General features: G+C 40.1%; 3 protein-coding genes across 3 annotated transcripts; 1 reads left to right on the top strand and 2 right to left on the bottom strand.

Annotated features, from left to right (window-relative positions):
• Window positions 1-5,909: 5,909 nt before the first annotated feature.
• On the bottom strand, window positions 5,910-27,674 carry cutc (cutC copper transporter homolog (E. coli)). The gene is made up of 9 exons (XM_036583303.1): window positions 27,570-27,674; window positions 24,790-24,860; window positions 22,689-22,748; window positions 20,346-20,555; window positions 17,195-17,230; window positions 16,914-17,047; window positions 8,257-8,284; window positions 8,061-8,166; window positions 5,910-6,704 (listed from the first exon to the last, which is right to left on the bottom strand). Exons 2-9 carry the CDS (start codon window positions 24,857-24,859, stop codon window positions 6,593-6,595), a joined length of 756 nt encoding a protein of 251 aa, XP_036439196.1. The 5' UTR covers window position 24,860; window positions 27,570-27,674; the 3' UTR covers window positions 5,910-6,592.
• A 1,172-nt stretch (window positions 27,675-28,846) lies between these two features.
• On the top strand, window positions 28,847-48,176 carry LOC118816739 (cytochrome c oxidase assembly protein COX15 homolog). Its single transcript, XM_036583302.1, has 9 exons — window positions 28,847-29,009; window positions 34,180-34,361; window positions 36,279-36,401; window positions 38,070-38,256; window positions 39,715-39,882; window positions 40,840-40,921; window positions 42,758-42,912; window positions 43,725-43,838; window positions 45,735-48,176. Exons 1-9 carry the CDS (start codon window positions 28,944-28,946, stop codon window positions 45,864-45,866), a joined length of 1,209 nt encoding a protein of 402 aa, XP_036439195.1. The 5' UTR covers window positions 28,847-28,943; the 3' UTR covers window positions 45,867-48,176.
• A 5,427-nt stretch (window positions 48,177-53,603) lies between these two features.
• LOC118816737 (Kv channel-interacting protein 2-like) lies at window positions 53,604-194,015 on the bottom strand. The gene is made up of 8 exons (XM_036583301.1): window positions 193,570-194,015; window positions 59,747-59,871; window positions 58,874-58,943; window positions 58,588-58,658; window positions 57,427-57,534; window positions 57,207-57,311; window positions 55,465-55,527; window positions 53,604-54,102 (listed from the first exon to the last, which is right to left on the bottom strand). Exons 1-8 carry the CDS (start codon window positions 193,655-193,657, stop codon window positions 54,055-54,057), a joined length of 678 nt encoding a protein of 225 aa, XP_036439194.1. The 5' UTR covers window positions 193,658-194,015; the 3' UTR covers window positions 53,604-54,054.
• Window positions 194,016-241,080: the final 47,065 nt, after the last annotated feature.

Raw genomic sequence — 241,080 nt, 5'->3', positions numbered from 1 at the left:
AAAATTACTATATTGAAGCCACAAATTGTTATATTGAAGCCATAAATTATGATATTGAGGCCACAAAAATTGTTATATTAAGGCCAAAAAAATACTATATCGAGGCCATAAATTACTATATTAAGGGCACAGCTTACTATATTGAGGCCAAAAATTAAGACAGAGGTCAATATTTATGTCGAGGCCATAAATTGCTATACTAAGGCCAAAAATTACTATATTGAGGCCACAAATTGCTATATTGAGGCCACAAATTGCTATATTGAAGCCATAAATTATGATATTAAGGCCATAAAAATTGTTATATTGAGGCCAGAAAATACTATATTGAGGCTATAAATGACTATATTAAAGCCACAAATTAATATACTGGGGCCACAAATTGCCATATTGAGGACAAAAAAATGAAGATATCGAGGCCACAAATTGCTATGTTAAGGCCAAAGATTACTATACTGAGGCCAGAAATGTATTTATTGATGTCACAAATTACTGTATTACAGCCACAAATTGCCATATTGAGGCAAAAACATGAACTATATTGAGGCCACGAATTGCTATATTGGGGCCAAAAATCAATATATTGAGGCCACGAGTTACTCCATTAAGGCCACAAATTAATATATTCAGACCATGAATTACTATATTGAAGCCACAAATATACTGAGGCCACAAGTTATGAGAAACATAACTCAAGGTCTCATTAATATTAATATTATTATTATTATTATCAGTGGTCTTATCAAAAATTAATCACCATGTTACCCTAGAGGTTCCCTGCTTTTTCAGGTGTAGAAAGGAGCAGAATTACCCACCACCTTCTTCAGAAAGACATAAAATTAGGTACGAGAGACCAGCCTGAGCAGGAGTGAAGTGGGGTCGAAGATCTTCTCAGGTCCTGAGCTCCACACAGAACTGCACTGGAACTTTTTAGTGCACCCAGCATTTATAGAAGAGCAGGAAAGAAGGCTTATCTCTGTGTCTTGCAGCACTGTGTCTAAATTGTGACTTTCTGTTACATAACAATGTCTTCTCTTAAAACTGATTTGTCAATTATTTTCTTAAATTACTAAATTAATTTCAAAAATAATCTTTTCTCAACTTTTTAAATATTTACTTCAAATTTGATAACTCGCTTTAAAGTAGCAAATTGAAATTTCATCTGATCAACTCAAAATGTAAAGAAAGTTATTTTGAAATACTAAATCAATATTTCAAAAATGTTATTTTGAGAAAATAAGTCATTATTTTTAAAATAAATTGTCAATTTAAAAAAAAATTATTGATTATTTTGATATATTAAAAAGAAAAATTAACCTGATGAGAATGGGCCTCCATATGAAATGATCGCGTACTTTCTTGATTACCTCATTATTTAGATAGCTAATAAATATTTTGTCTTAATATCTCAGAATCTTTAGAAAATGAGGAATTGTTTCAATATAAGTGAATATTTTGATAAATTAGTCATTATTTTAAAATACTAAGCCAAAATTTTGATAAGCTGCCAAAAACAGAGATTTTTTCGCTTCCAGATTTATCAGCATGGGAACTCAAATTTGTTGAGCACTGTTCTCTTCTTTTGGGATCATTTTTGGGCTGAAAAAAAAATGGGATGAGCAACAGCAAAGCAGACCAGAATGAGTAAACACAGGAAAATGAATGAGAAAAATGTGAATGAATAAAACGGAACTGAATAAAACAAGATAATAAAAGATAATATAACATTTCCTCTCACATTGACTTGAGAATGCGCCACATTAAAGCTTTATCATTTGAAAATCAACCCAGTGTTTTTACCACATGCCATGGATTTAGCAGCCAGCTACACAGATCTGAAGCCTGCTAATGTGTTACTAATCATCAGAGATTATTTACCAATACAATCCCCATTTTCAGAAGAGCTCTGAAATTTTGTAAAATGCAATGAAAATGTGTGATTTGTCAATTCTCTTAAACCTTCATTTAACTGACAAAAGTACAAAGAAATGGCTTATAAATGTCCTGATTGTATTTTTTAATATAAACAATTATGAAATAAGTAGGTGATCTGGTAATAAGTGAAGGTATCATGATTGGGAATAAAAGGAGCATCTACCAAAGGCTCAGTCTTTGCAAGCAAAGATGGGTCATGGTTCACCACTTTGTGCCAAACTTTGTGAAAGGATTGTCCAACAATTCCAAAAGAACATTTCTCAACGCAAAATTGCAAAGAATTTAGATCTTTCACCATCGACCAGACATAATATTGTGAAAAGATTCACCGGAGAATTCTCAGTCTGTGTAGGACAAGGCTGGAAAACCATGAATGCGCGTGACCTTCTAAGCCCTCAGATAGCGTTGCATTAGACACTGTCATGCTACTGTGTTAAATATAGCCACATGGGCTCGAATTTACTTCGGAAAACTGTTGTCAAGTAACAAAGTCTGCCGCTGCATCAAGAAATGCAACTTGAAACTGTTCAGTAAGAAGAAAGCCATACATCAATTCTAAGCAGAAACGCCGCCGAGTTCTCTGGGCCTCAGCTCATCTCAGATGGTCCAGTGAACAGTGAAAATGGTCAGTCCATGTTTTTTTTGGAAAAACAGACTTCGAGTTCCTAGTTCTTCATCCAGACTTCAATCAGCAAAAGGTGCAAACGTCAACATCCGGCATGGTATGGGGGTGCATCAGCAAAATGGGCGATTTGCACGTGTGAAGATACCATTGACGCTGAGGCATATATTGGGATTTTAGAGAGACATATGCTGCCATCAAGATGACGTCTTGTTCCAGAAAGTCCATGGTTATTTCAGCGAGACAATGCTAGGTCTCATTCTGCATGTGCTACAACAGCATGGCTTTGCAGAAACAGCTTGGCCGGCCTGCCTGCAGTCCAGATCTGACTCCTTTTGAAAATGTTTGGCACATCATGAAGAGGAGAATCAGACAATGATGACCAGCTGAAGTCTTGTATTAAGCAAAAATGGTCACAAATGTCACCTGCAAAACTGCAACAGTTAGTATCCTCACTTTCCAAACTATTGATAATGTAACACAGTAGTAAACACGCCTCTGTCCCACATTGTTTTGAGTGTGTTGCAGGCATCAAATTCCAAATTTGTTTATCTATACAAAATACAATTAATATGGTCCGTGAAAACATTGGAAATGTTTTCTGTGTAGTTTAGACAGTTAAATGAAGGTTCAAAAGAATTAACAAATCACAGATTCTTGCTTTTATTGCATTTTACAAAATGTCAGCCTTTCCAGAAACGGGGTTTGTACTTTTGATTGAAGAGGATGTGAAGTATGGGCTAACCGTTGGGTTAATTAAAACTGTGTTAATAATTTCCTTCCCAAAGACCATTTTTCTCAAAGAATGAAGCGCTGAAAAGCCAGGCAGCAAGTAGCTGCTAATAGCCTAGCAACTGAGGAGAATGCTTTGACAGGAGCTTCCTTTAGAAGAATAATGATCAAGGTTATTTGAACGCGGCTGACACTAAGTCAGTCATAGCTCCAAATACTTGTTTCCACAAAGAAATGTTTCCGAAGCAGGCGTGAAATGAAAGAATATAATGGCTTGAGCTTTCGTTTTTAAATGGAAAAGGATTGCTCTTGGCTGTTTGTGATCTTTCAGGTTGCTTAACTTACCCTTTCCCCACAGAGTAGCGTAAAATCCATTATGGGTTTTCACCTCCGGCTTTTTTCCCCCTCAACCCAAGGCCTTTTTCTCCCGCTAGCATATTCCATTTTTCTGTCCACATCTATTTACGCACTGTGAAGCATCTCAAATTGATTTTTTTCTGGTGAAATATATGAAGTGATCGATAGGCCAGGCTGTGTAAAATTCAAGACGAGTTATCAGGCCACAATTCCATTTTCCTAAGGGTCATACTAAAGTCATATGTAATGGTCATCTGAAAGAGTTCATGTTCCCCTTTTTCCACATAACAGTGCACATGGGCCCAGGGCTTGCCTTGTAACATCTGAGGACAGATCACTTTTTCTGCTGAACTCTAAATTGGTCAAAATGGTGGATTTCAGCACATTAAACTTGCATTAGATCAGAGGTGTCATTAAACCTAAGGCTCAAGGCTAAATCCAAGCATGGGCAATTTTTTTGCAGCCCACTCACTCTTAAGAATTCTCCTTTCCAAGGTTCTTTTCAAACTTTGGCTTTGAGTTGTAATTTTTACCTCCTGCCTGTCAATAAAGTCCAATTCCGAGACATTTTCTGAATGTACACTGTTAGAAATAAAGGTTCTGTGCAGGACATTTTACGTTCATTAAGCTACAAACAGTGTAAATGTTCCCTCAAAGGTACAACAGTGGTTTTAAGGTCTGATTGTGAACCTTAAATAAGTCTTTCCAGGTGAAAAGTTTATATTTGTACCTTTTCATAACCGAATGTTTTAAAACAGAACAGTAAAATAAAAGCCTGGAGGCGAGACGGGGTGTGTGGAGTCAGTACATCTTAGAAAACATCATTTCAGTGGATTATGGTACAGTTATGTTCCCTGACTAAAGGTGCTGAGATGTACCGTTGAAGGTAGCACCCCAGTGACAGGAGGGCTCCTGCCCCAGTGACAGTTTAGTACCTTTATTTCTGAGAGTGTACATTATCATAGTATCAGATGATACTTAAGCTTGCATTAATAAAGTTAATGAACGCTTCCATGGCTTTAATGCTCATTATCTATCAAATATCTCGCTAAAACAAAAAAGCTAAATCGGTCAATACTGATACGATGTATCATCCAGCACTAGATGTTTTAAACAAAATTTAAATTCAAATGAAATTTAAACTTAGTTAAGATGAAAATGTTTAACTTCTAAACTTAGTGATAACAATTTAGCGATAATAATTTAGCCTGATTTAACCTGAGACTGACTGATTTAACCTGAGATTGACTGATTTAACCTTAATCTGAGATGGACTGACTTAATCTGAGATTGACTGACTTAATCTGAGATTGACTGAATTAACCTGAGACTGACTGATTTAACCTGAGGTTGACTGATTTAACTTTAACCTGAGATTGACTGATTTAACTTTAATCTGAGACTGACTGATTTAACCTGAGATTGACTGATTTAACTTTAATCTGAGACTGACTGATTTAACCTGAGATTGACTGATTTAACTTTAATCTGAGACTGACTGATTTAACCTGAGATTGACTGATTTAACTTTAATCTGAGACTGACTGATTTAACCTGAGATTGACTGATTTAACTTTAATCTGAGACTGACTGATTTAACCTGAGATTGACTGATTTTACTTTAACTTGAGATTGACTGACTTAACCTTAACCTGAGATTGACTGACTTGAGGATTTAGAGACCTCACTGGTTGAAATGTTTAATTGCATGCACCCTGCCAAGCAACTTTTTGTGACATGGGTTGTGCTTCGAACTCCTCCCCCGAGCGGATCAATCACAATCTGATTGTGAGCGTGTTGAAGGAGAATTCAAAGATAACTCAGTCAAAACTTGGTGTGGGATGTGTCTTCTGAGGATCAGAGTGAATTATCCACTATTGTCATCATATCTGTATAATGTGGATTTTGCATTTGAGGCCTAAACATTGAGCCGGACCTTCTTTTTAAGGCTGTGCGTGTGACGTTAACACATTAAGACGTATTATGAGGTCTGAAAATACCACAAAATTCAACCTGACACTTTTAAATGATTGTTTCAGGCTTTGCAGGGTGACTCACAGCAGCGTGTACACATCAAATATTAGCATGTTTTTTTTTCTCCTGACACAGTAACCCTACTTCTTTCAGTTTTAATAAAAAAAACTAACGAAGTGCTGCTTTAATCTGAGAATGACTCAGCTGATCCCCAGACACATATCTAAAAGAAAATAAAACAAGCCATTTCACTCATCTCAGGCTTCAACAGTGACTCAACTCAAGTGACTCAACAGCAAAGTTGTTTACTCACTGCTGTCTGCTCTCTGTCACAGTTTGTGGTTAATTATTATCACACACAAATATAGGATGGCCTACAATATGTCACTAGATGATGTGAACAACAGCGATAATAAACATGCTCGAAACCAGTTGAACTGTTTAATTCCAGGAACAAAAAGCACAGGTGTGGTGGCGACTGACTGAATAAAACTAGAAGTCAAGACTGAATAAAGCTGCAATTAGAGAATCCAGATTCTTCTCCACAGTGTAGTAATTTCCTTGAAGACTCACCCAGGCTTTTTTTTTTTCAATTTGGAGCATAATCAGGCAAGAACACTATTTCAGCAAATGGCCACACACTGACAGCTGGTCTAAGCAAGCCAATCTAATCAGATAAAGAAGAACAACAAATCGCACTTAAGCGCTGAAGCCTGCAGTCGGATGGAATTCAAACAGAAATGCACATACAGGGACGTTCTGCCCCAGGTCTTTACTGTCCGAGGGAAATTAAAGCAAATGAAGCATAGGAAGCATAAAAAAATTGTTGAGGTTTGTAAACATCAAAAATAGAACTATCTTTAACTCCAAGCCAGCATCGTTCTTTATCAGTGAGTGTGGTGTGGTGGACACAGGGACCTGCTCCAACTCAAGGAGGACCTGCTCCCTTCCAAAGCTCGGCCCACGGTGCCCCTAGAGAGTGTTCTTGGCGATGGCATTCAGAGTGCGCACTTTAGCCACGTCGGCCACCTTCAGCGAGTACTCGGGTGCCGAGAGGGACGCTCCCATGTTCACGCTGGAGTTCCTGCAGGAGGGAAGTTGCAGATGTGAGATTCAGGTTAAAATAGTCTTTTAAAGGTTTGATACTAATCATATAAATGATTCTAATATGATGAGAGTACTTTACAATAGGGCTGAGCAATGTGACCATATTTTTCATTACTGTGATGTATTTCCCTGAGTGAATCATGGACTATCAAAACCATCACCAGCTGCATGTTTAATTAAAAAGAGAGCATAATTAGTGCTGTTTAATTGGAGTTATTACAGCACAGGATGTGAAATGTTGAATACGAATCATTGCATTCGTTGTTTTTCACAGTATTTTTTTTTTTTTAATGTGGCACGTCTGGGGTTGGATTCATGAAAGTGTCTTAAGAAAGAAAATCTAAAATGTGTTTTTTCTTAACCTTATTCTTAAGAAAATTTATACATCCCTTATTTTATTATATGCTTTATGAAATTTATATATATATATCCATGATGAAATTTACATACAATGTAAAGGGCAACAGGCATTATATATATATATATATATAAAAACACACCGATCAGGCATAACATTATGACCACCTCCTTGTTTCTACACTCATTGTCCATTTTATCAGCTCCACTTACTATATAGGTGCACTTTGTAGTTCTACAGTTACAGACTGTAGTCCATCTGTTTCTCTGATACTTTGTTAGCCCCCTTTTACCCTGTTCTTCAGTGGTCAGGACCCCCATGGACCCTCACAGATATTTGGGTGGTGGATCATTCCCAGCACTGCAGTAACACTGATGTGGTGGTGGTGTGTTAGTGTGTGTGTTGTGCTGGTATGAGTGGATCAGACACAGCTGTAATTTGTTGTGAAATAATTCATTTGTAGAGACAACGACCAACTCGGATTTCTTTACAGTGGTGGTGATAGGAACCAGGGGTTGCCATGACTACAATACAAATACAGACATTTTATTTACTATCCAAAATTCAAAATCTTTAGGGACTATTTTGCCTCACAACGCCCTGCATGTACCTCTCCATCGTGAATGAATTAAAACACATTTTAAGCCAAAACTTTAATCACAAAACTGTCATAGAACAGTGTCTCAGACATCAGGCAGTGAATTCATATCCATTTAATGTAGTAACTTTCTGTGAGGGAGCTTTTAGAGGTGGACGTCTGGTTCCTATCACCACCACTGTGAACATCATATCAAGCCACTTTGTGGACATTTTGAAAAACTGGTGGAGTTCCCCTTTAAGTAATAATTAGCATCCAGTGCTGGTCAAACAGAGGTAATGTACCATAAAAGTATTTATTCAACACATGGAGACCCCTACTCTACCAGCAGGTGAAGCGTCAAACACTGGCTGAAGACGTCTTCTTTTGCAGCTTACCTGAATTTCATGGCGGAGTCTTTGCCCGAGCGTGCGGAGCAGTGGAACTCCTGGGCACCGGAGCCTTCCAGAATCCTCTGGAGGTTGCGCTCAGTGATGCCCCCTCCTGGATGAGGAGATTAAATAACAACCAATGCGCTGGTTTTATGGGGATTTTTCTTGGATCACAATATCAAGTCAAATGTCACAGACTTACCTGGCATTATAATAATTCTGCCTTTTGCCTGTCAGGAAAAAAAAAGGCAGTGGAGTATTATTACAGCACCCTGACATTTACACAGCATTATAGCTAGAATTCCATCACATTAAACATGAATTAAGGGACACTGTACGATACCTCACGCCAGAGCTCAATCTCTAACCACTCTGCTTTGTGGATTCTCAGAATTTCCTTTTCTCTGGAGCCTCAGCATTCGTCACGTCCATTCATTGATATGTTGTTTTTCAATAAATGAAGCACTGACAGTAAAACAGCTGCAGTGGACAATTCAAGAACATAGACTGCTCAGCTAAAGTTCAGGGACACCTCGCTTTTCAAAGTAATTACAACACAAGTCAGTAGTCTTTCATAGTCCGTAGTCTTTGTATGCTCGCTATACCTTAACACAGGGGTCGGCAACATGCCGCTCTTTACTGCCCCGTTGTGGCTCCGCAGCAGAATTAGATTTAGGTAAAACAGAACAGGACAAAATTTAGATTTAGGTAAAAATAAAATAATCCTCCTTTACAGTAAAATAAAGCTCTGCTGATCGTTTTAACACAGTTTAACGATAAATGGTCTTAAACTCTGGAGTTAATGTAGAACTGCTAATTCACCCTTTAACCCTGAAGATCAGCGCAGACTGGTGGTCACCATAGCAACACAGACAACAATCTCACCTAGCTAGTAGCTAACAAAACAAATGGACTTATTAGCATTATAATCACTCCAGCTGGTTTCCTGACGGCTTAATCTGCAATGAGAACCTGACAAACACTAAAAAGTTGAGAAGCTGAAGTCGCTTCTCGTTTGCCAGCTTCTCATTCAAATTCTCCTGTTCCACCTTAAAAGGTGCAGCAGTCACATTCTGGCGCCTCAGGCACAATTTAAGGTGGAACGGGAAAATCTGAATAAGAAGCTGACTTGAGCCTCGTAAAAAAAAGTTGAACGCTGAGAGACATTTTACAAGAAACTAGTCTATTTCTGAGGAAAAGTTTCCTGCGAGAAAAGCGGCTATAGCTGAGCTAAAGATTAAAGCAGAGCAAAGTAAGTCTGCATTTTCATTTATATTTATTAGACTATTCTAGTACATCAGCACATACTGAGACATATTTACAGCCAAGATGGTAAAATGGACAAAAAAATGTTGCGGCTCGCAAGGTGGTTTGATTTCTCACTAGGTTTATTTTGTGGAAAACATCACATTTGTGACATTACTACCTTGGAAATATGCTGCACATTTAGTGCAGCGTTTCCATTAGTTAAAATAAAACATTCATGAAATGATGGTACCCACTGAGTATCGTCTCCACATCAGTGTAATTGAGTCATCAGTGACCCAGTGTTCCTGGGACCTAGCCAGTGCCTGAAATCATAATCACTACGTGCTGATTCACTACATACACTGTCAGAAAAAAAGGTTCTGTGCAGGTACATTTTTCATTCATCAAGGTACAAACAATGTAAATGTTCCCTCAAAGGTACAACCGTGGTTTTAAGGCTAATTGTATCCTTTAAATTTGTTTTTTCCTAGGTGAAAAGTATGTATTTGCACATTTTCATAACCTAATATTTTAAACAAAACATTAATATAAAAATGCTGGAGACTAAACAGGGTGTGTGGAGTCAATACAACTTAAAAATGATAATTGCAATGGAATATAGAATCGAGACACAGCCCATGTTTACATTTATCAATCATAATTTTCCCTGTAGCCCAAATGTGCACTGCTGGCTGCTTACAAAATTCTGAGTCTTAACTCCCTTAGTTAACGTTGTTGCTTCCTTAAAACCTCAGGCTACCTGGTAGCATCCGGAAACACTTGTGCTTACTTCAGTTAACTCTGATCAGCTCTCAGCTGTTCATTATTGGCAGGAGACAACAGCAAAAAGGTAAGATGTGCTGCTTTTTCACAGTTTAGTTGCTAAACAGTTTTGAGCTGAGTCTAGCTAATAAAATCAGGTCAGACACATTGGTAAAAATATTACAACTTGACAGATAATATCGGACAATGCAACCTGCGGTTTTATCAATATCTGATAAAATATCTGCTAAAAGCAGGAAAGAATGGGGCAGAAACTAACAGAGGGTAAAATTTAATATGAATTATATGTAGTTAAACAAGTTCAAGTGGAACGTGTCATTTTCTTGTATTCTTATAGCACTGCCTCTGCAAATTCTAGCGACAGTCGGCCAGATATTCCTCCAGATTCACCCTGAAATAGGGGTGAGGGAACAAAACAGATCTCGGACGCATCACGATGCCGACATGGACGATTCTGAATCAAAATGTCAAAAATTGATTTTCTAAATTTTAAGTGATTATCAATTAAATTGCCATCTTATTTCACCGTAACTGCACATTTTATCACAGATGAGTGGCAGCCTGTGTCTCATGTGCTCCAAACAAGAGCAGTGAATCAGAGTCTTCCAGTTCACTTGCTTTATCGCTTCCATTAGATTTCTTAATAAAAGATATTGGAAGTAAATTTATTGTACATTACAAATACTTTGCTTTAAAAGCACCAAGTCGTCACACAGTAAGAAGTCCTGTATTAAAAAAAAGTACATCAAGATGTATCAATCATCGTTTTATAATATAAAATAACTCGCAGGGAGAACTAGCCAGGCTAAATTATGGTCTCCACACGGTGGAGTTAGTTTTAACACAGTGTAACACTAAAGTAACAAATAAGAGACGTCTCCATTCCTCATATAAACTCAAAATATTTTATGCACAAAAAAGTACCTTGCTATTTTTACAATTTCTTTTTGTTTGATATTTGCTTTTCTATTTTGTGGTCAAACATAAATTTGCCACAGCCTCTTTCACTAATCATATTTATTTTAATGCACATATTTCAACATCTTAATGATGGAAAGCTTGTTTGGGTCAAACAATACAGACCTGTATTAAATTACAGTGTTTTGCATCAATTTACCAGATTTTTTAGCAACTGCCACAACTAGCATCTCTCCATCTATTTGTACTCACTGTTCTCGGCTGAACTGTTCATAAACTTAAGGTGCTGGAAACAAGGTTTATGTTTTTGTTTGTAGCAGAGATGTGTAGGTCTATAAAAATAACACTAATGTTCCTCATTTACCTTTAAAGTTATTTAGGAAAAAAAATAAATGTGTTACATTGTCTTACGCCCCATGTGTCAAACACAAGGCCCACGGTCCAGATCAGGCCCTCAACACAATCCTCTCCGGCTCGCAAAAATGTTTTAATTTTCTATTAATATTAGCCTGTTTCACAATGTGCTGCACTACAGTCCCCAACATGCACTGCAACGTGATGTGCTCTGACTCTCCTACCCCAACAATAGTCTATGTGACAGCGGCTACACCTCAATTCTACACAGCTCTACTCAGCTCCACACCAGTCATATCACCATATTGCCTTTTTTTGTACACTAAATCAGGCTCTGAATGGAAGCCTTACACACATTTAACAGCATGGCGGCAGTTATAAAGACAGAGAAAACAAAACTTTATTAACAGCCATGTCAATATGTTTGTGTGAGCAAAGATTTTTTTTATTTATATTATATTAAGCTGTTTGAGAGGAAACGGTAAGCATATAAGCTAACATTTGGACCAGTCAGAGAGTGCGGCAAGGCTTAAACTGACCAAGGACCGCCTGCCTTTTGATTGTGTAGGCCTACTGACAAATTTTAATTTCTGTTTATTTATTCTAGCTGTATGTAAACAGTGAAGTATGAAAAAATAAAGCCTATTGATTTTGGGTTCAAACTGACTTTATGAACCCCCTTCCATCTTTTCAAGGCCATTCAGTTTATAACCAGAGTGCATTAACCCTTTAATGATAAGGCAAAAAAAGCACATATTTCTTACTTTTCATCTATTTTCCTTTTTTAATAACAAGATTTCTCAATGTTTGTTTTAATATGTATATAAGGTCTAACTTCGACAGAAGCCTCAACAAATAAATATAATTATTTTCAGTATTTCATGTGTCCACAAATTGCCTTTATTCCAGCTTCCATTCTTTTCAGGAGACTCGCTTTCAGTTCCTCGAAGAATCTGCAGACACACCTCCAAAGTTCAGTCTTAGAAGTTGGTTGATCATTTTCTGAAGTAATCAAACACATTCAGTGGTGTTGAGGTCTGGACTCTGGGGTGGTCAGTCCATTGTCCAGCTTCTTTGTTTGATGTGTCCGTTTCCTTTTCTCAGTAAGGTTCTTCTTGACAGCTACACATCCTTTCAGACCCACAGCGCTGAGTCGTCTTCTCACAGTGGAAGGATGGACAGAAACCCCTGTGGATGTTTTCAGATCTGAAGCAGCTTGATTTTCTCCTCTCTCTCAAAGATGAAAGCTTTGTGAAGAAGTGTTGTTTATCTGATGGAGGCAGTTTTGGTGTTTACCAGGTCTTCCAGGTGGTTGTTAGGAGCCCATTTTTTGAACTTCAGGAACAGCTTTGTGGACAAATATAATACTGAAAGATGTTCTATTACACGGAGCGTCAGATGCTTTTCTGCAAATTTCTTTTAAATACGCGTTGCCTGTTTTTTTTCTGACACCAAATGTCTGTTTTAACTGAAATTTAAATAAATCACTTTTGCACAGCACTGTTGGTCACACTTCAGTCGCCTTTTACTGTTCTCACCAAGTCCTTGGTGAGTTAAATTCCTTTCTAAATGTGTGCACACTCAATCAGAAACTACTGCAATTTGTTCAACAATAAAGGCAGCATTTCTTTTACGCAGTGACAGAACGCATGGTAGCACGCACTATTCCTCACGCTGATACATTTTAGTATGGCGAACATGGACATCCATGTATTCCAACTACTCTGGAGGCAGATATTAATGAGCTAAAGGGGATAAAGTCTCTAATGTAACACAGACGATACTTTATGTAAGATGGGGTTAAACGTTATGATTGTGCGATGTCACTGTTTGATCTGAGGTAGTTGGCAATCAGTGATCCTTTGTGCCAGGTTCCCAGCTGTGCTCTTCTGTCTCAGGCAGAGCTGTTTCTGTCTCAAACGAGCGCTTGTGCAACACTCTCAGCAGCAAACATTCACTAATATCTCCTCAGATTTCCTCCATTGTTCAAAACTGCTTACAAGGCAGGGGTGTTGTTTTGCCTTCTTAAGTATCTTGTTGGGCCCAATCATATTTCTTATTTCTACCCCTGCCCCTTGTTTTCTATGGTCTCTTTGCCTTTTGGAACTGAGTTACAAGAGGTAGTGGTTGAAATCTTCCTCTATGAAATGGGACCCTCAAGTAAAAAGAGCATCACTTCATTAACAGCTACCAGCGCTGCTCTGTAGGCGACCCTGCCAGTCTGCAGTGACAGCAGAGGAGGGTAAAGTTCAGCTCCTCACTGCTGGGCTTTAGTTACATTTAGGGAATCATATGCCTTCAAAGAGGGGGGCAATTATTTATTATCACCCACCCCTAATTCTTCAGTGATATGAAGCTGAAGTCAGATATTCACCAGCTTCTTGTTCGAATTCCTGTTCTACCTTAAATGGAGCAGCAGTTACATTCAGGCATCAGAACTGCTGGACTATTTAAGGTGAAACTGTAAATTTAGCTGGTTAGCTACCGAGACATTAGCATACTATTAGCGACTTATTATGCTTGTTACAAAGAAAAGGATCATAAAACATTGAAACGACACTAAACTAGGGTGATACAATCATTATTGTAATTTTTAACAGAGAAAATTCTCACATTTGTGGGTCTCTTTAGTCTCTTGCTCAGCCGTCTTGCCGGTTTTTCTTTTTTTCTCAAAATGCTGTTTGGAGTGAGTCTCTGAAAAACCTCTGTTTGGAGGGTCATGTAGTCCTAACACTTCACCCTAACCCTTTATCTCATCAAGAATTGGCACACCCTACCCCTAGACGTGAACGCGCAAAATGGAGGGGAAGGGCTGAGTGGTAGGGGCCGGGGTGAAATGGGACTGGGCCTAAGACTGAGGTGTTTAAATTCTCATTCTACTCAACAATCTGATAGAAAATCTCCGTTTACATGCTCACTACAAGTAATCCGATCCAAAATTTTGTGCATGCACAGAGAACCACTTAGTATAGACGTTACCATGACGACCAGCATCACGTGAGTCTAGTCAGAGTGAGATGAGCAGCAGTGAGCAGTGCTTGTGTTTTTAATGACATTAAAATGATGTCAGACTCAGGAAAACGTCCTTCACGTGTCCTTATTAAAGAAGGCCGAGAGGAAGACGTCGTGTTCTGAGACACATAAGCTGGACGTCCGTCCCACCGCCGTCTTTTAAAGATCAGAGCATAAACTTCGTCTCCTCTGCAGACCAGTTTCTGCTCCGCCATGTTAAACTTTCACTATGACGTGACAAACATGATCAGAACGGACTTAAACTTTCCAATAGGGAATGTAATCAGACACAGGTTTACATGGATATTATTCTATTTAACGGATTATTTACAGGATTACCCACCTCGTTCAGTCGGATAGGAACTGTATTCTGAATGGCCTCAATCGGACTAGTCTATTCTGACTGAGGTGTTTACATGGACATATTCTATTCCGATTGAGCTATTAGTCTGATTATTAACTGATTATCAGGCTGCAGGTTAATGTGGCTCATGTAAACAAAATAAAACATTCATGAAATGATGGTACCCATAGAGCACCGTCACCGCATCAGTGTAATCGAGTCATCAGTGTCCCAGTGTTCCTGGGACCTAGCCAGTGCCTGAAATCATAATCACTATGTGCTGATTCACTATATACACTATCAGAAAAAAAAGGCAAACAGGTAAGACAACAGCAAAAAGGTAAGATGTGCTGCTTTTTCACCGTTTACAGGCTTTAGTTTTTGTTTGGCGCTGCTGCCAGAGTAACTCTGCGCAGTGGAAAAACAATATACGGAATCCAATCGGAGTGTTCTCAGTTAAGAGTGCATGGCCACGAATCGGATACATATCCAGTCTACAGCCACATATCAAAGTGGCTCAGGTCGGATTTGAAAAGATCAGATTTGCGTGTCCACACAGCCCTGAAAACATCAGAGCTGAGTGACATTAGGGCAAAAAATCAGATTTGTGCCACTTCAATCTGGTAATGTGAACGCAGCGTATGTGAAATAACCTGAGTCAAGTAATTTCAGTATGAAATATGCAAAATACTAAATCGTGACACATAAGCAGTTGGGAACCCTAAGCGCCTTCTAGGCCCTACTAATGTCCCAGAACCAAAAATACATGTCTATATTGGTAACAATGGAATTATTGTGGTAAAACTCTTATTTCATTAAGTTTTGGTTGGAAACCGTAAGGGTTAAAATCTTGTCTGAATTTTCATCGCCGATATATCTAGGCAGATACATCCAAGTGAGCTCGACCTCTGCCTAGGCCAGGGGTGTCAAACTGGGTTCGTTCCAGAGTCTCCCTTCCTCTAAAACTCTTACCCTGCATTCATATCAGCAGCAACTTTTCGCCTCATCACCCAAAGCACTGATCACTTATCGCATATGGGTGTTTTCCATGTGGGACCATTGGTTGCTATAGTTTCATTGATACCAAACACAAATCAGGTGCATTCTCTCTAAAAATAAAAAACTGGTGAGAAATCGCTTGTGTGCTTATTTTTATTTAATCCCCGCAGTCAGTGTGTGTGGAAAACAAAATAACAGTAAAAATAAATATCAATAAAAATATTTGGTATTTGCGATTACTGTCTATTTGCGCCGCCGCCATTAATCCATCTCGGAGGAATAGTTTCACAGTGGCGGAGAAAAAGCGAGTACTACCCCGCTCAATGCTCAATTCCTATTGGTAATCGCCACGTCGCTTCGCTCCTCATTTGCATAAAGTTAAACTTCACTCAACTTGCTGATTCACTGCCTCCCGTCGCCGGAAATCGCCAGCTCTCATTAAAAATGAAGGACCTCCAGCCGTCTTGCCGTGTTGCTGCTGGTGTGAACGCAGGGTAAGACTAATTATCTGAAGAGTTTCAAATAAAGAACACAGAATATATTTTAAAAGGTCTGTGTTAAATGAACAACGGCCAAAAAAAGGTTTATGCACACCAGCATTAGAACAGTGCTAACACACTATTAGAAATCCTATGAGGGAGCTGGCAGAAATTAGCATTATCATAGAGGTGAGGACCGAACTGAAGGTCTAAATCTAATAGTCGTGGTTCTTCGCTGGAAATAAGCATCCATCACCCTTGTAGCTCAGGTGCAAAACTCAAGAAGACTACATTTAAGGTTAAGCGGGATAAAAACTATTCTAAGCTGTTCTAAACTACCGTTTCCATCCTGCATGTGACCTTTTTTCCATACAAGATCTTCATATTTCCTCGTTATTTCTGCTTTTTTATTGTTAATAATCTGGTATATTATCATAACATTGTTAATTAACCTGAAAACGTGTTATTACAACAGTTAACCAGCTATATTTGCATCCAGAATGAAAAACTCTGGCTTTGAAATTCAGATACAATCCTGGACTGCAGTCACTCCTGCCAGCACAAAGGCTCTGAGACCCAGCCACACATTCCCAGTAGAGGTACAGAAGCTACAGAGAACTGGCTTAAAACATGATAACATGTTTCATTCGATTACTGCTAAAACTGACACTTGGTCACTGAAAGAAGAAGCCTTTGAGGCACAAGTGTGGAGATGCAGCTGACCTGTTCCACAAGGCGTTTGATGAGAGGTAAGCCCTCCAACGCAGAGCTGTCGCAGCCGCTGGTCAAAATCCTCTCAAAGCCCAGGGAGACCAGCGTTTCTAAGGCAACCGAGGGGTCGTGGACCATATCAAAAGCTGAAATGTACACAGGACCACATCAGCAGTCACATATCATTAATAGATTACTTTCAAATGGCAAATATTTGAATCATTGAGAGGCTCTTTCCTGTGCGTCTACTAACACAAACGTTAGAACAAAAAAAAAAAAAACACTTCATTTACCTCTGTGAAAAGTAACAGGGAGAGGTCGACAAACAGCTGTAATGAAAAGAAACAAGCACAAAAGCGCAGTGAATTTCATAATATCAGATACTGCTAAACCAGTATTTAACTACGGGTCACATAGCAGTCAGTTTGGTATCCAAAAAACAAAACAAAACAAACAAAAAGCCAAACCTAATTTGTTTTCTCATTTAGAAAACAAACTAAGCCTAAGCCTGGAGTTAAAAGTCTCAGTTAAGGCTACACAAAATTACATACTACAATTGCTACATAACAATTATTCTACATCCTACAGTACAATATACTTATACTATAATTATATACTATAATAATTTTAGATACTACATAATATACAATGTGTAGTATACAATAACACGTTTTATTAATATATTAGATATTAGTGTAATGCAGAGATTCCCAATACTGGTCAAAGTGATCCACCATCCTGGAGAGTTTAGTTTCAACTAGAGCTGATGATTCAATTCATGATTTATTGGTTATCGACTTGATTTAGTTTATTCAAAAGTGATTATAGTGAATTATGAATGAGGCGGCTCGATTCACTAAACATCAACTCAATTTGGTGATTCACTGCAGCAATTCAAGCGCCTTTAGAATCAGTATAACTAATTAAAAGCACTTCATCTAATGTTTCTCAAGCTAAAACCTGATTCGAATTGCTTTAGTAAGGTTTACTGTAATGAAGGGGATTCCAAAGAAATATGCTCTAAACAGGCTAAATACATACATATATAAACAAGGCATGAGTGCCAGGGGAACAGCCAGGGGTAGGCCAGCTTGGTCACTGGCCTACTTTATCAAATGAGGGAAGAATATTTATTAATTTAACAATATTTATTTTTTTATGTGAGTGTGAACTCTGTGAGAAACCATTACACTCTTTGCCAAGCTCTTCTTCTTCCCTCAGCCCTCAAATCACTGCTTGACGACTACTGGTCGTTTAAAAGTGAGACTCCAAAACCAAAAACTAATTTTAAAAAATGCCATCTTTGTTAGTTTTCTGCAAACCTGGTACTGACAATGCTCTTTTATTAACCTTTTGAACTCCTTGGGACCACCGGTGGTTCCAAAACACACTGTCATATTCTTCATAACTTTCACATTTCATAAGCTACATTCTAAAGTCTTCTTTCCAGTCAAATAGATGGGTGATGTAATTTTAAACCCTTATAATAAAAGAAGTTGAACTTCTGAATTTTTTTTCCTACTGAAAGTCGACCCATTTTTCCACAAATCTGAGCTATAAACTATAAACAGATGGCGTCTCTTCAGTGATCTGCTCTGTAAAAATTATTTTTATGGAAAAGCGTTTAAGATTTTTGGCTTTCTGCAGTAAATTGTAAGCATACAGCAATATGTGTGATCATAAAACACATGTTCTGTTAATTTGAGGGGAGCTTTTAAAATAAATAAATAAACAAATAAAATAAAATTTAAATTTACATTTATTTCATGCAGTTACTGAATAATTTGCCCTACGATTTGGTCATGTAAATTCAGACGGACAAACCAAAATATAACTTGGGGAATAAGAGTTAAAAAGGCTGAATATGGGTTTTGTGTAGAAAACGTTACTTTAGTGCAACAAGTCATCAAAGCTAAGACATAAATGGGCCATAACCATTTTTTTACTCCGTAGCAAAATGCTTTTGCCTACAATAATTCAAGGTTTATGTCGCTGTGCTGTTTTTACTTGACTTTAAATCTCAGCTGTCTCATTTTAACTTAGTTACGTTGTCTTCATTGGGCTGCGATGAACGGATGCATGCTTTATACTGAAGGGTGCTGCAGTGTTGGTTTGGTTTATGTGAATCCTGCATTCTGGATAACTACTATAGTTTTGTATCACTACATAAAAAGAGTAATGACTGCACTTCTGTCAGGAATAGCCTATAAATGATTTACATTTGTGGGATCAACTCATCTGTAGCATCTAAGATTGGGGTGGATACTCATGGCACACAATAAAACATACACTGACTGGTCAGAGATCTCATTTACATATTTCAGCCTTCAGGTCAAAATTGTATTAACAATTAACAAGCGACATATTAAGCAGCCCAATTCTCCATTGAAAGGATGCATATTGTGCAAAATTGAATTTGGAATAAAAGAAAATTATATACAAGCATTATTAATGTTAATATTCTATTACTATTTCAGTCCATTGAGTTTATATTTCATATACAGTTCATATATTTTGACTGAACTGTTTTTTGTAATGACATAAAAATCAGCATATTAACATATTTCCAACTAGGGCCCAGTAACATGGCAATATTTATTGTTATCGTGAGAAACTAAGTCACGATATATTAGAATATGCTCTTCTGAGTGACCTGTGAATATTATCAGTACTTAAAAAACACTTCCTCACTGCATGTTTGATTACAAGCACGATTTGTTCCCTTTAACTGGATTTAATGCAGTACAGTGTGCAAACTGCTGAATACAAATCACTACATTCACAGTTTTTGATAGTATTTCTTTTAAATGTGGCAAATCAGATGTCAGAAAAAAAGAGATTGTCAAATATTGTGTGCCATGAAAACTTTATATCGTGACTTTACAACTTTGCCATATTGTCCAGCTCTATTTCCACCTATTCAGCCTATGGCAGCCTACAGTTTGTTCCCTCCCTTTCACACTGAAATGTTGCAAAAAGGCAATAAAAGCAATAAAGGGAGGTTATAAAATGGTTATGTGAAAAAAGAACTACGACCGTTTGGTACATTAACCCGCACAAACGTTTTAAGCGGTCCTCAGGAGGAAAAAAAATAATAAAATACATGAAAATGCAGGATTTGGCTCTTTTAAAGAAGTGTTCCTTAATCCTGCTCCTGGGGACTCACCGCCTTGCACAGTTTCACTGCTTTAACACACCTGATCCAACAAATAAAGGGCTCAATAATCAGTCGATGAACTGGATAAGGTACGCCAGGCCTGGAAAGACTTGACACTGTGCAGTGCTATAGATACACATAGTACTATATCAATTAATACTATGCAAATTAGATAAAGCTACCAGACCCCCAATTGTGTTCATTCACTGTTGGAGACACTGGCATTTGAAGCATCTCCTTAATCTTCAACTATGGCCATTACTGGGTAACTGGTCATTAGAATTTACCCAGCAGCTCCATGCAGAGCTCAGCATCCACCCGTCCGTCTTCCGTCAGCGCCCCCAGCACCAGGCCATCAGCCCTGTGGATCTTCATCAGCTCAATGTCCCTCCTCATCACCTCCACCTCCCGGTCTGTGTAGAGGAAGTCTCCCCCACGGGGCCGGATCATCACGTAAACAGGGATCTGTACATTCTCTTTAACCACCTGCAGCAGACCTGACGACAGCAGTTCAGAGAGGTTAAAATTAGGGATGCACCCATATGGGAATTCTTGGCCACCACACTCCGGACGCACTGTCCAAAAATTCTAAACCACAATTTTTAATGAAGTTACACACAACTTCAAACTGAGTTTAAAGTGTTCAAAGTGTTTTTTGTTTTTTTTTTAATTTTTCCCCGATTTTCTCCCCAATTTAGTCGTCTCCAATTCCACCCGCTAGTTAGGACTCCCCCAGTCACACGATGCTATCAACGCTAGGAGGGTGAAGGCTAACACAGGCTTCCTCCGAGACCTGTGAAGCCAACCACCGCTTCTTTTCGAACTGCCACTCACGCAACGTCACTGGACAGCCGAACGCGCTCGGAGGAAAGCGCCAACCGCCAGATCTGTTACGTCAGCTAACAGACGCCTGCGCTGACTAGCATCGCGCTGAGTGATGGGGGGAGAAGGAGGGGCCATCCCACCCACCCAGAGAGAGTGAGGCCAATTGTGCTCTCTCGGACTCCCAGCTATGGACAGCTGTAGCATCACCAGGGATCGAACTCGCGATCTCCTGATGATAGGGCCAACGCTTAGACGGTTGCGCCACTCGGGAGCCCCACAAAAGACTTATTTTAATACTGACTGAAAGGCATTCAGTTCCAACCAACGTCTTTACTTTGTTACATGAAATTAAACTCTCACTGTGAGACTCTTTGTTTGGTTTTAGTTCCTGTTCTGGTGCTTACTGTGAACATAAACCGAAGATTAACCATTATTTACACAAAGAAACAACATCACAACTGTAATCTGTAGCATCCATATGCCTGCGTGATGCACGTGCACATGAAGGGGAGCACAACACCGGCACACAGTGGGCCACTCGGCATTTTGCCATTACTACATTAAATCAAAGCCATTTCGAGATCACAGAAAGCCACAGCAGATCAGATGTGGCTTGAAATTTACACAGAGAAAAGCAGCCAGTCTTTTAAGCAAACAGACAAATGCTAATGTAAGTTAACTCAGCTGACGTTAACACCCTAGGCTAGGAGTACTCTCTAATCTACAAGGCGCAAAATATCCATTCTTTTAAAGTGCCCCCATCATGGAAAATGAGGGAAAAACGGCTGATGTATAAAAACAAGTCTGAAAAGATAACCTTCACTACCCGTTCCATAAAGTCTAAATAGAACTGCTAAAATATAAACCAAAATATTTACATATATGCAGCCTACAGCCTCTTAGGCCCACCCATTCTTACTGAAGTTACAAGAAGTGTTGTTCTTTTTAGAATAAGTAACTAAACACGGCAATTAGAAAAGAATTATATATATATATCTGTACTGAATATATATATATATATATATATATATATATATATATAGATAGATAGATAGAAAGAAAAATGGTTGTGTTAACTAATAAATAAAAAAGGTTATGTAAACATAAATTATGACATGTTTTGGTACATAAAACCAAACAGTATAAGCCTCAGAGGAAAATTGTAAATTGTGTCTAACACTGAAAAGCATAAAGAAGAAAATCAAACAGGTCTAAATTGGATTGATTAATGTTTGAATAATGAGGATGTGAATGTCAATCCAAGTGAATGTAACTGTGAAGGAAATGCAATTAAGGAATTTAGGAAGTGTCGATACTTTCAACGACATCAATCCACACCCAATATTTTAATTAGCTTAATTTCAATTTGTATATTTTACTATTAAAATAATCACATTTGCAAAATGCTGAATGGCCTCTGACAGCTTCCACTGGTTGAAGAAATGTTAGCACCTTTGATTGAAATCTCTCTTTTATGCATCATTACTATTACTATTTCGCTGTTGTTGGAAGAAAACCTTGTATCTCCAAATGGTAACTTTAGAGGAGAAGAAAAAACTCACCTTACTTTTAATGTAAGTCAATGGAACCAGACATTTTTCCAAGTAGCATTGGGTCATTTCTTTTAGTCACTTCATCACGAAATTTACACACAATATAAAGGACAACAGTCATTTTCAAATTATGTCAAAAACTGAAAAACGACAAAAATAAAGATGCAAGGTTTTCTTCGGACAGCAGTGATCTATTTAAACCAAAGACATGAGTCTGTGTGTGTGTGTGGGTGTGTGTGTGGGTGTACTCACCAACACTGGGTGTGATGCCACCTTCCAGCAGGCTGGAGCACAGCTCAATACGGCCAGCACCTGCATTTGAATCAACAGTATCAGCCGCCCCTTCTTTAACAGCAAACTAATAACAAGGTGGTAAGGCTGGCTTTACACAGTGAAACTTTGACCCAACTAGCTGCTTTAAACCTGCATGAAACTAAACTGCACTTGAGATGTATGATGTAAAGTGTACTGCAACTTACTTAAAAATCAACTGCAACAGTTGCAAGCAACGCATCTTCGTAAAAGACGTTTCATGAAACAGCCGATTAAAATGGCAAAAACACACTGTGTGACATTTCAAACGACTGATTTCTCTCAATCAGTGGACAAGAAACGAAAACAGAACAGTGTACTGGGTGATTAAAAGAGACCCCGCAACTTACTTGAAACTTAACTGCAACAGTTGCAAGCATCTTATCTTCATGAAAGAAGTCTCATGAAACAGCCAATTAAAATGGCAAAAACACATCTTATGGCCTCACTTCAAACAACTGATCTCACTCAATCAGTGGAAAATAAAAACAAGGTGGTAGTTTCTCAAAGCTAACATTTCCGTAACTACCTAATTAATTAGCTAGTAAACTAGCCAGCTGACACTAACAGCTGCTTGTGCCAACATGCACCCTTTTGTTGGCCAGCTGTTATCATGACTTACAAGATTCAGCCAGAAACGCAAATACATAGCAAAGAAGCACAGTTAGATAAAAGAGATATATAGATGTAGAAAAAAGACGGCAATGGCATCTGGAAAAAAATAAAAAGGTTATAAAAAGGCCACACTTGAGTGAATTTAAAGCAAGAATGATGCGATATATTGAAAATACGGGAGACTAGTTGAGTCACTGAATGTGTTGCGTGACTGTTTTTGAATTGCTTCTTGTAACTGATCAACTGCATGGAAATTATTTAGCAGGGAAACTCAACATGTGACTAGTTGCATGTAAAGCATGAAGGTTTCAGTGTGTAAAGTCAGCCTAATATCACAGTGAGCATATTCTTGACCACTATGTGTGTGTGTGTGTGTATATATATATATATATATATATATATATATACACACACACACACACACACACATATATCACTGTTGTCGGATTGTCAGAAGAAAACCTCATATCTCATATTTTTCAGTTTTTGACATAATTTGAAAATATCTGTTGCCCTTTACATTGTATTTAAATTTCATGATGAATGGACCAAACAAAACGGCACAAAATGGTAAAAATTTCTGGTTCTACTTACTTATATTAAAAGTAAAGTAGGTTTTTTCCTTCTTCTGTAAAGTTACCATTTTGGAGATAAGAGGTTTTCTTCACATACACACACACACACACACACACACACACAAAATCTATAAATTAGATGTGATTTACATATAGGGCTGGGTATCGTTCAATTTTTTTCAATATCAATCCCTGTAGGGATGGGTGAGTCTTTGAGTTAACAGTGAATGGATTCTATTGACTGAATTTCTTACAGTAGCGATATTGCGGCGGTGCCTCTGCTGCGTATATGGCGAGAACGCTGTTTAACTGATGAGGCTCTGCAGCTCTCAGATCAGCAGTTGTGTTTTCCAAGCTCATGTTCAGTGCAGCCTGAGCGCAGTGTATTTTTTCAAAAAGGCACAAGCTCACTGAATCACACCAAAAGCGTCTTTAACTGGCTTAGCTGAACAACTAGTGAGCTTTTCACGAGCTTCTGTGTGTCGGTACTGTGTAGTTATTAGCTAATTACTGTACAGAGTATTCACAAAACTGAATGATCAAATTAAATTAAAACAAAAATCTGTTTGAATCTTATATGCATTTGCTGAAACAGGTTTGTTGATGAGGTGCTGGAAGTGGGTATATGTACTGACTGCAACAGACTACATACTAACCCTGAATCACCAGCGCTAACAGCATGCACACGGGATGTAGCTCAGACAGCCAATCAGCAGCGTAGATTACTTTCCTACCTATTGAAATTTTGACTGAGTTTTTGTTACTCGTACTGAAGCCGTTATCGCAAAAGTACTGCGTTTCGATACCCAGCCCTGTTTATATGTGGGTGAGAATCCGCATTTCTATTGTACCTCCCCTTTCTGCGTTTATCGCTGACTCAACGGAATCCACACATACCTCCATCAGGAAGCCCTCAGACATCCTGTGAGAGAATATCAGAGAATAAAACAACATCATTTAGTTCAGTATGCTCAGATTGCAGCAGTGCCAAGAGGAGTTCAGATCATTCATAACAAACTGCAGTATTTTCTGAATGTATCACAAGATAACAACATCAGATAATTAGTTTTATTCAGTTTAACTTGTACACATCGGCCTCTTCTACACTGGATAGTTTTTCCAAAGAAAAAGCCAGAGCAGCTGCCGTCACGTTTCCATGGCAGCAGGTTTACTGATTGGTTCTGAACATGTTATCGTCATGTTAAAGTGACAGATGCATTAGTTAGTTGTTACTGGGTAAAACAAGACATACGGATTTGTGGTGCAACCAAATTCAGTAAAAGGATAGTTTAAAACTTACCAGTGTAACTAAAGACTCAGTAAAGACTTTACACACAAACTTAAGTACAAACCTACGCAACCCTGGTGCAACACAGTTCTGTTTATTATTAAATATATTAATAAAATCTGAAAGCTAAAACTGAATCTGAACACAGTATTTCACTATACTGGTATAGAACATCCCTGAGCAGTGACCTAAAGCAGTCCTTACTATAGGAACTAGAGATCAACCCAACATAGCAAAATGAAGAACAATCCATTTTCAAGAACAGGACTAGGCCAAAGCTAAGGATCCAGGACTATAACCTTCAGCAGGCCAGGGGTCCCGTTTTTTGTTTAACGAAATCAGGGAGGGTCTCTGAAGTAACCGAGCATTTTCAGTTGATAACAGGTGAGGGTCGTGTTGGGGGAGATAAAGGTGCACAGTGACATCATTAAAACTCACAACTTCTAGAGGCACAAAAGTCAATATGTTTACATCAAAAAATAAAGAAAAACAAGAAATTTGTCTTTTAAATGGCATAAAAAATAAACACTATTTTAAAAAAGAGCATTCAGGCCTAAAACTAACATATGTTATTTATTGTGTTATGCATTTATTCAGAAGCGCAGCACGGCATCAATCAGCCCCACTGGTTTGACAGAATTCACTATTTTGTACCCTTTTTGTGTTGTCATCCATCAGCGCTCTGCAACTACAGTACCCAGAATGCATTGTGCAAATGTGTTCCTTGTGCATTAGCCATCTATCAGGGGGGAAAATCAAACATTTTAAACTGTCTGCTTTTACATGTCCACCTTGTAGTTCCTCCCACCTTCAAGATGCATCATCAGGAGTGAAGTTTCTGGTCTTTAAATCAGAAAATATCACTCTTGCTTTGCTTACAAGGCAAACAGTTCATTCTGACCGCAGGTGGACTTTAATGGATCACCTGTTGCATCGAACTGTAACATATCACGGTATTTTTAGGCAACACAATCCACAAAACACGAACTGTGGTGTGTCAGAAAAGGTCAAATACGGGTGCTTAAAAAAAGGTGATCTAATCATATTAATGAATTCAGATGTGATCCTTGCACCTAATATGGGGTGTCACATGTGTAACATGTGAACCGTTTAAACTTCAAATCAGAATAAACAGGACTTAATTATCAGTGGAGCGGTTTTATGATTCTTTGAAAGCTGTCTGGACTCATTTTTGGAGTTTACATACTAGATTCAACAAGAAAATCCATGTTTAAGTTTACATTAGTTACTCTAAGAATGCAGTCTATTTGGAGGAGGCCTGGGGTCAGTATGTCCACCCACTGATCTCCAAGCTCTAATGAGCAACGTCGTCATATATCGGACTATTACTGACATTTCTAGGAACGTCAGGTTCAAACAGTTTAAGGAGAACTGCACCAATTTTTCAAAATTTACAAATAATTCAGTCCTTGATATAAACAGTCATTCAGAGTGGTTTGGTGTGAAATGGTTGGTTGTAGAGACACTGATTTCTTTCCAGTGGTGGTGATAGGAACCAGTGGTCATCGAAATCCCAGAGGTATCCGAAACCTGCAGTGAACCCTTCTGAGTTTTTCTATGTAATGTTGATGATGGCAAAACAGTCATAAGTCTGAAAAAATAAGGGACTATTTTGCCTTGCAATGCCCTGCATGCACCCCTCCGCCATGAGTGGATCAAAATAAATGGATTACAATACATTTTAGGCCAAAAAACAAAACTAGAACAATGTGTCAGGCAGCAGGCAGCATATATCTAACCACCAGATGTATTAACCTTCTGTGAGGGAGCTTTTAGAGGTGGACGTCTGGTTCCTATCACCACCACTGGGATCGATTCTGAGTCAGTAAGTTGCTCTAGAACGGATCGTTTCACACCAAACCAGTCTGAATGACTCTGTTTACATTTTAACCATTTAACTATGTCGAATTTTGGAAAAGATGGTGGAGTTCCCCTTTCACTATACAGCTCTGTTAAAGTCCATAAACATGCTGTTTATGCTGCTCCACTATAAACTCAACTGAAGGTTTTATTCGATAACCAAACAAGGTGAAGTAGCAGACAGGCCAGCCTGTTTACTGCTTGTCATAACCTTCAAATTCCGATAATATTAAACGTCCAGAGCACAAAAGGCAGAAGTTTGGCGAGTGGCTGGTTGTGTTTAGCTAAGTTAGCGAACAGGACACGGCGGCTGCTGCAGCCCGTGTTCAGTTAGCCTCCCAGTCTCAGCGCGACAGACTGTTTTATCGTGCTTTAAACGTTCCTGAAGCGACCCAAAGCAGCCCCGTCCGGCTGAATCGAGAGGAAAGTGCTTCAATTTCGGTCTCATTCGCGTTGAGTTACCTTAAAACTGTTCGGTTTCACATCAGCGTCCAGCAGTGTCACGAAGCTGCAGTCAGCTTCTCATCCGCCTGCTGCTAACCGTCAGTTCGGAATTGCCCGTTCCACCTTAAATCGTGAAGAGGAAAACAACCGTGTAATTTCGATAAATGTATTTTTTTTAAATATTTTTTAATTAATATGTTGAAACATGTCGGGTTAACAAAAAAAATCCAATTCATTTATAAAAATAAATAAAAGTGTCAAAAAAAGTCAGCACAAACGCACTTTGTCGTTAAAAGGTTCTGACAGGATAAACTTTCCAGATATAAGATGCATGGCGATGTTATGTTCTGTTAATTTTTAAATTATTTGCGTCTGTGCTTGATAAAAAAAATATATATATACATTAAAAAAATACTTCTTACGCTTTTTACTCTGGTGTGACGTCACAGGTCAGAGTTGGACCGACTAGCGACGGGTAGAGTTTGATTCAGTTTACGGAACCGATTCTTCATTGAAACCGTTGTCCGTTTTAATGAACGGGAGCGTCCGAATCAACGATTCATCGATTCACACATTAAGTTCACTTCATTGTCATTTTCATCAATGAGTGTATAAATGAGCTTCAGTCAGGCACAGGGCGCGCAAAGCACGAGCGAATATTATAAAAGGGAAGGAAAAAATCAGTATAATTATTGATTAAGATGTAAACCGAGTCGTTCAGAGTGGTTTGGTGTGAAATGCTGTTCACTGTTCACAGTGGTGGTGATAGGAACGTCCGCCTCTAAAAGCTCCCTCGCAGAACGTTATTACACTGTTTTACAATAGTTTTAAGAAGATTTCGAGCCAACAACATTTTTACAATCCATTCATTTTGGAGGGGTACGTGCAGGGTATTGTGAAGCAAAATAGTCCCCCCCCAAAAAAACTTATTATTTCAGATGTTCCACTATTTTACCATCTTCAGCATTGTATATAAAGACACGTGTAGGTTCTCTGGTGGTTTAATAAAGTGGCTATATCTGTGTTGTAGTCACGGTGACCCCTGGTTCCTATCAGCACCACTGTAAAGACATCTTAAATGCATAATTACAAATTTGGTGGAATTTCCCTTTAATTATGCTGAAAATTTTGAAAAATCGGTGTGATTGCCTTGTTCTGAAATAGGATAATAAGATAATAAGGGTGTTATTTAAGATTTTAACAAGACTGACATAAACGCTGCTTGAATAGGTTCAGCAGGACATGTGAATCGGTTCCACCGAGTCATGTAAAAGAACCGATTCGAAGCAACGATTCGTTCAGGAGCCGGACAACATGGTGGCGGTGTGAGGGAAGCTCACCGAGAAACAGAGCGTGTTAGGGCCGGTTTACAGCGACAGCGCAGACGCAGCGATGATTCTCCCGGCGCTCAGGTGTGCGGTGTGGTGCGGGTACCGGAGAGGACTCCAGCAGAGCCAGGTCAGGCGGCGTTACCGAGTGTTTTCGAGGCGCTAGCTAACGTTAACCTCGCTAACGAGGAGACGGGAGTCGTGCAGCTCGTGACGTAACCAACGGTCCACGAACTAAACTAATGTCGTTAATGCAGAACTGAGGTCTGTTTTTATTAATAAACCGGTTATAACCAAATTATAAGAGCGGGTGAGGTGTTTATCTACCAGGCCAGTCTGTTCGTTTGTCACAGGTGTAAGAGGCCACATGTCTGCTGAGAGCATCCTCCGCTCGTTTGTCCTTCAAGACCGTCCTGTAGTTCATGGAGGTGGGCGATATGGCAGAAACCTAATATCGCGATACTTTAAGAACGTTTCACGATTCGCGATATAACTTTTTTTACTTTAAGAAATTTTCACAAAACATGATGTATAATTTTTTCTGACACCTAATAAATTGAAAAGAATAAGTAGAGCCATGTTTAGAAGGTAAGATGGCTGGACGACATGACAATACGTCATTACTGCGATAAATCATGTCACAGTACAATATTATACACTTTTCTGAATATATCATATATATATATTTTATAAATAAAAATCATTACGTTCACAGTTTGTCATATTTTTTTTAAATGTGGCACTGCTGGATCTTTTTTCTCTGTTTCAACTGATCAGATGTCTGAGAAAGTAAATATTGTGATGTTATGCATTGTGAAAATTTCTTGAAGTATCACAACACTATTTTATCGCCCACCTCTGGAAAATATTATCCAAGACTGTGTATACACTGTGTCGCACTGAATCCAGTTAAACGGGACCCAAATGTGCTCTTTTTTAATCAGACATGCAGTTGGGATGTGTTTTTAAGCACTGATGATGTCCACGATGTGCTCAGACAAGCATATTGTGGTGTAATTTGTCACAATAATGGTGAATATTATCATATTGCCCAGCCCTACTTGCGCAGACTGTATAGAGATATTCAGCATGACTATTATGTTCGTTTATGACCAGCTACGATATCTAGTGTGTTGGCTGTTCTGATTGGTGGAAGTGGTGTAAAAATACACTGGATGAACATCTAAATGTGCTCGTTTGAATGGTGTTGATTACATATAAACATTAAAATCTGGAATTTCTATTTTTTTTATAGCAACAGTGACCCAAAGGCAAGATTCAATATGATCAGCTAAGTGATAAAAACCTCACTTTTTAGCCATAGAGTTAAAAGTGTCTTCAGATTTGTGCTCTTGCAAGTGAACAGAGAACACATGGACATGGTTTTGGACATTAATGGGCAAAAGTAGAAGTCAGACATAGTAATAAATGCCAAGGTCAAAGAGGTGAGAAACATGTTTCGGTTTCAGTTTCAGCTTCAGTATCACCCATTAGTACCAAGACTAAAAAAATAGCAATAGGTTTTGAAATCAACGTTGACGCTGCTGAGGATTCAGATATCAGACCCCATGTGTCCGTCATCGACCCGTCATAAGACGAAAGCCTGAGCTCTCCAATATTAGCTGCGAAATCAAATTAGATCTGAGCACCAGACAGCTCGTTCTCCGTTCTGCACTTCGTACTCACCATTCAGAGGCCAGCCCATAAGAGCAACGTGGTCCGCCACTGGAGCCGGGGGTTAACGTTGCTTGGGAGGCACCCCTGTCGATCATTTTTCATCCTGACACGCCCACACAGTTAAGATTAGGCAGCTGCTCAGAATTTCTGGAACATTTATTGAAATTGAAATTGAAATGAACCTTTTAGCCAACTGTGTCTGAACACATCGGAATTAGACCTCCGCATTTGACCCATCCGTGGGGTGAAACACCACATACACACTAGTGAACACACACACTAGGGGGCAGTGAGCACACTTGCCCGGAGCGGTGGGCAGCCCTAACCACGGTGCCCGGGGAGCAGTGGGGGGTTAGGTGGCTCCCTTAAGGGCACTTCAGTCACATACTGTCAGCTGAGGGGATTGAACCGGCGACCTTCTGGTCACAAGGCTGGTTCCCTAACCTCCAGCCCACGACTGACCTCCAGCCCACTTATTTGTCATTTAATTGTACAGGACCTTGAAGTGACCATCCGTCCACTTCACACTGCCTCCGACTCACTTCCGTTCTGTAAGCGCTTCAGGTGGTTTGAAACGGAGTGGAATAAATAGCGGTTTTGTTTGCTGCGATGAAATCATCAGGTTTAAGGCCGTCATGATGACAGTGCAGAACTGGAAGTGCAGGACAGCAGTTGGACTAACCCAGCAAGATCATAACACTGTAGTAGATTATGATTTTAAACATAGCTCTTAATGCTGAAGTGGTAGTGTTCGATTTAAGTGGATCTCTATGGTGTTTATGCTTTACTCTGATTAACATGACACATAGAAAACTCAGTCTGAGGGAGGAGCTGGCATTTTGGTGGAGGAAGGCGTATATTCAGTGGAGTCGGTGTGGCTGGAAACGTGGACACTTCAGTAATACTTTTGCTGTTAGTTGGCCTTAATTGTGTCCAGTCTAAACACATTTTAAGTTAATTGGAATGTCCAAACAGTAGCCCTCTGTATGGGGTTTCACTGATATGGGAATTGTGGGCCAGTGCTGATGTTGTCTGTCGATAACAATACATAAACATTTATGATATGTAGAAATCAGGACTAGATCCACCGGGACTAGCATTACAGACAATTATAGTTATTTCTGTAGGAATAGAAATGTAGTAAAGTGAATTATAAGGAGGTATTTTGATGATGATAATAATAATAATAATAATAATAATAATTAAAGGAATGTTATTTATATAGCACACTTTTCATGACATCGTCAACTCAAACAGGTCTCCAGAGAAGAGTCTTAAGATTCCACCTTAAAAGATCCAGAATTTCTTAAAACAAAATCCATAAAACACGTCTAAAAAGAAAAGTCTTAAGCTTCTTCTTAAGAAGAGAGGACCGGAATTACTGGAAATCAAACAAAAATTAATTTATTAAAACACGTCTGAAGAGAAAAGTCAGTCACATTATATATATTAGCGCTGCAGGCCGGCGTCCCCTAAACATTCTACAGTAAATACACTGTCAAATGTCAGTTTGAAATACCAGTCAAATCTAAACTGCGTCCAATGCTGAGATTTATATATTTATTTATTTTTTTCTAATTGTCTGCTGGTACAAATATGATTCCAATAGCATTCCTACTTCACACCCAGCTTTGTATATTTTAAACTGGATGCTCTTAAACTTCTTTTGATTTGCAGTGATGATGTAGTTTGGGGTGGGCAATATAGCGAAAATGTCTTATCATGATACTTAAAGACATTTTTTACTATTCACGATATTTAGACAGTGCCACGTTTAAAAACTCTGCATTAGAGATGAAACGGTTACCGGTTTCTTGGTAAACCGCGGTAAAATTAATGACAGTTAGTAGTACCGTTTGAACTTTAAAGTATCGTTAAAACCGCGGTCGATTACCGTGGTGTGAAAAACTCGGAGATTCGGAGATATTTCAGCCTTCTAAGAAGACCAAGTCTGACATTTGGTCATGTTTTATAAGAATGCAGAAGGAAAGTTAACTGAAGATGACCACCCTGTCTGCAGAACAGGCCGAAAGAAAATAGCGGCGAAAGGGGGCAACACAGCCAACCTTACGAGTCATCTTCGCGACCACCACCCGCTACTTTATAGAGAATGCAAATTTAACTTTAACGCAGAAGTCTGTGGAGACTTCGAAATAGAAGAAATGTCATGGTCTGTGTGGTTTAACTTACGCTTATGGTTCGTTAATAATATAAAATGAAGATTTTAGCGTCAAAAAAAAAAAAAAACAATCTGTGAATCAACTGTGAATCGAAACTAAAGCTTTTAACACATTTCTGTGGAGCAGAGTCTCCAAAATGAGCTCTGAGTTAACGAGACGCTGCGGTGAAGTGAAGTTCACTCTGCACAGCTCCCCTTTCTCGTCTCGCTTGCAGTGTTTACTGTCTGAGAGGAGAATAACACCGTCTCAAATCACTACATAGTGCGCCCTACATAGTGCGCTACTGTTCAAACAAACATGATCATCATTAACCAGCAGCTGAGTTTTAAATAGGGGATTTGTAACCTGTTGTTAATGTTGATTATAGATGACTTAGTTGAACGTTTCTTGCACTCTTTGGCTGAAGGATTTGCTATTTCATGATCCACGAAGTGCACTACATAGGGAAGATAGTGTGCTTTGAGACGGGACCTCGCGAGTAAACGCTGTGCTGCTTTTAGGAAAAGCAGAGTTTCAGAGATTAAACTGTAGGAGTGTTTCTGCCGCAGCTCAGATGGATGTTAATTTTAAGTTATGTTTTAGTTTTTAATGCTTTTAGAGAAGCAGCTCCACAGGTGAAGACACACTATGTGAGTTCTACACTGTCTGCAGCTCACAGCGCGGTCACGCAATTCCTCTGTGATTTTGGCTGTTTTTCCTGGTGCGCTGTGTTGATTAGGGGTTCAGCGCCACAACGGCACAATAATGCTGCAGTTGCAGTTCGGACAGAAATCCCCCCGAGTGCAACACTTCTTAGAAGTAGTACTTTTCCATTAAGACCCACCTCAGAGTTGGTCCAGATTTAATTCTCTATGCAGGGAAATCCCTAGTTATTGTAATTAAGAATAATAATAATAATAATAATAATAATAATAACAGTAATAATACATTTGCTATTCTTTTGTTTACAGAGTATTACAAGTATTAAGTTATACAAAAGTAATACTAAAATTGTATTGACCTTATTTTTTAATGTTTATGCAAACAAAAAGTGCATATTGCTGCCAATTCTATTTGTGTTAGTATAAAAGTTGGTGAAACGAGTTTCAGTTTGTGTATCAGTATTTATTTACTTTTTTATTTATTTTTTTATTTATTTTACTTTAACACATTTGAACAATATCGCGATAATACCGATAGTCGTGATAATTTTGGTCCTGATAATCGTGATATGAAATTTTAGTATCGTTTCATCTCTACTCTGCATACGGTGATATTTATTCCATATTTCACATACTGTACTGCGCTAAATCCAATTGAACAGGACTAATTGTGGGGTGTGTAGTTGTTGGTCAGTCGGTATGCTGATAAAACCATTTTGTGTATCACACATCGTTCCATTTTTAAAGTGAAGTTTGTTTGTTCCTCATTATAGTGAAGCTAATTCTGATTGTCTCTCCTCAGCGAACGCCTTTAAGACAATGGATGCTGCGGAGAGGACAAAATACAGTCGTCGCTGAAAGTGGGCCTTCACAGACCTCCGCAGTGACCGTTCCCAACGCAGCGACGAATCGTATCGTAGGCCGATGGCTGGTGGGATGCAGCGGGCTTGTATTGGGGGCCATAGTCTTGGGAGGTGTTACCAGGTCAGCAGTGTAGAAGCCTATATGTCTGTAAATGCTGATAACTTATTGTACCTTTCATCCTCTTTTCAGACATGAAAACCTGTTTATTTGTTATTCCTTTTGTCTAACTGCCCATCTGAGTGAGTGCGTTTCAACTTCAGGGGGTTTCTTTTCCACACAGTGGATTAATACTAAACAGATTTTCAATAATAGAGATGGACTGATTAGCTATCGACTGATAGCAGATACAGAACGAGGGCGGGGCTGGATTATTAAGGTCTATTTACACCAATTATGATTTTTTTAAAACAAAAAATATAAAAACAGTGCAATCTTAACATAGTGGGACCTTCACACCAACTCTGAGTGTCTAAACACTCTGAAAATGGAAAAAAGTTTAAGCACTGCAACTAAATGGTGCATAAACTGGCTACATGCTATTCTACAAAAAAAACAACAGGGGGAGTCCTAACGCCTCTTACAAGAGCTAGCTGAAGCTGCATGACAAGCAGTTCTGCACGTGTTTCTGTAGGTCATTGGGGGAATTCGAGGCTCAGCCTCTGCTTGTTGCTCCCCTCACGGTAAAATAACTGTAATGTACACCCCGTCATTCATAGCCCTTCAGCTCTTGTCCTCGTCTTTAACCTCCACATTATTTTAGTCAGCGCTTGCTTGTCGTATAAGCTTTGGTGCTCCGATACGAGAGTTCTGTCGCCATCCTGACACACGTTTGTTTGGGCTGCAACCATGACAACGAAGCTTTGATTGGTGGGCTCGATTTTAACGCCGCCGTATAACGTAGAAAATCAAGCAGGTTCTGATTTAAAAATTACGCAGCACCAGTTTCGGACTTGGTGTGAAAGACGGCATTAATGCACGTGTTCACTTTCAAAACTCCACTCTGAGTGAATCGGCCTTTAGTACATACTCAGAAGCCAAAAGGTCAGTATTTCCAACTAGTGTCTGAACGAGGAACTGCAGGGTTCTGTGGCCAAAAGGGCCTCACGCAATGCAGCAATCCCTAACTCGTGAAATAGGGGTCATATGTTTTACGTCACTGATCAGTGTAATATCGTCTGATTGCGGAATGCATTGTTGGCTGAAAATCGGTACCAATACTTAACCACTCGCACCTTCCATCAGTTATTCAACACCAGATGTCCATTTACACCTCAGGATGCTCTCATACTAATAGCAGTGTTCTGGTTAGTAATGGGACTAAATTACTGATCAGCATTGTTAGCACTGATATTGACAGACAATAGTGCAGAGTTTTACAGTAGAAAAATAGCACTGTGTGGCTTTTTGGAGTGAGATATTTCATCAGTAGTTTAGTATAGCTCATCTTTAGTATAGCTCATCTTTAGTATAGCTCATCTTTAGTATAGCTCATCTTTAGTATAGCTCATCTTTAGCATAGCGTTTTTGATGGAAGAGAATTGCACTAAGCCTAAGGCCCGAAACATACTTCATGCAAGAACTTGAATGCAGATGCTTCGAGCTACACAGACGGGGTTTCGCGCATAGTTGCGTTCAAAAATGTGTCAGGATGCATTTCATAACGCAGGGCAAGCGAGAGCGGCATTCTGAGCATTACAGCAGGGGGCGCTAGACCAAGCTATGTGGTACTTTTAGCGTACAGAAGAGGTAAAGTGGCTCACTGTCCTCTACTCACCACGTTTAGCTGTTGAGGCTGTTGGAATGACAGTAGATCCTCTCTGATTTGTCCTCTAGCGCCCCCTTCAGGACTGAGTGTTTTAACAGCCACAGCGGTTAAAGTAGGCAGTAGAGCTAAGGGAAAGCTGTATGCATTTCCTTAAAACTAATTGAGGTTATTAATTATTAAGTTGTGACCCTTTAAGGAAAAACCTTGATAATTTATGAATTTCATGCTGAAACAAGAAAGGCAGACATGACTCAGGCTGGTGTGCTTTTCAGGCTGACTGAATCCGGCCTGTCCATGGTGGATTGGCACTTAGTGAAGGAGATGAAGCCGCCGCGGACGCAGGCTGAGTGGGAGGCTGAGTTCTCCAAATATCAGCAGTTTCCAGAGTTCAAAATGTGAGTCACACAGAACACACTACGCTTTTTCTATTTAATATTGAGTCATTTAATACTGAGTATCAGCTGGTAACATGTCACACAGTTCACTTTTAGAGTACATTTATAGTTCGTACAGCAATCTGATTCAGGAAAGATGTACTGCAGATTAATGGTCTCATCATTTTGGCTTGTATTGCTGCTGCAACAGCCTTAATATCAGTACCTCAGCTTCAAATATCAAACATCTACATATCTAAAATAAAATACTGGCTAACAGGAGAAATTTAAGTCACTACTCTCCACTTTCAGGATCTGATTAGTGGACATATTTGATTTTCTAAAGCCTAATTAAGATCAAGCAGAAGGAACAAAGGAAATTCTTCTAATCTCACCATCAATCCATCATTATCTTCCAGAAGTCAGAAGGCAGAGTTGAACAAACACAGGCTAAGTTTGTTTATTTATTAAATTATCACATTACCTGCTTTACATAATGAATGTGAAATCAGTTACGGATGAATTTTCAAACTTTTCATTTTTATTATTTTTTTGTCCTGGCCCAATCCCATTTCTTATTTTACACCTACCCCTTGTTTTGAGTGTCTCCTTGCCTCTTGGAACTGAGTTACAATGGTTAGTGGTTGAAATCTTCCCTACGTTACGGGACCCTCAAATAAAAAGAGCATCACTTCATTAACAGCTACTAGCGCTGCTCTGTAGGCGACCCTGCCAGTCTGCAGTGACAGCAGAGGAGGGTAAAGTTCAGCTCCTCATATTTTATAGGGCGGGGGGGTCAATTATTTATTATCACCCACCCCTAATTTTTCAGTGATATGAAGCTGAAGTCAGATATTCTCCAGCTTCTTGTTCAGATTTTCCCGTTCCACCTTAAATGGAGCAGCAGTTACATTCTGGCACTTCAGGCGTCAGAACTGCTGGACTATTTAAGGTGGAACGGGAAATTTAGCTACTTAGCTACCGAGACATCAGCACTACTAGTGATTTTTTTATGCTTGTTATGGAGAAAAGGACCAAAAAACACTGAAATGACATTAAACTAAGATAATACAATAGTTATCGTAATTTTTAACAGAGAAAATCCTCACATTTGTGTGTTTCTTTGGTCTCTTGTTCAGCCGTCTTGCCGGTTTTTCTTTTTTTATCATATCACTCTGTTTGGAGTCTCTGAAAAACCTCCATTTGGAGGGCCATGTAGCCCTAACACTTCACCCTACCCCTCTATCTAGACAAGAATCGGGACACCCTACCCCTAGATGTGAACGTGCACCAATGGGGTAGGGGCGAGGGGTGAAATGGCACTGGGCCTTTGTGTACCTTTTTTTGAAATGACCATTTTATAGAGCCTTGAATAACTTACACCACTTTTAATTCTGAGTCACTCCAACATGAACAAAGTATTCCTTCAGTTGGCTTTAAACATGCCGTTAGTCTTACTGTGTGTCTGATTGTTGCACATTTTCATTTTACTTTTAGCTTAAGGCTGGTAAACCTTAACTGCTTAACCACAGTCGAAACACCGGCACTGCAGATATTACAGGTGTTCATTTTCCATTTTAAGCAGACATTTAGACTAAAAACGTGCCTCACTGATGTAAGTTGTGGATAACGTCAATGTTTATGGTCCCTTTACGTACCTTTACATCATACCTTTCTGCTTTCCAACAGAATGAACCATGACATGACCCTGACTGAGTTCAAGTTCATCTTCTACATGGAGTGGGGACACCGCATGTGGGGCAGGCTGGTGGGATTGGCCTACATCCTCCCCACCGTGTATTTCTGGAAGAAAGGCTACTTCAACCGCTCTATGAAAGCTCGTGTGCTGGGCCTGTGTGGCTTCGTCTTCTTCCAGGTAAGCCGGACTCATCGATTAGAACAGGAATGTCCAGTCTAATCAGCAAAGCGCCGATGTGGGTGCAGAGCATTCATTTCATCAGTCGGTCACAGTCTTTGAACAACTGACCACGTGTGCTCTGCTTTGTTGTGGCGAAAACCTGCAGCCACGCCGGCCCTTGGCAGATAAGATTGGACCCCTGGATTAAAAGAAAACTGACCAAACATAATAACCTGGCTAACAGTAGCCACCAGGCACAGTTCCATTTGCATGATAGGATTTGGTGACTATTCAGCTGCGTTGTTAGCGATTAGAGCCCGACTGATATATATATATATGAAATATTTTAGGTTCTCAGATTTATATTTTAATAGTTTGTGTTTTACTGACACCCATCAATAAGAGTTCTTAATCGTCACACTGCTTAAACTATTATAATGTACATGTTGTAGCACTATGGGCGGTCAGAATATTTTGATCTACGCTGCTCTGATCATGGCAAACTCTGCTCCAATGAACATACATTGATCAGACATAACATTATGACCACCTCCTTGTTTCTACACTCAGTGTCCATTTTATCAGCTCCACTTACTATATAGGTGCACTTTGTAGTTCTACAGTTACAGACTGTAGTCCATCTGTTTCTCTGCATACTTTGTTAGCCCCCTTTTACCCTGTTCTTCAGTGGTCAGGACCCAGGCAAAAACAAGGAGGTGGTCATAATGTCATGCCTCATCGGTGTAATTGGTCAAAGTTTTTGGGTGGTGGATCATTCTCAGCAGTAACACTGACGTGGTGGTGGTGTGTTAGTGTGTGTTGCGCTGGTCTGAGTGGATCAGACACAGCAGTGCTGCTGGAGTTTTTAAACCCCTCAGTGTCGCTGCTGGACTGAGAATAGTCCACCAACCAATAATATCCAGCCAACAGCGTCCTGTAGGCAGCGTCCTGTGACCACTGATGAAGGACTAGAGGATGACCAACACAAACTGTGCAGCAGCAGATGAGCTATCGTCTCTGACTTTACATCTACAAGGTGGACAGACAAGGTAGGAGTGTCTAATAGAGTGGACAGTGAGTGGACACAGTGTTTAAATCTCCAGCAGCACTGCTGTGTCTGATCCACTCAGACCAGCACAACATACTCTAACACACCACCACCACATCAGTGTTACTGCAGTGCTGAGAATGATCCACCACCCAAATAGTACCTGCTCTGTGAGGGTCCATGGGGGTCCTGACCACTGAAGAACAGGGTAAAAGGGGGCTAACAAAGTACACAGAGAAACAGATGGACCACAGTCTGTAACTGTAGAACTACAAAGTGCACCTATATAGTAAGTGGAGCTGATAAAATGGACAATGAGCGTAGAAACAAAGAGGTGGTCATAATATTATGCCTGATCGGTGTAATTGGTCAAAATTTTAGGAATTATGAAAGTGGACTGAGTGAGTGGCGCATTTGTACTTCTGTAGGGTCTCCTGGGCTGGTACATGGTGAAGAGCGGCCTGGAGGAGAAGCCGGAGTCTTATGATATTCCTCGTGTCAGCCAGTACAGACTGGCCTCTCACCTGGGATCGGCCCTTCTGCTCTACTGCGCCAGCCTGTGGACGGGTCTCACGCTTATGCTTCCTGCAAACAAGGTTCGTAGCCCACCCAGACCACCTCGGTCAGCTGAGGCAGGCTTACTGCTAGGGATCACTTATAGCTCAGCTGGAGGAAGATCATTTTCTTACTTGGGAATAGCATTCCAGAGGATAATAGGAATGGAAGCTGAATAGGTGATACTGTCACTGTGCCAGAATAAATCCCATAAAAACAAGTATCTCGTATTTTTAAAATAAATTCATGGCGGAGGGATACATGCAGGGTGTCGTTAGGTAAAATAGTCCCCAAAGAAAACTTTTTTTTCTGATTTACTACAATTTTACCATCATTAAAACATAAAGTGTCTCCATTTTTTATTTTATTGTTCTACATCATTTGAGTACAACACAGCTGCCCTTTACACTGTGTGAAAACTTCATGATAGATGGACGGATGGATATGCTCCAAAGTTACTAAGGATGAAACATTATTACATTAAATTATATTAAAAGTAAAGAATGCCTTTACCCTCTACTGTAAAGTTACCATTTTGGAGGTACTTGTTTTTCGTTGAACAGCGATGATATGCATGTATTGATTTATATTAAGGCTCATTTTCATGTTTAGATTGTTTTACTTATAGCGCTGTAAAAAGCATTTTGAGATATTGTAAGTAAAATGAAAAACACTAGATAAATACAGATTTGTTATATTCTTTTTATTGTTATTATTACACTCTAAATGAGACAGTAATTGAAATCATGAAAGTGATCATTAAATGAATTATCACTAGCACTAGAATATTTCAAAGACAGTGAACAGTGTAAACAGCGTAATTACTGCAGTCAAATCTGACACAGCGTGATTTTCATTGGGCTTCATGTTATTAGACCTTATATTGCAGTATATAATTACCATAACAACCGTAATCCACATCCTCTTCCAGCTCAGTGGTTTCCAGCTTACCTGAAGTGCTGAACGATTATATAACTGTAAAAGTTCTGTCTCCACAGCTTCCTGACACCAAGCGTGTGCTGCAGCTCCGGAGGTTCGCTAAGGGAACGGGTGCCCTGGTCCTCCTCACAGCTCTCTCAGGTGAGGCCACTTACCAGCAAGTACTTTCACTCACTTTCTCCGGTGGTGTTTGACATGTTGCGTCCGAGCTGAGTGTCCTGCTGTGTTCAGACGTGGACTGAAGACCCGTCTGCACAGACAGCGTTTAAAGAAAAGTGCTCTTATATATTCCTCTTATGTCTGTGGGTCTGTTGCTTTGCTCAGGCAGCCCAAATTTTCTGAATTTCTGGCAAATCTCATTTCAGCAAAAGAGATTTTCTGCAGTCTAAACAGCAAAAAGACACATAAAATGCAGCATTTTTCAGTCAAATTCAAGGCACATTTGTTCGTGGCTTTATATACAGTTCAGATTGGATCTCTGGACGTGTGATCAGATCAGATGTCTTATTTTTTTTCCAACAAGTGTCGCTTCTTAATGTCAGAATGTGTGGCAAGAAAATCATACTTCTGTCCATTCTGCCCATGTCAACATACGCCGGCTTGCTTTGTTACTATGACAACCAACGAGGCCATGCGAACAAATACACCTACAGCCAGAACATACACATCTGATTTGGTTACAGGTCATTTGAGAGTTTCTGCATCATTAAATCATTCAGATGCAAAGCCGTCCAAAGTGATTTGATGTGAAATGCTCTGTCATCTGTTAGCAAAACTTTGTACAGAGCGGCGGTGATGGGAGCCAGACATCCGAACACTAACGCCTCTAAAAGCTCCCTCACAGAAAGTTATGACATGGAATAGTTATTAATACCTGCCTGATGCCTGAGACACTGTTTAATGATTTGAAAAGGTTTTGAAACCTTTTTGAAGGAAAGTTTGAAAAGGTTTTGATCTAAAATGTACTTCTAAAATTAATTTATGCCGGAGGAACACATGCAGGGTGTGATGCATATGCATGAGAATGCATATTTTCTGATTTGCTACAATTTTATTATAAGTAAAGTTATTTTTCTACATCATTCAAATACAGCAGCTGCTCTTTACATTGTATGAAAACTTCATGATAGATGGATGGATAGAAATTTACATTTAAAGTTACTATTTTTGGAGATACTTGTTTTCTTTGAACAGTGACGATATGCATGTATTTGTAAGTATTGAGGCTCATTTTCGTGTTTTTTGCGCTGTTATTTTCATTTAGATTGATTTACTTGTAGCCCCTCATTTTGAGATTTGTAAGTAAAATTAAAGAAATACTACAGATTTGCTTATTTTTCATTATTATTACACTCTGAATTAGACCAAATGATAGTTTGGGAAGGTTTTAAAACATATTTGTAAAATTAATTCATGGTGGAGGGGTACATGCAGGGTGTTGTAAGGCAAAATAGTCCCCTAAGAAAACATTTTTTTTGATTTACTATAATTTTACTATTATTAAAACATAAAAACTCGGAAGACGCATGTAGGTTTATTGGTTGTTTTGGATGGTAAGTAAAATGGCTGTATTTGCATTGTGGACATTGCAACTCCTGGTTACTATGACCACCACTGTAAAGAAATTCAGGAAATTAGGTTGGTTATAGTTATAATAATATACAGGTTATAATGCTCTATAATGAACTACTTCACATCTAACCACTCTGAATGACTTTGTTTACATCTCAGCTCTCGGATTATGCAGTAATTTTTAGACATTGATGGAATTCCTCATTAAAAACAAACCCGACTGCCCTTCTCTGGGAACAAATCCGAGTATTCATGTATCAGCACTGGCTCCTGCTAATGAGCAGCTCCTTCACCTGAGGATCTTCAGACTGTGGGCTGTTTGCATTAACATATGGATGTGTACCAGATGGAAAAGACCGGCTGCCAAATGCCATAAATTTAAATTTAAATGAAAATCTCTTGCAGGGGCTTTTGTCGCTGGACTCGACGCTGGCTTGGTGTACAACTCCTTCCCAAAGATGGGCGAGTACTGGGTTCCTGACGACCTGCTGGCCTTCTCTCCAGCCATCAAGAACTTTTTTGAGAACCCCACCACCGTCCAGTTTGACCACCGCGTACTGGTGAGCGCGAGCTTAAACCAAACAGTGCTTACATGGCTAAGATTGAATGGAAGCTAATGTTAACTGTTAGCATGATGACATGATGACTGGCAAAGTGTGTTTGCATGCACTTATTAATCTGATAATTGTAGAACATCTGATTTTGTCAGTAATCCAATCAATGTGTTTATATGTATCTGAATAGTCAGATAATGGGGAAACTCCAGGTTTACATGAGTCAGACAGTAATCAGATTTCTGCTTTACAGCCAGCCAATAAACTCACAGATGTGATGTAAACGTAACGTAAAACTCAAACTTCATGCTGCAGCTTTTTTTTTTTTAAAACATCGCACCACTTTACCTGAAAATATGAAAACATCAACTAGAAGATGAAGAAAATTTAAATCCTTTGTTTTGTCAAGCATGTATTTGGTTTCAGCGTCGCTCCAACAGTGTTTTGCTGCGTCTCGCAGCGACGCTGCTCGCTTATTTCTGGTACCGCAGTCTGTTTTCACACATGCTCAGACTGAGAAATCCGAAAGAAATCAGAGTAAGAGTTCACTGAGGAATCTGATTACGGAGCTAAAATCCAGCCTCTTTGTCGGATTTCTTAATCGGATTTCTAGATCGGAGTAAGGTGTTTACATGACCATTTGAATAATCGGATAACTGCAGAAATCTGATTATGATCTGATTATTGAGTGCATGTGAACACACTTTCTATTAGACTTCTAGCGGTTCCCATGCTGGAACCCGAGGCTGCCTTTCTAATTGCGTTGCGGTACCCTCGCCTCCCTGCTGTTTACTAAACGCTTGTTTATTTTCCTGTAGGCTATTGGCTCATTAGCAGCCATCACTGGCCTCCACCTCTTCTCCAGACGCATGCTTCTGCCCAGGAGGGCAAAGATTGCAATCAGCTGCCTGACAGCCATGGCTTACACACAGGTCAGTGACAGAACTTCATTTTGCATCTCCTAAAACAAACCCAGTGTGGTATTTACTAGGTAATTACTAACTTTGCTTAAAGGAGCCGTGGACTGTTACATTTCCATTCTTTTTAATTACTACTTTGAAACAAAGCCTAATTTTGGATGTGCCTAATTGTGTTTTTCCTCAATAAGTATATTGGCAGACTTTGGGAATCTGCCTGTTATGCTGTTCCTGTTGAAACCAGAGCCCAAAATGCTTCTCTAACTTTGTCAAACTGAGAGAAATGCATGAATGCAGTAATTAGAACTTGAGTAAATGCTTTTTGTAGCAACAGTAAATGAAATGGAGTGAAAGCCAGTCCCAGGAGAAATTCAAGTTGCAAATATCATGGATTTACGGCCGAATGCAAAACAGCCCTGGTCCAATAACGATCTGTGAAAATAAGTGAACACATCCTCTTTAAGGCTACGTTCACTTTACAAGCCTCATTGCTCAAATCCGAATTTTTGCTCAAATCCGATCTCTCTGACAGGATGGTTCGCACTCGTTTAGGTAAGTGACTCAAATCTGTCATTAATGTGACGAACCGGCGTCCTGAAATGACCCTCATGAGCTCATCCTACTCAGTAACGTCACGTGAATGAATCACGAGCATCATCAGCACAAACTAACGAGCAGAACGAGCTTCGCTGAGAAGATCATTAACTCTGATCAGCTCTCAGCTGGAGCCGGATTAAACCACTCAGGTCGGATTTGAAAAGATCAGATTTGCGTGTCCACACAGCTCTGAAAACATCAGACCTGAGTCACACTGGGGCAAAAAATTGGATTTGTGCTCCCTCAACCTGGTAATGTGAACGCAGCCCGAGGAACAAACTTTAATACATTTCTGATAATTTTAGTGCACAATTTCCATATATTTGCTGAGTTTAACATACTGAAGAAAAGAAAACATAAAATGTACCAGAACTTTTGTACAGGTCAATTTTTATGTTTAAATTTAACAAATACCAGCACACTGTACAATAATATGTATAGACATGTGTGAGACTTATTTTCACTTATAAAGTTAAAAAAAAAACGTCATTTGTCCAGGGGCGCTCAAACTTTTGACCATACACGAGAGACCTAGATAGCTGATGATGTCATTCATTCTATGGCTCAATGGCTGCTGTATTGATTCTCCCTCTTGAGGCTGTAAAATAAATGCTTTTGTATGGATGTAACGTTGATGCGTTACAGAAAATGTTCTAAATGATAATCACATATCTTAAAGGGCAATTCCACCAAAGTTTTTAGATTTCTTAGATTAGATTTTAGATTTCAGAGTAGTTTGATGTGAAATGTGCTAGATAGTCAACATTGTATTTTATGTTTTTACTTCAGGCCCACTAATAATGTTTGTGTATTTATACACTAAAACGTATGTACAAATTTAACTGAATGATAAACAGTGGGTAATTGGTTGCCGCATAACGATCTAACCCGGATTTGCGTATTCCATCCCACTTAACAAACAGATTCCAGTCTGACTAACCAGAGACAGATTTGCCTACCAAGTGTAAATGTATGTGGCTAAAATCTTATCAGGATACTATTAGGACTGGTATTAGGACACTATCCTAATACTAGTCATATGAAGTGACCAGGTGTAAACGGGACCATAAACACTCAGACACATTTAGGCCCCCCTGTTCATTTTGAATTGTAAATAAAATTGTTATATATTGTGACGTCACCTCGTTACAGTTCACCATTTCACATCAAACCACTTTGAATGACCACTCTGGAAAAATCAGTGTAAGTCTATGGGGACCACTTACGTCTAGGTGGGGGTGGATGGTGCGTCCTCTTCTATCTAGGTCTCTCATAAAGTTAAGTGCTTCACAAGTGCATGTTTTCTTTTCCCAGGTGGTTCTTGGCATCTGCACCTTGCTCCTGTACGTGCCCACCCCCCTGGCGGCTACTCACCAGTCTGGATCAGTCGCGCTGCTTACCTTTGCCATCTGGGTCCTCGCCGAACTCCGCAAGGTGGCCAAGTAGATCCCCCCTGTTCACTTTCTGCCCCGTAGGCACCTCTAATCAGGTCCGGAGAGACTCTCTACTCAGTTAAGTAAAACAGACTCGCCCTTCTGCACCGCAGGCGGTTTAATCCGTCTCCAATTTGGGTCAAATACATGGAAGAAGTTATATTTCTGCTGAGATCGTTCATTAAGGGTAATGAAAAGCGCGGCTGCCCGCTGCGGCGGCGTCTCGGGGTGCTGCGAGGAGATCTCTCCCGCGGCGCCGCGTCTGAATACTGTATGCAATTTGAAATTGTCGTGATAATGAAATGTTTCAGAGTTCACAGCTTGTGGTTTATTGATTTCCCTGCAAAATGATGGTGATTGACTTCTGGCACACCACACTCGATAGTTAATCTGATACCTGATAAAACGGTCTGATATCGTCGTCATGGCACTGTTCTGAAGCCCCACTGCATGGTAATAAAATTAGAGTCGGGTGACTCAAGGCCTTCATATGTTCTATCATTAAATTATGTTTGTCAGTAAATCAGGCTTGGGTGAGCAGGTGGTATCATAAACCTGGATTTATGGGTTTGGCAAGCTGCTGATTGAGACAGACTGCTTTAAACTAATACTCCAGCATATTCTGATCCACCACATCTGTATTAGACCACTAACACATCTGTATTATACCACTGATTACCATGGACAAGATATCAACAAGGTCTCCTAGTGCTTAGAAAAGAACAGAAAGCCAATGCACTCGAAACAAACATAATTGGGTGATTCTTCATTTGGAGTGGGAATTTGGGTAGATACGTTTTTAAAAAATCAATTTTTTTATTCCAAAACTGAATAATAAAAAAATGTTAGAACATACGAATCTAGAACTTTCAGGGGCTCATTATTATATATCCCAGTCTTTGTTAACTTTTATCCTTGTTTATATAATAATGAACATATAGTTTCAGCCCCTTGGTTTAAAACAAACTGGGTTCTTGTGAAGGGAACACTTCATGGCATTTGCTTCATATACACGCTCATGCCTAGCTCAGTAATCAGATTTCTCAGTTTGTGACCTCTTACTCTGATTTCTTTCGTGTTTCTCAGTCTGAGCATGTGAAATAACCAGAAATAAGCGAGCAGCAACAAAACACTTTTGGAGCAGTGCTGAAACCAAACACGAAATAAAGGACTTAAATATTCTTCATCTTCTAGATGATGTATGTTCATATTTTGAGGTAAAGTGGTGATGAAAAAAAAAAGGAAAAATGGCATAAAGTTTGAGTTTACGTTACGTTTACGTCTCGTCTTCTTCTGTGAGTTTATTGGCTGGTTGCAAAGCAGAAATCTGATTACTGTCTGACTCATGTAGACCTGGAGTACTGGATTGATGGTCGGTTACCGGTCAAAACAGTTTGCTAAGAGATTTGCATCCCGAATTGAAGCCAGTGTGCAGTTGCTGAATTCTATAAATACGCTTGAAATTCCATAAAAATGATATATTTGAAATATTTGACTGTATAATACAAATGAGAGTCCATATCATACACAGATGTGACGGATAGAGACAAGGCTTAAAAACACTGGAGTATTTCTTAAGAGCTGGAATAACTCAGTTAGCTGCCAAACAACTGAATCTACACACTGAAAAAAGATGGTTCTTCAAGGGTTCTTTAGGAAAGAAAATGGTTCTATATAGAACTTTTTTGAAAAGGGTTCTATATAGCACCCAAAACATTTTCTTCTATTTTTACAGGCTTGACATCGTAACAATAGAAGACCCCTATTTGGTGCTATATAGAACAGTTTTCAAAAAGGATCTATATAGAACCATCTACAGCACATTCTCCATCAGTCTGAAGAACACAGTCACAATGCTAAGAACCCTTTAGTCATGCTGAAGGTTCAAGGATTCTTTAGTAAAGAAAATTGTTCTATATAGAACCTTGAACACTCAAAGAACCCTTTGCAAGCTTAAAGCTTTGCATCATGAAATGGTTCTTCAGATTGATGGACAATGTGCTGTAGATGGTTCTATATAAATCCTTTTGAAAAGGGTTCTATATAGCACCAAAGAGAGCTCTTCTGTTGTTACGATGTCAAGGCTGTAACAGTAGAAGAACCCTTTTTGGTGCTATATAGAACCCTTTTCAAAAAGGTTCTATACAAAACTATTTTCTTTACTAAAGAACCCTTGAAGAACCATCGTTTTTAAGAGTAGTTTTATAGCTGAAAGACCCTTTGTTGTTCTTTGATACTCAAATGTAAATAAAATTATTTATATCATAAACAGCTGTTTACATTTATTATGTCTGTTTGCCAAAAATAAAATGATTTAAATATTTGTTTTTTGAACTTTTCTGTCTCATAAAAAACATTCATATTCCAACATCCTTAACAGAACCCTGTAATTTGTGACGTGTTCTCTGGGGCCTGCGTCACACGGCGTGTTCAGCCTGGAGTTCCTGAGTTTCAGCTTCACAGAATCTAAGAAATGCACTAATTTAATGATGGAGGTCAACAGCTTTACCTGCTTACCCAGATTTAGATCCTCAAACTGATCCCAGTCATGGGAAACCTGGAGCTGTTGGGTGACTTATGACAGAAATCTATCACTGTTATCGGAAGAAAACCTTGTATGTCCATTTTTTACATTTTTAGTTTTTGACATAATTTGAAAATGCCTGTCGTCCTTTACATTGTGTGCGAATTCCATGAAGAATGGACCAAAAGAAACGGCCCAAAATGACTTGGAAAGACGTCTGGTTCTACTGACTTACATTAGAAGTAAAGTATGTTTTTTCCTCCTGTAAAGTTACCATGTTAGAGATAAAAGCTTTTCTTCCAACAACAGTGATATATAAACATGGAGAAAGTAAAGCATTTATAACAGTGTTGGTGCTTATTGGTCTAATAAGTGCTTTATATTCTTAAAATCTACGTATTATGATCCGTTTCCACATTGCAAACATCCTGAAGGAGAAAAAAAAAAAAATCACCTCCATCAGAAAGCTGTCCTCGGCTGGTCAGAAACTCGCTCTGATTGGTCACAGAGCTGGGCACTCTCTGCTCTGGAGCTGGGTAAGTGTGTGTTGCCGTGGTTGCCAGGTAGCCCAGTAAACAGGTGACCCACCATCATCAGACAGAAAATCCAAGAATACACTAAACAAAGACTGAAGTTAGCTGCACTCTTAAAAAAGGTGGTTCTTTAGTAAAGGAAATGATTTTATCTAGAACCATGGGTTCTAGATGGAACCATTTTAAACTTAAATTGATCTTTGCATGGTGAAATGGTTCTTCAGATTGATGTACAGAGTTCTGTACAGAACCTTCTTAAAAATGACTCTATATAGGACCAAAATTTCAATCTTATAACCAATGAAGAACCTTTTTGGTCCTACATGGAACAACTTTCAAAAAGGTTCTATATAGAATCATGTAGAACATTCTCCATTAATGTGAAGAATGATTTCACCATGCAAAGATCCATTTAAGCGTGAAATGGTTCTATCTAGAACTCATGGTTCCAGATAGAACTAGTGTCTTTACTGAAAACCCTTGACATCTTGTTTAGTTACAAACTCTTAACTGTGAACACGATCAGTTCCGTCTACTGATGCTGTACAAACACGGTTTCGTTTAATTAGACACCTTTCACTCGTCAGTGCATAGCAATTGTGATTTTTATTGTCTCTGTACAAAATATACACGTTTTTCATTTTGAATGCAGTGCAACCAGTCGAGGCTAGCTAAGGAGACGGTTAATACGACAGGTTATTAGGTTCTCATTGCTCTAAACACGGTACATGCGAGTATAGACAGGTACCACTGGTGCACAGGAACTGTTACCTGCTAACCAGCTCTCTGAGCACGACTGCCACCACGCGACGCTGATGGGGAGGGAAAACTTTGATGGTCCAGAAAATGCACAAAGGGGCACTGGGAGAGAGAACATTAGGCAACCAGGAGTCGTCAGATGGTCGAGCAAGTTGCTATAATAGCTTTGGGACTCTATAAAATGCCAACATTGCTAACAACCAATGAAAGTGAACAGCTACCACTAACCATTAATATGACATCATGCTAACTGGTGGCTATTGCTTTCCATTCATTGTTAGCTACATTAGCATGCTTGGGCGAGCCATTCCTTTTAAAAGGTGCCCTGTTGTCCAGAACACAAGATGGTGTACATACATATTAACACATTTTAAAGAACTGCTGAAACAAGAGGTCACTTTCTAGCCCAGTGTGGTGGCCCAGAAGGTCCATTTGACCAAGCGCTCAATGGTGGTGGTCAATCTTTTGTCCAGTGGAAACTTTTAAGCCTAATAAACTGTCTCGGGTGTCTTTTAGATGATTACTGTCGTGGAGTATTACTTTATCCATGTGCTTTATCTTCAGATGTTTTGCGGTTATATTTTTAGGGTTTATGTCAGAGTCAGGCTTAATAAACTATGTTGAGAAGAATATTCTGATTTTACTCTCATGGATAAGAGGCATCCGTCTCCTACACAAAAACATCTAGCAATTTTCTTCTGTCACGTTGATTAAATGGCCAACCAGTAAGATGCTCGAGGGAGGACACACTATACACTTGACCCCAAAGGTCCGGCCAAGATGGCTGTGCTCATAAGAATTTCTTGGTATCCCCCAAAAACACACCTCTTACCGTTGAGCTCAGTGAGAAAACTACTTCTACAAGCACACAAAGAACTAAGAGCTTCATTCACCAACTGTTCTTAAGAAGAAATCATAGTCTAACTACTGTGAAATGGCCTCTTTGTGAAGCGCCCAGGTTTACCCATGTATTGGTTCCTTGCCATTTTCCTCCTTTCATGACATCTAATGATGTCTATTTCTGACTAAACCTTTAGATCTACGCTACGTTTAAAGGATTTGGAGCCCTCTCTGGTGGAAACGGGCGGAAGAACATTTTGTGGCGCTGGATATGATTCGGCCCCTTCGCCGTACGGATGAATCTGATGATTGACAGAGAATTCAAAGAGAACTCAGTTAAAACTCGGTGAAGGACACATCTTCCGAGGATGTGAGTGAATTATCTACTACTGTCATCACATCTTTATCTGCTGATTTTGCATTTGAGACCTAAACATAGAGCACGGGCGTCTTTGAGTCTGTGCGTGTGACGTTAATACATTAAGACGTAGGTTTTTTTTTTAATTTTAAATAGTGATCATCTGACAGTGACCACTCTGGGATTGATTGCTTTTGACTAGTCAATGGTTTGCACAATTTCTACCCTGATATGTTCTAGCTTGGTACCCCAACGAGAAGGGTGACCAAATTCATCACGGGTGTTCAGGTATGGTACGGCTCACTTGGCGGTAGAAATGACGACAAAATGCGTGATGAATTTTTAACTGTACTGCCCAGCGGCAAACCGCCGGTACACGCCACTGGTGTGTATGGAAATTTAGTTAGTGTGGCGACACCAGAGCTGAACGAACAACAATCTAGATGGACAGCTTTGCCCTTTCAGTTGAACACCTTACCCGCTCACTATTCCTGGTCTGCCCACAAACAACCCTACAGCAAACCAGCAGCACATATCAATGCATGTTTTTGACGGATACCAAGCATCTTTGTAAACGCTGCCCTCGGACTCCTTCATACGCTGAACATGATGAATGTAACTGGCCGTGTTTTGCAACCGTTTAACCTTTGAGAAGGGAAAATGTCCACTGAATGAGGTCGGAAAGTCCTTGAAATGAATTCACTGGCATTTGCATAAATCGTGCTGATTGAAGCTTTGAACACTCGAGCAACACTGCAAGACAGACACCACCACTGTTTTGCCACCATAAACACTTATTACTGAGAGTTGCCCAGAAATGGGGGCCTATACTGATAATGTTACTCTGCCAATACTGGTAGGCTTTGATCAAAATGATTATTGCTTAGGTCATTTAAGCCCATTTCAAGACACTGTGTTCTCTACCTCTCAATACTGGATACAGCTGTCAGTCAATCGCTACGAAAAGAAAAGCCCAATGTTAAATTCCATCACATATCTTAGGATATCAGACCCCATTACTTAGAGATGGGACCACAATGCACCTGGTGTAACTGCAATACTCAACAAGATAATCATGACTGAGCCACCCGAGCGCCACATTGTTAAATGCTAGCATGCATATTTGAGCCCAACACCTCACGTACGACAGACTACTTCTGTTTCAATTGCTTGATAACAGTGTTTATGATTTTACTTCATTTCCGTATCACTAAGAACAAACAGTGCTTCACAATTCTGCTTATAGTAGCCGCTAATCACTCAGCTCCCTTCTTTGTGCTAGTCTACAGTCTCTCATTCTACGTAACCAGGCTGATTTGCTATCAATTGTCGCTTTCTCAAGCTCTTTCTTACCATGTTTTACCTGCAACTGTGCCCAATTAATGTACTGTGCAAAAGTCAGAGAACATCCTTGCATGTATTTAGTTTCCAAGATGGCCGTTAAGCACAAGTTATTCATATTTCATTGTCAAAACAAGTAGAAAACATATTTAAGCCTCAACAGCTGGATATAATATGAAATTGTCCACTAAATGATCTTTATTACAGCTTCTGTTCTTTTTGCAAGACTTGCTGTCAGGAAACCTGTTGAGATATTTTCATAAGATAAGTTCAGTCTTTGAAGTTTCTGCTTTTCACAATCCAAGTGATCCTAATTACAAGGCTGTAAAGCTTTCTTCCACATCTGAGATGTCCAGTTTTCGGAGTTCTAGTGCAAATGTTAGTAATAGCCTCTTGACAGCTGTTAACCCCTTAAATGGCCATGACCCCCAAGTTATATTACACACTTTTATACTCCAAGAATAGCTCAGCCAGTTTGTATTGAAGTCCCCGTAAGTACCAACTTATAAGCTTTAGTGTGTAATAAGCCTGGGATTTTCAGGGGTTAAACGTTTCTGCCACTGAAAAATGAAATAACTGGTGCTTAATGGCCGTTTTTGTCTGGGAACTGAATAAAAGAAAGGCTGTTTTCTGACTTCGGCATAGTATCATATTGATTCATTAGTTTTTCCACTGAAAATCCATCGTTTTTTTACTCAGGGTCTTTGTGTGGGTTTTGTAAGCAACTGAAAACAGCAGACATGGCTGAACTTATCTCTTTGGTGTCGGCGGGACGGTCGATGCATGAAGAAGCTTGCTGGTCTATGTGCTATGGAGCGCTGGCCTATCTTAGAGTCATGCCTACGTTGATAAACTGGAATATTCATTTGATGAATAAGATACAGCGAGAAGAGATGTATCACACTGCCTTTGCCGCTTGCAGATATTACCAGCAGTAATGATAGAAGATTTCATAATTCGCATGTGATCACAGTGAGAACATTGGGTAACACTAATGCAGCATAATAGAACTCCTTCCTCTTTTTTTTTCCTCCTACCATAAAATTCTTCTACTTTGCGAGACACTTGATGGGTTTGTAAAGGAAGAATGTCGCTCGACAGCAAAGGAACAGTCAGAATAGGTAACAGCTAAGGACTTCAAGGCCAAGGAGTCACCTCGTCTGCAGACCCCTCTGGAATGTACAGGCATAGAACGTCATTTCTCTATCGGCTGCTGCGGAAGGGGTGGGGCCTAAGGGGGCGGAGCTTTGGCCCCAGGGTTCTTAGTGACAGCACACGATGACAGCACACAGGTCCGAGCGAGGCACGTGTGGACGGACGAGCAGGACGACAGACAGGCTTTGGACTAGCTTAACTTAATAGGTACATTAAGTAAGTGTTGGTTAGTTGTGACATCATGCGTTAAGAAAACCAGTCAGCGATTGGATAAAAATTAAAAATAAAAGTTACAATGGCGCCGTCGTCCGCGCGCAAGAACTTCCAGCTTGTTGTTGGCCAGGTTTCACAGTTCCTTTCGCTCGTAGCCAAGGTCCATGCTACCCTCCGAGTCTAAGTTTGCTGTCCGACACGTTGGTCTGGCTACGTCTCGAGTCCAGCCGACCCGTTTGAACCCTTTCAGGAATGTAACAAAAAGAAGGTGAACTTATTGGAGTGGGTCTAGAAGCCAGCCCTGATGCATCTTCCACTATGTCTCTGGGAGAAAGAAAGAAACGGAATGACGGCGGTCCTCTGGCTGCATGGAGGAGGGGGCAGGAGGGCAGGAGGCTGGTCAGCAGCTGGCTGACCGGTTCCAGGTCTGGGTCGTTCGTCTCGGCCCCCGTCCCCTCTTCTCCGACAGGGCACGGCCCTAAATGACGTTGTCGAACAGCTGCATGGACTGCATGATGTTCTCGTCCTGGCGAGAGTGAGAACAGATGGAGAAACAGAAGAGAAACGAGTGAAGGACCAGAACTTTGTCCATGTTTCGTTGAGTCTTTCGTAGTTCGTTTTTACATTGAGTTGCCAGAAACACAAATCTTATATCTTCACTCGTTGGCCATTTTATCAGAAACACCTTTCATGAAGTTGCACCTTTGCATCTGTTGCTGTACAGTTTTATCAGCTCCACTGTACCTCATCCATCAATGGAAAAGGACCTCCATAGGACCACCACTGACCACATGTTGTTTGGGTGGTGAACCGTTCTCAGCACAGCAGTGACATCCATATGCTAGTGGTATGTTAGTGTAAAAGATCTGTCATCTACTGTGGTGGTCTTTTTTCCATTGATGGACAGGATACAGTCAGTAATTGTAAACCTATAAAGTGCACCTATATGGGAGGTGTTTCTGATAAAATGGCCAAGGAGTGTAGGTAAGGCCAGATGTACATAAACCATCACTGTCCACTTTATCAGCTCCACTGACCATACAGTTTCACTTTGTAGTTCTACAATTACAGACTGTAGTCCATCTCTTTCTCTGCATACTTTGTTAGCCCCCTTTTACCCTGTTTTTCAATGGTCAGGACCCTCACAGAGCAGGTATTATCGGGGTGGTACGTCATTCTCAGCACAGCAGTAACACTGATGTGGTGCTGGTGTGAGTGGATCAGACACAGCAGTGCTGCTGGAGTTTTTAAACACCTCAGTGTCACTGCTGGACTGAGAATAGTCCACCAACCAAAAATATCCAGCCAACAGCGTCCTGTGGGCAGCGTCCTGTGACCACTGATGAAGGACTAGAGGATGACCAACACACACTGTGCAGCAGCAGATGAGCTATCGTCTCTGACTTTACATCTACAAGGTGGACTGACAAGGTAGGAGTCCACTCTGAATGACTCTTTCTACATCTTAACCCTTTAATTATGCAGAAATGTTGAAAAATTGGTGGACTTTCTCTTTAATGGAAGTCTATAATAATGCAACTTTGAAACACTACTGTTAGTACATGCCTGATTTTAAGACATGGAAAAAATGTACACAAAATTAGCTGCTGCTATTCGCTATTTATTTAATAAATAAAACAGAATATGTGAACAGTTGTAATTCTAAGGTCCTCATCTGTTGTTTTGCATTATACTGCACATGCATGAGGGAGATACATAGGCTTCGCATGTTTCCCCAAATATGGCGCATACACTGCGTGTGCACGCTTGTACTGCAGTTTTATCACAGGCAGAATGAATCATATATGCGGCTGAAAACTGGCCCAAAAGGCTAAATCCGTCCCTCAGTGTGTTATGAATGATGATGACATAGTAACATGCTGTGTACCTTTTGGCATGACTCAATGAACTCGTCAATGGTGACAACACCATCATTGTTACGGTCCATTTTCTGGAAACAAAAGAGCAGATTGAAAGCAGATCCATCAGACTGCTCTGAAAAACACTGTCAGCATTTGGGTCTGAAATGGAGCCTTTTAGCTACAGCCATAGTGTTTACCTGTGTTAAAAATAGTTCTACAGTATTAAAGGAATAGTTTGGAGAAAAATGTCAATTACAGTGTAGCACAAATGCAGCTCATCAGCCAAGACATGTTTGGCGTCTGAAGATTGCTTCTTTTTTGCACTGGAGCTACAAGTCTGCAAAATTCCACCTCTTTTAGTTGTTGCTACATCCATCAAACTCTCAGTTCAGGCTACCTGGTAACATCTGCAGCATATTAAAAAGCTTGGGAGCATAAAGGAACTAAACTGGCTTCACAACATGTTCAGTGCAGACATACAGTGGGGTGCAAAGGCCTATAATGACTGCTGTAATGACAGTGTGCACTTGAGCTGCATGGAAATGTTTGTGCAAAAGTCTCTCATGAGCAGATCAAAACCACCTGAGAGGCATCTGAACATGAACTTCACTGAGAGAATAAGACTCAAAATATAATCTGACATTTTCTTGTACAAAAGGCCTCAACATGGTCAATATCACATACTTGCTTCATTTTGAACAGTGACCTAGAATAGAGTTCTAAATCTTTCTGCTTCATAGTAATTGTCATAACTTTTCTTGTTTTAAATCATGATTGTAAAATCTGTTTATTTCCAAGTTTTAATGGAAAAAATACCAGATTTTTAGTGTGGTCTCAGAATTTTGTACTGTACATGACTGAAAATACCTCAATATGCAGGCCAATTTAAAGTAAATTTAAATTTAAAAACTAGATTCTGGAAACCATGTTTACATTAATCAAAGCAAGGCAATCTTTTAGTTAAGGCATTGCATTTTCATGTCTAATAAGGAGGAGCTGCCCTTTTAGATGAGCTAGCACTTAAGCTAAGACTGGCAGGGTTGCCAGCTCACACAGTCTTGCGTCTTTTTGCAAACTCTAATACTGCAGAAAGAAAGTCAATCAACCTCCTCGCAACAAACTTGCATGGCAGGTTTTTATATTCTTTCTGGATGATAAAATCCATCTAGTTATAAGCAAATAAATATGTATAATTTATTTTCAATGTAGGCCTTCAAAAATGAACATATATACATTCAATTCCTTAAAACACTTCTTATGATGATGCAGATTTGTTGTAACAGTAGTCATTACTGCTTCATACAGGCTAAGCATTTTACACATAACACTGAGAGAACAGCCGTCGCGGTTTAAGCATTTTTCCAGCCTACTAGTTCAGGATAGAGTAGTTTTTTGAGCTGTGCATGTTGGTATTTTGTAATTAGACTTGTTCAGCTTCCAACGCTAGGTTCCCACCAGCCTGATTTTACCGATGAACGTGTGAGGTAATTTGATCTGTCACTGCAGCTCATAATGATGTGTGTATTCTGGAAGGTCATATCGCAATAACAACAAAAATACGATTCATCATGCAGCCCTGTTAGCTACATTAGCCTTGTGGCTCCAGCGCAAAACTAAAGAAGCAAAGGAAACGTGTCTTTACTCATCAACTGCATTTGTGATAAAGGTAAAGCTGTGTGAGTTTGTGCCGAACTGCTCCTTTAACAACAAAACAAATGAGCAAATTTATAATATATGTGATGGATATTTAGGGTCCTATGCAGGTCACCTGAAAGAAGGTCTCGACATGCTCTCTGGGAGCATCCTCCTGCATGCAGGGATACGTGTACTTCCCCATCATGTCGTAGATGGACTTCATGATGTCCAACATCTCCTGAAAGCCAAAAACACAGGCCGTTGAAACTAGATGCATGGTGTTTTACTCAGCATTACAATGAAATTGAATCACTTTGTTCAACCCAAAGCCTTCAAAGACGGACTCGACGCACCTCTTTGGTGATGCACCCGTCTTTATTGAGATCGTAGAGATTGAAGGCCCAGTTTAGCCGATCGTTTATCGTCCCCCTGAGGATGATGGACAGGCCGATGACGAAGTCCTGCAAGAAGTAAGAGGGCAATGGCAGCACTGGTGAGCTTTGCTGAGGTCACTTGTTAAACATAAAACATAGACAGATGTTTAGCTATATATATATATATATATATATATATATAGCTAAACATCATAAAATGCACAATTACTGGTTATGTGCTGAATTTTGGAATTAAATATTCCACATACTGGAATTAAAAAATAAAATATAAATGGTGGTCTGTGCAAAAAACAACAAAGTTAAAATCTTTATTTTTAGATTTAAATTTTCTTTTAGCAATTTTTAACCTTAATTCATGTACATGTCTCTTTACATACATCACACACACACACACACACACACACACACAAAAGAAACATTTTGTAATGATTACCTAAACTAAGATTCTGAGTAGAAAATAGGAGGAAAATACATTATTTTCACATTCATAAGAGTCTGGTCACTTAAAGTTGGAAAATTGGAAAATTTATATCTAAAATCAATTTAAGATATTTAAATATTGAATTTAAAATATCAATTAAACATTCATTTTTACTTTTAATTATCTAACTAGGCATTTTATGTATGCCCAAAATTGAAACCTTCTTATATACAGTTGTATGCAAAATTTTGAACACGCTCAGTCAAATGAAAATAACACATCCTCTACAGAGAACACACTTAAATATGGAATTTCTTTGCAGATTTTAGTGCACAAAAATTGCAAAGAAAAAAATAAAACATAAAATGTGTCAAAACATTTGCACAGACCACATTTTATTATTTATTTTTTATATTACATTTAATAAATAAACAGTAACTATCCACTAAAATGTGCAGAACTGGGTTCTCTACAGAGGACGTGTTATTTTCACAAAACAACAAAACGTAATTTGACCAGGGGTGCCCAAACTTTTGCACATGACTGCAAGCCACAGCCATACATCACCTTCATTTGTGTAACTAATTAATTCTCTTTTAAGACATATTTTTAATGTTTTTATCCATGCCCACATGAAGCGCACAAATTAAATACACAAATAAGCTCAAAATCCTAAACAATAACTGAACAGTACTCACCTCAAAACTAACTGAGCCATTCTTGTTAGTGTCGAATGCCTCAAAGAGGAAATGTGCATACGTACTGGAATCTGGAGGAACGAAGAGGACGTGATTATTTGCATCTTGTACATTTGAAATATTTTTCAGTGTACAATAAACATCCAAACAGCTAAAATACATCAGCATTCTCAGGATCACGCTCTTCAGTTTAGCCCTTTTACAGCAGGCTTCAATGCTCCTGAATGAATAAATAACTCGGGAGTGAAAGAGAGGAAGGAGCACAGATGGCACATGAGAGACTCACCCCCTTGTGGGAAGAACTGGGAGTAGATGACTTTAAAGGTGTCCTCGTTCACAACACCGCTGGGACATTCCTGAAAAACAAAACGCCGCTTTGAGTAACTCGCCTGACCAAATGTTACAATATATGATCCAACTTTACAGGGAAATATTTTCAGATTTTATAAAGTCTTATAAACTAATGCTGGACATGCATGTCTTGCAGTTAAAGCAGTGTTCAATAAAATGTTACCACTGCTTTTCCCTTGTTGAAGGTGGTTAGCATCAGGGGGAGTGTTCCTATACTATATGGCTAAAAGTTTGTGCACCTGCTAACAGAAAAAAATAACACATAGCCTTGCAGCCTCCTTAGACAAAGACTGGCAGTAGAATGAGTTGTACTGATAAACTTAGTGACGTGGCAAAGGAGGCATCCCATGGCAGTACCACAAGTCAGTTAGTGAAGTTTCTACACTGCTAGAGCTGCCCCAGACAACTGTAAGTGCTATTATTGTTAAATATAAGCATCTAGGAGAAAACAACGGCTCAGCCATGGAGCGGTAGGCCATGCAAACTCACGTAGCTGGGAAGCCAAGTGCTGAAGCACATAGTGTACAGAAACTGCTTATTTTCTGTTGCATCACTTGCTGCAGAGCTCCAAACTGCCTCTGGAAGCAACATTAGCGCACAAACTGTGTGTCGGGAGCTTCATGAAATGGGTTTTCATGGCTGAGCCGCTGCACACAAGCCTAAGATCACTGTGCAATGCCAAGCTGCTCTGCTTGGTTGAACGTGTGGATTCAAGCCTCGTCAATAACACAGTGTGGATTATAAAACAGCCCTGTAGATGCTCTTTATCTGCTCTTTAATAGACCATGGACGAGTCGGAGATCCTCACGTTTTTGAAGCCCCTGTAGAGCACTTGGAGCTCCTTCTTGGTGAACTTGGTCTGCTCCTGCAGCTTCTCGAGCCCCTCCGGCCGATGGCACACGGTGGACAGCTCAAAGTCATCCTCGATGCTGTCTGTGGAAGACAGGAAGTCTCGTCAGAACAAGACCAGCAGCTGCACACGGATACAAGAAGGCAAACTCTGATTTATTCACCATGACCAGAGTCAGTATTATAACTGTCAAATGTCAGTGAAGCTTAAAGTCAATAACATCTTTATCACAAACTCCATTAAAAGCAAAATACAATATTACAACTGACGAGGTACAAGCTTAGAAATCTTCAATGCGTCTTTAAAAAATGTCAAAAACATGAGTTACAGTGCAAGTCAAAAGTTTGGGCACACGATGTAAAAGGGACCACATCACCAAAAAACTAATTTTGTTAGTGTTTTGTTTTTTTTGTTTTTTTTAAATAGAACAGTTTGACGTAGTGTGTAAACAGTGTTCAGGTTTCACTCCATACAGTCCATATATGGAAACTAAGCAGCAAAAACAGCCCATTTTGAATTTATTGTTTTTGTGATGTCACAACACATTTGCACGTATCCTCCTGTTCAGCCTACAGCAGTCAAGAGTGTTTCAGCCTGGATTGCTTTTTGTGTGACACACAGTACAAGGCAGCCAACCAGAGCAGAGGTCATTTACATATATCTGTCTTAAAGAGACAGGAACAAAAACAACCTGTTTAACTGTAAGTGATAAAGAGAGGTTGAAAAAGTTGTTGTAGAAAAACAAATGACTGTTTTTGGTACACAATACCAATAGAATAACTGAAATACAAGAAAAATGTAGGATAAGCGTCCTTGTATGCGTTTTTGATTTTTTTTTCAACTGTCCACCCAATTTAGTCATGTCCAATCTAAAGTATTCTGTTAATGTTACACAATTGTGCTGCCACCATTTTGGTAGGCAACTTCAAGGTTACTCAGGAGCACAGTGGCAGTTTGTTATCCAGCAAAGACTTTTTTTTCCAGAACCCTCAGTTTTAAAACTATTTTAAAGAGTACTGGTTACGGTCATATTTAAACGATATATCCTATGTGATTTATTGCAGTAGTGATTAATGAACACCATCTATACCATTGAAAGTGCACTTATTAGTGTAGTAGGTAAAGTATAGAAGTGTGTGGTTTGGGAAGCAGCATGACGAGTTCAACAGTCCAGCAGCTCCAGTGGCTGATTACAGCTCTGCTGAGCTGCTCATTAGCTGCTCATTAAACATCTACAAGAAAACGTTCAAGGTATTTCTTGATTAAGGATGCATTTATTGAGGTAAGCTGATGTTGGCTTTCTATTCACCAGCTTCTGTTCCCACGACATCTTTTTGAACTGCCGCTGCAGTTGCAACGTCACTGGACGGCTCAACACGCTTGGAGGAGAACACTAACTGCCTGTTCTGTTAAGTCAGCTAACAGACGCCTGCACTGGCTGGCGCTGTGCTGAGTGATGGAGGAGAGGGAAGGCCAGGCCAACTGTGCTCTCTTGGACTCCCGGCCACAAACGGCTATAGCATCACTGGTGACTGAACTCGTGATCTCTGGATTTTATACATGTTTTTATCATCAAAAAAGACATTTTGATCTAGAGCCTTATATAGAAATGCTTGCTCTAGCTTTTAAGACAAATACAAACAGTGCAGCTGATTCTTAGGCACAAAATTTCCAAAGCAAAAGGTTTATTAAAGAAAAAGTATGTGTTTTCATTTGCTTAACTCTTTTTTGTTCACTGATTCTAATTGCTCATTATTTATCCTAAAAGGTGAAAAATTGTAAAAAATAAAGAAGAAAAAATTCTTCCATATGTCCATATGTCTTCCAAACCTTTTACATGTACGGTACATCTATCTACATATATCTAAAAATATCTATATATGTATATCTAAAAAATAAATAAATAAATATATATATATATATATATATATAGATACACACACACACACACACACACAAACACACACATATCTACATATATCTATATACATATATCTATATAAATTATATATATTAGTCCAGGAATCCTACTTGTTAATATAGCTGTCAAAAATGAACAGAAGAGCATCCATCTGCATTATTCAATCTGCAAAAGATCACAGCAGAAATCCAACTCTAACTATTTAGAATTTAGACAGACTCAGGGTCAGTCCTGACTTCACTCGCACTTCATGGAAAATCCCCTGAGGCTATTCCATAACAGCTGTCTATGTGACAGACGAGCTACACAGAGCAATCACTCCTGCCTGCAAAGTCTGCTCCTCGTCTCACACCAGCGCTGAAACTGACCTGAATGGCCTCCTGACTTTTTACCAAAATAACAGTGCCAGACCGCAAAAAAAAAGGCTACTCTGTGTTCTGAGTTGTCAGTTTATTAGAAACGCTTAATTTATATCTACACTCATTGGCCTTTTTTATTTTCAAGATTTTAAATGTAACAAGGTAATAGAAATAAAGATAAGTGGACAGAAAAGAATAAATAAATACGTTAAAAAAAATAGGCTGTCAGACAAAAAAAATTGTCAAGAAGTGTTGAAAAGGACATGAATCTGATGATTCAAAGAGAATTCAAAGAGAACTCAGTCTAAACTTGAAAGATGTGTCTTCTAATGATGTGAGTGAATTATCTACTGTCATCATATCTTCCTCAGGATAGTGTTGATTTTTCATTAGAAACCTAAACATAGAGCAAGACCTCCTTTTTAAGTCTGTGTGATTTTAACAACGTATGACGTGGTTCAAAAACGCCTGCAACATTGAAATCACTGTTGTTGGAAGAAAATCTTGTATCTCCCCAATGGTAACTTTACAGGAGAAGGATAAAACACACTTTACTTTTAATGTAAGTCTATGGGACCAGAATTTTTCCCCAAGTCATTCTGAGCTGTTTATTTTGGGCCATTCATCATAACATTTACACACAATGTACAGACCAACAGGCTTTTTCAAATTATGTCAAAAACTGAAAAACAACAAAAATGTTTGTGTCATTGCTGTGCTAAGAATGTTCCAGCATCCAAGGTCAGTGGTGGTCCTATGGTGTTTAACTCCATTGATGGACAGGGTAGAGGGGGCTGGTACACTCCATGTCCAAACGTATCCAGAAGACAGTCCTTCTTACTAATTTAGCACTGTTGGTTTCAAACATGCATTCCTCATATTTTTCTTCATAAATTCCATATTTCATAAGATATCCACAAGACAGTGGTGTTGTGTGCTCAAAACTAAAGCTCAGGGACATTACAATATTCTTATGAATATTTATACAGGGTGGTTCAAAAAGATTCTTCTGATTTCAAAGCACCATATTTTTACAACCGTGAGGCGCCTAGGAACCAATCACAATCCAACTGGAAGAGGGGGTCACAGAGTTTGACTGTCAGTGGAAGATGGCTGCCTTCAGTCTGACAGGAGATGGAGACCCCTGAGCAGAAAGCGTTCTGCGTTCTCCACTTCAATAAGAGTGAATCCGTCGTAACTGTGCAACGTGATTTTCGTGGGCAGTGAACCTCCAACAGCTCGTCGTTGGTTCCACAACACTGGATGATCTCCGAAATCACACTGAAAGAGCCGTGAGTGCAGCGACACCCGACATGCTCAATCGAGTATGGGATGAGTTTGACTATGGTGTTGATGTTGTCTGTACAGCTGGAGGAGGTTCAGATTGAGCACTTGTACAATTACATAATAAACTTTATGCTCATTTTACAGTTCACTGCATTGTTCTGTAATGATTTACAAGTGAAAAACCATTTTGAAATCGGATGAAGCTTTTTGAATCACCTTGTACTTTGGATGTGAAACTTGGAATTTCTATCAAGATGTACAAATCACAAAAATCACCAAAATTCTCTCAGGATTATAACATATAAGCATATGAACTATCATTTTGTACAATTCCCAGATGTCGAGGAATTGTAGGAAACATTTACATTTAATTCAGGAATTCATAATCATTAAAGTTTTGTAATTCAAAATGTTTTTTCTTTTACTTTCTTATATCTCCTTCTATCTCTGATTACACAACATAGCGTTACTGTCCAAATTAAAATGGATTTCCAAAATAGCAAATTTACAGGAGACAACATAAACACTAATTTTACGGTAAGTTAACGTAAAACAGTTTTATTCCAATTAATTTTAGAGCTTTTGTGTTGGTCCATTAAAAATGAAATGTTCACACAGTGTAAAGGGCATCTGTTGTGCTCGAATGATGTAGAACAGAGAAAATTTGAAGATTTTTTCCATTGGACAGTGATTTTTTTCAGGTTTTACTGAATTCCTGAGATCATCATATCTACGATCACCAGATCATTAATAATCCACACAATTTTTGTCTGAATAATGTATAACACTAAGAATCAGGACTATTATTTTGACGTTTCTCGAGAAGGTGGGACATTGGCTCTCATTGGACACCTTTGTGAGACTGCAGTCCAACCAGAGTCAGAAATTTCAACAAACAAGGCCACAATATTGGAAACAGTGCATGTGGATGGCCTTCAGCTTTTGCTTATAGACCAAACAAGCACCAAATTCAACTACGCCACATTAGAAATCCATCAGCCGTGTGCATTATGTGAAATTTTAAATTGATTTTAAATTGATTTTTATTCTTGTCGAGAAAGAAAAGCTTCATTTCGCTTTTAGTAAAAGCTGCTGTGCACATCCTTCACCGAACATCTGCAAAGTGAAGCTGTAGAGCTTTTTTCTGGTTAATGATGACACTCAGCCATACAAATCTGAGCTGTGCACAGCTTTCTAGATTTACAGTGAGTGAGCGTGGGGGACGATCAATAAGGAGACAAAATTATGGAAACATGCTGACATATGGCTCCATCACTAATGATCAGTCTTCAGAGCAGCTTTCAGAATGCTCTTATACAGATTTTGAACAATTTCTTGTCAGAAGCTGGGCCATCCTCCTGGGTGTACAAGACATACTGTCATGTCACTGTCAGGATGGGGCAGACAATTTAAGCTGAAAGCTTTCTTTAGCTGTTCAAAAGAAAAACCAACCCAATTATAGAAGAAAAAGACACTGCGTTTTCTTCTCCCACTACCCTACAGTCTAAATTCAACTCCTAACAAAACATCACATTCAATCCCCAGTCCAAACAGTCCATATGTAAAAATGAAGCCAAAAAAACAACCCTTTGCTAACACACCAACTACTAACAGGTGTATAAAATCAAGCACATAGCCATGCAATTTCCATTGACAAACACTGGCAGTAGAATCGGTCGTACTGAAGAGCCCAGTGACTTTAAACATGGGAATCTAAGTGTTTGTATTGTGAAATGGAAGAGTCTTGGGGCAACAACAGCTCAGCTACGAAACGGCTCAAAGAGCGGGGCTGCCGAGTGCTATGTACGTACCGCTTAAAAATCACCTATCTTCTGTTGCACCACTCATTACAGAGCTGCAAATTGCCTCTGGAAGCAACATCAGCACAAGAACTGTACATTGGGAGCTTCATGAAATGGGTTTCCTTGATGGTGCAGCTGCACACAAGCCTAAGATCACTATGCACAATGCCAAGTGTCGGCTGGAGTGGTGTAAAGCACGCCGCCCTTAGGTGCTGGAGCAGTAAAAATGTGTTCTCTGGACTGATGAATCACAATTCTCTGTCTGTCAGTCTGATGGACAGGTCTAGGTTTGGTGGTTGCCAGGAGAATGTTACCTACCGTAATGCACAGTGCCGACAGTAAAGTTTGGTGGAGGAGGGATAATGGGCTGGGGCTGAGTTTGGGCCGCTTAGTTCCAGTGAAGGGTGAAGTTAATGATACAGCACACACAGACATTCAAGACAATTATATCCTTCCAGCTTCGTGTGAACAGTTTGGGGAAGAACCTTTCCTGTTTCAGCATGACTGAGCCCCAGTGCACAAAGCAAGGTACATAAAGACATGGTGTGACGAGTTTGATGTGGACGAACTTGACCGTCCCTCACAGAGCCCTGACCTCAACCCCAATGAACACCTTTGGGAACTAGAATGGAGATTGTGAGCCAGGCCCTCTCGTACAACATCAGTGTCTGACCTCACAAATGCTCTTTTGACTGAATGGGCACAAATTCTCACAGACACTTTCCAAATCTTGTAGAAAGCTTCCCAGAAGAGTGGAGGATGTTGCTGCAAAGGGGGACCAACTGAAGATTAATCCCAATGGATTTGGACCCACACACTGAAGTCTTAAAAGGGACAGTAAAAAAAAAAAAAGTTTGATACTAAGAAAGGATGAAAAATAGTGAGTTATGACTGATTTTGGTGCATAAAATTAAAAGTAAGTGGACCTCAGAGAAATCAACTATAGGCCATAGAAAATCAAAGAATCGTATTCATATCCATGTTAGGAAGTAAAATATATCAGCATGTGGAATAGGAGCCCTATCTGTTCTACCACTGCACAAACAAGGCATTATTATTACTGATTTGTTTCATCCGAGTAAGTGAAAAAGTGAAGTACATTCCTATTTTTAGGTTCGCTTGCTCAAAATGGTTTGTGAAAAAGTCCTGTACATATCAAAATAAATGTGAGAACCGCACTCAGAAATCACATTATTAAAGGAGAAGGGTAGATTAAAAATATGCAAATATATGCCCTTTTGCCTAGGCCTCAGAACAAACACTGGCCATGGTTACAAGTGCTTTAGCTAATACAGGTCCTTTTACACAAACAGCCTCCCTGATCCTAATGAATAAGGATGTTTAAATGGACATGATATTATTAAAAGCCCATAAAAACCAATATTACTCCAGATTCATAAAAGGCCTCATCTTGTAAACAAACAAGTGCAGTTCTATTTTCTTGATGGACATTTGCGCTGCATCATATTAGCAGCTGCTGCATTTAATCTCCTTGTGACTCAGGAGCGGTTACTGTGAAACCTGCACTGCCGACTTAATTAGAAACGTCTACCTTGTCCTTCCAATGCTGGCCACTGCAAACTTACCTGTACCTTTTAGGTTTATTATATATTTGTAAAAACACAGACTGTAGCCCTGTTTCCATGCAAGCCATTAGTCTCATGTGGCCAGACAGAATGTCGTAACCATGAGAACATTTTAGGCTGAATATGGGTGTGTGTAGACTCGTTAAGGTGAAATTTCTAAACCAATCCTACGCCTTGTGAAGGCGGAGCTCATTGTAGGGGACAATGACACGCTGTTTAACACTGTCAAACAGATACCAAGCCTGTCGTTAGCCCATGGGTCGGCATGGCTGAAATGTCCCCCCCAAAAAACTGCAACTAAGTATGTAGATGTGTGCTGCGTTTGCGGAGGACACATTACACATGGTAAAAATAAAATGGTTACATCTAATGACAGAATGGGCACTCAGGACAGTCTTTGGGATGGTTACTGTGAGCTACGTACATAAGCACGGCAACGCTCAGACAAACCATGAATACATCCAAGTGTATGCGTATATAATTTAAGGGTTTAATGAACTCACCCAGGGGTTAAAGCAGTGGCAGCACAAATTAGCGGAATGGTACCTTTTTTAAATTACCTATGTAGCAGCTTTCTTATGTAAAACATACAAAAATGGACAGCTGTGCCTAGAACTGCAAAATCAAGTTGGCACTAAGAAGACAGTAATGAAAAAGCTACTTAAGGATGAGGACATATCCGAGCAGGTGGGCAGTGAAACATGCTGGTCTTAACTTACTCAGCTAGCATTAGTTTGTATCATATTCGCTGTCAGTATTATTGTGTCACATTTAGGATAAAAGCTTTGGCTAGTTTTTCATTAGCCAGCCAGCTTGGTTATCTCAGTGCAGTGTTTAAGTAAGAGTAAGAAATGGAGAAGATAAAAATGCACAGTTTTTTTAAAAAAAGTTATTTTGCACGAAGGTGCAAACAATACTGTGAGTGTTTGCTGGAGAAACAGTTAGAATTCTGGTGGGCTGGTCTGCATCATGTAACTCCCAGTCTGAAACCAAATCCCAGAAAGCGGTAAAAGGTGGGTGAATGTGACCTGGATGACAAATGATACCTACTGGAATAAGTGTTTATAGATGTTTATGTAGCTTTATGCCAGTTGTCATGAAGGGCTGGGATAGGGTAATACTTTACATTAGGGGTCACAAATTAATCTCTAGTTATACGCTAATATGTAATTAATACGCATTATTTATATATGAACAGTTCGTAAAGCAGTAATTGTTACTGCAGTTACTGATTTAGTACTTGGTAATTAGTTATTAAGACGCTGTTCACTGACAGTTTTGCCTGTTATTAGTTCATAGCTTAATCATTCATCAGCTGTGCTCTAATTGCTACTTCTCACTGCAAATGATAAAGAATTGACATAAAAACTAGGGAGTACTTATGAGTTAGTCCAGTTAATTATCTGTTAATCAAGCTGATGATTTATTAATTACTACTTTGTGTCCCTCCCAGTAAAGTGATAGTTTTCACTACTAATTATACTAAGAACTCATGATTAATGATTACTTGACTAGTTACACATATTTTACTTCCACTCTACTTGTTTTTGTGTCTCCTTAAGTATCACAGCATTTATCAATTAACACTTTTTTTAAATAAACCAAACAGGAATCGAGAACAATTCAGTTATTTAATAAACTAACCCTTCACACTTACACATCTCATCCAGTGTCGGGTCCTAAGAGTGGGTTTTCCATTGGCGTTGCTCCAAAAAGACCCTTTTGGCAGCTTACAGTCTGACAGATACTGTCAATATGTGCGTATTTCATTCAGTTGCCTATAAGAGGAACTGTCTACATATATAAAAGTGGAGGTGAAGGAAAGTGTCCAGTAAAGCTTAAAGACTGTGTTCCAGACTGCACAGTGGAGTAAAGATGAAATGATAAATCAGTAGATTTATTTACAGATAATTAATGGGACTAACTCGAAAGGACCAGATCAGTGGTTTCCAACCTGTGAGCTCTGGGTCCCCCAGCGGGCTGCAGTGGTACTGATAGGGGGGCGTTTAACTGTGAGGTTTTTGTTTTTAATGATATGCAAACATTTAACCAAATGTAATTTTAAAAAAATGTTACATCATATTTAGGTCAACCTCATTTATTAGTCTTGCAAAATGTTCGCTATGTTTACAACATCAATGCAAGTTTCTCTTTTTGTTCATATGAAATTCATCCATCATGGATAAATGGTTACAGACAGGGTCTTTCAGAAAGAAAGACCCTGAGGCTGGACCACCTACAAGTGAAACAGCCATCACATCTCAGTCTGAGAAAACCAGGAAAACCAAGTATAAACTGAAACGAAGAAAATACAGTAGTGAGTAATGAGCTTCATCACGAAAGGGCAGAATGTCTTCAGCTGACAAAGATCTACTTTTCTTCTTACAAAACAGGCAAACTGACCCTGGGTTGGCTACTTTCCATTCTGGAAAAGTGAAAGGAGCACAGAGTTTCACCCCCTCTTTCAAGAGCTGGAACTTCATAAGCGTTTTCAGATACAGCTCAATGTTTATAACTCAGTTTAAGCTCTGCTTGAGCTGATTTTGGAGATGCTAACAGTGTCCGTGATGAAGCAGAGGACAAACAATTCCAGTTACCGACGAAAGTTATTAAATATCAACCACAGCACGAACAAAATATCTGATTTTGCCACTTAACAAAAAAATAATATTTTGTGTGAAAAGTATTATCAGTTATACACGTGATCGAATTAATTTACAGTCATCCAAAAATACTGCATAAGTAAACTGCATATGATGTGTAAAGGAGTCTAAGGAGTGACAACCAATCTGAACACTCGGAGGTCTTTTTTAATAAAAGCTTTGAAGCCAAACAAACTGCACCATCAGGTGGAAGCTAAGCAAGCACGCATCTAAACCTGAACTGAGCCAGACCTCCTTTCAGAACTTATTTCTTCAGCATGTCACCCAGTAGCTGCCAAACATCAGCTAACTCATTAGGTCAGTTTGAAAATGTTCGGTTGTTCAGGTGTTTCATTGCCACAGGTGTATAAAATCAAGCACTTTACACACATTAGTGAAAGAATGGGTCGTTCTAAAGAGCTCACTGAATTCCAGTGTGGTGCTGTAATGGATGCTACCATTGCAACAAGTCAGTTTGTGAAATTCTTCCCTCCTAGATATGAACTGAGAGTGGTATTGAAAAATGGAAGCGTTTAGGAACCACAGCAACTCAGCCACGAAGCGTCAGACCACGTAAAGTTACAGGGCAGGTCTCCGAGTGCTGAGGAGCATAGAGCGTAAAAGTCGCCAAGGCGACTTCAGTGCCAGGAGAACGTTACCTGCCTGACTGCACTGTGTCAGCTGTAAAGTTTGGTGGAGGAGGGATGATGCTATGGGTTGTTTTTCAGGGGTTGGTCTAGAACCCTCAGTTCCAGTGAAGGGAAACCTTAATGACCAAGACATTTTGGACAATTGTATCCATATTTCATAAAATCAAGCAAAATTGTCAGGCTACACTGATTTCTGTATTATATTTGTTTGCATATTGATTTGGTCGGCTAAATCTTGTGGGCCATGGAAGCTTTCGCAGCTGGTTGTTTGGGCGGCAAGTCAGGAAAGGCTGAGAATCTCTATACGAGCTGATTCTCACATTACTTATTACCAATAAACTTCATTAGAGAAGCAATAAGTAGCAGTTAGCACTCAGTTAATTAGTGATTAAGCTACGCACTAATAGCAAACTAAACTGAGATGACAGTGTACTCAATTACTAATTACTGAGTACATAATCAGCTATTAAGTAATAATTTAATATGTAAATGACGAGTAGTGAATGACTTAATAATGACACAATAATTCTTCAATGTGTGAACCTTAATGTAAAGTGTTACCAGAGTGGCTGCATGGAATTGAATTCATTTCTACTAATAAAACAATCATGTTTTCCTGAAATGTTAACAGCTATGAATGCCAATCAGCCAATCAGAATGTAGAACCGAATGATTTTATGCGTAGTAAGATTGATAATTGAGATTTTAAAAAGGCTGTGTTGTTTCTATTGTTGTGTCCAACTCTACAGAGTGTGTGTCCCACGTAAGCAGCACAGATAGTGGGGTTATATGCAGGGTCTTAGAGACCGGTGAGTGAGGCGGTGGAGAGTCACTTGCTTTGACTGACTGAGGGAGCGGCACTGGGCCCACAGCAGGGCAGCAGCTTGAGGAATCTCTGTTTAATGGTTTTTTTGCTTTGGCTGGGAGCGTTACCTGCAAGTCACCAACCACAACAGAGAGTTAGAGAAAGAGCTTTCGCCACACACACACACACACAAATCAGTTACACACACACACACACACACACACAAATCAGTTACACACACACACACACACACACACACACACACACACACAAATCAGTTACACACACACACACACACACACACACACACACACACAAATCAGTTACACACACACACACACACACACACACACACACACACAAATCAGTTACACACACACACACACACACACACACACACACACACACAAATCAGTTACACACACGAGCACAATGCAGCGCACACATCTGCAGGAAATGGAAATGTGTGACCACACAGTAAACGTCAAGTATTCGTTTGTACTAGGACCTGACCGATACATCATTTGGCCAATAAAATCATCCGATATTAAGATGGATTTATCTGTATTAACTAAGATCTACAAAAGCATAAAGAATGGCTATTTCTAAAGGGCTTGTTTATATTGTAATGAAAGCACTGCCCTGTCATGGGGAGACGCACTACTGTGTGAATTTTATTAGCTTCATGCTTTTGTGTTTGTGAAAGTGACCAATTGTAGCAACCAGCTGCAACAAAATACCATCATGGTAACACAACGTGTAAAATACATTCAATCCTAAACTTTAACGTGAAGGTAATTTTATCTGACAGAAGAAAAGCTTCTGTGAAGAGAAATGAAGAAAGATAAGAGGGAATTAACATAAACCAACCAAACCACTAAGAATTCTGAGAAGCTCCACACTTCTGGCACTGCAATATTAATATCATTTATGATTTTGTGGATCTTTAAATCATCATAGTGTAGAGGAAGAATTAATTAATTGACAGAAAAGGTTAATTAGATGAGGAGGACAACGTGCTAAAGTGCACAATTAGCATGGTAGCTACTATATACTATATCTATGTACCCAATGTTCAAAATACCCCTTGGTATTTGGGGGGTCCCATGTTAGCTGGCTTCTCCAGCGTTGGCCGGCTGCTCTCTTGCCATAGCGACACTGATTGGTCTAACAGTTCTTTTTCTGTAAATGCTCTGTTCTCGTGTGGTTCTGCGCTCTTCCTCACATTAACTGAGATCTTGCACATCTAATCCTTTGGTTTTGAGAAATGAGGAACAGTTGAGTCTTTACTCCAAACTCTTGGGAAACTGGGTGAGTTTTCAGATTTACAGATATGCTGTGGTTTATTGTGAAGTTTTTTGGAAGTATTCTGGGCACAGTTACATTTCCTAGGCTACAAAAGACCAACTTGGTGAGCCAATTTGCTACAGCGCCACCCTAAGGCAGACCTGTGCTGCAGCTCTAGTTAAGAATATTAAAGACAGAAGCTCACTGTTTTGTGAAGCAGGAAAAACAACGAGCTATCCCTGAATTTGCATTTGAGTGTCTATTTTTCTTAATAAACAGCGTAACATCATAAGACCCCCCAAATTTTGACTGAGATATTCATGGGGCCCAAGAGGTTAATTAGTGGGGCCCAGACCCCCAGGACCCCTTGTATTTTGAACTTTGTATATACCTTATCTAACCCATTTTGCACTGAATAATGGTGTAAATTTTATTGTCTTCTTTATGATTTTGTTAGGTTTCACTAAAAATTAGATGAGTTGTATTAACCTATAATTCAGTGGCTAGGCTAGCAATCACACCTCAGGCATTCCCAGTGTTTGTATGAAGTATTTTTACATAATTAATACAGAATATTACATAACATGACAAATTAAATAGTGACCTCTAGTTCTCATATCAGTCAGGTCCTAGTTTTTACCATAATAGATGAATATGTATATAAATTGGCATGTGAACAGAGATCATATGACCCAGTGGATGGAAACATGATGGCTTGAATAGATGGATAACCACAGTTAGAAACTTATTTCCTAGTTTAACGCTGTGCCAGTGAATAAAACGAGTGGTGATGTTCCATATTAATGTGGATGGGAACCCAGCGAGCCATGAGATATGGTGTTTTCTATTGTGTGGGTTATTGATGCATTACAAAGCAGCACTTTGCACTGTCATCTGTGATTGATGGTGAAGACAGAGGAGATGATATACAGGCCCACACACACAGTGAGTACATTTACAAGTTTTGAACCAAGCATGCAGTACAACACTCCACAAGAGCCTTTGCTGACCGGGCTTCAGAGAGCACTTTTAAAAAAACAGCAATTTTCGTTCTCCACTAACAACCACACATTATGATTGGCCATTCAGTTTTGAAGGCAATAACTAAAATGACGACTTCAAAACATGCTGCGTTAGTCCAGCTGAGATTAAAAAAGGGCAACACAAAGACGGCCGAGCAATCTCGAAGCACTGAGCGAGGGCATGACCGGCAGCTCCGAAACCTCCATCAAACAGCGTCCCCCTTTCCACTCTTCAAAAAAGCCACATAAGCCAAGCCACGAGCGGCGGGAACAACTAGAACCGTGACCAGCATCACAACAACACAAACCCACAGTTCCATCTTTCTTCATATGCGCTCTTAATTCTCACAGGACTAGAGTTATTCTGACACTTCAGTTGGTTTCGATGTCAAAAAGTGACAATAACATCAAAGATCTGAAGGTCAAAAATCAAAACTGAAGGTTTTTCTTGTGCAAAACGAGACTGTGCAACAAATCCCGTTTACATTTACATCAGATTTCAGTCTGCACCGTTTTCTTCAGGATTTTGTTTGACGACTGATTTAAGAGTTACACTGATGCTGGTTTGGTTGTATTTATTAGCCTGTAGATCAGTGGCTAAGGTAGCAGTCACGATTGGGTGGCACCACAGAGATTCCCAATGGTTGTAATATGTATTTGCGTAATGAATGCTTAATATTGTAGTGATAGAAAAAGAATAACAATGAATTTTCAACTAATTCAAATCTAATAAAAAAAAGTCTACAATACCTTAGGGCAGCATAAGCAAACCTACACAACACTGCTATCGAGGGAAAACCTTGTATCTCCATGTTTGTCCAGTTTTTGACATAATTTGAACATTTTACATTGTGTGTACATTTTAGGATGAATGGACCACAAGAAACGGCCCAAAATGACTTGGAAAAAATTCTGGTTCCATTGACTTACATTAAAAGTAAAGTAGGTTTTTCGCTTCTCCTGTGAAGTTACCATTTTAGAGATATGAGGTTTTGTTCCAACAACAGCAACAAGCATTTAATGACTGACCTATACCTACAAAAACATTTATAAAGGCTTATTCCAACAGTACTTAGTACTTATAAAGGCTGCTTTTATCAGTTTTTTTAACGTTTCACCTCAAAAAATTATAATAACTGATGTTTGTTGGAATAAGCCTTTCTACAGGTTTACATCAGTTATCATGAAGATTTTATAGTCCTATGAATGTCACCTTCTTTTCTAGATACAAATTGGTCTCAGTTTGTCTCGGTGAAAGAGAGACATTTGTTATTTTCAGCAATAACTGCAACTTCTAAAAGGTTCAGCATACATGCAGAGAATATTCAAGTCTTTTTGAGCACACTTAACCTCTTTCTGCAGGTCAACTAGAGGCCATTCCGCCGAATGGAAATCGTCTTAGATCATTTTAATTATTATAATCAAACATCCAAGCCCCCCTATTATTTTATTAGATTAACTGAGACCCTTGGCTTTAACTGTGTTGAGCTGCTGGTGAGCAAATTCCACCTCTCCACAAAGACGGCTGTGCTGAGATAAAACGAATAAAACAGGACGGCTTTCTTAATGAAAAAATAACATACAATTGCCACAAAAATAGCATTTAAACACAATAAAACTACTTTTATAGATGTTGACTTGCTTGTTCACCTACGAGGAGGAAAATCTGGTTTACTTCCGGTTTTGTGAATCATATGCTGTTCCATCTAAAGATATTCCAACAACAATACGGAAGAAAAGAACGAATGCAACTCCACGACCTCCACCAAAGCAGGTAGGAATCAAATTTTATGCCTGCTGTGAAATGTGGGCTCAAAATAAAGGTCCCAAAAAAGAAAAAAACACTTGTGGTTCCATAAAGAAGCTTTCGATGGATAGTTCTTCAATGGTATAAATGAGATTTGAGTGTGTAAAGAACAGTTTCAAAGTTTAAAGAACCAGCATAAAGGCTGCAGGAAAGTACCCGTAAACAGACATAGAACACTTACTTTATAAAAACAGAAATGGTTCTACTACGGCATCGCTCAAAGAACCTCTTTTTTAAAAATGTTAAATCACTTAAAACAATACAACAGCAAACATACAAAACACAAACCCACCAACCCCACCACAGTCCAAACACCCATTAACCCCCCCCTTAACAAAAAAAAAAGGGAGAGGGAGAATGAAGGAGGAAACAAGAAAGTGCATTCAGGGTCACTTTAGATGGTCCAAGAATGGACCCCAAACCACGTTAAAACGTCTCTGTGCTTCTGAGTCACAACTACGCAACCTCTCCACTGTAATAATAAGAAGCATCTCTGACAACTAATGTTTAAAACATGGTGAAGCTGATTTCCAATTCAAAAGAATAACCTTCTTAGCCACAACCATGCCAGCCATTAAGGCTTGTTGTTGAACATATGAAAAGGTAGACACTGAAGCTGAGAATCCACAGATCGCATTGACAGGGTCGGGGTGTACGTGTGCGCTGAGCATTTCAGAGACCCACTAAAAACGCTAAGAATGTATTTGGATCACTTTCTTCACCTGCATGTCGTAATCTTACATCAAAAAACTAATCCGAATGCAGCAATGCACCTAAATGCTCGATTCAAATGCGTCCACTATTTCTACATGAATAAAACACACTGCACACAATTTCATCTGTTAGTTTGCTTATATTTTGCAATGATTGGTGATGTAATATATTTAATCTATGTGAAAATAGTGCACACGTTTGAATGGAGCAAATTCACTGCATCACTTTAAGTGTAGACCAACAACCACAACGAACCAACGCCAGTCCAGAAGCTGAAGAAAACCCAATTACCACGAAAGCATCCACAAATGGAACAAACAAGCCTCGCGTAGTCCTTCATATCTGGTCAGAAGCTGATACGGACACTTACTCTTGCCCTTGTGTCGCCATGGCAGCAGCAGTTTGACCTTTCTCAGCGCGGCCCCAGCGGTTTGAGAGATGATGGCCATGACGGACACCGCGCTCGCTCCTCTCCTTCTGCCCTGTCCCTAACCGCACTCCGTCTATCCCTTCCTCCTTCCTCTCTGCTTTCACCTCCCAGGTTTGGGTTTGTCGCACCTCAGCAGTGTCGCTTGGAGACTGACCAGAGCGGCTGCGGACCACTGAGCATTAGATTAATGCTTCCGGAAGTCCAGCAGAGGTCCGGCCTCAGGCCCGAGGGCTGGTGTGTGTGTGCGAGAGTCTTGCGTGCATCTACTGCATGTGGATGCAGACCTGATTTAGGAACTAATCTGTACTCAGGACAGAGTAGTTTGGTATATTTCGGGGGAAAAAAAGGTCTACACAAGAAAATCAAGCTCCAAATAATCATCTCAAAATGACCTACAGAGTGGAGATGATTGTATCAGGCAGAGTGCCCATAAAAGCACCAAGAGTGAGGACTTTAAGTGAAGTACATGGTCCATATTTGATGCAATACACATTGAACAAAGTGACAATGTTGCTGCACATCCCAGGAGAAAAAAGATCAGTCTTACTACTTGCTGTGTGCAGTATCGAACATTTCCCAAATGCCCAACCCATCTACTCAGTGTAGTCGTGTGAGCTGTGAAGAACATTCAGTTCTAATGTTTATGGTAGCTGTTCTAATGTTTATGGTAGCTGTAGTCCATTGGGTAACTTAATGAAACCAAGCATCTGTAAACGACAGGCCTTGAGGAGTACAAAATGCACAAAAGTTGTTTAGTTTGGGGATGAAATGTCATCATAAAGCCAGCCAAAGACTTGGGATGTTACTATTTGCTTGCTGAAAAAAATCTGTCAGCCCAAAGACGTTGTTATATTCAGAGGCTGAGATTTCCTCTGCTGTGCCTACAGCCTTTTACTATCTTTAGCTAAATTGCTCAAGTTGAAACTCATGTCGAACCTTGTTGAGCCTTACCTTTAGGTAATAAACTGTTTTGTGTTTTGCAATTTTTATCAGCCACAACACACAAATGCACAAATTATACACAAAAGCCGCTACTTGATTGCTAACAGCGCCTCCTTGTGGGGAATCTGAATTATTACGAAGAACAGACAAATTCAAATCTTTTACATGCTGCTTCTTCGTTTTCCCACTGTTAAAATGGCAAATTGTTCAGATTCCACTGTTATCCAGTTTTGGGACAATGTTTTGTTGGGTTACAATTGGATTTGGGCTCAACTTTCGTTTAAAATGGTGGAACATTTAGCCCCTGGATGTCAGAGCTACGGCCAAGAACAACGAAAACATGGTTTAACAAAGTTATTAATTTACAATGAGGAATGAGTAATTTTGCAACCTAAATCTAATGCAGAGCAAAGCAACACCACCTCTAGACTTCAAAGAGTTACATCCTCATGAGACTTTCTCCATAGAGCCTGCTCCTCTTCAGGCTAATGTATAGTAATCCATAGAGCTCAACCGGAAGATGTTCCTGACTCACTTTTCTCTATAATTAACACTGGCCTTGTGCCACCGTCACGTTTCTATTCACTGTATGAGGACCCCCTGAGACCTCGACTCGCTCACAGTTCACAGATCAGCCGTAAGTGTGTCACGAGCGGCTCCTGAGGGATCTGAGTCCCCCAGGCACGGTAAAGTTCGGCTGATTAGAGTCGTCCTCGAAAATAATCACTAATTGCTCCAAAACATTTCTTTCAGATCATGTCAGTGGTGACAATGGTGCCAGTCAACTGGAAAGATCTGAAGCTGATCTCAGACATGTGGAGTGACATTAGATGGAGAGTTGTGGTCAAACTAAGTCAGGACTAGTGTTAGATTTAGCTTCTTTGATCAGTCTTCAGGACCTTACGGAACCATAAATCCACGCAGTATTGGGTTTGTGCTGGAAGTATGAGATCTCTATGTTGTACAATACCAATTCCTTAACTTAAATTGCTGAACAATATATTTATGCCTTCTTTTAAATTAGAAACAAAAAGTGTGTGTGGCTTAAACTAGACATGAGTGTGAGGTGCAGGAAGTATACTTAGTGACCATAACAGGTTACAGTCTAATTAAGCAAAGCTTATGGAGTTCATTGTTAAGTTTTGGTTGGAAACAAAAGGGCTAAACTCTTGAAATGGAGAATCATCCAATGAGATCCGCCCCCCCCCCCCAGTATTTAGGCAGATGCACTCAAGCTAGCCCTCCCATTAGTTAGGCCAGGGGTTGGCAACGCAAATGTTAAGCTATTTTGTCCTATTTTAACAAAAATCAAACCACCATGGGAGCCACATCAATTTATGTCCATTTTATTGGTGTACTGTTTTAACATCTTGGCAGGAAATATGTCTAAGCATGTGCTAATTTCCTAGTATAGGACAAAAAACGTAATATATTCTAAAATAAATGAAAGTATAGACTTACTTTGCTCTGCTCTAATAGCCATAGCCGCTTTTCTCACATCTCAGGCAGGAAAGTTTCCATCAAAGGTAGAATAGTTTTTTTGTAAAATGTCTCTCAATGTTTGACTTTTTGGTGTTTGACAGTTTCTCGCTGCAGATTAAACATATCGGGAAACCAGCTGGAGTGATTATAAATGCAAATGAGTTCAATCATCTCTAAATTCTTGATGTTCGTCTTGAATCTTTCTCTTTGTCATTTCGTTAGCTACTAGCTAGGTTGTCTGCATTGCTATGTGACCAGCAGTCTGTGCACCAATCCTCAGAGTTAAAAGCTGGAGAATAGGCATTTATACACTGAATCCAGTTTGTTGTTAAAACTGCGTGTTAGGATGCTCAGCAAAGCTTTACTGCAAAGCATTATTTTACTGCAAATTTTTATTTTTACTTAAAAAACTAATTCTGCTGCGGAGCCTCAAGGTGGCAGTAAAAGAGCTGCATGTGGCTCTGGAGCCGCATGTTGCCGACCCCTGAGTTAGGCCTTCATGAGCCCTACATGATACGTCAACTACCAACATAATTACTGACTGTGGAATCAACCAATCATACCCTAAGCCTCCTGGAACTTCTAGATATATCACTGACTGCAAACCTGAGCAGCAGTAACCAGGTTTCAGTAGGTGTGACATGCTGGAAGCATCATTTCGGACCATAACGGATTACAGACTAATCTAAATTCTGACATTAACATATGAAATGCCAATTAAACAATCGGTGGTCTAGATTTTGAAAGAGGCATGATTAGTGGCTCGCTGTACCTGACTACTTAAGCCGATTTTCCACTGCGTGGTACGGCTTGACTCAACTTACTTTTGGTACCGGCTAATTAATTTTCCACTGCAGATATAGCGCCCCCTTAATGTAGCTGACTGTCTCAGCGACACCACATCAAACTGCCATAACGTGAAGGAGACAAATTTTGTTCAGAAGAGGCTGATGGCAACAAGACAAAGTACTGCTGAGAAAAAACGAGGAGAGTTTGGTTAATGCTACATCAAAGTTCAGACACGATTCTGTATTCAAAAAAGGCAACACGAGAGATCACTAACCTGGTAGCTATATATGTGTTTAGCGATTCTCTGTGTACCTTCTCTGATACCTTTTAGTATCGGCTGAGCTTGTTTGGAACCTCGACGGAGGTGGTATCAATAGTAGTACCCAGTAAAAGGTACCGATTTTGGCTGTCCTCTAGGCAAATAAGAGGAGGAAATTCGAGTCAAGCTGGTACCATGTAGTGGAAAAGCAGATTTAGGTGTAGAAATTTAGTAATGAATGACGAAAATCTCTGATAATTGTTAGTACTGAAGTAATTTGGTTGGTACCATAAAATTCCATGGATATGAATTTTGATACCTTAGTGCTTTGTGTTCTAAGTACTTCAGTTCATGTCAACCAAGTCTAACAGGTTTTTGTGATTCTGGAGAGATGAGGTTTGTCTGATTATAGGTCCTCTAAGATCTCTCAAACTCTGGGAAGCAATCAGAGACAAGAATTTGTAGCCTTCAGCCTCCCAGGTTGAAGTGTAAAGCGGTAAGGATGAGGGTCTTTCAAAGCGTTACGTGAGCTAAAGCCAGGTGAAAATCAAAAGCATACGTTTAAAATATAATGTTTGGAAACTGCAGCCTTCAAGCGCAGACTGGTTCAGTAGCGGCAGCCTTAACTTACGCTCAGCTGCCAAAACAGAACATCTGAGAGCAGAAAATGGACGGGTAGAAGGCTGCCTGATATCTGACATCAGAACGAGCTGAAAGCACAACCAGACGGAGAGTGCAGGAGGGAGGGTCGAAAGAGAGATGTGATGACAGTAATCGAGTTCTGGCCAGGATTTTTTTTTTTTACCACCATATGGCTGCTGAGTCACAGCAAATTCTGCTCTGTAAACAGAACACGATGCAAGGTGGACATCTTAATTCAGAGAAATCCTACCAAGAACCAAGGCTGATACAAAGGATAGTGTCAGCTGTTGCGTTCGTCATAAGATTTCCTCTTTCTCTTGCTGTTGGTGTCTTCAGAGAAGGCAATAATTTCTGAGAACCAAAAATGTAATTAATTTTTAGCTACGTTTTATTTCATAGAATCGGAATACATGTTTTCTTTAAACTCATTTCATTGTCAGGTTGTGGGCGTAGAGAAAAGGGTTAAAATCTTAAAAACTGTGCAACTTAATGAAATTATGAAAATTCTTCCCTTTGAGCGCTTATATGCTAGAATTAAAGGTAATGATACAGAATTTGAGCGCATCTGGTCTCCATTCCTTTCCAGTCTTCCACGTCAAATATGTGAAATTGTTGAATGTGCTCAGGTTTGGCCAAGATGTTGTACTTGACAATGTTATGAAGGCGGATGGCTACGTTTATTTATACGTGTTTGTTTTTGAATGGAATGTCTAGAATGTCCACCATTATGTCTAGCAAGCTGTCTCTTGTTGTTAGTGGGATGGGTTAGAGGGGTGGTTCTGTAGTTTCTTACCCTCCTTTGTTTTTGGTTTTTATTTTGGGTTTTGGTTTTCCCTTTATTTTTTTAATTTATTTTTTTTATTTATTTTTTTGTTTGTTGTTGTTTTCTCTTTTTCATAATTGAAAATTAAATAAAAATTGTTATTGGAAAACAACTGTGCAACCAGGATTTTCCCCTCATAGTATCTAGGGTAGGTACAGTCAACTGAGCTATCCCATTGGTTAGGACTTCAGGAGCTGAACTAAAGGCCTAACATTTTAGATTAGCCCCTTAAATGGCCAGGGCCCATGTTTCATTACACATTTCTATAACCTAAGAAAAGCTCGGCCAGTTTGCATTGAAGTCCCTGTAATTACCGAATAATAAGCCTTATTACGTAAGATTCCTGAGATTTTAAGGGGTTTAATACCAACATGATAAGGAAGTGATCGCAGAATAAGCAAATCACATTTGAGACCAATTTTATGAGACAAATTGTCACTTTAGGCCTTCTGGACATTTTTTTTTTACTGAAGGAGTCATACGCAACATCGCTAAATAGAAATTATATTCATGTCTGGCACAAGCTTCAAATGTCTGGAATGGTCAAAACATTTTCATGTGCCCTCGTGTTAGCTAACATATTACGAGAAATCCCATAGAGGCCCTAGCATAGATTAACATTAACATGCTCCAACAGCCACTACATTTCCACTGCAATACTAATATTTATTCTAGTCCATTCCCATGTTCTGCCTCATGCCCTACATTAGATTCTTCAAGGCAGGAGAAAGCTTTAAAGTGCACTGCTGATTCATTTCTAAGAGAGCACCAGTGCCTCCTCTTTTGACTTTTTGAGAGACAAATATAGCATCTTAAAAGGGCATGTCTTCAGGGCGTTAGAAATTCCAATTCCAAATACGTTTGCCAGCTTTTTTCACTGACTTCCAGAGGTGTGGATGATGAGCGCTTAGGGCACAAACCAATTCATACAGCCATGATTTCAAAACTGAGCACTGCAGCAAAAACGCACTGGAACCATAAAAGGTTTGATAAAAAATCAAATTTATACAATATTCTCCTTGGGAAAAACGGAGAGCACAGACAAACATCCAGGCTGCACGATGGCTGCTACTACGGTTTCTAACTGTGCAATGTTCATTTTTATAGATGACAGCATGTCATACAGTGTCAGAACCCACATCAGCAAGACTAGCTGAGATTCCTTTAGGGGAGAGTGGAGCACAATGTAACATATAGTGGCATAATGGTCTCCAACCCTGGTCCTGGAGATCTACCTTCCTGTGGACTGTAGTTCAAACCACGATCTGCCACACCTGCTCCACACCTGCTGGATCTCTGGTAGGAGGGCTGGTGACCACTGACAAAGGGTAAAATGTAACATGGATATTTAATTCTATTTCAGTTGAGCATGTCTTTGGTCATCTTCTTGTAGTCCCATATCAATATCATCGGTGAATTTTGACAGCAATCAGACTCTCATTTTCTGAGATCTGTCTGTAAACTAAAAAAGTATTTTTCAGCATGTTTTCTGATTATTGAATTGTGTATAAGTCACAGAATTCACACCTATATTATTCTAATTACTCTATTGATGGCTGTGATATAGAACCATTTTAAAGCATGTAAACGTCTCACAGTGAGAGCTGAACAGGCTAAAGTGCTGCCTCCACATGGCGGGGTTAGTTTTAACACTGTTACTATTAAGTCTCCTAAAGAAAACAATAAGAGTTTATATAAATTCAAAGCACTTCATTTTGTGGCTATTTTTAAGCACAAATTATACTCCACTAAACATTTGTTGCTCTACTTTGTGGTTAAAAACATAAATTTGCCAGTGTTTGACGCAGCCTCTGTTCACTAATCATATTTTATTTTAAGCATTAAGCATTAACCTAACTTGTTTAGGTTGGAAATTTCTTCTGGTTCAAACATAGAACTGTATTTAATTATTTGAATTTTGCATTGATTCAACAGACATTCTAGTGACTGTTCAATTAGCCCCACCACCTGGTACAATTAACCCGTCTGCAGGGTAAGTTCTAACATATGCATTGACTGCTTTCGGCTGAACTAGTAATAAATGGTAGGCAGGTGCTAAGAAACAATACGTACGTTTTCATCAGCAGCAGAGATGCTCAAGCTGCTTGTATTAAAAGTGCAAATCTTGGAATCCTTAAAATCATTTGGTCAGCTATTAAATTAGTTATGTGCCCTAAAATTATTTAAAGGATTTGTAAAGAACTCCTTATATGAAAGAAAGACATTACTTTTTTTATTCAAGAAAAATGGGAGAAAGATCATCTAAAATATCACTTTTAGATGATAATTGGGAAAAAATATATGTCAGCTTCATTGGGCAATGACAAGTTTCTTAACCTGCAGAGAATTCTGCTGGAAAAATGTCCTTCAACTGTTTATTATATCTGTGCAGAAACACCACCAAGGTTCAGGATCCAACTGCTGGAGAAAGTGTAACTCAGCCAATGCAAATCATTTTCATATCTTTTGGGAATGTGCTGTTCTGTCTGGGTGCTGGAAGGCTGTCCATCAGGCTCTCTGTACTATATCTCAGATGATTATACCCTTTGACTTTGGTTTTCTTTACCTGGAAAATAATTCTTCGGATGCTAAAATGGTCATAAATTGTTGAAAGTCTTGCTAGCTACAAGTAAGAAAGCAATCACTAGAAAATGGCTGTCTATTGAGCCCCCTCAGTTTCACAATATGTATAACAAATGTTCATGACATTTATATTATATTAAGAATGCAGACTGACAAATTCTGTCAGATTTGGTCTAAATAGGAAAGTTTATATAAGAACCCGGTGACCAGACCTTACGTGGGTTTATGATCTCCTTTTTCATTTCCTCTCCGTTCTATTGAAGAATACGCTTCCCTTTTTGTAATGTAAATAGGTTTTAGGGAGAACATGGGATCCTAATTTTAAGGGAAGTCAAAAATTTTGATGATTTGGGTTATAAAGAATATTTATTTCAGTTTTGTATGAAGTTTGTAATATTTCATTCTTTTAAATTATATTTCTCAATAAAATTATATATATACACACACACAAGCATCTAAAGTGAAGCAACTGAATAGGATTATAATGTAACTGCTTTGCTATTGGATATTCATAGGCATAATTATGGTGCTAATTAAAGTATTGATAATCATTTGATACAATGTGAATTTTGTATTTTTTTAAAAAAGACAGTAAAAATTAATAAGAAAAATTACAAAAAAATGCTAATCTTGCTCAAACACTTTAAAATTGTTTAGTAAAAAACGATTTTAGGTTGTACCCCAATCGCCTCCTCTCCTCTATGTGGCTTGAAGCAAGTATGAATTATGTGATGACTTGCATGATGTTAATTGGTGCGACAAAAGCTTCCATTATTGTAAGCTACCTCGCAGCTCCAGTGCAAAATTAAAGGACTTCAGACATCAAACATCTTGTCGATCAGCCAAGATTGTGTGTAAAAGGAACACTTTTGTGTAAATTCCATTTTTTGCCTATTCCTTCAACTTACAAATCAAAACAAACGGAAAACGTCCTTTATATGCACCATTTAATTCAATTTCTGAACCTTTCACTATATTCAATAACCCCCTGAAGATACATCCATTAAACATGCCCAGTAATAACTCCATTCAGCAGTCCACAGGTGCATCCTGCAGCTGGAGCTCACTCCTGAGTCTCAGTTGTGCTCCATGCTGGCTGTGACTGGAGCCCCTGTGGAGGCAATTGCCCTTGTTCTTACAGGGAGAGAAAGGAGGCACGGTTTCTGTCTATCCTGTTGCTCTACAACATGACAAGCCAGCCAGTTTCTTTTTTCAGAACAGTCTTTTTTCAGACTTACTGCTGGAAATGAATGACGAAAACAGTCACTGGTCAATCTCTTATGTAATATGGTATACAAGTATGTATTCAAGCACAATGTCAGCTAATACTGCAGCCTTTTACAAGCACTTAAAGCTTTCATCTCTGAGAGAGAGGAGAAAATCAAGCTGCTTCAGATCTGAAAACATCCACAGGTGTTTCTGTCCATCCTTCCACTGTGAGAAGACGACTCAGCGCTGTGGGTCTGAAAGGATGTGTAGCTGATCAAAAAGAACCTCACTGAGAAAAGGAGACGGACACATCAAACAAAGAAGCTGAACAATGGACTGACCACCCCAGAGTCCAGACCTCAACACCGCTGAATGTGTTTGATTACTTCAGAAAATCATCAACCGGCTCCTGAGTGGCGCAACCGTCTAAGCGTTGGCCCTATCATCAGGAGATCGCGAGTTCGATCCCTGGTGATGCTACAGCCGCCTGTAGCCAGGAGTCCGAGAGAGCACAATTGGCCTCGCTCTCTGTGGGTGGGTGGGTGGGTGGGATGGTTGCCCTTCTCCCCCCATCACTCAGCACGATGCTAGTCAGCGCAGGCGTCTGTTAGCATCACGCTTTCCTCCAAGTGCGTTCAGCTGTCCAGTGACGTTGCGTGAGCGGCAGTTCGAAAAGAAGCGGTGGAGCTTCACAGGTCTCGGAGGAAGCCTGTGTTAGCCTTCGCCCTCCTAGCGTTGATAGCATCGTGTGATTGGGGGAGTCCTAACTAGCGGGTGGAATTGGAGACGACTAAATTGGGGAGAAAATCGGGTAAATATAAAAAAAAATTATAAAAAAAAAAGAAAATGATCAACCAACTTCTAAGACTGAACTTTGGAGGTGTGGAGAAAAAAAACCCCTCAGATTTTCTGAGAAAAAATTAAAGCAAGTTTCCCGAAAGAAATGGAAGCACATCTATAAGGCACCATTAATGCTGAATGATATATACAGGTTTTGGCAACATATGCTTGGCAAAATACAACAAAGCAGACCCTGAACTGTTGAGGTGCTGAAATCCTGTATCAAACAAGAACGAGAAAACATTTCTCTTTCAAAACTACAGCAGTGTCTCCTCAATTCCCAAACACCACCAGAGGTGATGAAACACAGTGGTAAACAGGCCCCCGTCCCAACTTTTTTGGAACGTGTTGTTGGCCTCAAATTCAAAATGGGCAAATATTTTTCAAAAAACAATAAAATCTCTGTTTTAACATTTGATATGTTGTCTTTGTAGTATTTTCCTTTAAAATTATGGTTTATATGATTTGCACATCATTGAATCCTATTTTTATTTACATTCTGCACAGCGTCTAAACTTTTTTGGAAACGGGGTTGTGTGCGTATATAACAATAGCCTAATATGGGGGCTGTGGGGGGGTCGTCATACATATTTCCCCATATATCAACATGTTATTTACTTCATAAAACATCTCATATCATCTGATATGATACTGACATTTAAATACTATACTCAGTTCTTATACATATGCACCCTTACACCTAACCTTCAAATAATGTGTTAAAATATTTTGAAATACCATCTGCTGTGTATGCAATAGTATCTAGTGTTTTAAAAAAAGAATAAAAAAAGGTTTCTTGCCAACTGACACACAGAAAATCTTACACCTCATGATGGGAGTTCTTTCATCTATTTTTGCCCAAACTCTCAAAGTCCCTGCGGGACACAATGAACTAATATGAAACCTGACAGATCTGAAAAAGCAGGTCATACCGATTCATCACGTATGATTGCCCTAACCTCATTAAAACCCTCATAGAGCACGTCCCCAGCAGCACTCTGTCAGAGCGATATTAGACGGATACGCAGTTGCTCACACGTGTTCGATTCCAATTTGGTTTAACAATTGCACCACTGCTCTTCTTCACACCTCGGCTGCCGGACAAAGTGGCGGTCCAACAAGTGAGGCGGAAAAGTGAGGGAGCAAGGAGGGCAAAACGATCAGAGCGCTTCACGAGGACGGTCGTCAAACGTGATGATCAATATGGTCTCTTGTTCAACGGACTGAACGTCTGGGACTGTAGAAGCAGAATACAGGATTTTGTTAGCAGTGTATGGATCTTAAGAGAATGGACCGGCGTCGTGGTTGCTGGAGAACATTCTATTTAAACTTTCTTCACAAGAACAAAAACTTTCTTTGAGACCTTGTCAATAGTTACCTTGAGTTGTCAGTCAACCGGTCAATCCCAGACATATGGAACTGCTGGGACAATATGAGGAGAGATACGATATAAAGAGCTATATGATGTTTGAAAAGTCAGGTAACAGTTTCAAATGTGTTATCTTTTCCCCCAAATAGTATTTCTTGGTTCTCAAAGGATTTGACTGGAATAAATTTTGACATGGTACTTTGTCTTCTTTGACCAAAACCCTTTGCAATTCATGTCAATCACACTACAGACCCAAAACAAAAGTCACAGCTGTCCACTGAACTCCGCAAAAGAAAACTTTACAGGATAGTCTATGGTTCTGGGGCTCTAGAGGTCACTAAGCACGGTCTGTCTTACCTCCAGCAGAGAAGTCAATCAAGCCCAAAAAGTGCAAGAGCTTGAGAGAGCTGCAGACGATCAGCAGAATGCCTACTGTCTGCAAGCCCTCCATCTCCCACTCTTCTCTGAAGAACGTCAACATTACGCTTGCACACCTGGACAAGTCCTTCCTCAGAGCCAGCCTGAGCATGTCCCGCCACCTGCCACTCTCATAACCTCACACATTGGGGCTTTTTGCGAGCTACAGCTCTAGAACGAAGTCTCCCACTCCACGGTACCTGTGAGAAATGATCTCGGCGGTATTCCCGTTTCCCTCTCTCTGTTATTGCTTTCCTGCCCCAATATTGGCGCCGTTTTTATAGTCTCTCACTCATTCCAAGAGGTGGTCCAAGAGGCTCGTAAAACTTCTGTGCCTGACTCCAAACGGGGGCAGTATCTTCCAGAGATTGTCAGGTAGTAGAACAGACACAAAAGAGAAAAAAGGAATCCACAGGTTTCAAGCCAGTGGCGGCCTTCTTCTCATTATTCTTGGCAAGTAAAAGGACAAACAGTTAGAGCATCAAGAAGTTTGCTTCACATGCTCTAACAGTCCTTTAGTGAAAACCAGTCAATTCTGCCCGTATCTTGCAGACGGGATGGGACCATTTCCCCTTGTGGATCTGAGCCATACCTGACTTCTTACTCTCGCTCTCTCGCTCTCTCTCTCTTTGTGTTTCTCACTCTTCCTGAGCCTAATTGGGTCACTTGCATGTGTTTTCTAAGAGACTGGGGGGAATCAGGAGGAGGAGGCGGGCCTATGGGCGGGCAGCAGTGGGCACGCTGACAGATGTGACATCCTCTTTTTCTCATTCACGGCTTCTCTCTGCCCCCCTCTCTCTTTCTCTTTCTTTGGATTTTAGCCCAATTTCCTCCCCAGTGATAGTCGCCGCCAACTCTAAACTGCCCCATTGTTCAGTAGATCTGGGAAAGGAAAGGCAAATATATGCTTAATCCCTGACACAAAGTCAGTCGCTGTATCTTTTTTCTGTTCATGCAATGTCAGGGCAGATGAAGGGCAGAGGGCAGGGACAGAGTTCACTGTCCATTTCCAATTACCCTGGTCAGCAGCAGGGCCAACTGTCCTCTCCAACTCCTGCACATGGATGGTCGTGACATTGTTGGCAACTAAACTAACGAGACACGACCCTGTTAGCAAACTGTGCCACTCTGGAGACCCTCTCTCTTTGTCTTTCTCATGTCTGGCTGCCTCTTCTTTTGCCTCAAACACCTCAACTCAGAGCTGCTGCCCACACAGATGGCACATATCTTTTCTCTTGTGATGCCAGGATCAAGATCACCCCCCCCGTGTCCTGGCACTGTCACAAAGGCTGTGCCCACAGAGGGTGAGTGTCAATGCTGAAACCTGACTCTTCTGGCTGCAAACTAAGAACGAGGCCTTTGCTTCAGGCTTACACAATAGCAGGGGAGAAATTTCCAAGATAAGGGGCACTCTCGAACCAAACTCAAAAGTCCAAGCAGACTGAGACATGGACCTCGGTTCATTACAAAAACGTAAAAAGTTTCTCACTTTCTCACCAGGCCACCAGGTACGGCATGGTATGGTTACTAATCCAAGCGAAAAACTATCTGTACCTTGGATGAGCCCATCCACCTATGTCCATTTCCCACTAGACAACAGAACCTTAAAAGTAGGCAGGGCTCTCTGCTGGTTGTGTAGTGCTCACAATGCTAGTGTTAACAGTAAGCACAAACAACAGTAGTAATAATGGAAGAGTTTCACATTTTGATTTAGCCTTTATTTAGCCACAAAGTTGGTCTGGACTTTGCTTGTTACCCCAGCGAAAAGGGTAAGTTTAGCACGGACACTCAGGCAGGGTACTGGTCAGTTGTCAGTGGAAATGACTACAAAGTGTGTGCTCTGGAATACTATACTGCACAGCCTGAAGGAAAAACAGCACAAAGGTACACAGTGGCTTGAAATTCATATTAGCATCAGCCACAAGAAAACACTAGAGGCTAAAGTAAGGCAGATGCTTTGGTCCAGATGCACAATTCAAACATATGTTGGGTGGAAATATTGGGCTGTCATTCAAAAAGCAAGAAGGCTAATCTATAGAAGGTTGATCCTAATGAGGTAATGGTATAAAAGGTGGAGCAAATGCAAGCAACACATAAATACTGATTATTGATGGGGCCAGAACCTCATCTACGGAACTACTACACACAGGCATGCCACCAAACCTTTCCAGAGCAGGCATCTTGCAATCAATCTTCAAAATTGTTGTTTTGCTATATTTTTTTTTAAATTTGCACTGTCATCACACCTTATTTATATGTAATTATTAATTATAGTTTAAGTCCACAATTTTAACTTTTTTGTTTCCATCCATAAAACAGATGGCCAGCCTGCACAACAATAACCTTTCATTAAATTCAAATCATAATAAAGTCTAATCTCCTTCTTTACTGACAAACACAAATGTGGTATTTACAGAATGTTTACTTTCTACAGACTTTCTCCATTTCTTTAAATGAGTTGTGAGTGAAGCATAATTAAACAAAATACAAGGGGAGGCATTTCAAGGCTCATACGCTGTGGGGCACCCAGGAAGGTTAATTACCCACACAGTTAAAAAAGCACAACCATACATTAGCAATCAAAGTCACAGTGGAAAAAAATCATTTGGGCGAATCTTACTCCTTTCATCAAAACAAATACAATGAAGTGCTCCTGCGTCACATTCACCAAACTAGGACGGTTATTAGCCAAATCCACACCCGAAGTCCCTCTTGTGCGCAATGAGGCCACTCTAACTTGGCAATTGGCTACACACCTCACAGATTTCAGCTCAGTCCCGTCAGACTAAATTTATGCCGTCTCCTGGGCTCCGACAGATGCACAACCTGAGCTCCAGTTGGGAGTCTGTCTCCATTTTTTTCCCCTGTAATCAAGAATGGAAGTGACAAAATTAGCCCTTCCAACGGTCAGTAAACAGACTTTGAAACGGCTTCCAAAATAGATTCCGTTCCCGGCACGACCTGGAAACGTCTGTTAACGTTGCCAGGATCAGACACAAAGCGACCCGCAAGGATCACACTCGAAATATCAGCCTTATTTCTGTTTGAGAGGAACAAAGGAGGTGGCGCGCAGCCTAAAAGCATAGCCCATTGTGCTGGGAAATGAAAAATGGGAAGGATTCGTTTGGGCTCCAATAACAGGCCAACTGTTCTTCGAGTTGCCAGCAGTGGATCAAATCTCATGATCTGCTGCCAACAATGACTGGTAGTACTAAGCTAAGTGCTTTTTGACTGAGTGAACTAACAGAAAATTGTCTTCTTGTATGTTGGTAATAAAGTCACTCCACTCGAGGATCTGCTCTTAGTTTTACTCAGTCACTTTGTCATTTTTACCTGGGGGTACTTGCTGAGGTTCAGCAAGCCGGGTCGCGAGTTGCTCTCACTTTTCGGGCTATGAAGAACAAACACTCGGTGTGTGTGTGCACGTGTACGAGGTTAATTCATTACGCGCCGCGAAAGAGTCATTTCTCTGCCATTGGGACAGAGAGACAGAATCATTTAACAGTTGCCAAATTTAGACGTCTACCTGTGCAATTATCCTGCTCAAACTTGATTAAAGCGACTGGAGGTGAGGCGCAGACAAGCGGGGTAACAAATGGGCTTCATCTGCCCCAAATCTGGGTAACATGATTCCAATTAATGCTACTGGGGTCTAAGGGAGGAGGGGGGTGTTTCATTTACATAGATCATTATCCTGCTTGCGTATCCTTTATTTTCTGAGCGGATCTGGGGCATAGAATGATTCTCAGGCTGAAACAGATTGATTACAAGCACGAGGCCTTTCTAATACGAGCTACATACCTGATAGCGACATGCATCACGTAGTTTTGTCCTCAATAAACCAAAAAGTTAGAGGGTCAAAACAATTTTAGAGGGACTGAAAGTATCCATTTAGGTTAAACAGAGTGAATTCCTACCTGTTGTTCCACAAGAACCCACTAAGACAATATTTATAGCAACCACTGGGTGGCAGCCCTACAAGAACACATTGTGGGATGTCTGGCGCCTTGATAAGAGGAGAGAGGTGCAGCATCTTAAAAGCATTTTGCACCTGGTAGGCAATTTCCATAATGCAGTTCGTGATTAGAGTGCAGCGATTACCTTGGACACTGGTAATTTTGGGGGCAGAACATTAAGACAAGGTTAAAAGCTGTAGCAATTAAGACAAGAACTAGTAGAGAACATTCCTACACTCTGAAAAATAAAGATTCCTCAATGGTTTTTGGCTTGTATGTGTGGCAGGTATAGAATTACATTGTATGGAGGATCTTTAGACTTTAAAAAGGTTACCTTGACACACATTTGATTTACAAACATATATATTTTAAATATCTATCCATTGAATCCTGCAGGCATCCCAGATGGACCAGATTTTTGCTCCAAACTAACTAGCAACTCACTGGTGCTCACTGAAAATCAGTTACAGAACTGCTTTAGGTCCTTCAGGGAACTAAACATGGTTCTGCCATGCTCTAAAGAACCCTGTTTGCCACCTTTGCTTTCAAGAATGTAGCAAACAACACAAGCACAGTGCTTTGTGACTGACTTGTTAAAGCTGGCTCAGATACGCCACCGATCTCGTCCCTCAACATTTAATTAGGTCTGTGAATTGGACAGATAAGGTCAGAATTTGTGTGCTTTCTACTATCAGCTTCTCTTATTAAATTTAAGACATAATGCACTTCAATATAGTTTCAAGGTCGACTCTTGCTCTCTTCCCTTTTCTGGCTTCATCTACAGAAGCCAAGTTCTCGTATAGGCCAGTAGGGAGCAGTATATAGCTGTTAATCCCTGCAATATTCTTTGTGCCAACTTCTATTTCAGACTGGAGTCTCATCACTGCCCTTAATTCATATTCTGTACTTGAGACAAACAATAATGAAATACCAACGAGAGATCATGACCGATTAACACCCTATCATGCAGACGAGAATGTCAATGCTAAGGCCCCCTCCTAACATCGCATCAGCCTTGACTCTCAGTCTTACAAACTGAACACCATTTAGTGGGTTTGAATCGCTAATCTCTGACCGCTGAAGCCCACCTGCAGCATTATGAAGGCTCTGATTTACTTTACTGTGGCAGAAAAAGGAATCATTGTTACGGAGAGGTCAGAGAGACATCTCTCATTATATTGATTTCCTCTCTTCACACCTGCTTTCTCCAGCTGCCCAATAGATCTCTATTACAGCTCGTGGCTGTAGCTCGGAATGTCCTTATGCTGACAGCGGGATGGGCAGCTTTTACACACGCTCCCAGATCACCAAAGGACGGCAAGACTAGAGTAAGAATGAGGAGGTTTCAAGATATCTATATGAGAAATGATAACTAGGCTCATCTATACACCTCGATAGCTGAGAATATTACCACTGGCAGTGAAATTCAGTAGGACAAGCTGGCTGAGCCTATGTGTAACAACAATTAGGGGTGCATCAAAGACACAAAAGTAGGGTATTTAACCCCTAACATGGCCACGGGCCCACCGATGGGCCCAAAGTTTTAACACACACTTTATTAACTTATATATATATATATATGTATACACACACAGACACACACAAATAGCTGCCATATATAACACAGTTTGTATACACACTGGTCAAGAAGGCACAGTCTGAGGGCAAGAGTGCAGGGGCTCGACCCCAGCCCAACCCCACCACCCGGTGTCTCTCTATGCACGTGCCTGAGGCATCATTAGTTTTTATGAGCATTTCAGATCGACTGATATTTAATGTTTTCGGATGATTTTGCTGAAAGCAACGTGTGGCATCATTTAACTGTCTTTTGAAAAAAGTTCGTTTTGAAAAATAACATACGTGTATCAGTACCATAAGTTAAAGTAAGTGAAACTGAACCCTATACATTTCTTACGGAACTTTGACTCACTGTGGATTTTTTAACAAGTTTGGTCAATGACACTATTTTATTCCTTGACATTTCATGGATTAATCAACAATGATTGTGACAATTTCAAAAGATATTTTTATGACCACTAGTTTTGTAAAAGGGTCAATTAATTTACCACAGGATTTTGTCATAAAATTCTCATTAGTTGTCTCTTTTTTTTTTATCAAAAATGCAAATTCTAAGACAATTTCAACAAATATATGACAGAATTCATTACTATTGTACATTATTACTATTGAACATGTCATTAAGTAACTGATTCATCACCTAAGAGAATAACTAACTAATTAACTAACTAAATAAATAAATATTGATTAATCATCAGTCATTTATTCTGGCGCCTCTTGGCTGAATCAGTTGAGGATAAGGTCTAATGCATTTAAGTAGTGTTGAATTTTCTTTCTTTCTTTGAACATGGGAAGAGGTCAAATACGATAGAGGATTAGATCAAACATGACTGAAACAAACATAAAAGCAGGATACATGTTCTTTGAAGAACGCCACTGATTGCAATACAGGTCATTTTGACCCCGTTTACACCTGGTCACTTCATGTGACTAGTTTCTGGACTGTATTTCAACCACACGCTTTTACACTTGGTAGTCAAGTGCATCTCTGGACTGAAATCTGATTGCTGTGTAGGAAGGAAAATGCAGCTCCGGCAATCAATTACCATTTGTTTATCCATTTAGCCTCTCTGACTGCAGGCTGTTCTGCACAGTGTCTGTCCATATTGCTATTAAGCATTTCCCCAACTGTGTGTCCTCCATTATTATGTTCCTTGCAAAGATGGATCATGTGCCCAGTGATGTACTGCATGGGGAAGATTTTTGGTTGTACTGGGAGGGGTTTCAGTTGTACCAGGAGGGATTTTGGTTGTGCTGGGAGGATATTCTGTTGTTTTGGGAGGAGTTTTGGCTGTACTGGGAGGGGTTTCAGTTGTGCCGGGAGGATATTCGGTTATACTGGGAGTAGTTTTAGTTGTACTGGGATGGGTTTCAGTTGTGCCGGAAGGATATTCGGTTGTACAGGGAGGATTTTCGGGTGTACAGGAGGGATTTTGGTTGTGCAGGGAGGATATTCTGTTGTTTTGGGAGGAGTTTTGGTTGTACTGGGAGGGGTTTCGGTTGTACTAGGAGTAGTTTTAATTGTACTGGGATGGGTTTCAGTTGTGCTGGAAGGATATTCGGTTGTACTGGGAGGATTTTCGGTTGTACTGGGAGGGGTTTATGTTTGTACAGGGAGGATTTTCGGGTGTACAGGGAGGGGTTTCAGTTGTACCAGGAGGGATTTCGGTTGTACTAGTTGGGGTTTCGGTTGTACTGGAGAATTTTCGGTTGTATTGGGAGGAGTTTTGGTTGTTGAATGTGCCTTTAAGAGACTTTTTTGCTGCTATAACATGAGGCTCATATGCGATTAGTCCACCTCCTGAAGTTAGTTGGAGTGATCGGCTATGTATGTTTTAAATGTGTTTTGCTTGTGTTTACACTTTTTACACATTTTAATGTGGTTCGGCCTCATCCAGATATAAACATGATACTCAAGATGCATGAAGTGACCAGGTGTAAACGGGGTCTTTAACAATTTTTTGGGGGGTTAACTTCAGCTCACACAAAGTCTTAAACTCTTCACCTTTATGGTGGCACTTTTCATGCTAAACAACACCACTGATATGAAACACACAGGCTGGCGTTTAGGCCAAACTCGTTCAAATGCAGTGCATGGCTCGGTGACTTTATTTACATCATGCAAGTTTCACACAAATCAGCCAAAAAATAAACTCCTGTTCAGCAGTGAATATCTGTGAATTCAAATCTCGGCCAATTCTGACTGTACGCCAAACAAGCATGATGCATTCCTGCTCCAATTACAGATCCTGGCGAAAGAGTCTAGCAACAGGGCCTCCAATCAGTTCACACATTTCTCCTCCTCACTAAAGTGTCATAAGCACAGCATGAAAACTGACTCGGGCATGGTTGTAGCATCACGTGAATTCACCCCCTCCTATCTGCTGAAATACTAGCTGCCAAATGAAATCTTTATTGCTCTCATTTGGAAGATATGAAAGTTTTGGTGGTTATAAATAAACGGCAGAGTCCCCTAAAGCCTCCATGAGCACCTGCGAAATGAGCCAGCTTTTAATTAGTCTGACCTCATATCCTGATGAGCCTCGGTTAGTAATAGGCGAGTGGGAATATATCGCCTGGACATAAATTATTAATCCCAATCTGACTGTGTGTGGAGCAGCAGTTGGAGGAGGCTGAGGTTTCGGAATGTGACCTCATCCACCTGAAGATGGAACGGGTTCGATGATTAAACTGATGATCGGTTGAAATGGAATTTTAAATGAAGGTTCAAGACAGATTTCGCGTAGTGCAATAAAACCGCTGCCAATCCGAGGCCCTAATTGTCTAAAGCGAACGCCTACCTCACAATATACGAAGGCCCATTTGTTAACACTGGCTCTGGTAGGGGTTCATGTACACTGTGTAGTTAGTACCATTAACTAAATTATTCCTTACTTTTAAGGCCTCTTTGTACAACTGATATTAGCATTGGGGGCTTCTGTGCCTAATAGAGGTTCCACAAAACATTAATGATAAAAAAAAACTACAGGATCATTAAAACCAGCCTAAAAACACTGCACTACTTTCATCTGTGGGCTTTAATGTTGAGCGAATCAAAAGAGAACCAGAGAAAAACTTCATAGCACTAACTAGCCTCTTTTCTAACACAGAAGGAGATAGATGGGTCAACATCGACTCCTCGCACTTCCGCAACGTCCAATAAATCAGATTTTCAACACCTGAATCGACATCTCTCTTACACACAGGGTGAATAAACCTGGTGCAAGAAGATGAAAACCAAGTTTTACATCAGATTTTTGGTGAAGCAATGATTCACCTCCAAGCTAACATTTTTCAGACAGAGACACACAGACGTAATATTTCAATTGAGACAGGGATGGTGAATGACTGCAGAAACAGGAACGGAGTTATATACATTCAACAATTAGCATCTTACTAGTAAACTCTCCAATAAGCTCCTTCCATCATCAGGCCAGGACCCACGTCCAAAAAACGTCTAAGTAGCACTGTTTCTAGATCACTGATTCTAGATCGAGTACAGCGTCCATAAAGGCCTCAACGTGGAAGCTTTGTTATAGCTGGCAAACAGTTGCTAAGTTAACCCAGTAGGCCGAACCAGAGACACTAAAGGAGGAGGCAGGTCGCTGGTTGGAAAATGAATTACAAAACCTTGTAACATTTAACATTGAGTTGGTTTGATGCAGAAAGTCCTGCCCTTCAATTAAAAGAGCCAATCAGCTTTGCTAGTACAGCCACAAGTGGGAAAAGCTCCCCCCTCATTGTGGAGATATGCTCTTGCATAGTAGCTCGAACAACCTGAAAAACATGGCGCTTTTTTGACATTATTTGATCCAAATGCTACAAACTATTTATACTTTAATTTTTTTCCCCCAGAAATTTCAAATGTTTTTGAAACATTAATTTGGCTTTTAGTTTGGGGTATACAGGTCTTTGACTGGGTAGACATAAGAGTCTGGCCTGGTATGAGTAGAAATAACTGCCCCAGGGCATTACCAAGATAACCACTGAGTGGACAGACTGTCCTATGACTGTGACTTGACTACTGTTAGCAGATCTCAGCTGTGGCAAAACTGAAAAGGCATTAATTTGAAACATATTTAAGCGGTATTACACCACTTTATTACAATCTATTACATTTATAAACATTTACATTGCAAGTCATTCATGCATATGTCAAAAATGTTAGATACTTAAGTATAAGGCAAATTATAAACATATTGATAACTCATTAGAATGATCGTATATAGTGAGACCACTACCTCTTTATCATTATCAATATGCCGCTCCAATCCATATTTTCTGCTCTGTTTTTCTGTGTTTTAAAACAATGTGTCAAAGTCCCATGGCTTATTTTTTGAACTAACTTGTCCCATACTTAATACTGTGACATGTGGTTGATATGCAGCTGCCTTGCAACTGAAAGTCCTGCCCCATGTAGGGTGACATGATCACTTGTGATTGGTGAAATACACTCCAGTGCAAAGCCTAGAACAGTGCGCATGTGATTTTCCTCATTTTCTGAATAAATTGATTTTCGATATATAAACAAAGTCATTGATAGATGCTTCGTTTCAAAGAAACTAACTGCCTCAGATTTCTTTACAGTGGTGGTGATAGGAACCAGGGGTCGCCATGTCTACAACAGAAATACAGCCATTTTATTTACTATCAACAATGAACTGTGAACCAACAAGAGATTTGATATGCAATGTTGATCATGGAAAAGCTGTGGTAAATCAGGAAAACGGTGCCTTACGGCACTCTGCATGTCCTTCTCTGCCATGGGTGGATTTTCAAAAAGACTTTTTAGGCCAAAATCTTATTTTAAAAGTATCGGAAAACAATGTCTGTGACATTTTATGACCTTTCGAGTAATAACTTTCAGTGAGGGAGCTTTTAAAGGTGGACGTCTGGTTCCTTTCACCACCACTGTGAACTATTCTGACTTGGTAAGTTTCTCTGGAGCATTGCAAACCACTCTGAACCACAGCTGTCCAAAGATGTTGCATTAGTGGCAGTTTGAAAAGATGTGGTGGCTTTACAAGTCTCAGATAAAGGACAAGCATTCACTCGTACGGCTTGGTAGCATTGTGTGATAGAGGGAAACCTTGCTATTGATTGGGAAGTGGCCATAAATAAACTGGGAGTAAAAGTCCTCCATCACCTCCCACCAAAAAACACAAAACTGGCTCAGTGCATGCCGTTTGAACAGGCGAAGGACTCGCTGGACTGTATGGCTCTAGGTCATGTGATTAAATAACTTGATGGATGACAGCAAGAAGCTACAGTCCACTGATACCTCTAAAAGAGAACTAATAAGGCAGGCAAATGGCCAATGCTTTCACAGTTTGGACTGAACCCCAGCTGTCATCAAACCCTACCAATGACCCTTTGTTTGATGGGGTCAAAAAATTGTGATCTTGAATTGTCTTACAAAATCATACTAACATATTCCTTTTTTTAGATTTCGATTCCGAATGAAACACCCCTAGAAACCACGCTACGCTAAAAAACGAACTACAGAACCAACCCTGTGGCAGGAAGGAGACTAGAACGTTATTGCTTCCTCCTAATCTAATCGACACAAAGCCTTTTTTCCCGTATTACACAGCTGATGTCCGGCTCTGAAGCTTCTCGAGAAGCTGATTAAAAACTTGGAGTGGTCCATTGATGCCATTCCTGATTGCTGGTTAACAAGAGTCATGTATATGAATGGATGATAGATGTACGCACTCTGCAGGGGACTAAGTGGACCCCCTCAAACTGCCACATGGGGGGGAGCACTTTATTGTAAAGTGACCAAGAAGAGTCCGGCACTCTCCATCCAGCTGAGAGAATGAGAGACCTGTCACTGAGGTGAAAACTCTGCCACTTAACAAATCACGCCTATATCGTTCTCACTGACAGCCCTGCATTGTCTTTCCACATTACGTTTCCGTTTCCATCTGTTTGGGACAGAAATGATCTCGGGCTGCAAGACATGGACAAATAACTAGTTTTGCGATTATGGTGAGTCAGTAATGTGATGTGGATCAGACTGGCACTCATCTGGATCCCCACTGAGCCTGCATTCACAATGTTTTTACTATGTGCTGCGAGCGTCCCGATCAGTCAGAGTTCCACATGAGGGCTTTCTGGGAGTTTCTATGAATCACGGTATTTGTGTAGTCCAACAAAACTAAAGAATTTATCAAATTAAAGGCCAGTCTTTAAGAATGTCACATTATTAAATCAGTGCATTTTTAATATACTGCAATTACAATATGTACGAATATAATCATAAACCTAGTATTTTGTCCAAATCATGCAGCTCTATTTAATTATTTCTTTCCTAAACAGATGGAAATGTAATGTGGAAAGACAATGCAGGGCAGTCACAGTTGGTTTCTGAAGGCCAACTGGGTTTTAGTTCATTTTTATTTAACAATGTTATGTTATGTTGTATTTAAAGTATTGTAGTAATTCTCTTATTTCAAATGTTAATTTTAGGTTGGAATCAAAAGGGTTAAAATCTTGGAGCGTCCAATGAAAAACTGTCCAGTCACATGGTATTTAGGTAGATTGGGTCATTGGTTAGGACTTCAGGAGATGGACTGAAGGCCTTGCATGTTAGATTAACTAATCAACCAGTCCTGATTTCAAATTGGTAGGATTTTTAAGAGGAAAACGTTAATCTGTCTGTAAGTCAGTTGTTAGAGGTAAAATGTAGGTTGATGTCTGTTTGAAGCTTTAAATAAAACATATGAAACGTCTTTTGTAAGCTTTAAATGTCCTCGCTTAATCTTGAGTGGTTATAATATCCTTCAATATTAGTTTAAGGCTAATGTACATTTGGAAATCCCATAGAGGTGCTACCAGCAATTGGCACTGTCGTAGTGGTGGGAGTTCTCTCATGTTTTACATTTACAGCCCAACTCAAAGTCATGGTTTACCACTGTCTGTGCATTTTGCAGTTTTCTGCAATATCAATATTGCAACAACCAATAAAGGAATAAAAGTGAACAATCGCTATATTGTGCAGCCCTACAGACTACAGACAGCCCTACAGACTGGTGCTACACAGAGTACACACAAGCGTGGCCTCAGAACACAGACACTGACACTGACTAATAGAAACCTCACAATGAGAAAACCAGGACAAAATATGAGGGAATTCCATCGTAGCAAAGCAAAAGATGGCCGTACCAAAAGCCAAGTTCCATCATGTCCAAGCAAGGCCATGTTTCTCCCGAACAGGCTTAAACACAAAGGCTGAAAAGACTAATAGCCACTGTCGGACTCCGGCATAAAAGTTTCATTGGGAGATTTCGCCATGAAAGGCCCCTGTTTCTTCACTGCCCATGCATTTTTAATAACTTGTCAGCCGCGAGAGTAAAACAAAGCTTAATGCCTCTCTCTGTCACGGTGTCTGACCACGTTATGGAGTAATTCAATATTGTAGTATAAATCTGTTAGAGTAACTTCAACCAACAAATTGTAGTATCAATTTTTCTCTCTCTGTGCATGTGACACAGACATAGTCAAGAAGATTTAAATGTGCAATAACATTAATAAAATACACACACACACACACACACACACACACACACACGTATACATACATATTGCTGCTGTCTGAACAAAACCTTGTGTCGTTTTTCAGTTTTTGACATAATTTGAAAATGTTTTACATAGGGTGTTAATTTCATGATGAATGGACCAAAGGAAGTGGCCCAAAATTGCTTGGGCAAATGTCTGGTTCCATTGACTTACATTAAAAGTAAAGCATGTTTTTTCTTTCTTCTGTAAAGTTATCATTTATACATATAGGTATATAGGCTTTACTTATATACTTACTATCACAAGGTCAAAACAGAGTACAAGTTATTCATTGTCAGGAGATACTTCTAATAAGATGATCCACTTGCATAAGAGGTTCCAAACATTTTTAAAAGCTACAGAGAAAATGGGACTCCTAAGAACCACCTGGAAGAGCTGGTAGACACCAAAATCGCCCCCATCTGATAAACAGCACTTAAAGCTTTCATCTTTGTGAGAGAGGAGAAAATCAAGCTGCTTCAGATCTGAAAACATCCACAGGTGTTTCTGTCCATCCTTCCACTGTGAGAAGACGACTCAATCACTGAGTGGGTTCGGGATTAGTTGGATCCTGAGAGAAAACCAACTTCTTAGACTGAACTTTGGAGGTATGGAAAAATATCTCTGAAGGTTTCTATAGAAAACTGTAGGCCAGTCTCCAGAAAAAGGAAAGGAAGCTGTAATAAATTCACAGAATTTTATATACACTTAGGTAAACAATGTTTTGCATATCTATCCTATTTATAGCCACTGTTACTGCTAGTAGCAGAATCTTATTGTGGTAACTATATTCAAATCATCATTACAATGATACCCAGATGACAGAAATAAGTCGTCAGGACAAGCTAAAAGTTGAAGTTAGCAAGCTAGCTACCCATCTATCCAGATGCTTCACAACTGTTTGGCTTCTTTTCTCTAAATGAAAGGGTAAAATAAAGTGTCACATCCATTTAGGGCTGAATAAAGAGCGAATCACTGTTTAATTTATGATTTTATGCAGTAAACGAAGTAACAGTTACAATTATACAAGCTTAAGGCTTAGCAGACATGACTGGTTGACACCACAGGGAATCTGAATGGTTGTACGATGTATTTGTGTAATGCATTCTGGGTAGTGCAATGAAAGAATTGGACACAAAAAAACAATACAAAATCGGAGTGATACGACGATGAGCTACAGAATACTGCATAACACAGCACAGCACACATTAATCTCCAGTGTGACGATGGAAGGCAGCTTTAAGATATTTAACACTGAACAGGTCAAAATAATAGCCAAACAGTTCAAACGCATGTTATTATATTCTGCACTGCACACAGAGCCACTCACACTCGACACGCAGCTCATTTAGTGCAGTCAGATATGCTTGTGTTTCACTGAGTCTGGACTGTCACAGAGCACAGTGAGCAGGTTCAGACAGTTTGAGAGCACAGAGAGACGCTGTGGAGCCCACAGGGCCGATGCTGGAGCAGTCTACTGGGCAGCGGACGGACAGGATGATAGTACAGTGTCCACCGACTCTACGCCCACACTGACAGCAGAGCACTGAAATATCACTTTACCAGGGAGAGAGAGAAAGAGGGGGAGAGAGGGAGAGAGAGAAAGAGATAGGGGGGGAGAGAGAGAGAGCTGGAGGAGGAAGTAGTGATGTAAAATGAGAGGGAGAAAGAAAGAAAAAGAGAGAGAGCACAGATAGATAGATAGATAGATAGATAGATAGATAAATAAAAGAGAAACAGAAACAGAAACAGAGAGGAGCACAATGAACAGAGAAAGAGGGAGACAAAGAGAGAGAAAAAAAGACAGCAGGAGGAAGAAAAAAAACAGACAGACAGACAGACAGATAGATAGATAGACAGACAGATAGACAGTTAGACAGATAGATAGCTAAAGAGATAGACAGACAGACAGATAGATAGATGAGAAACTGCAGGAGGAAGGGTGGATAGAAAAAGAAAGGGAGAGAGAAAAAAGAGGGAGAAAGATAGACAACGAGAGCGAAGAGAGAAGAGAGAGGAAGGGGTGATAGAAAGTGTGTGAGAGAAAAACAGACAGAGAGAAAGAGGGAGAGAGACAAAGAGGTGGGGAGGGAGAGAGAGAGAAAGAGAGAGAGAGAGCAGGAAGAAGGGGACACAGGGCACATGAAAGGTATAGAGGGAGAAGTAAATAGAGAGAGAGAGAGAGAGAGAGAGAGAGAGAGAGAGAGAGAGAGAGAGAGAGAGAGAGAGAGAGAGGCCCATGTTGAAGAGAAACCTCTAATGCCTGGAGGTTTGATCCGTCCTCGTGTTTGAGCGCGTGTCAATGTCCTGGCTGAGAATCAAAAAACAGACTTTTTTCTTCGGAAGCGAAGGATCAGGTGGAGCGAGACAAGGACACAGAGTGAGGACGGTTCAGAGAGGATGAAGGTCTTTAATAAAACTGAGACACGGCAACTGCCATCCACCCTGCCACAGGAAATAATGACTTAGAGCACTGGACATGCACTAGTCCGTACTAGTCACTGCCCACAGAGCTACATCACCGAGCTAATGTACTGAATGATATACCAGTGTATGCAAGCAGGGGCACCTGAACAGCGGAGAACATGGAGCATCTGCCCTCCCAGGCTGGGTTGGGAAGCTCTGGCATAAAGAACGCCACTACAGGAGTAACAGCATGGGACAGCAAGACATCTCTCAGGTTCCACAGCATACAGTGGCCGACTCTATACTATACACATGCTAATATATTTCTAAAATCAGCTTCAAAAGTTGCCGTTCCACTGCGTGGTACGGCTCGACTCGACTCTACTCGACTCGACTCGACTTCTGCACCAGCTAAAAACCAGGAGAGTCAGAACCAGTAGAAAATACTACAGAGTTCAGATGGCAAGACAATTCAAGTTGCTCAAAAGCAACTCGAGAGGGTACACAAACCTGGCAACTAACACTTGTTTTTCCCCCCAATTTCCTCCCCAATTTAGTCACATCCAATTCCACCAGCTAGTTAGGACGCCCCCAATCACATGATACCACCAGTGCTAGGAGGGTGAAGGCTAGCACAGGCTTCCTCCGAGATCTGTGAAGCGTCACCGCATCATTTCAAACTGCCGCTCACGCAACGTCATTGGGCAGTTGAACATGCTTGGAGGAGAACACTAACCTCCAGATCTGTTACGTCAGCTAACAGACACCGGCTTAATAGTTGGGGAGAGACGAGGGGCCGTCCCACCCACCCAGAGAGAGCAAAGCCAATTGTGCTCTCTTGGCCTCCCAGCCACGGATGGCTGTAGCATCACCAGGGATCAAACTCGTGCTCTCTTGATGATAGTGGCAACACTCGGGAGCCTTAGTCTGCAGCGTTTTATCGCCACTTTTTGGCATTAGCTTAGCTCGCTTGGAACCTGAATGGAGGCAATACCAAAGATAGTACCTAGTACCAGGTGCCAGATTTGCCTGGTAGAATACCAAAAAAGGCGAGTCTGGAACCATGCAGTGGAAAAACTGCTACATTTTCTGTAATGCATGACATTTGAATGGTTTGGTTAGTCTTGAGGGGTCTGAATAAATCAAAAACTAGCTTATGCTCAACAGAGATTCCCCTGGATGTCAGATCTCCCGTCCCCTCATTTGCTCCATGACCCCCTGATAAATTCAGGTGCCTATATACACAAGAGATATCTAAAAAAGAACAAAACTCTAAAGAACCCAGAAGAGGCTTTAAGGGCTGTTAGAAGGGCCTCATTCTCAGTTACGTTGGAAAAATGTCCACAACTTATGGACCAAGACAAAGAGATGCAACGCCACAGGAGGGTAAGCTCACAGAAAGCTTTTGCTTCAGAAATGACCTGCAGCTGGAAAAGAAGGCATGACAAGGAGGGAAGTACTATGGTTGGTTAAGTCATTAGATAAATAAACACTGTCCAGAAAGGCACTTAAAACACTCAGTCTACGTGGCATTCATACCAAAAACATCCATTAAACGATGCCTCCATCAGTTTATGTACAAATGGGCCATTCTGCTCTCTAAGCAATCTGTGTGGCCTTCTATTCGCTACCTCTCAGCTATTACCATGATGGCACTATTACTTCCTTTATCGCATTATTGCAAATGTCTTTTCAGATGTGATTCCAGACCACAGTCATGACGAGCTTAGGCCTGTCATCTCACCATTTCAGATCATTGACATGGCATCAGTTTGGCCACATGGTATAAATCAGGCTGTGCATTAGCCATCTAAAACTGAAGAATCGCTACATTGGTTTTAAAGATGCCAACTCACTTCCTACAGTGGTTCCTCAGAAGTGACATTTTCTTGGCAAACCCCATTCTGATGATGCATCTTGAAGGTTGGAGCGACTTTTGCAGATCTACAACTGCTTTGGGATAGACCTTTGGGAATTGGCTGTTTTTTTGGGGGGGTTTGTTCATTTTTATTTAACAGAATCATGATTTTGTATTTAAAGTATTGTAGTAATTCTCTTATTTCAATGTTAATTTTAGGTTGGAATCAAAAGGGTTAAAATCTTGGAGCGTCCAATGGAAAACTGTCCAGTCACGTGGTATTTAGGTAGATTGGGTCATTGGTTAGGATTTCAGGAGATGGACTGAAGGCCTGGCATGTTAGATTAACTAATCACAGAAGGCAGGGAGCTACTTACATTACCACTAGGAATATTATACTGCAACCGTAAGACTGTCAGATTGTCATTTAAATGGAGAGAATGATTGCAAATGAATAGAAACAACTCATTAGATAAGCAGAACAACAAGCTAAAGGCTAAAGTTAGCAAGCTACTTTACTATCTAGATACTTTACCTGTTCGGCTTCTATTACTTGTCTAACTTTTCACTGAAAAAAAATTGGAATCACTTTTCTTTCAGATTTTGTTTGATAATTGAGGTAAGAGCAATGTTAATACTGGCTTAAGGCTAGACTAGCAGTCACCAGAGGGATTCCCAATGGTTGCATGTATTTGTGTAATGCATGCTGGGTCTTGTAGCGACAGAACACTGATGAATATAAACAAGAATGTCATAAAATCATAAATGGTCAAGTCGTTAAGGTTGAGGGATGTAACTTCTGTGCTCCAGAATACAACTCAACAACCAACTTTAACTGGGGTAAACTCATTGTACGCCACAGCTTCAAGTGCTATATTGCTTTTATTAAATGATGACAAAATGCGGTATTTTTAAGCTCAGCGTATGTAAAAATTTGAAGTGATTTTTGCCTTCAGCCCATTTGCAAAGCCATATTCTACACTTCTGTGGCTTAGGAAGCGCAAAAGTACTGGAGCTTGTATGCTACAGGCATAAGTGATCTAAAAACCTGCACTGTGAAGAACTACTGTAAATTTACAGTAGAAACACTGCAGTCATCTATGGTATTCTTTGAATTTTCATTTGATTGCTATAAAGAATGGTGCATTCTGGGAGTTGTTAAAATGTTGGATTTTACAGTAATCAGTGGTTATTTTATATAACATATTGGGTACTTTGGGCAGTCCTGAGCAGCCCGTCTTTGAATACTGAAGTTTTTGTTAGTTTTTGTTGTAATGTGATGTTCGTAGTACTACGCTGTGTGAACAACAGTGAGATTGTTTGATCACCTACGTAAGAGTATGCATGAAAGTTCAAGCATTCGCTGCCGGAAGCTGGCTAGATGTATCTTTCACGTTAGCCTAGATGTTAACATGTTGTACAGCATAAAGTAGTAAAACTAAGCTACATGGATGCTGCACTGCAACTACAAGGCTGCTAAGGCATCTACCTGAGCGACGCTACAGTACCGCTACATGGCTGCCTGGGCTGGCCGCTTGGGTGGTGCTGAGTTGCACCTACGAGGCTGCCTGGACTGGCCGTTTGATTGACGCTGGACCAGTCGCATGAATGACGCTTCACCACACCTATGAGGCTGCCTGGATTGGCTGCTTCTTCAAAGCTTCATAGTAGATACGTGGCTGCCTGTGCCTGCTGCTTGGGCGATGCTGCATTGTGGCTATGAGGCTACCTTGACTTGGTGGTTGGCTACAAGACTGATGCAAGACCACAGCTAAGAAGCTGGACTTTTAAGGCCTATAAACTTCATTGGCTGGCCACCTGTGTGATGCTACACCATAGCTGCGAGAACCCCAGCCAGAGAGGAACCTTCCCTCCCTGACTAAGGACTCTTTCTGGGCCAGCTAAGTGGCTCTATATCTAGAGTGTTTTTCCCCACCAACTGTGAGAACTTACTTATTATGGATTTTGTTACTTCTGTAAAGCGTCCTTGGGTTTGGGAAAGGCACAATGTAAATTAGACAAGATGCATGCATCATTTAAAGTTATTCAGAACAAAGATTAAAAGGATCAGGCGGTATTTGGCCCTCAAAACAGCTTTGTCTGGAAGACTGAGTCAGCCATCAGCGTCTGCTGTCGGCCCAGCAATAGGCTGCTTCTAACAAACTCCCAAAGAAAAGAGCTGAGCAAATATTTTCGGTTAAGACTGACATCCTTGCTGAAAGTTTTCTGCAACTGGAAATATTAAATAGCCCCAACTCCTAGACCAAAACAAGGCTCAGACAAGTTGTTCGCACTGCAGATTCTATTAGAGCACCCAGTGAGAAAAGCAGATAATCTTTCACTGAAGTCTGGCAGGTTATCAGCAGGAGTGTTTCAGACGCTTGGAATTTACAACGCTTTCATGCATGTTCATAAAAAGCCAGAGACAACGTTGGACAAACATTTAACTATCGATTTCCCATTTTCCTCAAGTTGTCGACTCATCGCAGGACTTCCTCCAAGTAATTTTTCGCCTCATAAAATCCAGGCTCTGTACCATTACTTTGCTCATTTGGGCAAAGCGAAATACTCCAAAGTTACTGCGTTCTCAAATCCCCCAACCTCAGTCACAGATGGGGATATGTCTGTCATATATATACACCCAATATTTGATGTTCTGAGCCATAAATGAAAAACAATAAGCTTTTCCCTTCCTTGTCGGGCATGGTGGCTGAACACCACCATCCTTGTCAGTTTTCGTGTCCCTCTGCAACTTCCCAGCCTCTCGTTTGTTAGTCAGGCATTTCAATCAGGATGATTCATCAGTGGAATGCAACCGGTCCACTCATTAGTGTAATGGGAATCAATTTGAATTTCCCAAGACTGTCTGCTTACATCTACCCTCTAATGACTATGAATACTATGTGGAGGATGTGCGGTGAGGAAGGCAGAGGGAGAGAGGGAGAAAGAAATGCCAGCTCTCAAAGAGATTTGAAGGTCATGCTGATGATGAGCACCTTCTGACTCCAGGCTGAGAGGCCTGGGGCAGTAATACAGTAGACTCAGGAGAGTCAAACACTGACACCATTAAGGATTTTGGCTTTTTCCTACACAGAAATGAAGAGCTGATATTTGACTATGCCCTCTGGCTGGCTAACACAAGGAATTCATTTGGCGTATTGATTTTGCTACCACTTACGCTGCACTTGGCAGGTTTTTGTTAACAAACTTATTCAAGGGGAGGCCAGGTTTGTAAATACAGTTACGAATCCGCTATAGAAATATCAAGTTATCTTTATTCTATGGTTAAAAATGCAGCACGATTCTTCATATAGCTTTTGAGCAGGAACCACTAAATTTTGCAGGACCGTAGAATCCAAACAGTTGCGTGTGCTTTTCTGATTGATTCAACTTACAGTGTTCATCCAGCATTCTTCCAAACATTTTCCATAGATGTGAATTTGGGAATGCTCAACGTATTTTAGGTCATTTTACTATATAATATATAAGGCAATACCTTAGCAACCACCTGGAATACCATTGCAACAGCCTAGCAACACTTTAGCAACCACCTAACAACTAAGCACCACTGGAATACTATAACAACTACCTGGAATTACTATACAATCCCAATTTACTTAGAAACAGTCAACAGTGTTCCAGAACTGCTTTAACTTTTGAAGCATTACCAGCTGCCTTCGTCAACTTTGATCATGAACTTTCCTTTTACAGTTATATAAAATCATTTAACACAATAAATTATAAATGCCAATTAATTTTAATGTCACGAACACATTTTCCTAGATTGACCCCTTAAACCGCCTGTAGTTTCAAACTTGAAGCCCAGCTGCTCCCACTCTGTTGCCATGACTCCATGACTGTAGCCCTACTGTTCAAATACAGCTTTTATGTATGGCAAGTTTCACTCTAGACTCTCTGAACAAACGATATACCAGCTACTACAAAGAACAATGTGTACAAGTTAAACTGAATACACCTAATTATCTACAGCTGCTGTCTGTTTATTCTTTAATATTTCACTTGGACAACAAAATATGCAGCTTTTTAAACAGCGGTTTCTGGATAATCGAGCACAACAGCTGCCTCAGTTTAGCGTCTGCGTAGCTGCTGAGTCACTGAGCTGGAGCTGTGGGTGCTTGGAGTTTAAACCAGGGTGATGATCAGACCTGTTTACAGCGTATAGCATTTAGAGTTTTAAGCTTAGTTAACCAAAAAAGTCTGTTTTTTGTGCTTTCTATTTGGTTTCTGATGGCTTCCCCAACGCTTACGCCTGCTCAGGGGGGTGTAAATATTCAGAAACTACTAAGCTCAACTTTACAACTAGTTTGTGGTGCAACTTGTTCTGATTTAGTAAAGATAAACCTGAACTCTATAAACTTGTTACAACTAGCCTATGTTTAAACTGACCAGTCCCAGTTTCGGACAGCCTGTTTAAAAAGCTCTTCTGGGATTTTAGCGATCAAGAATTACCCAAGTGTGACTGAGTGCAATAGAACTTGGGAGGTATATGTTACCATGTATAACATAACAGCTATGACTTGGTCACAGTAAGTGCAGTAGATCACCTCAGAGAGCTAAAAGGTTGGAGAATAGTCCACTGTGAGGGAATATAAGAGAGGGTGAAAACCCTGTAATGACAAAACTGTTGATACATCTACATACTGTACACTTTGCCCTTTTAGCTTCTTTTATTATTGTCATTCATGTATTTATAAAGTTTTATTTTATCTATTATAATATTTTATAACAATTTTTTTTCTGTCTCTAGGGCTCCTCTTCTTTCAAATTTCCACAAATAGATACAAATAGATAGAATATTCCTACTCTACTTGCTCCAGTTTGCGGGAGTGCTCCAGGAGTGCTATAAGAAGGTGGAGATTGGTCGGGAACTTCAATGCGTGTTGAGCTTACGCTAGGCGTGAAATGCTTAGTGTACCGAAAAAAGAAGGGCAAGTTATCAGAGAAAAAAAGGAAAGTGGTTGAAAAATGGAGGCACGACAAGGTGACAAAAGAAAGAATATGACAGATTTCCAAAGAACTCTTTCAAAGAACTCTTCCAAGGCATTCTTCACAGATCCATTAATAAGGATATGACCACAGGACAAGGCTCTTCGCTGAACTTACACAAATAGCGAACCACGTGAGGGTTCTTAGATTGTTCTTAGCTTCCTAAAGCTCTGCACTGGAGCTTATTGGTATTCTAATCAAACACTGACATTGCACTGACTGACTTATATAGGGTGGGAAAATGGCAGTTTAAATGAACAAATGTGATTCCAAATAGGGATTTCAGAAGCATCAGTACCTCCAGGCGGCTACCAAAATTAAAAAAAGGAAGTTCTGTTACATTTATAGAGGTGCTACCAAGTTAAACTGGTAATCCTGTCTGACTGCAAGTAGCTCTGCAAGCACACCAGAAAAACAGCTACCACCGCCGCTGCTGCAACACTGCAACCACCAGCAACAAGTTTCAAAACAAAAAAGATGACTTTTTGATTCAGAGAGACTCACTGGTTTGAGTGAGTGTGGTGTTTGCTCTGGCCGCTAAACAGACCTCCACTAGGGCCTGTTCTGAGACCTCCTCTTGCCTGTGATTGGTCCAAACAACAGTCATGTGTACCACCAAACAGAGGCCTAATTAAGTTTGCACACTCAGATTTCAACAAGAGCTATGGAGTCATCTAGTAACCCAAAGTTGTATGCAAACGTTTGGTCACATACTGGTCAAATGTATGTTTTGTTGATTTTTTTAGCCTAAAAAAATTATTCTCTACAGTGAATCAGCTTAAATGATATAGTTACTGAGTTTAGCATATTGTGAAACAATGTCATATGCCATAACTTTTGCACAGGCCACATTTGATGTTTTTACCCCCCAAAACATGTTAAAAACATGTCATTTGACCATGAGTGTATAAATGGATCTTAAAGGAGCAACATGTAAGATGTGGCAACCTGTCTAATTCATTCCTCACACAGTCCCTCTTCCTCCCTCTTCACTCCTTCCTTGTTTACTTACCAGTCTAGTTGCAAGTTCAGCATGAAACTTCATCCCTTTGCTTCCTACGAGCTGTCTCCACCGGTGGAAAGCAATGCCAGAGTTAACTCCTGTTTTGCTTTATTTATGTCACTTCTTTTCTTTGTAGTTTCTTGCTCTACCTCTTCATTCTCTCATATTGGATTGATGGCAGACTTGATGCTACAGTGACTCACTATCAGCCCTTGAGGTATGAAGTGGTATTACGAGACAGGATGGACTGGGTATCTACTTCAGTAGAAATAGCTGCAACACGGTACATAAATGTCTTTGACATAATGTAAAAACTTCTTTCTTCACATTCTGCTGCTAATTTTAGTTAATTTTGGAAAGTTCTGATTAAAAATCATACAAATTGCTCCTTTAAAGGCGGAATTCCAGAAGTCTACATCAGTAGTTTTCAGCTTTGGTCCTGGAGAGCTGCATTCCTGCAAAGCCAAGTTCCAGTCACAATCTGCCACACCTGCTCCAGCTCATCAACCTCTTCCCAAGTCCCTGATTGGCTTGATCAGATGTGTTAGAGTTAAGTAAGGGGAGGGGCAGCTTATTGGATACAGGTTGGAACTGAACTATGCAGGAAGGCAGCTCTCCAGGACCAGGGTTGGAGGCCACTGGTGTACATAATTTATTAATTTAGACAAACAATGGCATTTCTAGTTTGACATGAAATGCTTGATACTGGAGAAATGAATCAAATCAGAACTGTTCACAATGGTGCTGATAGGAACCAGACGTCCGATGCCTGTAAAACTGCCTCACAGATGTTTATTACTCAAAATGTTACTAATAAACGGCCATTTAGAATAGTTTTGTCATGTTTTACTAATTTATTGTGAATTTTTCAGATTCAAGACTTCCAATCCTTTCACCACCACTTGAAAGAAAATCTGAGTTGGCAAGTTTCTCCACAATGAACCACTTCACATCAAACCACTCTGGATGACTTTGTTTGAATCTCAGTGATAGAATTTTTCAAAAATGTAAAAAAAAAAATCGATGCCTTTAGAAAAGAATGGCAAAGTCTGGGGTTATCAAAACAATGAGAGCCACCTGAAGCTTAACCTCAGTCTAAAAGAGCTTTTCAATGGCGAAATGCCACTGACATTACAATTTGGTCCGAGACTGCGCCTAACTCGTGTCGAAGTGCAGACTATTAAGGAAATAGGAGGGCAGCTATCCAAGGTCTTTCCACAAGACAAGAAAGGGAACATGAAAACGGAGCGTGAGAAAGAGAGAGAGAAAGAGAGAGAGCGTGGGTGCATCAAGCAAAGCGACGTGGGTGAGAGAGAGAGAGCAGAGAGAGTATCAATTTAAAATGTGCAACACTACAAGGAAGGCATTAGTATGATCAGGTTCCCGACACTTCTCCTTGTGTGACCTCTGCTGCTCAGCTCAGGCTGTAGCACACCGCAGTTGATGGCCAGAGAGCCAGATGCACACAGTTCTTATGGAGAGGAAAGCCCTCTGCGCCGTTTGACTCATCCACCTGCCACCACTTTGACACCTGTTCATTACTTTGCTTCGCCGACAGTGAGTTATGTCAGGTGCATGGAGATAAACAGAAGCAGCGACTGTCGGAGTGCTTGTTAACATTAATAATTAACAGCTCTAAAGCCAGGGGGCCGTGACCTCGGCCTCCGCTTGCGAGACAGAGCCAAAATAACGAGACTCGATAGACAGAATGGCAATAAAACCAACCAGGGCTTACTTCAATCTTCGAGACTCTTCTGTTATTAAAAGCATTATTAAAAACAGCACTTTACATAATGTATCAGGACACTTTATTGGCTTTTGTTCTTGACATCTTTCTCTTTATCTCTTCCCCAGAGACAGCTGAATACTTCCAAAAATGTGTACAAGCCAAGTCTGACACAAACCCCTGGGGGGAAGGACAGTAAAAAGAACTTTGCTTTTTAATCTCGAGATGAGCAACCACAGTTGGCACACCTTCGGAGCTGGGCATAGTCCAAGGCACACATCAGTGGGGAGCTCTGGGTTGGGAGTGGGAGGCTTGATTAAGTCAGATACCTCAACCCATCCCTTTCTCCTTCACCCCCTCCCAAAAACGGCTCATGCTAACACTTCCCAGCCGGTCTAACGGAACATTCTTAACCTCAGATTGCCAAGTACTTTAAAAAACTTCCAAAACGTCGAAAATCCCTGAAAGAAACTTCAAGCTCAAGCCTTAAAGTGAAATCCAGGACCATCCCTTCGCTTGATAAGATGGAGAAGTACAACAACCCCACATCAGGCTTTTATTGCAACCTTTAGGAAACCTTTCAAATCAGACCCTCATTGTCTCTCGGACAAACGTCTGGACGCTTTTCCAATAAGGATAAGCATCTTCCCTGAAGTGTCCATCATGGCATGAGCAGATAAGAAGCTGTCATCAGTATAAGCTACTGAAAAGGCCTGGAGGAAAGAGAGGGCATCTGGATATCAAGGTTAGGCATAAAAGAAAACACATCCTCAACCTTAACTACGATGTGTTAAAGGACATGAAGGACGAGATATTGATTTATCAATAGGCAAGGACAAGCCCCAAATTGCTAAGATGACCGTTCATAGACAGAAGAGTCCAAGAAAGTCTTGGCGTTTTCATTCTTGTCTGGCAACGAACTGCAAAGGTAAATCAGCATGAACTATGAACGCTTCAACATCGTTGACAGGAAAAAAAATAACACAAACAAACTTTGAGTCATTATGCAAATGGTTGCACACTAGAACAGAGCCTCGGGCCAGACAAATAGAGAGACCTAATATGTTGCCTAGCCTAATGATCAACACCCAATCTGTAAAGCAAAGCCCTGCCTGACCCATAATGCACATCTGACGTCCTAAGATAAAGCATTAACAACAAAACAAATTCAACTCCTAAACATGGCCCAAGCTCTCCAAAGCACTTTGCCGTAACCGTCCTGAAATGTATCTCTCTGTTTTCTTTAGTGAAAGAGGGGAAACAGGAGACTCAGATTTCCTAGTGGACACCAAAAGAGCATCACTCAAAGCCTCTTTGTACCATGCTATTGATTAGACTGTAAATGCACCAAGCAGAGAGGCAGAGGAGTGGGGGGGGGGGCAGAAAGATTCACGGGATAAAGTTACAGAACCAACAGTTGCAGTCAGTAACTCAACTCCTCTCCCCATGCCTCGATGGACCCTCAGGACCAAGTGCATCTCAGCCCCTAGCCAACGTCCCTTGCTCCTCATGCAGAACTGATAAATGAGCTTTAGCACAGGTCAACCGAGAAATCTTCACAGCAAAGTGGCTAACGCAGCCCTGCTCCTAAGACTGTTCCCGGTTCAGTGCTTTACCTTCTCCTCCGACCGGCTCGAAGAGTCCAAACTGCTCTAGGACTTTGATGAATAGTCCCATGACCACTAGGACTGCGATCATCTCGAGGCCATCCAGGTTCATCATAGTGGAGCGCTCTCATTGCATTGTGCTCCAGGATCCCGAAGCTATCCCGATGTCTTTCAACAGTTGAGCAAAAAAAATGCAATAAAAGAACTACAATTCCCAGGGTTCTCTTGCTGCACTCGCTCGCCTGCCTAAGTGTGGTCAGGCCAGCCCCCTAGCCTGGAGCTTGAGGAAGAGGGGTGGTCGAGAAAGTGAGGGGAGACCTTTGTATGCTGGCAGCCTTCCTGCGGGATCCGAGACGCTGGAACCACTTTTCCGGAAAACTCCGACAAACAGAACCGGGGGGATCCAGCGATGCAACAACACAAACTGCTCAGGCTGTGATTGTCGGCATGCATGTGCGTGAGGGAGCGAGAGAGAGGGAGGGAGAGAAGTAGACAGAGGGAGAGAGAGAGAGAGTGCGAGCGAGGGAGGGGGGCAGAAAACAGAGAGAGAGAGGGGATAGAGAAGTATGCCCTCCCTATCCAGTGACACTACCTTCATTGATTTGCTTAATGTGGTTTCCAAGGCAACTAGCGGCGGATATTTAGAGGCACCTGGGTAAACAAGCATGGTCATAGCTGAAGGAATATGTAGTTTTCTTTTTAATTCAGCAGAACAGACACGCTTAGCTTTTTTTATAGGCAAGGCTCACTGTGACAAGGTGACACGAGATGCACCAGCAATAACAGGAGGACGTGACTTGATGAAACTAACCTGCTCTTTGGCAGCGACATAAAACAACGCTCAACACAACTTCAACTGATTTGTGTGATCATTTGGACTGACAAGCTTAAGTGAGGAAGGGTCGTATTGTCTGGACCCTTTCGGTGATCTTCATTTGAAGGGGCACTACGAAAACTACAGCAGTAGTTGTTTAAAAGTTCATGCCACCTTTAAGATACATCATCAGAAAGGGATTGTCCTGGTCTGTGTAAGCTGTGTACAGTACTGTGGCACCACAGATGTAGTGATGGTTACATTTTCCTTTTTCCATTAAGCTCAGATTCTCATTTCAGACTAGTACTTTGCAAGACTTGCATAAATCTCACGGTAGTACCTAGAGGTGCCACGACAAACTGTCTCCAATACTGATACCATTACTGAAACCTTGGGTATCAGACGATACCTATCCAGTACTTTACGAACTGCTTGGCTTGAAAACTGATGATTTTTGACTGAAGCATTCCACTTAAGATGAGCCTCTCAAAGTCTGGCTGTTGTGCTCAAGCTGTCCAAACACTCCCATCCCATAGGTAGTACAGGTACATGACATCACACAGTGCTATTTCAGGCTACATCTGTTGCAAGATCAGATTGGATTTATTCTTTTTCTCCCTCCAACATTTGATCCAACATTTTCCATGGATATCTGCAGGCCCACTGACGATACGTAGAATCGGATCAGTGCCACATATAGTAGTACCATAAATCTCTTTACATATACTTCAATCACCACACTATAAAAAATGGCAGAGCCGTACAAGACAAGCCAAAAAGGCATGACCAAAACGCTTCAATGTGGAAAAAAGACAGACATTCATAGACTGTATAGTTTTAGATGGTAGTTAGATGGTGAAGGGTTCTGACTTCTGTCCTCACCCACCCATTTTATCGCCAGTGAACAAGAATTCCGCCACTGCCTCAAGTCGTCCATCTTAAAAGCACTTACATGCATGTTTTAACCTGAGGCTGAGTTTATTATGAGGGTGTTTTTAACTCTCAGACAGCTCTTTCCATCTGCGTGGTAGGGTGTTACGCAGTACCCACAGACAGGCAGACAGCAGATCTGTTTTTGAAATGCATGGGGATGCTCTCCTTATCCGTCACACACTAATGAACAATTTCAGACACTTAAAGCGGATACGGGGCACGGCAGAGAGCCAGAGTTCTGGAGACACTATCTTCCCCCCAACAATGATTTTCTCTTTAATTCTCGATTTCCATTTTTGGCGTCCCTTAAAAGATGCCATCTCGTATGACAAGTGGCCTTAATAAGAACAGCATTCGCTATTCCAGCAGATTTACGTTTGTTTGAAGGCTGACTTTAATAAAAAGAAGAAAAGGGGGGATGAATCCCATTTGCTTTTCATTTTGTATTTCAAACAGTTGAATGTGCTCGTACTGCACACACAACAACACGAAGCTCCATTATATTAACTTTGACAGCTGTGACCATCTGATACAGAGCTTATTTTTCATTTTTGCTCAAAATGCTTTGTATAGAATGCTTTCTGTATGAGGGGAATGCTGGGGGCTTAGCGAACACGTAATAAGCAAAACCCTGCCCTGGAAGCTGGTACAGTGGGTTTGTACTCAATGGAGCTTGTAGACTGTGATGTGCACAGCATGAGAGATAAGGGGAAATGGTGAGAGAGAGAAAGTAAGAAAGGGAGAGAGAGACAGAAATGCCAGTGATGGGAGTGAGAAGTGAGGGACTTCAGTAAAACACATGCACTCACTTTCAGTTCTGCCGAATTAGAATTGAGCCAGAACTTCAAAGAGTAAAGAGCAAAGGTGATCTCCTCTTAGACTCTGGGTAATTGAGGGTTGAGTGGAATTATGTAACAGTAATGGTTATTTAGTGCACTTAGACCACCTTTTAAAAAAAGGGCAATCGATATGTATGCAATTTCCACAGCTTACAAATATTCCCACGAAGGGAACCGGCACCTAACATCAATGGCGGAAGGTGGAAAAGCATCTCGTGCACTCACTTAATGGCTAACAGTGTCTGATGATCACCTTTCCTGGAAGGTCAACATAATGTGGTCTTCTGAGCAGACATCTGGTGAGTACTTTGACTGTGAAGGACTTGGCCAACGACCAGGCCTCTGAAACATACTACGCTCCTCCTGGGATCTTTCCTAGAGACACCATAGCCTTTTGCGACTGCACCATGAACTCTGGTGGTAGCTACAGTGGTCAGAGAACCTGTCTATGGTTCGATGGATACTGCCATAGTGCTCTGGTAGTAGTAATAATAATAACAATAATAATAATAATTTACTAGTTTAATTTATATATCTCCTTTCTCGAACCCAAGGAAACACAATTCCAGTCAACAACAAACAAAACAGCCACACACTTTCCCAGCTGGCAAGGAGAAAACTCTCCTGACTGTAATCTATAGTCACCCAGCTTGAGGCCCAGTCAAACTCCACTTTCATGGCAAAGAGTCTCCCAGCATGTGGCCCAGCCAAACTTCACTACCACCATGTAAAGTGTACCAATGCAGGTCCAGTCAAACTCCACTACCATGGTGAAAAGTGTCCAGGCTTGCTGTCCAGTCAAACTCCACTACCACATACCCTGCTCATGATCTAATCAAACAACACTACCACCTTCATGGAAAAGTGCCCCAGGTCGGGGCCTAGTCAAACAAGGCAGCCATGGTAAAAGTTTCCCTGCTTATTGCCCAGTCGAATTCCTGCCAGTTCTGGCTAGCAGGGAAAAGAGATCTTCAAAATACCAAAGAAATACAAAGCAAATAGACAAAAACAAAAGGCCAACTGCATACAGCACTGTTACACCTGATAACCCCAACTGACCACAAGTGGCTCCAGAAATTACCTTGTCTTACTCTACAGCTCTGGTACCACTGCCTGGTACACATTTTTATGAAGTCTCTGCTGTATCGCATCCACTTCACCTCAGGACGGACTTGTTAATTAGCCATTTAGTGGGATGAGGTCTGCAGAACAGAGAAAACTATTCAAAAGTATTCAAATATTCTTCTGGATAGTAAAATAGTCCTTCTGGACAAGGACTGGTAACCACTGTTCTACTGCCTGAACTTTCTTAAAGAGGTATTCCAGCCTAAAATTAGCATTTAATATGTTGTTTAACAGAGTAAATAACGTTCTGTAGCACAGCTACCATTGTAATCGTTTCCCTGCTCAATACCCATCCCTCATCCCTCAGCCTCATCGGTTTGACAGAATCCACAATTCTGTATCCTTTTGTGTTTTTTATCCATGTTCTCTCACTATATTACCCAGCTTGCACTGGAAATCCCCCAGCAGTGATAAAAGAAATCCTGACTGCTAGCGTAGCCCCCCCTGTTGTAAAGGCTAATAAATACAAACACGACATTATGACAGTAATGTTAGCTATCTGGCTTCCTTTTGCTAGCAGAAAAAAACATCAATGAAATATTATCACCATATAATTTAAATGGAAGAGAATTCACAAATTGCATATGCACAGTACAGTCCACCACGACTTGACCAGAGAGGCCAATAGCTTTAGAGTCCCATACAATACAGAGGTTAAATGCTGGAACATTTGGGGAAAAATTATATTATGTGGTCTCCCAGGTTTACAGCCCAAAATATCACTGCATCCTCAGTAACAGATGCCAGGTTGATGTGTGCTGCACAGCTCAGCCTTGTGGAACAGTTCTTTGTTGCTATGACCTGAGCTACATGGGTTTCATGGGAATCTGCTGACTCTTTCTTGCATTTGTCAAAAGTTCACCAGATTTTCAGAATATTTTGCAGATAAAGTTTGCTCAAGCTTTAAGGTCCAGGCGCTTGTAAAGGTACCCAAGCATCAAATCTTTATTCTTTCTCTGTCCATGCCTCCAGAATCACTCACTCCTGTTGATATTACAGAAAAAATTAGCACAAATTTTAGGTTCTGCTCACTTATCACTTCATCCACGATCTCTGTATCCCAGTGTTTCTGTGTTATTCTTTAGGGCTGTATTCAAGATCATCTTTGTTGAGCCCAAGAGAAGCTCAAAACGATGACTACTCGAGATCAAGGCCGACTCTGAAAGACAGCCAAGACCGAGTCAAGACTAAGTGCAAATCCCTGTTGTAAAATGCAAAAAAAGTTGATTTAAAAAAAAAAGTGCAAATGAGGGGGAGACTGAGTCAAGACCGAGGCCAACTGAGAGCAAGGCCGAGTCAAGGCAGAGTCCAAACGAGAGCAAGCCTGAGTCAAGTCTCAATCCAAATGAGAGCAAGACTGAGTCCAAATGAGAGCAAGTCTGAGTCCAAATGAGAGCGAGACCGAGTTAAGACCAAGTCTAAATGAGCACGAGACAGAGTTCAGACAGAGCTCAAAAGAGAGTGAGACCGAGTCAAGACTGAGACTAAGTAAGAGAGAGACTAATGACGGAGTCTATATGAGTTAAGAGTCCAAAAGAGAGTGAGACTCAGTCCAAATGAGAACTAGACCAAGTCAGGCCGAGTCCAAATAAGAGCAAGACCGGGTCAGGACTCGGTCCAAATGAGAGCGAGACCAAGTCAAGACTGAGTCTAAATGAGCATGAGACAGAGTTAAGACAGAGTCCAAATGAGAGCGAGACCAAGTCAAGACTGAGTCTAAATGAGAACGAGACAAAGTTAAGACTGAGTCCAAATGAGAGTGAGACCAAGTCAAGACTGAGACTAAATGAGATTGAGACCAAGTTAAGACCGAGTACAAAAAAAGAGGGATACTGACTCAAAACCGAGACCTAAAAAAATTCTATTCCTCTCTGAGAAACTGCTTATAGTCCAAATTTCCTTTTTTTTTTCAAATGGTTTGTTGGAGTCATTTAAAACTGAGCTACACTAACAACAGATTCTTTTGGGACAACAAGGTTAACATTTAAAATTCTAGAGTTATTACTTTCACTCGGCTGTATCACTTAAATAAACTATATAATTGTATATTAATTACACAGTTGTGTAAAGAATTAAATTTACATTCAATTTACATTCTGTATTGGCAGGTTTGAGGCTGCACTTCTTAGTCTTTTTTTGTTTTCTTCTATGTGAGGAATTGACAAAAACATGGCAAAAATGTAAATAATGTTCTTACCATGAATCAAAACTCATCAAATTCAAATCATAATAAATATCTCCTCTTCTACTTACAGACACAAATAGAATGTAACACCATGACTAAATTTAGTGAGACGTGGAGAAGTTTTCTCAGGTTTTCAGAAGACAATCGTGCATCACCGCCGAGTTTCTTGGCGATCGGCGCTCTGAATGAATCCAACCAATGCCAATGCCAACGGGCTGAATCAAACACGGTTGCTCAAGTATGAGTCAGTACTCGACACAAGAGACTACGTCTGGTAAGACCAATGTTCGCGCCCAAGACAACAGAAAAACGTCTCGAGACTGGATTACAGCACTATTGTTCTTCTTTATTCACACCCATTTTTATTCAAGTTAAAAAACTTTTATTAATGTTACAAAACACACCAGTGAAACAAGTCAGTTTGTGAAAATCCCGAATCACGAGATCCTGCTGGCTTAAGAAACAACCACTGATGACTGTAATCTGTCAGTGTGTTTCATTTAGGTTAATGAGCGCAATGAATATATTATGATCTTTTAGGGCCGTACATTAGAATCTCCACCTTCACCCCTAGAGTGACTAATTCATTCAATTACACAAGCATGACTGATGACTGGGTCACTGGGCACATTCTTTGCCTTGTATCTGGTGGTATTACGGCTGTGAAAGTTCACTAATGACTTTGGTAAATCAGCCCTATATGTCAGCTTCCCGTCCTGCATAATGCAATGTGTATAAATAGAAGTAGGTTCTTTGTTGTGGACGCAGCGTATTAACAACGCAGCAGCTACGAAGTCCAGTCACGCCACCGACACTGGCCTTTGTTTTCTACACACAGCTCCAAGAAATGGCAGACCTTTGTGATCTGGATGCATACAGAGGGGTTAAAAGCTTGACGAGAACTGAGACGCAAAGACATTCTATCACAGCAGGTGAAAAAAGAGAGACAAAACAAATCTCTCCCGCCTTCTGTTCTTCAGCCTCTCTCAGATACCTCTCAGCATAAGATCTATCACCTATCTGCACTGACTGTAAGAATAACAGCAGTAGACATTTGTCATATTTCAAGTCCCTGCCCACAGGGCGTGCAGACAGAGATAGAGTACATACAAAAAAATAATAATACACTACCCCGCGTGCAAAAGAGAAATATTTCTTGCAGTCTGTCTATCTATGTACACCGATCAGGCATAACGTTATGACCACCTCCTTGTTTCTGCGCTCATTGTCCATTTTATCAGCTCCACTTACTATATAGGTGCACTTTGTAGTTCTACAGTTACAGACTGTAGTCCATCTGTTTCTCTGTGTACTTTGTTCGCCCCCTCTTACCCTGTTCTTCAGTGGTCAGGACCCCCATGGACCCTCACAGAGCAGGTACTATTTGGGTGGTGGATCATTCTCAGCACTGCAGTAACACTGACGTGGTGGTGGTGTGTTAGTGTGTGTTGTGCTGGTACGAGTGGATCAGACACAGCAGTGCTGCTGGAGCTTTAAACACTGTGTCCACTCACTGTCCACTCTATTAGACACTCCTACCTTGTCAGTCCACCTTGTAGATGTAAAGTCAGAGACGATAGCTCATCTGCTGCTGCACAGTGTGTGTTGGTCATCCTCTGGTCCTTCATCAGTGGTCACAGGACGCTGCCCACAGGATGCTGTTGGCTGGATGTTTTTGGTTGGTGGACTATTCTCAGTCCAGCAGTGACACTGAGGTGTTTAAAAACTCCAGCAGCACTGCTGTGTCTGATCCACTCAGAAAAGTATCAGAGAAACAGATAGACTACAGTCTGTAACTGTAGAACTACAAAGTGCACCTATATAGTAAGTGGAGCTGATAAAATGGACGATGAGCGGAGAAACAAGGAGGAGGTCATAATGTTATGCCTGCTCAGTCCATCCATCTATGCATCTATCTAGGGGTAATTTAATGCAGGGGCTTCTCTGAGCTGAAGCGCTGGGGTCCCATGTAATTCACGGCCCCTGACTGGCCTTTTTTTTATTTTTTAATGAGATTAATTTATTCCCCCCTCCCCACCACCTGGGCCTACCCAGATTGATCTCTCCCTTACCCAATCAAATTTGGAAAGAACAGCCAATTAAATCACGCGCTCTCCGTCAAACTCCGCCTTCTTTTCCTCAGCCCTCCAATCATTGCACAGAAACAGCTGCCATCCTTCAACCCATCAGTTCATTATCAGCATATCAGTGTTTGATTTTGAAGCTCTAGTTGTGTTAAAAGATCAAACTGCAGGCGTTTTAAACTGAGATTTTGTCCTGTAAGGCATGTTGTTTTCTACCCATCCAAAGGCAAAAAGCATCATCATCGTCAGTTTTCTGTGTTTGTTATTTATAACGCTTGTTATTTATAACGCTCCTTTACAGCAAAGGCTAAAACAGGCTTTGTGAAAATGTGAAAGCAAACATCTAACATTTAATGCATCAAAGGTAAGACACGAATGAACCATGAACACTTTTAATGCTCGCCGTGGCAGAATGTTTTTGGCACTAATGATTAGGTTTACGTTTGTCAGTTTGCTTTGATGTTTCCCTGCGTTTGTATATTTTAGCTGTCTGATTTTAACTTTTTAGTAAATTTAGTGGATTAATCATGTTTGTTATAAGGCAACAAACTCTTCTCACTGTTTTAGAGGCTGGAACTGGCTTCCTATTCACCAGGTTCTCATTAAAATTTTCCATTCCACCTTAAACTGGCACCAGTTACAGGTGTCAGAATGTAACTCTGGTACCATTTAAGGTGAAATGGAAAAATTGAAAAAGAAGTTGGCGAAGCAAACTTCAGCACTGCTTGGGAGACTTGCATAACACTTTTTCAAAGAATAAAATTCATCTCAGAGACTGGTTGCATTTTCTTCTTCTCACCTGCACAAAGTAAAGAGTGGACAAATGAAATATGGACAGACTTGCTATACTTAGTATTGAAGACTTTTATATAATTATCTGTCAGATTTATAATTCTTTTATTAAAAAAAATAGATTTTGACTAGAAATCAAGTAAATTAAACTTTTACTTGAGTTCCACTCTGTATTGCATGTCACCCATTTCAATATAAATGGGTTTCATCAAATTATTAAATGCAATAGAGTGATTTATTTCATCTGTACCAAACAAAGAAAACCACTTCCATCCATCCATCCATGTTTATTTTTTTGCAAAGTTCCTGTTTTGGAGATACAAAGTTCTGCTACTACAGCGATGACTGATTGATGTATGAATGTATGCAGAATTCAGCTGACGTGCACTGATATGTGTACCACATTTACAAAAATCAACCGCACCGTGCTCTACTCAAACCCACTTTGGTCCAAAATTGCGCTACTTCCTCCCCAGATTCCCTCTTACTGCAAACACAAACACAAAATGGCACCTTCCAGACTTGAGTAAAGGCTCAAAGACGTGGCCAGTTTCTTTCAGCATGGTTATTCGAATGGACACTCTTTACAGTACTCTGCAGAGACCACTCTTTCATTTATTCCATTTCCTGCCAGCCATTAAGTACAAGTTCTTCATTTTCCAGTGTCAGGAAAATAGCAGAAAATACTTTAATGTGTCCACCCATTACTTTTATTACAGCTTCCATTCTTTTCAGGAGACTCACTGTCAGTTTCTCAAAGAAATCTGCAGACACAAGTTCAGTCTTAAAAGCTGGTTACACGTTATGCTTCTCACATATAATAATTCACCAATAAACACCAAACGTATTCAGTGATGTTCAATATAAATCAAAGATTTTACCAAATTTCTGACTAAATACAACTGGCTAATTTATTCTTCATTCTTCCATCATTGCAACATTTTTGTTGGCCAAATCATCATGAAACACTCAAAGTAAATGACAACTTGCATATTCGAATGCACTGGTCCTATCATGCACCACGCATCCATGTAATGGACAAGCTGGCCATAGAAAGCAAACACAATCCACCTCACCATGTTGCCACACCGGACCAAAGCAAATGCAGTGTTAAACACACTGTGATGTACAGCACAGTGTGGTAGTAAGCAGTTTATGGATACAGTGATTATTAGATTCAGACACGAAGAAAACAGCCACCGGCCCTCCTTCAGTTTGTTGACAGTAATGTATATGTCCTCTATTGATGGGGAGCTATTTTTAGCTTCCCAACACACACACACACACACCAAGTACAAAGACAAAGAGAGAGACGAGTGGCTAAGCTTTCTCTCTTTTGAGATGAATTCTTCTAAGAGAGTGGAATGGATTCTTTCCCACACAAAGAAAGAGATTATAAAGCACTCACAAAGCGTTTCTGTCCATCCGCTAAAATCGCCACAAAAACAGACATAGCTTTTAACTCGAAATAGGAACAAACGCACAGACGGAACGACTTGCTCAAACGCTGGGACTATCATGATGTGGCACTTACTCAAAGCAAGCCACAATGATATGGGTAGCAGTAACAATTTGGTGGTACCACCGAAGGTGGATTCCTGGGTTAGCCTGGTGACTGAGCATCGTGTTAATTTGAAAATACTACTTATGTCTAAAAGCATCCAGCCTATCCAGCTACTTTAAGGTGCATCTACTGACGACACAAGTGCACACAGAGCTCCTCTCCACAGAAAAGCATAGCTAGTACAATGGATGCTCTGGAATGGCTGCAAGTGAGCCTAAGGCATGGATGTCCAGTCCTATCTGCAAAGAGCAAGTGTGGCTGCTAGTGTCATTACAAACGAGTAGGAGCTTACCTGATTCCACTTGTCTAACCAACTGCTCAGCCTTTAAACAACTCTTCATGTGCAATTCTGCTTTGTTGGAATGAAAACCTGCAGCCACACTGGCCCTTTTGCGGATACGATTGGCCCTTGCTGGCCTAAGGTCACCAATCCCTCCAGCATTGGGCTGTGGAGTGTTGGAACTGTGTTCTCTGGAGTGATGGAGCTCCATCCAATACCTTTGGGATGAGTTGGAGGGATCCAGAACTGACCATCCAACATCAGTACCTGCCCTCACTAATGCTCAATCAGATCCTCACAGCAATGTTGCACATCTAGTGTAAAGCCTTCCCAGAAGAGCAGAGGCTGTTACTACTGCAAAGGGGAACAAACCCACTACGAATACCCTTCATTTGAGAAGAAAAGCCGGACAAGCAGGCGTCTACAAACTTTTGGACATATTGTGTATGTTGGGGTTTGGTGTATCTTAACACCCTGTGTCAAACTGGGTTCCTTCCAGGTCACAGCTCTGCAGAGATTAGCAATTTCCCCTTTCTAATGCTCTGAATTGAACTCTATGCTATTTAGTTGATTAGTTGAAATGGATGTGTTTAACAAGGGAGGGCACTGAAGTGCTGTGGACCACCAGAACTGGCCTGGAAATTTGTTAAAAATATACATCTGTGTCTTAAAAGTCTCAGATGTGGGTGATCATGAAAGCACAGTGCAATATTAATAATTATGTTAATTAATTCTGCCTCACAACTCACTGAAAAAAGCAGAAATTCTGTCAAAATTGCAGATTATAACTTTCAATCAATACCACATTTATCTTGGCAGGTAGAAGATATTTTATTATGACTTGAATTTGGTGAACAGTTATTATTATGTGTAGTGTCCTTTTTTAGGAAGAGTCTTTGATGAAGTGACATAAGAGCCATTTTTTGATTCATAACATTGTTATGAAGGCACAGGCCTAGTTCAGAACATCGTATGTTGTCTGTCCTTTCTAGTTTTCCTTGAATGAATATCTATTAAGAATTCACCCAATTTCAAATGCCTTTTTGGCTGATCAAAAACAAGCAGCGTGGAATTTTATTACTGATAAATATGACAAACAGGCATGTGTTTATTTTCATAAGTGCAGGTTTTTCAGTGTTTCACTTTCAATGCACGTCTGTGAGGTTCTCACAACGTTTTACACATGAAAACGTACGCGAGCTGTGAAAATCCTCTTGTTTTGGCCAGGTGTAAAGCCAGGCGAAAGTTCGGGAGACTCTCAGCCTCCATCAAAAGCAGCTTCTCCCACATCGCTAGCCTTTCATCCTGCCCTTCCGTGGCTTCCCACCAACACAACGTATCGACGATGCTTCATTCACCAAGACAGGGTCAAAAAAACAAGCACAGCTAACCAAAATACCCATTCGAAATCCACCCCCACCATGAGGCAAAAAACTGCCTCTGTTATCATTTCCTGACACAGCGTCCTCAGTGCCGGTGAATCCTTCACCTGCTTTGGCCTGTCACTGTGGGAAATTGGCTCCGTGCATTTGTTCCTTATTCTGGATTAGGACCACTCCTCCTGCCAGATGCTCCATCCGGTGTCTAACTCTGAACTGACGGCCAAGATACGCCACCTTTAATCAAGACAAATGTCGTCATCTGGCCTGTCGTCCTCTGGGACACTACTAGAGGACGAGGACATCTGCATTATGACTGTATGGAGGTTCTTTAAGCCTCTCACACTCGTAAATCTCACCAAAAGTGCCTCCTAAAAGTTCTTTAAGGAGCCAAAAGCAGTTCTTCTGCTCCACAGAAGTCCATTTAGCACCTTTATTTTTACAGGAATTTTACTGTTTTTTGAAAAATTCGGAAACAGAGTGATTCAGAGTGGTTTGATGTGAAATGGTTGATTGTAGAGACTCAGATGTCTTTACAGTGGTGGTGATAGGAACCAGGGGTCGCCATGACTACAACACAAATATAGACATTTTATTTACTATCCAGAACCACCAGTGAACCAACACAAGTCTTCTGAGTTTATAAGGAACGTTGATGATTGTAAATTAGTGGAAAATCTGAAAAAATAGGCTTTTATTTGGGACCATTTTGCCTCACAAAGCCCTTCATGCACCTCTCCAACCTGAATGGAAGGAAAGTTACATTTTAGGCCTAAACTTTATCTCAGACATCATGCAGCACATTCATAAACATTTGATGTAGCCTTTAGGGGCATTGAACTCTTTAAACGTCTGGTTCCTATCACCACCACTGTGAACAATTCCGCCTCAGTGACCGTCTCCAGAATGGTATATTTCACATCAGCCACTCCAAAAGACCTTGTTTACACTGTAACCGTTAAATATTTCAGTAAGTTAGAAAAATCGGCAGAATTCCTCTTTAATTCGGCACAAGCTATCGGAGCAGAAGACCTCCAGCAGGTCCTCACCGGGTCATAAACATCAGACGGCATTATAATTCAAACCTCCTCCTCCTTATCTCTGCCTCCAAAGACTGAAGTGCGACCCTGCCGGCTAGGAGAAAAGCTTGCAGCCGGAGCTGGCACTCGCACAAAGCCGAGATAATTAGCCTCCCTGCGTCATGCCTTTCACTGCTGTCATGAAGCCCATGCCTGATAATATAAAAGTGAGAGTTTTATAATGAGGATCCTTGTAGTGTTCCTGACACTGGAACACAGACACCTTGTAGCGTCCCAGACACTCTCACAGTACTGAGCGAAAGTCAGAGACCACCTTTCATTTACTTAATTTCTAGCCAAAATGGCCGATTCATTTTGCTGTAATCATATTTAACATGAAATTTCACAGAAGCCTCAACAACTAAATCTAATATCAGCTGTTTGAGTGCTCAGTGAGTCACTCTTTACATTTATTCCAGCTTCCATTCTTTTCAGGAGACTCACTTTCAGCTCCTCAAAGAATCTGCAGACACACCTCCAAAGTTCAGTCTTAGAAGCTGGTTGATCATTTTCTGAAGTAATCAAACACATTCAGTGGTGTTGAGGTCTGGACTCTGGGGTGGTCAGTCCATCGTTCAGCTTCTTTGTTTGATGTGTCCGTCTCCTTTTCTCAGTGAGGTTCTTCTTGACAGCTACACATCCTTTCAGACCCACAGCGCTGAGTCGTCTTCTCACAGTGGAAGGATGGACAGAAACACCTGTGGATGTTTTCAGATCTGAAGCAGCTTGATTTTCTCCTCTCTCTCAAAGATGAAAGCTTTAAGCGCTGTTTCATTTTTATATTTCTCAGAAATTTTAATAACTTGTGCTGAAAGGCTGTTTTGACTGGAAATGAAATAAATGGGAAAGATCTGACTTTTGCAGTGTTACAAAGTTCATCAAGTGTGCATTTAATGACATTTTTACTATAAATGAATATAGAAACATATGAACACAAAATATTTTTGCATTTTTTCCAAACTTGCAGTGCCATGATCATTTGATTTATACCATAAGTTTCAAAATGTTTTGTTTACTCTCATGTCCACACAGTCCAAAAAGAAATTATATATACAATTTTTTGTTACATCATAGAAACCGTTCCAATTGGTCTGTTTTTTCAGTACGGTATCCATATATGGACTGTGTGGACATGAGAGTAGACAAAACATTTTGAAACTTACTATTTTGAAGATACAAGGTTTTTCTTCCGACAATAGCTGTATGTATGTGTGTATATATATATATATATATACACATATGCACATATATATATATATATATATATGTATATATATATATATATATATATGTGCATATGTGTGTATTTATATATATATATACATATATATATATATACATACACATATATATACATATATATATATATATATATATATATATATATATATATATATATACATATATATATATATAGAGAGAGAGAGAGAGAGAGTTTATATTATAGGACAAGGAAAAAACCTACTTTTCCAAAAATGGAGATACGAGGTTTTCTTCCGAACACACACACACACACACACCTATTCAGCCTACAGCAGTTTAGCTACACCCATTCATGCAGAAGTTATAAGGAGTGTTTCAACCTAGACTATTTTTTGAAAGGGTCACAATACAGGCAACCAATCAGAACAGAGCTCATTTACATATACCAGTCTTAAAGCCACATTACCATAACAGCCTGTTTAAGTCTACAGGATAAAGAGAGGTTGAAAAATGGTCATGTAAAAATGAATAATGACTGTTTTTGGTGTGCAAAGCCACACAAATGCCCTCGTCACTAATATTGTTAATTTTTGAGTTTTAATACTGAATTAAAACTGTTAGACATAACAATAACATTGCACAGATTTAAGGATGTGTAGCTGCCAAGAAGTCTCACTGAGAAAAGGAGACAGAAACATCAAACAAAGAAGCTGAACGATGGACTGACCACCCCAGAGTCCAGACCTCAACACCACTGAATGTGTTTGATTACTTCAGAAAATGATCAACCAACTCCTAAGACTGAAGTTTGGAGGTAAAATATGTCTGCAGATTTCTGGAAACCTGAAAGCCAGTCTCCAGACAATGAGCCCCCTTCAAAGAACAAATCTGCACCCCTTCTTCAAAAAACGCCAGACGCCAGTTTTCCTAGAACTGCACACCCAACCAAGACCCATTAAGAGCAGCCTCCCTCTTTACCCTCCTCCCTCGCACATTCACCACTCACCCGATCCCCACTGCTATTGATTTTTCCAAATTGCTTTTTCAATATAAAGCGCGGGATAATAAGCTGGACCTCCCCATCACTGCGACGGGTGGAGAAGAAAGGGCTTGCTACGAAGTGCTTAAGAGATGCTGTATCTTCTGAGTTGATAGATGATAATGACTGATTGCTACACTGAAGTGGACGCTCCACTGTGATAGCCAACATTTTTCAAGAAGAATCAAATCACAAGTCAAAAGCAAATCCAATCAATGATAGAAGAACAGCCAAGTAACGTTTATATTTCAAATATATGCTTACTAAATACGATTTACACAACAGCAATCCAGGAACTTGATTACACCATTCAAAAGTCATTAACGGGAGCTGTCAAGGCTTTTCTAATGTCTGCTAATATTACGTTGGTGAATGAAGGAAAGCGCGTGGAATAACGACACTTAAAGAAACACTCCAGACAAAATGACATATCGAACCATTGGTATGTCTAATGTAACCACGCCTACTCGCCTCCAACAGTGGTGCCGCAGTAGAATCTAGAGTGAGATGTTCCAGATTAAAGTCTAGAAAAACCCCCCTTCTGATGATGCACCTGGAAGGTGGGAGGAACTTTTGAAAAGCTATTAGCACTTTGGGGTGGAAAGCTAACATTATTGTTAGAAAGCTGAACATCACGTCATCATTTGTTGGCTGTGAAAGTCAAAGAGGCGATAGTTTATTATGATCTGAATTTGATGAGAGGGTGTTGTGATTTACATTTGTGCCATCTTTTCGGGATTACTGACATACAACAATGAATGACATGAATATTTAAATGTGACTGGTTACATAACAATTAATTATGGCATTGCCAAGCTATGCATATATAAATAAATATCATCTATGAATTGTATGTGTCATGTGAACAAAGCAGGCAAAGTATGTGATGCAGTAACATTAGTTAAAAGCACAATGACCAGAATGATAAATGTAACCATCTGGACATCTGCTGTAACCCTCACCTCCTACGGCAGGGCTGCAGTGGTCTCCAGAGTGAGGTTTTCCAGCTTAAAGACTGATGATGATGTATCAGGAAGGTCAGAGGAACTTTTGAGAAACTACAAGAGCTTTGGGGTGGATACTCGAGGCTGGACTATTTTTCAACATTACATCGTTACATAACTGTAATTATACAATCAAGAAACAAAATATGTAAATAAAGTTGATTAAGAACCAATAAGACATTAAGAGCCATAGGTTTAGTAAGTGTGATGCTGAAACAGTAGTAAAACACTTGTAGTAATGTTAAATATTGGACTGGTGGGCAAATTAAAGAAAAAACAGATCATTCTGGAACTATTTTGACAGTAAATGTTACACCAGTAAACACTAGACATATTTAATTCAGAAGCTCCGCATAAGTAATCAGCTGCATTACAGGCTGTGTCAGAATGTACCTTTTGGATGAATGATGAAGGTTTTTTCATTGTTTTGTTGTGTATCTTTTGTCTTGTCCACCAACACAAACGAGATAAATCTATAACACTAAACTCAAACTACCTGCAGCGCCAATCCAGAACATAAGAGAGAGATAAAAACTGCTGAAAAGGAAAGAAAAGTTCAAACAAAAAAAGAGAAAAAAGAAAGAAAGAAAAATCTAGAGAGCAAATGAAATCCAGATAGAAGTGCTGAACAACGATTATTATTACAAATATTACATATTACTATTATCATTGCAATAACTATTAATACAAAGAAATAAAAAGTGATAAAAAAAGAAATTTTAATGAAAAAAAACCCAGAGTTTACCCCTGAGGCGATCATTTCTATATTATCCGCGCACACAAATGAGACACATTTATAAAACTAAACTCAAACTACCTGCACGAGAGATGGGGCAATAAAAGAAAGCAAAAAGAAAGAAACATCCAGATACAGATCAGACAAGAACAAACAGAAAATCTAGAAACAGGAGTGTATCCAGACCTTCCACTATTTAATGAGCGATCCAGTTAACAGTGTTCATTTTTGTGTATATCCAGGTTATGTGATGTAAAAAATGATATAAAATAGAAAGATGCAAAGAATTTAGAGACATGAAATTTGTAATTTACTGATCCCAGACGGATGTTGCTTGTTCTCCATGTTGAAAAGAGCTATCATTGTTGTTAGAATGGCTGTTAGCTGTCCACTGACGCCTTGGGTCGAGTCTGTCGACCAATCAGAGGCTGTGTTCCTGATCCATCAACCAACCAAAGGCTGTGTTCCTGAACCATCGACCAATCAGAGGCTGTATTCCTGACCCATCGACCAATCAGAGGCTGTATTTCTGACCCGTCGACCAATTAGAGGCTGTGTTCCTGACCCGTCAACCAATCATAGGCTGTGTTCCTGACCCATCAACCAATCAGAGGCTGTATTCCTGACCCGTCGACCAATCAGAGGCTGTATTCCTGACCCGTCGACCAATCAGAGGCTGTGTTCCTGACCCATCGACCAATAATAGGCTGTATTCCTGACCCGTCGACCAATCAGAGGCTGTATTCCTGACCCAATGACCAATCAGAGGCTGTGTTCCTGACCCATCGATTAATCAGAGCTGTATTCCTGACCCGTCGACCAACCAGATGCAAAATGAAAGTAAGTCTCCAGCCTGCAGCCTTTATGAAATATTTTTCTTTTGATCTACAATGCCCTTTGATGTCACATACTGACAACATGACTGACCTGAGAAGGTTAAAAGTTCACAGTTTGAAAAATAAGTCCTCCTGCATTCATTCTCACACTGTGCCTACTGTCTTCCTATCTTTCACGCCTACTTTTCGGTAATAAACTGTTTTTCTTCCTGTTTAGGGCTGTGTGACTCCAGCCATGCCCGTGTTACTACATATGTGGGTTTCCTTGTGCACAAAATTGGGAAATAAACGCTACTCAGGTGCTAATAGCACTGCTAATTTCACAGCAACCCTAAAATGCAAACTGTTTACATACTGCTTCTGATGTTTCCACAGTTACAATGTTGCACTCGGATCATTTTACATAGTTTTAATCGCAGCGCTTAAAATCTGTAGCGCTGAAATTTGTGCTACAACACTTTGTAACTGTATTGTACCGCATCGCCTCGTCTCGGCCCGTGGAAACGTGCCTATAGACTTCTATTACATTAGCCTCGCAGCTCCAGTGCAAAACCAAATAAGCAAGCTCGGAACATCAAATATGTCTTGGCAAACTACATTTGTCCACTTTAATACCTGTAGAGACGTACCTGAGAAAAGTAAAAAAACAATGAATGAGGCCTGCAAGCGTGTGTGTGTGTGTGTGTGTGTGTGTGTGTGTGTGTGTAAGGGAAAAGCCATATTGATTTTCATGCAGGGACAATGGAAGCTCATAGGCCATCTGTGCTACAAAAAAAGCCTCCATATAAACTCGAACAGCCTTCAGCTATACTAATACACTACAGGGCGTGTGCCAGGATGGAAATCCACAACAATGAAGGCATTAATGTGTTTCTTCAGACACTTACAGAATTTACTAGACGCTGTCGTCTTTAAAGTAATTACATTTTAAATGAATGAGGGCTGTAATGATCGACTGGCTCAGTAATTCAGTAACCAAACTTTTGACTATTTTACAATGAATCAAGTAATCACGCTTTTTAAGAAAGGATAGGCAATAAATGTTGCTGAAACACCCGCAAACTTTAATGTTGTCCTCTTAAAATGCTGCTCGTTTGGATGTCATTATGAATTGTATTAGAAAACGAGTAAGGTATCGATTATTTTGTCGATTAATCGAGTTATCAGTGTTTTTTTAAAAAGACAGGCAATAAAGGTTTAAACTTTAATGTTGTCCTCTCAAAATCTCATTCTGAATGAATTAGGGTTGATGCTATCAATTCTTTAGTAAACGAGTAAACTATTGATTATTTTGGCGATTAATCGAGTAATCAGTGTTTTATTTTTTAAATTACCAAACAATAAAAGTTGCTGAAATACTTGCAGACTTTAATTCTGTCCTCCTAAAAATCATCTCACTTTAAATTAATTAGCTTTCATGATTGTTTAAAGCAGTAGCTGGATAATATATCAGTTATTGCGATGATTAATCGAGGAAGAACATTTTTTAAAAGGGCCAAAGAAATACAGGTTGCTAAAACTCTTGCATGCTTTATTTTTATTACCTTAAAATGCGACACATTAAAAAAAATGAGTGTCGTGATTAATTAGTACAATTTAGCAATCTAATAATCTACTGATTATTTTGTTGATTAATCGAGTAATCAGTGCTTTAGAAAAAAAAAGCCAGACAATAAAAGTTGCTTGAACACTTAGACATTAATTTTGTCCTCCTAAAATTCAACTCACTTTGAATGAATTACAGCTTTCATGATTGTTTATAGCAGTAATCGAGTAATCTACCGATTATTGTGATGACTAATCGAGTACGATTTTTAAAGAAGGGCCAAAGAATACACGTTGCTAAAACTCTTACATGCTTTAATGTTATCACCTTAAAACGCAACACATTACAAAATAATTAGAGCTGTCATGATTAATTAGTACATTTTAGCAATCTAATAATCGACTGATTATTTTGGCAATTAATCGTGTAATTGGTAAAAGTTACTGAAACGCTTGCTGACGAATATTGTCATTTAAAAATTCATCTTGTTTTGAATAAGTTAGTGTTGCCACTATCAATTATATTAGTAACTGAGTATTCTACTGGTTATTTTGGTAATTAATTGAGTAACAGGTGCTTTAGACAAAAGGTCAAACAATAAAGATGATTTTAAATGATGCCATATCCCTTCCAATATTTCAAAATACTTAAAAAAAATATATATATTTTTTAGAAATATAAAAACACTAAGAGGCAAAAAGATGCATACAAATGGTTTCTTACTAAAAGAGAAAACAGATTTTTATATGTGCAAAATAATCATAGAAATTGCAAGCAAATAACTGCTGATTCACTGAAAAAGTCCATTTAAATTCATAACGTTGTCTTTAGTCACGTAATCATAGCGGCGATAAAGCCCTGCTAATCTCAGCATTTAGCTCATTTCGAGCAGAAGCTCCAGGCAGATTCCTTATTAGCTTCATTAATGCCGACAGCAGTGCTGGAGACAGACATGCTGCATCAGAACTAAACATCTATCAGCAAGACATCTGTCTTCAAACCTGAAGGACATGGCACCCCCCCCAACCACACACTCAGCCCTGTACAAACCTTGGCTGATCATCTATCAGCCAGACAAGGACCCCTAGTGGACACGAGCAGAGTCCAATCCTTCTTTGAGGCAGAACATCCTTCACCCTCAGTGAATGCCAACCGTCAGTTTCTACCAGCTTTCAAGAGGAATAAAAGATCAAGTGGAATGAATCTCCTTCAGCCAGGCTGAATCTTTTCCCGAATTACATGTATAATGTTGCAATTCAGACATTTACAGGTAAAGAAATAATGGAAATGACCATTAAACTGAACCTTAAAGCCAAAAACTTTTATTCTATTCCAACCCTGACCAGTGCTTTTTAAAAACACAACCAAAATATGAACCTTAATGGGCACTAGAACTGCACAGTGTGTCAATCTGTAATCAATACTGAGCTACTGGCCTTTGCAATGCTATCACAGAAGGCTGCAATATGCAAATGAGACCTCTAACCAATCACAATGTTTTGTTTTTACTGTGTATTGTGAGCATATTGACCAATCACAGGTCCCTCTTTGGGTGTTTTGGTCAACCCACATGTTTATGGAGTCAATGAAATATAAATAAAATTATATATTTTTTAATATTTAATAAAGAAAATAGAAAAGACCTATGATAAAAAATGTGGACCAATCTCTAACCATGCCACATTAATAATCTAAGCAGTATTAATAAGATTATATATAAATAACTTGTACTAGCATTTTGTACACGTTGTGCATCTCTTTTTCACAGGTATCCTTCAAATCCCAGGCTTTACTGCACACTAAGGCTTATTATACAGTAACTAAATGGACTACAGTGCAAACTGGCTTATTGACTGGGTTATTTTTAGGTTATAGGAGTGTGTACTAAACATTGGACATTAATTTTATATAATTTTTTTATTTACAATAATATTACTGTTAGACTTTTTTCCCTCTATTCTTTGTAAGTTATATAACTACGTGTTATGCCAAGCTAAGGCCAGTCCTTTATCTGATATCCCACTTTGTCAATCAAACCTGTTACATGTTAGAACTGCCTGACAAAGCTTTCTTTAACTTTGTGAACTCTAGGTATATTATGTATTTAAAATATGAAAAAGATCAAATAAAAAAGATAAAGGTTTAAAAGTAAAGACAAAATACTGAAAAGTTTAAAAGTCAATTTCAGTTTCACATTAGAGCTGCAACAATTAATCCAATTAACCATCAACTATTTCGGTAATTTCAGTCTGAGTTATACTTTTTAAGAAAAAAAGTAGAAATTCTCTTATTCTTGCATCTTAAATTTGAATATTTTCTGGTTTCCTAACTCCTCTGTGACACCAAACTGAATATCTTTGGGAAGAGGACAAGAAAAGACTTTTAAGGACATCATTTTGGGCTTTGGGAAACAGATTAATCGACAATGAAAATAACCAGTTGTTGCAGCCCTACTTAACAAAATGGTAAAAATCTGAGTGGGTATGTTTATCTACAGTGAACCATTTCAGACCACTCTGAATGACTTTGTTTACATCTCAATTATTGATTCACATTGAAATTTGGAACAATGGATGAATTCTCTCAAAATCAAAAGTACATCAAATACAATTTGGATGAAAAATGATAAGGTGTTTTAAAAAAATGTTGCTTGGGCCCCATGACATTGCCGCTGCCCCAACGCCACTGTATCCCAGCGAAGGCACTCACCCTTTCCAAACAGCCAGTAAGACAGTGGAAACAGAGCAAACACCACCAGAGCATAGATCCCTCCTACATGTTCTCTAGCTGGTACCAGTACCTCCAACATGGCATGCAGTCCCATGCTATTCGAGCCAGCGTACTCCACTCCTTCCGACATCGTTAGATTTACATGCTCATGCTCATGTTTTATGCGATATCCCCGGACCACCACATGCACCACCTACCCACCTACGTTCACGCATGCTGTGCTTCACAACTGTCCATTTTTCTCATCACATTCTACATCAGATAGCATTGAGCTTTGTTCTCTGCCACCCAACAAAAGCTTGTGTGATGCGGTTGTTGGGTTGCTTTGGAATCGCCGCCAGGGCTTTGAAGCCATAACACAACAGCTCTGACGACAGATGGCTAGTAGACCATAGACTGAACTCCAAACACAGCTGGTTCTTCTCTTTCTGTCTCTATAGCTCTGGGGCAGGTTTTCTCAGCTTGGAGCCAAAGCACAGAGAAGTTTCCACCGTTCAGTCTAGTTGAAGTCACTCGTACCACCGGGATCCCCCCAACTACCTGCTAATTGCCTTATAATCACCTGAAACCACCTGTGATGTCATGGATTTTGTGCTTTCCAGTCTCTGCGACAAACAAGCTAATCATGCTAATCTACTCGTTTCCACGTCAGCTGTAGTTTATCTGGTCCATCAGTCCAACTAACCAAGCAAAGAACCCAAACATGCTCTGCCCATCAAAGGTTTGGGGACACCTGGCTTTATGCACTTTAATACATTAACATGTTTTGTCAGTTTGCAATACGACAAACCAGGTTTACTTAAAGAAAAAACAATATCTGGTGCACAAACAGCTGCACACATTTCAGTCGAACTATCAGGCCTGCCTGGAAAAAACTGACTGTTTATATGAACATGTGCATACAGTGCCGTGCAAAAGTCAGAGACCACCCTTTATTAATTTAACTTCCAGTCAGTACAGCCATTAAGTACAAGTTCATTTTTTACAGGAAACTATTACTAAGAAAAGGAAATAAACAACAGAAAGGCTTGATTTATTTTATTTATTTATTACTTTCAACTACTTTGGAATGCAGTTTAGGCTTCTTGAGTAAAATATGGAGCATTCTACCAAATTCAAACTGCAGTCCCACAGTAAAAACTATTAAAAAAGTAATTAAGTAGTCAGTCTTAGAAATACTGTTACTACTTTTTAAACTCAAGGGATTAATAGAGATAATAATACGTTAAAAATGTCATTTATACTGCACTTTCTATTGGAAGGTGTTCGTCCCAAACCTTAACCAATAAATTTACACTTGTCAAAATCATATATATATATATATATGACTTGCATAAAAAAATCATTTTAAAGTGAAGCTGAAAGACTTAAAATTAGAGTTTAACTACTAAATAAAAAACTTGAGTCAAAAAATGCTGTCCTACGTTTTCACGTCACTACTGAAACAGAGTTTTCGTCCTTGGGTGGAGCCTTATTTTAGCCACGCCCCTGCATTTTGAAGCAGGAAGTGAGACTGCATCCCCGTCTCTCACGGCCCCATCGTGAGCAGTTAGATCCCATTGTTTTTGAAGTAAATGTGTCTTGAAGTCTGTAAATCAGTGTGGAGAATTAAAAATTGTCACTACCGAAACAAAGATTTTCTGATATTAAAATTTAATGAAAAATATTACAATTTTATGAGTGCACAGCTGTTCAAAGCTGTGTTTGCTAGTCATGTTGAGGCTAGCGCTTTGAGTTCTGCTCAAAATGAGCTAAAATTGTCAACACCGAAACTACTGAAACATTCGGTAAAGTTTCGGTAGTGTTGATGATTGTTTTGGTAGTGACAAAACGTAAAGTTCAATCATTGGTTTCAATAAAATAAACATAATTAAGGCACAGAGTGACGATTTCAGTTTAAAAGTCTGAAATGTGTTATCAGCTCTGACTGAACCAATTCAGTATTATGATTATATACATATATATGTGGACCTGCTTTGCTGTATGGAGTTTATATTGGCAACACAACATCACACACACACACATCACTGCCTCCTTTCAAGTTCACCGTGCTGCTTCACATGAGCTAATAAATGCAGGCAAAACTTAACTGAGCAAATAAAGATCAATCCCATCATAAAAAAAATCTACTAATTACTACAAAAATCATCTGACATCCAGTTTAGGGTGAAAGCTGCTGATACACGCAGTGACACACACACACAGGCTAAATGAGGCACAGTGTTTGTGAGGAGAGATCTCAGAGCCCCGGCTGAAGACTCACACAGAGCGAGAGAGAGAGCGAGAGAGAGAGAGAGAGAGAGAGAGAGAGAGGCTCATTTATTAGTAATGCTGTGTCACTTCAGCACTGTGTGAAATGGTAAGATGTTTTCAGCAGCAGAAATTCACACACACACTCACTCAAACCCACACATGCACTCAGACACCCAGATAAACACACACACACACACACACACACACACACACACACACACACACTGCACCACTTTATTTAATTTCCAGTCAAAATGCTTATTAAGTGCAAGTTATTAATTTATTCAGTGTCAAAAAACAAATACCATATATATATATATATATATATATATACACACGCAGTCTGATAATCCATTCATAATCCTACTAATAGCTCAAGAGGAATAGAATACGTCCATGTAAACACCTCAATCAGAATAGTCTGGTCCAATTGAGGCCATTCGGAATACAGTTCCTATCCGACTGATCGAGGTATATAATAATCTGTTAAATAGAAGAATAATATCCATGTAAATGCCTGTATCTGATTACATTCCCTATCGGAGAGTTTAAGTCCGTTCTGATCGTGTTTGTCGCGTCATAGTGAAAGTTTATACCGTTCAACATGGCAGAGCAGAAACTGGTCTGCAGAGGAGACGAAGTTTATGCTCTGATCTTTAAAAGACGGCGGTGGGACGGACATCCAGCTTATGTGTCTCAGAACACGACGTCTTCCTCTCGGCCTTCTTTAATAAGGACATGTGAAGGACGTTTTCCTGAGTCTGACATCATTTTAAAATCATTAAAAACACAAGCACTGCTCACTGCTGCCCATCTCACTCTGACTGGACTCACGTGGTGCTGGTTGTCATGGTAATGGTCTATACTAAGTGGTTCTCTACACATGTGTGTAATTTTGGATCTGATTACTTGTAGTGAGCATGTAGACAGAGATTTTAATCAGATTGTTGAGTAGAGTGAGAATAAACACCTCAGTCTTCATCTATAATCGGAATGTGTTCAATTGGATTGGCTAAAATCTTTGCAGCCAATGAGGCGTCTTGACAGCTACACATCCTTTCAGACCCACAGCGCTGAGTCGTCTTCTCACAGTGGAAGGATGGACAGAAACACCTGTGGATGTTTTCAGATCTGAAGCAGCTTGATTTTCTCCTCTCTCTCAAAGATGGAAGCTTTAACCCCTTAGAATTTCAGACATGTTACATACTAAGGCTTATTACTCAGTAACTACCTGGACTACAATGCAAACTGCCTGAGCCATTCTTAGGTTATAGAAGCGTGTAGTAAAACCTTAGACCTGTTAGTGAGGCCTGGCCTTTTAAGGGGTTAAGCACTGGTGCAATTGGATCAATTTACTATGCGAGATAATTTAGAGGGTTGTCGGATGGAACAGTCAGATATCAAGTATTATATGTTACATAGATGTCAGTTAAGGTTTAGGCCCAGAATATATGGTTGTTTAAGCCAGTAAAGGGTAAAGGACATTAACCTGTCCTGTAAAGACATTTTCAACACTTCTTTATTGCACTGTGATTGTTTGTTGACCTTCCTTTTCCTCATAATGATCATCATATTTAGCATAATTTGGGAATTTTGGTAAAATAAATACACAACATGCAGATTGCTATAAAAATACTTTTGTAATAAGCTGCAAAACTGAACCTGTATGATATACTGAAAATGTATGATATTACTCACAATACCAGTATTATTTGTTTGTGTCTTTTAGCACTGACATATAAAGCATGAGATATCAATAATTATCAGCTCTCTGTTTACAGTTTTACATTAAATTGCTATATGTAAGCTTTGGCCTCCTGACCTTGCCCCCCATTCGTCAAACCATGTTTGCACCCCTGACTTGTGCTGTTTATCTGATAGGGACAGTTTTAGTGTCTACCAGGTCTTCCAGGTGGTTGTTAGGCATCCCATTTTCTTTCTCTTCCAAACCCGGAGCTCAAAAATGATTAAAAGCTCATGTTTTTTTTCCACTTGTTGTCCTTTGACTTTCTCCTTCCTTGTGCAATTTATATCTAATCCCCTCAGAAATATCTCCCTTATCCATTTCGTGTGCACGTGAGAAAGAAATCTGAGAAAGAAACGCACCCACACCCACAAATTAGCCTTAATAAGCTGCCAAAGCACTGTTTCACCTTTGTAGCTCGTTCTGCCTGCATCCATCCTTTTTCTCTCCCCATTTTTTCTCTCCCTCAGTCTAAAATTACTGACTCGCCCTCCGTCCACCCAAACAAGTCAGTTGGAAAAGAAGATAGATAAATAAAGGTTTCAGATTCATCAGTTGAGCAGCGTCAGATTTGAGAATGATGCAATGTGCGCATTAGAGGCTCAGCTGGATCCCCACGCTCACCCACAGCCCTGAGCCACTGTCATCTCAGTGCCACACAAAGGCACCGGCCTGAAATCAGAACTGTGATTGCATTTTGGAGACACTAGGGCGCAGTACAGCCCAGATTATCCCTCCATGCAGAGAAAGATCAATGATCTGGCTTCCCAAATGGTTTGTAACAGTGCTCTGGGAATACATATTTATATATATATACAGCAGTGTGTAAAAGACATAAGCTGAGAAAATTGTTCATCAAACATTTATTCTCTCAAACCAACTGACATTCTAACATTAGAATGAATGCAAATATACAATACATTGGATTTTTATGTGTGTTAGTTTAACCATTTCCAAAGCGCTCTTTGAGGAATGCCAGTATTTACAGTTACTGCCCAATACCTGCTTCAGCTAATCAGTCCTTCATTAAACTAAATCAAGCGTAGCTGGTGGAATTCAACAAATTTATTCTAACCAATGTATTAAAAGTAAGTCTTGTTACATTTTATATACACACAAACCGACAGACCACTTCATTTCAACCACCTCCCTGTTTCTACACTCACTGTCCACTTTATCAGCTCCACTGACCGTATAGTTTCACTCTGTAGATCTACAGTTACAGACTGTAGTCCATCTGTTTCTCTGCATACTTTGTCACCCTGTTCTTCAGTGGTCAGGACCCCCATGGACCCTCACAGAGCAGGTACTATTTGGGTGGTGGATCATTCTCAGCACTGCAGTAACACTGACGTGGTGGTGGTGTGTTAGTGTGTGTTGCGCTGGTCTGAGTGGATCAGACACAGCAGTGCTGCTGGAGTTTTTAAACACCTCAGTGTCACTGCTGGACTGAGAATAGTCCACCAACCAAAAATATCCAGTCTACAGCGTCCTGTGGGCAGCGTCCTGTGACTGCTGATGAAGGACTAGAGGATGACCAACACAGACTGTGCAGCAGCAGATGAGCTATCGTCTCTGACTTTACATCTACAAGGACTGACAAGGTAGGAGTGTCTAATAGAGTGGACAGTGAGTGGACAAAAATAAGAACCTCTAAATTGGTAACTTTTCAGGAGAGGGTAAAAACGTACTTTGCTTTCAGTGTAAGTTAATGTAAAAAGATTTTGGAGCAATTCACATTGAAAGTTCCATATGTTCTTCCTTCTTTTTCTTAGATAACTAAATCTAATGGCATTTTTTTACCATCGAGTGTGTCCACACTCGCCTTTATTAGACAAATCTGCAGGGATGTTTTTCCACATCTCCAAAGTTCAGTCTTAGAAGTTGGTTTCATTTTCTGCTTCTCACAATTCAAGAAGTCGTAACTACAAATTTAGACTCCTAAGTGAATAAAACCACACTCCACATCTCAAATGTCCACTCTCAGTGTTTCTAATGCAAATGTGTCTCCTCTTCTCAGTGAGGTTGACAGCCACACATCCTTTCAGACCCACAGCGCTGAGTCGTCTTCTCACAGTGGAAGGATGGACAGAAACACCTGTGGATGTTTTCAGATCTGAAGCAGCTTGATTTTCTCCTCTCTCTCAAAGATGAAAGCTTTAAGTGCTGTTTATCTGATGGGGCCAGGTTTGGTGTCTACCAGATTTTCCAGGTGGTTGTTAGGAGTTTCACTGTCTCTATAACTGTTAATCACTTTAAGAACTTCAGTTTTAGAAGCGCCTGTACTGACGATATTTACGACATGCTCAGGAAAGCATGCTATACTATGATGTAATGTAAATTATCACACTATCAATAAATAGTCATATTGCTCCTAATGTTGTCAGCTCTAGCACTAATGAAACTGAACTACACTCAAATCCAGCTCAAACAAAGAACACTGCGTGTGTAGTAGGACCTCTCAAACTGCTGCGTGAGCATTTGAGCAGCGTCCTCCAAACGCTGGTGCAACTTTGAGGGGTCAACTTAAAGGGCAGCATGTGAGCGTGTGACGCAGAGTGTGATAAGCTCCGACAGTACGGAATAGGACATCCTTACCAACACATCCCAATGAGCTAGAGCCACTCTCTCTGAATGCCAATGAGGACACACGCACAGATACACACACCAGGGAGTCAGAGCACAACTGAAGAAGATGCTAATGTGCCTCAAAACACAAACTGCACGCATCATTTTGGATCGGGCTGCCAGAGCAGGAGACGCTGTAACTCTGCAAGGTCTGTCTTGATTAGCAAAACTGATACATTAAAACCCATCTTTCAATCTAGAGGATTAGGATGTGATTTTCATTTTGTGGCACATGCATCATCTCAATGTAAAGAACATGGAAACATGGGAAAATTATGTTCCTGTGAGTCATGGTGGTGTAACGTCAAACAGTATGAACAGCCACATAACATATAAACGCAGTATAATGAACAAATCTAAGGCATGTTCTTAAAAATTTCATATACATTTACCTCCCACTTATACCACCCTAGTCCTGCAGGTAGTCACGAACCAGTCAAAACATGAGGGTGGAAAAACCTCAATGATCTGGCTAACTTCTGCTAGCATCCTAATAGGATTCTAGTAGCTTTTAGCACTAAGCTAACCCCTTAAACACCTTCTGACGAGACTCAAGTTTGCTTCTTATTTGAATTTTCTGGTCCACCTTAAATGAAGAGGCAGTCACATTCTAGCACATTTGGGCACCAGAAGGTAATGCCTGAACCATTTAAGGTGGAACAGAACATTCAAGGCAGTTCTAGATTGAAGACAGACATTTAAAGCTTCTAAAAGACATTTTTTGTTTTACAGAGAAACATATTTTTATCAGAGAGCTCTGACATAGAGCTGCAGCTGCTGTTTTCTATTTCTAACAGTCACTGATTGGCTGCCTCATGCGTTCAATTGATGGCAAATCTAGAACTTCCAGAAGGCCTAGAATGACGTTTTTCTCACTCACTGGAACTCACAGTGTGATTAGCTGACCCCTCTGTCACTTCATAACTAGGCTCATAGATAATCTAAGGCGTTAGGCCTTCTCTTCAGCTCCTGAAGTCCTGACCATTAGGAGTTAGGAGAATTAGGAGCTTAGCTGTGTCTACCTATACACCACAGAGGAAAACAACTCCTGATTGGCCAGTTTTTTTAAAGAACTGAACGCTTCTGTTTTCCTCCAAAACTTAATGTCATTAATAGTACTGCAATACTTGCAGAGTTTTTATACAAGCACAATTCGATTGAATAAAAATCTTCTAAACAGCAACTCATTCCAAGTAATTTTGGAACATTTCTATTGGTTCATTCGTCATGAATTTTTACAGAATGTGGAAAAAATAAAAAAAAGGACAAAAATGGACATTTATACTTTTAGACAGCGAAATCCGCCCCTGAATTCCTTCAGTATGTGTGCTATAAAGTCTAGAGTAGAATCAATAACCACAAAAAACGCTGACCAGCAAAACACTATTGTTAACTAATGGAACTGTTCTTCACTTACGAGAGGTAATGTATAAAATATTTGTATACTAGTATTTGTATTTGTAAATGTATACAATTATTTGTATGCGTCATGTGAAGTTTCAGTTTTCAATAATTAATACACTGCAAAAAAAATGCACTTTGTGACTTTACTTGAAATGCATTGATCAGTTCCACCTAAATTAAAATGTTAACTCAACTAAATTTTTTCTTTCTGTTTACCCCCTTTTGGCAAGAACTGAGTTAATGTCATATATTTTATTCATGTGATACCGATGTACACATTGGAATCAGGTTCATCTACCTTTACTTTACCTCCAGAAAATGTGAGTGACTTACTGTCTTTCTGTTTTTTGGGGGTATTTTTTCAGTTTTTTCCCTGTTTTTTCATGTTCATTTCAATTAAAAATGAAACTCTCAGTCTCCTTACAGACCATGACCAGGCCAAACCACTGAACGTTTAAACGGGAGAGTCACTGAAGGGGCGACAGAGTATGAGATGTATTGCTGTCAGTATGAAAACACTAGGTTTTAGTCACAATTTAATGAATGATGAGGCATTTAAATTAAGGATCTTTCAGTAAAGCTAAAAATCATATGCAAATAAAAGGTACAACCTTTGTGCATCCCTGTCAAGACGCCCTCATTTAAAAAAGGGAATAGACGAAAAATGAAAAATAAAATAAAATCTGCAAATCAAGCAAAAAAGCTGCCTTAAAGCCTTAAGTCTGTTTTGCACCGGATTTGGTAGCTAAAGAAATCAAGATCTCAAGATCTCACTTTTTTTGCTCTTCAAACACTGATATCTCAGTCTAAGAAGTCAATTAATGTCTGTATGAAGCTAATTATAAGTATGACTATTTTTAGGGAGTGGACAATTAATGTTAATCACTCAGTGAGTCTCCAGCCAACATTACACATGGAGCTCCACACACACACACACACACACACAGTGATGAAGTGTTTAATTAGCCTTTCTGGAGGATTAAGAAAGTGTTCTTAATTAAATGAAGTGACGGAAAAGGATCTGAGCCCAATTCGTACAGCAAACATAATGAATAAAAAGCTTTGGTGAAGTAAAAAAAAGAGAGATTTACAACACAAAATGCGCTTTGATGCTAACATTTCATCTCCACTACAGATGTTATACATCTATTAAACATCAGGCTGTTCAATTAGACGCTCCATACTTTCAAAACACACCGAGGACTGAGGGTGTTTAATGTGCTGCCTGTAACAGCGGCGCTCCAGAGTTTAAAAAGCAGACCGTCCGTAATAGCGGAGAATGATTTATGATGCTAGCTCATACACTTGGATTAGGATGAATTAACTCGTTCCCTTAAGCGGATTCACTATCACTCCCCCAGCGCACAGGAACAAATATGGTGCGTGTTTCATGACTGCGATAGCAGTCCGGAGCTCATCCAGCGACTGGCGCGCGCTGATATCTTACGCTTCTGATGATCCTCATATGCATTATCAATACTTCGGTGAACCACACGGGTGAAAAACATCAGATTCCCAAAGAAATGAATGGAAAATTGGGTTTTAGTTATAGATTTCTCCCACTGGATGTCCCACACGAGCTCTGTCGGCTCTAATAGTGTCCCATAACGGCTTCAAAGAACATTCTAGAAACAGGCCCATTCATTCCCATCACTTGCCAACCCTATAATCAATCTTATTTGTGCAACATGTTCCCTCCTACATCACCTAGAAGACGCAGATGTTGGCTGTGACAACAAAAACATGATTTACATTCACATTTGTCACTCGTAGCTTATTAAAACAACCTTGTCAGCCATGCAGATTGTAAACTTCCAATCCATACTAGGTGTTTGTAAGTATATTTTAATAGTATTATTAAAATTGATTGATGAAAAGTTACTGTCATTTGTGTAATCATGTATAATCTTGTCAACGGCATCAAAACGAACATTAAAAATGCAGTCTTGAACCTGCAGAACAGCTCTGAGTGCAATAAGTAACTGTTTCAGTGGCATTTCCATGGGTACAGTTCCACACAGAACAGTTGCACCGGAGTCTTGTCAAGTAAAATTATCTTAAATACAGTTAATAAATCTAATACTTCTCCTGTTGAGATTGTTGTGCTTAATTTAAGATTATTTATCTTCTTACTAGACATTTTTACTTGTTTTAAGTAATTTAACAAGTAAGAAATGTGCTTGAAACCAGTAAAATTATCTGCCAGTATAGTGAGATAATTTTACTTAATAAAATGACCTAAAACAAGTAAAACATCTCTAGAAATAAGCTAGATAATCTCATAATAAGTGCACAAGCATCTCAAAATGGGAAATATAAGATACATCGACTAGATTTAAGATAATTTCACTTGACAAGAGACAGTGTGTGAACCGTGCTCAGAACGGTAAAGCAATGGCAGTTTTTGGCTGATTGGTGCTACGTTTAGGTCCTAATTGTGCATCCACATCTTACCAACACTGAAGAACTCCCAAACAAGTTCAGTTCACTTACACTGTCATCAAATAAATGAAAGCAAGATATGATTTTCAATCCATAATTCAATAAATGTGAAACCGTAAATCTATCAACAACTGCTAAATGTTAAACACCACTGCCACCTACGGCCTGGGTAGTATTAGCTTAGCTAGCATGCTACCAGCTCTGCTCACCGCAGAACATTTAATTTTAGCTAACAAAAGCCACACTGACCCAAGTTTACATGACAATGACGCAAATCTGAGCAAGGCAAAATGTCAAAATGAAATCTGTTCTGTGGTGTTTTCTCTTTGTAGCCTCCCAGTTAAGCTAATGCTAAGCAGCTTCTCTAGCCTAGTTAGCTTTTCTACTGGCCTAACACCACAGTACAGGTTTGATTCCGCCTGCTGTCACGTCTGAGAGAGACTGGTGTTGGAGTGACAAAAAAGCCCAAACTGAAACTGTTCTGTGGTGTTTTGAGCTGTAAACTAACATTAGTTTGTAGGCTAATGGTTCCACTCACCACAGTGCAAACTCAAACGCTAAAGAGCACAAAATCAAGCTGTTGTTGGAGTGACAGCCAGATTTAAGCGTGTTCTGTAGCATATAGCCTGTTAGCCATTGCTGAGTCACTTTTGTGTGTAGTTTTCTTGAGGATTTATTGATTCTGATTTGGCACTTTAGCAAAAGGAAAAGAGAAACTGTAACCAGCCTCGCTTGATCTAGTCGCAGAAAATGGTACAGTACAGCCCTGGAAGCCACTTAGCAATACAGTGGAAAAGAGACTCGAATCAAATGTGTGCGTATCTTCATGATCTTGCTAATCTTCTCCTCCAGTTGGTTCAACCATGCTAAAAGAGCCACGTGCTCTGTGGTGCTAGTTAAGTTGACCCGCTTGGCAAATCTCTTGAGCCGGTTCAGTGAGATCGCAAGTCAGAGGTCACGCCTTTCCGCCCTCTGTCTGAGAAACCAGTGAAAAGAGTGAGGGGGAAAACAGGAGGACCAGATGACCTTCGTCTTCTAACAAGGACAGAATGGACAGAGGGAGGGGAGGGGTGGGAGTGAGCGAGTGAGGGAGGGAAAAGGAGGAGAGAGCTGTGATTCACTGTGACAATCAGGCGCTCCATTGTGCTTGGTTGCATGAGAGAGGCTCGTCGCCATGGAGACGGTGAAGACGCACCGGTCCCTGTGGTGACGCGGTGTCCTGGCGCTCCAGCTCTGTATCTTAAAACCCTGTTTCCTGACTCTGAGGGGGTGGGGTGGGTGGGGGGGGGTAACGTAACAGAACTGAGGCCAGGTTTTCCTTTTTTTGAGCTCATCTTGTCATCAGAGTGAAATGAGTGAAAAACAACAAGAAAAACAAACAAAGCTGAAGTACCGTCAATCTTTCTACTCCAGGCTGTTGCAACAGTGGATAAATGACTGACCACCAAACTTCACAACCTACAAACCAAGTTTAATACAAGAAATACATACTAAACTATTTCAGGGTCTCCACTTTGGCATATCTTTGTGTTTTGCAAGACCATCTTATCATTCTAGACAGAAACATCCAATATTATACCAATTGCAAACCAATTAGCCATTAAATATAAGTTATTCATCTTCAAGGTGACGGCTGTGACGAGATCGGATAAAAGGAAATCCACTTGCATAAGGAAAGAGAAAGTCAAAGGAAAATAAGTGGAAAAACAAAAGTCCAAAACTGGAGTTCAAAAAATGATTCAAAGCTACAGAGAAATGGGCCTCCTAACAACCACCTGGAAGACCTGGTAGACACCAACACTGCCCCCATCAGATAAACAGCACTTAAAGCTTTCATCTCTGAGAGAGAGGAGAAAATCAAGCTGCTTCAGATCTGAAAACACCCACAGGTGTTTCTGTCCATCCTTCCACTGTGAGAAGACGACTCAGCGCTGTGGGTCTGAAAGGATGTGTAGCTGTCAAGAAGACCCTCACTGAGAAAAGGAGACGGACACATCAAACAAAGAAGCTGAACGATGGACTGACCACCCCAGAGTCCAGACCTCAACACCACTGAATGTGTTTGATTACTTCAGAAAATGATCAACCAGCTTCTAAGACTGAACTTTGGAGGTGTGTCTTCCTTGAAAATCTGAAAGCAAGTCTTCCGAAAAGAATGGAAGCGGCAAAGGGCTGACACACTAAATACTGAAAGCGTTTGGATTACATTTGGTTTTTGAGATGGTTGGTAATTTATACTTGTGTAACTATACAATATAATAAGAGATCTTAGTCCATAAACAACCTAAAGGACACAAAAGATTCAAAGACATTTCTAAACGGTCACTCAACTGTCACTAACAAAGATACGTATATACACGTATATACAAAATGATGTATATTCATGCACCAGTTTCTAGTTAGCTCTATAGCACTAAAAGCTGCACAAGCTCTGAAAAGCAGCCTTGCTCTAAAGACAACGTACAATGTTGTTGTGCTGGATCTAATATGCTTAACAAAGAGAGGGAAAAGAACGAAGGTCCTCTCTTTCTTTCGCTCCCTGCGGAGTCACAGAGCTGAAATAATCATCGGACGTCATAAACTTTGACTTCAATTCAACAGCACCACCCAGGCCCCCAATCAGACAGTTAAAACCCGGAGCAAGCCAGGAGATGAACGCTGGGGATGGACGACTGCATCAGAAGTTCAATTAACAATAAAACGGAGGCCAAGGCCACCTCCTTACTTCGTTTCATTCTCGTTAGCACTCTCTCCCTCTCTAATTATCTGTCCCCCTTTAACCTCCCTCTGTTTGGCTTTCCTTTTTCCTCCCTTAAGATGTCTTTCCTCCTCGTATCTCTCCCTTGCTTGCACCTCTTTTACACCTCCTTTGTCTTAATTCAGCCGCCCTGCTTTCATCCTTCAGACGTGTGGGCGATAAAGGGAAGAAAAGTCAATAGCCCTTATCTCGGCATCTCGCTCACAAAGAACACCTAAGAGGAACCTCGAGGAAGGCAGGACTCCCTGCCCATGCTAATGTCCTTCCCAGCCCAGGCACCTGGGCATAGTGGCCATTCACTAATGATTTTAAATGTGCTAATTGCACCGGGCTTGTTTTTGGGGGCTCAGTCCTGCAGAGGGCCCCGTCAACGGGAGAGATAGGATGAGACAAACTGCCACAGCCAGGGTGAGAGAGAAAGAAAGAGGGTTACAATTACCTCTCTGGCACAGACGCTCCCTCGGGGATCTTATCAGGCCCGCAGCCTTCCGCAAGACCCAGCGGCTAAAAATAGCCCCATCTGGAATCAGGTTAAAGTGGCGCACCCTGAGAGCACAGAATGGCATTGTTGGTGAATGCCATGAATGGCAGAGCAGGGAGAGCGTGTCCGAACCCTGGCACGGACCCGGAACCCTGCAGGGGAGGCTAATAGATGCATGGCGCTATTAGCGGGATAGGAAAACAGGCCAGGCCGTATCTGATGGTTCAGACAGATTGTGCGTGTGTCACATCTTGGCTGGCTCTCAGTTATACACGGCCAGAATGAATGTTCCAGATCCGTGTAGAGGCAAGGACGACACGTGAAAAACACACTGACCCTGATGCATCACATTCGTGTGCAGTAGTGTGCACAAATGCACGTATTGCATTGCAAGACAGGCCGTCAAGCCAGGGAATAACGCTCAAAATCCAGACATCCAGAAAAGTCCTGAAGCTGAAACTGTTGAAGATCAGACTGTTTGCGACTCTACTTTTCCATGATTCCAAATGTTTTCCTGTAACATCTTTGAGCCTTACGGTTTATGCCTTTTGCAACTCACAGCCCACACAACCGACCACAAAAGCGTTCACTGCCTACAAGAAGATACAACCAGCACAAACGCTTTAAATGCAAGCAAACATAACACAATGTAGCGTATAGAATTTCCCATGACTGTATATTCGCACAACATCACAAACATCAACATTTTCTGTTCGTAGCCATTTAGCCATGATGGTAAATTCTATGCCATCAAAAAGAGAAATGTTCTACATTAACTTGCACTGAAAATATAAATATCTCTAGTCGGCTATGTTGGTTACGTCAGTCATGCATTTTGCACAGAGCTTGATGTAAACATTTAGGTATTTTTGAAGTTTTCTTTTTGTAAATAATTATCAATAAATCTATATGTTTTAAATGTACTGCACATCATTAGCACTGTTCTCTCAGAGACAGAGTCGGTAACTGTGATGTCATTATAACAACTTATACAGTAATGTGTTACACTATTTCGGTCAAGGTCACTTTGTACCGTTTTACTTTGGGACTTTTGACCCCAAATATTAATGCAGGTATATAATAACTGGGATAGATGGAGAAATATCATAGCCCCTCATATCTAATCATACACGGTCTTCACTCCTAGTTCATGTCATTTACACTGAAGATGGCACGATACCACTTTTTCCGTTCCGATACTGATGATGATATTGAAGCTTTGAGTATGTGTTGATACTGATCTTTAAAACAGATGGTTCCTCAGGGGTTCTTTAGTAAAGGCAGCTCGATCTTCAACTATTCCATGTTTATATGGTTTCTTGCATGGTGAAATGGTAGGATAGCGGAGTGTTTGAGTGCACACTTAAAAAAGATGCTTATTCAAGGGTTCCTTGGTAAAGTGATGGTTCTATTCAGAACCGTGAGTTCATATAGAACCATTTCATACTTAAATGGTTCTTTGCATGATAAAATGACTCTTCAGTTCGGTTCTTCTATTGTTACAAGCTTGACATGGTAACAACAGGGAAACCCTTTTGGGTGCTACACAGAACCATTTTTAGAAAGGTTCAATATAGAACCACATAACACACTGTCCATCAATCCAAAGAACAATTTCACTGTGCTAAGAACCATTTAAGTATGAAATGGTTCTATTTGAACTCATGGTTCTAAATAGAACCATTGCCTTTACCAAAGAACCCTTAAATAACCAGCTTTTTTAAGTGTGCACTCAAACACTCTGCTACCCTGCAGGAAGAACTACATAGCTAACATCACATCACACTGAGGGTGCAGTATTTTAGGATAGATTAGTTACAGGACTGGATTGGATTTGTTCCTTTTTATCAGAGACATCCAATCTAGCACTTTCTAACTGTATCATTTCAAAGAACCTCTTCGGCATCTTCATTTGCGACTCTTTCTGTGAGGAAACCAAAGCTTAATGACCAAGAAATCTGGCAAAATGTTTCCCATCCGAGAGGAGAAAAAGATCTTAGACAAGTGAAAAGCATAACGATGTGATGAATAAGCCTGCTGGTCAAAAGCGACAGTGAGAAAGTAAAGGGCAGACTGACTGCCTCTGGAAAAAAGCCATGCAGGGACGGCCGCAGGAAGAGGTTATGACAAGGGTGGTCGCTCCATGTGTCTGCCTGGCATGAACCCAAACGGTGCTGAGAAGTGAAGGTCAAAAGCACAGCTCAACACTGGGGGAGACAGGCTGTGACGAGCTGAGGACGTGGCCGCTGGGCACCCGGTGGGTCTTATTCTTTCCGTTCTTTCAGTTCCTCTGCATTCCTCATCTTTCCGCCTCTTTCACCACCAGATTTCCCCCACTCTTTCGTCTCCTTCAACCACTCAGACGCTCCAATTATAAACCCATTTCCAACACCTTCTTCGCTGTAAACAACGGCGGCCGTACAAACAACTGACGGGCTCCTCAAGTGCCGCCCGCCTTGCCGCAAGACGAAATGTGGGATGTCCAGGATAATTACATCTCACTTACTGTAAGCTAAACTGCTAATTATAGATCTAGGTTAAGTCTGAGACGCGTCTCGCCGCTTTTAAGACTCTCAGCTGAGCAAAGAAGCGCTGCATTAATGGAGTGTTTCCAGCGGCTGACAGCGAGCTGTCAGAGTGATCTGGGTGACGGAAAATTGCTCAGAACTGTGAGAGAGAGGCAAGTTTTCTTCTACGGCACGTTTCATATTCATATATCCTCTGAATGTGGGACTTGATCGTTAGTCTGCACATTACAGGCAATGATATCCTCTTCTACCACAAAGCCATTACCAGAAAAGACACTAAGTTTGACTAGAGTACTATTTGGACAGGATTTCCATGGGGAGGTGGGGTACCTCCATTTTGTCTAAACTTACATCCCCCCCCTCCCCATGTTAAACCAATCCTGTCCAAAAAGTACTTAAGCCCCATCAGGACACCAAGTGTGCATGTGCAGGGGGAATGCCATGGAGATGATGTGAAAAGAAGGACTCGACTGATAAGGAAATTTTGGCCAGTACTGATTTTAAAGAGCTAAGAATTCAGATAAAAACAGACAGTACCAGACTAAACTGTATAATACGGTAAAGAATTAAACTTTAATGGTTTTGGAATTGGTTGCACTGACTGATATACAACTGTCATCTTGTCAACCGTCATAATTCTTTCACATTTCTAGCATCTGAAACAGAAATTCCCAGAAGTCTGTCTTTACTAGTTTCTGGTAATTAGCCTCTATTTTTGTGCCTTGGATGATAAGCAATTTTGAGAAAGTGACAAATGAGGATAAATTACCGGTAAATATAATCAATATAATATGTGCAATATAATCAATGCCCCATGTGCAATATCCCATATGCAATACATGCCAAATATCCTTATAGTGTAAAGACTTTTTGCTTTTTATTTACATTTTGTATAGAACAGTTTATATTTTTTAGCTTTAGTATTATATATATAGTCTATATAGTAATAAGTAACAAACTGTAACCTTGTTAAGTAATTTATAAGGTTAGTACTTTGTTTTTTAGTCTTTTTTTGATACTTCAAGAAGTATTTTTTCTTGTGTGCCTTACTATCCCTTTGCTGCTGTGGTAATGAATTTCCCCAGTGTGGGACTAATAAAGGATTATCTTCACTTTAGTTTAGTTCAGGATTTAGTTTAGGATTAGTTCACTGCCGCTCTTATAGGTGGTCTCTCATTGTAATGTTTGGAGAGCCTAAAGGTCCACCACATACACAGCTCTTACGTGGGTCAGTGACACTCCATCCCCGTTTGCTTTTAGTAGAATGGGCTGTTACGCAGTGTTTGTGTCTTTGAGTCGGACAAGCTAGAAAAGAATGATAACTCTGTCACTACTTGTTGGATTTCCTATATTCTCACTGCTGTAAAGAAAGCACATCGAACCTGATGTGAAGGTTTCAATGCGCTAAAGCTGTACTACGTAAGATTTAGGGATTTGGAGACCTCTCTGGTGGAAAAGTGTAATTGCATGCAACGTGCGGCGGAACATTTTGTTAAGAGGGCTGTGCCTCAGACCCCTATAGGTGTCTAAATCTGTTCTGATGGAGTTTCCCTCTGTAGTACACTCTTAAAAAAACAGATGGTGCTTCAGGGACTCTTTAGTAAAGAAAAAGGTTCTATACAGAACATAACACTCAAAAGGATTAAAGGGTTCTTTGCATCATGAAATGGTTCTTCAGATTGATGGAAAACGTGCATGAATGTGCTATAGCACCCAAAAGTGTTCTTCTATTGTTACAAGTTTGACTATAGAAGAGCATAACAATAGAAGAACCCTTTTGGGTGCTATATAGAACCATTTTCAAAAAGGCTGTTTATAGAACCATCTACAGCACATTCTTCAACAATCTGAAGAACGCTTTCATGATGCAAAGAATCCTTTAATAAATGTGAAGAGTCCTTTGAGTGTTTATGGTTGTATACAGAACTAAAGAACCCTTGAAGAACCATCTTTAAGGGTGTAACACACCCACGTCTGTTAAAAAGAGTTAAAATGAAGTAAAACCAGGATAATGGATTAGTGCATGCAGTGCTCATGCATACAAAATGGAGAGAACAAACAATTCGACCTATCTGTTCAATCCAGTATAAAGCAGGGCACTAAATACCCACAGATACATCCGTGGGCCCTCAGTATTGGCCGATATTATCAGTCAACCAAAATGAAACCGTGCCTTTTCCCTGAACTCTCCACTCCTCAATGTCTCAGGCTTCACTTCTTTAATGCAGCCCGTGGAGGTCACTCAACAGAGCTCTTCAAAGTCACCGTTTGGAAGGACTCCTGCTCTTCATGGCCTGTTGGCTAATTGGAAGTGGCAGGCATATCTCCTGGGGAGCCTCTAAGACTTTTAGTGCCTTTGACCACATCATCCCCAGTGGACGCCACTGTTGCGCAAGGCCATGTTTTCCAGCATGGGGGAGGAAAATGAGGCAAAATTCAAACCTGGGCCCAAACAACACAAACACAGTAGCCACACAAGGTTAGCTGTGGCCGTGTAAAGGTCAGTAGGTTTGCCAACAACGGTATATTCAGGCCAAGCTGAGAAGATGCGACAGATTCTCCTGGGAAGCCGTTAATGAGGAGTCTGCAACACTAACAATGTTACTGTCTACAAAAGATAACACATTTTTTCAAATGAGATGTTCACAAGTCACTTCTTTGGAGTCTTGAGTCGCTGGGGTTGGAGGTGCGAGTCTCTGGGGTGCGAGTGCAAGTCGCAAGACTTTAATAGTGAATTTTTGTGTTGTATTGATATTAGAAGGCACTGCAGGGTACAACAGTGAGTCCCTACAAACCTGCAGACTTCGACACATCTTCAAATAACAAACCTGTCATTATAGAAAACCTTTCAGTAAGGCTACATGCAGTAAATACAGTGAAGTGCCGAGGCAAAACAACTGAAATGGCTAGTTGGTCTACAGCCTGTATGGTAAATATGCTAGCTAGCCAGCAACAGAGCTAAACCAGCTGAAGTCCTTGTTAGAAAACCTAGCATATACCAGCATAACTAGTCACCAGCAAAGGGGTCATTATACAGAAATGTCCATTTTTGTGTCCTTAGCGTTTACAAATATATTACACTTGAAAAAACATGTTAGGGTTACAATTTATTTAGATTTTAAAATAAAACAGTTATTTTACCAGTTACTCCTTCTTGAGCCCCAATTTAGCAATACTGGTTTTTAAATCAATCATATAAAATTCCAAGCTCGTCCTCACAGTCGTGTGTAGAGGGTGAGGGCCATATAACATGCTTTTCTGCAATTTTAACTACAATAATCTATACATGACTATGAAATATATGATTTAGATGACATAAAGAAAACAAATGCCAAATAAATATTATAAAATATATAACTTAAGTTGTGGTCCCCAGAAGTCGTGTCTCTGGTGTTACCAAGTAACAAAAAATCTCTTATTTTGAAATAAAAACATACTGATGACATCACTCGACTTCCTTTTATCTGTTTTCTGAGGATCTGTGAAGAAAGTCCACTGAGTCCACTGAGTCTTTCAGTTATCAGAGATTTTCTCATTTAGCTCCTGATTTCATATGGAGCTTTTAGCTGAAGTCACTGGTGTGACCGACTTTATTCTGAGGTAATTGTGAAAAAATAGAACACAAATGGATTAAATTCCATATTTTAGTGGATAATCCATAATTGACAACATGTGGTTTGATGTTCTGTAGCAGCCATTTTGTAAAATGCATGTTTCATTAAAATGTCTCTGGTGTTTCCTTTCTTATGTGTAACACCAATGAGGATCAGTAACACCAGTGACTCCTATGGGGAGATAGAAAAGTGGACGTTTCTGTAGAATCACCCAAAATCATCATGTTATGTTTTGGATGCTGGTATGCTGTTCAACCAGCATGACTATGCTGGGTGATCAGCTAAAACAGCACCAGATCAACATAAATCATCTTAGACCAGTATGTAATTCATTCTGGTCTGTGCTGTAGGTTTCAACAGGGGGGTTTAACACATTTTGAAGAACTGTGACTCTAAACGTCAGCCAGATCAGCTGACTACCTCCTAGCTGACAAGCTAAATTAGCAATTGCGCTAGCTAGCACACGCTGTCTCCAAGCCACATGCTATCCAACTGTTTCATCCTGTTTTGTCTTTTTCCTTTAAATACTATAATAACTGCATGTAGCGCTTCATTGGGTCGATCATATTGAAGGTTTTTCTATAATGAAAGACTTATTTATTTGAAGCGTATTGAAGTATATCATCACAGCAATGACTGTGCCTGACCATAGCAGAACTGACAGACAAAACTGCATGTATTGTCGGAATCAAAAGGTTCATTTATCACTTCTGTAGCCCTATTTAAATCATTTTTTGTTCTGATTTGTTCAATAAAATGACTCTATACCCTCATGACGGTCACTAAAACGTGCCACAGTGATGGAATTTCAGACTGTGCTGCTTTGTACCCTTCTTAGAAAACGGCTCTTGTTTTCTAGGAAGTGATCTCATATTGTTTGCGAGCAAAAACACAACTTTTAAAATTAGATTACAGTGTTTTAATTCATACAAATTTAGCTAGAAATTCAATTTTGCAGTGTCCGGTTTGTCTTCATTGCCAATAATGAAATAAAGCTAATGGGGAAAAAGGCTAATGCTGCCAGTTCATTGGGTTTGTTCATAAACATGAGATGAGGAATGAGAAAAAGGATGCAGTGATGCTAGAATGCAAATAAACAAGTACTGCATGTTTGACCAGTTATTTTTGGCGGTTCACTGGCTGTTCATACATGCAGCGTATTTAAGCCTGTTTCTCCAGGACTTCACAGCCGTCATGTCTCACAGTAACAGTGGAGCTCAAGGACAGTCTTGCAGTTCAGAAGAATGGTTAGGATGTTCTGGTAATTGAATACCGTGAGACTGTATTGTGATGGAAGGAGATTGTGGCCGTTCTCTCATATCAAATCACTGTGAAAGACGACCGAAGTGTGCGGATTTCCACGTTAAATGTTTGTCAGGAAGATTTTAAGCCTGCCAACTGTATCAGACGTATACACAGTGTTTGATACGAGAACATGGTGGGTAACAAGTTCAGTGTGAGTTTATGACAGGATTACAAGAATCCAGAAACAGCTTTGGAGTGTGTGCGGGACTGGCAGTCAGGAAGCTCATTACAGATCATGACGGGAGTCCAAGTGGGATTTGATGATAGACTATGATGATCTAAAGGATGGAACATACATAATTTTGTTAAAGGAGCTAAAAAATCATTTTGCCTGTTTCATTTTTACGCAATAATAACACAGAGCACTGATAATAAATAAGATAAACAAACGTGTCCATAAAAAATATTTTAGTGAGCATAAGAACAGTTCTACTTTGCTTCACTCTGGGGGGGGGCGGTAGTATAATTATTTTATTATGGAAATATTTTTCTGTGTATCTAGAATTAGAGTTAAGGTTCTAGATTCCTTTTCCAAGTCTCTAGGTTTGGGGCTCTCAATATCTTTTCTGAGTATATACAGTTCAGGTTTTAGGTTTCATTTCTGAGTATCTAAGGTTATGATTAAGTCTTTTCTGAACATGTAAGATTATATTTAGGGTTCTAGGTAGCTTTTATGGGTATCTATGGTTAGGATTTTCTATCTCTTCTGTGTTTTAGGGTCTGGGTGGTAGGTAGCTTTTCTGATTATCTAGGGTTAGGGTTCTGGGTATCATCTAAGGTTTGGGTAAGGGTTCTAGATGCTTATTCTGAGTATCTAGTGTTAGAGTTCGTATTATCTTCGTATTTAGAGTTCAGGCTCTAGGTATCTTTTCTGAGTGTTAAGGTTTAAAGTTAGAATTCTTGGTATCTTTTCTGGGTATCTAGGCTTAAGGTTGGAGTATCTTGGGTTAAGGCAAGGGCTTGATGTATTTTTTTTAGGGTTCTAAGTATCTGTGTTAGGCTTCTGGCAACGTTTCTGTGCCTAGGGCTGTAGCCTTTTGGTTATCTAAGGTTAGGGTTCTGGGTATCATCTATGTAACTTTGGTTAGGGTAAAGGTTTTAGGCACCTTTCCTGAGTATCCAGTGTTAGGGTTCTCAGTATATTTTTTTAATTATTCAGCGTTTAGGTCATTGGCATCTTTTCTGAGTGTCTGGGGTTAAAGTAAGAATTCTTGGTATCCTTTCTAATATCTAGGGTTAGGGTTCTACGCATGCTTTTCAAGTATCTAGCTCTAGGTATCTTTTCTTAGCATCTACAGTTAGGGTTCTAGATATCTTTGTTGTGGTGTTTGTTATTTTGCACAATTTTTTTTTAACACAAACTCACATGAAGGGTGAGAAAACCACATGTGGCAGATTCACATGTACATGTATTTTTTCTGAGCATCAAGTGATGTGTTGAGAGTACTGGGTAACTAAACATCTTTTCTGAGTATTTAGGGCTAGGGTTCTAACCTTCTAGGTATCTTTTCTGAGTATCTAGTAACAGGGTTCTAAGTATCTTTTCTGAGTATCTAGGGTTAGCGATCTAACCTTTTAGGTATCTTTTCTGAGTATCTAGGGTTAGGGGTCTAGGTATCTTTTCTGAATATCTAGGGTTAGGGTTCTAGCCTCCTAAGTATCTTTTCTGAGTATTTAGGTTTAGGGTTCTAACCTTCTAGGTATCTTTTCTGAGTACTTAGGTTTATGGTTCTAACCTTCTAGGTATCTTTTCTGAGTATTTAGGGTTAGGTTTAGTATTATAGGTGTTGTTAGTAAGTACCCATTAAAAAGACTACACTGTAGTAACTGTTCCTCCTAAAATAACACTGCAAACCCCAAATCAATATAATGAAAAGTAGAAAGTAGCTGGTTGCATTTCAACCCATTACACCATTATATGTTTTCACAGGCTTTTAAAAATGTTACTGTTTTACTGATGCAACGTGTTCAAAACCCTCAGAGAAGAGAAATGAGGCTTATATTATATACTGTGCTGTGAAAACATCTTTAGAAATTGTGATGCTATGTTTCTTCTACATGTCCCATCACTGAACCGAAGTGGACCGCTGCTCTATTCCATCTGTTGTAAGTGACAGCCTGGCCTGCCTGATCCTCCTGACTGACAGCTAATGAAGCAGACGTTTGTCATGTTCACCTTCTCAACCGGTTCTCCAGGGGGTTCCCTTCACGCTGCTATGACTAGGAGTGCTTCTCCACTGCAGTTCAAACAGTATTTCTCAAACATTTCAGTTCACACGAACAGAAAAAAATGCTTTAAAATGACTTGTTTTAGGCCTAATTCTGAATGTCCAAGTTCGCAGTTTAGGGTAAATTACCAGTGATTAATTATAGCAAAACAGTATTACACTCAAAGCATTCTGTAAAAGCTGTACATACAAGAGAGCAGTATGGAAAAAAGACTCAAATAGCGACATCTCGAGGCATTAAACAGGCCTGCGGTTCCAAAGCCACAAGATTTATTCACCAGCCCCAGTTGCCGTGTCACAAAACGCCCGTAGAACATACACTAGCATAGCTGTAGATGTGATTTAATGTACTACGGCACTGGGCTTAAAAAAGGCTGGTGCATTAATTATTTATTAAAACACTATTAAATATCTTCCCCCGAAACAAGAACATGAGCCGTTAGGTGCAAACTGAAAGTTCACACTAATTGCCAATAGACAAGATGCTTCACTCAATATTTTAAGTTTTTAGGAAGGTGATTAAATAAGAAATAATATACTGTAATTATCTTTTTGCAGTAATTCCTTGAGTTTTCAGCCTTAGATTTGATCACCACTTTTTAATATGAGCCATGCTAGGTGTCAATTTACATTTATACAACAGTTACTTTCGGCCACGCAAGCTGATTGGTTGAGAAGCGTTTTAACTGAAACTTGATATTGTAGCAGTTTTATGGCTCAGTCCGATTTGGTCAGACTCTGAAGATCAGACTACATGTTTGGCGAATGGTACTGGGTTCATTTCTGGCTGATTCCAGGTTGTTCAGCTGTTCTTCTGTCACAGCTGCCGACTGAAAAGCTGCTCAGTGGTGGTGACAGTTTGGGAATTTAATGTAAGGAGCTGGAGAACGAACTGCCGGCTGTGCAGCGAGTGGGCGGAGCTCGTTACTCTGACGTAGCAACAAGCTGCTTGTTAAGGAACTATAATCTGGTGAAGGAACTGCGAACATTACAACATATTAAACGCCGCGTTCACGGCCCAGTTTATTAATTTATTACTGTATTTATTTAACTGTTGTATTAAAGTAATAGAACACTCGAGGAGTGTGTTATCACCTTCGGCTCGTGCCTGCGACCAAATCACAGCCATGATGTTACTTCGTGATAACACACTCCCTCTCGGTTCTACAGCTTTATTATTTATTATCATTAGATAGATAGACAGATAGATAGATAGATAGACAGATAGATAGATAGATAGATAGATAGATAGATCTGGGCTGTAAAAAAACGCAATGATTCTTACTGTGGTTCTACTGAGTTTTTACCATTTACTTCAGAAAACTTTTTATTTTGTGCTGTTATTTAAAAAAATATAACAAACAGTACTTGGAGTTTTTTCTGACTTTTTTTTTCTTACTTTAACTGTGACATTAAAATAAAATTGAGTCTTTTTCGGTACTTGATCATTTTCCCAGTTACTACCTAGAACCTGTCATTCCAGTGTATTTTAGTTACACTGCCTTAGATCTTATAATTTTCCCAATACTTACCATTTTCCTATTATTACCTAGAACCTGTTAGTCATTTCAATGTAATTTACTTACATTCTGTAGGTACTTAGCATTTTTCTACTTATTACTTAGAACATAATCATTAATCATTCTAGTATAATTGTTCACTCTCTAGGTATTTATAATTTTCCAATTTATTACCTAGAACCTGTCACTCATTTCAGTGTAATACAGTTACACTGTCTTGGTTCTTATGATCATTTTCCCTATTATTATCTAGAACCTGTTTTTCATTTCAGTGTAATAACACTTAGTTACACTTTCTAGGTATTTATCATCTTCCAATTTAATACCTAGAACCTGTTACTTATTTAAGTGTAATTTATTTACACTGTCTTGGTACTTACATTCATTTTCCCACTTTTGGGTTAGTATCTTATAGTTTCCAGTTAATATCTAGAACTTCGGGATCTGTAGAAGAGAGCATTACCCAAATGTCATCTTCATAAAGTTCATTTAAGTGGTAAATGGAATAAAGACATCTGCAGCTGTAATAATTCATTCATTAGGGGAGGAAATGTGGACAGAAAAGTGTTCTCCGTTCTCCAACGCAACCCGAGTCATGTCCGGTGTGAAATAAGTGTCTCGGCACATCTGGTGCAAAACTGGCATCAGAAAGACTGAATGACGTCATTCATACTGTAATAGACTTGTGATGTATATTTCAGTTACATCCTCATGTATGTGTGTGTGTATTATTCACCAATCAAAGGACAGAAATCAGCAGCAGGCCACCGTCCACCATTCTCTTCATGTCACAGCAGCACGGCAGCCTGTCTGCTAAAGCACAGTAGTGCTGGAATTGATCCAGCTGTGCTGTTGCTCATACATATATTGCCAGGGCTGCCTGTGTGTCAGTCTGCCTGTCCGGCATTCTGTCCACGCAGTAAGCTAATCGATCACTTAAGGAAACAACCTGTGACTCCGATTCTGAAAATAAGTGCACACAATATTCCATAACCCTCCTCCTCCTGTTGCTAAGCAGCGAAAATGCTCAAGTATTGTGAAGGCAGATCACTGCAAATATGTATCAATTTGTTGAGCTAGCTAGGCTAAGCCAGGTAACAGGCATATATCTGTCCGTTGGCTCGATAAGGTCGGCACCCCGCTGACTGGATGCCACTGCTGGTCCACCCTCGGACCACCCAGATTACTGTCAATAAAGTCGAACCGTTTTTAATCTCCTCACATAGATTTTAAATAATTTATTTTTAATCAATCTGACAAATATTACAATCTACTGAGAGGAAAAACATTAATTACGAGGGATGATATAAAGTGATTTTGTTGAAAATGTTGCAGTGCTAGACTGGTGTTCAGCTGTTTAACTGGCTGATATTGCTATTAAAACTATTTACTAAGCTAGTTTACAAAGCATAACTAAAGAAAGAAATTAGTGAAAAATAAGTAAATTGGACTGCGAGTGGAAAATAAGCAACTTTAAGTGGCACTTTGACCGACACTCTGCTTAGCAACTGGTGCGTCGCCTGGAAAAAGCTGAGCAAAAAGCCAGTGGGCCACCAGCTTAGGCCATCATTGGCCCGCTATCCTCTTGCTATCTGTGAACAAACGTCTTAGAAATAAACGTTTTGAGGTTTAAAAACTGGAGCACAGCTGCTACAGAATAACACAGTGAATAAACACTAGCGGGGATCAGCTAGCTGCATTTTGCTAACTGCTCCATTTGCTAATATCTCTCACTATAAATACATATTAATTTATTAAGCTAACTGGCTAGCCAAACATGGCTAACAAACATGTTTGGAAATAACCATCTGAGGTTTAAAACCTGGAGATGCTACAGAATACTGAATGATACAGTGAACGGATGATACAGCTGGCTGGTCTTGAGTGTATAAGAAGAAGGAAAAGCTAACAAACCTCTTTAGAAACTGAGCTTCTGAGCTTTGAAAACTGCAGTGAACACCACTGGGGATCAGCTAACTGGCCTCATTAGGCTAACGTAGCTACCCCTAACATCGGCCGTCCCCCAATATCGGCCACTTGCGCGCATTGCGCAATTCCTCTCTCTCTCCGCCAATTGCTCAGGCGAAATTTAAAACACATTAGCTTGCACCTTACAAGGGCATCTAAATTTATTCTAGCAAAAAATCATATCTGAAAACAATATTTAAGTATCACTAATGACGTTGTAATTCTGCACAAAACCGCATGGAACACACAACTTAGTGTGTTAGGTTAGCTTTCTCTTCTCTGAGGTAAAAAAAAAGTTTGCCGCCATCGTGGTGTTACGTATATGGCGTAAGGGTGCCCACAGAGGACAAACTTAACCTCATTGTGAAGCACTGTAAGGCATTGAGTCTGGTAGGAATGATGCGTAAACGCGATTTCTCATTTGACTGGCACAACCAGGCGCGCAGCAAAGAGCTGAGCTCTATACTTAGATAAACAAGCCAATCAAGCTGAATAATGAAACAATACAATAACATCACATTTTACTAACGAATATATACATATATTTTATGTTTTTTACAATTTTATACGCTGAATTTTAGGCTGAAAGATGAGTTACGGAAAAACCGGAAGTGAGGTGGCCGATATTGGGGGACCCCCCATCATTCTAGCGATACCAGTGTCAAAGTAGACAAAAACATTATTATTGAAAAAACTGTTTTCTCATCATGTCAAATGACTCTTGGACATTAATCTACACACGTGTCTCTCCCGAAAAACACTGATTTGGGTGAGTAAAGTGCTTTCATTTATTTACAGTTAGCTTAGATTCCCGATGTTTTGTTGTGAGGTGGCCGATAACAGGGGTACTTACGCTAGCAGTTGCGAAAACCTCCCAGAATAAACGTGTATCATTTAGTTAAGCTGGCTGGCCAGCTCTGGAGCTGGTTTTAGGGGATGGTCACTAGCAGGGATCAGGTAGTTTTGCGACCATATTGCTAACTGCTTCTTAACGTCTTAACACAACTGTGTCTCAGGATAAATGTGTACCAGTTTGTTAAGCTAGCTGACTATCTGTGTGGCCAGTTTGTGAAACCAAAAAATAAATAAAATATACAAGTAAAATAAAAAACGCGAGCTGATCATTTTAGAAACAAGTACATTAAAAAAGAATCAGGCCTTGTGGAAACCAGCAAGCTAGCCTCAGTGCCTTCACTGTTAACTGCTTCTTAATCAATTCGCGAGTTAGTATAAACGTATCTGGAGCCAGTTCATCCAAAGAGTCAATCATCTGAAACAAAACAAACAGGCCTATTTTCCAAGAAACCATTTGAGGACTGGAGCACATACGCTATAGTATACTGAAAGACACAGTGAATGAGTGCTAGTGCGGACCAGCGGGCTGGTCGCATTGGCATAATGCTAACCGCTTCCTAATGGCTTTCATTCATTATTAGTGACGTTTGTACTCCTTTAAGACGCATTTCTTCAGCTGAAACTAGCCGTAGCTGTCTTTGACGGGTTGTAGATGAGGCGGGCTCCAGCTTGGCAGGGCCAGTAATTGCTCCCAGAGCAGGTCAGGATGAAATAATGCTTGCATTGGTAATGGAGGGATATTTTTAAACCGGAACCAGCAGGAGAACCAGCCAGTGGGTCAGGAGAGGGACCAAGGTGCAGGGGCACTACGGCAGAAAGATGAATGTGACTGTGTTCGTGTGTCTGGGTGAAAGTTTGACCAAAAAAGACCAGCAAACAGAGCAAGTGTGAAAGAGACAAGTGCACACACACCCAGTTTAGAGTGTTAAATATCTGTCCGAACCTAGTGGGATCTGACTGCTCCTATCAGGTTCGGACATCATCACCTAAGTTTGGCTTTCTGACAGCTCATTTCTCTCTGGATTTTGGCTTGTATTTGTTTCCCCCCTACTTTTTCCTTACATCTTACTTTTATTACCTTTTAATCTGGAGTTACTTGTGTTGTTAGCAGCAAATAATGTAGGAGGTAGCAAGGAATGCATTAAAATTATCGATATTAACATCTTTTGGGACGTTAATGTCGAAGACATTTCATATTCACAATAGTATCTGGAGTGTTTCAGCCACACTCACTGCAAACAGGTGTATAAAACCAAGCACAAAGCCTTGCAGACAAACGTGGGCAGTAGAACGGGTCGTACCGAAGAGCTCAGTGACTTTAAACACAGCACTTTTATAGGATACCATTTTTGCAACAAGTCAGTTTGCGAGGTTTCTGTCCTGCAAGATCTGCCCCTGACAACTGAAAGTGCTATTATTATGAAATGGAAGCATTTAAGAGCAACAACAGCTCAGCCACGAAGTGGTAGACCATGGAAACTCACAGGGCGGGGCTGCCAAGAGCTGAAACACATAGCACATAAAACTGCCTATCCTCTAGTGCAGCACTCACTTCAGAGTTCCAGTCTGCAACTGGAAGCAACAGCAGCACAAACTTGGTATTGGGAGCTTGAATTGGGTCTCCATGGCCAATCAGCTGCATACATGCTACGTAGAATGCCAAGCGTCAGCTGGATTGGTGTAAAGTATGCTGCCACTAGACTCTGGAGCGGTGGAAACGTCCTCTGGAGTGATGAATCACGATTATCAGCAATATCAGCAACGAAAACTAATAAAGGAAAAATGACAAAGATTTTAGTTTTTTGTGTGACAGTAATATGACATATAGCCACTCATTGGCTGGAACATGCAGCCACACGGAAATTGACAAACCATTTTATACAGGGAATTATTGATGGAATGATTTATTGATTTATTTAATTATTTATTACTGAATTATAAAAGATAATGAATTTCTTCTGATTAATTATTTTGTACATTCATAACCAATTCGCACAGATATAATAAAATACATTTTTTTATCTTTAGGGTAAAACTGTAGAGAAATATGATTAATTGCAATTAACTAAACAAAATAATGTCACTAATTAGGATGAAAAATTGTAATTGACATTTGTATTTACATACAGTAAAATATGCATCGAAAATAATCACTTAGGTTCTTAAGAATCTTTCCTAAAACAGATAGGTGTGTTCTTAACTAGGCCTCAGCCTTATAAGATCCCTTATTTGGAAATGATGCTTCATAACAGTTTTATAAATCACTTTTAAGGCCCCCGTTATGTCAATGTAACATCCTATGTCAGTTTTCGAATACTGACATAAGCTGTTCATAAACACTCTTTGCTTTTTAAACACATAATTCTATGATTATGCATGTGTCATAAAGCCCCAGTGTAGGAAACCTTTAACTGAATGCGCTGTTGTTCACTTTTATGGTTCTGGCCTTGGTTTGGGTCAGTTTTGGACACAATTTTAACATTCTTGGATCAGTTTCAGATGCAAAACTTAGTGCTACAGTGATGCTTTTGGGATATCTTTGAGCTCAGACTGAAATTTGAGGCCTGCTAATGCTGTAGCCCTGCTGCACGAGATGGAAAGCCAGAAATAGGCACCATGCCTGTGGCGAGCCCTTGTAATCAACCACGTAAAATGCTCCCTGACTATTCAGCAGCGTCACCGACACGTGCTATTTTTAGCCGCTATGCTTGAACAAGACCCGTCCCGCTACCTCACTCGCGCTCGGCACGGGTAGCAGCTGGTGGCATTTTGGCGCGTCAGAGACACGCTTGTTCTTCTTAAACGCTTGGTGGGGTTCTGCGAGCGGCAGCCGCTCTCGGTGGACTTACTGCCAATTACATGCCAGAAACAGTCTTTGAGCGAGAAGGCCCACAAGACAACAGCGGCACCAGAGGAACCAGCAGAGACTCGGAGTGAAGGAGCTGAGACAGATGCTCATTAACTCACTCTTGAGCGAGTACAAAAACGCTATGCAAACGCATCACTAATTAGCGTCTCACCATTAAACAAACAGAGAGGGGTATCGCTCTCTTACGGCTGGAAGAACAATCAGTGGAGACAATGGGAACGTGAAGCATACTTTCCAATTAACCAGCTGTGTGTGTTGCTCCATTGTTTATTTTTATTATCAGTCAAGCAGGTTTAGAAGCACAAGCTTATCAAAAATAAGCAAAGTTTCAGAGTTGTCTAAGAATTGGCCCCATCAACAGGAGATGCCACAACCATCCACGGCCAGATGAGTGCATAATTGGTCTCACTCTCTCTGGGTGGGCAGGATGGCCCTCCCTCTTCTCACCCAGTGTGATGTTAGCCAACGTGGGCATCAGTTAGCTAACGTAAGAGAATTGGCAGTTAGTGTTCTCCTCCAAGCGTATTGAGCTGTCCAGTGAGGCTGTATTACGCCTCATTAGGATGTCCATTCTAACACATTCAGCATATGCTAGCCTTCGTGCTCCCAGACTGGTGGCATCACGTGAGGGAAGACCTAGCTAGCCGGATGAAGTGTCATAACTACATTTGGGAAAAAATAAAAAAATAAATGAGTGAAGTTGACAATACAGCTTTTTAATTTTAGACACAACTGAATTAGCACTGACAACCTGAATTATTTCAAAATTTTACATGTGTGAGGCTTCATCACCGACAGTTAACGACCGTTATTTGGTACTGGAGTGACCCTCTACTGGCTGGCGCTGACCTCTGGACGCTCATGAGGCGTGGCTATGCTGATGGCTGCCCCAGGAGAATCATGGGAGGCGTGTGCCCTCCAGAAAAGTGACTTAAATATTGTTTACACTGTTGTTCATCAGTTAAAGGAATGTGTTTTTTGTGTTCTGTGTCAGGAAGCGGGTTTAGTAAGTGTGAGTTGGTAAAGTGGTGACGTTCCAACAAGAGTTCGGTGCCACGTGCACCTTTCTGCCCTGGTGTTTAATAAAGAGCTCTACCCACTGTGGAAATCATGTAATATAATCACTTCACAGTCACTGACTTAATAATCCCTTACAGAAACCTCACATGAATTTCATGTGTGAAAAAAACGTGTTTTTACACACTTCATCTGTTAGACACGTCGCCACTTGAAAAAACGTGTGTTCGTTTGTGAATAAATGTGTGATCACATGAAAACGTGCTCATATGAAAAATACGCAATCACCTGCAAAAACATGTTCACACTAAAACCGTGTGGTTTTTGCTCTCATGTGAAATATATGTGACTTTTCTGTAAGGAAGAACTTACATTACTTGCATTGGTGCGTCATGATTTAAACTGAACGTGACTAAAAAGACAGATGTATGATACAGCACTGTTGTTTCACATGAGCCTTTTCTGAACACATTCTGAATTAGCACGCATTTTACTGTAATACGTTACAAAATACATTTAAACTATTCCTCCAGCCGCTGGTCATAGCAGATGTCCTCAATTTCCTCATAGAAGATCCAACAAAACGCACACTCATTCCAATTACTGTACATTTTTGAGATCAGACTGTAAAAACCCCTTGCTTTTTCATAATGTTTCAGCCCATTTTGTTCTTAGGGTCATTTACGTTAGTGGTGCATGAGCACAGTGATGCCCTTCATGAGCAATTGTCCCTTTTCAAACACTAGAAGGGAATAAAAGCACAAACCTTCTCTTGCAATTTTCAGCCAAATATCAAATATCAGCTAACTGGAAGAAAAATGTCTAAAAATTGAAATGTTTAAAATTGCTTGGAATTTTTACAGTAGCCATAAAAGGCAATGTACACCTGTTTTGGAGGCGCCTTAATTAAACTATGCAAAACGTTTGTTTCTCATCATAAATCTTGATTGAATATATTTTCATTGTTGAAAAATTTAATAATTTACAAAAACAGAAGTGAACTAGATTTTCGTCTTTGGAGGTGAGCAAGCAATACACCATTTTTTGAGTTTGTAAGCAGAGAAGGAGATATTTTGTGATTTGAATTTAACAAAAATTATTGCTGCGTACTTATTATTGTCTTATTTTGCGGACAGGAAAGCCACTGTTTACATTTTGGCCACGTTTCGTCGTTGCTCAACACTGAAAACAGACATAGAATTTTCAGTACAGAATGTCAATCAAAGGTAAATGTAACTCACTGCATGAATCACCATGTAATTAAATGTGTAATTATGTAATTACATTTAAATAGTGCAGCAAAATGAAGCTGAGCTCACAGCTCACGGCAGCTGGTTCTGGCCTTTCGTTATTGAGCAGCGAATGGTTGATTTGCTCTCATCCTCTTCCCCCTCCCTTTCTTTTTTTCCTCTTTTCACCCATTATGATCTCACTTCTCTTACTCGCTTGCTCCCTCTCAACATCTCCTGTGCCCTCCGCCGGCAGACAGCTGCTAATAGGGGGTTATTTTTAGCAGGTGGGCGAGGTGTGGGTCTCTATGATGGATGAAGGTGATGCTTTACCTCTCTCTCTCTCTCTCTCTCTCTCTCTCTCTCTCTCTAAGTGGGAGTGGATAGGATCATGACGTGGCCAAGGACAGAAAGGAAGACAGAACAATGGACATATGGACAGAAAGACAGAGCCACAAAAACGATTCATCAGGTTTTGAGACGTATTGAGATTGGAAAGTTTGTTCATACTGTCGCTGTAAAATTTCAAATGAATAATATCAAACGCATCAAAATGAACAATAAACTTGAGAAACTGCAGTTGACTAAGCACTATTTAATAATTTAAAAGCCTGTAAGGACAGGACTGTAAGGGCATAATAATTTCAAGTATCAACAAATCTAAAAAATGAATGTTTAAAACAGTGAATCAAAATTTACACCTGCATCACAGATACATCCCTCAATCTCACATTTGTCACCTTTTGTGGAAACCATCATCAGGCAACTGGATTAAAGCAGGAGAGGAGGGGCTCCTACTATACCTGCTATCTATATACTATCTGAAGTTATTTATACATGAGGTGGTGATTTTTGGGGCTTATTTTATTAGACGGACTGTGTGGTATACGATCATTTGACTGGTCAGTGTAATATTAGTGGTTATATTTTTGTCGTTTAAGAGTTCTACAATACCAAAAGTCACACAAAATACAAGTGAATGTAAAAACTGTGTATTGTGCAGCGAGTAGCAGCACAAGGACAGTGTTTAGGGTAATGGCTTTCATCTTAAGTGCTTTGAGACTATAGAGCATGAAGGGCAAAAGCTCTGCAGAAGCTCAGTGATGTGAACATGGTTTACTGTCAGAGTTGCTCAGTAATTGCTTTTGAAAGCAACAGCTCAAATGTTGAAGTGCAAACTTCTTACAACTCTTGGTTCTCACCAAGGCTGAAAGATGGAAAAAATCTTATTGCCATATTTTTAGTTTTTGCGGGAAGAAAAGTTTTTTAGAGGCAGTAGTTCAATGTTTTGATTTGCTCCATATTGCAGTTGCAACATACAGTTTGTGTAATCTTCACATAAAACCACTGACCAATAGCACGGGACTCACCATGTCCAATGGCAACTGGCCTTTTTCACAAGCAATGGAAGTGCGTAAACAATGGCTAAAACAAGTTCTGCTATTGCCTTACCGACAGTTACTAATCTCAGAAATACATTCGCTCGTATCACTTCAGCTCAGCACAGAAAGGTGTTTATCTTTGTCATAATAGCCAGGACTGAAATTCAAGGATGTGTCTAGAACTGTTGGAGAACCAGACACACAACAATGTGGGAGGCCAGACTAAATAAAGAATGTAAATACTTCATGGAAATATTCCTTCACAGTTATCAGAGCACAGTAACGTCAGCTAATGTCTACAGAGAGAGAAATCGATGGAGGTGAAATTAACTATAACCAAAGCGCTGGATTAGCCATGTTAGCTTGCTAACAATAAACTACTTGAAGTGGCAAAAAGGTAAACAGACACACACGCCAGCAGGGGGCGCGCCAGGTCGTGATGGTCTGCAGCGCCACTGTAGACGTTTTACACAAACACCGGCTCCAGTTAACAAACATCTACTCCCCGCTGAGCACTCGCTCTCTCAGATACTGACAGCTTTTGAGGGAACGAAAACTTTTCCTCTGAAAGCGGCTGCAGCAGCAACTTTAAAGCACAAACTATCAGAGGTTATTTTTTTCTGTATAACAAAGTTTTTTTCCTTTGTTAACTGTAAATAAGGCTGTTTGGCTTCAAACATCTCTATAAACTGTAGACGCTCAACTCATCTTTGTTGTTTCTGTCAGTGCTTTAGCAGAAGCAGCGTTACCCTGCAAAAAAATAAATAAATACTGCCAGCAAAAATAAATTCGGAAATGTGGCCTATTGTTGGCTAGAGGGGTATAAAGCCCCCCGGCATTGGGCTGTGGGGCAGTGGAACTGTGTTCTCTGGAGTGATAAAGCTCCATCCAATACCTTTACGATGAGCTGGAGTGATCCAGAACTGACCATCCAACGTCAGTACCTGACCTCACTAATGCTCAATCAAATCCTTACAGCAATGTTCCAACATCCAGTGTAAAGCCTTCCCAGAACAGTAGAGGCTGTTACTGCAGCAAAGATGGACAAACTCACTACTAACACTCTTCATTTCAGAAGAAACGCTGGATGAGCAGGTGTCTATAAACTTGTGCTCATGCAGTGAACACATCAGTGAACCTTTCATTTGAGCTTTGCTAAATATTTCTGCCCAAAACTATTTACAATTCTCGGATCTCACGAATGCCCTGATTCATTCCAAACTACAAAAGAACATCTCTGATTGGTCAAGAAGCTCAAAACACACTATGAAATTTCAGTGATTGGTTAGAGGCTCTGTTGTATATCGTTCACTTCTAGTATATCAGTGTTGATGCCATGATGGCGATTAAGGAACGATACATCGTGCAGCTCTTGTCCCCACTAAGGAAGATTAGTGTAGATTAAATAATAAACAACAATTTGTATTCTTGCCATTTTCCTATAACGGTGAAATGTATGCCACCTCATGTCACATCATCTCCCAGAGGCACATTTCTGTATTTTGATTAGATTTTATTCAGGCAAATATTAAATCTATTTTGCAAGCCTCACTCAGTAATCATAAGGATGTTATGTGAAATTGTAATCACTCCCTGGGGGAAAACAAAGTATTACTTTGGAACTCATTTTTAGATAAGTAATCAGAAGTGAAAGAACATTTTCAAGCAGGAAGGAATGAAATACAATAAAATGCTTTGTTTTTAAGTATAGCGTATATTGTCTAATAGAGGCAGATTTGTTATTGTTATCAATAAAAATATGTTTTGAGTATATGATTCTATAAAATTTATACGTTAAGAAAATGTCTATAATTTTGATGCTATCATCATTGTGCTTATTATATTTAAAGGGTCAATATCATGGAAAACCTAACTTTCTTTTAATAAACACATTTTTTAAAAAATGGCCCTTTTAAATTCACTGTTTTCATGATGTCACAAAAAACACAGCATTGTATACCCATCTTTTCAGCCCATTGCACTTTAGCCCCTCCCACTCACAATCAAGTTATAAGGAGTGTTTTAGTCTGGACTGTTTTTTGAACAAGGCACAATACAGGGCAACTAATCAGAACAAAGCTCATTTGCATATATCCATCTTAAAGGAGCAGTAACAAAAAAGAGCCTCTTTAATTCTAAGGGTTAAAGAGAAGTTGGAAAATAGTGGTATAAAATGAATTATGACGGTTTTTGGCATATCAAACCACACACGTCAAAACTGGACCTCAAAGGGGATTATTATCCCGATGGAAAACTATCCAGTCTGGAGCTTTTTTCTCCATGGTAAGCCAAGTGAGCTCTCCCATTGGTTAGGACCTCAGGAGCTGAACTGAAGGCCTAACATGTCAGATTAACGTCTGTCATAATTAAGAGGCGACGATACAATCAACCAATCATGTTTTTATTTGCAAGGGGACCGATTTCACATCATCAATCCAGGCCTTCTGGAAGTGCTAGACATGTCACTGACCATGAATGTGAATGTCAGTCTGACCAACATGGAATTAGAAATTTACAACACCAGGCGGTTTTGGGCCAAAATTCTTGTGAATCATGTAAATCACCATCATCTTAGGGTACGTTCACATTACCAGGTTGAAGGAGCACAAATCCGATTTTTTGCCCTAATGTGACTCAGATCTGATGTTTTCAGAGCTGTGTGGACACACAAATCTGATCTTTTCAAATCTGACTTGAGCTACTTTCATATGTGGTCCTAGATTGGATACGGAATTCATGTGCTTTTTTTCCACTGCGTGTGCGTCATCATTCAGCGTTACCATGGCAGCAGCGCCGAACAGAAGCTAAAGCCTGTAAACGGTGGAAAAGCAGCTCATCTCACCTTTTTCTCCTTCGTCTCGCTCTAATAATGAAGCTGAGAGCTGATCAGAGTTAATTATCTTCTCAGCGAAGCTCGTTCTGCTCGTTAGTTTGTGCTGATGATGCTCGTGATTCACTCACGTGACGTTACTGAGTAGGATGAGCTCATGAGGGTCATTTCAGGACGCCGGTTCGTCACATTAATGACAGATTTGAGTCACTTACCTAAACGAGTGTGAACCATCCTGTCAGAGAGATCGGATATGAACAAAAACCTGATTTGCGCAATAAGGCCTGTAATGTGAACGTAGCCTTAGTGCTTAGATACAACTAGAATCCCACAGGTGAGCTAGCTGACACTACCATTATTACAGAGCTGTTTTTCCTCATTTTTGACAGACTGTTGACATTTATGGCCTGAACTCCACTGTAATTGTCAGTACTACTAGAACACTGAACAACTGCATGTACCATAAAAAAGACAGATTAAAGAAAGTCTGTAAGAAACATGCACATGCAGATTTTCAACACTCCAGTCAAATTACATATTTTGCTAATTTTGTAAGTGAAAAATAAGGTAACGCATCCTCTTCAGAGAACTAACATGGCGTTTGTCTGCACATTCTTTAGCACACAGTTTCTTTATTTGCTGATATTGGAAAAATAAAACAATATATATATAGTGCGCCATACCTTTCACACCACAATTTGTGTAAAATGTCCCTCCAGTCCGCAAAATTCAGTAAATAAACAGTAACTGTGAATTAAAATGTGCAAAAGTGTGCTCTCTGTAGAGGATGTGTTCACTTACTTTCACTCTTTACTGGTGTGACCGCACGTTTTAACTGAACAACAGCTACATAAACTGCATAGTAACATGTAGCTGATTGAAAGTCAGTCTTCTGTGTTGTGTTGTCATTTATTATTTAAACTTTTTTTAAACATCTCATACTTCTTATAGTCTTCAATTTGACACTTTTTTTCAGAAAAATGAAATATCATGATACATATATCATTTTTTTTTCCATCTTCAACCATCTCGATGTTATATTTTCATCATATCACCCACCCTTATTATCCTCTTTCACTGAAAGTTACTAAGCCTGTATTTAGAGGGAGTTATTGTACTTTTGGTGACAGACGACGTACAGAGCTATTCTAAATCTGAGAAGCTGCAAATCAGGAACAGTGAATGCCGGGAGGTGTGAGGAGCAAGGAAAGAGGGGGAAAAGCAATTAGCACAGCGCAGTGTTGCTAAAAATTTTAGCATCTCAGCACCTGACTTGAAGAAACTCTTAAAATAAAGATGCAGAGCCTTCTTTGGTGTGGCTGCCATTTTTAGACTATGAGTGTGATGTGTTGAAGAAAGGCGCGAGGACCAACACAAAGGCGCTCTTTTGCAAGACACATCCTGGTTGACAAATCTAGCAAGTTCTCCAAACTGAAGCCAAGAACATTACCTACAAGAAGCAAAACGTCAGAAATTTTCACGAGGTGATCATCAAGTAGTGCTACAGTGCTATCATTGTTTTATAACATGGGCAATTCATGTTCAATGTCCTGTGATAATGCGTAAAGTGATGCATAAAAATAATGATCTGTAAAGGCCTCACATGCATGCACATCAAAACACGGCCATCAGATACAACACAGATGGCCAAGCCGTATTAGTCAGATATTAGGCTGTCTTGCTAGTAGAAAAAGAGCAAATGGAAAAGCCCTCATTTATATTGCAGTTTGAAATATTTAAATATCTGAACTAACTGCATTTCATTCAACTTAGTGTTCCTATTTTGCTGTACTATTCAAATGTAATTACATATGTACAGATTTAATTTATTTCAATTTAATTTCATTTTAAATGTGCTTTATTATCACTAATTCCTTCCACCAAAAACCAGCATCCTTTTCATGTTGGATATTTGACTTTCCTCAATTTCTCATGAAACAAGCATCCAAAAATTATCAAACCAACATTTTCTCTCTCCTGAAAGACACAAAACTACAACTGAAAAAAAATTAAAGCAGAAAGAAGGAAAATAAGTGCTGCAATCACAAATAACAGCATAGCTAGAACACTTGGTGCTATAAAAGATGTAAGCATTGTAGCACTCATTACAGTTGTTTAGCACATAGATGTAAAACTACATAAAAAGTTTCTAAAAGGTGTAAATCTCAGTAAGTGAGAAGCAGCACTTTAGTTTTTTTAATGTTCATTTTGTGAAATGTACAAACATCTTTCTCCACAATATTTCAGATTTGCACAAGGGGGCGCTGATAGCACCTTTCAGCATTTTGTACATTGCAAGGCCCCTCTGGATCTGTTCTCTACTGGTTGAATTACCAAATGGACTACAATAACCATAAACACTAGAACTTCACCCCTTAAAATCCCAGACTTATTATATACTAAGGCTTATTATTCAGTAATTAAAGGGAATTCAATGCAAATTGGCTGAGCTATTCTTCGGTTATAGAAGTGTGTAATAAAATTTTGGCCCTGGCCATTAAACAGCTAATGTGCACCACGCGACTACACTGAACAAATGCCTTAAGCCAGAGGTGGGGAACTGAGGGCCGGAGTCCAACGCAGATTGGTGATTTCCCTGCTTGAGCACACCAGCTAAATGTGCTAATTAGCTGATGAGTTGAATCAGGTGCGCTTGAGTAGGAAAATCACCAAAGTGTGCAGGAATCCGGTCCTCCAGGACGGCCTTAGGCAGCTGGGAAATGCTGGGTATTGCACACAGCTAAGGAATAACAGATTCTGAATAATTGAGCATATCCTTTTTAAGCACTTTGATTCGGAAAAATATTGCTGAATTGAAATAAACACACACAGACCAGAACGTGCAATAGAACTGTCGCATTGTACAGCCCTGCTTAATGTTGGGTCGTATCAAATATGTCTAATTATACCATATTTTTGATATCACCAGTGATGACAATGAGTTCCAATGCTTAAATCAAGGCAACTAATGTTAAAATGCCAAGTAATTATTTAACACAAGGCAATGATAGTGTAAACAGGGAAAGCATGGCTTCTACAAAACTCTGAAGTACAAATGCATCTGACCTTTTCTACAAATGTTCCTCTCGGATATGGTGAAAAAGTTCATCTTGATGTATTTGTTGACCTCTCAAACTGGGCAGCCCAATTACTATAAGAACAAACTCGCATCTGACGACTCCACTGAGCATTACAGCATTTAATAAAGGCATCTATCACAAACAAAAGGAAAACAGGAATTCATGCTGCATCGTTGTGTCGCATAGCAGTACTGCAGAGCTTTCAGACCACAGGTTCACACTGCACAACCAGCCCAGCAGAACGAGAGATAATATCTCGAGGGCCTCCAGCTGGGTGTCACTCCACCCAGTCCCCTTCCGCCTTGCTAACTCAACCATTAAAGGAATAATTCCTCAAGCTGTTTTGACTGATTGGCTTGATGAAAATGAACAGCTCCTGCTGCGCTCTTCACTTCCCCGACATGCGACGGTGGAGGCGTCAGACCACCGAGGTCCTGCGCCACACTGCTCTCCGCACCTCTCCGTGGGTTTCTCACATTGCCTAATGTTTCATTCAAACTTCGGCAACTGCGGAAAGATTCTGCTAATTTGGTAAATAGTAATAATAAGCAATAACAGAACAAATCACTTGCTCGAAGGCATCGCGAGGGTTCAATATTGTTGCTTGTGTAATGGGCTGATCAGTAGGAGAGGTAGACTGAAATACAGGGCTTTTATGCAGGGCTGAGAATAACAGTGATAGACACTTTCAATACACTGTAAAAATACAGGTGTATTACTTATACATACAGGTGCACTAGAGCTGCTTCACATTAATAAATTACTCTTGTTGTGATTTTATTATTAAATCTTGTGATATGCCTTACAATAAACATAGCATGGCTAAAGAGCGGTCTGCGTTTTTTTAAACCAAAATAATTCAATTTTAACCAGAAAGTTTTTTGACCAAAGACCAAAGAGTTTTTTGATTAATTTTTGATTAAGAGCATCTTGATTAATCCAAACACCCACAGAATCACTCATTTGGAGCTGTGATTGGACAGGATGCCTACAGCTCTCACGGTGATTGGTTGAGAGGTGGTGCCACACCTCTAAAAGTCTTGCTTCCAACAAAATAAACAATAACTAAAAGGGGAAAGTTTGTGAACAAAGAAGACAAAGCCTATTAAAATCATTGAAAAGTTAAAATAGCTGTTGATTGCTTATAACTTATTTGGCCATATGAACGTTTCCAGGAATTCCAAGGATGTTGCTAGGCAACTGCTGTGGTATTCCAGCTGTTTGTTAGCAGTCAGCAGTGTTGCTTGCTGGTTAGGAGGTCAGTGCTATGGTATTGATAATTGGTTGCTAGGGAGTTGCCATCAGTTGCTAAGGTACCCAAGCTGGTTGCTAGGTGATTGCTAAGATGTTGCTATGTTATTCCAGGTGGTTTCTAGGATATTTCTATGTGGTTGCTATGATATGGAAGTGTTTGTTAGGGTGTTGTGAGGTGGGTCCTCCTGTATATCTGGTGGTGCTAGGAGGTTGCTGTGGTGTTCCAGGTGGTTACTATAGTAATCCAGGTGACTGCTAGGCAGTTGCTATGGAATATTCTATGGTTGCTAGGGTGGTGTTGTAATGTAAAGTCAATTAGGGTCAGTGAGAGAGGTGTTCATTGTGACATAATTTGTGGGAATTAGATCTGAATTATCAGAACATTCCACCATTTATTTCTTATGGGGAAAAAAACATTCACTGTACAAAACCGGTACGTCTCACTGGTTTGAAAAGAACAAGCACACTATTTGTGAACAGGCTGTACAATTGTACAAAGTTTGGTGGTTGTAGCTCAAAAGCTGTAGGAGGACATGTTCAATTTTCAGCATATCGCTGTTGTCGGAGAAAACCTCGTATCTCCATTTTTGAGTTTTTGACATAATTTGAATATACTTGTTACCCTTTACATTGTATGTAAATTTCATGATGAATGGACTAAAAGAAATGACACAAAATGACATGGAGAAAAATCTGGTTCCATTGACTTACATTAAAAGTAAAGTAGGTCTTTTCCTGTAAAGTTACCATTTTGGAGATACGAGGTTTTGTTCTGACAACAGCGATTTGGAATAATGAGTTAAAACCAAAGACAAAGTCAAGCCAACATAAAGTGGCCGACTGACAAAGAAAAATATTCTCTGATTAGTCACCCTGACCACTGACTGACAAACTAAAACCACTCTGTGGGTCATTAGGCTAACTCTGCTAGCTCACATCTCTGAAAAACATTCAATTCTAGCTAATCAAGTTAATATAAAGCAGTAAACAAAATGCTACAGTGGGCATTTAGTGTTTCACATGGTGTGGTAACATTCACTGTATGATCCAGTGCATTAGCTCATCATTTGCTGTTTGGGGAACGTCCCGCCCACAGCTGAAATGGAGCTTTTAAATGGTTCTGCCATTGAGCTTGCCTGTCTGCCTGTATGCACCTACAGTGGTCCACAAAATTGGTGCATTTTTTATTGTTTGGGAAATTAGCGCCCTGAACTCAATCAAAAATTGATGGGGCATCGCCCCAGTACTTCAAACAGTAGTCGGTCAAATGCCTGTGCACTTCTGTTGCTCTGGTGGCCATGGATCGGTTTGCATATGGCAGGCTTCTGTGAAATCAGTTCGGCAAAGGCCAGTATCGTGCTACCAATTAACCAAATTGTGCAGCCCTAATTAAAAGTGGTCTCGCTGCTGGACTGGGGCCTGAGTTAGCTGCTGAACATAATAAAACATCAGCCATGCAAGGCTGAGTTGCGTTAGACATTGTTAAATGTTTTACAGCAGAAACAATGTAAGCTACACCATATGTTTACACCATATGGTAATACAAACAGCTTCTTTTATCCTTTGTCATTTTAACATAAGCTGCACCCTTCAGCTGTAATCACTGCTCCACACCTGCTTGGATTTTCCTCGTAATGTGACACCATGACGGTCAGCTTTTGAGTCTCTGAGAGGCTGAGGCCATCCCAGCTCCTTTTTGACAATTTTAGTACAAGAGAAACTAAAGTGTGACCACAGCAGATTGATTTCAAAAGCCTTGCTGGCGTAAGTATGGACAAGCTTGGCTGTGGCAGACGTGAGATAAAAATGAAGATGTTTCATTTTTAAATTTAGTTAAGAGGAGCAAAACCCAGAGAACGATATTCAAAAATATGAAACTGCATGATCACGATCATCAGGCCATGTCACTGCCAGCATTAAAAAGGCATATTATTTCTCACTTGCAGGTCACTGAATCGCATGAGATATTTTTGTTAAAAGTTCTCAACATTTTATTAACACCACATTTGTGTTTGTAAGCAAAAGAGGAGTTATTCTATTGATGGAAAGTTGTTAAATGTATACTGTCTTGTTTTGCAGACAGAAAAACTTGTATATTTCAGTCACCGTTTGACATTGAAACATGCAGAAAAAGTTATAACTAACAAATATCAGTTGTAATTATGAAAATGCATTTAAAGGGAAACCAAAAATCCTACATTGTTAAATATTATCATGCAAACAAAGTCATTCAGAGTGGTTTGGTGTGAAATGCTCCATCCTAAAGAAACTTAGTCAGAATTGCTCACAGTGGTGGTGATAGGAACCAGACGTCCACCTCTAAAGGCTCCCTCACAGAAAGTTATTGAAAAGGTTTTGATGTATGCGGATTGATTGAGTTCTGAGTTCTGTGATCAGGTTTTGGCTTGAAATTTCAGTTCATTTAAGGCGGAGGAATACATGCAGGGCGTTGTAAGACAAAATAGTCTCCAATAGTCCCTTCAGGTTTACCATCATCAACATTACATATAAACACTCAGAAGACACATGTGGGTTCACTGGTGGTTCTGGATAGTAAATAAAATGGCTATAATTGTGTTGTAGTCATGGCGACCCCTGGTTCCTATCACCACCACTGTAAAGAAATCTGAGTCTGTAAGTTTCTCAACAATCATTCACTTTACATCAAGCCACTCTGAATAACTCTGTTTACATCTCATGGACTGAATTATTCAGAAATTTGGAAAACTTGGTGGAATTCCCCTTTATATAGTATAGCAAGTAAGCAAGTAAGTATAGCAGTAAGGATTGTAGTCATTATAAACATTGGTAGATATAAATATAAATACAGATACTACAGTTGAGTCAGCCCATATTGCATCTGGCATGCAGATGCTGCATTCATCAAAAAGCCTTTGTAATCTCCAGCAATTGCCATATTAACTATTTATGTGAAGTGTATAGATTTAGCCTTGCGAATTAGTACGTCATGGAAAAACGTGTAGTCTGCTGATAAAGCGGAAAATTATTTAATTTCGATACTGAGGTGCAAAACCTTACAGCGCAAACCTATCAGGCATAAAAGATTGTAAATGATATGTTAACTGATTTAGTCATTGCTGTAGATGTAGTAAGGAATATCATGGTACATCCAATAATCTTCAGACTCCAGTTTTTAGGCTACGTTACTCAATCTTATATCAGAACTTGTCATTTCATCTAATTTATGATAGGATTTTTTACAATGGCAAGAAAGAAATTCCCAGACAAATCCAAATCTGATGGCATGTAGTATTTATACAGAAAATATCACCAGTTGGTGAACTCGGTTAAAAACATGCTAATTCGTTTGGAAGGTTAAAAAGGCAGAAAAGGCCAACTCTGTATAAATCAGCCCCATTACCATTCATGTTCATTCCACAGCCCCTCACACGGGGCACCATTTTGGCCAGCTCCGAATGCTCTAGTGCTCAGACCTGGCTCGTGCATTTCTCAAGGCACCGACTGGAGCCCTTCATATGAAAATAAACAAGCTTTTCACTTCTCATCACTGGGAGGCAGTGTGGAAAGGAGCAGCGAGAATGGGACAATGCTTGTTTTGGCAGTGCCTCAGGGCTTCAATAGGACCAGGTGTTGTTTATAGAACGGGAAGGATTTTTTTGGCTTCATCTTTTTTGCCAGTGTGGTTATACCGGCTGCAGCAGACATTCTGGGTGCACATTCGTGTGCAAATGAGCTTCAGCTATTCGTCTGTGTCTAATCTCTAATGGTTAGATAAAATAGGTGTATGCGTCTGTTAAATTAGACTGAGGGTATTGGGTTTATATGACCATGAGGTGTATAAATGATGCAGTCGAGCAAATGCTGAGACTAACAGCAAACAAAAGAAATATGGTTCAGTAAGACGACAGGTAAGAGAACTCAATCACTCCAGTTCAGTTGGAGTTCTGTCTCAAACTGTAATGGATAAGTTCTTGGTTTGTTGTATCCCCTATTGATCCTCTACATGAACAGAGATTATGAACTGCTTTTCTAATGTCCTAATAGAAACCATAAAATAGCTTCACATTTCCACTGTTGGTTTGCTGTGGCTCAAACTGACAGAGAAGGAAGAGTGTTTAATATCACCATTTCTCATTTTTATTACCATAAAAACTATAAAATCTCACATTTTGACACTTGTAGACCTACTTAACCTTTCTTTGTTTCCTAGCTTTGGTATTTTTGTTCTGAAACCCAAAAGTGCCATTTTGACGATTTTTGGCTAAAATCTCAGTGCATCCCAATGTTATACCAACACAACTAAGCCAGGTGCCATTTTGGCACCTATATAACATTATATAGTAGGACTATTTTTACTTTACATATCACTGCTGTCGGAACAAAACCTGGTATCTCCATTTTTGTCATTTTTCATTTTTTGACATAATTTGAAAATGCCTGTTGCCATTTACATTGTGTGTTAATTTCATGAAGAATGGACCAAAGGTAACGGCCCAAAATTACTTGGACAAAAATTGACTTACATTAAAAGTAAAGTATGCGTTTGTCTTATCATTTTGGAGATACTATACTATAACTATAGCAGTGAAATAACCCATCTAGAAAACTACAAGTCACACTTAAATGTTTAAATGTTGATGTGCAAGTGAGCCAACAGAACAATCCCAGAGCTTTTCTGAGCAGCACTGCTTTTTATCAACTATAGCATAAAAACTCGTTATTGAAGAACTCTATAGTTCAGCAATATACAAATTAGAAGATAAATTTTACCTGAATGGTCTTTGGTTGCTATGTTATCAGCTCCAAATGTCCATGTACAGCTGCTACAGCACTCCCGTTAGCATGGTGCTAACATAATACTGTAAATCCCATATGGTGCTTTTTGAAAAATAGCATTATTGCATTGGTGTAAACTGGGTAAATGCAGGCTTCTTAGGAACCACATTAAAATGTTCCTGCATTAATCATTTCTACATTATGACATACAATTTCAATGCATCCAACATTCAGTGCAAGCAAAATTATTTTACAAGGACTCTAGAGACCAAGGGCTTAAAACAATGAGCTCAAATGGATCACAACTCATTTCACTGAATGTAACAGACAAGGCCAGCATGTTTGTATAGCAGCTTTCATACACAGCAGATATTCAAAATGAACAAACACAGATAAATAAAAGTATTAAGTCATAATAATAAAGCTTATGACACCTTAATCTAGCACCTCAGAAAGGCATTTGCCAAGATGAAAACAGCGCCAAGATAAAGTGCAATACTAAACAAGAACATCTTTAAACTGGACTTAAAGAGGGCTACATTTGGAGCGTATCTGACCTCATTTGGGAGTTTGTTCCAACAGTTGACTGAACGCTTCCTCACGCTGTTTGGTTCTGATTCTGGGCACTACTAACTGACTGGTCCCTACTGATCTGAGAGGCCTACTGGGTTCATATAGTACAAGCAGTAGTCACAACGCACTTCACACAGAATCACAGACTGGCTGAGTGAATCTACAGCTTGGGCTAAATGTTAATCAGCCCCATCTCAGCCAGATCATATTTTTCTTATGACCTTTTTCATGGCGCTGTTGTTCTTCGGTCCACAGAAGTTCAAAATCATCAGCTTCTAATCAATTATTGACAGATGGCAGAAACGAAACCTTGTTCTGATGCCTTTTTTTTCTCTAAAAGAGTGAGAGGGCTTTGCCCCACTAGCCCATTTATACCAGCTGTCCCTGGATGTTGTGAGCAGGATGCATTCGTGAGCTTTATTTGGGGTAAAATGAGAATTACAGACAAAGTCCAAATTAGGGGTCAGAACACCAGCAGACAGGTAGGTTTCTCAACCATGAACAATTCTGGGCTAAATGTGGGAACAAAGACTTACTAGGATGGAAACAAAGTGAATGGGAAATTTAAACCAATCCAACACTCGTGAAAGTGGAGCTCAAAGTAGGGGGTGATGATACACTCATTAGCACTGTTTAATGGACAGCACGCCTGTCGTTAGATGTAACGTCAGTTAGCACTGCCGAAAAGTCTCCACAAAAACACCAGGTAGGTTTGCAGATGTGTCACCTGTACTGAAAATGTCGATTTGCTAACTAGCTTGTATGGCTTGTGTTATTCATCACGTTCCAGATATTAAAAAAAAGCCAGACTAGAGGAATTTGGGGGCCGGTTTTAGCGGGGCGTACTCTCGTTAGCTGCAGATTTCACCTCAATCTAGCACCCAAAGTAACAGGTCGTCCTCAACCCATAAAAAGACAACCCATAAAAGAAATCAAAAAACACCAGGCAATGGTTAAAAAGCCACAGGAACAAATGACAACTGAGAAAGTGGCTCAAAATTGCACTGAAAACTGGCTCCAGAAACAAGCTACAGATGAGTGTAATAAGGAGTGGGCACAATGACAGTATATGACCTGTAATTTCTTCTCTGTAAATGTGACGATGACAAAATGTCAGCCTTGAGTTCATCCTTTTTTTTTTTTTAACCAAACGGCTTTGCTTTACAGTAAACAAACATCATCATTACCCTCCTACAAGGAATGTAAGATAGAGTACGTCCAGGAGGAGGCTAGTAGGTGGCAGCTCGTCTGATTCACTGACAGTGAATGATGATGTGAGAGACATGAGTTGTTCTTTCGAGCAATAATAATGTGCACATACATCATTACATTCATTGATTGGCTACCATCTTCCATTGAAACGTAATCTCTAAAAAGAAAATGGGAATATTTAGAAGGAAATTACCTTTTTTTTAAGGAATACCACCAAATGTTCAAAATGTCAATTAATTGATTAACAGTCATTCAGTGTAGTTAATGTGAAATGCACCAGTGTAGAGAGCAATGTTAACAGTGGTAGGACAGGATAGTGAAGTAGTGGTAAATACTGACAGTGTGTGATTTGATGCCTCTAAAAACTACTGCAGAGAAAATTATTTAACAAAATGATCATGAATATGTTCCCTGATGTCAGAGACACTGTTTGAGTTTGAGTTTGGAGAAGGTTTTAGCCTAAAGCATATACTGTAAAATCCATTAATGGTGGAGAGCTACATGCAGGGTGTTGTGAGGCAAAATAGTTGCCAAAGAAAACTTACTTTTTCAGATTTATTGATATATGATTATTTTACCGTCATCAACATTTCATATATACACTCAGAAGACTCGTGTGGGTTCACTGGTGGTTCTGTATAGTAAATAAAATGTCTACATTTGTGTTGTAGTCATGGCGACCCCTGGTCCCTATCACCACCGCTGAGTCTGTAAACTTACACTGAACTATTTCACATCAAACCACTCGTGATGACTTTGTTTACATCTGAACTACTGAATTAAACAAAAATTTGGGTAGAAATGATAGAATTCCCTTTTAACGGAGAGTGTACAGCTCAAAACAATCTCAAACTGCTTTTTAATGTGGACTCTAAATCATGCCCCAAGGCTGTCCCCAAGTCACGCAAGAGAAATAAACCATGCGAACTTAACAGCCAAACCGCTACAAGAGAAGCAGCGATTGAAACAATTAATCCCTCGTTTTATTGCACAAAGTAGACCCGCTTAGCTAAACAACACAAATAACGCTCCAGGCATGCACGGAGCTCAGCTCCCGCAGGAATGTTCAACAGAAGAAAAGAAATTAAATGAACATTAATTGCAAAACATGGCTGGAGTGAGGCTCAAGCCTCGGGTGCACTTATTAACCTGTCTCCAGTGGCGTACATCATGCCAGTAGTCATTGTTATGGCCGAAACACGCACATTCATTTGCTCACGCACATACATGGACCCTCCAAAGTCTTCCCTGAGAGGAGCCTTAATTATTGTATTTATTGACAGTAGATTATCACCACAGATAGCCTGTTTATTTTCTCTATTCTTCCATTGCCTGATAAGTACTTTGCAGCATGTGGTACATGTTTATTGTCGGAATCATGCTGTGAAATAGCTCTGCTACATCCAAAATAATCCAAACTCGTCTGGGAGTTTGTGACTTTGCTTTAAAAGATTTAACTCATGACACCCATCAGGGCTAAAACTGAGAAGCCAATGTAAAACTATACAAGGCAATATAGCTGCACATTTAAATGCATTAAAACTGCGATCTAGATTACGTTGCGAATCGAGAACAGCGCAGAGTTTGTAGGGTACAAATCTGATTCCAAAAACATTGGAAAAACAGGTTAAATTAAATAAAAACAAAGCAATGATTTGTAAACTGTCTTTTACAGCTATATAGTAGAAAATAGCACAAAGAGGAGATATTTAATATTTTACCTTATTAACTTTATTTATTCATTTATTCATCATCTTATCTTTTAGGGTTGCAGGGGGTGCTGGAGTCTATCCCAGCGCTCACTGGGCAGAAGGCACCCTGGACAGGTCGCCAGTCCATCGCAGGGCAGACACGCAGACATACACATTAACACAAACACTCACACCTAGGGGCAATTCAGCATTTCCAATTCACCTGGTTGCATGTCTTTGGACTGTGGGAGGAAACTGGAGCCCCCGGAGGAAACCCACGCAGACACAGGGAGAACGTGCAAGTACGCAGGAAAGGACCCTGGTCACCCAGCCGAGGAATCAAACCCAGGCACTTCTTGCTGTGAGGCGACAGCTTATTAACTTTATTAATTAACTGCAACACTTTTCAAAAACTTGGAACTGGGACAAAGCAAGATTGGGAAGATTGTGGAATGATAAAAAACACCTGTTTTGGAATGTTACCCAGGGAAAACAGGTGAATAGGTAAAAGGTGATGCTATCATGATTGGGTATAAAGCATTTACGAAAGGCTCGGCCATTTATGACTAAGGAAGGATAAAGGTCTGCTAAAAACAAGTGAAAAAAACCTGTTGTGAACTGTCCAGCAGTTCAAGAACAACATTACTGAACAACTACGCCATATACAGTCCATTATTAACATTAGATAGATAGATAGATAGATAGACAGATAGAACTTGATTGATCCCGGAGGGAAATTGCAGTGTTTCAGTAGCAAGACATTATCATTATTATTAACCTCCTAAAACGCCCTTACACGCTTCTATGACTTCTAAGAAAAGCCCAACCACTGTGCACTGGAGCCCCTCTAGTTACTGAATAATAAGCCTTAGAATATAATAAGCCTGGGATTTTAAGGAGTTGACCTCAGTGCATAAAGGGCAAGGCCGAATCTTCTGACACTGCAGAAAGCACTACATAAAGACCCGACAAAACCTTGTCAATTACAGCTCATTGCTGCATCTACCAATGCATGTTAAGCCATATATCAACAACATCCAAACTGTAAGCGTGTGCTGCGGTCTAACAAGTCCACCTTTCATATGGTTTTTGGAATTAACAGACACTGTTTTTCTCTGGGCCAAAGAGGTAAAGGGCCATCCTGATTGTTACCCATGCAAAGTTTAAAGCCAGAACCCGTCATTGTATGGGGTGTGTTAGTGGGTAACTTGCATGTCTATGAAGGCACCATTAATGCTGAGGGGTACTTAAGTATTTTGGAGCAATGCTGCCACCTAGACAACACCTTTTTCAGCGACGTCCCTGCTTGTTTCAGGAGGACAATGCCATGCCACATTCTGCAGGTGTTACAACAGTATGGCTTTACAGTAAGAGTGCGCAGGTGCTAGACTGGCCTTCCTGCAGTCCAGAACGGTCTCCCATTAAAAACATTTGGTCCATTATGAAGCGCAATATATGACAATGAAGATCCCAAACTGTTGAGCATCTAAAGTGTTTTATCAAGCAAAAAGGGGGAAAGACTAAACTCCCATTAAAATTGTTAAGACAGCAAGAAATGAAAGTGGTAATCTACTAACAATCCACAAAAATTAGCACTGTCAGTTATCATGATCAGTAAGTTTCATGGGTTTTGGTATCATACAGCCCCAGTTCCCTCTCCTAGAGCAGTATTACAAAGGAGCTTGTGAATACTTTATATCAAATCCATCAATTTCTGTTATTAGGAATGCGACTCACACCTTCGCCAAAGCAACGCACAAGAAGTAATGCTATCTCCAGTCTGTCCTTCCACAAGGCTAGCTGTGTCAAAATCATTTTAGTTCATAAAATAACTCACATTAAAAGCTACAAATCATCATAGTTAGGTATACATATATCTTTTTAACAGTCCAGCTAGGACATGTCAATACAATAAAGACATTTTAATTTGAGGAGTGCCTTGGTTTGGAAGGTTTATTCTATCTCTGGTCATTGTTAGGGATCAGCAGTTTTAGCGTTTCTAACAATATTATTCATCTAAACTCCAACACAATCGCAATTGTCAATTTTTATTGTCAACTCCTAAGACAAAAAATTGTGTGGGTTCAACATAATAATTCATGAGCTAGATTATAAGATGATGTACAAGAAAAAGCAGCATAGTGACACCAATGAAAACAGCATGCGTTGTCTTTTGAATGCTGGTATGCTGGTCAACCAGCATGACCATGCTGGGTGACCAGCTGAACCAGCACCAGACCAGCATAAACCGACCTGGCCTGTGCTGTTTTCTTTTTAGCAGGGTTTACAGCATAGTTTGCAATGAAACAGTCCAGTTAAGTCTGGAGCATCAGCAAAAGATTTGATGATGTCGCATTGTGAAGGGTGAAACTGCATGTCTGACAGCGTCTTCAATATTCAATCAGAGAGGAGGTGAAGTCTCAGCACTCCACTGACACAGTTACACCAGCGAGACAGCACATTTACCAGAGATTGATATTACAGGGTAATATGTGACTGGCAATTTTCTAGCAGCAGACTGAACCCTGAGCGCACATCCTACCTTATTCTAGCATCTCATTTTTCCCCTGATGTCTGTTTTTTTACCTTTTTCCTTTATATCTTAGAATTAAACAGGCTATTTAATGTTTACAGTACCTTTAAGACTAATATATGTAAATGAGATCGGTTCCGATTGGCTGTACTGTATTGTGTCTAATCCAAAAAGCACTCTAGAGCTAAACTGCTGTAGGCTAAATAGGCAGAGATATGTAAATATGATTTTTTGTGTCACATCACAATGCATTAAATTCAAAACAGGCTGTTTTTGCATATTTGGACTTTACAGAAAGCTTTTACTTCATTTTTCTATGATATGTGCGCTTTAAGGTCTCTGACCTTTAACTGCAAACTTTCCTCCTGTAGTCCTGTAGTTCATGTAATACGGGTGGTTGTACCATGCAGTTCTTTAGGGGAAATCTTTACTACAGTCTCAGATAAAATGCACCTTTTATGCATCACTGGGGTGATTTAACGTCTAATTTGTAGTCAAAGCGGCTATTAAGTTCAAGTTTTTTTTTTCAAGAGATATCTCTGAGGAGATGAGATATAACATAATACACTTGCACGAGGAAGGAGAAAGTCAAAGGAAAATAAATGAAAAAAACACTGGAGTTTAAAAACTGATTAAAAGCTACAGAGAAATGTGGCTCCTAACAACCACCTGGAAGAGCTGGTAGACACCAAAACTGCCCACCATCAGATAAACAGCACTTAAAGCTTTCATCTTTGAGAGAGAGGAGAAAATCAAGCTGCTTCAGATCTGAGAACATCCACAGGTGTTTCTGTCCATCCTTCCACTGTGAGAAGACGACTCAGCGCTGTGGGTCTGAAAGGATGTGTAGCTGTCAAGAAGAACCTCACTGAGAAAAGGAGACAGACACATCAAACAAAGAAGCTGAACAATGGACTGACCACCCCAGAGTCCAGACCTCAACACCACTGAATGTGTTTGATCACTTCAGAAAATGATCAACCAACTTCTAAGACTGAACTTTGGAGGTGTGTCTGCAGATTCTTTGAGGAACTGAAAGTGAGTCTCCTGAAAAGAATGAAAGCTGGAATAATTTTTGTGATGTTTATCACTTTCTGTTGAATATTTGTGCTCTGCTTTTCCCCTGATGCTAAAAAACGAATACCTTGTGTTTTATAGCCATTTTAGTTGGAAATTAAATAAATGAATTAAGGTCTCTGACTTTTGCACAGCACTACATTTAACTGCAAACTTTCCTCCTGTAGTTCATGTAATACTGGTGGTTGTATCTTGCAGTTCATTGGGGGAAATCATTAGTGCATTGCATCATCTCTGTGTCAACACCATGTAGTCAGCTAAACAACCACAGGCTGTTAGTGTGCTCTGGCTAGCAGCAGGTCTGAGGTCAGATCTTCAAGACGATGGTCATTATTCTGAACAAAACCTCAGCGACATCCTCAGAGCAGGGGTTGCATCTAGAAGAGTGACCTCTAGGGTGTGTAATGATAAAAAAGCAAGGATTAGGCTTTAGGGGTTGGTGAATTTGTAAGGTAAGTGTAAATTTTGTGATATGTTGGAGTGGAGATTTGGTGGAAAGCTGAAATCGATGAAGATGGTTAACAAAGTATGGTGAATGTGAATTTTGTAAGATGTTGAAATGGAGATTTGGTGCTCAAATTGATGAAGACAGACAACAAATATGCAAAAAAGAGAGGAAATAATTTGAAGCCAGAATCAAGCCTAAGCTGAAGGCCGGAATGCCTTAGTTTAGTTTAAAACTCCTCGGGTCAACCACTGAAGAACTTCAGGAACATGACGACTCAAACAGCCTAAAACCACTACACACAAATATATTCAGGTCCTCCATTTGGTTAGAATCTTCACAAAACTGAGTAAAAGGTACATTTCCTGTTTTTCTTTCAACGAAGCAAACAGAATCAGCCCATGTGACGCCCAACCTGGTACCAGTCCACACAAACCATCGTGGACTGAAAGGAATGAATGTGAAAAATGACGAGCGAGTGGTGCTAATGAAATCACTCTTTTGTACAGCCACAGCGAGTCCCTTTCTCGGAAGGCCAGGACAGCGCCAGCGCCGGAGCCGTATCCATGGCAACTGCCGAGAAGGTAAACTTACAGTGTATTTGCCAATTCTCTGTTGCTTAATACTTCATTGGTGTTATTTTAACATTTCTCTTTCCAGGCAGGACTGCAGGGGAAAAAGGCGTTTTTTAGGGAAATGTTTCAGTACTGTTTTATGCTTCATCAGCACTCTGTGATCAGTTATTATTCATCAAGGTCATTTTCACCTTATGGTTTGAAGGTCTAGTCAGGACCTGATGTGAAGATGAAGCAGAATTTGAGCACTGCAGATACTGAGACTTCACAGCGATGGCGGAAGTTTCAAGGCAAATGTAAATTTACTTACAGGACTGTTTAAGGGCTCATAACCTGCTTTCTTCTTTTATTTTATAGTTTAATTAACACCCCTTTCTGACCAATTTCCACCTGTTTTGAAGGGGGTCCCTCAGTTGAAGTATGCATTTTTTAATAACACTGATGGAATCTATTTTAATGAAAACGTGTACGATTTACAAAAGAAGAAGCAAACTGAAATTTTGTCTTTGACAATAAAAAAGCAACTCAACATTAATAGAAATATTTTGTGTTTAAATACTTTTTATCAGGATTTGTTGATATGCAAAAAGATGCAGGTGTGCTGTCTGTTTTATCTCCACACGGCTGTTTTTCCTCTTTCACCTCTCATTGCTCACTACAAGGTATGAAATACAGGGGGTCCTGGGGGGTCAAGAATCCCCCTGATTAACCTCTTGTTCCCCCTTCATATCTCAATCAAAAGTATTGGGGGGTCCCTGAAAATAAATGTATTATGACGTTATGGTGTTATGCTTCAGCCACAATCAACAAGCCTCTGTCTTTGGCATTGTTGACTAACTACAGATGCTGCACTGCTCTGCCTCAGGGTGGCGCTCTAGCAAATTGATTCACCCAGTTGGTCCTTATAGCCCAGCTATGCCCAGGATATCTCTGAAAACTTTACAATATGCCATAGAACTTCTGTAAGTCTGAAAACTTGCTCAATTTTCCCAAGAGACTGGTGGAAAGAGTGAATTGTTATTTCTCAAACTGAAAAAAGGGGAGTTGTTTAAGATCTTAATGTGTGGAAGAGCCAAACTAGGAAAGAACATTTCCAGAAGAAGAATTATTTAACCAAACATTTTGTCAGTCACAACATTTTACATACAGAAGGACAAGTGTCCTAGTTAATCTGATAAGAGTTCTAGGTTAAAAAAAAAAAAAAATATATATATATATATTGTTTTTGATTATATTAATCACAAATATTTGAGTTGATTTTCATTCCACCAGTGGAATGTCCACTAGAGGGCCTACAGAAAGACGTTTGCATTGGTTTATGTTACATAATTTTATTTAACAACCCTTTTCTAACATTTTTTTAACCCCATAAACTCAACCAGCATGGTACCCCACAAAGTCGCTTGGTTGAATCTGCTGCCCGGAGAGTTTTGTTGTACACGTCACCATTTGCAAACGTGAAATCATTTTATCAACTTCAGCATGTAGAATCAGAGCTTTCCGTGAGCTGCTGTGTTTCCTATCACTACATAAAAGATGCATGAGGCTTCCTTTACTATTGGATGCACAACGTTTTAAGCGCAAACTATTGTTTTGCTCAATAAGAGCAATAATAAAGCAAGACTGATTCATGGTTAGTTAAAATAGATTAAATACAAATCTCAGAACTTTCGTCTTTGTTAGATCACGTTCTTAACATATTAAAATAAAAGCAACAGCAGCATTGAGAAATCATGAGATTAACGGAAGAGGGTCAATTAACCGGCAGACCAGACACTTTGCACTGGGCTTAAGGGGTTAAATCTGCTTAGTATTTAAATAAACTCTTCTGATAGGTTGTATTTTGCCTTATTCAAAAAGCAGTCTGTACTGAAACAGTCCTTATAACGTCAGCGTGAATGGGTGGAGCTAAACTGCTGTACGCTGAACAGGTGGAACTATGTAAATGTGCTGGTTTTCATAAAATAAAAACACTAAATTAAAACAGCCTGTTTTTGTAGATTAGTGGATGGCATGTTTTGAAAGTTTAAACATGTTTACATATTACATCAACCCCTTTCATTTGAACAATTGGAATATTTGTTTTTGCATTTTATGGGCCATCAAAAAGTGAGAACACACTGACTCCCAGTGTGCACATCACATGCACTTTAATCTTCTTTAGGGATTTGTCAACAATAGACCTTCGTTTTCTCCACAGAGAATACTGACAGTTTACGTCTGTGCTGTAGAAAAGTAAATGCATGGTTGAGATCTGAAGTTTCAGCCTTGTTGAACCAAGATACAGATATTTTAAGCATTCAGACAGAACCTTTTTGTAAATGGGTGCCATTACAAACAAGCCTGGCTTCTTATCATGACAAAGACTGGTGGAAATCTGACTTGCAGATCAGCCAATTTAGCCAGACCATTTGGACCAGCCAAGTCATATTTCTCAGAGGAACAGTAAGACAGATCTAGCTGACTCAGTCTCACCCATTAATACGCATTTGCTTTTACATGTGCTTTACAATTATTACATAATTTCATTACCATGCAGTGAGCAAAAGGGATGTTCTGTTCTATGGAGTAAAATATCTTAAAGATATGCTAATGGGAGCCAAAAACAGGTGCTAACTGTCTAGATCAATGAGTCTACAAATGAAAAGTCATTTTTTAAGCAAGCAGCAGCACCAACACTCCACGTTTAACTCCTTAACCTTCATGGGAACAGGCGGCAGGTCTAGACTTCCAATCCTCACGGAATCATTCTGGATTGTTTTCCATGTAGTTCCTGAATAACAAGCTTAAGATGAGGATGTAGACATGCAAAGAAGCTGAAGGTGTCGCTACTTATAACTGCCAGTCAAGTACGTCAAAAGCAGCAGTTAAAGTCGAGATGTCGGGAAACAAATTATAATAATAAATGAGAACAAAAACAGGTGCTTGGACCCCTTCTAACAACTTCTTGAAAACAAACTACAAAGCTGCAGCATCCTCGAGTCAAGCCTACCTTGGGTCAGGGTACCCGTGAGGAACCTGTAGAAGTAGCGGGCCACTTTGGTCAGCTGCCGCTTGCACCTCTTCCTGCAGTGGCTCATGGTGGGGTCAGCCGGTTCCCTCGGACAATCAGGAGGAACGGGGAAAGCGTGCCTGTTCCTGCTTCTCAGCTTCGCTCGTTTACCTTCTCCTCCCTCTTCCTCTCTCTCTCTCTCTCTCTCACTCTACCTCTCGTTCCTCAGAGCTTCCTCCTCTTCGCTCGTGGGGCGCAAGCTGTCAGTCACAGTCGAGGTTGTAGCCTCCTCCCTCTTGTGTTCCTGGCACGAGTGCCTCCTTCACCGGCACACAAACCTGGATTCACTACTACTACGAGTCAAGGCTCTTCAAATCCCAAGCTTCTTTCCTTTTTTCCCTCCTCCCTTTCTAGTCTTCCTTTTTCTTTTCCTCTCCTTGCTTGCAGGGTACACCAGGCACAGAAGGTATCTCTCGTAGAAGGCAGGTAGGAAAATGTAGGGGGGGGGCAAAAGCAAACACTAATTAGAAAACAGCTTCTCCTCACCCGTCACGTCATCGGCCTCCAGGGAGCCTAGGCACGGGACGCTGGCGGTGAGCCTATCTCTGCTGCAGAAGGCAGGTGTGTAGACGGCAGGCACGAGTTCACCTCAGAAGGACAAGAAAAGTGAACGGAACCAGGTGGAAAGGCCAACTCTCCCCACTTTCTTCAAGCGAAGCCTTTTCCGTTCAAAAGGAACAGAACTTCCTTATGGACGGGACCGCTTTTAGGATATAATCCTAAGATTAGAACAGTTGCTAGATGCTAGAAAATGGTCTCGAGGAAGCTGGTGGATCAGCGGAATGGAAGCAACGACAGCAGCCGGAGAGAGAAAGAGCAGCGGTCTTCAGCGTCCAGTGTCCATTAACTGTCCACTGGGGGCTGGAGAAGTGTAAGAATTGCTTCTCTTCCACGATCCGTCAGTCAAGCAGAGGCAACACTTCAGTCAACATCTCTTCAAGGCTGCTGCTCAGAGGCTCCGAGGCAGCTTTGACCCATGAGTTACAAACACATGCGCCGTTTTACTACAGGGAACAGGCGCGCTCCCGGCTTATTTGCTCTGCCACACTCCCTCATTTCATTTGTTTTCTCAGCGCATTGATCTGTGGTTAAGGCTCACTCGCTCGCCCGCTCTCTCTCTCTCCCTCCCTCTGCTCGCCTACTTCGCTGGATGCTGTGAATTAGAGGTGATTACGGTTGCCCGGGCAACCGCAGACTCCGTCGATCTTCCGGCAGCCAATCCTCACGCTTCCTTTTCACCCGCTCTGATGTACCAAAGCCAAAACAAACAAAACAAGCTTTCGGCATGCGCGTGTGTGTGTTTATAGAATGTGACCACCACAGTCATACTTAAAGTGTGTGTGTGTGTGTGTGTGTGTGTGTGTGTGTGTGTGTGTGTGTCCATACGTGGACTGGAAAACCAGAGAAAAGCAGGCAGTCCACAATATCAGGACTAACAAAATGGTTCTAACTTTGTACAGCACATTTTACCAAAGCTACGTGCTTCACTGTTTAAATATAAATGCAAACTTGTCACAAGAATTGCGTAGATTTGATGAGTTTTTGCTGCATCTCCCTCAAACACAGCACAGCAGCAGTTCACAGTCATTATCCAGCCAACAAACAGATACTGTACTTATTTTATATTGACCAATCAGAACTACGCTCATGTTACTGCAACATGAAAAGTAAGTTTCATTGTTACGTATTAAGATATCTTTCTGTAGAAGTTTTCAAAGAGGGGGTGACAAAAGGAGAATATACTGTTAGTAACTGGAACAACAAGCTTCTGTTTAGTTTTTGTCTGATATCGATGTAGAACACACTGATTTTTGTGTACCGTGAGAGAAAAACGATCGCCTATGAATTACATTGCAAGTGGCAATCACTGGGGTCCAAGCACTATGCAACATTACGCCGCTAGTAGAACACAAATGGTAGGCAATGTTTTTTTGAGGTGGGGTCTCAAAAGGGTGCTATGGTACGCAACATTTAAGTAGAACTTAAAATCAATATAGTTTACTCACGTGTTTTTAATGTATGTTTAAAACTGAAAGGACAAATGCATTTCTTCCTGGTTAATGAGGTTAAAGTCAGGGTTAGGTAATTACATGTAGGTAATTAAATGCATGATGTATAATCATACTTTTTTATACTGTGCCTTTTGCATGCTCATACAAGCTTTAAACCGATACGTCACTTAAGAAAGCTACACAAGAATAAATAGTAGTGGTTTACCATGGCTTGGGCTTTAGATCAAGACATAAATGTTAGAAGTCTGTCAAAAATGAGGGGAAAATATACCTCTATGATTGAATTCTAGTGGCATTTAAGCACTTCACAGCAACATTAACATTTTTCGGCATTCTTAATTTAACACAGGCGTGTAAAGCTTGTCAAAAACAGTACATGTCTGATTTGAATCTTGTTACAGACATATTAAAATATTTTAAACTGCAGCTCAGTAAAGAGCCCTGGAATAGAGCTGCCACTGTTAGATTTCTAACAAATGACTCATATTCAGAGACAGTGAGGTATCCACCTAGGAACAGAATAAATCTTGACTGGATTATGTTCAAGAACTAACCCTTAAATTAGCAGAAACAACAACTACAAAACTTGCAGTATTTAATTACAACAAGGGCGATGAATGTATTAAATAAAGATTAACTAAAATATTTTACATAAATAATTAGGCCTTCTCTGAAGGCCTAGAAGGCCCAGAGGGTTTCCCCACTGCTAATTCATCAACAGTATATTTAGCAGTATATTAAGGAGCCAAGATACAAGACAGCACAGCTTCAACAATCTATTCAAAAACAAGAGAGAGAAATACAGTGAAAACAAATAAGTCAAATGTTTATGTGCGCAAGGAATGAGGATTACCAGCAGAGAAGCAAATGGCAGAACATTGACCTCATATGGAGACTCATGATTGTTTCTTTAATCAATTATGCGGTTCCACATACGGCTGAACAATATCGGGGAAATATCTAATTGCAATTTTTCTGAACAATATTGCAATTGTGATTTAAATGCAACCATAAATTAAGTAGCAGGCCTTTTTTCCAGAAGAACACCTGCAAATCCATTTCTTTGGATTCGAGGCTTCAATGCTAAACGTGATGTCCCCAACAGCTACTTCATGGATATTATGTTATTAGGTTAAATTTCCAAATTCCTAATTCTTGCTAATACAACCTTAAATAAGATATAATTTAAACTGCAGCTCTTGCTATTTAAAAAAAATGAACTCTTTCACATTACAGCTTTGATATGAGAACAACTGATCCTTTAGCCCTAGTTCTGCTAACATGTTGTCACTGTTGGAACAAAACCTCACATCTCCAAAGCGGTAACTTTACAGAAGGGAAAAAACAGCAGTTATTTATTCCAAGTAATTTTGGGCTGTTTCTATTCTGTCTTTCTGTCCATATCATTTTGACACAGCGTAAAAAGAGCTGGCATTTTAAAATGTCAAATATATTCACTTAATGAATATTCAAGACTATTCAATGCTACACTGTGAAAGAATCAAATCTGCTAGAGATCCTTCCAGCATTCAGTCCTGCACACCGCACTGTACTGACTGTTGGTCTTTGATGCTCGAATTGCGTTAGTTGTGTATTTATTGTGCTGGACTTCGTGGTCTTAAAGGGAAGTTTTGTCCTTTGCACTGGAGGCCCTGGAGTTTGACCAGTAATTATGTCAGCTGTGTTCATCTCTTGTATTTTATTATTATAAGAGGTCAAAAAAAATGATGGATCTTGATCCATCTGAAAGATTTAATTACACTGATTTTGGAATGTTAGACCTGATCATCATCAATTAAAATAAAACTCATTGTTTTGTCCAAACTAATATTATTATTAGTATTATTAATTTCAAATTTTAATATGTATAGAAAATGTCCAAAACGAATCTCTCTAAAATCACTCTGAATAAAAGTGTCACTATCCCTATATATCCCTATTATATATATATATATATATAGGCCATTTCTATTGGGCAGCTGGTGTTTCCAAATGGCACAGCCCTAATAAACTATGAGGTTTTGATATGTTGATATGACAGCAACAGTGTGCTTGTTTCTGGATGGAATACAAATATTTGAGCCATACATAATTAACATTCTCTCAACCCTTCATGTGGAAATATGTTGAAACCAGAGCACCCCACTCCCCCCCTCCAGCTTGGATCTAACATAAAATGGACATCCGGCAAGATTCCCACTAATTAGGAGCATGCAATGGGTCCAGAAGTCCAAATAATGAGCAAGTGCTCAGAAAAGAACACGGAAAGGTGGCCATGTGTGCACGTGACCTTAACACGATTGGTCTGACGCCGTCACCTTCACCCATCTCCTCCAATGCTGTAGCTTTAAAAGGCTCAGCACCAGCACACTGACCTTCTCTCTCTGTCTCCATTCATAATCCCATTCAAGGTACTTCAGAGCACTGACACGTCAGACCCTGCTGTTCCAGTTCTTCAGACTGTCTTAAGCAGGCAAACTCCATCGGGATAGTGACACAGTTAGTTGAATAAATCTATGTGTATTTTTAAAATAATCTATAAAATGAACCTTCTCAGTGAGTGGGCAGTGATATGGTTTTTGCATAATGCAAAAGCCTGTTTTAAATTCTTCTGGTCTCTCTAAAGGCCACTGTACAGTGTAGCGTGTGTTGGATAATAAAGCAGAGCTACAGCACTGTGTCACAGTGATAAACATCAAACTCAAGTTTTATTAGTTTTCTTTTGCAATCTTACAGATATGATGGAGTGTAATACAGTATATCTGAATATGATAGTTCTAAATGCACAAGTCTGTTTATCTTGAAGACTTTAAATTGGTTTGCCTTTTGAAGTCTGAATTTAATGCACTAATAGCAAAAGTACTGGAAACTGCAAACTAGTTTTGAATAGTTTTGGTTTTAGACACTGTATGCTCAGTGTCAGTGTGTGGTGGTCTTTACAGCAGTGTTTCTCAACTCTGGTCCTTAAGGCGCACTGCTCTGCACAATTTCGTGTTTTCCCTGCTCCCAACACACCTGATCCAACCAATCAGCTCATTAGCAGCCCATTATTGAGTTAAAGAAGGTGTGTTAAAGCAGGAAAAATGTGCAGGGCAGTGGGCCCAGGGTTGAGAAACACTGCTTTACAGTAAGAAACAGGGCCTTATAGCCACAGCATTACTATATACTTTATGTACTATAAATGTTTTTGTAACAAAGTTTTTATATGTTTTTAAATGAAGTCTTTTTGATGTAATGTGCAGCACTGAAGGTAAAGTAGACACAGATTTTGATTTGTTTAACACCTTTTCATTCGACATGAACATGTGGAAACATGTTATACAAAGTTTTTCTACTGGATAAAACAACACAAACACCTTTATAACAAATAAAACACAATTCTATGTAAAAATATGTAAAGCTATTAAAGCACCAACATTAGAATAAATACAAATAAACACTACATTGCGATTTTATCAGTCAGTGTGTCAGCTGAACCGTTTCCAAAGCTGTCCTCAAGGAAGCCCACCATCCAATACCTGCGTCAGCTAATCACCGCTTCGTTAAATGAAATCAAGTGCTGCTACATTTTACAGTAACACGTTATTCAGGTAGCCAGATGCTTTCTTTGCATTTAACTTGTATTGTACCACCCAAATCATACCCAACCCCTAGCCCAGACAGAAATGAAGCATGTGATGTCCTTTGGCTAGTTTAGGATTTTGTCAGTTGCCTTCTTACTGGTCATCTGAACATCTATGTAGCATTTTTATCAGTTGGGAAACAAAATTTTGTTTTCCAGCTAAAATCTAGTCAGCAATAGCGAACAGCTGCCTACACTGATGTCATGACAAAAAATGAGCCTTTCAGAGCAAAATATATAGACATGGGACTTTCATAACTGCCTCCCCTACATGCTGCGCCAAAACAGTGGTCATTTGCCATGTCGGTCAATTCGCCTCTTTTCATCAATGTGGGCAGTTCTTGCCTGCATTATGCAGTGGAAAGTGGCAACACTACCCTCTGCGAGACCACCCAAAACCTAATCCTAACCCTTGTTCTAATCCTAACCCTGAACCTAACACTGTTGAGAATGAAGTCGCCAGATAGTTGAGGACTACAGGGGCTATCACTGTTTTTACTGTTACTGAATAAACTCTTACTGCTAAGATAGTTTTAACCAATTTTTTGGCTGTCTAAGACTTTTCTACAGTGCTGTACTTACTCCACAGCTTCTAAACAAAAGGAATGTCTGATTTTGTGAGAAACATGATGCCTTTTGCAATGAAGTTGGTTGGTCGATACCTGTAAATATATTCCTAATACCTTTTTATATACTTGCACAATCATACTTCACATCAAATCACATCACAGTATAGTTAACCAATGCCCTCTGTCAACATAAAGCTTTTTTTGGGTGATATGGCAAAAACATACCGTCATCACTGCTTGAAGATATTATATATGTATCACAATATTTTCCTATTCTAAGGTTTGGTATGTTGGAACAGAAAAAAGCCTCACTAGTGGCACATTAAAAAATAATAAATCAAAACAATGAATACAACAATTTGATAGAATGAGATCACTGGAATAAAACATGCAGGTGTTCCTTAAGTAATGTCAGTACTCATGATATGCTCAGAAAAGTGAACTCTGACATAGTTTATCATGTTATAAATATATATTGTCACATAGCCCACCCCTGAGGTGGAGAATACATGAAGAGTTCAATGCAAAAAAGATAAATGCCAAATAAAAACAAGCTGACTGTGGTGAGTTGTTCTCAACACACAGTGCATTCTGAACCCTAAATATGTTTTTTTGTCACAAAAGCTGTTACTGTCCACTGTCCAGGTGTTGCAAGTTTACGTTCTACATCAGAAACGGCCAAATGCCAGCGCTGCTCTCCAGCAGAAATCCATTCAGCCAATCAGCGTGCAGTATTCAGGTCAGGCGACACCAACTGTTTCAGACAGAATCTCAAACGGCTTCCTTCTCCCTACAAAGTGTAACACGTAGCTCTTAAAATACCGGCTACTGCATCTAAACAGAGCTCAGTGAGTCTTTTTGGGTGGAAAAGCCAAAATTTCATAACTCACATAGTGCACTGTGTAGGGAGCAGTGAGCCGTTTGAGACTCAGCCTTTGAATTTCTTAGGTTTGATCTTATAGACGTTTGATATTGACATTAATGAGCTGTTTTTACTGCAGTTTTCAGCTCTTTATCTGCTTGTTTTATGTTAAAGAATGTTAAATACTGCACTTAGAAGAAACTGGTATCCATTAAATGACTTGAAACATGAAACATGAAATGACCACTGGAGTTCTCAGCTTTTCGCCAAAAAATTTCAATAAAGTGTAATTTTGGAAATTATCTGTATTTTGTTAAGATGTTTTTACTTAAACAAAACAATCCAGCTGCAGCTTGACTGATATTACCTGGAATGCACAATAAAAAAAAACTGATTTCTGAAAATTCATTAAAATATAGACATCGGTTTTTTGAGAATGAATAATAATAAATAATTTTATATGTTATACATTTTCATACTGTAACATTTTGTCACTTTACACATCCTATGGGTTGAAAATGCACATTTCTTTCCAGCCCAACAGCCTCCTGAATTAATTACACTTGTAAACATTTGCAGATGCGCTGCGCAGCATCACTGCTTTGACTGACAGCTCCTGCTGAATTTCCGTATCATGGCCAGGCAGAGGATAGGATTACTAATTTTCCCCAAGTCATTAAAATTCTATCATCCAGAACAGGAGTCTTCTGCATCAAAGAGGCCAGACATCACCATGGAGCATCTTGAGGCAAGGTTGGTGAGGCTCGCTTAGATCTCACTGCAAAACAACAGTCTCTGTATTCTGCTTCTGCTGGCTTTGATACAAAGATATACCGTTATAATTCATTGCATGTTTGTTGTTGTTGCTGTTGTAAAACAAATCAAATTAATTGGATGGACATGTGGTTTAGTTTGGTTTGGTTTGGTTGGTTGGACTCATTTCTAATACAGCAGTGCTGATAAATAATTCTTATTGTTTTGGAGGTGGGGAACCTTGTTTTTGATTGCTTGGTGGGACAGTTGGTTGGTTTTCCCCTGTGAAAACACTGCTTAATGTATTCTCAGTGCGTCTTTCTCAAGCCAAAAGTAAAAACATTCAAGTTGTAATATGACATTGTGAGATTGACGACATGCTGCTGAGGAACGCCATCATGAGAGCGAGATCCATCAGCAGCTGAGAACTGAAGGCATCTGTCACAACACACACACTCACACACACTCACACACACACACACACACACACACACACCATCCTCCAACATGAAAGCTGTCCATCTGACAGCGCCCGATGCAGCAGGACTGCAGCCAGGAAAAAGAGAAGAAAATGAAAAATATATAAGGCTGTGGGATTGATAGTCAGGAGGTGGATTGGGGGCAGAGATGTTTGCAAGTCAGTTCACGTGAGTCTGAGGTGAGTCTTACCTCTTCTCTGAGATACAAGTCAGAGTTGAGTCTCTATGGCAAAAGTCAGAGATGAGTCTCTGTGGTAGTCATGTCTCTGACGTACGAATCAGAGTCGTGTGTCTGTGGTATGAGTCAAAGTCGTGTCTCTAAGGTGTGAGTCCGAGTTGTGTCTCTGACGTACGAATCAGAGTCGTGTGTCTGTGGTATGAGTCAGAGTGGTGTCTCTAAGGTGTGAGTCCGAGTTGTGTCTCTGACGTACGAATCAGAGTCGTGTGTCTGTGGTATGAGTCAAAGTCATGTCTCTAAGGTGTGAGTCCGAGTTGTGTCTCTGACGTACGAATCAGAGTCGTGCGTCTGTGGTATGAGTCAGAGTGGTGTCTCTAAGGTGTGAGTCCGAGTTGTGTCTCTGACGTACGAATCAGAGTCGTGTGTCTGTGGTATGAGTCAAAGTCATGTCTCTAAGGTGTGAGTCCGAGTTGTGTCTCTGACGTACGAATCAGAGTCGTGCGTCTGTGGTATGAGTCAAAGTCGTGTCTCTAAGGTGTGAGTCCGAGTTGTGTCTCTGACGTACGAATCAGAGTCGTGCGTCTGTGGTATGAGTCAGAGTGGTGTCTCTAAGGTGTGAGTCCGAGTTGTGTCTCTGACGTACAAATCAGAGTCGTGTGTCTGTGGTATGAGTCAAAGTCATGTCTCTAAGGTGTGAGTCCGAGTTGTGTCTCTGACGTACAAATCAGAGTCGTGTGTCTGTGGTATGAGTCAAAGTCGTGTCTCTAAGGTGTGAGTCCGAGTTGTGCCTCTGACGTACAAATCCGAGTCGTGTGTCTGTGGTATGAGTCAGAGTGGTGTCTCTAAGGTGTGAATCCGAGTTGTGTCTCTGACGTACAAATCCGAGTCGTGTGTCTGTGGTATGAGTCAAAGTCGTGTCTCTAAGGTGTGAGTCCGAGTTGTGTCTCTGACGTACAAATCAGAGTCGTGTGTCTGTGGTATGAGTCAGAGCGGTGTCTCTAAGGTGTGAGTCCGAGTTGTGTCTCTGACGTACAAATCCGAGTTGTGTGTCTGTGGTATGAGTATGAGTCCTAGTCGACTCTCAGGTTTCTAAGGTACAAGTCAGAGTCAAGTCAATTCTCCAGTTTTTGAAGTACAAGTCTGAGTTGAGCCTCGAGTCTCTGAGATAAGAGTCAGAGTCAAATCTTTGAGCTATGAGTCCAAAATGAATTCTCAAGTCTCTAAGATTAGAGTATGCATCAAGTCTCAAGTCTCTGAGATAAGAGTCCAAGTCGAGTTACTGAGGTGTGAGTCCGAGTTGAGTCTTGAGTCTCTGAGGTACGTGTCTGAGTTGAGTCTAGAGTGTCTGAGGTTTGACTCCGGGTCGAGTCTTGAGTCTCTGAGGTAGGAGATAGAGTCGAGTCTTGAGTTTTTGAAGTACAAGTCTGAGTTGAGTGGCGAGTCTCTGAGATAGGAGTCGGAGTTGAATCTTTGAGGTACGAGTCTAATATGAATTCTCAGTTCTCTGAGGTTAGAGTCCGTGTCGAGTCTGAATCAAGTCTCTGAGATAAGAGTCGGACTCGAGTCTCATGTATCTGAGGCATGAGTCCTAATCAAATCTGTAAGGTATGAGTCTGAATTGAGTCTCTGAGGTAAGAGTCCAAGTCAAGTCTCAAGTTTCTGAGGTACGAGTGAGAGTTGAGTCTTGAGCCTCTGAGGTACGAATCAGAATCGAGTCTCAAGTCACTGATGTAAGAGTCAGAGCCAGGTCTCAATTCTTTGAGGTACAAGTCTCAGTTGAGTCTCGCCTCTCTTAGGTACGAGTCAGAACCAAGTCTTAAATCTCTTAGGTGCAAGTCTGAGTTGAGTCACAAGTCTCTGAGGTACAAGACCGAGTCGAATCTCTGAGGTATGACTCTGAATCGAGTTTCTGAGATAAGACCCAGAGTCGAGTCCCACGTCTCCGAGATAGGAGTCCGAGTCAAATCACTGAGGTATGAGTCTAAGTTGAGTCTAGAGTGTCGGAGGTTTGATTCCAGGTCGAGTCTCGAGTCTCTGAGGTACGAATCAGAATTGAGTCTCAAGTCACTAATGTAAGAGTCAGAGCCAGGTCTCAAATCTCTGAGGTATGAGTCTCAGTTGAGTCTCGCCTCTCTTAGGTATGAGTCAGAGCCAAGTCTTAAATCTCTGAGGCACGAGTCTGAAAAAAGTTGAGTCACAAATCGCTGAGGTACAAGACCGAGTCGAATCTCTGAGGTACAAGTCTGAATCAAGTCTCTGAGATATGAGTCAGAGTTGAGTCTCGAGTCTGCGAGGTATGAGTCAGAGTTAAATCTCTGAGGTATGGGTCCGAGTCGAGTCTTAGTTGCAGACAGTGATCATCTGGACATGCCATGAAACCTATCTGGTTAGTTAATGTCAGTAAAAGGTTAAACAGCTACCTAGTTAAAATGTAGAGTTTAATGTAGCAGCAAATGAAAATAAAAGCACTTACTTCCAAATCGGTTTGCTGCTGCGGCTTATAAAACCAAAGGAAACACCTGATTCAAATCCTCAGGAATATGCTGCAGATGATACCACAGCTCTGACTGGCTCATACATATAAAATATTTGTTTTGCCAAATAAATGACCATGAACTGCTGCTGGGGATATTTCCTCAGAAATCTAATTGACAACAGGACATACTGCCCAGCCCTAGGTGGTGTGTTTGAGCACAGAAACCACCAAACCGTGCTGCTCTCTGGCCCTTGAATACCTCAGACCTTCCAATCCGCCCCGTCAGTCCATTAGCAAATCTGGCCCAAAGGCGCAAAAGCAGGCGGACGATCAATAAACACAATGAAGCAGAAGGAGTCAGTGAGATGGAAGGAATCAATGGTTATGAGAAGGTTCTCATAATGTTTATTACCAAAAGTCAGAACAGAGATGGTGCATCTTAAAGAGCCTGTATGTTGTTATTTTAAAATAAGCCTATTCTGCCATTGTGGTAGCAAATGGGTTACGAATGCTGATATGAACTCAGTCTGCTGTGTTCATGGTATTCAACTGTGTCATTGAGAACGTCCGCCACCATGTTGGTAGGCAAGCTGTAACACTGACTGTGCTCGGACAGAGCTCATATCGTCACTGTTATGCAGGTATAACCCTGTAGGTGGGTGAAGACCAAGCAAAACAGCCCAGAATGACCACGAAAAGAAACCAGAAAATGCTACGAGTAAATTAGCTAGACTGGTGGACTGGATCATTATAACCTGCACACTAATGAGTGAACTTGTACTGGTACTGCACTGTTTTTTTACATATTGTTTATTGTGCTAATATGCACAACAATAACGCAGCAGGAAATCCCAGCTGTTTAGATTTTAGCGTTTACTTATTATCACTTCAGCAACAAATCAAACAAAATCAAGGCAATACAATCAAATATGGTTAATACACTGTAGAAATGATTTTTAAACTGAGTATTCTGAAAAAAAAATGTGTTTTACTGCCAGTTATGGCTTCATTATCTCATTACAAACCGTCACTGGGCTGCCGAATGAACTTGAAGTTGCCTACCAAAATGGCGGCACTGCATTTGCATGACGTCATCGGATTCCTATGAATTGAACAACATCAGTAAAGTGGTCACACCACTGACCAAATTACTTAAACATGAGCCTTTCTAAAATCTTAGTTTTAAAGACATGTATGTAGAAAATAGAAAGTTCCAAATATTGCATTAATGTTATTTTATTTCCATTTTAAAATCACTTATTGTTTCCTGAGTAACACTGCCGACATAATCTTTTCAAGACACATTTTTGCCTTTGTATTATTTTTTGCACATTGAGCCGGACCTTCTTTTTGTTTGTGGGACATTCATACTTCTTCATAGGTCTGAAACACTCCAGCAAAATCCAACCTGACGCCAAAATTAAAAGATTAAAATTATTATTCCAATTTTACAGCTTATGCAGACATGGAAATGTTCAAATGTAGGTCTTAAATGGTTAAGGAGTGATATTAGGCATGATGTGAAGCTTTTGCAAACAAAAAGTCACAAGTCATAAGACAGAAAAAACAATAAATAATTAAATGTATTACACATAATAACGCAATAACCAATTCGTCCACATTCCACCAAGCCACTTAGTTTGTCATAAGTTATAGGTGCCAAACAATGGAATAGCTTTTAATAACATTAAGACATAATTCAAAAGACTTGTTCAGTTATTTGTGTGTGTATCAAGTAAATACCAATTTTGTAATTTACAAAAAAAGCACTGGGCCATAGGTTCTGGTCAGGCATGTTAAGGCAGTGTGAAGCGAGAGGGAGATACAGGGAGAAAGTGGTGAAGGAGGAGGAGGCGCCTCCATATTCACCAAACAGCTGTGTGGCACATGCACACAAAGGCAGAAAAGTAACCCGCTAATAGGGACCATTGAAAATCCCACTCGCGCTCTTCACTCCACCATCTGCTGCACATCTCTTTCAGAATTAGCTCTTCGATTCTAAAGAAAGAACACTGAAGTGGAGATGTTTCGTCTGAAAGGATGCTGACACTGGAAATTTGGAACCTGGCATGAAGTTTGGTTAAAAAGTCCTGGCAATTACAGAGAAGCTTCAACAACTAAATATAATTTCACATTTCTCAGTATCTACTGTGTCACGCTTTAATTTTATTCCAATTTCCATTCTTTTCAGGAGACTGCGATGTTGAGGTCTGGGTGGCCGCGGAATAATGGATAGTAATGGAATCGGTATCGGAAAAGAATAAGTGGGATTAGTGGGAATGTAAACAATGTTTGGTTTGTCTTTAAAAGTTTACCCTTCTAGGTTTCTCTCTAATTATATGACCAATACACATCATATCATATGCATGTTTGCAAAAAGAAGACAAAGCATAACTGAACATCTTAAATTCGTTATAAGTTTTCTCAAGTCAAAAAGTGGTGTAAATTCCATTTTTTCCAAAGGCCTGACCCCAAATTAGGCCATAAACACCTGAAAGAAAATTAATAACCAGTTATAACATATAAATAAAAGGTTAACCGTGATCTGATGATTGCTTATTAATAAGCAAGCATAGTGCACATTCATCTATAGTTAAACCTCACACAGTGCCATTTACTTTTACTTTCTCCAACAGTCAACAGCTTATGACATAACAGGTCACTGGACCTTTTATTAATGTGATATTATTACTGTTTATTAATGTTTATTAAGGTGTTTATGACCCAAGTATAAATGTTGTTGTTATTTTTATCATTAAGTACCGTAAAGTCGTTTCCAGCTCCTGGTGAACATGGCTGGTTCATGATTCCTCTGATCTCCATCCTTCTTGTAGCTGGTCATTCTCTTCATCTTTAACCTTCAGCTCTTCCAAGCACAACTGTCTTTTCTTAGAACGTGTCCAAAATAAGAGCTTCAGTTTGGTTATTCGGGCTTCGAGGTACAGGTGAGGCTTGATTTGGCTGAAGATCCATTTGTGTGTTTGCTTTGCCATCAACTGTCTTTAAAAAAGCTTCACCAACACCAAAGTTTAACTGCATCAATATTTTTCCTGTCTTGCTTGTTTATTGTCCACCTTTCACATCCATAAAGAACCACAGAGGAGACCACAGCCTGGACAGTTCTGATCTTTGTTTGTGGACACAAATTGCGTCTTGTCAAGCTCCTTCATCCTTCTTCTGCAGAGTGACAATCTGTCATATTTCTTAACTGCTGGATCCTCTGTTGTTATTAATTGATACGAGTAGGTAAAAGCTTTTTTATGAATGTTGACAAAACGTTTTTTCTGTTGAAGTTAAGCTAAAAAATGGTGTAAAACCAACACACTTCTTTTTTTTTTTTAGAAAAAGTACATATTTATGCATACTCTTAGTGTCATATGACAGATTTCACCCAAACACCCCTTATAACTAACACAAACAGCATGGTGGAGGTAGAGATGGACTATGGAGATGACAATGCTGCCACTTCTCAGCTCTTACAGAGAGAGATGTCCAAATATGACTACAACCTTGGTAAATAGAAAGAGCTCAAACAGCTCGACATGCTCAAAAGTTCTGATGGAAAAATTATAATAATCCTTGAGAGGGTAATGAGTCAAATACAACGTTTATATTGAAAAACCAAAATATAGGCGACTGAAATTCTTTGTTAAAACTAACAATATTATTATCATTAATTTACCACTATTTCATACTATTGCTTGTACTTTTTCCAAAGAGGATGGAAATGTAGCTGCAGACTGAACAAGTATATGTTACTGGAAAGTAAACTAAGCTGAGATGATAAAAGTCAGATGCCTCTAGAACATCCTTAACACACCTTAACAACATCCTTAACACATATAAACCCATTAAAAGAGAAGCAAACTCAAAGTATTCTAATAAAACTATGATACTTTAGTTTTTAACTGGAGCTGTGAGGCTAATGTAGCTATATTCCCATATGCCACCACTTTAAAGACTATCACAGTCACCACAGTCTCTCTCTCTCTCACACCTTGGCTCACGAACACACAGCACAGTGATATGCTACAGGTCCACTGGGACTCACGCTCCACGTCTGGGCAGCATTTGGTCAGGCGACATATTCTGCTTTGTTTGTTTGGACACTGACACTGGCCAGCTGCACCGTATGAACCTATTAGACTCAGAGACCCTGTTTAAACCTAAATAGATGTAAGGTAACCTAATAGCTTTAAACTCATAATAAGGATTACAGAGTTGTGAAACAAATGTGGATACATTATAAAGCCAAAAGTATGTGGACACCTGACCATCACACCTAAATGAGCTTGTTGGATGTCCCATTCCAAAACCTTGTGCATTAATATGGAGTTGAGCTATAACAGCGTCCACTCCTCTGGGAAGGCTTTACAAACAATTCAAGAGTGCGTCTGTGGGAATTTGTGCCCATTCAGTCAAGAGAGCATTTGTGAGGTCAGACACTGATGTCGGACGAGAGGGCCTGGCTCACAATCAACGTCACAGTTCATCCTAAATGTGTTAACTGGAGTTAACGTCAGGGCTCCGTGCAGGCCACTGGAGTTCCTCCACACCAAACTCGTCTAACCATGTCTTCATGAAGCTTGCTTTCTGCACAGTAATGCTAGAATAGGAAAAGAGTCTTCCTCAAACTGTTGCCTCAAAAGTAGAAGCATATAATTGTCTAAAATGGCTTTGTTCATTGTAGCATTAACATCACCCTTCACTGGAACTAAAGGGGCCCAATCCCTGAAAAACAGCCCCAGCCCATTATCCCTCCACCACCAAACATCACTGTTGGCAGGTAGCATTTTCCTGGAAACCACCAAACCCAGATTCATCTATCAAACTGCCAGATAATGAAGTGTGATTCATCACTCCACAGACTAATTTTCCACTGCTCCAGAGTCCAGTGGTGGCGTGCTTCAAACCACTCCAGCCGACAGCTGGCATTGCGCATAGTGATCTTAGGCCTGTGTGCAGCTGCTCGGCCATAGAAACCCATTTCATAAAGCTTTCAATGCACAGTTCTGGCGCTGATGTTGCTTCAGAGGCTGTTTGCAGCAAAGGTGGCATCCTATGACAGCGCCATGTTAAAAAGTTACTGATTTTCAGTACAACCCATTCTACTGCCGTGTTTGTGGAGAGTGACACACCAGCAGGTGTGGCTGACACACCTGAACCTAATAATTCAGAGGGGTGTCCCAATAACTTTGGCCATCCCGTGTATCTCTACGGTCTTGCAACGGTCTTAACAATCTGCCAAACCCCAGTACCAGTTTGGCTCGGTCACCTCACTCTGGGTTGATTTGATATTGGGAAAAACAATAAAAATGGAAAGTCACACCCAAAACACCAACTGAGTGACGCTTCACTGATAACAGTCGGTGCAGACCAAATGCGCCGGGCCCATAATGTGAATCTTCAATCAGGCCTCCAGGCTTCTGCAACACACCATGGGTGTCGAAAACCCTGCACACACACAAAAACCACACAGTGAAGCCCCTCAGGGCCACACACTCATACCATTCTCATTCTATTGGAGGGCTGGGCTGTAAAAGATAGTCAATAAACCTCCATACTCACACACAATGAAAATGAAGTTCAAGAACGAGTCAAAAAAGGTGACTGAGGACCACAGTACAGACGGAAGAGAGTGAAAGACATGCAGAGAAAGGCAGAGACTTAACAATGCACAGGAACTGGATGCACAATTTGCAGGGTTTAAAATAATTTCGGCAGAGGCTTCGGGGGGCTCCTGGTAGAAAGTCTATGAGGTGACCTATCTATTGATGCATACAGTTATACTCATAATACATTTCGTGAAATGTACCCCTACAGTATAGGCAGGAGCCTTTTAACTCCATATCTGTATCAATATAAATGCTTTTGCACCAACTATTTCTGCATAATTAAAACACTGAGATGTAAACAAAGTCATTCAGTGAGGTTTGATCAATTGCTCCAGTCTAAAGAAACTTGTGCAAATGGATCAGACACATCAATGCTGCTGGAGTGTCCACTCACTGTCCACTCTATTAGACACTCCTACCTTGTCAGTCCACCTTGTAGATGTAAAGTCAGAGACGATGGCTCATCTGCTGCTGCACAGTTTGTGTTGGTCATCCTCTAGTCCTTCATCAGTGGTCTCAGGACGCTGCCCACAGGACGCTGTGGCTGGATATTTTTGGTTGGTGGACTATTCTCAGTCCAGCAGTGACACTGAGGTGTTTAAAAACTCCAGCAGCACTGCTGTGTCTGATCCACTCAGACCAGCGCAACACACACTAACACACCACCACCATGTCAGTGTTACTGCTGTGTCTGAGAATGATCCACCACCCAAATAGTACCTGCTCTGTGAGGGTCCATGGGGGTCCTGACCACTGAAGAAGTATGCAGAGAAACAGAGAAATTCTTGCTGCACAAAAACACATGTAGGCTAGTGTGAACGTCACCCATCACATGTTCTCAAACAGCCTAAAATAAAAACTCTGCTAAAAAAAGACGTATTAGTTGGCTTGTGGCACGACTGCTAGCAGCATTTATTTCCTCTGTGACTTCATGGCTGTTGCTGTCAAAGTCATCCAACGTTTCCCGGCAGTTTGAGATGCGCTCCGACTTTAAGCTTCTACAGTTTTAAACTGGATTGACACGACTCTGTACTAGACTGTACAATTACGTCACAAATTCAGGCTCAGTGAATTCAGAGTTCCTCCAGGGAGAGGAATGTAATGTTAAACATAATGTAAATGTACAAAAGAAGACAGTGACCTCTCGTGAGGGCAATCACTTTATCAGAAAATTCACATTTCATTCAAGGAAATAACACAGGTTCCATTTTAGCTCTATTATGCGGGGGTCCTTTTATTCTTATGGGAAGTCCCCGCAGGCCCTCTCAATTTGACCCCTGTTAATAGGCTCTGATTAGCTTTAATTTATTATTATCAAATGTTTACTCTTCTTTTTTAAAGGTTTAGCCCAAGCATGTCAAACTGGGGACCTTTCGGGCCAACGTGCTGCGGAGATTAGCGCTCACCCTCATTTAACTCTCTGAATTCAGTTCATGAAGGTCTTGCTAATCAGCTGATGAGCTGAATGTGTTTAATGAGGCAGCACGCTGAAGTCTTTAGTGTTTTGACCCACAAGGACCGGAGCCTGACATGTGTGGTTCAGCTCAGTAAGCGTCATTATATGCATATTTGTGCAGATATGGAACACTACATTTGAACAGCCTATATTCAGCACGCTACTAGCATCATCTAGGTCTTTTAGGTTGTCTAAAACAAAAAAAAAAAAGGAAAAAAAACATTTTCTTCGCTCCACAGGTGTGACCTAAAATGAAGAGACGCTGGGGTGTCCCTCAAACGGCTTCCTGGCAGTAGAGCTCAGGGAGACCACTTTCATACCACTTGCTGTCCTCATTCTGTTCCAGAAACTAGACCAGCTCAAGGCATCACTGCATAACTTGCCTAACTTCAGCCTAAATGGAAACTAGGGATGGGTAACATAATGATATCACTGACACAGTAAGCTTATATAGTATATAGGGGGTCTCATTGGTACTTAAAGAACACTTGTGAATTACACAAATCCTAAAAAGAGGACTCCCAAGTGACATAGTTGTCATGAGGTGACAAGTCACTAATGCCAAGTTTGTCTGTTCGGGGTCGCTCTTTTTAATGCGCCTGGGTGTGTGCACTGTCCAGCTTCTGAAAAAAATGGAAAAGTATTCACTATACAGGTATCACTGTTTTCCTTTTTTTGCATGAAATTATTGGGAAAAAGGGTGAAATGCTGGTAGAAACAAAATGTTAATGATCAGTAGCATCAGCACTGCTTCAGACCCCTTCCCCGAGCAGATGAATCTGATGATTGCAAGTACGTTGACAGAGAGAACTCGGTCAAAACGTGGTGAAGGACACGTCATCATATCTTGTCATCATCACTGAGCCGTGTTTTTTTTTGGGCCTGTACATGTGACGTTAATACATACAGACGCAAAAGAAGGTTTTGATGTTATCACACACACACACGTGTGTGTATGTGTGTGTTCCCGTTCCCCTCACTTGCGTCAGAGCCTGCTTGGCACCTGCTGTTTGAGTGATGCCTCTCATTACAACAGGCCTGGAACCTCACACTGCCAGCTGTGGGTTTGCCCGTCCCCCAAACCCTGCAGTGCCACCTGTCCACTCTCAGACACAGCGGGCATGCTGGGGTCCTGAAGCCAGGCGTAATCTGTACAATCCGAGCCCATTTTAAACTTGATTTGGCCAATTTAGTTTATTAGCTGATGTGGCCAGGGAACATTGCGTCACATTACCATTAACTGTGATGAAAAATGCCTTAATGCTTGATGTTATGACAGCAAAGAAGAGCACGATCAGCACAAGATTAGCATGTGACATAAGCTGTCACGACATCATGACAAAGTAACAGTAATGGTAATGTGACACTGCTATATTATTGGACATCAACTCGACAGCATATGACATCTGCCATGAGCTTGCGGCGTTAATACGTAAAGACATACGTCAGGGTCTAAAAACCCTGCAAAATCTGACCCAACGGTTTTAAGACATTGTTTCAGGCTTTACAGGGCGACTCAGCAGCACACGCGACTGTATATTTTAGCTTCTTTTCCTGCTATGGTAACACAGCTTTGTCAAATTTAACAACTTGACAAATCTCTGTGGTTTTACATAGCGCAGCCTTAAGAAGCCGACTTTAAAGTGTGAGGGAATGAATAGAACTTTCTTTCATGGCTAATATGTTAAAGCAGGATATGAGTAAGAAACACTGTACAGGATGAATCTATTCTATACTTATAGGCTACCTATATACAGGCTCGGTTTATGAAAGGTAAAAGGCACTTTACTGATGAGGGTGTGCGCAGTTGGTAAATAGGACTGAATCGGACGGAACTAAAATCAATGAGAAATGGTGGTAGAGTTTACATATTTATGGCATGATAATATGAGTATTATGAGTAGGCCTCATGTAAAATGTTCCTCACAAAAATAAACGGACAAATAATCATCAATCTTAAATAAAACCGTAAAATTTGGTCTTCGCTGAAAATTCATCCCACTGCTGTCTGTGGTTCTATTACCACTCACACACAGCTCCACATTTAGTACATAAGGTTGCTAATGTGAAGTCAGATGTCAGCAGGTCTTGACCTGTCACAGTCTTCCATCGATTGTTCAGAATTTCTGCATAATTGCATCATTGAGATGTAAACAGTCATTCAGAGTGGTTTGTTGTGAAGTGGTTCACTGTAGAGAAACTTGTTGTCTCAAACTGCTTTACTGTGGTGGTGATAGGAACCATAGGAGTTTTCATATGTAATGTTTATAGTAGTGAACTAGTGGTAAATTTGAAAATCTGTAGCCCTATTCTGGCAGGATTGGGAATTCACAGCAAATAGTCAACTTCATGAGATAAACTCAAACTTATTTCCAGTCATTTCTACATGTGAGACAGGACAGTAATGTTACATATTAGTTTAAATTTTGCCCCATAAAAAAAAAAAAAAACCTTTTTTAAGCCTCCATACTTAAAAAACTCTGTTTCCACAGGATATACTGGCAAGTCGATTTGCACGGGATTAATATAGCGTGAGGTTATTTCTATTTGGTTCGTTTTGTGGATGATAAAAGGCCCTGGAATCTTTGCAGGAGTGAGCATTTGGTAAAAATGACCAACCTGGCGCATTCGGACAGGACTATACAGTCACTGAGAAACGCCAGTAAAATTTACATCACCCACCTCCTCATGTAAAATTCATCCTGTCCGAATAGGGCTTTAGTTTTCTTCGGGGACTCTTTTGCCTTGCGAAGCCCTGCATGTATCTCTCCACCATGACTGTATTTTGCAAAAATAAGTTTCAGGTTAAAAACTTACCCTAAAACTCTGTTTCAAACATCAGGCAGCGCATTCATAACCAGTTAATGCAATAACTCCAATGCTTCAGACGTCTGGTTCCTATCACCTCCACTGTGAACAATTCTGACTCTGTAAGTCTCTCTAGAACAGAGCCTTTCACATCAAAACACTCTGAATGACTTTGTTTACATTTTAACCACTTAACTAGGAGGACATTTTGAAAATGCCAGTGAAACTAATCCAGAAGCAGCAGCAATTAAGTAGCAGTGCAACTGTGGGCAAGAAGCAAGTCTGAGCAGCAGCTGAATAACAAAGAAGTCAAAGATGAGCTGAAGGCCCCAAGAGTTCAAAAGAAGACAGGATCAAAACGGTGATGCAGGAAGGACAAGATTAAGAGACGTCTAAAAAGCAGTGAAGGACAACTTGTGAAAGACATTAATAAATAGATTCATGCGAGTCTTTGGTCAAGAATTTTATTTAAGTGTCCTAATTAGCTGCAGGCTTGGCGTCGTACCAAAGTTAACGACTAAAACCTGTCAGATTCAACAAAACTTAAAATAATGAGCCTTTCACTGTAGAAAAACCCTCAGTCTGAAGGACAGAACTGCAGTGCTAAACGCAGTGGCTTTAAAGGAAAGCAGCAAAACAACTACAATGGTCGGTCAGTCTGGAGTTTATGTGGCATATCTGCTAGCTAGCAAGCACATCAGCTAGCTGAAGATTTAGTACGTTTTAAAGCAATGAGATTTGTATCTTACTAAAATTTCTGCTAAATTAGGAATTAGACTGTTCCAAGTTGTGTTGCCTCTTACTGTGTGCAGCGCTTCAGTTCTGTCCTTCAGACTGAAGGATTTTCTTTGATGAAAGGCCGTTATTTGCAGCCGTTTAAAAAACCACACTGCAGACGTGACTGTGCATTACTGCATTAAAGTAGGTAGAAACGAAAGGTTTCTAAAGTGGAAGCTAAAGGTTTTATTTATTTAGCACATTTAGATTAACGGTCCTAATCTGATCAGTTATGCTAGACTCTTTTTCTCTGGCTGAAACTTCACGAATCTTTAGTACTGAGTCCGAGTCACGTAGTAAGTTTAATAAGGATGAGTTACAGTCGAGAGTCAGGTAAGGATGAGTGTGGCAGTTAAGGGAGAGTCTTAGTTCGGTCGTGAATAAGTTAAGGGCAAGTCTGTGTCAATGCTTGAGGCAGTTATATGCGAGACCAAGTCCAGTCTTAAGGCAGAGTCCAAGTCAAGTCATGTGTCAGTCAAGGATGAGTCCAAGTGAAGTCTCGAGGCAGTTAAGGGCGGGTCCAAGTCTAGTCACGAGTCAGTCAAGGCCAAGTCTGAGTCAAGTCTTAGTTAAGGGTGAGTCTGAGTCAGTTAAGGGCAGGCCCGAATCGAGTCATGAGTCAGTCAAGGGCGAGTCCAAGTCAGGTCTTGAGTCAATTGAGGGCAGGTGCGAGTCGAGTCACAAGTCAGTCAAGGGTGGGTCCCAGTCAAGTCCTGAGGCAGTTAAGGGCAAATCCAAGTTAAGTCTTGAAGGGAGTTAAGGGTCCAAGTCAAGAGTCCAAGTCAAGTCAGAACTCACTTAAGGGCAAGTCTAAGTCGAGTCTTGAGTCAGTTATGAAAAAAAAAGTTTTCTTTTTTCTTTTTTCTTTTAGATTTTTCAAAATGACTCAGCATTTGTACCTAAACTTCAGTGCACTGCACTGTCAGACATTTAGGCTTGTAAGGTTCCTTTTTTGCTGTACATTTAGGCTTAACTAAGCTGTTTCTCTGGCACACTTAACAGTTACTCATGAGACATTTAATGGTACATAAAACCATAAATTACCAAAAAAGCACTTTTCGTGACTTAACAGAAAACAAACAGCAAAAGCACCTTCATTAATAAGGTTTTTCTTTCCTACTCTTTATGGTGGTTTACTATGGTTACTGTTACTTCTACTTAAGTATGATTTAAGGCTGCATTCTGTCTCTCAGGCTTAGAGCACAAACACAGAACTCTGCTTCCATCTAGTGGGTAAAATCCACAACAACAGATTAACTGAACGGGGTTAAATGACTTCATGACGCATTATGAGATTTTTCAAATGTTCTATTCAATCTTTCAGGTACTTCTAATGTCTGTTGCAACAATCGGCATGACATCATCTATGCAACATAACAGAATTACAGTGTGCTTTACTGAAAACACTGAATTTTGATGTAGATATCAGTCTGAATTTTAACTAAGGTCAAAGTTGATGTGAAATCATAACACATTTTCCTTCCACACTATGATGCATTTCCAATGTACTTTGTCAACTAAATGATATCATGAATCAAACTTAAATATAACCAGCAACACCAACAAAGTAAAAATTGTCAGTTTAAAGGGAAGTTTTACGCAATTTCTGCATAATCCAAAACTGTTCAGTTGTAAAGGACTAAAGAAATGTCTCATATAAATGACAGATTTTGAAACGGCAAACGATGAAATGTATTTAATGGAGAATTTTGAACCGTTGAGATGTGAACACGTCATTCAGGGTAGTTTGATGTGAAATAATTCATTACAGAGAAATCTCAGATTTCTTTACAGTGGTCCAAAATGAGCAGTGAGTCTTCTCAGTTTTAATATTATTATTATAATAATAATAATAATAATAATAATATGATGTAAAAACGGGGCAGCACGGTGGCGCAGTGGGTGGCGCTGTTGCCTCACAGTGAGAATGGCCTGGGTTCGATTCCCGGCCAGGTGACCAGGGTCACTTCTGTGTGGAGTTTGCCTGTTCTCCCCGTGTCTGCGTGGGTTTCCTCCCACGGTCCAAAAACATGCAGTCAGGCCAATTGGACACGCTAAATTGCCCCTAGGTGAATGTGTATGTCTGTCTGCCCTGTGATGGACTGGCGAACTGTCCAGGGTTTATCCTGCCTTCTGCCCAATGACAGCTGGGATAGGCTCCAGCACCCCACCGCGACCCAGAAGGATAAGCGGTTTAGATGATGTACGTATGCATGTATGTGAAAACAGGTTTTCTTTGGTGCCTATTTTGCCTTATAACCTGCATGTACCCTCCCACCATGAATGTATGTTTGAAAATAAGTTTTAGGCCAAAATCTTCTCAAAACTATAATAAAACAATGTTTTAGGCATCAGACAGTGCATTCATATGCATTTTATGTAATAACTGTATGAGAGAGCTTTCAGAGGCATTACACTCTTCAGATGTCTGGTTCCCATCACCAGCACTGTGAACCATTCTTAGTCAGTAAATTTCTCAGCCCATTTGTGTGATCGGCCGATATTTCTTAAACTTCCTGAGAGCTGATCATATCAGCCATGTTTAAGGATTGCTGCAGCCCTCCGTGAGGCTCACATGACCCTGCAGTTCCTTGTTCAAACTCTAGGTGGAAATACAGACCTTTAAACTTTTGACGACGAGCCTATTTACACAGAGTCTGAAAAAAACGCATGTGAGGTTTTGAAACTTGTCTGAAACTGACAAACTGTGACGCTGCATAAGGGAATGTGTTAAAATCAGGCTCTGTTGTCACAGGTGCAGCCCAAACAAATGTGCGTGAGGATGGTGGCATAGCTCTCACAGCAGAGAACAGAAGCTTATACGATATACGCTGACTAAAAATGTGGAGGTTAAAGATGATATATGGTGGATGAGAGCTTGAAAGGCTATGAATGATGGTGAGTTAAGGCGACCTTATTTTAACACAGTTCACTCCTTTTTAATGAGACGAGCAACAAGCAGAAGCAGAGCCTCAAATTTCCCCACTGATCTACAGAAAGACCTGCAGCTTCAGCTAGCTATTGTAAGAGGCAGTGAGACTCCCCCCGTCGTCTTTTTTGCAGAATGGGTTGTACCCAGTGTATGTACCGTTTAGTTGTAGTGCTTAAACAAAGTTTTCAACGTGTTTAGACAGAAAAACTCTTCAGACTTGGTGTGAAGGTCCACTACACTAAAATCACATCCATATTTGATGTGAATAAGCCTTAACTGTCCAGCCCCGCCCTCGACTGGTATTGGCTATTGGCTGATTGTGCTTAAAGGCAATTAGAAATCGCTATCAGCCCCAAAAACACTGAACAATCCATCTCTAATCTTAACGATTTAATTATGCAGAAACATATCAACAAGTCAAAACTCCCTCAAAGCTGAAGAGGAATCAAGACTCAAAAAGGACAATCCATCACCCTCTGGCCAACACTGGATAACAAAACAATAACATAAGAGCGAAATGAACAGAGACTAAGATTTTACTTCTCTCTTACTTATCTAGAAACCTGCCTGTCATTGAACAGTATTTAGATTAACCAGTGATAACTGATCCACTGTTAGAGGCCTATTAGAGTAACTTTAAGAAACATATATAAGATACATGAAAATCAGTCTCTGTTACCAGTAAAAAAAACAGTGACTAGTGTTAACTACAATATATATGTAGCAATTTTTATGCTGGTGGCAGCTCAAAGTGCTTTACAGACAGGCGATAAAACATACAAGAAATTATAATTATTTACACCACGAGACGTAGTTTTAATTAAATGCTGAGATAAAAAGAAATATTTTTAGATGCTTCTTAAAAGTGAGCTCTGAGCTTGACTGTCTAATAAAAGGTGAACTGAGCTTCACAGTTTAGAAGCAGAATAACTGAATGAGTCTCTCCATGTTTTCTGTATTTTACAGAGGGTGTTTGTAGAAGGTCAGTATCTGCAGATCTAAGATCATAAACAGACAGACGCTCTGTGATGTAAACGGAGCTTTAAGCTCATTTAGACCCTTAAAAACTAGTAGCAGAGCTTTAAAATCTATCCTGAATGATACAGACAGTCAGTGCAGCTCTTTTAAAGCAGGACTGATCTGATGTCTCTGTGTTGTTTTTGTTAGGTTGCTGCTGCATTGTTGTAGAGGATGTACTGATTTCTTAGGACGTCCAGTAAGAAGATCATTACAGTGATCAACTCTGCTGTAACAAATGCTTCGCTCTGAGACAGAAAAGGATGAACTTTAGGGATATTTCTCAAATGATTAAAATGTGTTTGTTTAGTCACTTGGTCTAAAACTGAACAACTGTGCAGTGTTACTCACCAAACATAAACCATGAATGCAACACCCAGTTTCAGCACTAGAGGGTGTACTTGCACCAGCCATGAGGAATATAAACCTTCTCCTTGTTTAGTGGATCTCAATGCCGGTCCTGCTGACCCCGTCCACTGCATAGTTTTTTTTTAGACTTGCCTACTCTAACACCTGCCTCAGCTCATGTGGAGCTTAATCATTATCCAGTGAGCTGAATCAGATGTTAGAGCAGGAGAATGCACGAAATTGTGGATCTGGGACTGGGATTGAGAACCACTGTTCCGTTTGATGAGATCATCAGCAAAGCAGTGACGGTTGGTGCATGTTTATCACTCAGGATCTCATCCTCTGTCTGTTTTCCCAGTGTATTACAGAGCCCTCCAGAATTATAAGCAAAAAAGCTTCTGATGTTTATCAGCTTGGGCTCACACTGAAACCATGAGAGAGATCTAAGCTTCAGGAAGTCAAGGTCTTGCCCATATTAGGAACTCCCGGCCTGAGTGGTTCTTTATGAGGGAAATAAGAACACCTCTGTCGCTGTAACGTCCTGTCTTGCCTTTACGTTTGATGTGCTTTTGTTTATATAGGCCACGTGCTTATATTCTTGTTTTGGTCTTTGTCTCATGCCTTTTAATGCCTTCTTGTCATCTGTCTCACCTGTCTGTTGTCTACAGCCCCGCCCTCTCATTTGTCCCAGGCGTTGGTTTGTTCCATGTGTGTTTATACCCCTGGTTGTCTGCTTTGTGTTTGCTTGGTGTTTTGTGTTGTTCTCTCATTTGTATTCTAGTCCAGGTTCATGTTCTTTCGTCTTACTTCTTTTCTTGTTGTAGTATTTCGTTCGTGAGTGTTCTTACTGTTTTGTTACTCTGTGGATTCTTTCGTCATGGCCTCCAACAAAAACAAGGACTTGCTCCAGAGTGGAGAATTTTGTCCTACATGCATTTTTCCCCCAGATGTTTGAAATCCGAGGCCATTTAAGAGTCAAAATACAAATAAAAGCTACACACATGCTGCAAGCAAGCTAACACTGCTGTGCAGTGAAATGACGTCACATAGAAGCAAGTTCTCAATTAAACTACAACACTCAAACTGTAGGCTAAAACTGTCAAAGCAGCTTAACCACCACACTTGACAAAGCTTGCTGGTTTGCGTGAGCTAGTTTGGTGAGGTCAGTCCTATGATGTCAGCGCAGTCCGCAGCAGTGTTAGCTTGCATGTCGCAACATTTATATCTTGGCTTCGTAATGACCCCATAATTAAGCTAATAATGAGCGAAAATGTACATACGGCAAATGTACGTATCGACTTCGGGAACATTTCGGTTTCCCACAGTGTGCCATACCAGCGATTTTCAAAAACACATTTCATTATTCAGCTTAAACGTGGAGTTTCTAATACGAGTATGATACCGACTACAGAATAACGACACCACTTCAGAGGCCTACCGTGGAGATGCAGCTATTAGTGCTGCTTTTTAGATTGTTTTTACCATTTATTTTATTCATTGTTATGACAATCCATAAAGATAGGATTCAATTTGAAGTAACTTTAAAACAGTAACACTTGTTTTTTTCTGAAGGAACAGTCCACAGGTCCTTCTGTATTTCTAGTATGTCTGTATTCCTCAGTGTTTTTTGTTTGACATTAGAGCTCCTAGAATGTCCAAGGCAAACTAATAATATGTAAATTAACATATGAAGAGAATTAATAATTAATTAATTAATTAATATTGATAACAGACAACTTAAGGATGGAAGCCCAGTCCCGCCACTCAAAATAAAAAAATCTAATTTGTATTATTAAGTGAATTGCTTTGTCATTATTTTGTGATACTACATCATTATTTTGAGATACTATCTTTTTATTTACAGACTACATCGTTATGCAGAGTTAAGAAACTTTCTCGCTATTTTGAGGTGCTTTCTCGTTAGATAGTATTTCAAAATAATGACTTAGTATCTCAAAATAATGGCAAAGCAATTGATTAAGAGTGAAAAACTATTAGGTACTGTCAGGAATGGGCTTCTATACAGTGATACTGATATCACTGTAGTCCAAAAGTAATGCTATGTTTCAGATGAATCAACGTAGCTCCCCTTTGCCTGAGTGAAGATTTAGGGCAAGACGTGACCTCATAACAATTTAGGGCAAGACATGACCTCGTAAGAACAACATCTGGAGAACACTATGAGAAATGTGGGCTAAATGTGGGTGAGATGCTTATTGGGTGGGGAAGCTTAGTGCTTCATGAACGTGGAGCTCAAAGTAGGAGGCGATGGTGCACTCATCAGCTTTGATAGATTTAACCCCCTAAAATCCTTATTACATACTAAGACTCATTGTTCAGTGACTACAGGGACTCCAATACAAACTGGTTGAGGTCACAGAAGTGTGCAATAGAGCTTTGGGGTTGATGTAAGTTAGTATGGCTGAAAAGCCCCCAAAACTCCACTTAAGCATATAAATGTTGTGTTTGTGAACATGTTACACGCAGTGAAAATAAACACTACCTTTCACAAGGGAAAAACAGTCCCATCAGCTAACTGCAGCGTTTTACTAGTTAGCGTTTTGCTTGTGTTATTGATTTCTCCATATGCTAAAAGGGCATGGGCTAGAGGAGCTCGGGGTGGGTTTTAGAGGGGCTGCCCCTGTTTCCAGCAAATTTCAGCGCAATTCTGCACCAAAATGTCATCCCAGGATGTGTGTTCTCATTACGAAATCATGTCTGGCCCTGCAAGATTTTCTCACAACCAGCTTTGTGGCACCACCTGAGATGCTTTTCCAAAAGGCTTGAAGAACTTTCCACATATGTTGAGAATTTTTGGCTGGAAAACTATTGAAAAATTTTGTATTCAATTTTTTTTTTTATTTTGAAAATAAATTCGTCCATACATAAGACTTATATCATTTATATTTGTCTTAGAAACCACTTTTAAGCGTTTAAACAAAGACCTAAACGTCTTTCTCCGACTGAAGATGAGATTCTGCTGCCTATTGCTTCCCTAAAACATTATGTGCAAGCATTTGCAGTCCAGCTTGTGCTACTATACTTTTTACAGCCCCAGATTAGTTATGCTCAACAGCAGAAGTGATTGACCTGATGTCACACAAATGAATAATGAAATGAATCAATTATCCCGAGTGTGTTTAGCAATGTCAATTTCAAGTGTATACACTTTTCACCACACAGCACAAAAAATAATATAATAATTACTCATACATTACAGGATTAACAATGATCTGGACACCATTATAGAGCAAAGAAGGCCTTTACTATCATGACAATAGTCAACAACGGATACAGCTTACATAACCCTCATATCCGAGGTCAAAGATTCAGCCAGCTCTGAGGCGTTAAGTCCTCGCAATAAGGGCACCAAGGGGACGATAAGCACACCACAGCTGCCCTAAAATGCCAGTTTATTTCTGGTGTAGGATTAGGAACCATGCAAACACTGAATGACCAGAGATCAGCTGCTGTCTTTTGGCCGCAGCGTTTAATCAGTGTTGGAATTACTACGGATGTCACAAGTCGGCTTGGTGTGAGCTTAGATAAGAGTGTATTTAGTGGCATTGGCGCCACATCTGCTGTAATTAAAGGAGAAAATTGGATGGAGTTATGCAAGGGTAAGTACTAGGGCCAGTTAAAAAAACAGCAACAATATATATAGTAGAAGAACCCAGCAATACAATTTAATTCCCCAATTAATGTTTAAAAATATATGTTGACCTTAGTACAAAGGCACTACTTAAGGTAGGAAGGGTATTTAGTTCCTGTTCCTAAACAGAAGTAAAATGAAACAGGGTAATAAACTATAGTTTTAATGAATTATGAAAAGCCAAAACACATTTTTTTGCAATCATATATGGCGAACACTGGTTAATTAGTTAATGTTAGTGGTTAATTAGTAAATATTTATATAATTGATGTAATATAAAAAAAAAATCTGCACTGCCCCTTTCTTTTATCCTAATACTGAATGTCTATTAATCGAAAATCTATTGTATTTTATCAAAACATCGGTGTATTTTGGCTAGCACATTAGCCCGATGCTAACTTACTAGCGTGTTAGATTCGAGAACTATAAAGCACAGCTTTAGTGTTTATATGCTGCTATCAATCTGAACGGATGAGGTAAAACACCACATAACACTTTTTGCCACTTCTAATTTTGATGAATCCAAAAAAAAATGAACTGAATTATGAACTTTGGTAAATCGTTAAACCCCTAATACTTATGCATACTTTAATTTAATGACACACGCTGCCATGCAACTCAATCACACCGGTTATTTTCTCCTTTGGGTTTACCGTGTGGATTCAGTGTTATTACCTGGCTCTCTCTGGATTCGTTGTCATGAAGCTTTGTTATATAAAATTGTCACACAGCTATTTTTAGGCTCATACATAAGTGCAAGGAGAATGTGATCTTAGATCTGCATCTCACGTCAACTCTACCCACACATCCTCGCCACGGCACGGCTACAAAAGAAAGCTGCATTTACAGAGAGGGTGGCAAACGAGGGAATGTAACGCAGCCAGGAGTCCAGGTACTGAGGTTATGATGGTTATGAAAGAACTGATGTTTGGAAGATTGAAATCTGAAATGTGAAACTGTGAATTCTGTCAGACCGATGAGGCTGAGGGCTGTAATGCTGAGCTCCAGAATACTGCATAACATGACAAATAACATCACAAACTCTAGTTTTAGGTCAAAATGCTGCTTTAAGTGGCACAGATTTATCAGTATCAGTCAAAATGTTGATGAGAGAACAAGGTTTCATGCTCTTACACCAGTACTTCCTGAGATGAGGCGGACAGTAACTCCACCACGGTTAAAATAAATTAATGTAAACATCTGAAATGCAAAATAAGTTAACCTTTAGCTTGAGAATAATGTTTTTAAAAAAAGAGCTTTTGATCATGTTACATTAATGTTGGCTGATATTATTAATTACTGTAATTTTTAGCTTCTAATGCTACATTTACTTTGGTTCAGCACAGCAATGTACTGCAATGGATTCCCTTCATTCTCTATGGGAAAGGTCAGATCAGACCCAGCACCTCAAATTTGGGGGATGAGGTGCGAAATAGTTGAACAGAGCTGAACTTTATGCAAATGAATCTGTCTAACATGACACGTTTGCCCAATCAGAAAGAAGGTACATACTTCACTTTTAAAGTAAGTCACTGGAACCAGATTTTCTTCCGAATAATTTTGGGCTGTTTCTTTTGGTCTGTTTATGATGACATTTCAACACAATATAAAGGGCAACAGGCATTTTCAAATTACGCCAAAAATTGAAAAACAACAAAAATGGAGATACGAGGTTTTGTTCTGACAGCAGAGATATACTAATCTACAGCTACTGTACCTCAAAAATGTAAAATCTCTGTGGGAAGACAACTGATTGGTTGTTAAGTTTTATTTGGCTTGATAAAGCCTTTGCTATGGAATCCCAGGTCGTCGTTAAGGTGTTACTGGGTGTTATCCAAGGTGGTTGCTAAGATGATGGTAGACCACTCCTATAGAATCCTAGGTGGTTGCTAAGGCGTTGCCTGGCCCTTGCAATTTTATCCCAGGTTGTTGCTAAGATGTTGCTGGGCCATTACTAAGGTATCCTAGGTGGTTGCTAAGGTATTGCTAGACCATTGCTATGAAATCCTAGGTGGTTGCTAAGGTGTTGCTAGACCACTGCTATGAAATCCTAGGTGGTTGCTAAGGTGTTGCTAGACCACTGCTATGGTATCCTAGGTGGTTGCTAAGGTGTTTCTAGGCCACTGCTATTGTATCCCAGGTGGTTGCAAAGGTGTTACTTGCCTATTGCTGTATTATCCCAGGGAGTTACTAAGGTGCTTCTAGGTCATTGTTAAGGTACCCCAGGTGGTTGCTACAGCGTTGCTCTGTCATTGCTATGGAGTACCAGGTGGTTGCTAAGGTGTTGCATTGCCACTGCTATTAAGTCTCAGGGGACTCCTAAAGTGTTGTTTGGCCACTGCTATGGAATTCCAGGTGGTTGCTAAGGTGTTGCTTGGCCACTGCTATGTTATTCTAGGTGGCTGCTAAGGCGTTGCTTGGCCATTGCTATGTTATCTCAGATGGTTGCTAAGGTGTTGCCTGGCCATTGCTATGGAGTCCCAGGTGTTACTAATGTGTGTGTATATGTGCTAGTATCTATGTGGTCTGTATGTAATGAGGGGCAGGGTGAGCGATGTCCTTTAGCCATGCTGTGGCTCTACAATCGTGTGAAGTTTTATGGTTTTAGTTCAAAAACTGCATCTTGTGTGTGGCCAACTGAGGAGAGAATGCGCTCACGTTCTTCACAGCACTGGACAAATAAACTGTCAAAAGCAGTATTGGTGACAAATATTCATGTCAGTCAGGCCCTACACCCTGTTCCTATTTCTACATCTACCTTTCAGTCCTTTAAAAGAGGTCCAGCCTTCTAGTGTGAAGCAGAAGCTGCACAAAATAAATGTCTCCCCCCGCTGGTTCCACAATTACTCTGTATACTACAACTTTAGATTAAAGACGTGGTCTGCATTCACAAGTAGAAGTTTTGAAGGATAGGGCCATTTTCCCTCCACCAAACAGGGACATCAGAACTGACAGAGTATTTAGCGAGATATTAATATTAATAAGCCGAACTCAAAAGCAGTAAGAGCAAACCTCTCCACTGCCCTCATCTTGAAAACTGTGTTTGCTTATACGGTGTGTTTGCTCACAGTAAGAAGGCAATGGCAGGACAATCATCAGCAGAGCTGCTGGTGACATGACAAATATACCTTCACCGTACTCACAATACATGATATCTGCACCAACAAAACAGCAGTGGAACTTTTAAAAAAAGCTGTTTATTACTAGAATTCTGTGGAAACACTCACCATATGGTCACCAGGAGTTGGAGACGACTTGATGGCACTTAAAAACGATAATTACTCAAATAATAAATTGCATAATTGGCTGAATTCCAATCAGCTATTTGCTACTAAACAAGCACTATCCGCTGGAGGGTTGTTGTTTACAGGCTATCTGTAACTGCCTAGTTCCGTGCCGGTTAACCGAGTTACCATAGCAACAGCCCAGTGACAGTCAAAACTCCTTTATTGACAGTTCAAAACACCATCGTTTATTCATATTTCCACACATCGCCATAACTGAGCATCCAAATGAATTCCATGCTGGTCTAAGCTGGTTTATGCTGCTCTAGTGTTGGTTTAGCTGGTCATAGTGGTTGACCAGCTCACTGGCATCCAAAACACAACATATGCTGGTTTTGCTGGTGGCCAGCCATGCTGGTCTATGCTGGTTTTTCCAGCAGTGACATGTGGCCTCAAGTGACCTACTGCTTTTATAAAATGGCAAACAACATAACATGATAAAACACACCCATTTTCAATAAATAATTTATTTTTAATAATAATAATCAAGATGAACAATTATTCCTTTAGAGTATGTCATTGTTGCCAAAGAGGACAAAAACATTCAGGCAATCATATTAAAGTTATTGCATGAACATTTTTTAACTTTGTCATTTAATAATGAAAATATGGTACTGTTTAATACAAAAAACATCACTTTATAAGCAGTTTTTGCTCCCAAATTGCCACTGCAACAACAATGCTAACATCCATTAGCACGTCTATATATTTTCCCATGCTAGGGCTGAATCTCAGATGACTCCCTGCTCCCTACAAAGTGCACTACATAGGCATTAAAATATTTGCTCCCACGTAACGTTAAACATTTCAGATTTAGCCATGTGTACACAACTCCATACTGGACAAACAGTGTAAATTTGGGTTCAGAAGCTGGAATTTCATAGCTTACGCAGCCATCAGGCTCTTCAACTCTTCCCAGTGGGGCCAGAAGAGAAGAGAGAAGAGGGAAGAGGGGAGATGAGGACTGAATCTGAATCTCATGTTAAATTATAGGTTTATTTTATCCATCTGCACATATGGACACCTTACTGTACATATTCCACTTTCTGCACACCTCATCTTGCACATCTGGACACTCCACACCGAGTCACTTTATTTCAGTACCAATATCTGCACATATTTGTTCAGTATTGTCATTATATGCTGTTACCTGCGCTTCCTTGTACATTCATTATTGCACTGCCTTTTTATCTCAGGTTATAGATCCTTTTGCAGATTTCTTTTTGTATATTTCTATTTGTATATATGCCTGTAAATAGGTTTTTTTGTATGTATTCTTCTTTTTTATATTGTTTATTATAACTGTCCTGTGTTGTGTGACTGCTACTGACTGCTAAATTTCCTTCAGGATCAATAAAGTACCTATCTATCTGTCCGTCTGTCTGTCTGTCTGTCTGTCTATCTATCTATCTATCTATCTATCACACAGGAAAGATGCTTTTTCCCAGCTTGAGATTAAGGCTGGGTTTGACGCTAAGTTACTTAAGGCAGAACTAAAACAGACTTTTAAACACTGCAGATTTATGGTGAATCATGTAGTAAATAGTTTAAATCAAAGACAGTGATATTAATGGAGGAGCTGTTTAGCCTGTTTGCTAACTTTTAGCCTGTCAGCTAGCTGACCATCCTAGTTCTACTTAAGGAAATAAGCCATCAGACCCTCAATTCAAACAAACTGGGTTCTTGTTTCTTCAGTACACTCTGTGCTCCATGCCAGCAGTGTTACAGTCAAGGATGAGTCCATTAACAGCACAAGGATTGTTTGTAACGATGGGGCAGTAATGATGAATTCCGCTGTTGTGAGGGGGTCGTATGCATACGTACATCAATGACTGTACCACGGCTCACAATGTGGCTTAGCCAATCAGATTGTAGGAGCTGAACTATCCATTTTGCATGTACTGACAAAATCCATGATGTTCTTTATCTGACTGCCATTGTGTGCTTGTATATGAAAATGCAGAAAAAATTGAGCTCTGAAAAAGAAAAAAGAAAAAAAACAGGGAAGGCTTTAGATTCTACTCCTAAAAATATCTACTGCACCTTGAGAGGACCACAGTGAGAATCTCTCTGTCTTTCGCTCTATCTCTCTCTCACTTTCTCTCTTGCTCTGCCTCCCCCTCCCTCTGCTTTCTCTCGTTCTCTCTGCAAAAGGTACTCAGAGGAGCGCGGTTTACAGATCAGAGACACGGCTCACAATGACTGTGTGGGAGGGAACGGGGGTCTGCGCTTCAGTCTGAAACTTTTCTGAGAGAGAGAGAGAGAGAGAGAGAGAGTGAGAAAGAGAGAGCTCTAAGCTTAAATTGCTCACTATGGTGGCCCAAACAAAAGACCTGCGCTGAAAAGGTCACAACATTACAGCAGGTACGAAAGTGCTGGTAGCTTATACTACCTACAATCTTTGTGCTACTTCAATTACAATTGCTATAACGATACTACAAAAGACTTCTTGCATCGCATTAACAGAAATCCAGAAATTCCTTGTAGTCCTTACAGCATTGCTACATCTCAATTTAAGCACTTTCTTCATGTGAAACTAGACATATTGGGCTAATTAGCAAACCAGAGTTTGTCAAAGAGGACCACTTTCCTCTGTCATCAAACTACCAGGCACATTTGCTGGAAAAAAAGAACAGTGTGTCCTTGGGATCATGGGAACGTGGGAATATGGGAACTGTGGGCCGATGCAGATACTTGATATTTTTCGTGCACATCTGCTGATGATGATACAAATGTCAAATAACTATCAATAATTATTCGTTTTGAATATCAATTTAAAATACCAGTCAAATTTAAAACTACTGGTTATTTTTTTCAGCAATAACCTGAAGATACCAATTCCAATATTATCATGCATCCCTAGATTGTCCTGAAGCACTGCTTATCTATACAAATCAACTTTCACTGCTTATGCATATATTAAGGGCATATAAGTGATGAGCACTGTGCACAAAAATAAAAATGAGACCCCTCCTAATTACTGAGTTTCAGCCACACTCAATGCTAACAAGTATATAAGATCAAGGACATCTCCATAGACAAACACTGGCAGTAGAATGGGTCATACCGAAAAGCTCAGTCATTTTAAATATGCCATTGTTATAGGATGCCACCTTTGCCACAAGTCAGTTTGTGATTCTTCTGCCCTGCTAGATCTGCCCCAGACAACTGTAAGTGCTATTATTGTGGGAAAATCTAAGAGCAACACCGTCCCAGCCATAAAGCAGGAGACCATGCAGACTCATATTGTGGCTGAAATGCATACAAATCCCTTAGAACTGGCTCTGGAAGAAACACCAGCACAAGAACTGTGCATTGAGAGCTTTATGAAACGGGTTTCCATGGCCGATCAGCTACACACAAGCCCAAGATCACTATATATGGGTGAATCTGGGTTTGGTGGATGCCATAAGCATGCTACCTTCCAGAATGCATAGTGCCAACAGTCAAGTTTGGTGGAGGAGGCATAATGGGGGGCTGTCTTTAGGATTTCTCTTCCAAATTTGTGTCATGTTTAAGAAGGCTGTTCCAGCATGACTGAGACCCTGTGCACAAAGTGAGCTCCATACAGACATGGATCGACAAGTTTGACGTGGAGGAGCTCTCCTGCACAGAGCCCTGAACCCAACCACAATGAACACCTTTGGGATGAAATGGAATATCCATTGCGAGTCCTTCTCGTCCGACAACAGTGACTGACCGGACACAAAGTCCGACAGACACATTCCAAAATCTTGTGGGAAGCTTTCCAGAAGGGTGGAGGCTGTTATTGCCACAAAGAGGGGCAACTCCATATTAATGCCCATGGATTTGGGATGGGACGTCAAACAAGCACATATAGATGCGATGGTCAGGTGTCCACATGCCTTTGGCCATACAGTGTATATATAAAGTTTCTAGACTCAATCTTTAATGATCTCCAGTTACAATAAACTTGCATGGCCTACACAAATAACAGTTTTACAGTGGATAACTCGTGTTTAATTGATATCAGGCCAGCACGAAGGCATCATAAGTAGGCCTATATAAGCTAGAGCGGAGGTGGTGACTTATTGGTCTGTCTGAGAAACCTCAGGAGAGACTTGTTAATACTTCCAATACTTATGACTAACTCTCTGTACTCACTTTCAGCCCTCTTTTTCTCTCTCACTCCTTTACATTCTCCTCTTCTCCAAGGTCCTCATTATATAAAGTGGCCCCTATTTCAATGCTGCTCTTTCCAACAATGGCATATTTCTCACTGAGTTTACTCATCTAAGAGAGTCTCACTGTGGAGAGCAGGCTAATAACGGCTTTGATCGGGGAAAGAGAACTCACTCACTTTCGCCTAATCTCTCCCGCCCTCCGTCTCGTTCAAGAGAGTTTTAACGTGCGCTCCTCTGTTCTCTTTCTCTGCCTCACTGTCAGTTTTCCCTGCCCCCTATATCTTCACTATGAAGTGTCTCCCTCTGTAGTTCGCAAAGCCTGCTGGGCAGCCAGATCTCAGACTAGAATATGCTCTTGTTGACAGCAGACACCGTTCCTGCAGCTAATAACGCATGCTAAGTGGGAGCCTGGAGCGCTGCGGGTTTCCCTCCGAACTCTGCAGCCGTTGTCATCAGCCGCTTGGCTTCTTTTGCGTGTTTGATCTGAAGGGAAAACAGACATGTAGTGCTGGATGTCTAGTGGCTAGGTGCCTTATCAGGCCCAGACAGGGGTTCCCAGTGGTGAGACTGAAGCCTTCTTCGTCAATGCATTCCAGCGGGATGAAACCTCGGCGCTCAGAAGAGACCCGTGCCAGGCTGCCACAAGTCGGAGGAACAGAGGGATTCTGGAATTGGAAGACAGCGTTGCATGCTTCTGGTGGAACCGCGTGAGAAGAGAACAATGAGGATGTGAGTGATGGAGTGTGTGCTCACGCTGGGGTAACTAAGGCTTGTCGAACCTCTGGGACTGGTGCGAAAGAGAGCGTGAAGGAGACAATAAGCAAAGACTTATAAAAAGGTGCTTGCATGAGTCGGGCCAGCAATCTCATATTTGACTTTAGTTGGAAACTGTAGAACTTCCTTTTGGAGTTTTACTTTCCAGACAAAAACATCTGAATACTATATGTTTGGCTGAGCCCCAGTGTTGGACATTAGAGGGCTGGGCCCACCCTGATAAACCACTGTGTACTCTCCCAAGGGGCTCTCATACAATATTTAGCTTTGTAGCCTGAAAATTTTCAGCAAATTATTAGTAGTTGTAGGCTAACTATTCACAGGCATGCTCCATAAAAGGTGTCTATTCACTCGTTTGAAACAAATAAAAAAAAAGTTAAATATGATTGGACTGGATTGATTAAAAATAGGTTGCATTGGATGGTTGCTTGGCCCATGGTATACAATCATATGCAAAAGTTTAAACACCCTGAATCATTTTAAATATTAACACATGCACTACACTGAACAAACTTAAATATGGCATTTTCCTGCAAATTGCTATGTATTTGCTGAATTTAATATATTGGAAAATATATAAAACTTATAAAATGTGCCAAAAAAAAGGTCAAAAACACTATGCTTTATTTTTTCCAATATGTTAAATTCAGCAAATAAATATTAATCATGCAAAAAAATGTGCCAAAGTGTGTTCTCAGCAGAGGAACTTTCACTTCAAAATCAACAAAATATATTATTTGACCATTTGTGGCAGTGATTTTTCCATGAAAGCTCACACATCAATGATCAATGAGCTTAGACAGATAACCACGCTTACACACTGAGCAATAATTAAAAGTGAATAAAGAACTATGCTTCTTGTCCATGGATAGAGGTTTGACAAAGAATCAAAAGCCCCATTTGCCTCAAAAAGCGAAGCTGGAAGTGAAATTAGACCAAAAGCCTAATCTTCTGACTGAACTCCATTCAAAAGAGTGGAGGAACTCTGGCTTAAATGCATTATGTAAAGCATATTGCTTTTTTTTTTTTAGACATGCAATAGTTGACATACTGAATCATACGTCACTGGGCAAGGTCACCAAGCTGTTTTCTACTAGACGGGGCTTAGAGCTCCAATTACTGGGTCTTTCTGAACGAACGTGAGATTTGCTGCCAAGTTGATCCTGAAAAGATTTCAGTTTAATTCAATTCCAAGTTATTTGTACTGAGCATTTTACAACGACTGTTGCCACAAAGAGGCAAATTCAGGACCAAGCCCAGAAGGAGCAAGCCAAGCGGAACAGTAGCGTGGTAACTTTTTCTGTATGTGTGTTTTGCTACGAGCAAGAGTACCAAAAAAGTTCTGTGATTTGCAACAATAGCAGAATCATTTGGTGGTACACATTTACTATAGATTTTCCATCATAGAGAGGAACTATTTAACCATACAAAGAACCATTTGTTCATTCAAAGGGTGTCTGAAAGCTTATAATTTCAGTATATAACCACTGCTTTACTAAAAAACCTTGAAGAACCATTTTTATAGGTGTAGAGGCCTATCAAAGGTTTCCTAAAAAGAATTGATATTGGGTAAAAGACTGCTGTGAAAGCATGAGTATCCAAGGCAAGGGACTCCATCAAGTGTGAGGCAAGTTTAAAATTTATAGGACTAAATGGTTCTAGTTAGAGTCTGTACAGGGATCAGCCACCAGCCCAAACACAGACCCTGGCAGGAAAGAATGCAAAGACCCTGGCTGGTGTGGGCAGTGGCCGGTAAGCCATGGGTTCAGATATCAGAACTGACTGGATGTACCTGTTTTTGCCTTGGGGCAAGGCACTTAATGCTCCACTGCTGGCAAAGTTGTGCTGCTGCCAGAGTGGGCATAGCTCGGCAGCAAAATGACAAATTACCCCTCACAGGATCCATGAAGTACACTACAGAACAGCAGGTGTAAAAGCAAAGGCTAACCTATGACTGTCTTGGCACTTGCTCCTTGTGCCAATCACCACAGTACAATAAAACCTGCAAAAGCGTTCACCATCCTAACAGGACACCATCTCACCAGGCCAGAGGTCGCCTCAGTACTGTATTCTCCAGACCTCTGGAGTACTTTGTCCCTGAAGACATGGAGGCTTGTCAACCTGTCTGGCTGCCTAAGTGTTTGAGTTCCACAGTTTAATTTCTGCAGGGGGGAGCTGCTGATGGGACCTGAGTCTGCTCGCCAATTTGTTCCGCTTAGCGGAGACAGCCTGGTGGGACCGGGGTGGCCCACAGCGCACGGAAGCGAGGAGGAAAGGGGGGGCGGCTGCAGAAGGAGGGAGTGCTACGCTTGAACTGTTGAGATGTTTGGAAAAACGTGCCTGCTATGTGCCAGTTTTCCAACACTCACAGCAGAGGCCGCGAGTTAGTGCGATGCAGTTGCGCGGCAGGGATGTTGTTTGCAGGCGAGGAAGGTACGGGGAAGTCTGTTTGTATGAGAGTATGAGAGTGCCTGTGGAAGAGAGGGAATAAGAGAAAGAGCTCTACTGAACAGGACGAGAGCCTTAAAGTCTACCCTCGAATCTTGGCGAGCGAACAGGGATGTGATCGAATTCTCCCAAGGGGACGGGGCTCTGTCGTGTAAGTTACCCAGCGGAGATTCTTTTCTAAGGGTCTGAATGCTCCACTGGCCAAGTTCAGATGCCCAGAGCTCGTCCAATCCCCATTTCCTCTTAGGGCTCATGGGAAATCAGTAGGCGGACAGGTATGGATCACTGACGAGAAGGACAGAAGTCTGATTAGCTCCACACAAACACAACATACTGCCCCACCGCTCTAATAGGCGGTTCTAAAAATAGATACGTACACATTCACGCTCAGAGCTGAGAGCAGATCTGCAGCCAACTACACTGGAAGTGCGCTGGCAGACAACACAGATGGCTTTAGGGCCACTGGAATGCCAGGTCACATGAGAATCAAATTCTGGCCGACACACGAGTCTCAATCCAGACACCAATTCGCTAAACAAACAACGCTCAGAGATGAGCTCCAGCGTCAAATTTCATCTATTAGGTCTAATGACAGTCTTTTAAAAGAAATACTGACATTCAAAAATGCTTAAGGGTCTAAGTACTAAAACTGACGCAATCATTAGTACATTTGATGTCCTAATGTACTTCATTGTAGTCCAGTGTTCCTAAGGCTACATGACATCTACACAAGCCCTTAATAACAACTGACATAGAACCTGCACAAACAATATATCCTCTATATTAGATGACATTGTTTTGCCTCAAGCTGCATACTGAGTCTCCCGAGTTCAGTAAAAAGCATGCTGTTATTGCTGAAGTCCATGTCTATAAAATGCATCCAAATGAAGAACTGCCAGTTGAACATCACTGGTTGGTACGAACAACCGGATTACACTCTATATTCTACCAGACTTTCATTACTATGCAAAACTGTTAAGACCATAGAAGAGAAAAAGTTACATCAGTCACGCTGTTCGTGACTAAGACCAGTGTTCTTTTGCCCGAATGGCTAAACGCAGGGCTGCGGCCGCATTTGTTGAAATCTGCTGAACTTTTTCAAGCACTGCACGATGCAGCCAATCTCTCCATTGGAAAGAACAGGGTGCAGAGAGGCGAAGTTGCAAGTGGTCACGTGCCGTAACTAGACTATTTCACTATTTCCAAAAAGTGTCATTATACAACCCAACGTCTGAAATAATCAGCGTCACCTGATATAAATGAGGTAAAAATGAGAAAAAAAAATTTCTAAGTTCAACTTTTGGTGAATTAGTTTAATCCCACACTGAACAAGTAAGAAAAATCCAACCTTTAATGAAAGTAAAAACAAAACTACAATTACCAGGGGTCCCAATAACTGTGGAGAGGACTGTAGGTGTTACGCCAATTTGCCCTTATGACAAATGACACCTGTTGGAATAAGCCTTTATAAATGTTTACGTAGGTTTGTTGTTGAACTCATGTAGGCATCAGGTAGCCTTATGAACACTGCCCTACATTAAACTATTTCCATATTTCTACATAAGGATGTTAAAAGCTTTTTTTATGACTGTATCTGATTCTCAGGATAAAAAAATTACATTCATGAAAAAACGAATATCCTATTTTATTGTATTTTATTCTATATTCTGTTACATCCATGCTATCCCATTTGCAGTTGCACTTTTCTTTCGCATGAACTTGTCGCTCCATTGGCTCAAATAAATCCATAGCATTGGTTTGTGTACGCAGAAATGAATAGGACAATCAGGTGTGGACATTTCTTACACTACTGTGAGGTTTGCTATCTACACTATATGTCCGAAAGTATTTAGACACCCCTTCTAACTAATCAAATTCAGCTACTTTAAGCCAGTATAATGTGATGGTCTTGAGCAGCTGCACATGAGCCTAAGGTTTCCATACCCAATGCCAAGCATGGGCTAGAGGGGTACAAAGCCCCCCAGCATTGGGCTGTGGAGCAGTGGAACTGCGTTCTCTCGAGTGATGAATCTCCTTATACCTTTGGGATAAGTTGGAGAACCAGAACTGATCATCCAACATCAGTACCTGACCTCAAGAATGCTCAATCAAATCCTCACAGCAATGTTCCAACATCTAGTTTGAAGCCTTCCCAAAAGAGTACAGACTTTTGCAGCAGCAAAGGGGGACAATGTCCCTTTTTATACCCTTCATTTCAAAAGATTTCAGAAGAAACACTGAACGAGCAGGTGGACACAGAGTTTACGGCTCTCCATGATGGTTGTGGCCATTTCTCCAGGACTAAGGACTCCACCCACCAGGGTTAAGTAACATGAAAATATACTCGTCACGTCATGCTGCACTGTCCATAGGCTGCACCCCAGCGTCCGCTGAAAATTGAATGATGTCATGCATCATTTAAGTGTTTGCCACTGGAGTGTATCTTCAAAAACATACCTCGTATTGCCACACACAACTGGATTATCTTCCACGGTCACAAGCATCCTCTTAATATACCAGAGCTCCACTGAGAATTCGCAGCCCAAACCGCTACAGCCATATTACACAGTAATTCCCTCCCAAACAAGGTGTTGGCTTCCAGCCACAGTGTTAGTCACAGCATTTAAGACTCTCCTCTGTGGAGGGCACGGCTGAAAAGAATAAAGCAAAAACAACATGGGATAAGGGTGGCAAGCTGATGTGGCCTTTATTTTCTTAGTTGTAGCTCTTCCGTAAGCAGCTCCACGGCCAGGGGGAGACAAAAATGGACTGGAAAGCTCCACTGGAGTACAGCCTCTCTTCGGTGATGGCATCTTTAGTAATCTGCCCATTTACTACTTCACCCATCCAACCCTCTTGGCCCTAGGGTCAGGTTTGATTAGCTTAGCTGTGGTGACTTCTCAGAAAGGTTGCCACTCCATTTATGACAGGAACAGATAGACAAACCAAGTCATGGAATTTCCAGCATGACTCACGTCGTACCAGCCCCTCCTGAATGATTACGACCTTTCTGTCAATTAGGGAAGCACTGCAATTTCCTGTTCAGACCGCAGAGGACGAACTGAATATCACCGGGTCTCGATGACACTGCTGCAACGTCCACTGGGGGAGTCAGAAGGAAGATGGAAGCAATGATTTGCAGGTTTTCTATGAGCATGTTAGCATTTTCTCAGAAATAATGCTTAAGGGAGAACGTACAGTACCAGTCAGAAGTTTGGAGACACCTGACTGAACATATCCTTTTATAAGGCATTTTTCAAAGCTACACTGTGTACATTTTGGGGATTTGGAGACCTCTCTGGTAGAAATGTGCACTAGCATGCAACGTGTGGAAGAATATAATGTAGCATTGTGGATTAAATGATTGTGCGCAATTTGAAATTGTATTCAACGAAAGCTCAGTCAAATCTTGGTCGTATTTTCTGAGTACGTGAGTCATTTATCTACTGTTGTCATCATATCTCCATCAGTATAATCTTGATTTTGCATTTGAGACCTAAACATCGAGCCGGACCCAAAACCTACACATAGTGTAGTTTTAAGGAGAGCAATATTGAAAGTTGTGGGTGGAGCACAAATGATGCTAGACTGTTAACATCAGCACTACGTTTACACAGGGGTACAGATCATCACGTGTGCTCGTCTACCTTCCGAAAAATTAGATAAGAACACATTCTGATCACAAACTCAGCTACACTTGTGTTTTACATGCATATATGGACAACATTGAGGAACAGATAAGGGAGATATATTAATACCAATTTTAATTCATTTAAAGAATTTTGTTAATACCTCCTGACAAGTAGCTTTCACCTAGAACTGTAGTGAAATTACAGAGCTGAAAAATGTTGAACCACTTTTATCTCTCCCTCGTGTTTCTCATTAAAAGTTCATTTGTGAAATTGTCCTTGTTATTGTAGTTGAGCCAATAGGTGCAGTTATAAGGAAGGGTCTGAATAAATGGCAGAGGGTTTACATTTCTGATTATAATCAATTTCTATGTTTTTTCACAGTTTTAAAGTATGTACTGTTAAAATATGCAAAATGTTTAAAAAAAATATATAAATATTGACATGAATTTCAGAATTTCACGCTTTCGCTTTAATGACGGCCTGATTTCAAGCACTGACAATGAGCAATCTATAATAAGTAGATCACATCCACAGAGAGTCGTCTGACCACAAATTGTCTGAAACAAAACCATGTGTCTCCAAAATAATAACTCAAAAGAAAAACAAGTGTCTCCAAAACAGCACCTTTACAGGTAAAAGCCCAAAAGATATTTTACTCCAAGATATTTTGGATCTCTACTGGTTCTGTAATTCATCATGAAAGTTTCACATAGCGTAAAAAGCAGCTGCTGAGCTTAAGTGAAGCAGAAATTCGCAAAAAAAATTAAGATACATGGTTTGTTTTTTGTAGGCTTTTTTGGGGACAGCAATCATCGGTGTGTGTGTGGTGCACACTTAAATATACACAGGTGTATACGCTTTACACTTTATATCAAGCCTGCTACATAACAAGGGCAAGAGCATGCCATGGCAGACAAACATCATGGCATCCGTCATGATAATTAACAGTAAAGACATGACACAGGTATATTACTGAACATGACACAACAACATATCACATTTGCTGTGATACCTTAATGGCACAGTTATGCTAATGTTATGTACCAAGGTTCAAATAAGGTATTTCCAACATTTCCGTGGGTGTGTCCTAACTTTCGGCACTGTTAAAGAGGAGTAAGGACCTAATTTATTTCCAAAAATGACTTTCAGATTTCCAGAATTCTATAATTACTCATTTTCTCTGCTATGATGCTCTGGTGGGGCTTTTCTTTCTTTCCCTAGACTCTCTTTTTCCAATCATTCGCTTCAGTGCTCATCTGCTGGGACCTGCTGTCTGCTGTCGAACTCAACTCTTTGGAATGCACAAGTCTTCAAGAGGTGAGCCACGCCCTTTGTCATAATCATCATCATCACCACCTCTGCACACGTTTATTAAGAAACCAAACTTCACAGATGCCCCATGACAACTGTTTTTCAAACCACGTCACTCCAGCGCACCCACTCAGATATACATACGACTGATCCACACCGATCTAAAGTCATTTTCCCAGACGACAATGAACATGAAGTCACCTTGACAGCTTGACACCTTTTAAAATTTTAATCTCCAACCAATTGTGATACTAGCAACCAATCATTTGCTGGACAAGTGATACAGAGTGATGTAATCGACGGTCACAGTTTTCCCCAGAGATAATAAAAGCATGGGCTCTAAGGGTTAACCTTTTGGATGCCAGCTGCAAAAGGACAGGCAGAGCACGCCAGGTTGGAAGCACAATCTTATATACAGATGTGGGTCAGACAAGCACCTGAAAAATCTACGACACTGAAGCAACTGAAACAAAAGCAAGCAGATGTTGTTTGTTTCTTATCAATGCTGGAGAATGCACTGCCAAGCAATCCCCTAAAAATCAGAAAAGAACGCACGTTCACATGTAAACTAGAGACGCAGATGTCCTTAGCTTGAGAGCTTGAGAGAAAGAAACCATCACTTCATCCATCAGCTCCTCATCTTCCTCTCACTTTATCAAACAATGCTTCTCATTCACAAACTAACAGCAAAACCACATCACACTCCTAGATGCTTTGCTTAAATTGGCATTTAACTTTTTAAAGGTCCTTACACCACACAATTACAGGTACAACAGAAAATGGAAAATGACATGTTCTGGTAAAATGACAGTTAGAAATCTGACACACAGCAAATTATCCAAAAAAAGGGATATTCTCAGTAGGGCTGTCTTTATCGATTAATTGGGCAACCAAGTGATATGCTATTATGCCAATGATTAACCCAATAGTCAGCAGTAGGGATGTGCATGGGTACCCCTTAGTACTCCATTCGAGGTGCCAGTATTCAAATACTCAAAGATAGAGACAATATACAAGCTAATGAATCAGCGAATCAACAATTTTATGTTTTAATAGCGCTGTAACAGAACATTCTTCGTTAACAGCATCATAAAATCTGGTGAGTTTGCTTGTATTTTTAAGTAGTTTAAAGTATATCAAATAATGCTTTGCTACTTGTTAAGGATGCGATATCTTGCGTAGCTCCAGTGTGACATGCGCCCGTCCCTTGGGCCAGGGTGATGGCCGCAAGAGCTGGCAGGAAGGTGGGCCTGGAACCTCGAGCAAGGACAAAACTCTGGTGAAGGAGTGGTGGATGGCGTGCAAGTCCCAAGCCCCGCCTCCTGGGCACCGCCTCCAGTCCTGTGACGAGGCCACTTTACTACTCCTCACATTCAATACTGGTGGCCAGGGTGCAGACCAGAGGCGTCCACCACTACCTCGTGATCTGCTTCTCTCCCCGCCATCTTTGCAGGGTTTCGTCTTCGCTCAGGGTTCGGGCGTTGCCTTCCTGCTGGCTCTCGCGGTCATGAAAATATGCTCCTCTGACAAACTAACATGTTGCCAATCATCCACTGAAAAGAAAGGATCTTGTGATGACCTCCAGGAGACGAGTCTCTATCAATATCAAACGTAAGGTTAGCTCTAGTAGCTAATTAAGTCATCTGAAGAGGCAGCCTCTGTTTCTCATGCAGCTCAAAAACCTACTCATCTCCCTATTTTTGAGTAATAAAACAATGTTTTTTAACAAATTTCAAATGTATTTCTATGCTTGCCGCTAAATTTCTGTGCAACATCAGTGCTGTCAGCTAAAAACCCAAGCACTACCTTGAGTGAAGCCACAGAAAATTGTCTCTGAAAATTATTTCCAATTTAATAGAGCTTTCTGCACACTTTCTCAAAATCTACTGAAAGATTTTTAGGGAACCAACAGTGGTTCTTTTTTAGCATTGCATAGTGTACAGTGAACAGCTACTAGTCAGATGCATCAAACCATGCATGCAAAAAGATAAATGAGGACAAAACCTCACCTAAAAATAAAGCAACATTACAGTACAAAGGAAAAAATGTTCTAAACTTTGACTGGAATTGTCAGTCACTTTTAACCACTGACTTTGCGTTAGACTGAGAACGATATGATAAACGACGCTACAATATAACACGCAATTACAATCCTTTCTAATGGTAAAAACTGATACATTTCCAGTACCTCCAGTCTGGCTGCATCTGACATTTCAAATGACCTTAAAATTTGGAACCAAAAATGTCATCCACCACTAGCCCCCACTCCGCGTCCTTACAACCCTCTGAACTTTTGATTTA

This window comes from Colossoma macropomum, unplaced genomic scaffold, assembly GCF_904425465.1.
Source record: "Colossoma macropomum unplaced genomic scaffold, Colossoma_macropomum, whole genome shotgun sequence".
In the NCBI taxonomy this organism is placed as follows: domain Eukaryota; kingdom Metazoa; phylum Chordata; class Actinopteri; order Characiformes; family Serrasalmidae; genus Colossoma; species Colossoma macropomum.
This window is presented reverse-complemented; position numbering and strand designations above follow the sequence as displayed.

What these genes read in the sequence shown, in the direction of transcription:
- cutc (XM_036583303.1), bottom strand. Translation starts at nt 24,859, where the DNA reads ATGTCTGAGGGCTTCCTGATGGAGGTATGTGTGGATTCCGTTGAGTCA. An exon ending in TGGCATCACACCCAGTGTTG is followed by an intron (nt 20,556 to 22,688) that starts GTGAGTACACCC and finishes TGCTGTCGTCAG; the next exon opens with GTCTGCTGCAGGTGGTTAAA. An exon ending in GACTCCGCCATGAAATTCAG is followed by an intron (nt 6,705 to 8,060) that starts GTAAGCTGCAAA and finishes TCCCTCCTGCAG; the next exon opens with GAACTCCAGCGTGAACATGG.
- LOC118816739 (XM_036583302.1), top strand. Translation starts at nt 28,944, where the DNA reads ATGATTCTCCCGGCGCTCAGGTGTGCGGTGTGGTGCGGGTACCGGAGA. An exon ending in GAGGACTCCAGCAGAGCCAG is followed by an intron (nt 29,010 to 34,179) that starts GTCAGGCGGCGT and finishes GTCTCTCCTCAG; the next exon opens with CGAACGCCTTTAAGACAATG. An exon ending in AGTTTGACCACCGCGTACTG is followed by an intron (nt 42,913 to 43,724) that starts GTGAGCGCGAGC and finishes ATTTTCCTGTAG; the next exon opens with GCTATTGGCTCATTAGCAGC.
- LOC118816737 (XM_036583301.1), bottom strand. Translation starts at nt 193,657, where the DNA reads ATGAGCCACTGCAGGAAGAGGTGCAAGCGGCAGCTGACCAAAGTGGCC. An exon ending in TCTACAGGGGCTTCAAAAAC is followed by an intron (nt 58,944 to 59,746) that starts GTGAGGATCTCC and finishes TTTGTTTTTCAG; the next exon opens with GAATGTCCCAGCGGTGTTGT. An exon ending in ATGTCGAGACCTTCTTTCAG is followed by an intron (nt 55,528 to 57,206) that starts GTGACCTGCATA and finishes TTTTGTTTCCAG; the next exon opens with AAAATGGACCGTAACAATGA.